This window comes from Macaca nemestrina, chromosome 3, assembly GCF_043159975.1.
Source record: "Macaca nemestrina isolate mMacNem1 chromosome 3, mMacNem.hap1, whole genome shotgun sequence".
NCBI classification, from domain to species: Eukaryota; Metazoa; Chordata; class Mammalia; order Primates; family Cercopithecidae; genus Macaca; species Macaca nemestrina.
The window spans coordinates 45,759,901-46,018,060 of record NC_092127.1 but is presented as its reverse complement, the minus strand read 5'-3'; the positions used below and the strand labels follow the sequence as shown (position 1 = coordinate 46,018,060).

At 38.4% G+C, this 258,160-nt stretch overlaps 2 protein-coding genes, 2 long non-coding RNA genes and 1 pseudogene across 6 annotated transcripts; 3 read left to right on the top strand and 2 right to left on the bottom strand.

Annotated features, from left to right (window-relative positions):
* The first annotated feature begins 33,695 nt into the window (after nt 1-33,695).
* Nucleotides 33,696-73,548, top strand: LOC105493304 (SNF2 related chromatin remodeling ATPase 5). The gene is made up of 24 exons (XM_011760860.2): nt 33,696-34,348; nt 37,642-37,716; nt 41,987-42,153; nt 44,276-44,376; nt 45,362-45,462; nt 46,213-46,392; nt 47,805-47,960; nt 48,526-48,657; nt 50,412-50,480; nt 54,444-54,553; nt 56,045-56,271; nt 58,480-58,601; nt 58,674-58,826; nt 60,229-60,361; nt 63,325-63,473; nt 63,670-63,789; nt 64,549-64,659; nt 65,275-65,388; nt 65,726-65,848; nt 66,584-66,716; nt 67,191-67,309; nt 67,776-67,988; nt 70,126-70,233; nt 73,253-73,548. Exons 1-24 carry the CDS (start codon nt 34,172-34,174, stop codon nt 73,316-73,318), a joined length of 3,159 nt encoding a protein of 1,052 aa, XP_011759162.1. The 5' UTR covers nt 33,696-34,171; the 3' UTR covers nt 73,319-73,548.
* On the bottom strand, nt 33,824-35,084 carry LOC139362318 (uncharacterized). The gene is made up of 2 exons (XR_011620936.1): nt 34,692-35,084; nt 33,824-34,472 (listed from the first exon to the last, which is right to left on the bottom strand). It is a non-coding gene; the product is annotated as an uncharacterized lncRNA (long non-coding RNA).
* Nucleotides 73,549-79,588: 6,040 nt separating the features above from the next.
* LOC105493307 (beta-glucuronidase pseudogene) lies at nt 79,589-80,190 on the top strand (annotated as a pseudogene).
* Nucleotides 80,191-81,579: 1,389 nt separating this feature from the next.
* On the top strand, nt 81,580-191,403 carry LOC139362317 (uncharacterized). 3 transcript variants are annotated; one of them, XR_011620934.1, is made up of 4 exons: nt 81,580-81,686; nt 92,648-92,816; nt 106,731-106,850; nt 191,050-191,403. It is a non-coding gene; the product is annotated as an uncharacterized lncRNA (long non-coding RNA). The 3 variants fall into 3 exon arrangements; XR_011620933.1 differs by lacking the exon at nt 191,050-191,403 and adding an exon at nt 140,546-140,823; XR_011620935.1 differs by lacking the exons at nt 106,731-106,850; nt 191,050-191,403 and adding an exon at nt 140,546-140,823.
* On the bottom strand, nt 109,724-218,923 carry LOC105473256 (FRAS1 related extracellular matrix 3). Its single transcript, XM_011726959.2, has 8 exons — nt 213,238-218,923; nt 210,900-210,989; nt 153,140-153,286; nt 149,633-149,863; nt 146,575-146,700; nt 136,453-136,701; nt 118,086-118,235; nt 109,724-110,412 (listed from the first exon to the last, which is right to left on the bottom strand). Exons 1-8 carry the CDS (start codon nt 218,426-218,428, stop codon nt 110,171-110,173), a joined length of 6,426 nt encoding a protein of 2,141 aa, XP_011725261.2. The 5' UTR covers nt 218,429-218,923; the 3' UTR covers nt 109,724-110,170.
* Nucleotides 218,924-258,160: the final 39,237 nt, after the last annotated feature.

Below are 258,160 nucleotides of genomic sequence, written 5' to 3'. Positions count from 1 at the left end.
TGTGCAAAACCTCTGTTATAAAAATTAAGAATAAAGTCAAAACAGAGGAATAAAAAAGTGTATATGATGTGCATGGGTGGGGTAATTCAATGATGTGAAGATACCAGTTTTCCCCAAAATTGATCTTTAAGTTCAATGCAATCTCATTCAAAATCCCAGGAGGTTTTAGTTTTTTGTTTTTATTTTGTTTTTGTTTTAAATGAACCTGAGAAGCTGATTCTTAAGTGTCCATGGAAGTGCAAAAGACCAAGTATAGTCAAAATATTCTTGAAAAATTACAATGTGGAAGAAGTACTCTACAGGATTTACAACTTATTATAAAGATGTAGCAAGTAATATTGGTACCAGGAAGAAAAAGTATGCCAATGGAACTCAAAAGAGAACACAGAAACAGAACTACATATATATGGACACTGATTTATGACATAGTAGCTGCAGAGCAGTGGAAAAGCAATGTGGACCACATGGATATCCATATAAATAAAAGAAGAAAATTGACCTGTGACTCACATCATAAGCAAGTATCAATTCCTAGTGAACTGTAGATATAATTGTGAAAGGCAAAGCAATAACAAAGCTTATACAGGATAATCTTATGATTCAAAAAAAAAGGTTTCTTAAAGAGGACAAAAAAGGAATTAACCAAAAATTAAAGATTGACGAATTATATCAAAGTTAAGAACATCTACTCATCAATAGATACCGTTACAATAACCAAAAGCAAAACACACAGTGGGAAAATTAACAAAGGATTCATAAACTAATTATATTTAGAACTCCTATAGATCAGTAACAAAAATGCAGTAACTCAAAAAGGGGCAGGAGACGAGAATGCAAACAAAACCCACATTATACTACTGCACATCCACTCAAATGATTAAAAAGACTGTCAATACCAAGCACTGCCGAGAATGTGAGAGTTAATCTCATGCAGTGCTAGTAGGAGTCAAATTAATACAATCACTTTGAAAGACTCATTATTTACAAAAGTTAGACATAGGAATACATTATGGCCTAAAAATCATACTACCAAGTTAGACCCAACTGAAATGCATGCACCTGTGTACCAAGAGACAGACATAAGAATGTTCATGGTAGTATTATTTATAAAAACAAAATGAGCAAAATAATCCAAATGCCCATCAACTGTAGAAAGGATAAGTGAATTATGTTTTAATAATTCAGATAGTTAAATGAATAAGCTGTAGCCACTCATAAGCATATAGATGAATTTCTCAAATACAAGATTGACTAAAAGATGCTAGATAAAAAAGAATACTTAACATATGATTTTACCCAAATAAAGTTCAAAAACAGTGCAAAAACTAAACCATGGTGTTTCATGCATGCTTAGGTGGCAAAACTATAAAGGAAGTAAGGAGTTAATTTCCTAAAAATGAGGATAGTAATTACACTGGATGGGAAGGACAGGTAAAAGGTTGGGAAGGGCGCGTGTGGTTTTTGGAGTGGTGGCAATGTTCTATTTATTCACTTGGGTGGTGGTTGCCTAGATGTGTTCACTTTGTAATAATTCATTGTGCTGCATATTTTTGTTTTGTGAATTCTGTGTGTGTTTTATTTCATAACGAAAAGATTAAAAATAAACTACTGCCAAAAATGTTTGACCTGAATCTAACATCCAGAAGACAGAGGGACAATTTAATTGACACCACCAGGAAACAGACAAAATATAGAACATTCTATATAAGACAACTTGCCTGGTCTCTACAAAAAGATTAAGTGGTTTTTTTGTTTATTGTTTTTTGTTTTTTTAAGTGAGGGAACGCTCCAGAACAAAAGAGACAAAAGCATAGCAACCACAATACTTCATGGGGGAAGAAAGTGATTTAAGACATTTTAAGCACAAATAGCACATTTAAAATATGAACTAGATAATAAATGGTATTAAATAATTACTTATAATTTTTCTGGTGTAATAACATTATGGCAATGTAATTGAATGTCCTTATATAGATGGCTGCTGAATTTTGTAGGGTTAAAACATCTGAAAATAATATTGGAAAAAAATGCACACACATATACTTATATGTACAGAGATAAATAAAGCAAAATAGTTGGCATGTGCCTGCAGTCCCATCTACTTGGGAGGCTGAGATGGAAGGATTGCTTGAGCCCAGAAGTTTTTGAGTCCAGCCTGGGCAACATAGTGAGACTTTGTGTCTTAAAAAAATAAGATATAAGTTAAAATCAAAATATTAATAATTATTCCATCAAGGTGGTAAATGTTTATTGTACTATTCTTTCAAATTTTCTATTGAAGAGTTTTATAGTAGAAAGTTGAAAAGTAGTCAAACAATTCAATTATCTTTTTTATACCTGGAAAAAATGAGAGGAAGAGAAAAAAAAAGGAAGGGAGGAAGGCAGGCAAGAAGTCAGGCGGTCAGGAAGGAAGAAAGGAAGGAAAGAATACACATATAATACATGGGAAAATGCTTGGATTCATCAGAAGAATAAGTAAACAACATAAGCCATTACTATGAATTGGCAATGATTTTAAAAAATTGAGTCGAATAATATCTCTATATGTTGCATATGTTCTCCACATCCCTTTTCTCAATTTCACATGTTAATCTAAATAACATCACAGAATAATTTTTATAAGGTATTATTTCTTTCTATACAATGTTTTTAATAAATAATATAATCATAGAGTTCAAAACATAAAAAGCATAAAAAATTTTACAGAAAAAAGTCCCCCTCTCTCCTATGCCTATGTTACATGTCCTTCCAGAGATATGCTGTACACTCATAAGCAAACTCATATACACTAGTTCATATGTATTAAGGGACTTTTAAATTTAGGTTCTCCTTGACCTTACTTTGTTTTTTTCTCCTAAGATTATATATGCACGTTGCCAGCAGCCATGAACAAGTTGTTATTTGGTGGACAGCACCCTCTTGTGCATGAACTGAATTTTCAAGGGAACTCTGACAAAAAGTAGAATAAATTACATGAATATTCTCTCATGGAATTACAATTGTAAAAGTTCCTTGAAGCCATAGGGTCTGCCCTCTTACCGTCAATAAATCAGTTATGGCCAGCCCTAAAAGTATTAGTCATTTTCTTTTAAATCTTCAGAAGAAGCTGTCCGCACACTTGCCTTACCAATTTCACATACATTTTGTGTTTTTTGATCTCCAAAACATTCTCACATCCATTATATTTTGTTTGATTACAACCTGAATTATTGTCCTCCTTTTCCACTGAAATATGTTAATAATTCACATACCACACAACTCGCCCATTTAAACTATATAGCTGATTTTTAGTGTATTTGCAGCCTTGTACAACCATCACCACAATTAATTTAGAGCATTTTCATCAGTCCAAAAAGAAATTCCATACCCATTAGCAATCACTACCAATTCCCCCAGTCTTGCCCCAGCCCTAGGCAATCATGAACCTATTTTCTGGTTCTATAGATTTTCTTTTTCTGGACAATTAATAAAAGTAGAACCCATACAATATGTGGCATGGCCGTTTACGACTAGCTTCTTTCCTTTAGCATACTGTATACAAGGTTCATGTATATTGTAGCATGGATCAGTACTGCTTTCCTTTTTTTTTTTTTTTTTTTTTTTTTTTGAGACGGAGTCTCGCTCTGTCGCCCAGGCTGGAGTGCAGTGGCCGGATCTCAGCTCACTGCAAGCTCCGCCTCCTGGGTTCACGCCATTCTCCTGCCTCAGCCTCCTGAGTAGCTGGGACTACAGGCGCCCGCCACCTCGCCCGGCTAGTTTTTTGTATTTTTTAGTAGAGATGGGGTTTCACCGTGTTAGCCAGGATGGTCTCGATCTCCTGACCTCGTGATCCACCCATCTCGGCCTCCCAAAGTGCTGGGATTACAGGCTTGAGCCACCGCACCCGGCCCTGCTTTCCTTTTTATTGCTGAATAATATTCCATTTTATGGCTGTGCTACATTTTAATTATCCATTCATCAGTTGATGGACATTTGGATTGTTTCCACTTTCAAGGCAGTATGAATAAACGCTGCTATAGACATTTGGCTCCCTTTTTATTTTATTTTTTTAAGACATTTTAGGCACAAATAGCACATTTAAAATATGAACTCCATCTCACTCTGTCACCCAGGCTGAAGTGCAATGGCACGATCTTGGCTCACTGCAACCTCCACCTCCCAAGTTCAAGCAATTCTCCTGCCTCAGCCTTCCCAGTAGCTGGGATTACAGGCATGCGCCACCATGCCCAGCTAATTTTGTGTTTTTAGTAGAGATGGGGTTTTACCATGTTGGTCAGGTTGGTCGCAAACTCCTGACCTCAGGTGATGCAGCTGCCTTGGCCTTGGCCTCCCAAGATTACAGGCATGAGCTACTGTGCCTGGCCTTTTTTTTTTTTTTTTTTTGAGACAGAGTCTTGCTCTGTCACCCAGGCTGGGGTACAGTACACGATCTCAGCTCATTGCAGCCTCCACTTCCAGGTTCAAGTAATTCTCCTGCCCCACCCTCCCAAGTAGCTGGGACTACAGGCACGAGCCACCACGCCCAGCTAATTTTTGCATTTGTAGTGGAGATGGGGTTTCACCACGTTGACTAGCCTAGTCTCGAACTCCTGGCCTTAGGTGATCCTCCCACCCCAGCCTCCCAAGGTGTTGGGATCACAAGCGTAAACCACCGTGCCCAGCTGCCCTCCTTTTTCAACTGCAAAGATGGAACTCTCCTGAGCTGAGATGATCAGAAGCTCACAAAAAGAGGACTCGACTGCCCATCGCCACCACCATTACCAAAAGCACTCCAACTACAGTGGTATCCCCCACATCTCCAATTCATCTACGTCTTGTCATCTATCATCTCTAATTCTTCACCCCCAAAATGACCATCCCATCACTTGCCACAGGCCCCCACCTCTTCCTAAGCCTTAAGCCTTTCCTCTGGTTCTCTAAAGGAAGAGCTTTATCTCAATTTTATTCCCAAACTGACTTTTCACTAAACGTGAGCTCTCCTGAGGATACCACTTCCCATCTCCTTCAAATGAAAGTATTTTCCTGTCATACCCTAGACCCTAAGAGCAGGACATGAGTCCCCTTCCTCCTCTTCCAACACTACTTCAAACATGTTCTCAATCCTCATCCCCAAACTGTAACTAGAGGAGCTTAAGACACCACCACCCTTGTCGCTATATTCTAGTGACGTCTGTTCACTCCCTCTCATTCAGAGGTCACTCTCTCTCATCCCCCATGCCTCAATGCCTTCCCTTCTTCTATATCTCTTGCAATTTTCTGGGTAACTTTAACATCCTTCAGGGCAATGTGTACAGCACACCAGCCTCTCCGTGTTCCTTGAACTCCAATGACCTTTTCCTCCACCTACTACAGCCAGCCAGCCACCGTGAAGTTTCTTCCCTAGAACTTGTGGAATCAGGCCAATTCACTAAATGAACAATTGGCAGAATATACTTTAATATTTGTTACTATTAATAAAGTTTACCACTGTACTCCACATTGGATGGGATAGATTTAATAGCTTTTGATAATTTCCTGTGACATTTTAGTTGAATAGTGTTACTTCATCTTCACAACAGCTTTTAAGGAATGTGCAATTCGTTTCTGATCTGATCGTTCTGTTCTTGTAGCTGAAAAACGCTGCACCAGCGAAAAGATGGAGAAAAGCTGGAAAGGAGGCTAGGCAGCACACAGCAAGTCTGGTGCGTGATCCCAGAGGGAGGTAAGACTGATGGGTAGGGAAGTGGTGAAGATGGAAAAGTATTCAAGAATAGAAATATATTAATGACACATTCATACTTATCAGTGTATGTTTTCTTATTAATAAATTTTTATGACCCTCAGTCTTTTCTTTCTCCTCAGATAATGAATATTCTCATTCTCTTCTCTCTTTTCTTCTGTTACTGCCTTAGTTTGCTCCTACCTCTTTTATCACATAGATCACTGCTGGTAACCTCCTGACTGCCGTCATCTCTAATTAGTTCCCCACCCAGTGTCTCCTGTGCCTTCTGAATCCACAATCTCTATTCACCTTCATGATTGCCAAATGAATCTTTCTCCATCACAAATCTGATCTCATAACTCACTTGCCTAATACCCTTCAGAGGCTCCCGCAGCCTTCAAAGTAAAATTCAATTCATTCATTAACTTTTTCCTCAAACCCTACACTTAGAGCTGCACCTTTGGGTGCCTTTGGGTAGGCACCTCTGGGTAACAATAAATTTTAAGTCAATACGTTATTTAATTCTCAACAATAACAATGATAAAAAATTTTATATGTAAAGTCAATATAGCATCTGAATAAATTATATGTATCAGATGTAAACATGAAATTATAGGAAGTTTAAAATTATCAAAATCATTGAGGACTCAAAGTCATCATAAACTGATAAAAATGAATTATAATGAGCAGGAACTCAAAGTCACTATGAAGGAATCAATTTTTAAAATAAAACTTTGTTAAAATTATAAAAAGTAAAGTTCTTTAGGATCATTCCAGTGCTTACTCTAATATCTTGTTTTCTTCAGAAATAATCACCAGATTTGCCAGTCTTTCTTGTGATATTGTAGACTTTAAGTGGTTCTAAAAATTTTTTTATTTTGAGAGTCTACATTTTCAAGCACAAAATGATACTAGAAAACAAAATATATCTTTGAGAATTTCAAAGTATTTTGGAATGTGTTCAGTAAATTATCTCCATAAATATATCACAATAATTAAATAGAATTAATACTAGTCTTTGGAAAATAAGGTTTCCAGATACTCATACATCAATGAACCACAGCTATCACATATATGGAATCAGAACCTACTTCTTATTATAACATGACCCCCTCCGATGACTCATGTGTACATTAAAGTTTGAGAAGCACTGACATAGAAAAGTCGTGATGCCTCAGTATTGTTTATTCTTATTTTGAAAAAATAAAACGACGTTATTGAGATATAATTCATGAACATGAAACTGCATGTATTTAAAGCGTATAAATTGATGAGTTTCAATGTATGTACACGTCTAGGAAATCACCATTACAATCTTCTTTTTAACGATAATACTGTTTTAGCTAATGTAGAAACACAGAAAAGAGCATGTATTTGATGCTGGATCAAAGAGGGCTTGATTTTGACATCTGCAGTCAAATTGAGACTTCTTAGTCTTCTAGATTGTCTTTGCGGTATCAATATCAAGGGACTTTATTTAGAATTTGTAACATATGTTTTTTAAAGTGGTAAGAAACACATAAAATTAACCATCTTAACCATTTTAAAATGTGTAGTTCAATATTAAGTATATTCACATTGTTATGAAACAGATCTCCAGAACTTTTTCATCTTGCAACTGTATACACATTAAACAGCATCTCTGTCATTCCTATTTTAGTATATGTGCTGCCAAAGCAAGCACAATAATGTATGCTTTTGTAAGTTTATCACTTTATTTATCTTTATAGAATATCTTAGTTTCTTTGATGCTTTCAAGGCCATTATTTACATTGAACTTAGTCCTGCATCATGTTCATTATACCTGTATTTTGACTTAAAATATGCCAAATTAGTCCTAAGAAATAGGTTTAAAGTGGATATTTTCAATTTATGCCTATATCTTGACTTCTAGACTCTACATCTTTATTAATATTATCAATACTTTCCACAAAAGGATTTTATACTACCTACAATTCAGTTCTTAGTGGCCTGATGGCATCTCCTCAATTTTCCCACAGATATTGACAATAGCTTCAAATTTGTGTTCAATAAATGTTTTCTCTGACACATTTCAACATGTTGAAACAAAAATGTATTGTTTATTATAATAATTGCATAGTTATTGGGTAAAATAAAGAAATTTAGTGTCAAAACAGATTCTTCTGCTGCTTCATCCATTACCAAGTTTAAAGAGTGAATAGAACAAAGAGTATAGAATCTCTAGAATGTTTTTTGGAGGATCCTGCTTTGAACTCTGTTGTGTTTGATAGGGAGGCAGAGCAAGATGGCAGAATAGAAAGCTCCACAGATCATTCCCCCAACAAGGACTCCGAGCTAACAACCATCTACACAGAAAAAACTCCTTCATAAGAACCAAAAGTCAGGTGAGCACTCATAGCACCTGGTTTCAATTTTCTATCACAGAAAGAGGCACCAAAGAGACAGAAAAAAACAGTCCTGAGTCACCAACACCACCCTTACCCCACCCCCCAGCAACAGCAACTCTGGGTGCTGGAGGAGGGAGAACACAGCAAATGTGAGGCATTGAACTCAGTGCTGTCCTGTTAGAACAGAAAGGAAAACCAGACCAAACTCAGCTGACAGGGAGTGAGCATTTAAACCAGGCCCTAGCTACAGGGAAATCACTGATCCCATCCCAGTGGTCTGAACTTGAGTTCCTGCAAACTACAACGCCAAGGGCTATGGCACTCTGTGTATCCAAGTACATTTAAAAGGCAGTCTACGCCATAAGGACTGCAGCCCTGAGCAAGTCCTAGTGCTGAACTAGCTCCAGAAACAGTGGACTGTGAGGGGAGCACATGACATACTGAGGCAACAGCTAGGGCAGCCAAGGGAGTGCTGGCATCACCCGTCCCCTAACTCCAGGCTGCACAGCTCATGGCTTCAAAAGAGACCTCTTCCTTTCACTTGAGGAGAGGAGTGGGAAAAGTGGGGAGGACTTTGTCTTGCATCTTGGATACCAGCTCAATCAACCACAGCAGGAAAGGGCACCAGGCAAAGTCTTGAGGCCCCTGTTCCAGGCCCTAGCTCTCAGACAACATTTCTAGACACACCCTGGGCCACAAGGGAATCAATCTGCTGCCTTGAAGAAAAGGATCCAGTCCTGGTGGCATTCATTCACCCACTAACTGAAGAGACCTTAGGCCCTGAATAATCAGTAGCAATAAACAGGTACTACATTGAGGGCCTTGGGTGAGCCTCTGAGACTTCCTGGTTTCAGGTGAGATTCAGAACATTCCCAGCCTTGGTGGCTATGGGACAGAACTTCTCCTTCAAAAAGCAGAGGGAAATGTAGGGGACTTTGTCTTGCACTTTAGGTACCAGCTTGGCCACAGGTGGGTAGAGCACCAAGCAGACTCTTGGGGTCCCTAGTTCCAGGACATAACTCTTGGACAGCATTTCTGGACCTGCCCTGGGCTTCAGGAGAGCTCGCGGCCCTGAAGGATGCATCTCAGGTCAGGCAGCATTCACAACGATCTGGCTCAAGAGCCCTTGGGCCTTAAGGGAACATCGGTGGTAGTCTGGCAGTACTCCTCATGGCCAGGGTAGCAGTGACTATGAGGTGAGGTTCCTCTGTCTTTGGAAAGGGGAAGAAAGAGTGGGAAGGACTTCATCTTGTGGTTTGAGTGCCTGCTCAGCTGTAATATAATAGAACACCTGGTAGACTTCTGAGGTTTTTAAATCTAGTCCCTGACTCCTGGACAGCAGTTCTGGACCCACCCAGCACCTGGGGGACCTTGCTGCCCTGAAGAAAAGAACAGAAGCCTGGTTGGCTTTGCCACCTGCTGATTGTAAAGCCCCAGGGCTTGAGCAAACATAGGCCATGGCCAGGGAGTGGTTAGAGCAGGCCTTGTGCAAGATCCAGTGCTATGCTGCCTTCAGGTCTCACCCAACACAGTCATAGTGGTTGGTCACATGGGTGCTTGTGTTACTCCACCCCCAGCTTCAGGCGGCTCAGAACAGAGAGAGATTGACTCTGTATGCTTGGGAGAGAGTAACAGAAAAGAACAAGAGTCACTGCCTGGTAATCCAGAAAATTCTGCTGCATCTTGTCCAAGACCATCAAGGCGGTACCATTATGAGTCTGGAAGAACCACAGAGTTACTGGGCTTGGGATGACCCAAAGAGCAAATATAGCTTAGATCACAACAACCAAGTCTTTTTAATATCTGGAAAGACTTCCCAAGAAAGATGGCTATGAATAAGCCCAGACAGTGAAGATTACAATATATACCTAACTCTTCAATGCCAAGACACCAAAGAACATCTACTAACATCAATGCCATCCAGGAAAACATGACCTCACCAAATGAATTAAGTAAGTCACCAGGAACCAATTCTGAAGAAACAGAGCTATGTGACCTTTCAGACAGAGAACTCAAAATTGCTGTGTTAAGGAAACTCAAAGAAATTCAAGATAATGCAGAGAGGGAATTCAGAATTCTATCAGATAAATTTAACAAAGAGATTGAAATAAAAGAGTCAAGCAGAAATTCTGGAGGTCAAAAATTGCAATTGGCATGCAGATAAATGCACCGAGTCCTTTAGTGGCAAATTTGGTCAAGGGGAAGAAACAATAAGTGAGCTTGAAGGCAGGGTATTTGAAAATACAGGTCAGAAGAGACAAAGGGAAAAAGAATAAAAAACAATGAAGCACACCTACAGGATCTAGAAAATAGCCTCTAAAAGGCAAACATAAGAGTTATTGACTTTATGCTGTGCATGGTGGCTCACACCTGTAATACTAGCACTTTGGGAGGCCAAGGCAAGAGGATCACAAAGTCAGGAGATCAAGACCATCCTGGTCAACATGGTGAAACCTCATCTCTACCAAAAATACCAAAATTAGCTGAGAGTGGTGGCGTGCACCTATAGTCCCAGCTACTCAGGAGGTTGAGGCAGGAGAATTGCTTGAACCCAGGAGGCAAAGGTTGCAGTAAGCCGGCATCATGCTACTGAACTCCAGCTTGAGTGATAGAGTGAGACTCTGTCTCAAAAAAAAAAAAAAAAAATTGTAAGTACACAGAAAAACAAAGACTATTATAACACTGTAATTGTAGTGTGTAAACTACACTTAACCTAAGTAGAAAGACTAAACAATGAACTGATCAAAAATAATAACTAAAACAAGTTTTCAAGACATAGTCAATACCATAAGATATAAATAGAAACAAGAAAAAGTTAAAAAGCAGGGGGACAAAGTTAAGGCATAGAGTTTTTATTAGTTTTCTTTTTGCTTGTTTGTTTATGCAAATAGTGTTAAGTTGTTATCAGGTTAGAATCACGGTTATAAGATAACATCTGCAAGACTCATGGTAACCCCAAACCAAAACACATACAATGGGTACACAAAAAATAAAAAGCAAGAAACTAAATCATATCACCAGAGAAAATTACCTTCACTAGAGGAAAACAGGAAGAAAAGAAAGAAGGAAGAGAAGACCACAAAACAACCAGAAAACAAATAACAAAATGGCAGGAATACATCCATAAATATCAATAATAACATTAAATGTAAATGGACTAAACTCTCCAGTGAAAAGTCACAGACTGGCTGAATGAATTAAAAAAAAGACCCATTGATCTGCTGCCTACAAGAAACATGTTTCACCTGTAAAGACATGTAAACTGAATATAAAGGCATGAAGAAAGATATTCCATGTAAATGGAAACCAAAAAAGAGCAGGAGTCTCTATATTTATAACAGACAAAATAGGTTTCAAGACAAAAACTATAAGAAGAGACAAAGAAGGTCACCACATAATGATAAAGGGGTCAATTCAGGAAGAATATATAATAATTGTAAATATATACATGCACCCAACACTGGAGAACCCAGATATATAAAGGAAATATTATTAGAGCTAAAGAGAGAGATAGGCCCTAATACAAAAATAGCTGGAGACTTCAACATCCTACTTTCAGCATTGGACAGATATTCCAGACAGAAAATTAATAAAGAAACATCAGACTTAATCTGCATTGTAGACCAAATGGATGAAATAGATAATTACAGAACATTACATCCAAGTGCTGCAGAATACACATTCTTTCATTCAGCACATGAATTAGTCTCAACAATATGCCACATGTTAGGTCACACTAAAGCATTAAAAAAAACTGAAATTATATCAGGCACCTTCTCTTACCACAATGGAATAAAAACTAGAAATTAATAACAAGCGAAATTTTGGAAACTATGCAAATACATGGAAATTAAACAATGTGCTCCTAAATAACCAGTGGGTCAATAAAGAAATTAAGAAGAAAATTGAAACATTTCTTGAAACAAATGATAAGGAAAACACAATGTACCAAAACCGATGGAATACAGCAAAAGCAGTACTAAGAGCAAATTTTATAGCTCTAAGTGCCTACATCAAAAAAGAGGGAAAACTTCAAATAAACAACCTAACAATGTATCTTAAAGACCTAGAAAAGTAAGAGCAAATCAAACCCAAAATCAGTAGAATAAATAATAAAAATCACAGCAGAAATACATGAAATTGAAATAAAAAAATACACATGATCAATGAAAAAACATGATTTTTTGAAAAGTTAAATCACAATTGACAAACCTTTAGCCAACTAAGAAAAAAAGAGAGAGGATTCAAATAAATAAAATCAGAAATGAAAAAGGAGACACTACCACGAATACTGCAGAAATTCAAAATATCATTAGTGGCTACTATGAACAACTATCTGTTAATAAGTTGGAAAATCCAGAAGAAATGACAAATTCCTAGACACATACAATCTACCAAAATCAAAATAGGAAAAAGTCCTAAACCTGAACAGACCAATAACAAGTAACAAGATCGAAGCTGTAATAAAAACTCTCCCAGTAAAAAAAAGTTCAGGCCCTCATGGCTTCACTACTAACTTTGATCCAACATTTAAAGAAGAACAAATATCAATCCTACTCAAACTATGCTGAAAAATAGAGGAGAAGGGAATACCTACAAACTCATTCTACAAGGCTAGTGTTACTGAATACCAAAACCAGACAAAGGCACATCAAAAAAAAGAAAATGACAGGCCAACATATCTGATGAATACTGATGCAAAAATCCTCAACAAAACACTAGCAAAGCTAATTCAACAATACATAGAAAAATCACTCATTGTGATCAACTGGGATTTATCCCTAGAACACAAGGATGGTACAACATATACAAATCAATCAATGTGAAATATCATATCAACAGAATGAGGGATAAAAGCCATATGATCATTTCAGTTGGTGCTGAAAAAGCATTTGATGAAATTCAACATCCCTTTATGATGAAAACCCTAAAAATACTGGGGATAGAAGGAACATACTTCAACATAATAAAAGCCATATACAACAGACCCACAGCTAGAAGGCTTAGAGGAAAGAAAATCTTTCCTCTAAAATCTGGAACATGACAAGGATGCCCACTGCCATCACTTTTATTCAACATAGTATAAGATAACAAGACAAGAGAATGATATAAATCAGACAAGAGAAAGATATAAAGGGCAACCAAATTGGAAAGAAAGAAGTCAAATTATCCTTGTTTGCAGATGATACGGTATTACATTTAGAAAAAACTAAAGACTCCATAAGAAACAGAACTGATAAATTCAGTAAAGTTGCAGAATATGAAATCAACATATAAAAATTAGTAGCAATTATAGTACTGTTCTATATGCCAACAGTAAACAATGTGAAAAAGTAATACCATTTACAATAGCCACACATAAAATTAAATACCCAGAAATTAACCAAAGAAGTGAAAAATCCCTATAACGAAAACTATAAAACACTGATGAAAGAAATTGAAGAGGACAGCAAAAAATGTACAAATGTTCCATGTTCATGGATTAGAAGAATAAATATTGTTAAATGTCTATACTACCCAACGTAATCTACAGATTCAGTGCAATCCCTATCTAAACACTAATGACACTCTTCACAGAAATAAAAAAATCTAAAATTTATATGGAACCACAAAAGACCCAAAATAGCCAAAGCTGTCCCAGCAAAAAGAACAAAACTGGAGGAATCACATTATCTTACTTCAAATTATACTACAGAGGTATAGTAATCAAAACAGCATGATACTTGCATAAAAACAGACACATAGACCAATGGAACAGCATAGAGAATCCAGAAGCAAATCCACAGACCTACAGTGAACTCATTTTTGACAAAGATGCCAAGAACCTACATTGGAGAAAAGATGGTCTCTTCAATAAAGAGTGCTGGGAAAACTGAATATCCGTATTGAGAAGACAAAACTAGACCCCTATCTCTCACCATATACAAAAATCAAATAAAAATGGATTAAAGACTTAACTCTAAGACCTCAAACCATTTAACTACTACAAGAAAACATTGGGTAAAATCTTCAGGATATGGGTCTGGGCAAAAAAAATTATTGAACAATACCCCACAAGCACAGACAATGAAATTAAAAATGGACAATTGGGATCACATCAAGTTAAAAATCTTCTTCATAGCAAAGGAAACAATCAACAAAGTGAAAAGATAACACACAGAATGGGAAAATAAGGAAATACTACTCATCTAAAAAAGGGATTAATAACCAGAATATACAAGGAGCTCAAACAACTCTATAGGAAAAAAAAAACCTAATAATTCTATCAAAAAATGGGCAAAAGATTTGAACAAACATTTCTCAAAAGAAGACATACAAATGGCAAACAGTCATATGAAACGGTGCTCAATATCACTGATCATCAAAGAAATACAAATCAAAACTACAATGAGATGTCATCGTACCCCAGCTAAAATAACATATCCAAAAGACAGATAATAACAAATGTTGATGAGGATGTGGAAAAAAGAGAACCCTTCCTTATACATTGTTGGTAGGAATGCAAATTAGTGCAACTACTATAGAGAACAGTTGGAGGTTCCTAAAAAACTAAAACTTGAGCTGCCATATTGATCCTGCAATCTCACTGTTGGTTATAGGCCCAAAAGAAAGGAAATCAGTATATCGAAGAGACATCTGCATTCTATGTTGGGTGCAGCACTGTTTACAATAGCTAAGATCCAGAAGCAACATAAGTGTCCATCAGCAGATGAATGGATAAAGAAAATGTGGTACAAAGATACAATGGACTACCACTCAGGCATAAAAAAGAATGAGGCTGGGTGCAGCTCAGAAGTATGAACAGACTCAGGCCTGTAATCCTAGCACTTTGGGAGACTGAGGTGGGCAGACTGTTTAAGCCCAGGAGTTCAAGGGCTGCCTGGGCAACATAGCAAAACCCCATTTCTACAAAAAATGGAAAAATTAGCCATGCAAATTGGTGCACACCTGTAGTCCGAGCTACTTGGGAGGCTGATGTGGGAGGATCACCTGAGCTCAGGAAGTCAAGGCTGCAGACAGCCATGATCATGCCACCGCACTCCAGGCTGGGTGACAGAGTGAGAACCTGTCTCAAAAAAAAAAAAAAAAAAAAAAAAAGAAAAGTAAAGAATGAGATCCAGTCATCTGCAACAACATTGATGGAACTGGAGATTATTTTGTTAAGTGAAATAAGCCAGGCACAGAAAGACAAACATCACATATTCTCACTTATTTGTGGGATCTGAAAATCAAAACAATTGAACTGGTGGACATAGAGAGTAGAAGATTGGTTACCAGAGGCTGAGAAGGGTAGTGGGAGACTGGGGCAGTGAGGGAGGTTGGGGAAGGTGGGGGCTGGTTAATAGGTACAAAAAAATTTAGAAAGAATGGATATCTACTATTTGATAGCACAACAGGGTGACTATAGTCAATCACTTAATTGTACATTTTAAAATTTAAAAAAAGAAATCTGTGTTTCCCACAAATACACATGGCATTGGCATTGTCATATCCATGATATCTCAACCTGTTTGGAACAAGATTTTATCCTTGCTTGGTCCCCTCACCAATAGGAAGAGTTTATCTACAATAAGTTTCTGAAAAATCCCAGTCTGAGCTATCCTTTGAAAGTTAAAGTTTCTTACACTGTAACAGACTCAAGTCTGGCTACTTGCTGCTCAGAGACTAAAAACAAGAGAGGCAAGTTTTGGTGAAAGAAAAGCAACTTTATTTAAGTGCCAGCAGTTGGGGAATGGCCACGCTTATGTCCTTAAAAGACCATTCCAAACTTTAGGCTGAGGAGAGGGGACTAAAAAGGTGAAGGTGGAATGGGAGGCATGTGTAAGTGGTGTGAGACACAAGGTCTCTGTTTCCATGTTCCAGGGGCTATCTTGAATCATGAACCACGTGGAGCCTGGGCTGGTGTCATTTCAGCAATGGCCAGGGCTGACGCAGTGGCTCATGCCTACAATTCCCGCATTTTGGGAGGCCGAGGCGGATGAATCTCCTGAGGTTGGGAGTTCGAGACCAGGCTGACCAACATGCAGAAACCCCATCTCTACTAAAAAATACAAAATTAGCTGGGCATGGTGGTGCATGCCTGTAAACCCAGCTACTTGGGAGGCCGAGGCAGGAGAATCGCTTGAACCCAGGAGGCATAAGTTGCGGTGAGCCGAGATCGCGCCACTGCACTCCAGCCTGGGCAACTAGAACGAAACTCCGTTTCAAAAAAAAAAGAGAGTGTACCATTGTTTAACATTCAAATTACTGGCCATGACCTAGAAAGATTATTAATAGAGTCTCTGAGGCTTTTTTTTGCTATGAGGTTTTTCTTTATATTCTTCTATTATAGTTGATATGAAAGTAGAAAATAAATTCTTAGCCTGTTCCATCAATGATATAATAGTTACATTTTGATTCATTAATGATGATCTGGTTTGTTGCCCAAGCTGGCCTTGAACTTCTAAGCTCAAGAGAACCTCCTGTCTCAGCCTCCTGAGTAATATGATAACGTGATCTGTTTTACATGAAGTACTTATGGATTTAAACTATTGCTGGGACCCAGCAATAGGATATTGGTATAGTAAAGAAATGGAAAAAAATCTGAGCTGCAATATAAAATGTCAAATTTAGCCAGTATGCCAGTACCAATAGGAGATTGTTTTAAGTTTTCAAGACATTTGATAATCATTACATTAGCCAGAAAAATAGCGCTTTGTTTATAAGCATGGGTTATTTTAGATATTTTAGATATTAAATCAGTGAGATTTGTCATTTATCAAATTTGTTCCTCTTTTACAAGCAAAATATCAATCAGATTAGAAAATGGCCCTTCCATCTGTTAGAAAATTATAATACACTGATTTTGTTAGAATAAGATACATTAGTACCATCTGTTGGAAAATTATCACTATAATTATACAAATCATCTGAAATAATTAAGATATCTGTATTAGTCATCTATTGTTCCTTAACTACCTGACAACTTAGCAAACTTAAACAACAATATGATTAGCACCTTACACAGATTCTCGGGATCAGCAGTTGGAAGTCTCTTAGAGGGCAAGGGATTGTAGCCAAGATGTCAGCCTAGGCTCCAGTTATCTGAAGGCTTGACTGGGGCTGGAGAATCTGCTTCCAGCACAGCTCCTTCACATGGCTGTTGGCAGGAGGCTTCAGTACCTCACCCAATGGGCCTCTACTTAGGTCAGCTTAAGTGTCCTAACATTGTGGCATCATGCTGAAAAGCAAGCAGAATATTCCTACAGTGCTTTCCTATTATTTTATTTAACATGTAAATAATTAATTTAGAGATGAAAATCTGGAGGCTTGAATTATAAAATAAAGTCTTCATAACAGGTCATATCATACTGTTTAGAAAAGGGTGGCTTAGTCCAAACCAAAATACTTAGAAAACCTAGGAAGTTAGGTCCCAGACTTAGAATGTGGCTAGTGAAGTGATAAGAAACATGCCTTGATCCATATGAGCTAGACCATGGGCACAAATCCAGAATTTCATTTAGTTTTATGAAGTTATAGTGGCCTAGGTCAGGATTAAAATAAAACAAAATAAATAAAACAAGTTGTCTTCCTATTCCCCTTGAACTGAAAGCAGAGTTAGGGAAAACATGAAAACTCATAGAAATTTAAGATTTAGTTGCAATTGTATCTTTGAGTGTATTTTTTATTTACAGTTTTCACTTTTCTAATAAAAATTGTCTGTAATGTAAAATTAAACCCTATTAATTCAAAGCAATAGATTATTTTCCCAATCAGAGGTGGTTACCAGAACACTCAGTTGCCTAACTTACAAAAAAATCACCTAGTAAGCTATTGGAGCACTAACTCAAGAAGAAAATAATAAAAGAGAATAAGGCTTCTAACAAGAGAGTGGGCAGTGCAATATTCCAGCCAGTAATCAGCTCTGGAAATATGATGTGTGAAATAACACTTGTTTGGGGCAAGTTTTGGATCAAGCCAAGGGCCTTTTCACTATATTTAGGACCCAGCGTTGGCTGGGCGTGGTGGCTCATGACTGAAATTCCCACACTTTGGGAGGCCAAGGTGGGCGGATCACTGAAGGTCAAAAGTTCGAGAGCAGCCTGGCTAACATGGTGAAACCCTGTCTCCACTAAAAAACAACAACAACAACAACAACAAAAACCCAAAATTAGCTGGGTGTGGTAGCAAGAGTCTGTAATCTCAGCCACTCCAGAGGTTGAGGTGGGAGAATTGCTTGAACCTGAGAGGCAGGAGGTTGCAGTGAGCCAAGGTCGTGCCACTGTACTCCAGCCTGGGCAACTGACTCCATCTCAAAAAAAAAAAAAAAAGACGCAGGGTTGTTTGCAGTCAGAGCAGTGCCACTTGGCTGAAGACATCTGTATTTAGGCAGAGGTGGTGGCAAGAAAGAGCTACTCGGCATAAAACATAAATGTAATCAAGAGTATTATTTAAAATGCTACCAACAAGATCGACTCATCTGTCCTTCTCATACATTGCATGTGATTTGGCCTTACTAATATGAATTTCGCTAATGTTTCAACTGCCTGTTCTTTGTGTTATTATTTTTAACAAGGAAATAGAGGTTGAGAGAAGGGAGAAAAAGGCTACTGCCTTAGTTCCTGAATCAGCCAAGGCTTTTTACATTTTTGTCTTTTAATCCAAATTATCCTGGAATCAGATTCTCAGCATATTGGTCAAGGTTTTGCTTTCTGTTAGCAACTAAAGACAGCATCCCATACTTTAAAATAGAAAAATGTGTTTCTCTCCCCACAGAGCACACTGGAGAATTCAAAAACAGAAAATACTTGTCTTAGTCAACTCAGGCTGCTATTAGGTTGGTGCAAAAGTAATTATGGTTTTGGCCATTACTTTCAACGGCCAAAACCACAATTCCTTTTCCACCAACCTAATATAACGAAATACCTTAGACTGGGTAATTTATAAACAACAGAAATTTATTTCTCATAGTTAGGGAGGCCGAGAAGTTCAATATGAAGGTGCCAGAAGATTCAGTGTCTGAATCCTCATATTCCTCATAGATGGCACCTTCTGTCTATCCTCAGATGAAGGAAGGGGCAAACAAGATCTCTCTGGCCTCTTTTATAAGGGCACTAATTCCATTCATGAGAGCTCTGACCTCATGACCTAGTCACCTTACAGATGCCCTACCTCCCAACACCACTGCACTGGTGATTAAGTTTCAACATATGAATTTTCAGAGGGCACAAACATTCAGACCATAGCAATACTTTAGATAGAAATCCATAAAACTAACATAAAATAGAAATGAAATGGCCAAAAAGGCAACAAGCCTTTGAAATTTTGCCTTAAGTTCTTATTTAACTCTTTATTTTTATGGACACTGATGTTCTTGTTTATCTTTTATTATCAGTGGCATTGTTGTTGAATTCCAAGTTTTTAAAAAGGCCTTTATTTTAAATCCAGATATCTATTATCTTATCACTCTGCTGGCTCAACTGTTAAATGTCAATTAAGTAGTTAGCATACATAAACACAACTAATTGAGATCAAGTATTAATTGATATTAAGAGCCATCAAAGACTTTTCAAAAAACCTGATCTAAAAAAGTTAAATAGGACAAATTTGGTGGGTCTGTTTTTGGAACACTGCTTAGGTTCCATAAGGATTAACATAAGATACATTAACTATACATACTCATTATGGGATATTTCAGTTGCAATTTAATATTTACACTACATTTAGTTAGGCCCCGATACCCTTACAATTAATTTTCCTTTTCTTCTCCTCCTCCTCCTCTTCCCTTCTTTTTCTCTTTCTTTCTTTCTTGAGACAGTGTCTTGCTCTGTCACGCAGGCTGGAGTGCACTAGGGATCATAGCTCACTGCAACCTTGAACTCCTGGGCTCAAGCAATCCTCCTGCCTCAGCCTCCCAAAAAGCTGGGACTAAAGGTGCATGCCACCATGCCCAGTTAATTTTTAATTTTTGTTGTTGTTGTTGTTGTTGTTGTAGAGATGGAGATCTTCCTATGTTTCGCAGGCTAGTCTAGAAATCCTGGACTCAAGGGATCCACCCTCCTCAGCCTCTCAAAGTCCTGGGATGACAGGTTTGAGCCACCACACCCAACCTCTTCAGGCCATTTTAATAGTCATTTCACAAAGAGCTTCACATTTCCCAGCGTGCGATCAGGTTCCTGGGTCCCCTCTTCACTCTGCATTGGATCACAGTTGATAAGCCCTTGTGAATGTGCTTGTTTTCAGCGATTTCTCTTCTGAGCCTGTATTTTTACCCTCCTCATTCTGGTGCTTGAATTTTTCTCTCACCAAAACCTGGAAACACATTTTCTACTTCATGTCCTTTCTAATTATGTGGCACGAAGCTGGGCAAGGAACCCTACAGCATGCTTGGAGCTCCATCCCATAGTAGGAAGGCACAAGCTTGCTCCAGAGCCTCATTCCTCTTTCAGGTTTCTGGTAGCAGAGCTCCAATCTGTAATAATACCTTGTTAATGAACTGGAAAATTGTTTTCCTCTCTTTAATACTGTTCATTTAACACCTTTCCATCATTTACTGAAGAAGAGGAAGGGACAGTCTCAAAATTCTACCTATCCCCAACTCCATTTTCCCCATCTCTAAGTCCACAGAAGCCACAGACACAGGGCAAGCTCACAAGCTAATATAAGCCATTATACTGTTTTTTTTTCCTCCAAGACTTAAACAATTGGTGATTTCCAGCCATGTGCTTAGCTTCTCCTACTTATCTCAGCCTGTCAAAGTAATCTTTACTTAAAATTATATATGAAATAGCAAGTTATCTAATATTTTGGTATAGTGTGAACACAGTTTGATTTCAGTATATATAAAAACAGTGGGTCACCTTTGGAATTGATGAACCTTTTAATTATGATACATTAAATTTATTTTAAACAAACATTTGCCATTGTGTCTGGACAGGTGACATAGACACATTTATCTATAAAGAATTATTTTTAAAAAGAAAATTGTTGGATGCTTGAGAAGTATGACTTTTATGTGTCAATGATGTCCTTTTGTTTTCCATTAAAGGGCACCTGCTGTATGTGCAAAAACATTTTTCAGTCTCTGTTTCTAAATAGTTTTTTCTCAGTTAGTTTTGAAAATCATAGTCTCAAAGGCTAGCATTATTCAAAGGAGAAAAATTAAGCATGGTATTATTGAGGAATTGCATGAGGAATTGCACTCATCCTTCACTCACATGGTTTGACTCTGTGTCCCCATCCAAATCTCATCTGGAATTGTAATCCCCATAATCCACATGTGTCAAGGGAGGAACCCAGCAGGAGGTGATTGGATCATGGGGGTAGCTTTCTCATGCTGTTCTCATGATAGTGAGTGAGTTCTAACAAGATCTATGGTTTTACAAGGGGCTCTTCCCTCTTCACTACTCACACTTCTCTCTCCTGCCACCATGTAAAGAAGGTCCTTGCTTCCTCTTCGCCTTCCACCATGATTGTAAGTTTCCTGTGGCCTCCCCAGCCATGTGGAACTGTGAGTCAATTAAACCGCTTTCCTTTATAAATTACCCAGTCTCGGGTATTTCTTTATAGCAGTGTGAGAACAGACTAATATACATGACCACCTCTGGCAACACAGGAGGATGAGAAATGAAGACTTTATTCAGGATGGACAGACGCCTGGTTAACTGAGAGAGTACTGGAGAATGGTTGTTGAAGGACAGCTCTCAGTTGGTCATAATCACACATTGTAAAAGACTTTATCAGGTAAAATTTAATATAGGAACTAGCAGAGGCACTAACCTTTTGAGTGTTCATAGAACCAGGTTTCTTCACTGTTGTATTTACATACACTATACATACACACACATATATGGTATGTATACATATGTGTGTCTATACATTGTATATATAGTACATATATACATATGTACAAATGGTACAGCATACACACATATACATATGTAGATATAATTTATATATTTGTTTAATATTTTATTAAACATTTTTATTAAAAATTAAACAGTATATTAAATTTTATTGGCATTTAATATAAACTAAATAGCATTTTATTGATATTACTATTAAATAGAAGCAAACTATTGTCAGCAGAATTATTAAGATAAGTTGGGTGATTTTCCCCGTGAGGGATTGAATATACAAACTGACTCTATGCGACCACAGAATTGTGACACACAACTCTGTAGCAACTAGTTGCAGAAACTATCTTAGTCCCTTTGGGCTGCTATAACAAAATACCATGAACTGTGTAGACTGAAAAAAAAGAAAACTAGAAATTTATTTATCATAGTGTTGAAGACTGGGAAGGCCAGATCCGGGGCTGGCAGATTTAGTGCCTGGTGAGGGCCTCCTTCCTGGTTCACAAATGGAGTCTTCTCACTATGTCCTCACATGGTAGAAAAAACAAACGAGCTCCCTTGGGCCTACTTTATTAGAAAACTAATCCCATTCTGTGGAGTTGTTATGACCTAATCACCTCCCAAAAGGCCTACCTCCTAAAACCATTACCTTGAGAGTGAGAATTTCAATATATGAATTTGGAGGAGACACAGACATTCAAACCACAGCAGGAGCTATACCACAACCTCTGCAGCAACAGCTCAGTATGGTCACAACTTGGTCAATGACTGCTTACTTCTCTATTTTTTGCATCAGGACAACTTTCAACTCAGGATCAACTAGAGAAAGCCAAATATACTTCCCAAACCAGTCATCCTAGATGTCTTATTTGTATTTAGCCTGCCTCCAGTTCCTCCATGCCAATGAGCTCTACTTAGAGTACAATACTATAAAGCTTTTCCAGTTCCCACTCTACCACTGTTCTACTTTGCCAAGAGCAAGTGACGGTGGCTAAGTCCCTTGATATAACAAGTTCTGAATAAATAGCATCTGTTTGTTCTTGTCTGGATGACCTTCAATTATTTCCACGATCTCAATAAGTTACCATCCTTGAGCTACAGGTTTCATCTTTTACTCTTATGCAATTTAGTCTAATTAATCTGCCATATCATACATTGACTGTATAATACTATGTAAGCCACTCCATCTTCTGTGTTTGTTTCTCTGTCTGCAAAATGGGGACAATTATTATCCCCTTCACAAGAGCTAATGTGAGGGCCAATGAGTCAAAACAAAAAAAACTTCAAACACTACATGCAGCAAATAAACTTTAGGTATCATTATCATTATCATCACTGTGATCATCAAAATACAAATCTTCTTTCATCTAAATTGTATTTGAGTACCTGGGATCTCTGTGAGTCCAAAATCAGGGTTCAATTATAAATATGTGTTTTAGTTTTCACCCTGAAGATTGTATAGTGTGTGTATGTGTGTGTGTGTAAAATTAGCTGAAATTAATTAAATTTAAAAGATGATGAATTTGTTGAAAGTATACTTCTGTCTCTTTCTATAATATGTCTATATATTCTTGTGGTGACCATGAAACTATGACACTCAGATCTACTATGGCAGTCCCAGCGGTAGCCCCTCTGGATCCACCTCTCCATCCCTCCATCCTCTCATCCTTACTCCCCACTTACTCCATGTTTGTGCTTAGGGCCCACTTTTCTCAGGTTATTCCCAGCAGGCAGTGGTACTAGTGCAGGAACATTCTCATGGAACATACTGCTCATGTAATGAGCGACTTTGGCTTAAAGATGCCCCATCAGCCTGGCCAAAACTTTCTCAGAGCTCTGCTACGAACTGAAATTCTTCTTTCACAATCCTCCATCCTTCCCTTGTCTTTACAAATGTTAGTTCTGCCTCTCTGTCTCAAGTCGCTCCCTCCTTACTCATGCTTCCTCCCTTTATTTTTATTCATGTATTTTTTTTTCTTTTTTTCTTTTTTTTTTTTTTTTTTGGTATGGAGTCTTGTTCTGTTGCCCAGGCTGGAGTGCAGTGGTGCGATCTCAGCTCACTGCAAGCTCCGCCTCCCAGCTTCATGCCATTCTCCTGCCTCAGCCTCCCGAGTAGCTGGGACTACAGGTGCCCGCCACCACGCCCGGCTAATTTTTTGTATTTTTAGTAGAGATGGGGTTTCACCGTGTTAGCCAGGATGCTCTCCATCTCCTGACCTCATGATTCACCCGCCTCTGCCTCCCAAAATGCTGGGATTTTAGGCCGGAGCCACCACTCCTAGCCCCTTTATTCTTAACAGTTAGTCCCTCCAGTAAATATCTCACATGCTTGACCCTGTCCTGCTGTCTGGTTCTGTGGGGACACAAACACAATATGTAAATAAAATACAAAACAGCTAAATTATATTATTGCAATCTATACCATAGGTTCTGGTTTAGAATCAAAGTGCATAAGATATACTCTTTTTATAAAGGTAATTGCAGCTCCATAAATATTTCATTGTGAGTTCAATTATAAATCTAGAATTAAAATTCAGTCTACTTCCAAATATCATTATTCATCAATTCATATTACTGAGAGAACTGTAATAAAAGAAAATTCAATAAGGAATTTAGGTTTGAAATGTTCAGCACAAGCTGTGACAAAAGTGACAAGCAAGAGCAAGCTGCAAAGGTTAGTCTCATTACTGTCAAGGTCTCTGTTCTATAATTCCTGATTCTCTTCCAAAATAGTAAGTGGAAAATTCCATTGACGTAACATCCTTCTCTCTTGTGTCTGAAAGTGAGACTTACAAAATCTCCACTTCTTTCCACTAATTAAGACCCTGAAGTAGCCTATCTTGATAGGGCAAAACCAAAAGTGCACTTTTTTTAAGAACACAACTCAGTAGGTCTTCTGACCAGTAACAGAGTCACAAGGCTTCCTCCTTACATGCGTTCTGGAGCACTTACCATTCAGAGAAGATTAAGTTCAACAGTTGTGAAGAACAGGTACTTTGAGATGAATCAGAAACTAAAAAAAGTTTCTTTGAGTTTGTAAGATACTAAGTCCATATCATCTTTCATGATGAGTTATTATAGAATAATAATTACATACCTACAAGTGTTATGAAATTTTCAAAAGGCCAAAATTAATCTCCACCTCTCACAAAAACATACTTCAAATACATTTTAACTGAGTAACTCAATTTCAAGTGCAACTGGGCTTAGAATTGGCAACTTGGATGAAAATTGAACCATGAAATGAAAATTAAAAGGATCATAATGCTTGAATGGGAACATTAATAAATTTTTCTATCACAGATAGTTTACTTTTCTGCAACATAAATAGATCATAAACATATGCTACAGATGCCAGTCAATGCTTTGCACTAATCTACTCTTCTTTCTAAGAAAGCCTCCATTCCTGGCTGCTGCTCAAGGGGTGGCCTAGGTAGCCATGTTTATATCTAGTGGCCTGATCTCTATTTACACCTAATGAATCTGGAATTGGCACCTGACCTAAACTGAACTATCTGTCTCCCAACCTTGAGATTTGTACTTGAAACACTGGTTGTTGTCTATGAGGTACCATAATGCACAGCCAATTGGATTTGGAACAGACTAAACACAGTGCACTTACTTAGAAGCAGAGAAACCAAGAGAAAACAAAGAAAGCTATTCTGGAGAGATGCAGAATGACAAAAATACATGCCGCAGTGGTTACAAGCTTGCATATGGGTGGAATTTCAGTTCTTTCACTTGGTGTAAAATAAAGGCAAATTAACTAGTGGGTTACTTAAGAGTCCAAATGAGAATTATTTACAATAAAACTAAAACAATAGCACATAGGGGAAAACATTTGCTTAAATACAAAATCATGAATTGTCTTGACTCCAGAGGACAAACTTTTGGGTTTTCTGACTCTATGGGAGCTATTTTACAACTCAGTAAATTGTAAATAATTTATACAAGTGCAAAATAATTCTTGTCTGTACATATGCGAGTGTTCTCCTATGCATTAGAAGGTAAATTGACTTCCTTCCCCTCGTGTGGAAGAAGATAATTTTACCTCCACTTCCACATTCAACTTTTCTTTACCCAATATAAATGTGTTTTTCCTTTTTTAATCTTTAAACTGGTTGTAACACCTCACTAACTTCCTTATTAGTGAGTTAAATAATATCTTTAACAAGTGTTCTTTTTTATATATGTATGAGAATCATGCTTTTACTTTTTTGAAAAATTTCTTTTAACAGTTTTGGGAGTTTTCCACGACCATGTCCGGTGGATTCACTTAACAAGACCAGGCGTATTAGTCTGTTTTCACACTGCTATAAAGAAATACCGGAGACTGGGTAATTTATAAAGGAAAGGTTTAATTGACTCACAGTTCTGAATGGCTGGGGAGGCCTCAGGAAACTTACAATCATGGTGGAACGGGAAAAGGCACATCTTACATGGCAGCAGGTGAGAGAGAGAGAAAGGAGCAAAGGGGGAAGAGTCCCTCATAAAAACCATCAGATCTGGTGAGAACTCACTTGCTATCACAAGAACAGCATGGGGAAACTGCCCCCATGTTCCAGTCACCTCCCACCAGGTCTCTCACTAGACATGAGGGGATTATGGGGATTACAATTCAAGAGGAGATTTGGGAGGAGATACAGTCAAACCATATCACCAGGTAAACTGTCACCAGAGAAGTGCATCTGATGGGTAGTTTAAGCCTAGCATGTCTTGGCTTCCTAAGGTAAATCCAAATCAGCAATAGAAATTTGCTGATGATGTTTTTCTATTTTTAGTTTTCTTCTCTACTAATTTTATGTTTTGTTTTTTGTTCTTTTGCAGCTGATAAGTTATTTCCCATTAGTGGCAGCAATAACTGGCAATTTGGTTTTTATGATCTGACCATTTGATTTCTGTAGAAGAATTTGTGGCTGATAAAGATCTATTCTCTGCTGAGTGCGAGACAACGAAGTGTTGGATTTGTTAGTCTTTCGGTTTGTCAATTTATCTATTTAGGGCTCAAATCAATTAAGAATTTCCTATCAAGAAAGAGAACAGCTCTTTAGTATCTGAACTGGAAAGTTATTGTGATACTGTATTTACTCTTGCCCAATGGCTGAAATTTTAGAATTAAAACTCTAAGTGCTATCTATCTCTGTCTGTGTATGTGTCTATAATTCAGAAAGAATTTTACTTTCCTTGTGTGGGTGTGTAATGTTTTCCATCTCAGGATGTTATCAGTAAGTTCAATTACAAACTGTTAAAGGGGCCTGTTCTGATTAATAGAGACACTTACACAGATTGGTAATCCAAAAATTCCCAGAAAATAATAAACTTCTAATAATTTAAGTGTGCTAAAATCTAAAAGAAAAGTATTCTTACTGAAACTAACAAGTAGAGAAGCCATGTTCACAAAGTTTAGGTGAATCTTTGGCAAACAAGACTAATTTTTTTGTTTTAATAAAGTCATCTATGTCTTATCTAATTTATCGATGTTAAGTATAATGCAATCCTATACTTATTTTAGTTGGGAATGTTTTTCCTAAATTAATACCGATTTATTGATCAAATAAAATAGCATTACTTCCACTTCATGGTTAAAGATTATGAAAACTATAAATTTGTATTTGGCCAAATTGAGTCATTCTTCTGATTTTCAACAAAAGTTTTATTTTATGTCAGTTTGAAGATAATTTCAGTGATCTCTATTTTTCCTTTTCAGCACTGTGTTGAATATGAATGGTATAAGCAGAAAAACTTCCCTTATTAGAGGGAGAGGATTCAATCTCACTAAACATAATGTTTGCTGTAGGTATTTTGCAGATGCTCCTTATTAAGAGGAGGAAGTTCTGCTCTATTTGTTTTCTCTTTTTTTTTCTAAGAGTTTCGTCATAAACGGGTGTTGGAATTTTGTCAAATGCTTTTTCCTCATCAATCAATATAATCATGTGAGTTTTCTTCTCTAGCCTGTTAATATGGCAGACAACATTGACTAATACTCAAATATTGAATCAGTGTTGAATATCTGGAATAAATCACATTTGGTCAGGCTGCATAATTATTTTTACACATTGTTTAATTGTATCTGATAATATCTTGTTAAGGATTTGTCTGTATTCATCAGTGATATTGGTCTGTCATTTTCTTTTCTTTTTTTTGTAGTGCCGGTCTGATTTCGTATTAGAGATATAGTACCTTCATAGAATTAATTATAAAGTGTATCATCCTCTTCTATTATCTGTAGGAGGTGGCATAGTATTGGTACTAATTCATCTTTAAATATTTGGTAGAATTTTTCATTGAAAGCATCTGTGCCTGAAGATTTCTTTTTTGGGAGTTTTTAATTTCTAAATTTAATTTCCTAAATAGTTATAGTGCTATTCAAATGACTTTTATACTGTTTGAGTTAAAGTGGCTTGTATTTTTCAAGGAAGTAGTTTATTTAAGTTGTCAAATTTATGTGTGTCGTATTCCCTTACTACTCTTTTGATGTTTTCAGGGTCTACAATGATAGGTCCTATTTTATTCCTGATATTAGTGATTTGAGCCTTGTTTCTTCCTTCCTTCTTTCCCACTCTTTTTTCCTTTCTTCCTTTCTTGTCAGACTTCCTAGAGATTTGCCAATTTTATGTATCTTTTCAAAGAACCAGTTTTTGCTTTTTATTTTCCATATTTAATTTCATTGACTTCTGCTCTTACCTTTATTATTTCCTTCCTTTTGTTTACTTTGGATTTATTCTTGCTCTGCTTTTTTTGGGTTTTGGAGGTGAAAGCTTGCATTTTAGACTACTCTGTTTTCTGAATGTAAGCATTTAGTGTATAATTTCCCTCTAAGCACTGTTTTAACTGTGTTCCACAAATTTTAATATATTGTATTTTTTTCTGTTCCATGTACTTTTTGATTTCTCTTGAGACCTCTCTTTGACCCACAGATTATTTAGAAGCATGTCATTTAGTTTGAATATATCCCTGGTAACATTTTGTTATTGATTTCCAGTTTGATTCCATTGTGGTTAAAAAACACACTCTGTATGATTTCAAATCTTCTACATTTGTTAAGGTTTATGGTCTATCTTGCTATATTTTCTGTGGGTTCTTGAAAAGAATGTGTGTAGTCCTACTTTCGTAGAAGAAAAAAAATGTGTGCAGTGTTCTATAAATGTCAACTCGATCCTATTGGCTGTTGTTAAGTTCTTCTATACCCTTGCTGGTTTTCCGCCTAGTTGTAGTATCAGTTGTTGAGAGATGCTGCAGTCTCCACATATAATTGTGGATTTGTTATTTCTAATTTCAGTTCTGTCAGTTTTTGCTTCACATATTTTGCAGCTGTTGTTTGGTACATAAAGATTTCTCGTTTGATACTCTCATCATTATATAATGTCCCTCTTTGTCTCATAATTTTCTTTGCTCTGAAGTCCACTTTATCTGATGATATAGCCACTCCTGTTTTCTGTTTACTAATGTTTTAATGATTAATCTTTTCTATCATTTTACTTTCAATATTTTGAGCAAAAGACTGCCTAATTTCCTTTGTCTGAAGTTCCTTTTAATAAATGAGATAAGAACTAAATAAAAATCTCTAATTTCTTAATTGAAGTTTTGTAGTTTATTCTTTCAAAAATGTTTCTAAGATGGTGGATAAAATTTTAACTTTGGATCATAATATTTGAGTTCCTAGGAATACTTTACCTACAACCAGTCCAACAAAAAAGAAATTATTTTTTCATGAGCAGGAAGAAATGCAGAGAAAACCTGAAAAACTTTGACTACATAAACATATGTGTACATACCAAGCAGCTATAAAGTCTCCCACTATTTAGTTGGTGACTAAATATGAGGGGAATTAAGGGAATATATCCTTACCTATTTAACAGTACAGTTGTTGTTTCTCTTTAACTGAAATCTCTGTACACTGACAAATGACCTATGTGGGAGAACTCTAAAAAAGATACATACAAGGTGTAAACATTGGTATCCAGTGTTGGAAATACCCATTCTTAGATACAAACTGAATATGGTTTTATTGTCTTGCAGTAATCAGACTTTATTTTCTTAGGCTTTGACAAAAGAAGTTGCAACAAAGAGAGGTGCTGCATTTCTTCTTTGTCCTTGAGAAAACATTAACTCCTTTCTGTTACCATTCAAGGACACAATGCTGAGAGAGCCCTGGCTCTTTGGCACATTTTTGTCCTCTGGCAACATCTCTTTGTTCCATTGTCTTTCTGTACTGTACATGCTGTTCTAGCACATTAAATCTAACAGAGGAAATTGTAGGTGTAAACTGTGTATATACATATTGGAGATAGAATACTAACATTATTTTACACTGTAGCATTCTGTTGCTGGGAACATGGCTAAAGCTCTAATCCTTTCTGGTGTTTTCTTGGTACCAAACCCCTTACCCTCCTTCTTCTTTGGTTCCTCCTTTCAATTAGACTCTGAACCTTAGGCTTATGATTCTCAAGGATAAGACTATCTGACACTTGAACGCAGAGCTCACTATATGTCAGGCACTGTATCATGCACCTTGTACTGTCTCATTTAATTTTATGACATCATAGTAAGAATATTATCTCAAAATAAAGCTAGGATAATATAATAATAAAAAGATGAGAAAACTGATTTCAAAGAGGTTAGATAACTTGTCTGCATTCACACAGCTACTAAGTTTTAGAGCCTGCACTGGAATCTAGGCTTGCCTGCTCCCCAACCCACTCTTTTACCAACACATGAATTCCGTATTTTGTGATCACTTCAACAACTAGCTGCTAGATTTAGCCTTTTAGCAGGATTTTGTGATTTGGCCACCACATTAGTACTGCTATCTGCCTGAGGAACACAGCTAATGTCCCTGTAGCTGTTTCTAGGCTTCCTGTCTTTTCTGTAGCTCTTCTCTGCTTTTCCTTTCTGGTTCTAAACTCTGCCAAAAATCTTTTTCTCTATCACTCATGCTAGATAACTGAGTCCGAACATTCTGTGTCCTCTTTCTAGTTTCTATCTTTTCTCTATAATTTCCCCCCAAATATAACACAGCTTTCATATGATCATATGAGAAACTCACATATAAATGCACATGTTAAAAGAGAATCACCATTTTTGATGCAATTTTTATTTATTTATGTGTATTGTTTTCCTTGCTATTTATTGCTTTCTTTAAATAGTTATCAGACTTAAGATCCTTCCATTTATATACCTACATATAACTTTAGGGTTTCCAGACCAAGACCCAAGATTTCTACCTAAGACTATAAAAAGTGAAGAAATATTTTGAGTACTAAAGTAATGTTTTAGTCTATTTAAATACAAAAAATTATTCATCAAGCATTTATTACGTGTCAGGTTCCACCCTAGATGCTACTTTCTTACCCTTCCACATAATTTTTTTTTTTCAGTGAAAGAACATTTTTTAAAATTAAAAATGTTTTCTAAAAATGGGGAGATGTTGGTCAAAGGATACAAAGTTTTGGTTATACAGGATGAATAATTTCTGGAGATGTAATGTACAGCATGGTAACTATTGCTAATAATACTGTTTGCATAGTTGAAATTTGTTGAGAGTAAATTTTAAATATTCTCACCATGCTGGCAGGCAGTAAATGTAAGAGATGATGGATATGCTTATTAGCTTGATTGTGGTAATCATTTCACAACGTGTTTATATATCAAAACATCACACTGTATGCCTTATATAAAATTTTTGTCAATTATACCTTAGCAAAGCTGAAATTTTTTAAAAAAAGTTTTCTTAATAATAGGCAAATTCAGCAGTCTGTCACAGTGGCTGTCACCTGTAATCCCATCACTTTGAGAGACTGAGGCAGGTAGATGGCTTGAGCCCTAACTGTTGTTCAGGACTAGTATAGGCAACATGGCAATCCCTGTCTACACACAACAAATACAAAAATGAGCTGGGCGTGGTGGCATGCACCTGCAGTCCCAGATACTTGAGAGGCTGAGGTGGGAGAATTGCTGGACCCCAGAGGCTGAGGCTGCAGTGACTCATGATTGTGACACTGCACAGCAGCCTACGAGACAAAGCAAGCTGCTGTCATAAAAAAAAAAAAAAAAGGGCAAATTCATTTTAAACAAATGAAAAACATGCAGTCAGGCAAAAAATAATTAGGAAATACCAGCAACAATCACTTTGAATACTTTTGTAAATATGCTTCCAACTTTTACCTACATTTTTGAACTGTTAAAAATTTTTTTTCAGTTAACACTTTATAAATTAACATTCTTCGGGGCTGGGTGTGGTGGCTCACTCCTGTAATCCCAGCACTTTGGGAGGTCTAGGGGAGCAGATTACTTGAGACCAGGAGTTTGAGACTAGCCTGGCCAACACAGCAAAACCCTGTCTCTACTGAAAATACAAAAATTAGCCGGGCATGGTGGTGCACACCTGTAATTCCAGCTACTACGGAGGCTAAGTCATGGGAATCCTTTGAACCCGGGAGTTGGAGATTGCAGTGAGCCGAGATCACACCACTGCACTCCAGCCTGGGCGACAGAGAAATTCTGCCTCAAAACAAAACAAAACAAAACAAAACAACCATTATTCTACATTAATGGTTGTTAAAGGTTAATAGTTCATTTTCTGGGTGTACGATAGTTTTAAAGACGAACTGGATTCAGCCTACTGCTGTTAGCTTTTTGCAGTTACATATGAAGAGTATGATGAACATCATTGTAGGTATTTATCTTTGCACATATCCTCAGACATTTCCTTACAGTCTAAGAACTAGCATTTCTAGTGGAGTGGGGACATTTTTCCAGATGTCAATTAAAGAATTATTCCATTAGTTAAAAAATTTGCAGGCTATATATTCAAAGGAGATCCCTTTTGTTTGGAATTCAACATAACCAGTTAGCTCAAACCTCAACTCTTGAAAAATGTGCCTCCTTTATTCAACAAACATTTATAGAATACTGGATATGACGAATAAAAAAAGATAAATAAGACCCTGTGCTGGGCAGATAATCTACTGTAGTATGCAGATTTGTTATCAAATAAACTACAATGTATTTAAATTTTGCAGGAGATGAATGCACAAGGCCCTTAAGCTACATTGAAGGCTGCCTAAGGCAGTATACAAAATTAGTGCTGAACACTTGAGAAAGTGCGTTTTAATTTTAATGTTTGATGCTTGAGGAAAAGATTACATCAAACCACCTATCTTCCCCACATACTATTTGTGTTTCTCACTTACATGGTAGTGTGCATGTTATTTGCTTACCTTTAGCATATAAATTCAGAAGAAATAGCATTTAACTCTGTGCTTAAAGAGGATATTTAGAAATAACTGACGCAGCTAACATGAGAAGGCAAAAAAAACAAAACAAAAACCAAAAAAGAAAAAACTAACGAACTTTTTTTTTTTTTTTTTTTTTTTTTTTAACAAAACAGTGAGACGTCACTTGGGGTAACCATAACGTCGTCAAGGCTGTGGCGTCACGCCTCTAAGCGGATACGGCAGAAGTTTTGGGGTCAGACACAAGACTTCCAAGTTTGAATGGGCAGCGCAAAACTCGGGCAAGTTTTCCAGTAGTGCCGCCGATCCCAGCCAGGCCCGGAAGACACAACGAGAACCGTGAGCCGTTACGAAAGCCTAAAACACTGAGCTCGCGTCCTGCCAGACAGCAGACGCACAAACCTACGCCTCCGAGCGCTCCCTCGAGGTCCCGCCTACTCTTCTCTCCCGAGCCCGCTAGAGGTCTGGAGGAGGAGGGGCCAAGGGTGAGGAGGAGGGGCCAAGGGTAAGGAGGACAGTATGAGCATGCGCACTCAGTACCCAGTCAGTGAACCAATAAGGAATCTCGCGAGGGTTGAAAGTCGGTGGCGTAGGTAGTCGTCCTGGATGCTGGCGAGATAGACGATATCTGCCAGAGGAAGAGGAGGAGGAGGCGGCGAAGCGTTTTCCCAGCCTCAGTCTCTGTTTCGTTTTCCTTTTCCCTTCCCCCAACCCTCCGCCCTTCTCTAAATCAGCCCGCCTTCCTTGACCTCAGTGACCCATCTGGCCCCGCCCATCCTCGTCGACGTGATTCCCGCCGTGAGGTAAGCGCCGGTGGAACCTAGAGCCCCGCGGAAGAGCAGAACGTCTGGGAGTGTGCAGCTCCTGGGCCCGGCTCAGGCCCGTCGCGGAGGCGCGGCGCGGGGGAGCGCTCGGGTGGGAGTCTCACTCCTCCACCAGTTTATTGCGACGTAGCCACCCGGGCCTAGGCCTCCCCGTCCATCCCCGCCGGACTCGGCCTCTGGCAGCAGCGGGTGACGCAGACGGAACATCATGTCGTCCGCGGCCGAGCCTCCGCCACCCCCGCCTCCCGAGAGCGCGCCTTCCAAGCCCGCAGCCTCGACCGCCAGCGGCGGGAGCAACAGCAGCAACAAAGGCGGCCCCGAGGGCGTCGCTGCGCAGGCGGTTGCGTCTGCGGCCAGCGCGGGTCCCGCAGACGCCGAGATGGAGGTGAGGGCAGCTTGCGGCGTGGGGAGCGGGCGCAGCGGGGAGGAGGAGCTGGCTCCCTCGCCGGATCGTGGCGATCGGACGCAGAGCCGGGCTTCTCTCTCTGCACCAGACTCAGCTTCACACCCTGTGGATACGAAATGATGCTCTCACCCTTGCTCCCTTGTTCTTAACCTATTGGAGCCCAGCAAAATGGATTTCCGGCTCCTCACATTGAAATTATTTGTCTCTTTCGTGAATCTTGACAAATCTTTGAATGCTCTCAATGAACAGATGTTCTTGGTTACCGTGGCCCAGGGGGACCCATCTTTTTTTCGCACTAGACTCCCATAATTCCCTCTCCTACCTCTGAATGTGGTTTTTAGTTTCCACCAAACTTCGGGGAAGGGCGAGGAGATGACCCCTTAGGAGCGGGATGCACGGGCAGGGTGAAGGAGGCATTTAAAAGCAGCGCGTCCGAGGAGTTGGGCCTCTTTTTCTTCTTCCCGGTCTTTGCGGGGGCGGTATCTGTTCTGGGCAGAAACAATGGCGAGAGCTGGATGGCCGAGTGCGCAGTGGGGATAAGCGGGGCGCAGCTGCTTCTGTGAAGGGAGAGGAAGCCCCTCCCAGGCACTGTTCCACTGGAAGGGAAGCAACCAAGGCAGCAGCAGCTGTCTCGGATCCCCCATCGAATTTAGGGGGGATGAGTAAGTGTAGGAATGAATTAGAGAACCAGGCGCAGTTGATTGGCTCTCAGTCCGGCACTTTTTCTCTTTTTGGCCTCTCGCCTTAAAAAAAAAAAAAAAAATTAGTACCACTCGGCTCCCGAGACTTCTGGGTTTGGGTTGTCCAGAGGATGCTGACGGTACTGAGGGGGCTGGAAAGATGGGGAAGCTGCCAGGCGGGTAAATTGGATATGCCTCCAGGCTTTGCAATATCTGGGGAAAAAGTAATTGCTCCTTCCAATTGTTATTCTTGGCCTTCGACCTGTTTTGAAATATTTTGTAAGTCGGAGCCCAAAGATTTCTGGGATTTTCCTATCCTTAGAATGAAGGTAATACTGCTCCGAAGATGAGTCTTGACGCACAATCGTTGTACAGTGGGGAAATGGGAGCGTAGTTTACCATTGAGGCATTTGGCACAGTAGTTTTATTTGGGTAGCTGGGGTTAGGTAACATTAATGTTAGTAATCTTTTAAAGAACTTTTAGTGTGAGGGTAGGTTTAGTGACATAGGAACTCCTGATGGTTCCTGTAGTTTTGAGTGATTAGGATAAGATTTCTTTCAAATTAAAATATATTCAGTGTTGCCTTTTTTCCCCTTAAGGAAATGGTTCTTTTGGGTTACCAGGGCTCTTTAACTTGAATTCCGGTTCCAAGGCTTAAGGGGTTTGACACAAAGCAATTGTGTGTAAATGTGCAGTTCTGGACAAAAATCTGTTCATAGTTAGCCTCTCAAAGGGGGGTCTGCCATCCAAACTTTGGAAAAATAAATTTTCACCAGAGGTCTTGTTAATATCTGAACACAGTAATTTTAAGCCAAAAGCAAGTCAACTTTTTTGACTTGAAGTTGTTATTTTAAATGAAAATTGATTTTAAGTTTAAATGTGAGTATAGATGATGTCACTACCGTATTAAATTAGTGATATTTTCATTTGCCAGATGGGGAATTTGAGTTCTGCTAGGTAGAACCTGTGATAAAACTCAGGTCTGCCTTTAAAAGTGAGCCTTTTCTCACCCATCTTACTCTGCCGTGTTCTTACCAAAAAAACGTATTTGGCAGTTCAATTTATTGAATAACATAGTTATTTTTACCTTCCTAGTATAGAAATATTAGGAATTTTATTTTTTTATCCATCTTATCACTGACTCATTTTGTTGTTGTTGTTGTTGTTGTTGTGTGATTTTTTTTGTCTTAAAATGCACCGTCAGTTTCCTGTTCAGAATCACTGCAATTCATGATCAAAACTAAGTTTGAGCACACATGCCTATTATATGTCACAACTTAATCTGTTTTGCACTTGGAAAATGAATATTTTATAAATGACTTTTTCTTGTTTGGAAGTATGATCTAAGGTGTTTTTCTAAAATCACAGAATAAACTCAGCATTCATGAATTTTGTGTGTGTGTGTGTGTGTGTGTGTGTGTGTGTGTGTGGCAAAGCTGATTTTCCCAGAAATAGCCTCCCTATGTATTCAGTTACTTTTTTTCTTTTTGCATGATACTAACAGGTCAATGGAGCAACTTGTTTTTTAGTTATCCTTTTGGCAATGTGGAACTCTTCTGTGTTCATCCTCATCTTTATTGACTAGATTGATATGCCAATAATGATGATGTCAAAATGCCTGGAAGTCAGGTTTTTTGGTTTTTTTTTTAAAACTGTGGAAGAAATAATGACTGCCGTTGGAAAGCACATTTTATTTTTGTAGGTTGCATTTCATGACATTTTGGAATTTTGTAAACGACTGGGTAGGTGGCTTTGTCACTTATATATGGAGACCAGAGATTTATGAAGAGCATAGGGTCACACAAGTGCCAAGGATCTTAACAATGAAGTTAGACTTCACTTAAGGTCATTTTACCTTTTATTCCAGTACCATACCAGGTCTCCTCCCCACAACCTCTTGGTCACAGATAGTTTTATTATAGTATGTATTGCTAAGCATAGATTTGTGCATCATTAGTGAAGATTATACTTCTGCCAATTTTTTTTAGTGGATGAATAGAACTTTGCAGTGTAGAAGTTGTTGATTTTGTGCTTGTCACATATGAATGTCAGGATAAATACATTTGCAAGAGTAACATTTATTACTAGTTTAGGACTCAGACTGTAGTTAGAGTATTCAGTGTAGGCTGGGAGAAAAAGTTTTTGTAATATTCCAGATGGAAATCAGGGTAACTAATCCTGATTTCTTTGTATACATTTGTGTAGTAGCACAGTAGATACTCTAGTTTTGTGACAAAAAGGGAACTTTCCCCCATATTTTATACTGTTTAATTTGGTTTCATGGTTATTACAGAAAAGAGAAACAGATTGGCTTGTATTAAATGTAGTTTTCTTTTAGGATGATGAAGATAATCTTGTGTTCTAATCTTGGCAACAATCATACAGTTTATATAGGTTAAATAGGTTGTTATCCCCATAGTATCTAATATCATTTTATCAGTTTTTCTGTTAGTTTAGATGACAGCCATTTAAGTTTCTAGGAAGTTTGAGGTGAGAATATATTAGAGATGTGGTTTGGGCAGAAATTGGTCTATAATGGTATGTTTACTATTTTTGAAGACCAATTCTATTTAATGTTTTCTTTCTACCAGGAAGTATTTGATGATGCATCACCTGGAAAGCAAAAAGAAATCCAAGAACCAGATCCTACCTATGAAGAAAAAATGGTATGTTCTAGGCTTATGAATAGAGTCTGTAAAGAAAACTTTTTATTAGGTGATTAAATGTACTAAACGTCTATCTTAGTCCATTAACAGTACCACAGACTGGGTAATTTATAAAGAAAGGAAATTTATTTCTTAGAGTTCTGGAAGTTGGGAAGTCCAAGGTCAAGGCCAGCATTTGCTGAGGGCCTTCTTGCAGTGTCATTGTATGGAGGAAGGCCAAGAGAAGAGAGCAAGACAGGACTGAGCTTTCTTTTATAACAAGCCCATTGGTGATAACCTTCTCCTGAGATAATGACAGTAATCTTTTCCTAATCACCTCTTATTAGGCCCTACCTCCCAACACTGTTGCACTGGAGATTAAATTACAACGTGGGAGATTTGGAGGGGGACACAGTCAAACCATAGCAACATCTGTTCAATTTTATAATTAGGGCACAGATATCCATTTGAAGTATGTGTAATGTGGAATACTATAACTTCCATATCTTATGTGTCTATGTAAACCAAATGGAAGTATTGTATGAATTAACATAATATGATGTTATTATCTGGTTATGTTAACAACACCTTTGAAAATTTAACCTTGAAAGTGAGGTGACCAGAATAGTTACTCAATGTATGTTTATTCTGCACCTGGCTAGCATTATACTCTGCTAGTTACCAAAAAAAGAAATATGCTCCTTGCTCACAGCATTTTTACATTATAGATGTGATCTTTACAAAAAGAACATGACATTGTACTGGAATCATTCAAGTCCCAGTTCACATTCCGTATCGTCTAAGAAACTTCTCAAAACTATGACTTGACTTAAACAGTACCTACACAGAACTTTAAATTTAAATTCAGTTTTAATAATAGTAGTAGTGGCTAACAGTGAATGTATGCCATATCTGGCCCTGTTCTGAATGCTTTATATGAATTAAACTCATTTAATTGTATTGAAATCTTAAAAAAGTTAAAATAACAATGTATTAAATAAGAATACCACTACACAGTGTGCTCCTGTAGGGTAAGAACAGTGTCTTAATCTTTCTGTCTTCAGTACCCAGAACAATATCTGGCACATAGCTGATCTTACGTATTTTTTAAAACATACTTTTTTCTTGTCCTTTGACTTTCTCTTCCAAATCAGTAAATATTTTTGAATCTCTTAAATAACTTCAAAATCTTAAAATTATGATGTATATTCTATGGGCATATAATACTATGTAAATTATAAATGATTTATCTTTAGGTTTGATTTGTTACGTAGTTTACATATGTATATATGTAACTGTCACCTTTTTTGCTATCAAACTTAGAGAAAAAATAGATTTGCCTCTGTTTTTTAAAGTGAATACGATTTTGAATACAGTCTACATATTTTAATACTGCTTTAACTTTATATAGTTTAGATTCTGACACTATGCCAGTGAATCTAATTGCCAATTCTGAGGCTTAGTTTTAGTTTCTTGATTTGTGCTTGATATTGTTGACCATTCCTCAAAAATCTTGACTTGCCTTGAAAGACGTTTTTTCCCTTGATAATATCCTCTTTGCTTTTTTATTCCTTTGTCTTTCCTTATTAAAATTTGAATGTTTCTTCCTAGACAGTTTGATTCTTACTGGTTTTTACCTGGTATCTTTAAACTGAATATTTTCAAATACTTAACCTCTAGCCCAGAAGCCTGTAATCAATATTTTCATTTACTTTAAAATCCTATTCATACCTCTTACTTGAGAATATCCAAAACTGTATTCATAATTTTTACTTAACATACCTTAGCGTTACCTCAGTGAATGAAAGCTCCTCTTCAGGTGTACTCAAGATGTCCATGACATTACTGCATACTTTTTAATAATAAGTTTACTTACAAGTTTATTCTCTTTTCCATATCACCCTCGTTCATTATTTTTCTATTATTGCATAGATTATTTTGTGCTTCTTTATTTGCCCCCTTTCTTATGATCTGGCCCCTTCTGAGTTTCTTTTTTTTTTTTGTTTTTTTTTGAGACGGAGTCTCGCTCTATCGCCCAGGCTGGAGTGCAGTGGCCGGATCTCAGCTCACTGCAAGCTCCGCCTCCCGGGTTCACGCCATTCTCCTGCCTCAGCCTCCCGAGTAGCTGGGACTACAGGTGCCCGCCACCTCGCCCGGCTAGTTTTTTGTATTTTTTTAAGTAGAGATGGGGTTTCACCGTGTTAGCCAGGATGTTCTCAATCTCCTGACCTTGTGATCCGCCCGTCTCGGCCTCCCAAAGTGCTGGGATTACAGGCTTGAGCCACCGTGCCCGGCCCCCTTACGAGTTTCTTAACATTTTTGCAAAGTATTATTTGGGACACAAATTTGACTGTGAAATGGAGGTTTTTCAGTGGTTTTCTACAATGCTTTTCGTTTTCTTAGTGGCCTTTATTGGAACTTTTCTCATTTCTTCCATGTTTTTCAGTCTCCCAGCATCATTTCGTTTTTTGACATCATGATCTTCACCTGAACAGTTTTTTCCTAAGCAAACTCCCTTGTCATCTGCTAGTTCCTAACCATAGTTAAGTTCACTATCCACTCTTCATTCTTGAACCCAGAATGCTGAGTACTACTTCAGAAAACTAAATACTAGTGCTGATCGGTGTCAGAATAAGTTTATGGTTTTTATTTTCTTGGACTTTGAGTATTTATTGCCTGTCAATCTCATTTAGCCATTCTAAAATGTGCCCACTCTGATCAGTCTTCCTTCTCCATTTCTCCCATGCCTTCATTTTCAGTCTTCCTCCACAAAGAATTGCAGGCCTGTCTTTATTTTCTTTCTCTTTTCAAACATATGTATAGCCTCTGCTGTCCTACCTCATTTCTTCCTCTCTCAGAGAAAGAAGCTAATCCAAAGCTATTCACTTTAATTTCCATTTGATTTTGTAATTGATTTCTTCCAGGTTGCTAATCATTCTCTCTTGTTTCTGCTTTTTAGGTTCTGTTAGTTTTTCTCCCTCAAGACATTTCAGTTTTAACCTTTTAATTCTCTCAAACAGTTTGTCTTGATTCCAGACATAATCACAATAATTATTTTTTCAGTCCAAACATCTTCTAGATGCATGCTCTTGGCTTATCTTTCATTATCTATAAATTAAGAAATGTAATTATGTAAAATTTGGATTCACATATGTATCTTGTTCAGTACTGTAAAAACAGTTCGTAATCTTGGGAAACATAAATAGCGGAGGCTTGTCATCTGTAGGACATTACAGGGGTTCTAGCATGTTCACAGTCTTGTTATTGTGCAGATTCATTTGCTGCTGTGACTGCCATTTGTGACCCAATGAAACACTATAACCATGTGCCTTCCTAATAGCAAGTTGGGTTTCAGTTTTTACATTGGTGTGACCTTAAAAAATGATTGTGTTCCTTTTAAAAATACATAGTTGTTACAACATTATGGCATTTGGATACTTCTTGTGTTTTTAGGCAAATGTCTTTTTGTAATTCATTCCCAAACTGACATTTTAGACATTTATAGACGGAGATGTTGAGTAGTTGGTTTCCCTGTTTATTGAGCTTTTCTTGTCTTGCTTCTCCTTTGTTTCATCAAACTATTATTGTTTCTGTATAAAGGCTGCCTGATGGCTCTCAATTTCATTATTTTTATGAAAATTTGTCTTCAAGACTCTTAAGGGTTTTTTTTTTTTTTACCCAAGTAAATGTCTTCCATTCTCTTGGTTTTATAAAAATAGGGAACATTCAAAGGGGCAGATGGCAGATACAAAAGGAAGGAATAGTATCAAGCCCAATATCGTTTTAAAATTTGTCACATTTTTTCCAGCTTGTGAATAAATTCACTGTGTTGCACAATGCCTCTTAATATTTTAAAAATTGTTCCAATCAACTATATTGAAGTATAATTGACATAAAATAATTTTAAGTTTGTAATTCAATGAGTTTTAGCAAATATTTATTTAAATACTGTCACAATCATGATGCAGAGTAGTTCCATCATCCCCAAAAAGTTTGCTCCTGTTCCTTTGTAATCAGTTCTTGCTCCCACCTTCTTGCCACTTCTGATCTGCTTTCTATCACTAGTTAGCATTTCATTTAAGTGGAATCATACAGCATGTAGTCTTTTGTGTTTGGCTTCTTTCACTTTGCATAGTGCTTTTGAAACTCATCCATGTTGTTGCATGTATCTGTAGTTCCTTTTTTTTTTTTTTTTTTTGCTGAGTTCATTGTATGGAGGCATGCTGAAACTTTTTGATTTCTGAAGTTTTAATTGATACTCTGATAAAATGTATCTTAAATTTTTTTTCAGCAAACTGACCGGGCAAATAGATTTGAGTATTTATTAAAGCAGACAGAACTGTTTGCACATTTCATTCAGCCTGCTGCTCAGAAGACTCCAACTTCACCTTTGAAGATGAAACCAGGACGCCCACGAATAAAAAAAGATGAGAAGCAGAACTTACTATCAGTTGGCGAGTGAGTAATAGTTCCAACTTCATAGTTCAACCAAACTTATTTTTGATTGTCTTCAGTAGAAGCATAAAATCACTATGATAAATAACTTAAAAAATTATTTTAGTGCCATTATTTATTTGGCCCTGCTTGGCTTGGCATGATTTAGCCATAAGTGCATAATAGTAGATTTAGGGCAGTCTTGACTCCCTGAAATGGCTTTGTGTAAAATTCCCAAAGTGAAAACTGTGATCAGTAATTAAAATACAAAGGATTGTCTAAAATATCAACAAGGTTAAATTCACTACACAGTTTGTTGAAAGGAAAGTACGAGCTTCATCTTGAAGGGGTTATCGTTGTAAGCATAATACCTTTTATTTGGGGTATTCCACTCATTCAGTATATCTTATTTCTCATCCATTGTGACCAAAACACTATTTTAATACTTCTTAAAATATTTCAGACTTCAGAAGTTTGCAGATATTTAAATATCATTAGTGTCATGGTGTGAAACTGGAAACTAATGAATATTGTTATGGAATAGTCAATATGATGTCTCGAAAAGAAACACTTCTGTTATTCTTTTCTATTTTATTATTATCCTAATTTATCTTTTTTATAAGATAAAAAAGATTCTATTGGAAATACATAATACATTGTTCAGCTTGATGTATTAAATAGTGTTATTGGGGAAAAAGAGTCCTAGTTAACAGATTTCTTTACTCTTCAAACCATTTTAAATGGGAAGCTAATTTACCTAAAGTAATGAGGGTGATAGTATTGTCTTTGAGTATCAGGAATACATTTTTAAAAATCTTTTTGTTGTTTGTTTAAATTGAGACAGAGTCTTACTCTGTGACCCAGGCTGGAGTGCAGTGGTGTGATCTCGGTTCACTGCAACTTGTGCCTCTGGGGTTGAAGCGATTCTTGTACCTCAGCTGGGATAACAGGCTCACGCCACCAAGCCCAGCTCATTTTTGTATTTTTAGTAGAGATGGGGTTTCACCATGTTGGCCAGGCTAGTCTCGAACTTCTGACCTCAAGTGATCCACCCACCTCGGCCTCCTAAAGTGTTGGGATTACAGGCATGAGCCACTGTGCCTGGCCAGGAATACATTGTTTGTTTTTTTTTTAAGGCATTCACAATTATATTCAGTTTTTAACAATAAATGACAACTCAGCTTTTAAGTTTTACAACTGTAATAAGCATTTTGAGAGTAACTATAAAGGATATTTTATAAAAATGTTAAAATTATCTCCCAGTTTATGGAGAATAAATTGGGGATGGAAGTAGATCTTTGTACTCAATTTCATAGGCTCAGAATGCAGAGAAGTACAAGGAATAACAGACTAGGATGTACTGATTATGATTAGAAGCATATATAACAAACAAGAAGGCCCTTGAATTTCTGAGGAATGCTTCTATCTTAGAAGGCCAGTTATCCTTTTACCAAGCATGTAGTTTTGGTAGAAATGAAGTTACAAATTAGATTCAGGGGTCTCAGTAGGGGCATAACCTGCCTTTTTCTAAATAAGATGAAAATATTTGTTGAAAGTGTCAGAATTGGGGAGTAAGTATTAATAGTTTTATTGAACCGAGCCCTTTAGAGATTAATTGGCAGTATTAAAACTTGAGAAAATCAGTTTTTAAGGGGGTATGTCTGATTCTCTTAGGATGTAGAATTTAGATGTGTATTTAAAAATATTTTTGATTAATCCCCGGTCACTGCTTAAATTTCTGAGTCCTCATGGTGCCCCTTTTGCTCAAAGTTGCAGTTTTAAACATGTGGTTTTTGGAACTTTTTTTTCCTTTGGCAGAAAGATTTTTAAAAAGGTACACTTTAAAATTCAAATATTGAGATTTTCTGACTACATAGTTCTTGAAATTTGACTATCACATTTGAGTTTATTGGGTTCTGGTTAATCTATAGTACTGCTGTATTTTAATAACTAATGTATATTTTAAATAATTATCTGAAATGTTGGAGATTTAAATTTACTCATATTTTCTACTGTCCACTGGTTGATGCCTATTAGAAATTTAATTTTGTGGAATCTTGGTCAGCCACTTGACTATGATGTTGAAATAGTAGCTGATAATTAAAACCAAAACTCAAATCAGGTAATTTTGTTTTCATCTTAACAGTTACCGACACCGTAGAACAGAGCAGGAGGAGGATGAAGAACTACTAACAGAAAGCTCCAAAGCAACCAATGTTTGCACTCGATTTGAAGACTCTCCATCATGTATGTTAAACACAGTTGTTTTTTAAAAAATTGCCCTTTGAGACATCCTTTGGTTAATGTTTTGGATTTGTGTAGGCTACTATCTGTGAAGCAGATTTTTAGTAATCTTAGATGTTTATTGGTTGTGAAATAAACTTCAGATTTTGATGGAGATGAGAGCATATTATAGGACAGTAGTGCTATGTTTCAAAGTTACATAAAATGTCATTGTGTTTGTTATTGCCCTGAAGTATATGTAAAACTAGGGATCATTTTGCTTTATATTTGTCCCAGATAAGAAAACTAATTTATTTTAAAAAAGGTACTTCATGAACACATCTGCTTAGTTATTTTCTGATGTTTTTATATTAATTTGTTTTAATATTTTGTGAAATGTATTTGTTTGTTGGTTAGCTTTTTATCCTCAAGTGTTTTTCAAAAGGAAATGGGGGGTACGCTGTGTACATATTAAAAAAGAAAAATCAGGTGACTGTTATGTATATTTGGTAATTATTCTGGGGAGCAAAATAAGTAGTATACCCTGAAAGAGAGCACATTGGAATGTATAAGATATATTGGAAAAGTAACTTAGTAATTTCCTATTTCCTTTTTTTATTAGAAAGAAAATAAAATCTGCAGATAACCTGTATCTGGTCTTTATGAAAGCTGAAAATACTTGGTTAGGAATACTTGGGTTGTCATTAAAAAGACAAGAGGCCAAAGAGTCTCTTGGACCAGTATATGGGTAACATAAGAACTGAGTTGTTGGAGTGGGTACTCTGATTCCTGCAGTCATGTTTCCCGTACTTGGTTATCTTCCATGTCCAGCGTATCTACTTCAGACCATGGCAGCTACCTCTAGTAGTTTGGAACTTGCAGAGTTCCTATTCTTCAGGAATCCCTTAGTAATGAAAATGAAGTCAGTATATATGTGTAGGCCCAGATGAAGAGATTGCCTTGTATTTCTTGTCTTAAAATGCATATTGTGCTTTTCTTTTGTTCTTAGATGTAAAATGGGGTAAACTGAGAGATTATCAGGTCCGAGGATTAAACTGGCTCATTTCTTTGTATGAGAATGGCATCAATGGTATCCTTGCAGATGAAATGGTATGTGTTGATAGATTTTTTGAAGGGTATGTTTTGTATTTAAAATATCTTATACATTAAATTGACAAAAGTTTCTTACAGTCTACAACTGTTAGCAAATGGATCCTCTCTGAAACTAGTGTAAGCAGCTTGCCTTAATTGCGTGTGATCTGTATTTTAATTGTGAGAAATTTCCATCTGTGAAAATATAATAAATTTAAAAACAATACATTTGAGAAACATGTTTTTGGATGACTTTTATAGTACACTGATTTATTTCCTTCCAGTTCTGTAAAACACAAGTGAGGTCATTAGTTGTTTATAAATGAATAAACAACAATAAATAAAGAATTTTTTCCAGGTGGTAGCTTGTACAATTCTTATAAAACATTTTATCTTTTGTTAACTGCTAGTTATGTAATGAATGTTTTAAAAAGTTTCCTTATTGCTATAGTGCTAAAACGTTTAATTGGTTGGAGAAAGTATGAAGTCAAAAGAAACGTGTTTCAATGCTAGCTGTGCTAGATGGCTTTGGGAATGTCACTTCAACTGGGCCTTATGCGGGTGATAATAATACCTCTTTTAGAGACTTGTGAAGATTATATGACATAACACTTACAAACTTTGACATATGTTAAGTTTTTGCCATTTATTAACTATTATAAATATGTGGCATTTCTCTTAAATATTTATCTCTGTTTGTTGGGAGGTATAATTTTGAAATAATGTTTTTGTTTTTCATTGCTTCATGGTTATTTTGAAATCTTTTAGGGCCTAGGAAAGACTCTTCAAACAATTTCTCTTCTTGGGTACATGAAACATTATAGAAACATTCCTGGTCCTCATATGGTTTTGGTTCCTAAGTCTACATTACACAACTGGATGAGTGAATTCAAGAGATGGGTACCAACACTTAGATCTGTTTGTTTGATAGGAGATAAAGAACAAAGAGTAAGTTTCTAGTATTTCATTACATTTTTGATGCTAAAATAATTTGAATTCAGGCTTGAGTATGGGTATAATGGGAGGAAGGATAAAAGAGACGGGATCTTCGCAAATATTAGTATTTACAAATGTAGCATCGTCTTGGTGGATAAAAAACAGCACTTCGGGAGGTCGAGGCAGGCGGATCATGAGGTCAGGACATCGATACCATCCTGGCTAACACAGTGAAACCCTGTTTCTACTAAAAACATAAAAAATTAACGGTGTGGTGGCACACGTGGCCTGTAGTCCCAGCTACTTGGGAGGCTGAGGCAGGAGAATCTCTTGAACCTGGGAAGTAGAGGTTGCAGTGAGCCGAGATGGCGCCACTGCACTGCAGTCTGGGCGATAGAGCAAGGCTTCATCTCAAAAAAAAAAAAAAAAAAAAAGAAAATCATACTGGAAAGAAGACACTAGAAACTGTAGAAAGCTGTAAGAATATATAGTGTTTCCCTTTTGGGAGTGGTTGTATAAAATCAGTGGTTTTGCTCTCATTAGAAGTATTTTCTCGTTTTTAAAAGATGTTTTGAAATGTGAGTTGGTTGGAAATTTAAGGAGCCACATTTTTAGATGAACGTGTGTAGTGGTAATAGTCACAGAATTACGGTTTTTAAAGACAGTTGAGTCATATATAGTTATTTGGTGATTTATTATGATATCTAACAAAAGAAGTTAAAATTTCGATCAGTTAACAACATCCTTGTGGGAAGAAGAGATGGAAATAATAACATTAGTATATAAAGCTCAGATTTGGAAATTTATTCAGACTCTGCTGAATAGCTGTGTACTTGTTTTTTATTTCCCGTTCATTTACCTGTGAGTGAGAAGTCTAGATTTTTTTCTTTCCTTTTCTAGTTACGTTGGGTATTTTAAGTTATCAATTTTTGTTTGTTTGGGAGCCCAGAGAGTGGTAATTACTTAATAACCACTCTTTGCTTCAGTTTTCTTACCTTTAAAATAATACTATTAGGAATGTGTTAATACATTTATAAACCTGAAAGGAATGCAGATGCCTACTACTGCTAACTATCTTTCTGCCCTGTTCCTTTCTTTATGTTAAAACCTCCCTCTTTTTTGTCTAAACCTGTCTCCTAAGGATTTCCATATCTAGTGGAATTGCAGAAAGCCATTTTAAGTGTCTATTGAATTTTGCACGGGTTAACTTTGTCAGTTTTTAAAAATTTAATGGTTCTGACATTTAAATGATTAATGATGTTACTTTAGTGTTAAGAAAGCTGATTCTAAACATTTGCATAATATAGCTACTCTACTCCTTTTTAATATTCCCACCTCCTTTTACATATTAGATTACTTGTCATCAGTAAATTTAATGCGTGGTTTATTCCTGTGTGATGTAATTTTTTTCTCTTGTTACACAGGCTGCTTTTGTCAGAGACGTTTTACTACCAGGAGAATGGGACGTATGTGTAACATCTTATGAAATGCTTATTAAAGAGAAGTCTGTGTTCAAAAAATTTAATTGGAGATACTTAGTAATAGATGAAGCTCACAGGATCAAAAATGAAAAATCTAAGGTAATTTGATACTTAGATGTGAAAAGCCTTCATGTAAGAATTTGATTGAAGTACAGATTTTTTTTTCGTCTAACTTTGAGTTATGAGATACACGTGCAGAACGTACAGGTTTGTTACGTAGGTATGCATGTGCCATGGCGGTTTGCTGCACCTAGCAACCTATCATCTAGGTTTTAAGACCCGCGTGCATTAGATATTTGTCGTAATGCTCTCCCTCTGCTTTCTCCCCACTCCCCGGCAGGCCCTGGTGTGTGATGTTCCCTTCCCTGTGTGCATGTGTTCTCATTGTTCACCACCCACTTATGAGTGAGAACATGCAGTGTTTGGTTTTCTGTTCCTGTGTTAGTTTGCTGAGAACGATGACTTCCAACTTCATCCATGTCCTTGCGGAGGACATGAACTCATTCTCTTTTATGATTGCATACTGTTCCCTGATACATATGTGCCGTATTTTCTTTATCCAGTCTATCATTGATGGGCATTTGGGTTGGTTCCAGGTCTTTGCTGTTGTAAATAATGTAATATGCAGAATATTCTAATGGTGTATTTGGTTCTTTTCTTTCAGTTGTCAGAAATAGTGAGGGAATTCAAGACTACAAATAGACTATTATTGACTGGAACACCTCTTCAGAACAACTTGCATGAGCTGTGGTCACTTCTTAACTTTCTGTTGCCAGATGTGTTTAATTCAGCGGATGTAAGTATTTCCTGATGCTTTCTGGTAATAATAATATTTTGCTTAATGCTATATATTTTTGTAATAAAAGTGGCCTGTCTTTTAGCGTGGCTTGAGATTATTATTAATTTTTTATGCTTTTATTTGTATAGTTAGCCTGGTGTTATCTCCTAGGTTGTCTCTGTATAATGGGAATTTACTTTTGTGCCTTTAGTTTCAATCTTACTTCATTATTATTATTATTTTATATTTTTTTGAGACATAGTCTCACTCTGTCATACAGACTGAAGTGCAGTGGTGCGATCTTGGCTCACTGCAACCTCCACCTCTGGAATTTGGGTGATTCTTGTGCCTCAGCCTTCCCAATAGCTGAGATTACAGGTGTGTGTCACCATGCCTGGCTAGTTTTTGTATTTTTTGTAGGGATGAGGTTTTGCCATGTTGTCCAGGTTAGTCTCAAGCTCCTGGCCTCAAGTGATCTGCCTGTCTCGGCCTCCCGAAATGCTGGGGTTATAGGCGTGAGCCACCACGCCAGGCCTCAGTCTACTTTAAATCATTGTTTTCTCTATCTGAAATGGCATAAATTGTCACTTCTATTTGGTAAGTCATGTTAGCCTGATTTTGTTTCAGTGGCTCTAGGTTGACTGGTTATGGTTTTAAGGTGCTGCTCAAGGTATTCCTGAAGTGATTTGTATACCTCACATTGCTTATGTTTTAAGTGCCAAGGGTGACTGTCAAATTTAGTGAAATCCGTCTGGCTTTTCTTTTACTATAGTCTAACAAACAAATATAACCTAATCTTTATGGATTATTTGTAGTCATAGAAATGATAGCAATCGTTAATTAGCTATTTGAACTGTTAATAGTAATATAATAGCTATGTCAAGAGTTTTTGCTATTAGAAATTGCAGTTTTGTTTTTTTTTTTTGCTGGACCAGCGTTTATTTTTGAAACTTTGTTTGCATAGCTGGCATCTTGTGTGTGTTGGAGGGATTTGAAGAGCACCATGTTAGTATATTTTTCTACAGTTAAGTTATAAAAAGGTATTAATTTTGTTTTTTTCTATTGAAGATTATTTTGAAAGAATAGTGATTTTGTGTTGTAAAAAGATATTTAATCAAACTCGAAAAGCAGTTTTAGTTTCGATTTTACATATTTCGATGTTCTTGAGATAATTCCTTTTTTCTCACTACATTGACACTTTCATTTACTTTAGTTAAAGCGGTGAATTCTAAGATTATGTTTACTCAAAAACAAAGCACATATATAATACATATTTTCAAGAGATGAGGTTAGAGAAACTGTCCTTGTATCCTAACCAAATATTAATGAAATGCTGGTAATTTCAATTTCATTTAGTAAGTTTGATTAAAATTGACATAGTTCTGTAAACTGGTATTTGAGAAGTCTGAATGGTCTTAGAGAACAAACTATAAAATGTTTTAATTTTCAAGCTTTTATGAAAATTGAAAGATATTTTTCAAGAATATTAATTTTCTAATTCTATAGAACTTGCTTTCCAAGTTATCTTTTTACTGTGAAACTTGTTATTTTGATGTTTTCGAGAAGAATATTTAGAAGGTAGTGTGATTTCTGATCTACTTGTTTTAAAATTTGTTGATAACAGTGACACAGAAGAAATGGGGTTGGACTAAGTGTTTTTTTTTTGTGGGTTACAATTAAAATTACTAATTCTAGAAATCATTTCTGTATCTGGTATTATAGGGTATTTATTAATATTATCTCTGATCTGAGTATTTTTTTTGTTAATCTAGGACTTTGATTCCTGGTTTGATACAAACAACTGCCTTGGGGATCAAAAACTAGTTGAGAGGCTTCATATGGTAAGTATTTTGGAGTAGTGTTAAAGCATATTTCTGATGGGAAAAAGGATAAAGGTTTAAATTAGTAGATTATTTTCCTGCTAATAAAAAGCTCAATGGCTTAAGAATCAGATCTGCTTGAATTCTGACACTTAACTGTTACATCTTACAATCAATGTAGGGGATGATGTGTGGTTGTTCAGTGTTAGAACCTAGAGTGGAATCCTGACTTAAGGGAAAAAGTAATCTCTTACAGTTATACAAAGTACAGTGGGGGAAAGAAGAATTGCATAATAATTAATATAGACAAGTTTTTGTTGTTGTTTGATCTTGGCTCACTGAAATCTCTGCTTCCCAGGCTCAAGCAGTCTCTCCCCACTCAGCGTCTAGAGTAGCTGGGATTACAGACACTCGCCACCATGCCCAGCTAATTTTTGTATTTTTTGCAGAGGCGGTGTTTCACCATGTTGCCCAGGCTAGTCTCGAACTTCTGAACTCAAGTTATCAACCTGCCTCCCAAAGTGTTGGGATTACAGGCATGAGCCACCACGCCTGGCCTTATAGACAAGTTTTTAAAGCTTAGTTCAATTAACATTCCGTAGAAGAATCTGACAGGTTCACTTTTGAAAGGGTGAAAGATCCATCTGTTTTTTCTTAAATCTAGTGACATTGTGTGTAAGCAACTGCCTTGCATAATGAGCAGAGTTGGTATGTTTTTGCTTTGCCGTGTAGCTTTGTTTTTACATACAGCTTCCTGGGACGATTCACAGGTAAAAGTTGGTAGGTAGAGGAACTTCTCTAACAGACCCCAAATTAAAATACCCTGGTCAGCAGGTTAAAGCAGGAGCTTGTAAGAATGTTATATAAAGCCCTTAATGACCTAACTCAGGAATTTTCAGCCTCCTTTGACATTTTGGTCTGGGTATATCTTTGAGAGGGGTAAGGAGAGAGGGGAGAACGTGATTGTCCTGTGTGGTGGTGTATGTTTAATAGCATCCCTGACACTTCTACTCACTAGATGGCAGTAGTAACATTCCTCCAGTTGTGACAACCAAAAATTTCTCGACATTGCAAATGTCCCCTGGGGAACAAAATTGTGCCCTTCCATGACCTAACCTTTTTAACGTTCTTTGGCATCTGTTTTACTTAATATATTGAGCTTTAATTTGATAGATTGCTGACCCCACTGTCAGTTTTCTGTAAACATTGTGGTAATTTTAATCTATTTTTGCTTATCATTTTTGCTACATCTAGAATCCTTTTTCCTGGTCTCTTTACTAATACCTAGTCCAAGACTCAGTGACATCACCTCCACTGAACCAGCCAGGCTGAGGCTGGCCTAGTCATCTGTGTATTCCATCTTTAACAATCTGAGCACCCTAACGTTATAGGACTTTGCAGAGGATATTGAGATGATTCACAAGTGTTTTCTATACTGGATTGTAAGCACAAAGGCAGGAAGCGCATATTTATTTGTCTTTGTATACCTGGCACAATGCCTAGTTAGAGTGGATATTTGAGCAGGGAAAAAATATTAAGTTCATAATTGTTCAAATATTTCATTATAAAGTACTTTAAAATTCTTAAATACTGAGCGTTTTGTTAAATATTTGAAGGTAGTAATTTCCTAGCTACCTTTATTTCAATTCAGATGGCATTCATGCGTCTGAGCACTCTCTTCGTGTTTACTTAGACCCAGGATTGTGGAGTGTATATGTAATCTTGGGGGTAGAAAAGGAGGCAGAAGAACATGATTTTTTTCATGCATTTTTTTTTCCCTTATTCTTTTGCTCTTGGCTTTCCTGTAGTAAATACGTAGGTACATCTAGGTAAAGCAAACAAATAACCCACAGAGCAGAATCAACCAGATTTGGAAACTGTTTTGTTCACAGGGTATTTTGAAAATGCTTATGAAGTCAGGGAGAAGAGGTCTTGTAGCTACCTCTCTATTTTCTCCTGCTCTTTACTTTGAAGTTTCTACAGTAGTACCTGTGGTCTCATAATGAAAGGAAGGTTTAGAAGTCAGTATGGATATGCTTAGGAATGAGATAACTCTTATTTGATGCGTTAGTTATCTAATGCTGCAAAAGAACCCCTTATTCCCTCCACCCCCCAAAAACACCTTAACCCCCCTTTAGGGGTAAATAAGACTCCCTTATTTCCCCCACCCCCAAAACACTTAATAGTTTATTAACAACCCTAGAATTTATGGGTTGACCGGGTGGTTTCTTTGTGGGTTACACCTGGGTTTATCCAGTTAGATTTATTTAGCTGGACAATGCCAGAAGAGAACCATTTGGAGCTAAAGGTCTTCACTTACACATCTGGCAGTTGTTGGCGCCTGTCAACTAGGGCTAAACTAGCTTTTCTACATGGTGATATTAGAGAGATGTTGATGATACTTTCCCCAGTGATATCTAATTTGTTTTGTGATATAGTCACTGTTTTTAAAAACCAGTGTAGATAGAAGAGAGGTACAAAAAAGTGTATCTTTAGTTGTATAGTTAATTTTAAAACTTACTGTTTTATGAAAATGAGTGAACTACTACTACATATAACGTGGAAATGTCTCATTGTTTAATAAAAGAAACCAGATATAAATGGGTGCTTATTGAGTGAGTCCATGTATATAAAGTTAAAAATGATAGGCGAAATTAATTTATGGTGTCTAAAAGTAAGAATATTGCTTACCCTTGGGAAGGAGAAGAGGGAATAGTGACTGGAAGGGACACAAAAATGATTTCTAGAGTGTTCTATTTAGGTAATAACATGGGTACTTTTACAGTACTTGAATAATATTTCTAGAACTGTACACTCGTGATTTATTGAAGTGTATACTTGTATATTCCTTCCGTAAGTTAGGACAGTAAGTTTAAAGACCAACCATAAAAGAGATCTTAATGAGACCCTTGCCCATTCTTAAGCAATGTTAGACAGTCTGCATGCAAGTAACTAGTTTTAGACCTGAAAGGCAGCAGATTGTTGAAAACATCATTTTAAAAATTTACTACTGTTTTTAGTATTTTATGGTAGTATAACAGGTACATACTCATTATGTATACAGGCACATCTCATTACGCTTTGCAGTGCCTCACAGATACTGTATTTTTAAGAAAAATTTACTTTTCAAAACAAATAGATGGTTTGTGGCAATCGTGTGTCAAGGAAGTCTATCAACACCATTTTCTCAAGGCATGTGTTTACTCTGTTTTTAAAGCAATAATGTATTGCTTTAAATAGTGTATCACATTTTTAAAGTAATAATGTTTTTAAACTAAGGTATGTACTTTTTTTAAAGACATAATGCTATTGCACACTTAATAGTGTAAATGTAACTCTCAGGTGCACTGGGAAATGTGACTTGCTTTATTGAGGTAGTCTGGAACTGAGCCTACAATATCTCTGAGGTATGCCTGTATTGAATAAGTAATGATCTTGTATTATTACCCTTCAGGAACCCTGTAGTAATAAATTATATACAGTTAGCCCTTCATATCCGTAGGTTCCACATCCATAGATTCAATCAACTATGGATTGGAAATATTTGCCCCCAAAAAAGATAAAAATAAAATGGATGGTTCCATCTATGTTAAAGATACTGACCTTTTCCTTGTCATTATTCCCTAAACAGTATAGTGTAACAAGTATTTACATAGCATTTACATTCTATTAACTGTTATTACAAGTAATCTAGAGATGATTTAAAGTATATGGAAGGATGTTTGTAGGTTATATGCAGATACTACATTTTATATAATGGACTTGAGCATTTGTGGCTTTTGATATTCAGAGGGAAGGGGAGGGGAACTAGTCTCCCAGAGATACTGAGATATGACTGTATTTGCAGGAAGAAGTCCTAAGAAATCACTTGATACTCATGAAGAGAAATTTCTTTTTCATATATTTTATATACAATTCTAAGATGCTGAAATATGACCTTATGTGTAATATTGGTATTACCTATTTATTTTTGTCCTTTTTAAGGTTTTGCGTCCATTCCTGCTTCGTCGAATTAAGGCTGATGTTGAAAAGAGTTTGCCTCCAAAGAAGGAAGTAAAAATCTATGTGGGCCTCAGCAAAATGCAAAGGGAATGGTATGTGTTCTCAGATGTAGTTGATAGCACTATTGATTCTTCCCTAAATTTCATTTGTATTTTGTTTTCCTCATTTGTGTTTTCATGGAATTGCAGTTTGCTGGATTGAACTCAACCTGAAAAGAGGTTTCTCGTCATGTAGTAGAGGTCTTGCTCATTAAGTTCGTTATAGAAAATTTTGAACTTAGTAGATGACAGAATCAGGATGGAAGGCTTATAAATCCAAAATTAAAATTGGGATTTAAATCAATGGGTTTCATACGAAGCCATCTATTTGGGTTTTTTACGAAGGAAACTGATAGCACAGTGTGGGAGATACACAGTTCACTTAGTAGTTCATAAATACTAGGTCAGCAGTGTAAAGTGGCTGCAGAAGAAGATACTGTTATGTAAGTTTTGTGTTCAAAGGAGGGGAAATAAATTTACCCTTTTCTTTAGTGGTCTCATTATATTTCATGTATATTTAAGTGCATACTTAAATTTTGATAAGTATTTGCAAGAGACCAGAGTTGTTTGGTTAAAGGACTTAATATCATATAGAGAACTGGGCATGTTATCTGGGTAAGAGGTTATCTGTAGAAGGTGGTCGGTCCTAAATGTCCTCAAAACTTTTGAAAGAGTAGCAGATACTAGGCTTAGCTTGGATGGCTCTAAAACAGAACTAAAATGAGTCAATGCTAAGAGAAGACAAATATTTTTTAGTTAAACATTTGAGTGAACTTTATATCAGAATTGAGATGGAAAGATCTGCCTTGTTGTTTAAGCATAGATTGCTTAGGCTACTTATTTTGTTCAAAGGATCCAAGGCTCTAAAACTTTAGTGCTTAGACAAATTACTCATTCTTTCATAACAATGTCTAAATTCTTAGTATACATTCAAGGCTTTTTATAATCTGGCCTTAGCTTATGGCTGTAGTAGCTTCACAGACCTACCTCACAGACATAGCTCCCTCCCCCTATGTATTTATATATATATGTAAATCACGTTGTATTCATATTATTCTCATCATCATGCCTTACCATTTCATTAGTCTTCTTGTCTTCTCAGATGTTAGGGTTCTTACCTAAATACTGCACTAGCTATGGGGTATATAAAAATCGAATAGTGGCACTTTCTGTTGCAAAAAACTACAAACTAAAATTATGTTTAAAACTTACATTTTTTTAAAGTTTTGCTTTATTACTTAAAGATATAATATCTTACTGCTTTGTTTTAATTCTACCCAAGGGAACTGTTTTTGTACTTTTAAAATAATATCCTCAAGGCCCAAGGCATAAGTGTGAACATTATAACACTATGTACAATAAAGAAAAATGGAAGCAAAAAGAAAGAGGTTACAGATGTTAAATTCCTAACCATCCCTAGAAGTTGATGAGTAGTTTCTTACAGATATTTGGGGGTTCAGGTGGGGAAGGGGATTAAGTATGTAAAGTGGCAGGGGTTGATCAAGGAACATTTAAGCTCTAAAAATATTTTTCTTCTTTGAATAGGTATACTCGGATATTAATGAAGGATATAGATATACTCAACTCAGCAGGCAAGATGGACAAAATGAGGTTATTGAACATCCTGATGCAGTTGAGAAAGTGCTGTAATCATCCATATCTCTTTGATGGAGCGGAACCTGGTCCACCTTATACAACAGATATGCATCTAGTAACCAACAGTGGCAAAATGGTGGTTTTAGACAAGCTGCTCCCTAAGTTAAAAGAACAAGGTATCTATTACCCGTATCAAATTATCAAAACTGTTTTAAAATGCTCATGTTAAAACAAAGGAGCACTATACTTTGAAATGACTGCTCTGATGCTTTCTAAAGTTGAAGTGTAGAACATTAAAAAAACCTATTCATTATCTGAGCTCTAACCCCCACTCCTGATTTTAGGCCTTAAGTCTCTTAGAAGGTAAGCAATAGTTAGAGCAACCATACTCCCTTGATTTTGGAAAGAGTTTACACTTTATATATACTTTCCTAGAAATTACAGCTTTCTGTCATAAAATGTGAAGATTGCACCTCCCTCCCACACATGGTTCCCAGATCCATTGTTAGACAGTGGTGGTGTGTTCATGATATTGTTTTTTAATTATTTATGTGGGGTTTTAATTAGGTACCATGTACATGGACCTGAAACATTTTTATCTATAGTATGTTGACTTTTTATATGAAAAGGGGTATGTCGGCCGGGCGCGGTGGCTCAAGCCTGTAATCCCAGCACTTTGGGAGGCCGAGACGAGTGGATCACGAGGTCAGGAGATCGAGACCATCCTGGCTAACATGGTGAAACCCCGTCTCTACTAAAAAAAATACAAAAAAAAAAAAAACTAGCCGGGCGAGGTGGCGGGCGCCTGTAGTCCCAGCTACTCGGGAGGCTGAGGCAGGAGAATGGCGTAAACCCGGGAGGCGGAGCTTGCAGTGAGCTGAGATCGGGCCACTGCACTCCAGCCTGGGCGACAGAGCGACACTCCATCTCAAAAAAAAAAAAAAAAAAAAAAAGAAAAGGGGTATGTCTGTGGTGTGTGTTTGGGTATATTTAAATTACACGAATGTAGAAAGAACTTAGAAGCCAGCTTCCAATTTTAACTAATAAAAAATGTTTTTAGTCTATTATACTTTTCCTCCTCCCAGATTATTTGAAGCAAACGCCAGACACTATAGCATTTCATAAATTATTATCTGTCTCTTAAAGATAAGAAATATCACTGATACAGTATTAAGTGTACAGATTCAAGTTTGTTTGTGTTTCTCTCTGTATTTTAATAAGAATGACAGTTGTACCAGTAGATGAATCTCCTCTATGATACTATCAAAAGCATATTGTAAGAGTTGTCAGTGAATGGGTTTACTTTTTCCTTTTTATACCTTTTTGTAGAGATAGATTTTTAAAAAATGCTTTCCTTGAAAGCAAAGTAATTAAAGGAATTGAATTGGTGGAGAGGAATGGCAGGAACTTGGTGGGAATATTCAGATATTAATGTAAAGTATATTAAACTCTGCAAGGAAAATGGAGACTATTAAATGTTCTCATGTTGCAGTACATTTTGGAAGGCTGAGGTGGGCAGATCATTTTAGGTCAGGAGTTCAAGACCAGCTTGGCCAACATGGTGAAACTGCATGTCTACCAAAAATACAAAAAATTTAGCTGGGCGTGGTGGCATGCACCTGTAGTCCCAGTTACTTGGGAGGCTGAGGCAGATGAATCACTTGAACCTGGGAGGCAGAACTGAGATGGCGCCACTGCACTCCAGCCTGGGCGTCAGAGCAAGACTCCGTCTCAAAAAAAAAAAAAAATATTCTTACACATTTGAGGTGCAGGAACGTGTGACAACAGCAGATTGTCAGCCTCCACTTATAAGACGGGATCATTTCATAATCATTACTTTTCAAAATGATCCTTTGTCTTGATGCATTCTACTGAAAGTATTATGTAGTTGCCTAAAGAAGTGGAAGGCAGTCAGATAGTTTGAATCACGTCAGATAAGTGAAGGATAGTCATTGTAGATATATCAGGTACATATTATGGTCCTTTGATCTGGAATGGGTCTTCAGAACCAGGTTGAAACCTGGAGTATTAGGTGTGTGTTGGGGGTTTGGGGAGTCATACGCATTGAAGAGGAGTTGTGGAGTAGTGGAAGGTTATTTTTAAACATACGTGAGGTAACAAGATAATGATTATCTTACTCTTTGAGATGGGAAAGCCTTCCAGACCAGAGGCAAATATGCTTTTCTGTACAAATGTTATCCTTTTTTATTTGTGCCATGGTGAGAAAAAAGTGGGAAATGACTGACTGGGATGATAATGTGTAGATTTTTTTGCCCCCTTGTAACCAAGTAGGTAACTTTGGAATTAAAGATAATTGGTTAGTCTTACTTTTGGTTACCCTTAAATTTTTCTACTTTTGAATATATTAATATATTCACTAACAGGTTCACGAGTATTAATCTTCAGTCAAATGACAAGGGTATTGGACATTTTGGAAGATTATTGCATGTGGAGAAATTATGAGTACTGCAGGTTGGATGGTCAGACGCCCCATGATGAGAGACAAGTGAGTAAAATTTGGGGAGGGAGATAAAAAAGAATCATAAATTTTTTGACAATCATTTTATTTTATCCGTAGGACTCCATCAATGCATACAATGAACCAAACAGCACAAAGTTTGTTTTCATGTTAAGCACACGTGCTGGTGGTCTTGGCATCAATCTTGCGACTGCTGATGTAGTAATTTTGTATGATTCTGATTGGAATCCCCAAGTAGATCTTCAGGCTATGGTAAGAGATAACAAATAAATGTATTCTGTGCTTAGTAGATGAATTAGTTAGGGTGAGGTAATTCTTCAGATATCAGTGACTTAACCCAATAGAATTTTATTTTTCTCCAATCCAGTGGTTCAGTGAGAGTATATTGAGTTGATGTTCCATCTAAATAAGGGTATTTCCATCTCAGAGATCTGCCATATCTTAGGACCCTGGAGTCCTCTGCTATATCCTCTGCATCCTATTGGCAGAAGGGGGAAAGGATAGAGTTGGGGATTTTCCAGGAAATTTATGGGTCAGACCTTGAAAGAGCCTCCTTGTCTCTCCACCCTCTTGATCAGACAATTGGACAGAACTCAAATCATGTAGCATAACTGACTGCAAGGGGATTGGTAAATTATATTGTTGTTGTATCACAGGACGAAAGAGAATTGAGTTTGATGAGCAACTAGCCTGTCTGCCACTTTAGATATTTAAAAGATACACCTGTGTGAAAGTACCAGTCAGATCAGGAATATTATTTTTAGATTGAGAGAATTGATACTGCAGATTGGCCTGACCCGTGATACTGGTGACCATAAACCCAACTGTAATTAGTCACTTTCTTTCTTTCTTTTTTTTTTTTTTTGAGACAGAGTCTCACTCTGTTGCCCAGGCTGGAGCACAAGGTCCGCCTTCCGGGTTCACACTGTTCTCCTGCCTCAGTCTTCCAAGTAGCTGGGATTACAGGTGTGCACCACCACGCCTGGCTAATTTTGTATTTTTATTAGAGATAGGGTTTCACCATGTTGGTCAGGCTGGTCTTGAACTCCTCACCTTCAGGTGATCCCCCCCACCTCGGCCTTTGAAAGTGCTGGGATTACAGGAGTGAGCTACTGCGCCCAGCCCGTTAGTCACTTTCATCTTGTGCTCTTACTAAGGTTGACTGGGGAAAATTGTCCGATTATTAGAAATAAAGGAGTTTTTTAGGAATGTAGTTAGCAAAAGTGAAACAGAAATTCCTATTCAAACTAGTTTGACTACTTGTATTTAGTTAATTGGGTAATATTTAAAGATTAGAATTTTTATGTTGTTTGATAAGTTCATTGTTTCATGTCACTTTTTTGCCTGATACAGTAACAATTTGGGTTTGATATAGATAGAAAAACATTTTGAATTTAAACCTAGGGAAAAAGACTTAAAATCTTTTCTCATCAGTCTTAAAAATTATAATTTTGTATATTGTTTGGAGACATTGTGTGTGTTTTATCTCTGTAACCTAGCAGAATTCATCTGATTCTTACAGATTCATTGTTACTACAAATTTTTAAAAGTTTTATACTTCAGAATATTTTAATTTTGTTTCTCAATGTACCCATTTCAGTGTTATTTATGTGACTTTTAAACTCAATTCAAAATAACATGGTAATTTATTTAGGACCGAGCACATAGAATTGGACAGACCAAGACAGTCAGGGTGTTCCGCTTTATAACTGATAACACTGTAGAAGAAAGAATAGTAGAACGTGCTGAGATGAAACTCAGACTGGATTCAATAGTCATTCAACAAGGTAAGCCATGGAACTTTAAAACTTTACCAAGCTGGATTGACACAACCTGTTTTTGTTTGAACATCGTCTTAGAAGATTCTTGTTACTAAGCATCCATTGAGTCAAGCTTGCAGCCAGTAGAGATTACTTGTATTGCAAATACAGTAAACTTTAGTTTGGTCCTTAAGATTTATTTGGGCTCAGGACAATTGAGTTTTGAATAATGACTCTGCCAGTTAGCAGTTCTCTCTCGTTACATGAACCCATTTCCTCATCTGTTAAGTGGGGATAAAAATACACTTAAGGATTTTAAAGGATTAAAGGGGATAATGTATATAAGATATCTGATATTCAGTGTGGTGGTTAATGATTTATATGTACTAATTACTCTTGATTACTGTGGGGAATACTGAAGAAATAAAAATCAAAGAGCCTGATTTTATTCTTTTTTCTTGTCTGCAACTTATTGAGTACCCACCAGATGCTAGGCACTGTTCTTGGTGTTGAGAATTCAGTGGTAAATGGAACATTCAAGTATTCTTACTTTAAAAGAGTTTACAATTTAGTTGGGAGGGCAGATGAAGTAAACAAGGTATAAGTAGGAGTAGGGGGTGAGAGTGGGATTTTATTTTGAATCGATTGAAGGAAACTTAAGTTCTCATTCCAGATCAACTTTTAAGGATGACATAGTTTATGTTTTCATGAAACTTACTGTAAAGTTGATGATGGGAAATATAAAATTCAAGAAAAGGGGTGGGAAACTTAATAACTTCAAATGTTCATTAGTTTCCTTTGTAACTGCATTGTGAGCGTATATTTACTATCTGTCTAAAAAGCTGAAAGGCATATTGTTACATTGTTTACTGATTATGTAGGTGTCTTGATTTTGTCAGTCTCTTATTTCCATGTAAGAGAGTATTTTTCATGTCTTTGGTATCCCTAATGCTATTGCATACCTAAAGACAATAAATTATTGCTTATTTTTACAAATTGTTTCCGTTAATAAAGTGTTTACTTTGTGCCAGGCAGTGTGAACATTTCATTTTCTCCTTCAGTCTTCATGCCAACTTGAGATGTTAGCATCAGAGGTAAAGGCTTTTGAGAGGTTAAATTACTTGTTCATTGTACATACAGCTGGGAAGTGACTCAAGGGGGATCAAGAACTTTGTTAACTATTAAGTATTTAATTAGGAAGGCCTTTGGGGGCTTCTCGAGGCTACCAACCCATGAGGTTATCTCATGGGTGATAAAATGGCTAATGTTTTATTTTTCTTCACACATCTGTGTGTTTTGAAAAACACCTGCCATGTGCTTCTTGTTCTCAGTTATTTTCATCCATGAAACACTTTTTTTTGAGGTGGAGTTTTGCTCTTGTTACTCAGGCTGGAGTGCAATGGCACGATCTTGGCTCACTGCAACCTCTACTTCCTGGGTTCAAGCAATTCTCCTGCCTCAGCCTCCTGAGTAGCTGGGTTTACAGATGCCTACCACCAGTGGTGCTTGGCTAGTTTTTTTGTATTTTTAGTAGAGACAGGGTTTCACTTTGTTGGCCAGGCTGGTCTCAAACTCCTGACCTCAGGTGATCCACCTCAGCCTCCCAAAGTGCTGGATTACAGGTGTGAGCCACCACGCCTGTCTGAAACACTTTTTTTTTAAAGATTAAAAAACCTTAATTGATTCATAAATTTAGAAATCTTGAGGTTTTTTACTTCATATTTACTGTGGCAATTTTTGGAGCAAACCTTCAGGCTAATAGCTTTCTTGTGCCATTTGTAGACATGTTAGTCAAACAGCAAGCCTTAAGTACATACCTCTGTGTTACTGTTTTTTATTTGAGGGACATAATTGAAAATGAGAGTACACAAGCACTTTACATCTGAAGGTTCCCTCTCTGCCCAACTTGGAAGTAGCTTGTATAAGCATGAGACCATTTTGGTAGCAATGGCAGCATCCAATCCAAAGAAACGTACTTTCTGGATGTTGCCTCACTTTCAAAGTCACAGATGTTTGGTTGTATATTCTGTTATGGGCCCCAAACCATGATACAAGTATTTAAAGAAGTTGTTGAAAACTTGGATCTTTTTCCACTTAATTACAAGTTGGTTGGCGTATAAAAATCAAAGCTTTGTTTAGATGTATGTGAGTGACCCTTGAGGTGGGTGAAAACAAGTCTTTCTGGGTTTTTGTTTTTGTTTTTATGTCTGTATTTTTGAAAACACAAATTACAAGGTTGTCCAAATTCCTGCCAACTGAAAATCTTTAGTAATTTATTAATGATGAGTTTCTTTGATGATCCAGATACATTTTCTCACCAGGTGTGGTAGTGCATGCCTTTAGTCCTAGCTACTTGGGAAGCTGAGATAGGAGGATGGCTTGAGCAGGCAGTTGAAGGCTGCAGTGACTATGGTCCTGTCATTGCACTCCAGCCTAAGCAACAGAGCAAGACTGCATCTCAAAGAAATAAACGAATAAAATAAGTTTTTAGGAGTTCCAGTTCTTCTGGAAGTTTTCTTTAAAAAGAAACTGATGTTACATATTTCAGTTCTGTGTAAAGTTTGGCCTGTGGGAAGGATTTTTCACTTTTCTAAGGAGAAAAAGCTGATTTGAGGAGTATTAGTAATAACACCTTTCTGCTCATCAGAAACTTGTGTAATACATAATGCTTCCCTCTGTTGAAACTTGTAGGTTTTTGAAAACTTCATCATATGCAGCTTTCACAAAAGATTATATTTCATTGACACAGTATACAGTAGGGTTCATTATATAATACATCAGCTTTAGGAATGTTTTGTAGCTTACCAACTGAAAATTTGGCATTAAATTTAGTGCAAAAATGAAAATTATCAGATGTGAATAAACAGTAAACAGAAATGATTGACATTTGAGACAGAATTATAAGGCATTAAACCTTACATTTAAAATTTCAAGTTTCCAGTAAAATAAAGTCTGTTCAGTTAACATTATACAACACAATCTTTTTTCAGGGAGGCTTGTGGATCAGAATCTGAACAAAATTGGGAAAGATGAAATGCTTCAAATGATTAGACATGGGGCAACACATGTGTTTGCTTCAAAGGAAAGTGAGATCACTGATGAAGATATTGATGGTATTTTGGAAAGAGGTGCAAAGAAGGTGAGATGTAGATTAAATAATGCTTTTAATATAGAATGTTTTAGACCAGAAACAGGAAATATTTGTTACATTGATGATAAATAATTTTATTTCCCTAACAAAAAAGCTTTTGTGTACCTGAAGTTAATTTATTTTGACTGCAGGTTTCATGCTTTCTTTGTTGTGAATCTAAGAAGTTGATTGTTTTGTTCTCTAGACTGCAGAGATGAATGAAAAGCTCTCCAAGATGGGCGAAAGCTCACTTAGAAACTTTACAATGGATACAGAGTCGAGTGTTTATAACTTCGAAGGAGAAGACTATAGGGAAAAACAAAAGGTAATTTAGAAATAGGTTTGGGTTACATGAAAGATTTATTTTACTGGAAACCTGGAATTTTAAGTGTTACTGTAATGTCTTGTAATTTTGCTTAAAACAGCAGTCATTTTTGCTTATTCACATCTGAATATTTTCATCATTATGTAAAATTTAATGCCAGTTTTTCAGTTGGGAAGCTCTGAAATATTTTTAAAGTTTTTGTAATGAAGTTTGTGGTGTATGTTTACAGTGAAATATATTCTTGTATGAGATGAATAGTAATGTGGGATGGCAACCTGATTCATTTTATTTTAAACAGCAGAAGTGGCTGGTAATAAACGGAAAATTTTCCTAACTTCATAAGTAATACTTGGTAATATAGAGATAAATTGAAAAATACCGATAGAGTATAAGAAAAAAATAATTCTACCCAATGTTTTTCGTGTTAGCATTTAGGTCTATATCTTCAGAATTTTTTCTAGGCTAATTTGTGTCTACACTATTCTCCTAGTTTAGATTTATACGAAACATTCAGTAGCGTTTCTCCCTCATTTAACAGTTGTTCCTTTAAGCAAGAAATACTGAATGCTTACACTGTTGACTGGACACTGTCTCATGTGTTAATTATATACATAATATTGAGCAAAGTATCATATTCCCCACCCTCATAGCTTATAGCCTAGGATTTTGTGAATATCTTTCCATTTACAAACATCCTTCTTGATGATGATTTGTTACTGTGGAATAAGTCGGTGATCTGAGTTGTTTCCCATGTTCTAGATTGCATTCACAGAATGGATTGAACCACCTAAACGAGAAAGAAAAGCCAACTATGCTGTTGATGCATATTTCAGGGAAGCTCTTCGTGTTAGTGAACCTAAAGCACCCAAGGTGAGCTGACTGACACAGCATAAAAATATCTAAAAGTTTTGAAAATGTAATTTTTTTCTTATATTCTTTGGAAAAGATTGATAATTACATTTTGTGTTTCTTTTTTTTTTTGAGACAGAGTCTTGCTCTGTTACCAGGAGTGCAGTGGCGCAATCTCAACTCACTGCAACCTCCACCTCCCGGGTTCAAGCAATTCTCCTGCCTCAGCCTCTTGAGTAGCTGGGACTACAGGCGCCCACCACCACCCCTGGCTAATTTTTGTAATTTTAGTAGCTATGGGGTTTTACCATGTTGGCCAGGATGGTCTTGATCTTTTGACCTCGTGATCTGCCTGCCTTGGCCTCCCAAAGTGTTGGGATTACAGGCGTGAGCCACCGCCTCTGTCCTACATTCTGTATTTCTTTGGAGTGTACTCCCTTCTGTTTTTAGTTATCATTTTTAAAAAATTAATTTTGAATCTGTGCATTTAAAATTAAGATATCAATTCAGTTTTATTGAAAGATGCATTCAGTTACTTGCAGAATTGGCTCTCATGGTTTCTGAAGTGAGGACTAAGAATACATTTAAAACAAAATTTCTTTTTTATGGATAACACTTATTTTTATTTTTCTTTAGGCTCCTCGACCTCCAAAACAACCCAACGTTCAGGATTTCCAATTTTTTCCTCCACGTTTATTTGAGTTACTGGAAAAAGAAATTCTGTTTTACAGAAAAACTATTGGGTACAAGGTAATTGAAATTATCCACCTTTCTGTTCATTCCTATCCAGAAATTATGGAAAGTATAAACATTAGTTATAAATATTTAATTTGGACCTAGTGGGAAAAATAATTGCTTTAGCCTAGCCTAGTTGTATATGTGAAATATGTAAACTTGGGTCTGTTATTCTTTAAAAAGAAAAAATAAGACTTCATGACTAATCTAGTTTGTTTTTAATGTCATAAATGCAATGTATCAGTGTATTTTCTCTCCTGGTTGAATCGAAACTTGTGAAATGTCAGTTAGTTGGTTTATCACATGCTCTTTAAAATTTACTGATTTAATGGCATAGGAAAATATCTTTTAGGTACCTCGAAATCCTGAGCTGCCTAATGCAGCACAGGCACAAAAAGAAGAACAGCTTAAAATTGATGAAGCTGAATCCCTTAATGATGAAGAGCTAGAGGAAAAAGAGAAGCTTCTAACACAGGTATAGCCTTTAATCAGTACAAACTTTAGTAACAGTTTGTTGTAAAGGACTGTGTTAGGTTATGTTGGGGCATACACATAAATAAGTTTGTGCTTTTAAAGATGGAATAATTGGAGACAATTATGGGCATGTGGATATAAATGCTCCGTTTGATTGTCACTAGTTGAGGTAGTTGAGAAGACTATGGATTTTATTACTTTGGCCTCGGTAGAGTGGGTATCCTTTTTATCACCTTACTTTGAATGTTCCCATCTTTCCTATGAATTTTCCACGTTGCTACCCAGTCACCATTTTCAATTATAAATCTTGGCTTGGTATTTTTTAAACATCCTTTGGTGTTCATCAAGGTCTGTCAGAATCTGGCCTTTGACTTACCTTTAAAGCTTTATTTTCCTTCCATTTTTCTACTTGCTCATATTTTTGCCCTTTATGTTTTTCACTCTTTCTGGCCAACTGCTAATAATCCTTCAAAGCTCAGTGAAACTGTCACCTTTTCATACAGTGTTCCTTACTCTCTCCCACTCATATTTAATTGCTTGGGTATTTGAGCAATGTATAATGTGTTGTCAAAAGTGTACATTTACGTACACGAAAAGTTACCACTCTAAAAGAACTTAAACTAGCAGCAATTGAAAATTTGTTTTTGTAATATTTAGAAGGATTGCTAAAGTTTTCATAGCATGTTTTCCAGTTTAATGTGCTGTGATCAAATATTTTGTTTCTGTTCCTGTGAAGGGATTTACCAATTGGAATAAGAGAGATTTTAATCAGTTTATCAAGGCTAATGAGAAGTGGGGTCGTGATGATATTGAAAATATAGCAAGAGAAGTAGAAGGCAAAACTCCAGAAGAAGTCATTGAATATTCAGGTAATAATTTTAACCAGGCTGTTGGAGTTTAGTAAGAGCTGTTGGAAGGTTCTTGTTTTCTTACTCTGAATTATGTTGTGATTAACTAATTTTGTCACAACGTAATTAGTACCTTCGTTATTTTTTACAAATTAGAAAATGTCCCCTTCCCAAAAATAGCGTAATGGTTTCCTTTTAAAAAATTTTTTAACCCTAGCTAACTCTAGCTACAGCAGAGAAAATCAGAATAAGTCACTGGATAATTGCCCTTGCATTTTTATCTTAATTTCTCTCCATAACTTCAAGTATTATGTGCTGTGTTTCCTGAAGTCTGTTGTATTATCAGGTTAATATGTGAGGGTATGCTGTGGTGAGTCTGCTTAGAATAGCAGAAATTTAAGAATTAGAAGATAAATAATCTAGTTGATCCCATTTTTGTTTACACTAAAGAAATAAAAATATAAATGATTTGTTTACTTTGTCCAATTTTTACAGCTGTGTTCTGGGAAAGGTGCAATGAGCTCCAGGACATAGAGAAGATTATGGCTCAGATTGAAAGGGGAGAGGCGAGAATTCAAAGAAGAATAAGCATCAAGAAAGCACTTGACACAAAGGTAATTTGCTTGTTAATAAGTTAGGGTAGTTAATAAAATAACTCCTAGCTGAGAGTTACTTTTATATAGTGTGTTGTAGTCAGTGATACAGTCACTTAGAGAGTGACTTTTTATAAAAGGAAAAGAGGTAAGGGTTCACAATTTAAAATTTCTTTGAGTAGCATTCAAATATGGTGCTGTCAACAGAATTTACCTATATGCTAGACTAATAGATCTGAGTCAGAGGCACTAAGATTAGCTTTTTACTAAGTAGAATCAGAAAGTCTTAGTCTGTATTTCTCTTTATAGTAATAATAAAGACTATAAAGGTCTTTCAGGACAAAGGTTATATAAAGCAATTGAGGTGCTCTGGATAAAAAATTCTGATTTGAAATGCAACATTTCAGCTAATTATACTAAAGCTGCGTTTGAAATACAGATTATATAGCGTTTGTATTTTATATAATACAAAATCTGACTTTCATAGATTGGACGGTACAAAGCACCTTTTCATCAGCTGAGAATATCATACGGTACTAACAAAGGAAAAAACTATACTGAAGAAGAAGATCGTTTTCTGATTTGTATGCTTCACAAACTTGGATTTGACAAAGAAAATGTTTATGATGAATTACGACAGTGTATTCGCAACTCTCCTCAGTTCAGATTTGACTGGTTTCTTAAGTCCAGAACTGCAATGGTGAGTGCTCAGGGCTTTTTTGTGTACTATAGCCAAGTTCAGAGTAAGTGTCATCTTTGGTATTCTTTAAGGTGACCTTAAAAAAATCTATGAAGTAGACATTTGTTACAATATTGTTAGTATCATAAAACCTAATAGCAGAGATAACTTACAAGTTTATTGATCCCATCCTTTAATGTCTTACATCTTTAAACGTCACTATATGGTAAGACTAGCTTTTCAAGTTCTAAGTGGGAGGAAGTATCAGTTTCAACTTCTGAGTGTTACGACTTTTTGGTTTTTCAAACGAACATATTTCTATAAAGAAAAATGGTCCTTGCATTCAGGCATCTGCATACCAGAATGCTGAGTCTGGATTATTTTAAGATGGCTTATTGTAGTAAACACTATTTTTGTACTGATTTAATGCTAGGTTTTGTTTTTATTCCCAATGTCTGGCTAACCATTTCTGACCAAATAGCCCCATTTCTAATAACCTAAAATTTGAATACAGAAAAGTTTAGCTTTGATGGATTGCTCCTTTTCTTCCTTATTTCACCACCATTGAACTTTGAGCTTCAACTTGTTTTCTGCCAGATGAGGATAATGCTAATAAGTTCTGTAGTCTTAAGTTTGGGATATTCTGGGATAAACAAAGTTTAAACATCTTTTTGTTTATAGTAAGATTTCTCTGTATGTTTAAAGTAAAATGTCACTTTGTAAGACAGTGGATAGTAAGCAGTATTTTCGTGTTTGACCACTGAAATTTTTATTTCACTAGACATCACTATTTTGTGATACCCAGGTTTGGGAAATGTACTAAACTTAAATACATGAAGCTACTTTGAAGATAAAACACTGTGTAAATATATAATTAGAGAAAAGATCCAGTTGCTGAAAGCTTATTTCTTAAGTGGGAACAGTTATAGAGTTAATAAAGAGTAATTTTATAGTGATTGTAACAAGACAGTGCCATGTTAATTTACCTAGTACAGTACCATAATTTAAAACTCTGTTACTTCTTAACATGTTCCATGTTAAGATGCACAAAAAATGATAATGTACTTTTCTATCTCTATATACTATTTCTAAGCCTTGTGTGGTGTATTCTATAGAGTAGTATTTTATTTTATTTTATTTTATTTTTTTTTTTTTGAGACGGAGTCTTGCTCTGTCGCCTGGGCTGGAGTGCAGTGGCCGAATCTCAGCTCACTGCAAGCTCCGCCTCCCAGGTTTACGCCATTCTCCTGCCTCAGCCTCCCGAGTAGCTAGGACTACAGGCGCCCCACCTCGCCCGGCTAGTTTTTTGTATTTTTTAGTAGAGACGGGGTTTCACCGTGTTAGCCAGGATGGTCTCGATCTCCTGACCTCGTGATCCGCCCGTCTCGGCCTCCCAAAGTGCTGGGATTACAGGCTTGAGCCACCGCGCCCGGCCAGAGTAGTATTTTAAAATTATTTTACTGTAGTTGTGTGTGTAGTAGTATCACTTACTATAAGAAAAAAATAATTTTGCCCTATAAGAAAGGGAGCTGCTAACCATGCTAGCCATGCAAATGGACTTCTCTTTCTTTCAGGGTTATATGCTACTTCTAGGTTATACTTTAAATCTTTTCTGGAGACTGTATGTCCAGTTTGCCAGAGAGAGATGAGGTAGAACTCATCGTAGACTTCCATGGCTGGTTTTCCAAAATTGGGAAAGGTGCCATGTGATTGATTGACCACCATAATTCTAGTGATACTTTGAAGGGAAAGATTATACACACCTGTTAAAGTTCTTGTTTTTGACCCTCACATACGTACGCTATTAATCTATTTAAGTTTTGGATATGAGTAGCACAGTACTTATCAGACATAAACACTAAGTAGCAGTATTGCATATGTTATGAGATGTTCATTTTTATTGCTTTAATTCCTAAGTGAAGGAAGAATTTTTGAAGAACACACAGTAGTTTGGCTTTAAAGAATGGAGTAAAAACATTATTTACAAATATCTTGCTTTTAATCTTCATAGCATGAATTGTGTATGAAAATCGTTTTTTTTTAAATTAGGGTATATTAGTGGTTTTATACTATCCTATTAAAACATACTTTGTTTTAAAATTGAAATCATGAAACTTGTAGATGGAAAGTACATGTACTGTGTTTGTTTATAATTTAGGAGCTCCAGAGGAGATGTAATACCTTAATTACTTTGATTGAAAGAGAAAACATGGAACTAGAAGAAAAGGAGAAGGCAGAGAAAAAGAAACGAGGACCAAAGCCTTCAGTAAGTATTCATGAATATGTAAATATGTGGATAATGTAAATTTCTCCTTTCTAAGTATTTAACACTGCTTGGCTGTCATTGATGTGTTAGTCCCTGTTGTGCACCCCATCCATTGCCTTTAATTTTTTTTTTTTCCCTTAAGGGGGAACCCAAAGTCATAATTTGAGATTCTTCCACTTTCAAATTTAAGTAGTGGTATAAATTTTTTATTTTTAGTTGTTATGAGTAGGTATATGTATTTATAGGTTACGTGAGATATTTTGATACAGGCATGCAATAAGTAATAAGGACATCGGGGTAAATGGAGTATTATCATTTCCAGCATTTATCCTCTGTTACAATTTAACTCTTAGTTATTTTAAAATGTATAATTAAATTATTTATTGCTGTAGTCACCCTGTTGTGCTATCAAATACTAGGTCTTAAGTCATTCTTTGTATTTATTTATATCCATTAGCCAGCCCCACTTTCCCCCACCCCACTACCTTTCTCAGCCTCTGATATCCATCCTTGTACTCTCTGTCTCCATGAGTTTAAATTATTATAATTTTTAGCTCCCACAGATAAGTGAGAATATGCCAAGTTTGTCTTTCTGTGCCTCGCTTATTTCACTTAACATAATAAACTCTGGTTCCATCCATATTGTTGCAAATTATAGGGTCTCATTGCTTATGGCTGAATAGTATTCTGTTGTGTATACATACCATGTTTTCTTTATCCATTTGTCTGTTGATGGACACTTAGGTTGTTTCCAAATCATGGCTACTGTGAATAGTGCTGCAGTAAACATGAGAGTGCAGATATCTCTTTGATACACTGATTTTTTGGGGGGTGTATACCTAGGAGTGGGATTAGTGTATTGTAGGGTAACTATATTTGTAGTTTTTTGAGGAACCTCCAAATTGTTTTCACAGTGATTTGCATTCCCACCAACAGTATATGAGGGTTCCCTTTTCTTCACATTCTTGTCAGCATTTGTTATTGCCTGACTTTTGGATAAAAGCCATTTTAACTGGGGTGAGATGTTACCTTATTGTAGTTTTGATTTGCATTTCTCTGATGATCAGTGATATTGAATAGCTTTTAATATGCTTGTTTGCTATTTGTATGTCTTCCTTTGATAAACATATGTTCAGATCTTTTGCCTATTTTTAAATTGGACTGTTAGGATTTTTTTCAGTAGAGTTGTTTGAGCTCTTAAATATTCTGGTTATTAATCCTTTGACAAATGGGTAGTTTGCAGATACTTTCTCCCATTCTGTGGGATGTCTCTTCACTTTGTTGATTGTTTCCTTTGCTGTGCAGAAGCTTTTTAACTTAATGTGATCCCATTTGTCCATTTTTGCTTTGGTTGCCTGTGGGGTATTATTCAAGAAATCTTTGCCCAGTCCAGTGTTCTGGAGAGTTTTCCCAATGTTTTCTTGTAGTTTCATAGTTTGAGGCCTTGGAGTTAACTCTTTAATACATTTTGTTTTGATTTTTGTATATGATTAGGGATGGGGTCAGGTTTCATTCTTTTGTTTGTGGGTATCCAATTTTCCCATTACCATTTATTGAAGAGACTGTCCTTTCTCCAGTGTATATTCTTGGTACCTTTGTCAAAAATGAGTTCCCTGTAGATATATGGACTTATCTCTGGATTCTCTGTTCTTTTCCACTGTTGCACTGATCTATGTATCTGTTTCTATACCAGCACCATGCTGTTTTGGTTACTATAGCTCTGTGCTGTAAGTTAAGTCAGGTAATGTGATTCTTCCAGTTGTATTCCTTTTGCTTAGGGTGGCTTTGGCTATTTCTGAGTGTTTTGTGGTTCCATATAAATTTTAGTGGTTTTTTTTTTTTCTATTTCAGTGAAGAATGCCATTGGTATTTTGATAAGGATTGCATTGAATCTGTGGATTGCTTTGGGTGGTATGGACATTTTAACAGTACTGAATTTTCTAATCCATGAACATGGAATATCTATTTTTTTGTGTCTTCAATTTCTTACATCAGTGTTTTGTAGTTTATCGTAGAGATCTTTCGCTTCTTTGATTAATTCCTGGGTATTTTATTTCATATGTAGTTACTACTTTTTATTTTTCACATTTTTCACTGTTGGCATAGAAATGCTACTGTTTGTTGTATGTTGATTTTGTATCCTGCAGTGTCACTGAATTTGTTTATGAGTTCTAATAGTTTTTTGATGGAGTGTTTAGGTTTTTCCAAATGTAAGATTATGTCATTTACAAATAGGGCAATTTGACTTCTTTGTTTCCAATTTAGATGTCCTTTATTTCTTTCTCTCGTCTGATTGCTGTAACTAGGACTTCCTTGAAATACTTAAAAAGTACAAATTTAGCTTGACTGGGTTGTGTGGGAAAAAATCACATCTTGATGATATGGTAGTCCTTAATATGGGGCTTCATAAAAATCTGGGAATGTATGTCTCGTAAATGCCAAGTGTGTACACATCTCATTGGGAATACAAGTTATAATTTTAGAATAGGAAACATTGGAAAAGCAGTGGTATTATGACTTTTACTGTTAGTCTCTAAGCTTTGATTGATTGTTTCAGTGATGTTTTAGCAACGTGAAGGCAAATACTTTAAGGGAAAAAATGTTATTTAATAATAGTTAATTTAATAAAAAATGGTTACTTTATAAAGTCATGAGTAAATGAATATCTCTGGATAATATTTCATATTTATGTAACTGCCTTTTAAAAACTCAGGTGTTTCTTATTACTCTTTTGGGAAGTGTACATTTATTTGATGCTGATTTATTACTGTTAATTGTGCATTATTTTTATAATGTCATTATTAACATTAAACTTTTTTATTCTGTAAGTAAAATAAGTAGGTAAGATTACTTCGAGGCTTTATAGTTTGCTTTGAAAGATTTATATAGCCTGGGAGAAAAATCTCATATACCTATTACTTTGTAGTAGTTGTTATTACTAAAGTGTTATAATATGTCTGCAACTGTATTTCATGTTTATATGAGTCTTGTGAAAAGTAATCCTTTTGTCTGTTTGTAGACACAGAAACGTAAAATGGATGGAGCACCTGACGGTCGAGGAAGAAAAAAGAAGCTGAAACTATGAATATGTTTTTGTTTCATAATCACTAACTTTAAACCAGTAGTTCTTTAATTTACGGGTCTTCATAAGATGTACTGTACAATGCTCAATTGTTATGTCATTTAAAGACATCAGGTTCATCTGTTTACTGAGCTAGAAACATAGTATGTAGTTTCACTTTTTTAAATGCAACAGCTGTGCTGAAATTTTTTTATCATTAACACTTGAAGTAATAAAATAGGCTTCATTTATTACTAAGTGTTTCATTTGATTTATTTTTCTGTTGTAGTTCCATTTGTGAAGATTGTGACTTTTTGTTTATTAGCTATAATTTCTATACTTGTAAGGTTTAAAAACAAGTTAAAAAGAAAATTGCAAATAACATTTGTCCCTTTCAGTCTTCATTTAGTTGTATAATTATTTTAATTCACTTTGCCTTTGCAGAAATTTGGGTATTTTCTTTGTAGTGCTATTGAGTCTCATCTGGAAAGATTATATAAATTGCATTCTCCTTGCTTATGTGGGTAGAATGGGAAGAGAAGGCAAGACAAAGTATACTTAAATTCTATGCATATTTCTGTTATGCTTTCTGTTTTTTTAGTTGATTCTGAAATGAATACGCCCTATTCTTTTGAAAGAATGGCCTTTTAGTTGTATAGCCAAAGACATTTAGTATTTTCCGGTTCCTTAAGGTATTACTGTACCATTTTGTAAAAGGAATATTATTATTATTATTTTTAATTATTTGGTAAATATTTTGTCATATGACCTTCTGAAGCAGCCACAACTTAGATAATGTCAGAACTAAGGTGATTTTTTTTTTTTTAATTTTGAAAGAACCAGCCAAAATGAGGTGTGAATTTGTCATACTGTTACATTGAAATTGGTAACAAAATGTATCCCCTCCCATTTTGAGTTTTAGGGTAAATGAAAATTTTATTGTATTTTAAAGTAATTTCTAAGTGTTAGCAAGACTGACTGTAATTCCAGTTTCTGTTTTCTATGGACAGACTTGATAAACTGGAGACCCTAAAGCAGGAATACCCAAATTATAGTGTCAGGATTTTAGCTGTACCAGAGGCCTTTATGTGCTACACATAATTTGTATAAAATTTTATATGTGCAGATTGGGTACATAAACAGTTCTCCATTTTTCTAAGGGAATGCAATAAATGTAGCATCGTGAATAAATATAACTTTTATAATCTGTAAAGTGGTCTTTCCATTTCTTTAATTTTTTTCTCAATTTTTATTCACTTTTTCCTTTAGGACACATTTCCCTTAATTGGATATCTTTCCCTTAAATTTCTATTAGTAGTTGTTTTCATCTGCCCACATGTAATTGAAGATTTTTTAAAAAATTTGATACCTGCAGTATTACTAATACTGCTTAATTTCTTGAAGTGTGGAATTGCTGCTGTTAATGTCAAGCAAAACGTAATGTTAAATTGTAATTTGAATTTAGTGCTCCCTCAAAATTAACTTTTTAAATACTGTGTTAGATTCTTAACAGTTAAAGGTCTAATACATGTGTGAGGAATGGTTACCTTTTTCATGAAAGGAAGAATTTGTACGAGTTATGACCTCGGTTTGGAAGAAATTGAAAAAATGTAAGGCTGAAGAAAACTTAAACAGAGGTCACAAAAGTGATGTTTTCAAGAAGAGAAACTGGGAGGGAGATACACAGGGGAAATGCAAAATGAATCAAGTGTAGTGTTAGCCCTGAATGCTTAGGGACTCAAATGGAAACTGTGTGAAGGGAAACTAACTCGAAAAAAGCGTGAACTAGCTAGGCCCTGCCACTGTGTTTGACCGAGTTCACAAATCTGTTTTAACCTGTCGCTTCCCTGTCACCTCTGGCTTTCCTCTCCTGCTAAGCTTTGTTTCCTGGCAGTGATTAAAATCTTCTGTCAGTGCCACAGCTACTACTGCTGCTGGAACTGCCATAGCCACCTTGGTATCATGGTTTGGCAAGGTATTGGCCTCTACCACCATAGGGGCCAGAGCTTCTGCCTCCAAAGTTTCCTCCCTTCATGGGTCCAAAATTTGAAGACTGATTGTTGCCATTGCCAAAATCATAGTAGCTTCCACCACCTCAAAAATTGCTTCCATCATTACCATATGTATTATAGCAATCCCCACTGCCACCATATCCACCACGACCACCATGGCTGCCACCAAAGCTACCACGATCACAGAACTTGATGGCTGTATTTGTGACTAATTATATAATAGATTAGTCTCTGTTCTGTGGAAAGTGTAAAGCATTCCAACACACGGCTTCAATGCAGAATTTTTTGTTTTGTACCCATGCTGTTGATTGCTAAATGTTTTAATAGTCTAGTCATGATACTGAATAAATGTCTTTTTTTTTTAATTTAACAAAGCATGAAAGATTGCTTAATTGTACATCTGACAAAGTGCTGGCGGCTCTTACAAAGTATAATTACTATTACTACCTTTTAAGAGACAGGGTCTTGCTCTGTCACCCAGGCTGGAGTGCAGTGGTGCGATCACAGCTCACTGCAACCTCAAACTTCAGGGCCCAAGTGGTCCTCCCACCTCAGCTTCCCAAGTAGCTAGGACTACAGATGTGCACCACCATGCCCAGCTAAGTTTTTTTAGTTTTTGTAGAGATGGGGCCTTGCTATGTTGCCCAGTCACGTCTCAAATGCCGACCTCAGGCACTCCTCCCTCTTGCCTCTCCCTCCCAAAGTGCTGGGATTACAGGTGTGAGCCTACATTCGAAAGTGCTGGGATCACAGGTGTGAGCCTACATTCCAAAATGCTGGGATCACAGGTGTGAGCCTACACCACACCTGGCCTACATTTTAATTTTTTCATAAAGTTGAGAGAAGCAAATCCTAAGCATAGAGTACAGGTTGAGCATCCCTAATCAAAAAATCAAAAATCGGAAATGCTCCAAAATTGGAATGCTCAAAGGAAATCCTTATTAGGGCATTTCTGATTTTTGGATTAGGGATGCTGAACTGATAAGTATAATGCAAGTATTCTAAAGTCTGGACAATGCTAAAAACTGCTGGTTCCAAGCATTTCAGATAAGGATTGCTCAATTTGCCCTTTGAGTATTTAATATATGCTGATTGTTTAAACTGATCAGGATTTAATTACATAAATGATCTTTGGCTTAGTGCCTTTCTTAAAAATTTCAATTTTAAAAAGCATTATGAAACACCCCTGTGGTTTTTCAGAAAAAATTGAGTGAAAAAGAAATTTCATCTTGTTCTATCCCTTTTAATCTAAAAACAAATCTTTTTGAAAGAATGTGCTACTATATTTCAAGCCAGTTGTTTTGGAGTAGAACATTGCTAAAAAAAACAGGTACTAAGGAGGGTAATTTAAACAAAGTAGATTAATGACACAAGGATTGATGAACTCATAAATCCTAATGAATGGAATGCTAGAAGACATGTATTAACAGTAGAAACTTTGAGGTACATAGCTGTTACCAAAATATATCCTTGCTTGTTGGAATCTGACGTGAAGATCAAAGGTGATGGCATCCCACAGATGACAGATAATGGGCAAAATATATTCTTGGTGTGGAGCAGTGCTGCCGAATTAACTTCCCTGTGTACATCCCAGAATCATTTTGGATCTGCTAAGGTTTTTATTAGAATGATTTAATAGGCTTTTGCAGGATTAACTTCACAGTAGTTACCAGAAAAGGCTATGCTACAAGAATGAAAATTGAAGAACAAAGACCGAAATGATAGATTCTAAATGAAAAAAATAAAGAAGTGGAATAGTTTCTCCAAAGGCATAGGAGGCAAAGCATTGTTTCAGAAGTGGACTGGCACCTCACCTGAGATACTCAAGACTGGCAACATGGGTCTTCATTCTTTGTTATCACTGAGGTTGTGTCCTGAGAGATTCCCTAGCTCTAATGACAGATTTTGGGGGGGGGCGGGTAATGAGGCTATGAGAAGATTGAGGATCTAGGTGCTTGCCTCTGATTCTACAGCATAAAGGTGTGTCGCTCTTATCTCTAGGACACCAATATTTTTAATGTTGCATATCATGTATCTCCAGTACGAGAAGAAAGTTTATCAGAATTTAATGTTGGAAACTTTGTAATACAAACAATGTAAACACTACATTGACAAAAATATTAATAATTATGCATATAGTTTGCTTACTATAGAAATTCTTGTTTTTGATGTTGGATACAACCCAAAGGAGTTTTTATGTATAGAGATGGTGAATAAATTGGGAAAAGAAATAGAGATAAGCAGAGATTATTTCATTTCGTTAAACTTTTGAAGTCCTAATTTAGTTCATGTGATTATTTGTAAATTTTTCTTTATTAGTCTTCCTCAATCATTGAAGAACCCAGGATTCAAATACAATACTTAATGGAAACACTTTTTCATCCCTAACTAAATCCTGCCCTGAAAGCAGAATTCACTGTGAAATCTGAGATGAAACCCCAGGGCTATTATGCTGGCCAGTGGAAGGTTGGTTCACCCCTCAAGAGGTGACATTAGGGTGGTCTGCAGACATCACTGGAGTGGACAAAGAGATGCCTGGGCGGCTGGGGAAAGGATAGATCATAGACAACAGCAGCCTCTTTCTAGAGCTCAGTTGCAATAAACACCACGGTTACTCATCAGACACACTGTAAGTTCTACTTCTTCCCGTATTTGAAAACTCTAGAGAATTCTAGCGTGGACTAAGCACTGCTTCTGTAGTAGACCATGGGTATTTCTCCATGGCTGTTTGAATTTTGGGGAAAGCTTCTGTGTCTCATGCAGACTAGTGACTTTTGAGACAGAATCTTACTCTTGTCACCCAGGTTGGAGTGCAGTGGTGCGATCTAGGCTCACCACAACTTCTGCAACCTCCGCCACCCGGGTTCAAGCAATTCTGGCTCAGCCTTCTGGATAGCTGGGACTACAGGCATGCACCACCACACCTGGCTACTTATTGCATTTTTAGTAGAGAGAGGGTTTCACTATGTTGGCCAGGCTGGTCTCGAACTCGTGGCCTCAAATGATCTGCCTGCCTCGACCTCCCAAATGTTGAGATTACAGGTGTGAGCCACTGCATCTGGCCTGATGCAGAGGGATAATTTCTTGAGCGAGGCAGTGCTGTTGTCTAGAAGCAAGGCTTAGCTGGGTGAGACAGTACTAGCTGCCTTCAGAAGAGGATCTCTGCCCTGAAGTTTACCACCAGCCTGCTTTCCTTGATGCGCATGCTGGCTGGGTGTAGGGATGCTGAGTGGAGGGAAAAAGAAGAATATAGATGATACAGATTTACTGTGCAAAGGCGGAGTTCTTACCGGCTCTTCCTCACAAACAGGCTGGTGATTAGCTGACTTTCAGACTCCTTTCTACAAGGTGGCGAGGGGCCATCTGGTCATCCTAGCTTTGCAAGGAATAACTTTTTTTTTTTCTTTCATTTTGTATTCCCTTTAATCCCAGTAGATGGATAGGTCTGCTTTCTTAGTATGCTTTCCAGTTGTAGAAAGGTCTTTTCTCTGGTTACTGGCTTTCCCCCAGCCCCCTATTTTTTGTGCTCCCCCTCTTCCCCAGTCACCTCTTTCCCTGGGAGCAAACTTGAGAAAATTAATGGCACAGGTCTTGCAGAATACTCCTACCAATCTAAGTGCTGCAGATGCCACAGTGCTTTCTTACCCATAATAGTCATAAGTTAGAGGGAGCTCCTTCAAGAGCACGCTGAGTTTAGTTTCTTCATAGCAGGAATTAATCTTAAAAAAATTATCTTTGGGCTCCTTATTGTACCTGGACAGTACTGGGACTGGGTGCTTGATAAGAGAATGAATAGTTTAGGTAGTTACAGTGAAACCACAGGCACCTGTAGAGGTCTCCCCAGGCTCACCTTGAAGCTCTGACTGGAGGCTGCAGACGGATGGCGGTGTTATGAACAAAGGTGAGCTGCAGCTCCCACTGCAGGTCAAACGCTGCCAGCTACCAGCTGCAGCTGGGAGTGAAAGACTAGAATACAGAGAGGCACAGGCAGTCACTTAGGACGGGGCCGGGTTTAACCTGAACAGTGGTGCTAGAAGGTCAGAGTCTTCTAGGTATGTGTTGGAAACATCCTTGATTGTCTAGCACCAAGACTTTTAAACACAGGGGAACAAATCATCCCTTTGGGTATTTGTAATTGTTCCTCAGTTCAAATCTCTTGGTTTTTAAAAAATACTTTTCCTCGGCGCGACCGGTGCATCACGTCGCGCGCGACCAGTCCGCAGGGCTCCTCCTGCGCTGCTCATAGCCCGGCAGACGGCGGCCCAGCGGAGGAGCGGAAAGCATGGTCTGGGGGGCGGCGGACGCCTGGTCGGCGCACGCCTGGTCGGCGCTCTGGCCACTGTTGTGGGGCTGCGTGCTGGCGCTGCAGGGCTGGATGCTGTGTCCCCGAGAGAGGCCGTCGCAGGAGCGCAAGAAGCTGGACGGCCTCTGGAGGAGCTTCTGCGCCGACTTCTTCGACAACCGGTGCCGTGGCTTCTAGGAGCAGTGGTATCCGCGTCTGCTGCGAGAGTCGGACCCCATCCTGGACATGCCGGTTCCCTCCAGCTTCAACGACATTGGCCAGGACTGGCGGCTGCGGCATTTTCTAGGCCAGATGTGGTACGAACGGGAGGGGACCCTGCCAGAGCAATGGACCCAGGACCTGCACACAAGAGTGGTGCTGAGGATTGGCAGTGCCCACTCCTATGCCATTGCGTGGGTGAATGGGGTCGACGCGCTAGAGCATGAGGGGTCTACCTCTCCTTCGACACCGACATCAGCAGCTTGTTCCAGGTGGGGCCGCTGCCCTCCCACCTCCGCATCACTATCACCATAAACAATATGCTCACCCCCTCCACCCTGCCACCAGGGACCATCCTCGACATGGCCGACACCTCCACGTAGGTACCATCCTGCCTCCACCGCAGGCGCCCACCTTCCTGCCCCATCCCGTGGGGCATTACATTAGGGTAATGTAAGAACATATCAGTGACTTACAAATTTTGTAAGTAATTAAGACATTTTCAGTGAGAAGTATGGAGCTGAATATTTACATGAACCCTTCAAAAAGTGATAGTTAATAGAATAAATGAAAATAACAGGAGAGACTTTGTTGAAAGAAGACAAAATAGTCAAGGAAGTGATAGAGGATACAAAAGAAAGATGAAAACTGACATTCATTTAATGTCTACCATATGCCAAAGACAATATTATTATTTAGTTTTTATAACCACAACATTTGGTGGATATGATGACTTCCATTATATAGGTTAGGAAAGTAAAGCTTAGAGGTTTGTGAACCCACTAGTTTGAAGTTGTGTAGCGAATAGGTGGCTGAGTGAGAATTCAAAACTGGAACAGATTTGCTTGATCCAGAATGGTATGACTTTATTTTCCATGCATTTTATTCTACATTGTACTGCCTGTAAAGTGGCAGTCAGTTATGGGAGGAGACCCAGAATGTCACAAGTTTTGAAAGCTGTTGTGGAAAATTTGGAAAGAGGCATTGGTTTTAATGACTGATACAGGTGAGTGAAGAATGACCTTGGAGAGAACAGTTTTCTTCAATGGCATGGTAATGTTCAAAACAGAATTTGATGGTAAAAAAATGTAGAACCAGTGTGTGTAGACTCATCGATGGAAAAGTTTATTTGTAAAATATCAGAGGAAAATTGTAATATAGTTTGTCCATTCAAACCCCACCCCCCCCCACCACAAAGTCCAGATTCTTACTACATTCTTTGATGTAGCCAATATACAGCAGTTGAGTTCAATTTTGGCCCCTGTTTATGTGTATGCCAAAGAAAAATAACAATCCTAAATATATGCCACTTAAACAAGAGGATGTGATTATACTATGAAACACTTTTGACCATAGGAATATAGCAGTGCTAAGGCAAGATAGGTCTTAACTCTTGCTGTGATTTGCTGCCATTGTTTGCCAAAGGTCTAGCACCCATCTTCAGAGGAAAGTCAATAAATTAGTGCTCAGCTGGTGGGATGAATTCCTGAATTACTGTTGGCTCTAGCAGTTTCTTCAGATCAATTTTATAGTTTCTTTAAAACTAGAAAATTAGTTCTCAGAATGGCACTTGGCCACCCAATGTGTATAATGCAATTACTCAACCAGCTGCTTGAAGCAAGGGGCAACAGAGAAGTCAGCTACTGGCTGACCTCAGGCAACAGGAATTTTGATGATACTCCTTGGTCAAATCCTTCATTTAACATACATTTATATAGAACCTTTCTGTCAGGCACCATTCTAGGTACCATAGATACAACAATAAAGAGAACTGACAAAACCTCAGCCTTCATGGAGTTTATATGCTAACACATATGCATAAACAAACACATATAAAAATCCAGAAAGTCATTACTGCTGTGAAGACAAACAACACAGAGTAAGCAGATACTGATATTGGGTTGTTGCCTTAGGGTGGTCAGCAAAATTGTTTCCAGGGAAGTGACATTTGGATGAAAAACCGAATAATGTAAGAGAGTTAACCATCAAGTATCTGTGTGAAGATCTTTAGGAGGAGTGGGGGAACAGCAAGTGCAAAAGCCCTGTGATGGGAAAGTGCTTGTTATGTTTGAAGAACAGCAGTAAGACACCATGGCTGGAGTGTAGTGGGGGAGGGAGAGAGAGGTGGGAAATAATAATGGAGACTTAGTGAGGGCCACATCATGTGAATAGAGCTTTTGCAATCCTGTAGACAGGAAATATGTTTTGATTTTTCCCTAAGTCCACAAAATAGTTTATGATAGAAAGCCATCGAAAGATTGAAAACAGGGGAGTATTATCTTTAACCTCAGTTGCTGTTCCATGCAGGCATAGGAAAGAATAATGCTTCCTTGCTCCATATCTATTGCTGAAACAGTTCTCCATGATCTCTTTAGTCTGAGGACAAATGACATTTTTCTGGTTACAAGACAGAGGGCATATGTCATCCTAGGCATTGAGATTGGGAAATATCAAGCATGCATGTGACTGCCAAGTATTAAAACCCATTTTCTGATGACCACTAGGATTCCAGGTATCAGCCCATAAAGTGAGCTTTTTCTGAGAAGAATGAAAGATGGCAGGCAGAAATGATTGAGCTAGTAAAGAGGACTGAGGCTTATTGTTAAAGTCTGGGACCCAAAAATGTCAGGGTTCAAAGTGATCAATTTGGAAAATAAAGAGATTTGGACCCTCCTCTGAAACCAGGGAGTAGGGAATATGTGGAGTCAGAATGTAACTGCAAATTCTGGAGAAACTGTGGAAGCAGCATTTTGTAGGAGGGTGGGGGAAACAACACCCTCAACTAGTATTCTTACCTTCTGGTAAATCTATAACTTTACCTCTGCCAGTCAATAAAACGTTTCATGTTTTGGTACATTTAAATAAATACTTTTCCTCTTTCTATTACTTAAATTTCACCTTAGAGCTTGATGTTGGCACCCAATGACAGCATGTACGGACACATTTTTCTACTGTGTGGTTAACTCTGCTTGGTATCTGACTTGTTACAGATCTTCTTGTTAGATACATATCTTTAGGAACAGAATTAATCTTTTTTCCATTTTAGAGGCCAGAAAACCCATGAAGAAAGGTAATAAGAAATTTGAATCCCATTTATATTATACATTATTGAAGGTAATCTTCAAGGTAGCCTCTCCCTTCACAAGTCCAGAGGTCTAGGAGGAAAGATGATTTCGGGAACCAAGCCTGGAGCCCCTCATTACCCTGTACAGAGTCAGGACACTGTTCCCCGAATCCTAGCTGCTTTGGCTCCAGCCTCAGCTCAAAGGGCCCCAGATACTGCTTGGGCAACTGCTCTGGAGGGCACAAGCCATAAGCCTCGTAGGCTTCCACATGGTGTTAGTTCTGCAGGCGGGCAGAAGGCAAGAGTGGTGGAGCCTTGGCACTTTCCTGTAGATTGCAGAGGATATAGTGGAAAGACTGGGTGCCCAGGAAAAAGCCTCCTGCAGGAGTCGAGGCCCTGTAGAAAGACTCGATAGGGCAGTGCTGAGGTGAAATATGGGGTTGAAGCCCCCCATGGAGAGTCCTCACCGAGGCACTACTAGTGGAGCTGTAGGAACAGGCCACTACCTTCCAGATCCCAGAATGGAAGAGCCAGCTATACCTTCAGCCTTGAAAAGCCGCAGGCATTCGACTCCAACCCATGAAGGCAGCCGTGTGAGCTGCACCCAGCAGGGTCATAGGGGTGGGGCTGCCCAAGACCTTGGGGGCACATCCCTCGCACCAGTGTGGCCTGGATGTGGGACATGGAGCCAAGGGAGATTATTTTGGAGCTTTAAGGTTTAATGTCTGCTCTACTGGATTGCAGATTTCTGTGGAACCTGTTGCCCCTTATTTTTGGCCTATTTCTCGATTTTGGAATGGAAATATTTATCAATCTTTATTTCATCATCGTATCTCGGAAGAACATAACTTTTTTTTTATTTTTCAAGGTAATATTCTCAATATTGTTTATTATTTATTGATAGCACATGACTTCAAGAGAGTTAACACATTTAAGTTTAAAAAATGATTTGCTTATAAGTAAAAAATAGAATGTAACATACAGAATAGAAATCTATATAGAGAAAATCATATACAGTAAAGATAACTGAATTAATTTAAAAAGGCACATAATGAATAACAAGTACTACTTTTAAAAAGAATGTTTATGCTTTTGGTTAAATATTATAGTGAATGTATTTTTATTACTTTTCCAGAATTATGAATAAATAATACCCCATCATATTTATCATTTTCTAAAATTATGTTTTATATTCTAGAATAATTTTTATGTCAGGCAATTCTGTCTTTCTATACCTGTCTTTGTATCCCTTGCTATACAATTCTATCTTTCATATCAGATGAAAGATTAAATTTATCTAAAGCCATGTCTACACAGGTTCAAGATAGATAGATATTTGATATTTGTGTAGTTAATTACTGAAGATAACCTATATTCTTCCAGGCTGTATTTCACTTTGTCCCTTCTGTTTTCACCTAAATATTGAGGGAAGAAAATTACTTTTTGGCAGATAACCATTTTCCTCCAGGTTTTTAATCTAAAGGTGGTTATATGCTAAAGACAATATGATATTAAGAAAGCACAATGTGTCATGTTCTTACTCAAATGCTAAACCTTTTCTTAATGGAATGAAAATATGTAAACTAAATATATAGTTTCTGAGACCTGAAGATTATAACTTTTTAAATGTATTTCAGTCTAAAAGGTTAGGATCCCATGTATAAACATGGCAGTGCATAAGACACAACTGAGAGGCGAACTGCTATACTATACAGAATTGTTAGCAGTTCTTGTGGCTGGCGTATGCTTCAGAAAAAGATCAGTAAGTTACCACACTTTTCTTGCAAAATTGTATATAAATTAACCTGATAATCCTTTTATACCAAATCGTGGTTACTAAATATTGCTATTCTGTAAAAGTACCTAGGAATCATTATTTTCAACACTATCACCCCAGAAACAGTAAGAGAAACAGGAAAGTGGTAGGAGAGAATGAAAGGCCTTATTAGTCATTGAAATTATAAGTGTTCTTTTATGTTGTTAATGTGGACATTGTAATTATAACTCAGTATTTTCTTTAGGTCCCTGACTCATTGTTCTTCACTCACTCTTACTAGGACCTCTGGAAGATGTAATTTATCCTATTTAAGTGAGCAGGATTTCCCTCTCTAGACATACTTTATAAGCATTTTCTCATTAGAAAACCAGATGTGCTATAACAGTAGTTTGATTTGCTCTTTACAATATCAACAGATACTACTTGTTTTTGTTTGTTTGTTTGTTTGTTTTTTGTTTTTGTAGAGACAGGGTTTCATCATGTTGATCAGGCTGGTTTCGAACTCCTGACCTCGTGATCCGCCCACCTTGGCCTCCCACAGCGCTGGGATTACAGGTGTGAGTCACCATGCTCAGGTCGTTTTTGTTTTCTTGTTTCAATAGTTTTGGAGGAACAGGTGCTGGTTGGTTGGATGAAAAAGTTCTTTAGTGATGATTTCTGAGATTTTTGTGCACCTGTCACCCAAGCAGTGTACACTGTACCCAAGGTGTACTCTTTTATCCCTCACCCCCCTTCCCACCCTTCCCCTAAGTCCCCAGAGTCCATTATGTCACTCTTATATATGCCTTTGCATCCTCATAGCTTAGCTCTCATTTACAAGTGAGAACATATGATTGGTTTTCCATTCCTGAGTTACTTCACTTAGAATTATGGTCTCCAATTCTATCCAGGTTGCTGTGAATGCCATAATTTCATTCTTTTTTAGGGCTGAGCAGTATTCCATGGTATCTGTATACCACATTTTCTTTATCCACTCATTGGTTGATGGGCATTTAGGCAAGTTCCATATTTTTGCAATTGTGAATTGTGCTGCTATAAACATGCATGTTCAAGTGTCTTTTTCATATAATGATTTCTTTTCCTCTAAGTAGATACCCAAGACTGGGATTGCTGAATCAAACAGTAGTTCTACTTTTCACCACATCCACACCAACATCTGTTATTTTTTGATTTTTTAATTATGGCCATTCTTGCGGGAGTAAGGTGGTATCGCATTGTGGTTTTGATTTGCATTTGCCTGATCATTAGTGATGTTGAGCATTTTTTCCCATGTTGGCCATTTGTATATCTTCTTTTGAGAATTGTCTATTCATGTCCTTAGTCCACTTTTTGACAGGAGTATTTTTTTTTCCCTTGGGGCTGTTTACTCTGCTATTTCTTTGCTCTGCAGAAGTTTTTTAGTTTAATTAGGTCCTACCTATTTATCTTTCTATTTGTTGCATTTGCTTTTGGGTTTTTGGCTTAAGCCAATGTCTAGAAGAGTTTTTTTGATGTTATTTTCTAGAATTTTTATGATTTCAGGTCTTAGATTTAAGTTCTTTTCCTGTTTTTCTTTTTGTTGTTGTTTTTTTTCTTGAGACAGAGTCTCGCTTTGTCACCCAGGTTGGAGTGCAGTGGCACGATCTCAGCTCACTGCAAGCTCCACCTCCCAGGTTCATGCCATTCTCCTGCCTCAGCCTCCCTAGTAGCTGGGACTATAGGTGCCTGACACCACGCCCAGCTAATTTTTTGTATTTTTTTTAGTAGAGATGAGGTTTCACCGTGTTGGCCAGGATGGTCTCAATCTCCTGACCTCATGATCCACCCACCTTGGCCTCCCAAAGTGGTGAGATTACAGGCATGAGCCACCACGCCCAGCCAGATTTAAGTTCTTGATCAATCTTGAGTTAATTTTTGCATAAGGTGAGAGATAAGGATCCAGTTTCATTCTCCTACTTGTGGCTTGTCAATTATCCTAGCACCATTTGTTGAATAGGGTGTCCTTTCCCCACTTCGTTTTTGTTTGCTTTGTTGAAAATCAGTTGGCTGTAAGTATTTGGCTTTATTTCTGGGTTCTCTATTCTGTTCCATTGGTCTACAAGCCTATTTTTATACCACTACCATGCTGTTTTGGTAACTATATCCTTGTACTATAGTTTAAAATCAGGTAATGTGATATGTCCAGATCTGTTCTTTTTGCTTAGTCTTGCTTTGACTATGTGGGCTCTTTTTTTGGTTCCATATGAATTTTAGGATTGTTTTTTCTAGTTCTGTGAGGAATGATGATGGTATTTCTATGGGAATTGCATTGAATTTGTAAGTTGCTTTTGGCAGTATGATCATTTTCACAATATTGATTCTTCAAATCCATGAGCATGGAATGTGTTTCTATTTGTTTGTATCATCTACAATTTCTTTTAGCAGTGTTTTGTAGTTTTCCTTGTAGAGATCTTTCATCTCCTTGGTAGGTATATTCCTAAGTATTTTATGATTTTTTTTTTTTTTTTTTTTTTTGTGGCTATTGTAAAGGGGGTTGAGTTCTTGATTTGATTCTCAGCTTGGTCATTGTTGGTGTATAATAGCAGTGGTACTGATTTGTGTATATTGATTTTCTATCCTGAAACTTTACTGAATTCATTGATCAGATCTAGGAGGTTTTTGCATGAGTCTCTAGGGTTTTTTAGGTATATGATCATATCATTGGTGAACAGTGACAGCTTGACTTCCTCTTTACCGATTTGGTTGCGGTTGCCCTTTATTTATTTCTCTTGTCTGATTCCTCTGGCTAGACTTACAGTACTATGTTGAATAGAAATGGAACAGAAATGGTGAAAGTAGTCATCTTTGTCTTGTTCCAGTTCTCAGGTGGAATGATTTCAACTTTTCCCCATTCAGTATAATGTTGGCTGTGGGTTTATAATAGATGGCTTTTATTACTTTGAGGTATGTCCCTTTCATACCGATTTTGCGGAGGGTTTTGATCATAAAGGGATGCTGGGTTTTGTCAAATGCTTTTTCTGCATCTGTTGAGATGATCACATGATTTTTGTTTTTATTTCTCATAACTTGTTTTTGATCGTACAGGCTTATAGATGGAAGGAACTTTCCTTGAGTCTCAGATTGGACTTTTAAAATTTATTATTATTATTATTATTATTTTTTGAGAAAGGGTCTCACTTGGTCTCCCAGGCTGGAATGCAGTGGCACGATCTCAGCTCATTGAAGCTTCTTCCTCCTAGTTGCAAGTGATACTCTTGCCTCAGCCTCCCAAGTAGCTGGAATTACAGGTGTATGCCACCATACCTCACTAATTTTTATATTTTTAGTAGAGACAGATTTCACCATGTTGCCCAGGCTGGTCTCGAACTCCTGACCTCAAGTGTTCTGCCCACCTTGACCTCTCAAAGTGCTGGAAATACAGTTGTGAGCCACCATGCTCAGTCTCAGATTGGACTTTTAAGCTGATGCTTGGAGTGAGTTAAAATTTTGGGGGACTATTGGGAAGGGATGATTCTTTTTTGCAGTGTGAGAAGGTCATTAGATTTGGGAGGGAAGGGGTAGAATGATATAGTTTGGATATTGGTTCCCTCCAAATCTCATGTTTAAATTTGGTCCCCAGTGCTGAAGGCAGGGTTTGGTTGAAGGTGTCTGGGTTATGGGGCGGATACTTCAAGAGTGGCTTGGTGCATTTCTTACAGAATGAATGAGTTCTTGTTCTGTTTTTTCACAGGAGAGCTGGTTGTTTAAAAGAGTGTGGCACCTCCATCCCCTTTGTTCCTTTCTTGCCATGTGACACACCAGCTCCCCTTCACCTCCTGCCATGGTTGAAAGCTTCCTGAGGCCTCACCAGAAACAGATGCTGGTACCATGCTTCCTGTACAGCCTGCAGAATTGTGAGCCAAATAAACTTTTCTTTATAAATTACCCAGCTTCGGGTATTCCTTTAGAGCAACACAAATGGAATAAGACAGCAATTTTCAAAGCTTTATACATTTGGCTGTATGTCTGTTTTCTCTTCTATAGCTGTCTAACCTGCTTCTTATTTGCCCCAAAAGAGGATATAGAGAAACTTTGGGCTCATGTTAATGCTCATAGGTACATGTCAGTAATGATACTTCTGGATCAGGTGAGGCTATCCATTGACTTTTACACTTGAACCCATCAGAAAGCTTTACTACTGTGTTAGTCCATTCTCATGCTGCTAATGAAGACATACCTGAGACTGGGTAATTTATGAAGGAAGGAGTTTAATGGACTCATGTTCCACATGTCTGGGAAGGCCTAACAATCATGGTGTAAGGCGAATGAGGAGCAAATTCATGTCTTACATGGCAACAGGCAAGAGAACTTGTACAAGGGAACTCCCATTTATAAACCCACCAGATCTTGTAAGACTTATTCACTACCGTGAGAATAGTTGGGGGAAACTGCCCCCATGATTTAATTATCTCCACCTGGCCCCGTCCTTGACACATGAGGATCATTACAATTCATGATGAGATGTGGGTGGGGACACAGCCAAACCGTGTCATTCTACCCATGGCCCCTCCCAAATCTCATGTCCTCACATTTGAAAAACAATCATGCCTTACCAACAATCCCCCAAAATCTTAGCTCCCTTCAGCATTAACTCAAAAGTCCACAGTCCAAAGTAATCGCCCTTGACACATGGGGATTACTACAATTCAAAGTGAGATTTGAGTGGGAACACAGCCAATCCATAGCAACTATCAACATTAAATCACTTTTACAAAGGTGCCAAGAAATCTGATACTTTGCTTTACATTTAAAAGAAGAGGATAAGAAGTCTAAAAAGGCTTTAGGAAAAATCTTTCAAATCACCCTCCATTAGGTGGAGTAAGCACGAGGCTAGCTAGCAGCCAGGAGAATAGAGTTATCGTCTCAGCCCTATCACAGCCAATGTGATGCTGGGAAAAATAATTTGCTGCATGGAACAGGAGCTCATCTATTTTTTTTTTTTTTTTTTTTTTTTTGAGACAGGGTCTCAACTAGGCTGGCTGGAGTGCAATGACACAATCATAACTCACTGCAGTCTTGAACTCCCAGGCTCAAGAGATGCTCTTGCCTCAGCCTCCCAAGTAGCCAGGACTACAGGTGTACAACACCACACTCAGCTAATTTTTACATTTTTTTTGTAGAGATGGGGTCTTGGTTTGTAGCCCTGGCTGTTACTGAACTCCTGGCTTCAAGCCATCCTTCTCCCTTGGCCTCCCAAGGTGCTGGGATTAGAAGTGTGAATCACAACACTCAGCTAGGGGCTCATCATTTTAAAGCACTTTTGCTTGTACATTTCAGTTGAATCAACTCAAGCCTCTGTTTCCTCAGGTTCCATGATTCTTTGTATAATTCTATACTTACCAGCTATGAGTATAAGCACATCAACAAATCACAGGTACTTCAATTCACGCTTTTATGGCAAGATGTGGAAGAAATGTAAAATTAGGAGTCAGGTGATGTGGGCTCAAATCTTAGCTCTACCCCTTGATACCTGAATGACTCAGGAGTATTTTTGTTTCTATTATGGGATATTAATAAACACCTCATATTGGACAAAGGATGATTAAATGAGAAAAGGATATGAAGGCATCTTGTAAATTCCAAGTAAGGAAACTGTTGACAGTGAATATGATGGTATCTAAAGCTCCATTTGAAATTTCAGATGTGGAGCTGCCTCTTCAATTACTTGATTTATCTGGAGTTCATTCACATTTACACTCACATTTAGGATTGCTCTAAGCCTTTAATGGATTATTCTGTCCCCAGTTAATGAGTATGGATTGCTGCTCTGCTCCAGCTGTCCCCCACCATCCATCCCTATCAGTCCTCCTGTCAGAAGCATACCTGGCCATCAGTGCCAAAGGAGCCACTGGAGCACACTCAGTCAGCAGTTTGGGCATGTCATAATATCTGCTGAATTCACAGGGGCAGGCCTCCAGGTTGAGGTTTTAGTGAAAGCAAAGGGTGCCATCAGGTCTTAGGGAGGTACTGCACTGTTGTGGGGGGCTCTGCCTGGGCACTTCCAGGTGCTTGGCGTGCTTTGTGGTGAAGCCATCCTTGGTGTGGAGCTTGCTGTCACCAGAAGATTGGAGCACTGGGTTTGCCCACATGGGAGGAATCTCAAATATACTTAGTGTCTGCCCAAGAGAAGGAAGCTCAGGTATATTTAGTGTCTACCATGGCCTGCCATCAGGGCTGAGAGGGAGCTCAAAATTGGCAAGAGGCCATGCGGACGTGACAGGCAGCATTCTGGGAACCCAGGGAGACAAGCTGCCTAGGGCAGAGCTTGGGGATGGGGTGACTGGGTCCTACTTGTATCTTCAGTTGTTACAGTGGCCTGAGGCATGGCCCTGAGGTCCCCCTTCTCCTCACAGAGAATGCATGCTTGTGCCTTTTGTCTTGTGGTAACACCTATCATTCATGTGTGGTATCATCACAGTGATTTTGATAAAATTGAGGTAAACAGTATCATCGGGCACCATATATTGAATCTTGGCTGAGAAAGGCTCAGCTCCCACTGTGTCAGACAGATGAGACTGACAGAGACCTGGGAGAACAGATGCTAATGAAAACATAAGGGACTGGCCATTCCAGGATAATAAGAATAAAACAAGGAACAGTAATTACAGTTGGCTGAGTGCCTAGTGAACACTAGTGTACATATATCATCATATTGATTCTCAATAATCCTGTGAGGGAGATATTCTCATTTTGCAGGTGAAAAACTGAGTCCTTGACACAATTATCTCTGTAAATTATTGACTTCTATATTATAAGGGAAAAAGACTTGGAATAAATTGATTAATAATAATCAATTACTGGTTTTTGAGATATCAATGTACTTCTCTCAAAAAGCTCCTTGTTCAAATGTGGCCTAATTTCTTGTTGCTTCAACAAGGTGAAAACATATGGAGCTCTTCCTTCAATGGTTGTGCTTAGGAGACCCTCTGATGAGATTTATTTTAGTCCTTGGAAGATGTAATTGTGGACATAAAAAATCATAAACACACACACATGCACACAACACATATTTAGTGAAATTACTTCATATTTGTTAACTATTATGTTAAAAAATACAATACATTTTTACTTATTCAGAATGGCCTAAGAAAATAAAGAAGTGGAAGCTCAAGTATACTTAGTGTCTACCATGGCCAGCCAGCCGGGGAGAGCTGAGGCGGGGTCTGGACCCAGTGAAAAACATTCATTAGGGCTAATGAATGTTAGCACAGGCTTCCTCCTCACTGGGAGCCCCACTCCATTCTGCTCTGACTTGGGCCCTGTCTCACCAGTGGGGTGTTCTGTCTTAGAAAAGGTTGCTGTCGACCTCACTCAGCGACACTAGGAGTGCATTCTATGAGGGGATGTGCCTATACCTTTGCTTTAACATTCTTTGAATGAGTATAAGAGTTGCTTAATTTCAAAGTTCTTCCTTAGTTAGTATATTTCTTGTAGCATTATGTCTATGTAAGTTAAGCACTTCTGTTCAAAACAGATACTTTTACAATTCAAGATGCCTCTTAATATGCATATTATATATTATGTAATATATTAAAATATACATGAGATATATATTGATTCAGATATTGTAAGAGCAATAAAAATTATCCATAAGAAGGCACTTATGGATCTTACAGTACTTGGGGGACATCATTACATTTGCTTTTTATTATGGCACAATACAATATCGAGGACCAGAGTGATCCGGAAAGAACTGGAGCTTTAGAATGAGACAAATCCAATGTGATAAAATGGTCACGGTGCTTAATCCAGGGAAGTATATATATATGATTTTTATTACATTTTGTTACATTTAAAGTATTTAAAATGTATGAAATTAATGGGGGTATGGTGGAGAAGGTAAGCTCTTGTGATGATTCATAACTTCCTATCATACTTTTTTCTTGTCGATGCTCTATTGTAGAATCAAAGGACATAGCTTTGTAAAAAGTCCAACATATTTGTGCTTGCTCTGAATTAAAATTCATTTGATCTACTGTAGTGTCAATATATGCCATAATACCGAGAATGGAGGAGTCTGAGGCCCTGGTCCATCAACTGACGGTGTGAACTTCACGTCAAGAAGTGAGATTGGTGAATAAGTGAAGACAAAAGGAAAATTGGAGATACAGCTGCATATATGGACCCTGCTCTGAAAATACTCTTTAAAGGTATAAAGATTCTTATTAACAAATTTTATTTGTTCTTTATCTGATCATTATTTTATTTTGATTTATAGAGGAATATATAGAGGGGGATATCTATCTATAAAGACACACATGCTTATGTGTGTATATATAAATATATATGTGTGTGTGTGTGTGTATATATATATAGAGAGAGAGAGAATATATATATATTCTCTAGTCATGCTCCAAATTTGGAGTCTTTTTCTATAGTCTTGAAATTATTAGTGTGATATTGTGATATAATAAGAAATATCATTTAAGGTCTTTGTTCCTGATTCCTGTCATAGAGCTAGTAAAACCTTTGGAATTTCTGAGTGATAGAAGTAAGTGGAGAGTCTTTTGCTATTCCTAATACACCCCTGTTAACCATATATGAGTTTATGCTAATGAGGTGACTCTTATTTTTTCTTTTTTTTATACTTTAAGTTCTAGGGTACATATGCACAACATGCAGGTTTGTTACATATGTATACATGTGCCATGTTGGTGTGCTGCACCCATTAACTCATCATTTACATTAGGTATATCTCTTAATGCTATCCCTCCCCCCAACTCCCTCCCCACAATAGGACCCGGTGTGTGATGCTCCCCTTCCTGTGTGCAAGTGATCTCATTGTTCAGTTCCCATCTATGAGTGAGAACATGCGGTATTTGGTTTTCTGTTCTTGCGATAGTTTGCTGAGAATGATGGTTTCCAGCTGCATCCGTGTCCCTACAAAGGACATGAACTCATCCTTTTTTATGGCTGCATAGTATTCCATGGTGTATATGTGCCACATTTTCTTTTTTTTTTTTTTTAAATTTATTTATTATTATTATGCTTTAAGTTGTAGGGTACATGTGCATAACGTGCAGGTTTGTTACATATGTATACTTGTGCCATGTTGGTGTGCTGCACCCATCAACTCGTCATTTACATCAGGTATAACTCCCAATGCAATCCCTCCCCCCTCCCCCCTCCCCATGATAGGCCCTGGTGTGTGATGTTCCCCTTCCTGAGTCCAAGTGATCTCATTGTTCAGTTCCCACCTATGAGTGAGAACATGCGGTGTTTGGTTTTCTGTTCTTGTGATAGTTTGCTGAGAATGATGGTTTCCAGCTGCATCCATGTCCCTACAAAGGACACAAACTCATCCTTTTTTATGGCTGCATAGTATTCCATGGTGTATATGTGCCACATTTTCTTAATCCAATCTGTCACTGATGGACATTTGGGTTGATTCCAAGTCTCTGCTATTGTGAATAGTGCTGCAATAAACATACGTGTGCTTGTGTCTTTATAGCAGCATAATTTATAATCCTTTGGGTATATACCCAGTAATGGGATGGCTGGGTCATATGGTACATCTAGTTCTAGATCCTTGAGGAATCGCCATACTGTTTTCCATAATGGTTGAACTACTTTACAATCCCACCAACAGTGTAAAAGTGTTCCTATTTCTCCACATCCTCTCCAGCACCTGTTGTTTCCTGACTTTTTAATGATTGCCATTCTAACTGGTGTGAGATGGTATCTCATTGTGGTTTTGATTTGCATTTCTCTGATGGCCAGTGATGATGAGCATTTTTTCATGTGTCTGTTGGCTGTCTGAATGTCTTCTTTTGAGAAATGTCTGTTCATATCCTTTGCCCACTTTTTGATGGGGTTGTTTGTTTTTTTCTTGTAAATTTGACTGAGTTCTTTATAGGTTCTGGATATTAGCCCTTTGTCAGATGAGTAGATTGCAAAAATTTTCTCCCATTCTGTAGGTTGCCTGTTCACTCTGATGGTAGTTTCTTTTGCTGTGCAGAAGCTCTTTAGTTTAATTAGATCCCATTTGTCAATTTTGGCTTTTGCTGCTGTTGCTTTTGGTGTTTTAGACATGAAGTCCTTGCCCATGACTATGTCCTGAATGGTATTACCTAGGTTTTCTTATAGGAGTTTTATGGTTTTAGATCTAACATTTAAGTCTCTAATCCATCTTGAATTAAATTTTCGTATAAGGAGTAAGGAAAGGATCCAGTTTCAGCTTTCTACTTATGGCTAGCCAATTTTCCCAGCACCATTTATTAAATAGGGAATCCTTTCCCCATTTCTTGTTTCTCTCAGGTTTGTCAAAGATCAGATGGCTGTAGATGTGTGGTATTATTTCTGAGGACTCTGTTCTGTTCCATTGGTCTATATCTTTGTTTTGGTACTAGTACCATGCTGTTTTGGTTACTGTAGCCTTGTAGTATAGTTTGAAGTCAGGTAGTGTGATGCCTCCAGCTTTGTTCTTTTGACTTAGGATTGTCTTGGAGACGCGGGCTCTTTTTTGGTTCCATATGAACTTTAAAGCAGTTTTTTCCAATTCTGTGAAGAAAGTCATTGGTAGCTTGATGTGGATGGCATTGAATCTATAAATTACCTTGGGCAGTATGGCCATTTTCATGATATTGATTCTTCCTATCCATGAGCATGGTATGTTCTTCATTTGTTTGTGTCCTCTTTTATTTCACTGAGCAGTGGTTTGTAGTTCTCCTTGAAGAGGTCCTTTACATCCCTTGTAAGTTGGATTCCTAGGTATTTTATTCTCTTTGAAGCAATTGTGAATGGAAGTTCATTCCTGATTTGGCTCTCTGTTTGTCTGTTACTGGTGTATAAGAATGCTTGTGATTTTTGCACATTAATTTTGTATCCTGAGACTTTGCTGAAGTTGCTTATCAGCTTAAGGAGATTTTGGGCTGAGACAATGGGGTTTTCTAAATATACAATCATGTCATCTGCAAACAGGGACAATTTGACTTCTTCTTTTCCTAACTGAATACCCTTGATTTCTTTCTCTTGCCTGATTGCCCTAGCCAGAACTTCCAACACTATGTTGAATAGGAGTGGTGAGAGAGGGCATCCCTGTCTTGTGCCAGTTTTCAAAGGGAATGCTTCCAGTTTTTGCCCATTCAGTATGATATTGGCTGTGGGTTTGTCATAAATAGCTCTTATTATTTTGAGGTACGTTCCATCAATACCGAATTTATTGAGCGTTTTTAGCATGAAGGGCTGTTGAATTTTGTCAAAAGCCTTTTCTGCATCTATTGAGATAATCATGTGGTTCTTGTCTTTGGTTCTGTTTATATGCTGGATTATGTTTATTGATTTGCGAATGTTGAACCAGCCTTGCATCCCAGGGATGAAGCCCACTTGATCATGGTGGATAAGCTTTTTGATGTGCTGAATCCGGTTTGCCAGTATTTTATTGAGGATTTTTGCATCGATGTTCATCAGGGATATTGGTGTAAAATTCTCTTTTTTTGTTGTGTCTCTGCCAGGCTTTGGTATCAGGATGATGTTGGCCTCATAAAATGAGTTAGGAAGGATTCCCTCTTTTTCTATTGATTGGAATAGTTTCAGAAGGAATGGTACCAACTCCTCCTTGTACCTCTGGTAGAATTCAGCTGTGAATCCATCTGGTCCTGGACTTTTTTTGGTTGGTAGGCTATTAATTATTGCCTCAATTTCAGAGCCTGCTATTGGTCTATTCAGGGATTCAACTTCTTCCTGTTTTAGTCTTGGAAGAGTGTAAGTGTCCAGGAAATTATCCATTTCTTCTAGATTTTCCAGTTTATTTGCGTAGAGGTGTTTATAGTATTCTCTGATGGTAGTTTGTATTTCTGTGGGGTCGGTGGTGATATCCCCTTTATCATTTTTAATTGCGTCAATTTGATTCTTCTCTCTTTTCTTCTTTATTAGTCTAGCTAGCGGTCTGTCAATTTTGTTGATCTTTTCAAAAAACCAGCTCCTGGATTCATTGATTTTTTGGAGGGTTTTTTGTGTCTCTATCTCCTTCAGTTCTGCTCTGATCTTAGTTATTTCTTGCCTTCTGCTAGCTTTCGAATGTGTTTGCTCTTGCTTCTCTAGTTCTTTTAATTGTGATGTTAGAGTGTCAATTTTAGATCTTTCCTGCTTTCTCTTGTGGGCATTTAGTGCTATAAATTTCCCTCTACACACTGCTTTAAATGTGTCCCAGAGATTCTGGTATGTTGTATCTTTGTTCTCATTGGTTTCAAAGAACATCTTTATTTCTGCCTTCATTTTGTTATGTACCCAGTAGTCATTCAGGAGCAGGTTGTTCAGTTTCCATGTAGTTGAGCGGTTTTGATTGAGTTTCTTAGTCCTGAGTTCTAGTTTGATTGCACTGTGGTCTGAGAGACAGTTTGTTATAATTTCTGTTCTTGTACCTTTGCTGAGGAGTGCTTTACTTCCAATTACGTGGTCAATTTTGGAGTAAGTACGATGTGGTGCTGAGAAGAATGTATATTCTGTTGATTTGGGGTGGAGAGTTCTATAGATGTCTATTAGGCCTGCTTGCTGCAGAGATGAGTTCAATTCCTGGATATCCTTGTTAACTTTCTGTCTCGTTGATCTGTCTAATGTTGACAGTGGAGTGTTGAAGTCTCCCATTATTATTGTATCAGAGTCTAAGTCTCTTTGTAAGTCTCTAAGGACTTGCTTTATGAATCTGGGTGCTCCTGTATTGGGTGCATATATATTTAGGATAGTTAGCTCTTCCTGTTGAATTGATCCCTTTACCATTATGTAATGGCCTTCTTTGTCTCTTTTGATCTTTGATGGTTTAAAGTCTGTTTTATCAGAGACTAGTATTGCAACCCCCGCTTTTTTTTGTTTTCCATTTGCTTGGTAAATCTTCCTCCATCCCTTTATTTTGAGCCTATGTATGTCTCTGCGTGTGAGATGGGTCTCCTGAATACAGCAGACTGATGGGTCTTGACTCTTTATCCAGTTTGCCAGTCTGTGTCTTTTAATTGGAGCATTTAGTCCATTTACATTTAAGGTTAAGATTGTTATGTGTGAACTTGATCCTGCCATTATGATATTAACTGGTTATTTTGCTTGTTAGTTGATGCAGTTTCTTCCTAGCCTCGATGGTCTTTACATTTTGGCATGTTTTTGCAATGGCTGGTACCGGTTGTTCCTTTCCATGTTTAGTGCTTCCTTCAGGGTCTCTTGTAAGGCAGGCCTAGTGGTGACAAAATCTCTAAGCATTTGCTTATCTGTAAAGGATTTTATTTCTCCTTCACTTATGAAACTTAGTTTGGCTGGATATGAAATTCTGGGTTTAAAATTCTTTTCTTTAAGAATGTTGAATATTGGCTCCCACTCTCTTCTGGCTGGTAGAGTTTCTGCCGAGAGATCTGCTGTTAGTCTGATGGGCTTCCCTTTGTGGGTAACCCGACCTTTCTCTCTGGCTGCCCTTAAGATTTTTTCCTTCATTTCAACTTTGGTGAATCTGGCAATTATGTGTCTTGGAGTTGCTCTTCTCGAGGAGTATCTTTGTGGCGTTCTCTGTATTTCCTGGATTTGAATGTTGGCCTGCCCTACTAGGTTGGGGAAGTTCTCCTGGATGATATCCTGAAGAGTGTTTTCCAACTTGGTTCCATTTCCCCCCTCACTTTCAGGCACCCCAATCAGACGTAGATTTGGTCTTTTTACATAATCCCATACTTCTTGCAGGCTTTGTTCATTTCTTTTTCTTCTTTTTTCTTTTGGTTTCTCTTCTCGCTTCATTTCATTCATTTGATCCTCAATCGCTGATACTCTTTCTTCCAGTTGATCGAGTCGGTTACTGAAGCTTGTGCATTTGTCACGTATTTCTCGTGTCATGGTTTTCATCTCTTTCATTTCGTTTATGACCTTCTCTGCATTAATTACTCTAGCCATCAATTCTTCCACTTTTTTTTCAAGATTTTTAGTTTCTTTGCGCTGGGTACGTAATTCCTCCTTTAGCTCTGAGAAATTTGATGGACTGAAGCCTTCTTCTCTCATCTCGTGAAAGTCATTCTCTGTCCAGCTTTGATCCGTTGCTGGCGATGAGCTGCGCTCCTTTGCCTGGGGAGATGTGCTCTTATTTTTTGAATTTCCAGCTTTTCTGCCCTGCTTTTTCCCCATCTTTGTGGTTTAATCTGCCTCTGGTCTTTGATGATGGTGATGTACTGATGGGGTTTTGGTGTAGGTGTCCTTCCTGTTTGATAGTTTTCCTTCTAACAGTCAGGACCCTCAGCCGTAGGTCTGTTGGAGATTGCTTGAGGTCCACTCCAGACCCTGTTTGCCTGGGTATCAGCAGCAGAGGCTGCAGAAGATAGAATATTTCTGAACAGCGAGTGTACCTGTCTGATTCTTGCTTTGGAAGCTTCCTCTCAGGGGTGTACTCCACTCTGTGAGGTGTGGGGTGTCAGACTGCCCCTAGTGGGGGATGTCTCCCAGTTAGGCTACTCAGGGGTCAGGGACCCACTTGAGCAGGGAGTCTGTCCCTTCTCAGATCTCAACCTCTGTGTTGGGAGATCCACTGCTCTCTTCAAAGCTGTCAGACAGAGTCGTTTGCGTCTGCAGAGGTTTCTGCTACGTTTGTTATTGTTTACTGTGCCCTGTCCCCAGAGGTGGAGTCTACAGAGACAGGCAGGTTTCCTTGAGCTGCTGTGAGCTCCACCCAGTTCGAGCTTCCCAGCGGCTTTGTTTACCTACTTAAGCCTCAGCAATGGCGGGCGCCCCTCCCCCAGCCTCGCTGCTGCCTTGCCGGTAGATCACAGACTGCTGCGCTAGCAATGAGGGAGGCTCCGTGGGTGTGGGACCCTCCTGGCCAGGTGTGGGATATGATCTCCTGGTGTGCCTGTTTGCTTAAAGCGCAGTATTGGGGTGGGAGTTACCCGATTTTCCAGGTGTTGTGTGTCTCAGTTCCCCTGGCTAGGAAAAGGGATTCCCTTCCCCCTTGCGCTTCCCAGGTGAGGCAATGCCTCGCCCTGCTTCAGCTCTCGCTGGTCAGGCTGCAGCAGCTGACCAGCACCGATCGTCCGGCACTCCCCAGTGAGATGAACCCAGTACCTCAGTTGAAAATGCAGAAATCACCGGTCTTCTGTGTCGCTCGCGCTGGGAGTTGGAGACTGGAGCTGTTCCTATTCGGCCATCTTGCACACATACCATGTGCCACATTTTCTTAATCCAGTCTGTCACTGATGGACATTTGGGTTGATTCCAAGTCTTTGCTATTGTGAATAGTACCACAATTAACATACATGTGCATGTGTCTTTATAGCAGCATGACTTATAATCCTTTGGGTATATCCCCAGTAATGGGATGGCTGGGTCAAATGATATTTCTAGTTCTACATCCTTGAGGAATCGCCACACTGTTTTCCACAATGGATGAACTAGTTTACAGTCCCACCAACAGTGTAAAAGTGTTTCTATTTCTCCACATCCTCTCCAGCACCTGTTGTTTCCTGACTTTTTAATGATTGCCATTCTAACTGGTGTGAGATGGTATCTCATTGTGGTTTTGATTTGCATTTCTCTGATGGCCAGTGATGATGAGCATTTTTTCATGTGTCTGTTGGCTGTATAAATGTCTTCTTTTGAGAAGTGTCTGTTCATATCCTTTGCCCACTTTTTGATGGGGTTGTTTGTTTTTTTCTTGTAAATTTGACTGAGTTCTTTATAGGTTCTGGATATTAGCCCTTTGTCAGATATGTAGATTGCAAAAATTTTCTCCCATTCTGTAGGTTGCCTATTCACTCTGATGGTAGTTTCTTTTGCTGTGCAGAAGCTCTTTAGTTTAATTAGATCCCATTTGTCAATTTTGGCTTTTGTTGCTGTTGCTTTTGGTGTTTTAGACATGAAGTCCTTGCCCATGACTATGTCCTGAATGGTATTACCTAGGGTTTCTTATAGGAGTTTTATGGTTTTAGATCTAACAAGCTAATCCATCTTGAATTAATTTTCGTATAAGGAGTAAGGAAAGGATCCAGTTTCAGCTTTCTACTTATGGCTAGCCATTTTTCCCAGCACCATTTATTAAATAGGGGATCCTTTCCCCATTTCTTGTTTTTGTCAGGTTTGTCAAAGATCAGATGGCTGTAGATGTGTGGTATTATTTCTGAGGGCTCTGTTCTGTTCCATTGGTCTATATTTCTGTTTTGGTACTAGTACCATGCTGTTTTGGTTACTGTAGCCTTGTAGTATAGTTTGAAGTCAGGTAGCATGATGCCTCCAGCTTCGTTCTTTTGACTTAGGATTGTCTTGGCAATGCGGGCTCTTTTTTGGTTCCATATGAACTTTAAAGCAGTTTTTTCCAATTCTGTGAAGAAAGTCATTGGTAGTTTAATGGGGATGGCATTGAATCTATAAATTACCTTGGGCAGTATGGCCATTTTCATGATATTGATTCTTCCTATCCATGAGCATGGTATGTTCTTCCATTTGTTTGTGTCCTCTTTTATTTCACTGAGCAGTGGTTTGTAGTTCTCCTTGAAGAGGTCCTTTACATCCCTTGTAAGTTGGATTCCTAGGTATTTTATTCTCTTTGAAGCTATTGTGAATGGGAGTTCATTCATGATTTGGCTCTCTGTCTGTTACTCGTGTATAAGAATGCTTGTGATTTTTGCACATTGATTTTGTATCCTGAGACTTTGCTGAAGTTGCTTATCAACTTAAGGAGATTTTGGGCTGAGACAATGGGGTTTTCTAAATATACAATCATGTCATCTGCAAACAGGGACAATTTGACTTCATCTTTTCCTAACAGAATGCCCTTTATTTCTTTCTCTTGCCTGATTCCCCTAGCCAGAACTTCCAACACTATGTTGAATCGGAGTGGTAAGAGAGGGTATCCCTGTCTTGTTCCAGTTTTCAAAGGGAATGCTTCCAGTTTTTGCCCATTCAGTATGATATTGGCTGTGGGTTTGTCATAAATAGCTCTTATTATTTTGAGATACGTTCCATCAATACCAAATTTATTGAGCGTTTTTAACATGAAGGAATGTTGAATTTTATCAAGACCTTTTCTGCATCTATTGAGAGAATCATGTGGTTTTTGTCTTTGGTTCTGTTTATATGCTGGATTACGTTTATTGATTTGCATGTGTTCAACCAGCCTTGCATCCCAGGGATGAAGCCCGCTAGATCATGGTGGATAAGCTTTTTGATGTGCTGCTGGATTCGGTTTGTCAGTATTTTATTGAGGATTTTTGCATCGATGTTCATCAGAGATATTGGTCTAAAATTCTCTTTTTTTGTTGTATCTCTGTCAGGCTTTGGTATCAGTATGATGTTGGCCTCGTAAAATGAGTTAGGAGGATTCTCTCTTTTTCTGTTGATTGGAATAGTTTCAGAAGGAATGGTACCAGCTCCTCCTTGTACCTCTGGTAAAATTTGGCTGTGAATCAATCTGGTCCTGGACTTTTTTTGGTTGGTAGGCTATTAATTATTGCCTCAATTTCAGAGCCTGTTATTGGTCTATTCAGGGATTCAACTTCTTCCTGGTTTAGTCTTGGGAGAGTGTAAGTGTCCAGGAAATTATCCATTTCTTCTAGGTTTTGTAGTTTATTTGCATAGAGTTGTTTATAGTATTCTCTGATGGTAGTTTGTATTTCTGTGGGTCGATGGTGATATGCCCTTTATCATTTTTTATTACATCTATTTGATTCTTCTCTCTTTTCTTCTTTATTAGTCTTGCTAGCAGTCTGTCAATTTTGTTGATCTTTTCAAAAAACCAGCTCCTGGATTCACTGATTTTTTGGAGGGTTTTTTTGTGTCTCTATTTCCTTCAGTTCTGCTCGGATCTTAGTTATTTCTTACCTTCTGCTATCTTTTGAATGTGTTTGCTCTTGCTTCTCTTGTTCTTTTAATTGTGATGTTAGGGTGTCAGTTTTAGATCTTTCCTGCTTTCTCTTGTGGGCATTTAGTGCTATAAATTTCCCTCTACACACTGCTTTAAATGTGTCCCAGAGATTCTGGTATGTTGTATCTTTGTTCTCATTGGTTTCAAAGAACATCTTTATTTCTGCCTTCATTTTGTTATGTACCCAGTAGTCATTCAGGAGCAGGTTGTTCAGTTTCCATGTACTTGAGCGGTTTTGGTTGAGTTTCTTAATCCTGAGTTCTAGTTTAATTGCACTGTGGTCTGAGAGACAGTTTGTTATAATTTCTGTTCTTGTACTTTTGCTGAGGAGTGCTTTACTTCCAACTATGTGGTCAATTTTGGAGTAAGTACGATGTGGTGCTGAGAAGAATGTATATTCTGTTGATTTGGGGTGGAGAGTTCTGTAGATGTCTGTTAGGTCTGCCTGGTGCAGAGTTGAGTTCAAATCCTGGATATCCTTATTAACTTTCTGTCTTGTTGATCTGTCTAACGTTGACAGAGGGGTGTTAAATTCTCCTATTATTATTGTATGGGAGTCTAAGTTTCTTTATAAGCCTCTAAGGACTTGCTTTATGAATCTGGGTGCTTCTGTATTGGGTACATATATATTTAGGATAGTTAGCTCTTCCTGATGAATTGATACCTTTACCATTATGTAGTGGCCTTCTTCGTCTCTTTTGATCTTTGATGGTCTAAAGTCTGTTTTATCAGAGACTAGGATTGCAACCCCTGCTTTTTTTTGTTTTCCATTTGCTTGGTAGATCTTCCTCCATCCCTTTGTTTTGAGCCTATGTGTGTCTCTGCATATGAGATGGGTCTTCTCAATACAGCAAACTGATGGGTCTTGACTCTTTATCCAATTTGCCAGTCTGTGTCTTTTAATTGAACCATTTAGTCCATTTATTTTTAAGGTTAATATTGTTATGTGTGAACTTGATCCTGTCATTATGATATTAGCTGGTTACTTTGCTTGCTAGTTGATACAGTTTCTTCCTAGCATCGATGGACTTTACATTTTGACATGTTTTTGCAATGGCTGGTACCTGTTGTTCCTTTCCATGTTTAGTGCTTCCTTCAGGATCTCTTGTAGGGCAGGCCTGGTGGTGACAAAATCTCTCAGCATTTGCTTGTCTGTAAAGGATTTTATTTCTCCTTCACTTCTGAAGCTTAGTTTGGCTGGATATGAAATTCTGGGTTTAAAATTCTTTTCTTTAAGAATGTTGAATATTGGCCCCTACTCTCTTCTGGCTGGTAGAGTTTCTGCTGGGAGATCCGCTGTTAGTTTGATGGGCTTCCCTTTGTGGATAACCCGACCTTTCTCTCTGGCTGCCCTTAACATTTTTTCCTTCATTTCATCTTTGGTGAATCTGACAATTATGTGTCTTGGAGTTGCTCTTCTCTAGGACTATCTTTGTGGCATTCTTGGTATTTCCTGAATTTGAATGTTGGCCTGCCTTGCTAGGTTGGGGAAGTTCTCCAGTGATATCCTGAAGAATGTTTTCCAAGTTGGTTCCATTCTCCCCATCTCTTTCAGGTAGACCAATCAGATGTAGATTTGGTCTTTTCACATAGTGCCATACTTCTTGGAGGCTTTGTTCATTTCTTTTTACTCTTTTTTCTCCACACTTCTCTTCATGCTTCATTTCATTCATTTGATCTTCAATCGCTGATACCCTTTCTTCCAGTTGATCGAGTTGGTTACTGAAGCTTGTGCATTTGTCACGTATTTCTCGTGTTATGGTTTTCATCTCTATCAGTTCTTTTAATGTCATCTCTGCAATGATTATTCTAGTTATCCATTCATCCATTCTTTTTTCAAGGTTTTTAGTTTCTTTGTGCTGGTTACGTAATTCCTCCTCTAGCTCTGAGAAGTTTGATCGACTGAAGCCTTCTTCTCTCAACTCATCAAAGTCATTCTCCGTCCAGCTTTGTTCCCTTGCTGGCGATGAGCTGCATTCCTTTGGAGGGGGAGATGTGCTCTGATTTTTTGAATTTCCAGCTTTTCTGCACTGCTTTTTCCCCATCTTTGTGGTTTTATCTGCCTTTGGTCTTTGATGATGGTGACATACTGATGGGGTTTTGGTGTGGGTGTCCTTTCTGTGTGTTAGTTTTCCTTTTAACAGTCAGGACTCTCAGCTGTACATCTGTTGCAGTTTGCTTGAGGTCCACTCCAGACCCTGTTTGCCTGGGTGTCAGCAGAGGAGGCTGCAGAAGATAGAATATTGCTACACAAATAAGTGTTGCTGTCTGATTCTTGCTCTGGAAGCTTTGTCTCAGGGGTGTACTCCGCTGTGTGAGGTGTGAGGTGTCGGTCTGTACCTAGTGGGGGATGTCTCCCAGTTAGGCTACTCAGGGGTCAGGGACCCACTTGAGCAGGCAGTCTGTCTGTTCTCAGATCCCAGCCTCTGTGCTGGGAGATCTACTGCTCTCTTCAAAGCTATCAGACAGGGGCATTTACCTCTGCCAAGGTTTCTGCTGCTTTTTGTTTAGCTATGCCCTGTCCCCAGAGGAGGAGTCTACAGAGGCAGGCTGGCCTCCTTGAGCTGCGGTGGGCTCCACCCAATTCGAGCTTCCCAGTGGCTTTGTTTACCCACTTAAGCCTCAGCAATGGTGGGCGCCCCTCCCCCAGCCTCACTGCCGCCTTGCAGTCAGATCTCAGACTGCTGTGCTAGCAATGAGGGAGGCTCTGTGGGCATGGGACCCTCTGGGCCTGGTGTGGGATATAATCTCCTGATGTGCCGTTTGCTAAGACTCTTGGTAAAGCACAGTATTAGGGTGGGAGTTACCCGATTTTCCAGGTGTTGTGTGTCTCAATTTCCCTCGGCTAGGAAAAGGGATTCCCTTCCCCCTTGTGCTTCCCAGGTGAGGTGACGCCTTGCCCTGCTTCAGCTCTCGCTAGTTGAGCTGTACCAGCTGACCAGCACCGATTGTCCAGCACTCCCCAGTGAGATGAACCCAGTACCTCAGTTGAAAATGCAGAAATCACCCGTCTTCTGTGTCACTCACGCTGGGAGCTGGAGGCTGGAGCTGTTCTTATTTGGCCATCTTGGGCATGCCCTATGAGGTGAAGGATGGGCTGCTTGCCAGAGGAGCCAGCCATGTGATTACAGGGCTGGAAATTTCAGTTCCACTTCCCAACTTCAAGGGAGGCAAGAAGAGCTGGAGATTAAGTCAATCACCAATGACCAATGATTTAATAAATCATGCCTATAAAATAGAGTCTCCATAAAAACCCTAAATGACAGGGTTTTGAGAGATTCCAAGTCAGTGAATGCATCCACATGGTAGGAGGGTGGTGCATCCCAAACTCCAGGGGACAGAAGCTCCTGTGCCCAGGACTCTTTGGGACCTTGCCCTATGTACCTCTTCATCTGGCTGTTCATTTCTTTTCTTTTTTTTCCTTTTTCTTTTTCTTTTTTTGAGATGGACTCTTGCTCTCTCACACAAGCTAGAGTGCAGTGGCGCAATGTTGGCTCACTGCACCCTCTGTCTCCTGGGTTCAAATGATTCTCCTGCCTCAGCTTCCCACATAGCTGGGATTACAGGCACATGCCACCACACCCGGCTAATTTTTGTATTTTTACTAGAGACAGGGTTTCACTGTGTTGGCCAGGCTGGTCTCAAGCTTCTAACCTCAAGTGGTCTACCCACCTTGGCCTCCCAAAGTTCTGGGATTACAGGTGTAAGACATTGAGCCTGGCCCATCTGGTTGTTCATTTCTATCTATTGTAATATCCTTTATAATAAACCAGTAATAGTAAAGTGTTTCCCTGAGTTCTGTGCTGTTATTGCAAATTATCAAACCTGACAGGTGATTATGGGCATCTCCAATTTGCAGCCAAGTTGTTCAGAAGTATGGTGTCTGAAGTGGGGCAGTCTTGAGGGACAGAGCCCTTCGCCTGTGGGGTCTGATGCTAACTCCAGGTAGGAATCGTAGGGTACCCAGTTGGTATCCCAAGAGTGGGAGAATTGGTTATTGGTGTGGGAAGAACCCACACATTTCATGTAAGAAATGTTGTGAATAGAGGAATAGAATCAGAGTTTTATCTTTGTTTTGTTGTTTTGTTTTGTTTGAGACAGGGTCTTGCTCTGCTGCCCAGGCTGGAGTGCAGTGGCTCACTGCAGCCTCAAACTTCTGGGTTCAAGTAATCCTCTCACCTCAGCCTCACAAGAAGCAGGGACTACAGGCTCAGGCCATCACACCTGGCTAATTTTTTGTTTTCTATAGGGACAGGGTCTCACCGTGTTGCAGTGGCTTGTCTCAAACTCCTGGGCTCACGCAGTCTTCTCGCATTGGCCTCCCAGTGTGCTGAGATTACACCAGCAATGTGTGAGCCACCATGCCCAGGCAAGGAATACTTTTTATTTCATTAGATTTCTTAATTATTACATTATTGGTAGATTAGGCTAATGCCGGACTGCCTACAGCTTCTTTCTAAATATAGGTCTACTAAAGCCTCAGATTGGAATTCCCATTGCTTTCAGGACATTGTATATTTGCTGATGCTGCTTCCAAGTATTACCTCTGTCAGATGAACCGCATTATGTCTTCAGGACAGGGCCTTGAATCTGTACAGAAAGATCCCCTCACAGCAGACACTGAGTGTCGCCTCTGTCTGTATTCTCTGAGCGTGCTTTCTAGTGTTCTTCATTTTACTTCGTTGCCAATACCAGCAAACTCTCCTGATCTCTCCCTGCCTGTGGTACTAGTTTCCTATGGCTGCTAAAACAAATTACTATGAACTTGATGGCTTAAAAAAAACAGAAATTTCTCCTAGTTCTGGAGTTTAGAAGTCCAGAATCAGTATTACTGGAACAAAGCCTAGGTGTTGGCAGGGCTGTGCTGCCTCCAGCAGGAGAATCTACTTCTTGCCTGCCAGCTTCCAATGGCTGCTGGCCTTCCATGGCTTGTAGCCCCCTCACTCCAATCTCTGCCTTTCATAGTCACATTGCATCCTCCTCTTCTGTATGTAACCTCCATCTCACGTCCTCTTATGAGGACTCTTGTGATTACATTTAGGGCCCATTCAGGATAATCTTCCTATCCCAAGATCCTTAATTACACGTGCAAAGATGCTTTTTCTATATAAGGTAAAATCCATAGGTTCCAGGGATTAGGACAAGTCAGCACTAAACATTCCTGCAGGGACTCTATGAGACTTCATCGCAAATTGTGATAATAATAACAGAATGAGGTCATTATAATCTGTTTAATTTCCTTAATTTCATAAATAGCAACAACTTCCTAATGAGCACATATATTTACCGATTAAATAACTTTAGAGTACATTCACAAAAAAAATGACTGATAATCTCATTACCCTCATAGAAAGTTATTACCATTTCCAGGCATTTTCTTTTAGTGTTTTCCATATGTTTAAGGATTGCAATAGCCACATGGTTGCGGATACTCTAGAATTCATACTATTCTATCACGTAGATATCCTATAATTCAGTTAACCATTTCCTGAGTACTGGGCTGCTTATAATTATTTATTATTATAAATAAGGTTAGGAGCAGCAACATTGTGCTGCCTTAGTGACTAACACATTTTTGAATGCTTAGTTGGCAGAAAACCAACTGTGGAGTCATCAGTGTTGGGTTGCTCCCCATAGTTCAGTCTCCTGGGCTGAGCCCTGGTGGGTACAGCATTTCACCAAGGACCTATGGCTGGTGTCTCTGCTCCAGTAAATGATGGCCCTTAGCCGCCTCTTTCATTCACCCTGTCAGTGGACCCCTTAAATTGGGCCCTGGGTACTGAAATAAAATATACAACACCTTTCCATTTAAAGTTTACACAAGAATAGCAACATCTAGTATATCTCCATTACACTTTCCAGCTCTGAGAAAACTAAAATATTAAGTGAGAAAAAAATATTTAATTTTTCTATAAAAATGTTAGCCTAGGGAAGAGTATATAAGGGATGACAAATGAGCCCAATTTTCAATAGTGTGCAATTCCATTCTTGGTAGGAAATCAGGTATTTTTTTCACTCTTTCAGGACACTAGATTACTTTCATTACTGAACTGTAGAATATGCTGTAAGTCATAACTAGAATATACCAGGTTTTATCCTAGAAGCCTAAAAAATGTAATTTTGCTTCTCTGGCACGTCTTAATGGGTAGAAACTGGGAATGAAACAGACTTTATAAAAAGCACTGTTTGTGATATCCTCCCTCCAAAAATATGAATGCCTAAACACTGCATTCATCTGAATGTACCTAAGTAACAAAAAATACAGTGAGAAAGAAAAAGAGTGATTTTCTGGAAAACACTGAAAGAATGGAAATAATTTCGAGTTCAAAACAGATTCCTCCATAACACTGACAATGTGTATTTCCCCTGGGCACACACGTACTCAGCAGGAAATTCAATTGTGGCTTCATCTGGGGCCCGAACCAGGGCATCTGTGGGGTCTCTTAGGTATATCTGAGAGTTATCTTGGTCCATGTGTAGTTTTTCTATTACTTTTTTTCTAACGCATGTGAAGGGGACATATCTCTTTGACCTGAAGAAGCAGCCCAATAACTATTTGTTGAATTTGAGTTTAAAAGATTTTTGACTCTGGGAGTTGGGCAAATTGCAAGGTGTGGGAGGGTGATTTTCTGTTGGTGGATATGCACTCAGACAGGAATCAGACAGAACTGGAAGAGATCTTAACAGAAATCGAGTCCAAATTTCTCATTTTACAGAGCGAGAAGTGAGGTCAAGAGTTATAAGGTAGTTTAGAAAAATATTTTCTCTGATTGGGAAAATGAAAGTCTAGCAAAGAAGCAAAACCTGGGCTAACAGTAGACAAGGGCTTCTTGGCCTATATATGCAGACTATATTACAGTCAAGAGCCTTGTCATCCCCATTCAACATTTGGAAAACATGCATCTGGGAATGGTTTCTATCATACACTATGTTGGCTTGAGAATAAGTTAATGTCTGAAACACAAATTTTAAAAAAAGACTTGCACAAGAAATACCTAAAAAGTAATGATGGGGCACAAAGATGTGGTTTCAAAATAATTTGGGAACTTTGGCTTATGTGGTATTAGCCATATCTCTATATATTGTCAATTTAACATTAGTTAAGAACTAACTGGGCAGTTTGTGAACTACGCAAATCTTCAACTCTTCTTTCTTCTCCTTTCTACTACTTACATTTTCATCACTTTACTGTTTATTATCCTTTTTTTTTTTTTTTGCAAAAGAGTGCAAAGGAATAAAGAGTTGAAAAATATTCCTACCAAGTAGTTCTGATAAAGAGTTGTGAAGAAAAATTGAAGAATTCACTAAAAGAACTTTATATATGGAGAGACAGTTGAAAAGTGTTTCATATGCGGCATCAATCAGTAAAGAGAGGTTAATCTTTTGATTTTAACTTTTGATTTAATTGATCACAGTGGATTTCTTGCTTGCCTCAGAAACAAAGTAAAACAAAATAGAAAAAGAACATGAATACGGTCTAATTCTTCGTGGGCTCAATGTTTTCTATGTATATATATTTCTATTTCCATGCAGTCACATAAATTACATTTCCACATATCACCAGAATATAACACCAATGATGGTACAATATCACTGATATCCCAGAATTGCTAAGATCTATAAACAGTAGAGTTTCATTCTGTTGTTAGGAGACATATCTTGACTCTTTTTTTTCCCTCTTAAAGTCTTTCAATCAAAGGAACTACAAGCACTCTGCTTACAGTCAGTGATGGTATCCTTGATGAAAACAGTAGTTTTATTTGGTTCTCCAAGCACTGCACCAATAGGCATCTGAAGAACTAACTCAAACTTCTCTGGGCCTTCCAAGGTGGGCTGTCCCAGGTCATCAAGGATGGTCACGCGGAATGTCTGCATGCGCACGCCTGGAGCAAAGTCCAGATTTCGGCTGATGCCAACATAATCTGTTCCAGCTAGTGGAAGAGGAAAAGGCACTAGTGAGACAGCAGAATTTGTCATAAGTTTTCCTTCAGAGAAAAATGATCATCATCAACTCTGCGGCATTCTCCTTTGTACCCAGCACTCTCAGGATCATATATTTTGGGTTTGATCCCCAGTAGGGGGAACTTCCATATTCTGCCAAATGCCTTGTAGGCCCTTGTGCCATGCCCACCTGCCATCCTCACCAGGGCTTTACACGTCTAGACCAGGCACATCACCTTCCAACTACTTCCACCAAGATTCTGCCAATTGATGGAAGGATCTCTGAAGGTTGCTTCAATTTGAAATGAAAGGATGTGCCTTTTTAATTTTTAATCTTGATGATAAATATGATACATTTTATTTTGATTAGGTTTCACTCATTCGCTTTTGCCAGACATCTGTTTTAATCTCACAACATTCTGCTCAATGTTATGAAGCCGTGAAGTTCTGCCATTCTCTGCGTTGTTATTAATCATTTTTTCAAGCTGGTCCACCTCACCATACAGCTTCTTTGAGACTTATTTGGAAAGCCATTAAATGTAATGATTGTAACATATAATAATCAATGGAATTAAATAGAAACCCCTGAGTGATATAAATATAAAAATAAATAGAGGAACAGAATATTTATATTGTCTCAAGGTACTCCTCCATAAAATATTAATTGCAAAGGAAAAAAGGGAATATAATGAGGAACCCTGGCAGATACTACCTTCCCCAAGTGACCAAAGTTAACACCACCATAATGGGACAAATGGAAACTGTGTGCCATTTGACAGAATACAATGAAAGGATAGTATCATCTTTGTGATATTCCTGCTGAAAATGCATTACCTGAATCTAATGATGAAAAACCATCAGACAAACCCAAATTTGGAAGACATTCTATATAGTATAATAACTGGGTTATAATCTTCAAAAACATCAAGGTGTTGAGAGGACTGTTGTAGACTGAAGAAAACAAAAGCAGACATGACAGCTAAATATAATGCGTGATTTAGAACTGGATTCTTTTGCTGTAAAGAATGATTTGAGGACAACTGTTGAAATTTGAATGAGGTCTGAGTAGATTATGGAAGTGTATCAAGTTAATTTCTCAGTTTATGCTTGTTTTGTGGTTATACAAGAGAACGTCTTTGAAGGAATTACATTGTAAGTTTTTGGAGACATGGTTCCAAACTTACTCTCAATAGTTGATGAAAAAGAAAAGTATCTCATTCTACTTGTTACTCTTCTGTAAGTTTGAGATTACTCCAAAAATTTTTCTAAAAGGCACCAAATAGTGACATTAAGAAAACAAAACAGAGCCGGGCCCGGTGGATCATTCCTGTGATCCCAGCACTTTGGGAGGCCGAGGCGAGCAGATCACTTGAGGTCAGGAGTTCCAGACCAGCCTGGCCAAAATGGTGAAACCCATTTCTACTAAAAGTACAAAAATTAGCAGGGCATGGTGGTGAGTGCCTGTAGTTACAGCTACTTAGGAGGCTGAGGCTCAAGAATCAATTGAACCTGGGAAGCAGAGGTTTCAGTAAACTGAGATCACGTCACTGTACTCCAGCCTGGGTGACAGAGCGAGAGCCTGTCTCAGAAACAAAAACAAAAGCAAGGTTATAGTGAAAATTACTAAGGCAAGAGAGTAATGGATAAGGTTTTGTAACTCATGGACTTTGACTCAGATCTTGGTTTATTGCTTACTTATACTAATTCTTTAACTTCTTTGAGTCTCAGTTTCTTTTCTTCAACTGCAAAATGGGGATAATGATAGCTACCTTATAAGGTTTATTGTGAAGATTATAGATAGTAGAGCAAGGATGCTAACACAATATCTGGCAAATAGTAGGCATTAAGAACACAGAAGTTATAATTATTAATGTAACAAGGTATATCTTATACATATATACATAAGATTAATATAGTTAACTAACCTGAGCAGATATCAAATATTTTCTAGGTTCAATAGATTATCAAGTATAAACCTTACTTCTACAACTGTACTTGTTAAACCCATGAATCACCACCCCAAGCATGAACATTACTTCTATTAGTTCATCCCTACCAGAGAGCTAGCAGAGGCATCATTACTTTTATGCAAAGAGGTTTATCTAAAGGAATCTAAATTTCTCTTTCAAACCACAAGCAAAGAAGTCCACCTAACCAAATTGGTTTCTTCACTCTTGTTTTCATGGATACACACAGAGTGATAAATGACCCTGTCTGAAAACTTAAAAAAGAATGAAAGAAAGGGGAGAGGAGTGGCAAGATGGCTAACTAGAAGCAGCTAGTGTGTGCCGCTCTCATGGAGAGGACAGAGAGTGGTGAATAAACACACAAGCTCTGCAGCTGGATTATCCAGGTGGACAGGTTGAGACTCATCAAGGAAGCAACATGACCCACAGAGAACAGAGAAGAGTGAGACAGGACAGCTGCCACCTAGGACTGGGGCGAAGCCAGGGGAGGATCCCCATCGTGGGTAAATGGTGAGTGAGAGCTTCCTGGGACCCACAGTTCTTCCATGAGCTTTTGCAACCCTGGGCTCTGGAAATCCCCCATGACCACCCCCACCACTGGCGCCTGCAGACAGACACAGGGAACCGTGCTCAGACTGGTCAGAGCTAAGGCTCAGACATGCATGGAGTCCCAGGGCCCCTGGGAACCCTAAGCTCCTGCTGCCTCACATGCCCCCAGGATTGGGGCTGAATCCACAGAGCTGAAGAGCAGATGGACTATACACCTTGCCTCCACTGAACTCACTAAACAAAGCCCACTGGCTTGGGACCCCCGTGTGGCCACTTGAGCTTACAGGCTGGTAGCAGCCCTGTATTTCCTTGGGATGGAGATCCCAGTGGTAGCAGGCAGGCCTGTTGGTTTTGCCGGTTTGCAGCTCTGGCCCCTGCAGTCTTCAGGCTCTGGAGAGAGCCAAAAGATTGAGAACTAATGTAACCCCCAGCACAGCACAGCTGCCTTATGGAGAAATAGACTGTTTTCCCCATGAGTCCTGCCTCTGCTACCTCTTACTGGGCAGGGCCTCCCGACCTGGGACGCCGGCCACCCCAGCCCCACCTAGGCTCTTGGCTGGTAGCAGCTCTGCACTTCCTTGGGACAGAGCTCCCAGAAGTAGCAGTGCCACCATTTTTGCTGCTCCACAACCCCCACTCCTGCTGAGCTCAGGCTTGGGAGGGAGCAAAGAGATTCAGGACTAACTCAGGCCTCCAGCCCAATGCAGCAGCCTTACAGAAAAGTGCCCAGGCTGTTCTCCATGTGAGTCCCTGCCACTGTTACTCCTCACTGGGCAGGGCCTCTCGACCTGGGAATCCAGCACAGCCACCTTGTCCCCACCTGAACACTTTAATCATTGGTGGCTCTGCATTTCTCTGGGGAGGAAATCCCAAAGACAATGCAAAACCTCTCTGCCATTGCAGCTGCAGTCGTACTGCCCTTACTGCCCTCAGGCTGGGGAAGGAACAAAGGGCTGGTCAAGTTACCAGCACCTCCAGCATGCCACAAACACCATACGGAGAGGAGCTCAGTTTCTCTTTCCTGGGAGCCTCTACTGTTCACCAGGCAGGGCCCTCAGCTCAGGACTGGCTGAGCGGCTGCCCTGCCCCTGGCTGAGCATTCCCACTGGTAGTGGCTCTGTGTCTTCCTGGGCTGGAGCTCCCAGTGGCAACTCACAGCCCCTCTGCCACTGCCACTGCAGTGGTTCTGCCAGTGCTGCCCTCAGACTGGGGAAGGAACAAAGAGTCTGAGGGCTTTACTCCCACCTCTACCTTTCCAGTTGCCATATGGAGAGGAGCCAAGTCTGTTTTCCCTGTGAGCCGCCGACCTTCTGCTCTTCACCAAACAGGTCTCCTGGCTCAAGCCCACAGCACAGCTGCACTACCTCCTGACTGAACATTTCCATTGGCAGTGGCTCTGCATTTCTCTGGGGTGGAGCTCCCAGAGGCAACTGAAAGTTCTTCTGTTACTGCCACTGTAGTGGTACTGCCCTTGCTGCCCCCAGACAGACAAGAAAAGGAACAAAGATTCTGAGTGCTTTACTCACACCTCCAGCTCTTAACTGCCCTAAGGAGAAGAGGCCAGTCTGTCCTCCCTGTGAGCCTCCTGCATCCCCTGCTCATCACCAGGCAGGCCCTCCCCAGTCCCCCAAGCTTGGGCTCAGAATGCAGTCACTCTGATTGTAGTAGCTCTGTGTTTCTCTGGGGTGGAGCTCCAAGAGACAAGTGGAAAACCCTCTGCCATTACCACGGCTAAAGGTCCCTGTCCTCATCGCCCCCAAGCAGGAGAGGACATGTAAAACCTGAGCTTGCCTCAGGGCTGTGGTATATAGCTTAGGAATGCAAAGTCAGGATCTGCAGCCAGCACTCAAGTAAGAGAGGAGCCCACACTGTTAGAGTGCTGAGAGGGAACATGGCTGCAAATGCACAAAGGAGCCATTTGGCTGACAGCCTGCCTACCAGCCATTACACTTACACACCATCTTCTAGATCACAGCCCAAATTTCAAAACCAACAATACTGTGCATATAACACCCTGTGAAACCAAGGACAAGAATTCAGCTACAAATGAAGACCCTGAACAAAGCCTTGGCCCTCTGAAAACATCCAGAAACAAAGTCAACTGACTATACTAAAATTACATCACAGTTAAAGGAAAATAAGCTCACACAGATGAGAAAGAACCAGCATAATAACTCTGGCAACTCAAAAAGCCATAGGGTCTTCCTTCCTCCAAATGACTGCACTAGTTCCCTGGCAATGGTTCTTAACCAGGCTGAAATGACTGAAATGACAGATATAGAATTCAGAATATGGTTAGGAATAACGATAATTGACATTCAGGTGAAAATCAAAACCAATCCAAGGAATCTAGGGATAACAATAAAATGATGTAATAACTGAAAGATGAAATGAAGAAAGAACCAACAAATTTGATAAAGCTGAAAATACACTATAAGAATTTCATAATACAATTGAAAATATTTATTATTTTTAAATTAATTAATTTAATTTTTTTTTTTTTTTGAGACAGGGTCAAACTCTGTTACCCAGACTGGAATGTATGGCTCACCACAGCCTCAACTTCCTGGGCTCAGGGGCTCAGGTGATCTTCCCACTTCAGCCTTCCAAGTAGCTTGGACTACAGGTGCATGCCGCCATGCCTGGCTAATTTTTTTGTATTTTTTAAAGAGATGGGGTTTTGCCATGTTGCCCAGGTTGGTCTTGAACTCCTGGGCTCAAGCAATCCCCCTGCCTAGGCCTCCAAAAGTGCTAGGATTAGAGATGAGAGCTACTGTGCTGGGCCAATTGCAAGTATTATCAACAGAATTGACCAAGCTGAGGAAGGAACCTCATAGCAAAAAGGTTCTCTGAATGAACACAATCAAAAAGAGAAAAGAATAAAAAAGAATGTGCAAAACTTCTTAGAAATATGGGATTATGTAAAGAGACAAAATCTATGACTCATTGGCATCCCTAAAAGAGAGGAAGAGAAACCAAACAACTTGGAAAATATATTTGAAGATATTGTCCATGCAAATTTCCCCAACTTCACTAGAGAGGCCAATATTCAAATTCAGGAAATGCAGAGAACCCTGCAAGATACTGTATAAGACAACTATCCCCAAGACACATAGTCATCAGATTTTCCAAGGTTACATGAAAGACAAAAATATTAAAGGCAGCTAAAGAGAAGAGAAAGGCAGCAAAGAGAACCTCATCAGGCTAATGGCAGACCTTTCAGCAGAAACTCTACAGGCCAGAAGAGACTGGGGGCCTATATTCAGCATTATTAAAAAAAAAAGAAACTCAGCCAAGAATTTTATATCCAGCTTCATCAAAAAAGGAGAAATAAGATCTTTACAGACAAGAAAATATTAAGGGAATCCATTACCATCAGACCTGCCTTACAGGAGGTTTTAAAGGAGCACTAAATATGGAAACATAAGACCGTTATGGCCACCACAAAAACATACTTAAGTACGTAGACCATTGATACTATAAAGCAACTATACAACTGAGTCTGCATAATAAACCAGCTAACAACAAGACGACAGCATTAAATCCTCACATATCAATATTAACCTTGAATGTAAACAGGCTAAATGACCCAATTAAAAGACCATAGAGTTGCAAGTTAGATAAAGAAGAAAGATCCAACCATATGCTGTCTTCAAAAGACCCATCTCACATGCAATGACAGTCATAGGTTCAAAATAAAAGGATGGAGAAAAATCTACCAAACAAACAGAAAACAAAAAAAGCAGGGGTTGCTATTCTAATTTCAGACAAAACAGACTTTAAGCCAACAGTGATTAAAAAAAAAAAAAGACAAAGACAGGCATTATATAATGGTAAAGGGTTTAATTCAACAAGAAGACTTAACTATCCTGAATAATATTTGTGTGCCCAACGGAGGAGTATCCTGATTCATAAAACAAGTCCTTAAAGATCTATGAAGAGACTATAACCATACAATAATATTGGAACCATACAATAATAGAGGGAGACTTCAACACCCTATTGACAGCATTAGACAGACCATCAAGGCAGAAAAGTAACAAAGGTATTTGGGACCTGAATTTGACACTTGACCAAATGGACCTAATAGACATTTATGGAACTCTGCACCCGGAACTAACAGAATATACATTCTTCTCTTCTGCACATAGCACATACTCTAAAATCGACTACACCATTGGCCATAAAAATTATTAGCAAATTCAAAAAATTCAGAAGTATACCAACCACATTCTCAGACTATATAACAATAAAAATAGAAACCAATACCATGAACATCACTCAAAACCATACAATTACATGGAAATTAAACAGCCTGCTACTGAATGACTTCTTGGTAAACAATGTAATTAAGGCAGAAATCAAGAAATTTTTTGAAATCAATGAGAACAAAGATACAACATACCAGAACTTCTGGGACACAGCTAAAGCAGTAGTAAGAGGAAAGTTTATAGTGCTAAATGCTCACATCAAAAAGTTAGAAAGATGTAAAAGTAACAACCCTAACACCACACCAAAAGGTCACAACTGGAAATGAGAAAATGTGGGCATCAATGTACATAGAAGTGTCCTTTTCTTTTCCTGTTGGGTCCTGTTCTTTTTCTGATAAAGCACCTGACAGGTACTCTACAGGAAATGGTATCTAGAATTGTGCCATGCTGTCAGCTAGGCCTTGGTCATCCATGTCAGGAAATGCAAAGGCGAGCAGGGCATGAACACATGCTGTTTGAAGCTAAGGCAAATGCCTGAGTCTGAAGTGGAAACCTCCTACCCTTCAAAGGTCTAATATGTGATGGGATTCTTCCAGGAGCTTGGACTTGCTTGGCCATTATGGGGGTAATTTCATCTGAAATATTATTTATGAGCAGCTTAAGTATCTATAAATATTCTGAACTTTGGAAAAATTAATTTGAGCCCATGACAAGCAAGTGGGTAATAAATGAATCATAAAGGCTGCTGTTTGAATAACGTATTTATTTCATAACTAGCAGAAGTCATTACATATACAAAACACCTACGTGCTGAAACCAGAGAAACTTTCATTCAGAGTCCATCAACAAAGACTAAGCGTGCTTACACTTAACAGACTAGATCCCACCATAAACATGTATCCTGATAATCATATGTTCTTTGTGTGGCCCTCTCACCTTCTGCTGACTCCTGCTCTGACTTTCTGGAGCGCACGATGATGGATGATGGTTGGGAAAGATCAGTGCCTCTTCTCCAAACACAAACCTCCACATAGCCAGCACTTTCATTGACGTGATATTCAGCATCCCCAAAGTGCAGGACAGGTTCTAGAGAAGCAAAAAAAGATAAACTAAGAATGCTTCAGCTTGCCTGGTGTACTGTCTCCTTTGGCCCTGTGTGAGCCTGGGCATTTGTCATAATTGTCAGACATGACGGATCCCATAGGTCTTGTTTTTTTATATAGCTCAGGGAGAACAAAAACAAAAACACACAAAAAACCACATCAGAGTCACATGCCATGACTTTGACTCCAGGAAATGCCATGAGATGAAGTCAGTTGGGATGCTATTCATTTTTCTAAGAACTTTCCATTACATAGAAGAGATTTTCCTACTAGGGAAAATTGGCCAATCAGCTGTAACTCAGGCAAGTGTGCTATTGTTTGGGAAAAGATGGTGGAGAAGTTAGAGAGGCTTTTTTGGCAGGGAGAAAATTGCTCTTCTTGTGGAAGGACAGTTGAGCCAGAATTTTGAGTTTGATCACGATGGCTATGGCTTTTCTTAGGGCATTTGCTGATTACAGGGACAGATGGAAATCCTGGGGCAGTGAATGAGGGGGAGGAGAGATCCTGTTAGCTGAGATGCCAGAAGCACTTCCCCAAGAGGCCAAGAAGTGGCTTCATAGAAAAAGAAGGCTGAAGCAGACCAACCAGCACAGACACCAGGCTTCAGCGGTGGGTAGAAGGGAATTGTACATCTTCTAAAAGGAGGAAGAGGTTGACAATGCGAATGTTGCTTTGGCCAAGCAAATACACCTATCCATACCCCGTTTGCTCTGTTCTAAAAAGTAGCTATGAACTTAGGTGATTATTTAAAGCATATACAAGACTTAGCTGTAACAGTACCTACTATATGTACTGTCATGAAAAAGGTTTTGAGATGAATGCTTTTGTTGGTTGTGACATCTGGAGGCAAAAAATGTAAATATTAGGAAGCAGATTCATCATGGAGGGACGACCCCTTGAGCTTGTCGAATGGAAAATTAGTTATAGAGATGACACCTTTGCAAACATACTGCAATGCATCAGGAGCATATCTGAATTTAAATTCAAATTTTGGAGGCTAGAAATCAGATTTAGTAAATATTTGCTTCAAGGTGTATTTTAGTAGATCTCTTAACTGCTGAGGGAGTAGTAGTAGTAAAACTGCTGAAAGTTTTCCCATGGCATACAAGACCTCTCCCAATCTGATTTGAGTCCATTTTTTCTGGAATCATCTGGTGCCGTACCCCACTCTGTGGCTTGTGTCCCGGTTATGCCAAAGAGCTCCCAATACACTGAACACAGCATGCATTTATGAGCCTCCATCTTTGTTGGTGATGTTCTCTGAGCTGGAATGTGCCAATTTGGCAAATGCCTACTCATTTTTTTAAGGCTTTGATAAAGAGTTGCCTTCTCTGGGAAGCCATATTTATTTCCTCAAGAAATAATCATTCTTCACTCTGTGCTTCCCTAACATTTCAAATAGTTCTATAACTGTAGTAATGGAACACACTTGCAATTTGCTCACCTCAGGCATACAGCAGGCAGATGGCCTGCACTCAGAAAAGGGTGGTGGAGTCATTCTTTCTTTTCTTTTTCATGAACATGTAGTAATTGTACATATTTATGGGGTACATAGTGGTGTTTTGATATATTTATGGCATAGTGATCAGGTCAGGGTAATGTGCATATCCCCTTCTTTCTTCTCTTACCAATAACTTTCTCCTCATTATTGCTAATGGGTGTTTCTGATGCCTCCACGGTTGGGACAGGACAGAAGGCGGAGAGGCAGGAGTAGCAGAAAAGTTATTTCTTGAACACTTTCATGGATGTCAGTACTCTTTGGTCTCGGAAGATGGAAGAAAAGCTGATTCTGTTTATCATGGACACTTTTGCAGGTTCTTTGGCGATCTCTCACTCCCACAGTTGGGTATCTCTTATCTGCAGTTCTCTTGATCAGGATGAAACAGCTCTATTCTGGCTGGTGACTTAATCATTCCTCAACCTATTTAGCATTTGGCAGTACCTCTGTTCAGCCTCTAGATGGCACCTTTGGACGCGACCTAAGACAAGTTCATTCCGGCTCACTCTTGTATGCATGGCTAACATGTGGTCCATGCCAACCTTCCTGCATCCTCTGCCTTGATAAACTCCAGGAATACTGCTTAACCCCAATGCAGTCCCTCTCTTTTGTTCATCCACCAAAGCAGCCAACCAGTTTATCTCCCACATTGAGATTTTCCAGGCAGAGCCAGATCCCAGTTCACTGGGTTCTCCACATTGCAGGTGGCACGCATACCTCCCAAATGGTCTCCTTCGAGCCCCCTCTCTTGATTTAGCATCTCTTTAAAGTGCAAAAATGTTAAATACATTCTAACATGCTGTCCTGTGTTTTTATCAGAGCCTTATGAACTGTTCTCAAGGTCAGGGACCATATTCTATATGCCCTTGTATTTTTAGTGATGCAGTGGCTAGCATATTGACAAAGTCTCAAAAATTCGTCAAATGGACAGTTTTAACTCTCTTCTGATATATTTTGAACTTATTAAAAAGTTTTTTGAAAAAAAAGTCTGGACAAAGTTACCTGCATTTTTAGCAGAGGAATTCTATTGTGTGGCATTGGGGAAGGGCAAGAAGTGAGAAAAGTAAAAAAACATTTGCATCAGTTATACTGTTGTTCAGAGAAAAAAATGTCAGAACTCAAGCCTCTGAATACACTAAGATATAAGACATAAGAGGAGGATAGTGACACTTGGAAAAAATGTCATGAAATTATTTCTAGATGCTCTAGGTATTGAGTATCAGGAGATCTGTCAGAATAGAGAAAATAGCTCCTCCATGTAGCACAGAAGAGTTTCCAAGTACTCTTTACCTTAGCTCTGTCTGAGAAACTGAGATGCTAGCAGTGATTCTAAAGGATGGGCAATTAGGAGAGTATGATGCTTTGACCACACCATATTTATGTTAAATGGATTCCACAGCCATAGATGAGTTTTAATCTCCTTTAAGAGAGAATGTCCTTTACATGAGAATAGGAAAAATAAATACGATGTCAGAAATTAAGCTCTCAGAGAGATAAGATTATCATTTAAAATGAGTTCAGTGTTCATATTCAGAGACATTTAATGCCAAGTTTTGCAGGTGAGGTAACAGAAACAATGTTGGTAAACTGAGAAACCATACAGAACAGAATGGATACCAACAGATGGAAGATAGAAAAATATTTTTCCAGTTGCCTCAGGATAGAAAACAGGTTCTAGAAACAGACTGGTAGGCTTAATCTTTAGAAAAATTCTAGAACTGCTTATTTAAACAGGTTTTGAATTCTGAGAAAAGAAATATAATGCCCATTGGTTAGTATTGGTTCTTTAATATCAGATTTGGCAAAGTCAATTCAATGTTTTTTCAAAAAAATATTTTTTAGTTCAGTTCAATAAACATCTATTGAGCATCCCCTATGTGCTGTAAGCATGGTGCTAGTTACTGGGAATGTAAAGAGATATACAGTCTTGTTTTCGAGATATTTTTGGTATAACAGGGCCTCCACACCAGTTCCTTCTTTAGCAGAAAGGGGCCAGGCACGGTGGCTCATGCCTGTAATCCTAGCACTTTGGGAGGCCGAGGCAGGTGATCACGAGATCAGGAGATCGAGACCATCCTGGCTAACACGGTGAAACCCCGGCTCTACTAAAAATACAAAAAAATTAGCCGGGCGAGGTGGCGGGCGCCTGTAGTCCCAGCTACTCGGAAGGCTGAGGCAGAAGAATGGCGTGAACTCGGGAGGCGGAGCTTGCAGTGAGCTGAGATCGCGCCACTGCTCCAGCCTGGGCAACAGAGCGACACTCCGTCTCAAAAAAAAAAAAAAAAAAAAAAAAGAAAAAAAAAAGAAAAAAGAAACTGCCTTTGAGGCTCAGGAGTCCTGGAGAAAATAAGGTGCTATGTCTTTAAAAATTAATGAGAATTGACCAATGAGAGAGGTGGGAAAAATAGGTAGAGTGGCTAGTAAGAACAAAGACACATAAACATGAAAAACATCTAGCATTTAGGAAGGGATGCAAGAACTCGTTTATTGGTAGTGTGTAAGGTGAGAACAGAGGAATGGTTGGAATGAATTTAGAGAGAAAGATAATCATTTTAGGTAGATGGCACTTGACATTTTAGATTGTATAGAATGTGGAAACCAATTTTAGGCAACGAAAAGGTGTTTGGGTTTTTGTTTTCTGTGTATCTGTCCAGTGTCAGTGTGGGCCATGAATTTAGGAGGAATTAGTGTAACCCATTAGAAAGGTATTGCAATTATTCATGTGAGACATGATGATGATACTACTAGTAGGCAGTAGTATTAGTGATGGAGTGGAAGAGGTGAATATAAGAAGTGCCCTGAACAGCACACAGTGACTAATGCAGCGGCTTCTAGGACGCCCTGCAAATTTCTAGTGTTTGTGGGTGGGAGTGGGAGGCACTAGCTCAGCTGGGAATAAAGCAGGTGGAACAGTGTTGACTGAGGGTAAGAGAAAGAAAGATGATGAGTTTGATTATAGGTGTGTTGAATTTGAGTGGCCTGTGGTGCATTTAAGTAGATATTTCGGAAAAACCCTTTCATGCATGAATCTAGAGTTCAAAAATCAAGCCTCACAGTGGCTCATGCCTGTAATTCCGGCACTTTGGGAGGCTGAGGAGGGGGGATCACTTGAGACCAGGAGTTCGAGACCAGCCTGGGAAACATAGTGAGATCCCATCTCTACAAAAGAATAAATAATTAGCTGGGTGTGGTGCACATGCCTGTAGTCCCAGCTTTGTGGGAGGCGGAGGTAGGAGGATCACTTGAGCCCAGGAGATTGAGGCTGCAGTGAGCCATGATTGTACCATTGCACAGCAGTCTGAGCAAAAGAGCGAGACTCTGTTTCAAAAAATAAAAAATCAAGCTAGGGCCGGAGATAAGATTTGGAAGTCTTAAGCATACAGATTGGGGTTAATCCTATATTAGATGGTATGATCGTCTACTATGGCTGAATAAAAAGAGGATCATAGCGGAGAGCATCAACCCTTGGGGAGAAAGACCGAGTGACAGGAGCCCCAAAAAGAGACCAAAAACAAACAGATGGAAAAATAAGCAAACAAGCAAAAACAAACAAGCAAAAAATAGTTGGCAAGATGGAGAGAGAGGAGTTTGAAACAGGAAAATCAAGAGAGTAAAGAATTTTGAGAAGAATGAGTGGTCACAATGTCAAACGCAGCAAGCATATCCAGAAAGATACATGTAAGCCAACAGTGGATGTCAATGGCAAAATCCCAAAACACATCATATGAAACTTTCAGCTGCATAAAGGAAATTAACTAGAGTGCCCATATGAAAGAAGATAGAAAATCTACTCAGGAAGACCTGCTTAGATAAGCACAGTTTTTATGCCAGTATCTTATAATTTTGACTACTGTTGCTTTGTAAATATTTTGAAATCAGGAAATGTGATGCTTCCAGTTCTGCTCTTCTTTCTCAGAACTGTTTTGGCTTTTAAAATCAATAAATAAATTCAGTACAGATGGAAAATACAAATCAACATACAAAAATCACTAGCATTTCTTTACACTAATAACAAACTATCTGAAAAGAAAATTAGGAAAACAACCCCATTTACATTCAAATACTATCAGAATAAAACACTTAGGCATAAACTTAACTAAGGCAGGGAAAGACTTGTACACTGCACTGAAAACTACAAAACATTGATAAAATAATTAAGAAGACATACATATGGAAAGACATCCTGTGTTCATTAAAATATCCATTCTACTGAAGGCCATCTATAGATTCAAATACCATAAACTGAGTAACTTATAAACAACAGAAATTTATCACAGCTCTGGAGACTTGGAAGTCTAAGATCAAAGCATTGGCAGATTCAGCATCTGGTAATGGTCCACCTTCTAATTCATAGATGTTGCCTTCTTGCTATACACTTACACGACAAAAGAGGTGAGGAGTCTCTTTTAGGTCTCTTACATAAGGGAACTAGTACTGTTCATGAGGGCTCTGCCTTCATAATCTAATCACCTTCCAGAGTCCACACCTCCTAATGCTATCATCTTGGAGGTTAGAATTTCAGCATATAAATTTGGGGGAGACACAAACATTCCGTACACTGCAGTGGCCCTCAGCATCTAGAGTATGGTGGGTTACATCAGTGGTCTGAGGCAGGTAGACAGAAGCCAGTGACTTGGGAAGGCCTCAGTAAAAATCAGAACATTTATGTGTGGTCACATCCTTTTCTTCCCTGCCCAGGTACAAGCTGTAATATCAGCTTGGAGCTGTTTTCTTTTCCCCTGCCCACTCACTTTGCACTGAGCTGGAGGCTGCAGCTGTGGCATGTGCTAGCTTGCTATTACGAACTCTAGTTTTGTTCTCAGTAGTAGCTTCTGGACATCTATGGTATGTGAGGTTGTTAGTGCTCAGTGAGAGGTGACACAGAAGCCAGTGTTTTGTGCATGCCCCTTATCTGAAGAGAGAAATATAACTTGGGGAACTACTACTTAAAAATCTAGTGGTTAGTCTTCACATTTTCTGAGTCATGCTGGCATCCAGCATGAGCTGGAGAATAGTCTGTGCCCTGGAGCAGAGGCATCAGAATTTTTAAAGAAGCCCTTAAATCTTTCCAACTGGTTGTAGTGGTCTTATTAAATCTGACAGTGGCTAGCATAAAAAGGAACAAAGTAATGGCATTTGCAGCAACCTGGATGGAATTGGAGACCATTATTCTAAGTGAAGTAACTCAGGAATGGAAAAGTAAACATCATTTTGTTCTCACTTATAAGTGGGAGCTAAGCTGTGAGGACTTTAAGGATACAATGGACTTTGGGGACTCAGGAAAAAGGGTGGGAGGTGGGTGAGGGATAAAAGAATACTCATTGGGTACAGTGTACACTGTTTGGGCGATGGGTGCACCAAAATCTCAAAAATCACCTCTAAAGATCTTATTTATGTAACCAAACACCACCTGTTCCCCAAAACCCTATTGATATAATAAAAGAAATGACAAATGCATTAGTTTAGACCTTAACCTTGTGTGCTTTCTATATAAAAAATAAAAAAGTTGTTTTGAACTTTGCAGTTGCCATTTAAACTATAATATGCTGTCAGCATAATGAGTCTAACAGTAAAATAATCCTAGGTCTACTTCTCCCAAGGTTACCTTCAAATATAAAAGTTGCAAAACTTCATAAAAAGATCTGACAATGGTTAGGAGAATATAATCCATTTTCTTTAAGATTCAGCATAAAACCTAAAATAAATGTAACATAACTAACAAATATGAACTGTATGTGATTAAATATCTTGTTTACTAAATACTAAATGCAGAAGAGCTTAAGATATCACAGAGGCTGAAAAGACCACGCACAGCCAACATCTCTGCCTGATAACTACTTTTTATCAGTGCTATCATTTCTATCTCAAGCAGGGGTGGTCACTGGTCACTTCATTCTGGGAATGCTCTTTTCTCCTTTCTGTTTCTAAAGTCTTTGTTTGTTTGTTTGTTTGAGATGTTGGGTAATGGCCTCTAAAATATTTTCTTTCATTAACTTTAAACTAAAAAATAAGGTCCAAAATTAAAATTATGATATTTTAAAAACCTGTAGCAATTGTTTTATTATACAACTCGCCCTAGAAAGCATAATGGTTCTATTTCTTCTGAACAGTTTCCTGGGTTTTTACAGCATAGCAATATATGCCTTTCACATTTTAAAAACTTTTATGTGTTGAAGTTTATCTTGGTCTATAACCATATTTTCAAAAAGTTGAATGTGCTGATATCACCAAAATGACACTTCGTTTATGCACAATTTTTTCCTTACAATGTTTTCTTAAATCTGTCAACATTCTGTTAGATGCCCATTTAATGACCAAGACACTAAACTAGCTGGTAATATTTGTAGGCAAATTTTATGCAAGTTTTCCAAATCCTACTGCCTCAGGACAAAATATATAACCCTCTGTGAAACTGGACGATTCTTTTTGTGGCAGGTTACTAGAGTTTTCAAATCACGTACTAAAAATTGAAAGAAAGTCTTTACTAGTTGAGCGGAGATAGTATAAAGTGCTTATACATAGGACAGACACATTTTTCAATTTTATCTTGCCCTTGATACAGGTCCAGTGGAAGTTAGGTTCTAAAGCCAGGTGAATAAATGTGAAGTTGCCATTCATTCAGTCAGCAAACATTTATTAGGCGGATACCATGGCCTCCACTCTCATGGAGCTGATGCTTTTATAATGGCTGTCTTGGCAGTGTGGGCCAGGGAGTCTGTTGTCCCTGGCCTGGGGTAATGTTAGTCTGTGGTTGCTCCTATACTTTTTCTTTTCTTTGTCTTACTCCATGATATTTGTCCTTATAAAAGTATTTCTTCAGGTGATCCATTTGACAGGGGATATTCAATCTCTGCTTAAGGAAGCTAACATTTCCTGGAGTCCAGCAAAATAGAATAAAATTCCCCAGCTCCATCTGGAAAAAAAAAAAAAACTTGCCCTTGAACAACTTGGGTACATCTTCAGGTTGCTAGATATTGTGTCATCACTTGGCCTAAATGAAAACATGCTTTCGTTACAAGATGATGTATTTGACTCTCCTCAAAAGGAAGCATTATTGGTATCTAACATGTGCCTAGACTGGTAAACTATATGTAAAATCCTAAACCTGGGAAATGAACGTGTGCTTTTCCCAGTATTTTCTCAAATAGTCGCTGTTGAAGGACACATGTTTTATTTCTGACTGAAATGACAACTAAACTACTGCTGGAGACACACCACACACAGGAATTTGACAGGTGGCTAATGCTTAGAAACTCAAATTAACAGAATTATCATTTTATGTCATTATTCTTTAAAAATTATAATTATGTGGGGAGTGCACTAATAATGCTTGTGGTTGCTTCCTCAAGGCCAAAATAAAATGATACCATTCAAAGGGATCATTAGACTCACGAGTGGCAAAATCTGAATATCTCTAGGGTAGGGACTAAAGCAGAAGTATCTCCCACAAAAGTCATACACTGACAGCTGCCAAATGAGTGCCCCATGGGGGACTTGACGATGGGAGGAAGTCACACCTCAGAATGTTACAAACCAATACCTGCTCAAAATATCATTAACTCTGACAGGAGATTCTGTCAGAGTTAAATATCATTAACCCTGGAGATTGAGCTGTTTTAGGGCACTCAGTAGACTCAAGCTTGGGCTTAAAGGAATGTGACCAAGTGTAACTTCAGTAGAGTCAGGCTGGGTTAGCATGGTTACATCTGCAGCATGGCCGACTGTTTTGTGCTGTATTTAAAGGAAAATGGCTTTAGCTGAAGTTAGCTCTGCATGAAACCTAGAAAAGAGCAAGCAGCCAAAAGAAGGAAAAATGGGTTACCTGTTTCTAGCCATCTTAAGACGAAAGGTACTCTGACCTTGGATGTTTACTCTTCAGGACCCTCAGCATTTATTTGCCCAGGATGGAGATAGCTGTATTGGCTTGATGGGGTTTCTCAGATCCCATCATCATCAGTTTCCTGCTTATGAAGTGGTTGCCCCGTAGAGCCTCCTTTAAGGAGAGAATCTATTAACCAGGGGACTCTGCTTTTCAGTTTTCTTTGACTTTGGTTTTCACTGTAATTTATAATTTGTCATTTTGGCACATACATCATGTCTCTTGTGGGTCTGCATCCTGTCTCTGTGCCCACAGACAAAATTGAGCTTCTAGACCTCTGACTCTGTCAGGCCATGGACTGCAGTGACGAACCAAGGAACTGCTTCTACACGGCTGGGAGACATCTAGGTAGTTTTAGAAATCTGAAAAGAGTGTTACATCACTTTGCTTTGTAAAGAGATTGTGCAATGTACATCATCTTATGAATATCTAACCTTAAAATGATTTTGATACGTTTTCTCAGATTTCTAGGATAAAAATCAGTGGCAATCAGCTGTTATTGTTTGTCTCATTTCTTTTCTCCCAGTTGTCTCTGACTGTGATGACCTCATATGTGAAATGCCAAATGCAGTCTGCACTTTAGACATAGTTGATCAATTTAATACATTCTGTAGCCTCAGTAGAATGACATATTTCTGAATGAGGAATGCCAGATAAAGGAACAACTTAATGAGAATATGTTGATTCAGAAATAATTTGTATATTATCTATATGAGAAAGAAAAAAAACCTTTTTATCTGAGAAATGTTAGTCCCTTTAAGTTATCCAGCCCAGAGAGGCATTTAAAATGTAACACCTGTCACATCCCACTCCCCCTTGAGCTAAATAATATACTTCTTGAAGTCACTTGCTATGGGGACTCTAAGCAGCCATAAAATGTCATACACCCTATAATTCAACAGTGTATAGCCAACCACCAACCAATGTTATTTCTGTAAACCAATGAGAATTCCTGACAAACAACTTTTTGTAATTGCCTTCTGATACAGTTTGGATATTTTTTCCTTCCAAATCTCTTGCTGAAATGTGATCCTCAGTGTTGGAGGTGAGGCCAGGTGGAAAGTGTTTGGGTCGGGGGTTGGCTCTCTCATGAACATCTTGGTGCCATCCTCAAAGTAATGGGTGAGTTCTTGCTGTATGAGTACCCACATGATCTGATTGTTTAAAGAGCCTGGCACCTCCTCCCCTCTCTCTGTTGCTTCTCTCTTGCCATGTGATCTGCACATGCCAGCGCCCCTTCCCCTTCTGCCAGGAGTGGACCTTCCTGAGGCCTTCACCAGAAGCAGATGTTGGCACCATGTTTCCTACATTCCACAGAACCGTGGCCCAAATAAACCTTTTTTCTTTATAAATTACCCAGCCTCAGGACTCCTTTATAGCAACACAAATGGACTAAGACACTCCATCTCCTGATTTGCTCCTTTTTCTCTAAAAACTTGAGCCTCTTCTTCACTCTCTGGAACACTCTCCAGGGCAACCTGGACGTTGTCCCGGGCTGCAGTCCTCAACCTTGGCTCGGATAAACTCTATATTAATTTTGCCTCAACTTCTTCCTTTTAGGTGAACATATTCAGGATACTAATAAAATACTTAAAAGTTATCTATTTTTCATTAATTATTAATATCTTAAGTGATAAAAATAAGGGCAGATCTCAAATCTCAGGGGTGCTGAGAACTCAAGAGCACAACCAAAATCACTTAGGAAGCTCCTGAAAGGTAACTGGAAGCCAAAACTTGAGAACTTGCCTCCTTTTAAAATTAAATAATATTAATAATTTTAATTAATAATATTATCAATATTTTAATTTTAATAATTATTAATAAATAATTATTTAATAATTAATCATTAATTAATTAATATGTAATATTAATATATAATATATATGATTAATATATAATGTTAATTAATATATAATATATATGATTACTCTATAATATTAATTAATATATAATATATAATATTAATAATATTAAATAATATTTAGTGTGACTTCATGAACAAATCACACAGATGACCATGTATGTGGATTCTAGCATTACATTTTAAGCTTTGCAATGTGCTTGATCCTCAATAAATGTTACAGAATCTGAATGCAAGTTCCCACAATCCAGTAATTATAAATAATGATTTGCTCAGATAAGTATATAGCAATTCAGATTGTGAATTCACTGAACTATGAATCTTCCATCATTATTTCTGTGCATATTTTTTTCCTCCATTAAGAAGGCTTAATTCATTCAAGGATAATCTAATTAAAGATCGAATTGGGTAGGATAGAAGGCAGAGATAGACTTCGTAGTCCTGTACTAAGCAAGTGGCAGGTCACTACGAATGTCTCTTGAATGAATTATCTACCTGTTAAGAGTCTACTAAAACCATTTCAAATAACATTGTAAATTAATCATTGGATCATATACTGGATTTTGTGTAATTTTCTTCCTTTCTCTGTTTTTTCCTTCTTTTTTATATTTAATACTGGAAATTTTCTCAAGTTCTCTTCTGAACATTGGAGGATTTAAAACTACCAAGTTTTAAGTAAAAATTAAGTAGGAATATGGCAGGGCGCAAGGGTATAATATTTCTTCAAGAAATAGATATTAAGACTTCTACTTGTTTTTACATATCCCTGTATAAATAACTACTCTCACAGTTAAGTACAATGTAGCTCATCTTATTAACTTTATTGTTCACCTGACGGCTTTGTTATTCATACAATGCTGTGGCACTAACAAAATTCAAGTGTTTTGGTTTCATTTTTGGAATTTAATTAGTGTTATTCTATTGTTTCAGTGGCCACTATGATTCGCAGATGTAACTTTACTATTTGAAATATAAACAACAGAGTCAAAGAGAGAGAAAAATGTAGCCAAAGTGGTTTGCCAGGATATGCACTGGATTAATTAAGAAAGTGGTGATTACAAAGAAAGCCATTTACATTCTTTATTCTCTTCCTTCCTCTGACTTTCATGTGCAGCCAATAAAGACACTATCATTTCAAATTCCTACCACTTAACTCCAAATACTGAGAGGCAAATAATTTACTACTTTATAAGTGAGCAAAAAGTCTCCTTTTATTATCTTACAATGTTTATTTACTTGCTACTTCATAAACAAAGTGGTAATTTAATGCCATTTCTATTTTTCTGAAAAGTCAAGCATACCTAAATGTGTTCTTGGGTAAGTTACTTATACTGGCTCATGGTTCTTTTTTCCCTTATGGCCATTTTTCATTTCTACACAGACATTTGCTCAGCCTACGAGATGACTGGCAGAATGTACCAGCCCCTTTTATTTCAGATTTTTGTTCACTTATTAAGTAGCATGTTGTTTGCATCTCTTTCTTCAAAATTTTTACCGATGAACAATTAGATTCTTTGTTCAGTTGTACACACACAGCCAGCAGGTCTCCACATAAAATGAGACAATGCTACAGAGCCCACAGTATTTAAACAGGATCAAGGTACATTACAAAATCCTGTTGTTCACCTGTGTGGAGACAGCCAACATCAAAGGGCTGGCATCTGCTCCAAAGTATCTACTTTTTGACTATGTGCATATGAAAACATGTTCTTCAAGGGTTTGCTTGCTAAATGGTACCTGTGAAATTACTATATTATGGAATATAGTAACTTTTTTTTTTTTGCAAACACTTGAAAAAAGCTGCAACCCTTTTAAACTAACAATGGGGTCAAACTTTGGTGACTGGTGATTTCCTGTGGGTTTTGAACATGAAGGTAGCTTTTCGTTATCAGAAACACTAGATGGCCACCAGTATCACTGCAGTTAGTAACTTTAAAAGGAAGAAAATATTATTTGTGGAAGATTTGGCCATTTCTTAGGGGTAAATGCATCCTACAACCATATCACTGAAGGATCATAGTAGAGTGCAAAAGAGTTATGGACTCAGAGGCAGAAATCTGGGCTTTAACTGACTGGGCAAACTGGAAAAACCACTTAGTGTATTTAGCCTCAACAATGAGGAGGCTGAACCACATGATCTCTAGGTCCTTTTTTATTTCTAAGATTTCATGCTTCTATGAATCTAGAAGGATTTTTATCTATTTCTTGTCCTTAGCAAGATTTACGTACAAACAACTTAGGTAATATTATATTGTATATTCTCTTCTTAGAAGTATTCCAAAAAATATCTCTCCACTGTATATTTTGATAGCTATAACTTTACCAGAAAAATTTTCTTAAGTTTGAACCTGAGTTGCAATGGCTGAAAGTTATTATTAATATCCTTTATTTAGTCTCTAGGAAAACTCCAGAATAGTGTTCCCCCCTTGATTATATAATGGTTGTATTCTTCACTGCTGCATCCTCTGTGCCTAGCAGAGTTCCTGACACATGGTAGGGGCTCAACAAATGCTTTTGGAACTATATACATTAATAAACAAGTAGTTCTTCATAAATGTAAAGCATGAGGATTATTATTAATCCTATTGAATAAAAGAATTGGCCTATGGCATTCCTGCACAGTCTTGAATTGCATTCTTGATATCTCCTCATTTATGACTTTGCTCAAGCTGTTTCCTCCACCTGAAATGCTATTGTCCTTCCTTTCTCTATCCTCAAGTTCCACCTACCCATCCAGACACAGCACAAATGGTACTTTTTTTCTTGAGTTCTTCCAGCTAGAAGAAATCTCTGCTTTTTCTTGATTCCCTTTGTCCTTCATCTGAGCCTTCCTTGCCTTAATCACTTTTTACCTTGCTCTGCAGTTGGTTCACAGTGTTGCTAGAAGAGGAATTGAAGATTTAGGAAAAGGACATGCAGTCAGAAGGGGGAACTCAACGATTAAGAGTTAGGTTGAGCATCCTTGACTTACACTCAAATGTTCAATACTCTTGCAGGATTATGAGTGTAGAAGAGAAGGCTGTATTTGCTTAATGACAAGAAGAGATCATCTTTTCATTTCATTTCCACACCAGTCACTAAATTTTCTACTTATAAACTGGTTTCTTATATAGATGTTTCCTCCAGAAACAATACTGATGGCATTAATTTCCTTTTGTTGCTGTAATAAATTACCACAAATTTAGTGGCTTAAAACAACAAAAATTTATTCTACTACAGTTCTGCAAGTCAGAAGTCTAACTAAAATAAAGGGTGTTGACAGGGCTGTGTTCTAACTGGAGGCTTCAGGAGGAAATCCATCTCCTTGCCTTTTCTAGCTTCTACAGGCTGCCTGCATTCCTCAGCTTGTCATCCTTTCCTCCAGCTTCAAAGTGCATCACTTCAACCTCTGGTTTCAGTCATCAGCTTCCCTTTTTCTCTGTGATTCTCTTGCCTCTCTTTTATAAGGACCCTGCTGATTACTCTGGGATCACTTGGGTAACTCAGGAAAATCTCTCCATCTCAACAGCCTTAACTTAATCAGATATGCAAAGTCCCTTTTGCCATGTAAGGTAACACATTCACACTTTTGGTGGTTAGAATGTGGATATCTTTGGGGTCCATTATGCAGCCTATATTAATGACCAAAGAGTTTGGATGTCTGCTCTTTTGACAGCCATTCACTTGTTATTATATAAACACTAATATTTTGGTTAAGGAGCTCTCTCATTCTTTTTTAAGGTGGTCCCCAGAGTCACTTCAGTTCTGAGCATACCAACAAAGTCATATAATGTCACCTCACCTGAATCCCATTAAATTGCTTGTTTAGATCTCATATATGTTGGGTGCTTTATGCCTGTCTCTAGTTTTTGTAGTTTTCAAGTAAGCTCTGGTGTTTGAGCCTATTCTAATTGTTAGGTAAAGAGCTTGCAGAAAACATACTTCTTTTTTTTTTTTTTTTTTTTTTGAGATGGAGTCTTACTCTGTCGCCCAGGCTGGGGTGCAGTGGCTGGATCTCAGCTCACTGCAAGCTCCACCTCCCGGGTTTACGCCATTCTCCTGCCTCAGCCTCCTGAGTAGCTGGGACTACAGGCGCCCGCCACCTTGCCCGGCTAGTTTTTTGTATTTTTTAGTAGAGATGGGGTTTCACCGTGTTAGCCAGGATGGTCTTGATCTCCTGACCTCGTGATCCACCCGTCTCGGCCTCCCAAAGTGCTGGGATTACAGGCTTGAGCCACCGCGCCCGGCCAAAAACATACTTCTTATTGAGGAAGAAGAGATAGAATAATTGAAGGTCAGACAACCTCATCGTGTTTGCTTAAAATTTTCAGGATAGTTTTAAAAGAAATTTCCTTCTAATTATCTGGGTAAAATCATATAATACACTTGCTTATCAAAATGTAACTCAATATGTGCTTGCAAAATGTTAGAGCATGTCCAGCGTATAGACATATCACTTCAGTTATATGTCTTCTGGCACTTAGCTTGGAAAGAATAGCATGAATCAAACAGGGGTAGGCCTTGGAAAAATAAAAGTCAAAATGGATAGCTTAAAACGCGAGACCATTCAAGTTCTTGCTTCACTAATTAACTCCCTTTTTTACTTGTTTAGAGCAAAACTTTGACATATATTTTTCTAAGTTCATGACAAAATTTTAATGGAAAAACTCAGCCTACAGGATGCATCATTTTTGTGTATTGGTGGTGTTTATTAACTAATGCCTTCTTCTTAGAATGACTTAAGAATCATAGAATTATGGAGTGAAAGGGTTCCTAGAGACAACCTAATCAATCCCCTTATTTCATGATTGGGAAACAGAGCCCCAGATAGCTCGACGTAGCCAAGGTTACCCAGAGAGAGTGTGTCTCAGGCTTAGAATCCAAGTCTCCAGGCCCCCAGCACAAGCTTTTCTGACTCTGTTGTTCCACTTTTGATTCTCTTCCTTTTCTCTACCATTTCCTTCATTGTGTACCTTGACCTATTACTAGCTCCAGTAGAGAAGAATAACGGAGACTGTTCTGACGCCAATCTTTCTGGCTAAGAAAAGGTGTGGTAGTGAAGGGAAAAGGGATTTGAAGCTATGTGTTTACAAATTTCAACTTTTCATGTTAATTCTTCATCATCATGGAAAAGCAAGCATTGATTATAAAAAGAAGGATATACTGTGAAGTAGACTATGTAGAAAAATGTTAAATAACTTTCCCTTTCTCCCTTCTCACTCTGCCTGGCTAACACCTTCTTGGTCTGTAGTACTCGGTGTAGGTAAATCTTTCCTAACGGCTTGGTAAGAGATAGTCGCTTTAGCAATATCCTAATCGTAGCCCTGTAATTAAAAAAAAATTCTAATCTTTTAAGCAGGCTTCAGAAACCACATAATGCCATGTCATCATTTTTTTTCTTTCAGAGTGTCCTCATTTCTCAATTTGTTTTCCATATTAATCAACTAGACTTGACCATGTAGGGATTTTTCAGATGTCTCAACCAGACAAATTTACTCAGATTCTACTTCTCTTCTGTTGGCAAATCAGCAGATACTTTTTATAAGATAATGTGAGTAGCGTTTCTCTTTCCAAAACAACTTCTTTCTAATGAAACTGGAAAATCAAGGCTAATTTTCCTATTGGACACTTCTTCCTATCTCTTTGGTTTAACAGAAAATATATACAATTATACATTTCCATAAAGGAATATATTGAAAATTTATTCAAATTATTTTAAGAAAAACAATCTTTGTTTTAATTCCAATGAAGAAATTTTTGAAAAGTACATGATGAAGAAAGCATGGATCTCAGGGCCTATCCTTATCCTTAGCTCTTGATACTTGTAAAGATGTGTTTCAGAACTGAAATTAGTCCTTGAAAATTCTTTTTTCTTTATAATGGAGCAAAACTAGTCTACTGAAAATTTCAGAGATCTGGTCCACAGGGTGAAATATTCCCAAGCAAAGCCATTTAGGAGATTAAACAACAAACAAACAAACAAAAGGCCACTTTCAATCTTGCTCATATTTTCCCTTGTTCTATGGTTGTTATGAAGACATAATTTTAAACAGAACACAATAGTACATGATAAATTTACCGTACCTACCTGGAGAGTATAAACTGTTCAAACTTTACAAATCTGTGTTTATCTCTTGGCACAGCTCTCAGTTTAATGGAAGCTTTGTGATGCATCCATAAAGCAGTCACATTAATTTTGGGTCTGTAATAACAGCCCAGCCTAACCCTTCTTAGATCTGAGCTCAGCAGCTCACAGCCACTCAAATCCTGACAGAAGCATGGTTGAGAGATGAAGCAGTCAAACTAATTTGAGAGTAGTAATAAAACAGTCTGATCCTGGCCCTGTCTTTATTACCATTTTCTGTTAAAAGTGCTCCTTATAGAAAGGGCAGGTGAGACCTAGGAAAATCATACTGGGCTTGATACTTTATGGCATGTCTGGGAGGGGAGGGTTGGTGTTTAGGAATGAGGTTCCCCTCTCTTCTCTGGCTAAATTTCAGCTGGGATCCCCAGGGACTGGAGCAAACGCCCTGCTAGGTAACCATAAAAAGAGGTCCAGATGCTGACACACTGGGCTCCATCTTATCCTTGTGCTGCTTAACAACTCATGCACTTGCTGTGAGGGATGATCCTTGTGCTGCTAAGATGAAGGTCCTCTTGGGGTAGTCCTGGTTGGGTAATTAGACACTTGACTTAGGTCCTCTCCCTGGCTTCCTTCTAAGTCTTAGGTCACCTCCTTGGGCTGTGCTTTTTCTTTTGTCAAGTTAAGTCATACCCAAATATTTAATCTTCCTGCATGGCTGTTTTGTCATTGGTGTTGGTGATGTCTATGTATTTGAAGAGCTACTCACAGTTTTTGGAGATAAAAGAACATCGAATATTCTTTTAAAAGATAATTTAAGCTACATTGGCCTTTCAACTGTTGGGGGAAAGTGTGAGAAGGCAGCCACTGCCAAAGGTTGGGAAGCAAGAAATGGACTTACCATCATAACGATCAGCCAGAATAGTGACCTTAGCGGTGGGGAATCTGGCTCCCAGCTGTCCTCCCACTGGCAGCCTCAGTGAAACACTGAAGGATTCCTCCTCTTCATAAAGGGAGTCATCAATGATCAGGATCCGGCAGGTCTTCTGTGTCTCGTTCTTGTCAAAGTGGAGGATGCTGGTGTGGTCTTCTGGACGTGAGATGTAATCAGAGAATAACACTGTGGAAGAAATCGTACCTGTGGCAGAACCTACAGCAATGTGAGAAGGAACAGGGAAGTTGAGAAGAAATGGAATTCCAAACAAGAAGCCTGTTTGTTTTCTTTAACGCATTTTTAGATAATAGCTATCTGAATGATCCAACACACTTACCTCTTATGCTCACAAATATTAATATTGTAAGAAGAAAGCTTTTGGAATAGACTGTGGTATTTTGACATGATCTAGATTTAGCAATTTTTAAATAGAGTGTATTGAATAAGGTTTGTTTATATTAGGGGCTAAACAAACAGGATCACAGGATGCTAGGGCTGGCTTAGCTCAATTATTTCATATTACAGATGAGAAAACTGAGGTGTAGTGAAATTAGGACTAGAGAATCCACAGCATGAAAATAGTATAGATTTTTTTTCCTGCTGTGCTCTACCCACAGCGGCATAGCTGTGAGCAGCATCTATGTAATCTGATCATCACACACCCTAACTAGAGTTCTTTGTATCACACCATAATACAGCCAGAAAATTATATCTTATTTTACAAGGAGTGCAAGATTGATTAGAGGATTTCAGTTTAGAATCAGTGTGTTTTAAATGTTATTTTAATAATTTACTTACATTAAAATTCATCAACGTAAATGCACAGTTTGAAGAGTTTTGACAAATGCATATAATCATGTGACCACCACCACAATCATAAAACGTTTTTATCCATCCACAAAAGTTGACTTGTGTTTCTTGCAATCCATCTCCTTCCCTGTCTCTCAGGCCTTGGAAATCACAAATCTGCTTTGCGTCATTATAGATTTATTTGCCTTTATGAGAAATTTCATACAAATGAAGCATATGTTTTGATTCTTTCATTTAGCACAATGCTTTTGAGATTCATCCATGTACCGTGACATGTTTTCCCTTTTATTGCTGACTACTGTTTCCCACTGTGTGGCTATACCACAGTTTGGTTATCCATTTACTGGTTGATAATTTGGGTTATTTCTAGTTCTTGGCAATTGTGAGTAATGCTTTTATGAATATTCAAGTACGAGTCTTTGAGTGGGTATATATGGGTTGGTGCAAAAGCAATTGCGGTTTTCCCATTACTTTTAATAGCAATAACCACAATTACTTTTGCACAACCCCCCAATTTTTTTTTCTAGAATACTTAGGAGTAGGATTCCTAGGTTTTGATGCATTTTTGCAGTTTTAAAACAGTAACACATAGGCTTAGGGCTAAAAGACTGAAAAGTATTCTTTGTAATTTAAATGATTTAGGCAGACCAGATTTAGGCAGAACAAAGACTACGAAATAGTAACCTATTATACCAGATAGGAAGTTTTTGAAAAGTATAAATATTTCCCACCATACCTCACTTTAATAAGAAGCAATAAGGAGATGATAGTGAGATTCTGGACTGGATGCTCCAGTCTTGTAAGAGTCTTTCTTGCTTATAGCTATGGTACATGCATATATGCATGATGACCCCAATGCCCACTGTCATCTAAACATCAGTACAAGTTGGTGTCCATCACTGCATGTTGCCTGTATAGATCTAAGTTGCTAAAACATGACAGTGGTCTCCAACTGACTTCAGATGCTTTGCTCGAAAGGGCACTGACTCACAAAGTATTTCAGAATGGTTTTTTATTTGAAAGAACAAAAATTTTAGAATTATTCGGAAGTAACAAATGGACTGTTTTGTTATTCTGGAATCATAAAAATTGTTAGAGCTGGCGAGTTGATGAGAATAAAATGTGTTTGCTAGGTCAGAGGGCAGAAACTGATCAAAATGGACAGGCACAAGGGGGACTATCACTTGGTGGGGAGGCTAGCTGAGTTTCAGTGGTAGTCTATGCTTTGAAACCTTATTATTTCATGAGATTCCTTCTCTGGGGAAACCTATGCATGAAAAAGTTCTCCACACTCAAGTCAACCAGGATAGGCTGGCTCTTGGGATGTGAGACATAGTGCTATCACTGAATGCCTAAGACAGGCACTCTCCAGTTAAATGGGGAAAGAGATAAGTGGCTAGCAATATAGAAAGGCTCTCAAGATGAGATGATACACTGTCAGGGAGACTTTCTGTGTTCTCCGGCACACAGACAAAGGGAAAAGGTCTTAAGCTCTTACAACAATCTGATTAAATAGCAAACAACTTTTGGAATGTCTTTTTAAAGAGCCAGATGTTTAAAAAGAACTATACCTTGGAGAACACAGTTCTCAATTTTGCCTAGCCATCAAGTGTGCATTATGCTGGTTGACAGGCAATATGACAAAGAACCTTGTCAGAAACTGCATGTTAACTCCTCGAGAAAAATGTCAAAAGAAAAATGTCAAAAATGTCTACTGTACACACTAGACTTGCATGGTAACTAACACTGTCTTCACTGAATATAACTATCTGTATTAAACCTCTTTCTCAATATATACCACCTAACGAATATTCAAATAATGATTTATTTGTAGTTCATGAAACAAAAGCAATTGAGATTTTTTCTTTTTCTGTTAAATTTTTTTTTATATTTGACCAATCCACTGGTCAACATAGATATGACATTTAAGTAGGTTGATTTCTGGGTTAAATGAAAGACTGAAATATAATACTTCTTGAAAATCATTTGGCAATTGAACTTTTCTAAAGCAGAAATCAAGACAATATATTTTAGCAAGATTTTTAAACAAGAGCTGGTGAAAAAAGTTGTCTAAGTAAATTGTATTTAATAAAAAAATTCAGTTGATCTAAGTGGAACATTCCTTTTAGGATTCTAGAAAATTTACTTTGGGCAACTCTTTCAGCAGTTATATTCAATAGTTAAGAATGTGAATACTGACATTCATTTACGTAAAAAACAAACAATATTTTATCTGTAGCAAGTTAAGAATCCTCAGGACTGGAAAAATTCTGTTCTGAAAACATCAAGTATATTCTGAGATAAAAGATAAGGTCCCTGGCAATGGTCTGTATATATCCCATATTTAACAGTGAAGAGGCTTCAAGGGGTATAAATGTATGATTTCCAGGTTGGTATCAAAGACACTTATTGGGTCTCAAGCCTTGTTTGGGTGGCTTGACCAGTGGTAGTGCATAGCATCTTTGTGAGAAATATTACAGAAGATTCATTTTTTTTGCAGGGGTAGATTATGAGGCATGATGGATGACAGTTTTAATGGGTATGGGTTTAGTTCTCCAAAATTAAGGGTTAGAACCAAAGACTCATTTCATGTTAACCTAGGAGTTCCCTCCCTTAGCATGGCGATGTGCTCTCCAAACAAGGCACATGAAAGCTGATTTGCAATAATTGCTGATTTTTGTTGTATTAATATTCCCACCATAGCCAACTTCAACTATCAATGTGAAGTCACTGAGCACAGAGTAGGGAAGAGGTACACAGAATCAGCTTTTAGGAGCAGTTACTGGCTGGATCCAGCATACCACTCTATCCATGATGATGATGGCATCGATTTTCTCTGTCCAGGCCTCCCTCACCTCACTGGCAGCCTGAGAATTTGTGAAGTTACTTTACAAATTAATTATTTATTTACAAAAGAGTATTTATGGCTCAGTCTCTGTGGCTACATATTACACTTGCTTTACAAAAATCATAAATGTTAAAATCAGAGAGAAAGTCCTATTAATGCACTACACTAAAGGGTAATTAAATCATTATATTATGCTGTTTGATTATGAGGTGGCCAGGGCATTTTATCAATGAGAAAATTGAGGCAGAGAATGCCCCATGATAGCCAAGGAGTCAAAGACCCATCTCCTGACAGTCAGCCTGGGGCATTTTTTACTTTCTCACATTGTCTTTAGTTATTTGATGACTTGATTATAAATTCTTTTAAACACACGATTTTCTTTTAATATGTACATTTTAATAGGACAGCAAGACAAGCAATCACCCTCTTTAAAGTGCAGCAGCTAACAGCTGGTTGGAGCAGGATGCTTTTGGAGCCCCAGGCAAAAGTCACTTTATGCCCCAGGAGTGCTGATGATTCAAGGGAGATGGGAGAACCAGAGGAGAGAGGAGGAGGGTAGCAAAGGCTTGACTGGAGCATCCTGGGAGCATCTATCTAGAGGGGACTTTGGGACTTTTGTTTCCAGCAGACTGGCCAGTCAGGTACTCTGGGATGCCTGTACATTAAAAAACAAGTAGAAAAAATAATGATTCTGGCTTTTCTGTTCTCATAGGAAGTAGGGAATATCGTCGAGTGTAAAAAAAAAACAAAACCCACAAACAAAACAAAATTGAAATTAAAAATACCTAAAACGGGCCGGGCGCGGTGGCTCAAGCCTGTAATCCCAGCACTTTGGGAGGCCGAGGCGGGTGGATCACGAGGTCAGGAGATCGAGACCATCCTGGCTAACATGGTGAAACCCCGTCTCTACTAAAAATACAAAAAACTAGCCGGGCGTGGTGGCGGGCGCCTGTAGTCCCAGCTACTCGGAGGCTGAGGCGGGAGAATGGCGTGAGCCCGGGAGGCGGAGCTTGCAGTGAGCCGAGATCGCGCCACTGCACTCCAGCCTGGGCGACACAGCGAGACTCCGTCTCAAAAAAAAAAAAAAAACAAACAAAACAAAACAAAACAAAAAAACTAAAACGAACCGTAAAAACCCTCCCCCAACCTGAAATCCCATAACCCACAGAAGGGATTCTCATTCAGAAGGTGGTATCCCCCCAAGAGCAAGTGCACTATCACCATTGCAGGTGGAGACGGGGCTTAGGCACAGGGCACCTCACAGAGCTGACCCGGAAGCTATGGTTACGCCTGAGGATACAGGGCTGCAGGAGTGTGTCTGGAGCAGTAGTACCCTCTGAATCCTGGAAAGCGAAGCAAACTTTTCTTGGAGGAAAACATTTTCAAGCGAAGCCCTCAGATCTTTCACAGATTCAGATCAAATACATGTAAGATTTTAGATGCATAGAAAAAAAAATCTCTACAAAGACGACTTTTAGATGAAAAACAAACTTCTTAACAATGGAAGCCAGAATATGCTGGAATAATAACTTTAAAATGCTGGGAGAGAATTACTGCCAACCTAGAATTTCGAGACTGGAGTTGAAATAAAGACAGGTTCTGATAAACAGAAAATGGTGAGAGTTTACCCCCAGAAAACCTGCAGTAAGGGAACTTTTAAACCATGTGATTTGTACTTCAGGAACAGAAAATGATAATCCCCGCAAACTGTCTGAGATGCAAAGTATAACCTCTATAACCTATGAACACACCTACAACTAAATAAATCAACACAGAGAATCTTTTTTAAAAGGAAAGAAAGAAGAAAGTCTTTCACCTGGACATGCTTGGAACCCTTTAAGAATTAGCCGCTTTTGGCCGGGCATGGTGGCTCACGCCTGTAATCCCAGAACTCTGGGAGGCTGAGGCGGACGGATCATGAGATCAGGAGATCGAGACCATCCTGGCTAACACGGTCAAACCCCGTCTTTACTTAAAAAAAAAAAATTAAAAAAAAAAAAAAATAGCCGGGCGTGGTGGCGGGCGCCTGTAGCCCCAGCTACATGGGAGGCTGAGGCCAGAGAACGGTATGAACCCAGGAGGCGGAGCTTGCAGTGAACTGAGATTGCACCACTGCACTCCAGCCGGGGCAACAGAACGAGACTCCGTCTCAAAAAAAAAAAAAAAAAAAAGAAAAAAAGAATTATCTGCTTTCTACCTCCATCTTAGGAGATGACCCAGAGAAAAAGTCCAATCAGAGAAGTGGGGCGGGGTCCATGGCTTGTGGTTTACTACACAGTTCTTTTTTAACTGGATAGAGTAGTTGAAAACCTCAACATATTTGACTTGGGCCTGACCAAAAACCACAGGATGATTCAATGCTGTTCCTACTCATTTGGTTTTCGGTTCTGTGGTTTGCTCTTCATTGGCTGTTCCTTCCAAGAAGGCAATTTTTTAACAAGAGAGTGACTAATGAGAAGAAAAAGATGAATGAGATTTTTCTTAAGAATGAAACAGGGCCAAGAAATGTCTAATTTGCAAGTCTTTACTTAAAGAATCCTTGTGCTTAAAACATTTCATTATAGAGCAATAGTTTTGAGTTGGGCTGATTTTACCTGCTGGGGACACTTGGCAATGTCTGGTGACATTTTTGGGGGTCACAGATGGAAGTGGGGGATGCATCTAGATGCTAGATACTTGCGTCTAGTATATAGAGAGCAGGGATGCTGCTTAACATTTTACAAAGCACAGGACAGCCCCCACAATAAATAGTTATTCAGAACATTAATGGTGCCAAGGTTGAGAAGAGGAACAAGAATAAATTCTCCTCTGCCCTGGAAGACAGAGGATTTGGCAGTAAACAGATTATTTTAAGATATTTAAAACCACTACAAGGACAAACCTTTGTAATGCATCTTCAAGATCTTCATGTTTGTTGCATTTGGCTATATATCCAGAGACAGCCTTATTGCCTGTTCTTTAACTAAGATTTCCTCTTGAAAGCACCAGATATAGCCAGCTCCATATAATGTTAGCAACTCTTGTGTTTAAGCTAGTTTTCCTCTGTTTGGGAAGGAAAAAGTGAAGAGGAGAAAAAACAAGCTAGGTGAGGTACTCCTTGAGGGCTTTCTCCTTAGCTAGCTGATCACTGAAAGGATGTGCCAAATTCTTTCTGCCACTGGTGCATTGGGGCTCTAGTTTGGGTTTTGCAATAATGGGCAAGTGCTTGGGAGCTAGGGGGTGTGGTTGAGGCTGGGGGGACTAGCTATTATAGAAAGTGTACTCATGCTTTGCTCTGGGCTTCAAGCTGGGCTTCTTCTTGTATTAGTGGCATATTCTCTGTCTACAACCAAAGTGTCCAGCAGACAATGGTGCTAAGGTCTCTTAGATGTGAATGAAAGAGATGAGATGGTGAACAGCCCAGTTGGATAGATCATATGTCATTGCTAAGCTGGAAGAATTCACCGAGGGTCTGTCTGTTCTTCCCTCGGGAAGAGCTATGCTGCAGAAGGACCATCCAAATGAATAGGGAGGCTCAGAGTGTCTGGCAGGGAGTCAGCTATGATGAGGCGGTGCCGCTTCCCCACGTGGGAGGGCTACATCTAACTTTAGCTTCTCATAGGATTCCCTTATGTAATCCAACTTCCCACATGATTTCCAGATGTGAAAGCTGGCATGCCTGGAAAACTCCCTGCATGGCTGGTGCACAAGTCAGACTGCTTGACACCTGAGCCTTGACCCCCAGATCCCCACATAAGAAGGTATTTTCATGTTTGTGGTTAAAAAAAAGAAAGGAAAAAGAAAAAATAGGATATAACAGGGTCGGGGCCCTTCCTGGAACACTAAGCCACTGTATGCATGGTAGCATCTTGACTCTTGCATACCTCTTGCTGGAACTGAAACTGAGGGCTAAGCTGATTAAGTTTGCCAAATTTAACCTGCCTTGCTTGCTTTTAACAGCTTACTTATCGCTTATCTTAAAACTCCCTTTAGCAGCCAAGTAGGGTGGCACACACCTGTAGTCCCAGCACCTTAGGAAGCCAAATCAGGAGAATCGCTTGAGGCCAGGAGTTTGAGACCAGCCTGGGCAACATAGCGAGAACTTCGTCTCTACAAAAAAATTTAGAAATTAGCCATGCATATTGGTTGGTGCCTGTAGTCCCAGCTACTCCAGAGGCTGAGGTGGAAGGATGGCTTGAGCCTAGGAGTTTGATCCTGCAGTGAGCTGTGATGGAGTCACTGCACTCCTGCCTGGGTGATAGAGTGAGACCCTGTCTCAAAATCCTCCCTCCACCTACCAAGAAACCAACAACAAAAAGCTCCCACTTGCAAATCACTTAGCCAAACAATACATAACTAAACTCCCACTAGCATCCTTATAGATAACATCTCTGACTGGGGCACTAGAGTAATGTTGCTTAAATTGTTTTTCAGGAACTAGGGGGCAGCTCTTGTCCATTTCAAGCTGTTGAGACCACTGACCCTTTAACTGGGCCTGCTCCAGTGCCCAAAGAGTGATCTTCTTATGTCAGAGGGTCAAAAGCTGTAACCTCAGATTATGCTAACACTGCCATTTTGTGCATACGTGTCCTATGAAGAACCATGTAGCTTGATTAGTTTTGCACAGAAGCCCCAATTGCCTCACTTTTCCTACTTGCCAATCACCTTTCCCCATGCTTTAGAAGACCCTGCTTTCTATTCCATAAGTACTCCCAAACCCTCTTTTCAAAGAGATGAATTTGATTCGTTCTCTTGTATCTTTGTATGGTGGCCTTGTGAAGGAAATTGTTTTCTCTTTTGCAAAACTTGTCACCACAGTGATTGGCTTGCTATGCACAAGCAGAATGAACCTGGCCAGTAACAGAATTACAAACATGAATGTTGTAAATCTTCTTATACTCATATCGTGTGCCATTGTGGTATTTGTCCTCACCTACTCACCATGTATAGGATGAAAGTTCAATTCGGTTACTTAAACTCTCTGGAAGTCATGTTAAGGTAAATGTTTAACAATTACTTATTTTCACAAATAAAATGAACATGAGCTACATACACAGTGCAATGGAAAGCAGACTCATGCTTTGTATGTTACTAATAATTCACAAATACTAAACATGGCTACAGGTAAGTGAAGGAGGCAACTAGTTTTACGCTGTGTTTTGCTGGGGATCTCAAGGTCCTACCATTAAAGTTTCCATCTACCAAGGTACTGCCTGCCCCTGCTAAATGATTAGTGCCCCATCAGTGTTTACAAACAGTGTTGTGGGGGTATTACTTAAAAAACAAAAAAACAAAAAACAAAAAACAAAAACATTGTTTGGGAGAGGAAGAAAAGCTGGAGGAATAAATTCTCTCTTGCTGACATATCAACAAGTAGGAGCATTGATTTTGAGAGACTGAATATACAGAGGGACAATGGCCATACCATACATAAAAAGAGAACTCCGGCCCACAGCTGCAGCAATGAGTCCAGGAAGCCAAGCCACCACCTCTGTAGCAATCAGCAATCAAATGGTCAAGACTTATTCAATAACTGCCAGTTTCCCTGATTTCTGCTCCCACTTCTAATTTAAGACCAAGCAGAGAGAGCCAAATATGCCCTCCTAACCAATCATATAGGATGCCTGCTTCTACTGGGCCAGTCTCCAGATTCCCAGGCCAACAGCTTCCAATCAGGGCATACCTGATACCTTTCCTTTTTCCACTATAAAGCTTTCTCATGCTTCTGCCTGCTGGCGAGTCTCTGCCACATGCAAGTGATGGTGGCTGACATACTACAGCAAGCTCTAAATAAATAGCCTTTTCTTGTTGTCATTTGAGTGGTCTTCATTTATTTCCGCAATTTTCGTTTTCTACATAGTTACTAATGAGATGTTAGAGAATATGATCCTGAGGGGATGAGACATGAGACAGCTAAATCTGGCTGTATAGAGGTGGTCAAAAAGAATGGAACCTTGTTTTGGTTGCAAAGATGCCTGAATTCATGGTGGGGGGTATCTGTGGTTGTGAGATAGGGAGAGAGGAGGAGAAGAGAAACTGAGTAGTATATACAGACTATTTTATAATATTGCCCAGAGGCAATACTATTACAAATAAGAATCTTTAATTTATAATTTTTTGACCAGCATATATAAACTCTTTTGACACAAGATGTCTCATCTGACTTTCACAAATGTCTCATTTGACTAGCCCCTTTGTGGGTTAGTTAAAATAGTTATTTTAATCCCAATTTTGAATAAAGTGTTATCCCTGGTTGAGGAGACCGGCTAAGAACAGTAGGGCACCTGCACAGAGTCAGCAAAGGGGGTTCGCAGCAGGGCGTGCATGATGAGGGGCCCACGCATCCAGCATCTTAACTCTGCTTTGCTCACCCCCTGTGCTACTCCCAGCATTACCACAGTCCTGTTCTCATCATCTTATTCCTGCAAACAGGACCCCACAGAGCCTCATACCTTGACGTGTGGAGCAAATGACGATTAGTTCCTGGCTTGCATCTCCAGATCGTCTTACTGGAATCAAAAGTTCCCCAACGTCCTCTTCTATTTTGTATTCTGCCTCTGGAATATAAACTGTTGATTCTAGAAAAGACAGCAGAAGACTTTTCACGAAGATTTAGATTTGATCGGTGATATCTGAACACACCTGAGCAGAAATGTACAAAGTCTTTGACCCTTATATTTTCCAACAAGATTAACTGCATTAAATGTAGTGAGAATGGGAAACATTATTTATTATTGAGTGGAGCTGGAGAGGCAGTGGAATTGGGTTTAGGAGACCTCTTTTGAAAGGTTAAAAAGGATAGCCAGCATTAAAAAGGAAAACAAAAATCCTGCAGGAATTTCATGTCTTTTTTTTCTTCTCAGATCAAAGTTTAAGTCTTCTCAGTGGAGATCACATATTTCTGTCCTTGCTTTACTTTTACTGTTTATTTTAAAATATTTTAACAATGAAGTAATCTAATTCATTAATGAAGAAAACTGTTTTCATGCTTCATTCAACAAACCGCTTATTTAATATTTATTAAGCAGACACTGTGCTGGTCATTTAATAGGCTGAGAAAAATAAACTACAGGTCCTTCCCTCAATTTTAAAGATCATATTACTGCTGAAATTTACTGAGTTGTGTATATGTGCACACACGTTTGTGTGTGTGTATGTGTGTGTGTGCATACACCTAGACGTCATCGAAACATTCACTGAAATATCCATATGAATATAGGTCATGTCTTGTTGATGGGATTATGTGTACTATTTTGGTGGGGAGAGATTTTAGATGTTTTCTAAGGCTTTTTATTAAGCATGCATTGTGCAATTAAAATATAGGTGTTTGTTTACAAATAAAATTTTAGAGGAGGTTGTTCCAACTCATAGTGTGAAGTGGATAACTGCAGTAACTATCTATGAAACCACATTTTATTTCCTCAGTTCTTTTCCTTATGTTATATATACACCTAGATTCTTCCTTTTAGTGATGCAAGCTAAAAGGGAAAAGATTGTAGGCAATCATATATACATACGTATTTTTTTGAGACAGGATCTTGTTCTGTCACCCAGGCTGGAGGAGTGCAATTTCGTGATCTCAGCTCACTGAAACCTTTGCCTCCTGAGTTCAAGCAATTCTCATGCCTCAGCCTCTTGAGTAGCTGGGATTACAGGCATGCGCTACCAGGTCTGGCTAAATTTTGTATTTTTAATTGAGACGGGGTTTCACCACGTTGGCCAGGCTGGTCTCGAACTCCTGGACTCAAGTGATCTGCCTGTCTCAGCCTCCCAAAGTGCTGAGATTACAGGAATGAGCCACTGCACCCAGCTGGCAATCACCATTTTTTTTTTTCATTTTGGAACTATTACTAAATGATAATTCAGAATTCAATGTTAAATTATCTAGCTATTATATATTAATTTTTTTCTTTTTTACTTTTCTGCCTACATTAGCTTCAACAGATACAAGTATCAACCTCCAGGAAGACACTGGCCCTGAGGCGCAGGGAGAAAAGACCAGTGATAATTTTCTTTCCTCCATTTTACCTATATGGTAGTCTACTATCTTGACATCTTTCAATTCAAAACGTTGGCATCATGGAAGAAGCTAAAAGTAAATTAAAGTTATCAATGTCGTATGAAAAAAATTGATACAATAGGACTAAGTTATTCAGTCATGCCCTCTGTTTTTTCCAATCTGGAAAGCCTGTTTCTATCTGCTCTTCTAATCAAAATCCCATTTATTTTTCAAGATTCAGCTCAAACCCTGCCTCTTTCATGAGCCTTAATTACTTGGGACCATGATGACCTATATTCTTCTCCTTGAACTCTTAGTGTTTCTCCCATGTGTCTTACATTTACTTCATAACTGATTCATGTATCGAAGTGTTGTTCTCAACAAAACTGGTCTGATACCTTGTTCATTAGGTGGTGGGGGCAATGTTTTCTACTTCTTTTGTACCTGCCAAAGTGCAGAGCATATGAACACTACTTCTCAAATTATGTTTTAAGAAAACTGGAACTTAGAGATTTTAAAAGACATTCCTTGGAGATGATGAAAAAAAAAAAATCCACAGTTCAAACTAACAAAACTAAACTAAACTAAATCGGTTTCCTTATAGGAGAGTTTCTCAGAATCTTAAATATGCTAACATGAATTATGATGCCTAAAAAGAGGGATGAAGTTTGAAATAGTTCCTAGACTTGTTTGACCATGGAAAGCTTTCCATCCCCTGTAGATGTCTATTACACTAACGTTCTCTTATGTAGTTCAGAGCATGCTAATGCAGGGATTCTTCACTGAGTCTTGTGGAACTTAAGGCCTGCTCCCTGGTTGTAAGCTACGCACTTCCAGGTGCTACATGACCTCTTTTAACTACTGTGTGTAATCAATGTACTTAATTAAAATTCAAAGATGAACACTAATCCCCACCCCCCTTTAGGGAATATTCTTCTACTTCCAAAAAAGGGGCAGCAAGCAGTGTAATTACTGCTTAGATTTTTTTTCCCTTTTAATTTATCTGGGGAGATACTTGCTGAAAGAATGAATCCATAAAACGAACCAATGAATTCAAGGACATTATGTACAATAATAACAGAACTTCAGGAAACACATGTTGAAACAAATGAGTTGGCTCCAGGAGCCACATCTAGGACAATGGATATCTAAGTTCTCATTTAATCTGGCTGTGAAAAGATGGTGGCCCTGGAATGAACCCTGAGGATTAGCCATCTGGGAGCAGAGCTGCTTGGTACCTATGGTGTGTAGAAAGCCTGCAGTAAGATCTTGTATATATATTACAGGAATGCTGGTACAGATCCTCCTCATTTTAATCCTCCTGTATTCTCTTTCAAAAATCCTGAGAGCAAACGAAAAATTATTGTCTATAAAGTAATTTACTTCACTTTAAATCCTAAATGGATATGAACACATCTAGTGGCTTACAGAGCCTGAGGGAAGTGGGAATGCTGGAAATGGAGCCAAGAACCTGTACTGGTTAATAAAGCAAATCAATCAGTATCACATACCATCTCCAGGGTCCACAATTTCAACCGTTGCCATTTCGGGAAACTCCAGTACAGCCATGAGAGGTTCTGACAGAATGATCTGGAAGGTCTCTGAAGTCTCATATTCATTGTCAGGTATGATTCTCACCCTCCATGTGGCTGTAGTCTGTCCAGGATTGAATTGGACCTGTTTATTGGTCTTCCATTTGAAATCTTTGTCTCTTTTTGCAGTTTCATCTTTGGTACCAATGCCTGAATAAAAATAAAAAAACCTATAAATATAAAGTCAAGTGACTGAAGGCATAGTCTCCTTTCAAAGTGGTTTCTATTGTTAACAAAAGTAGATAACATAGAAATTGTTTCTTTTAATGCTCCCAAAAGACACCTGTAAATGATCTTTCTTGGCTAAGAGAGTATAAGTAAGCAGAATTGAATAGAATTGAGAAGAAAACATGGAAAGGGGATTGACAGAAAGAACAGAGAACAGTCTTATTTAACTTATTTATTCTAGCACATGCTTATTGAGATCCTCTGATGTGCCAAACTCTACCAGATACTGGGGATTCAGAGATGAATAAAAAATTGTCCCAGCCCCCAGAAAGTTCATAGTCTCAAGAGAAAGATAGTAGAATATGAGCTCTATGGAGGTAGAGATCTTTGACCATTGTGTTCACTGATGAATTCCTGGGAATTAGGACAGTACATGGCATGTAGTAGGTATTCAATAAAAAATTTTTGAGTGAACATTTTGTATCTGATAATTTCAATTTCTGCAGTCTTTGGAAGAATGACCCCAAAGGTTGTTTTCTCTTGCTGATTCTTACTCATGGTGTCTTGTTTCCTCATATGTTTAGTGATTTTTTGATTGTAAGAGAATGCTTAGGAATTTTTCAGGCAATTAGTGCAATGTTGGTGAAAATGGAGAGAGATGAGAGATTTGAGCTCTGTTAGGAAATAGTAATTAGTAACTTACTGAAGATACTAAACAACAACAACAACAACAACAAAATAGTGTTAAAATATCCAATGTGAGATACAATGATGAAAGATGCTATCCCATCAAGACTAAACAGACCTTCTTCTTAACCCAAAGTGTTCAAGCAGCATTCTAATATTGTTTGGTCTTGATTTTAACACACCAAGAAAACAATACCCCTGCCTCACCACTGTAGGTCTCAATATAAGGGTTAGTTACATTCTGCAGTTGTGTGGATGTGTGAAATCAAATACGGTAACTTGACACCAGCTCTGGTGAAAACTTGATATAAAACAAGATTAATAGCCCCCTCATGCAATTCCTTGGCCTCATTCTCAAATAATCTGAAACCTTGTAAATGATACATGAAGCTATAGAGCCTGAAAATAATTTCAAAGGTAGGATAGCTCGTGTTGCCTTTGCAAATCTGCTGAAGAAAGCCTGCATTAATATCAATTTTGTGACCGAGAGTGAATGTTCAGTATTTAGGAAGAGCCTCCTTTGGCCACATGTTGGAAGTGGAGAACATAAAGAAGAGTGAATGGTATCCTCAGCCAAAGCTTAGATAGAGCTAAGTGGCGCTGCCATAGGAATGAAGCAGGCACATGGCGTTTACTTAATGTTTGGTGAACATTGTCTCTGTGTGAAGTGCTGAGGATGTCACACAGAATTAGGCACAGCCACCACTACCCTCAAGAGGTTTTCAATTTTGGAAGAGGCAAACAGATAAACAGGTGATTTTAATTGTGTTTGATGAGTGCCACAGAATGGTATTTATCACTTATTGAGCATTGGCGGTATGCCAAGAACCGTGCTAGATTGATTTATAATCATTATTACAAATTCCCCTTAAACACATCGTGAGGTGGATAATTTACTTACACGTAAGGAAACTGAACTCTTTTGAAAGTCACAAAAAAGAGTAAGTGACAGAGCAGGAGGTCAAACTCTACCATTTTGTTTTTTTTCTTCTGGATCTTGTGGTTCGACTATTAGCCTGGGGTGGAGTAAGCGGGGGCATCAGGAGGACTTTCTGGATTGTCTGAGTGAGATGCTTTAGAGGTTCCTGTCTGTGATGTTGAGTAGTATTGTGCTTTTAAAGAGTATTTACCAAACAAAAGGCCTGGCTGTAGTTTACTTAACAACAAATATTGGTGACTACCATATGCCCATGCTGTTCTTGAGGTTGGACATAACCCAAGATGTAGTTCCTGACCTTATAAAGCTGAAATCTACTTGGGAAGACAAATAGACACATGATCCATGCCAATTATGGTAAGTGCTATGAAGAACCATACAGCAGTGCATGGAGATAGAGTATGGCAGGGGTGCTGCTTTGGACAGGGTGGCCAGAAGGATTTCCAAAGGGTTCAGTTAGGGCAAACATTGAAATGGTTCTGAGCAGATGAACTTTTTTTTCTTGGGTCAGGATATAAAAATGCTTCTTGACATTTTAACCCAAACTCACAAGAAGGCCTTGAGATAAAGAATTGTAGAAGTAGGGCCTGACAAGAGGAGGGAGGCATATTTCAGCTGACATTCCTGGCAGCGAGTTCTACCATGTGTTGATGTAGTAACCTGGAATGTAGGCCGAGGCTGAGGGCCACCCAGAAATCAGGGTGCTCTTTGGCTGACCCCTTCTCCTAGGAGAACAGTCCTATTTTAGGAGCTCTGGGCCTGGAGCGGAGACTAGGGAAAGTCTGCCTTTTCTTGATTGCTTGTTTTCTCCCCAGCTCATTTCTTCCCTGGCTTCTCTCCAACAGTTTTGATATACTGCCTGAGCTCTGGGGTCCTGCATGTCAGGGAAACTCAATGCTTATTTATAAAATGAAGACAATATACTCCTATCTGTCTTCTTAATAGATTATGTAAATAAAGGCAAAATGATCTCTGAAAGTTCTGGCAGCTAAAGATGTTATGAAAATGCAATGCCTTATTAGAACAACTACTGTTAATTATTAATGATGATAATGAGATATATTATGCACGCACTATGTATGTGTTTACTCCAAGAAGACATATTTCTATACTAGGTCCTTGTAGAACATAAAGAAATTCGACATAGTACATGTCCTCAAGGAAGTTATAACCTACTAGCAAGGTTAAAACAATTATACATAATCAAAAGAAATATATAGAACTAAACACAGTAATGGATCATGTACTCATAAATAATTTTTCAAAAGAAATAGCTAGAACTAAGGCTAAAAATATATGCTTAAAACAACTTTGAAGGAAATTGAGTGACTTGAAGATTGTGGGATGGCTATGAACTGTCTTAATTTTCCTGGGGACTGCTGAGTTATAAAAGAGAGAAAGATGTAACTTGCTAGAAAGAGAAAAACAGGGAAAGGATGATAAAAATTGATACATATCTAAGCCCCATAACTCACATGGAGCAAAAACCAATGCATAATTTCACAGACACTTTTTTAGAGATTTCTCCAAACCAGTTATTTATTCTCTTTCAGTATACTTTCTTATAATTAGGTTTAGTCCTAGATTTCATGTTTCCATGACGTTTTACCAACAACCAATCCAAAGTTACTTACTGATAAATGATGTTTCTCCAAGGTATCCTCTGCGTGTAAGTGTCACTTCTAAGAATGTGGAGTCTTCATCCACAATATAGTACTCTTTCTCCAAACAAATCCAAGCCCAGTTTAGATGGAAAGGTTGATTTGTTAGTTTATTTCCTCCTGTAATTGATAGGGGCAAAGGAATAGTCAGCTGGAGTATTTGATGGCAAAAGTCAATGATCAAGGTGTGCATTTTGCTTCTGAAATCAGGGGTTTCAAAACATACTCTTGTTTTATTTTATTTTATTTTTTTGGTGGAGAGAGGAAATGTTCTCTGCTTTGCTAGAGGATGTCATGAGTGTCATCTTAACCCCTATTCCCCCTGCTTAATCTAGAGGGAGCCAGATGCCTCCTGTTCCCAAAGGGTCTTGTGCATCAGGGTTCCAAAGAGCCAGAGCTTGGTAGTTTTAAATTCAGGTCATACTCAACACCTCTATCCGTTTCTCCCTGCCTGTCTTGTTCACTTCCACTCTCTCTGCCTCCTCAATTTTTTCTCTGCCCTTAACTTACTCGTTTGTATTATTTGAGCATCCATTTGATCTCATATTAGTCTGGAAGTTCCTTGAAGATAATACCGACATTATATTTACTTATTTTATCACTTTCAGGACATAGTATGATGCATTGAACCTATACACTCTAATGTTTAAAAACTACCCATGAAGAGGACAATAGACAAGGGATATAAGAGCTCTATCTTATTTCCTCTTGTCCACACCAAGTCACTGGCCTCTTTCTGAAAGATCAACCCAGCCCCTTATTGTGGCTGTGTAAGGTTTGTGTATTGGTAGCAAGAGAAGGTCTCCCTCATCTATGGAGTGGTTGCTGCAAATAATCACCTCTGAAAAGATGTTGAAGTAGAAATCTTTATGACTGAGTTTCAACTGATGGGCCAGTATGATAGATATCAGATACCAAAGTGACTGTGTATGAACTTTATCAAATAGAGCTTTACTAACCAGTGCCACAGTTACTGGACCCCTTAATCAGATCAAGCATATCAAAATGGGGCAGCGTGTGGAAAAGAAAAAGAATTTGTGAAGAGAATACTTTAGAAAAAGCTGATGCTGTGGTGGAAATCCCTATTATGACCAAAAAGGATATGGGTATGAGATGGGGCTACAGCCTTGACCTCCAGCCTACAGGGCTTCAGGGAACCTCCTGGAGGGCTTGACATCTCCTTCTACAGTTGGAGTCTATGTGACTTACTCATTTCCAAAAAAGATTGGCAGGGTAAAGGAGTGAGTGGAGAACGCTGCATTGGGAAGCAATAGAGTAGCTGTGAAGAGCAGGACAAAGAAAGCAGGTGTATGGACTAGAGGTGGGTCATCCGTCCAATAGGGCCAGTTAAGGAGGCAACAGGATTTCCGCAGAAAGAAAGCTGGGAGCCAACCACCAGATTCCCATGGGTTGCACAGGTGGTAAGAGACAAGGAGGCTCCAAAGATAGGAATCTTCAAGGAACCCATGAAAACACTAAGTAAAGGGGTCCCCCTTTAAAGGGCTGCCACCCAGGGACCTCCAAGAGCAGATGGCAGTGATACTCTCTATACTAGACTGTGCTCTGCCTACCTTATCTCCTCTCTCTCTAGAGTCAACCTGGGAAGAGCAAGGCCTTGGTAGTAAGGGAGGGGAACCATGAGCATGGAAAGAGGGAAGCTGGCCTCAGCCCTCCTTCGCACTGCAGGTTCTGATCTATAGTTGCAAAGAAGGATCAGTAGAAAACAAGCACTGAGATTTAATCCTACTTGGGCTTACAGGAACTCACTGATGTGTAACTGCAAGATAAATGTGTATGTTGATTTTCATGTTTACTCTCTGTAGTTTTCTCTCTCTTTAAAAAATAACATTATTGATACTATTGTGGATATTCTGATAAATACAGAAAAATGTAAGACAAATAAGACAAATAAACGTGCCCCAAATCCTACTGCTATTTTTTAAAAAACCATATTGTTTACAGTTAGAAAACACTTTAACTATTTATGTATGTAGTCCTTTAGCTTTTGAAATCCTGTGTCTTGGTAATAGTTTATATTTACTTTTTTTGTGTCTTTTTCAAAGTTCTTTTATATACTGCCACATGTTTTATTCTACAAACCCATTACAGAGTATGGCAAATATTAGTCTCAATTTATAACTGGACAAACAGTTTCAGGAGGATGAGGCAATTTGACCAGGTCCCCACAGGTGAGTGGTGAGGCCAGTTTTGCAGTCTGCTACTCCAGTGCTCTGTCTTTCACTCTGAGCTGCCATTCCTATGGGTTAGGGATCAATGCAATGCAAACACTTCAAAAACAAAGTAGGAAAAATCAATTGCAGATCAGACCCTCTGAATAAAAACAGGCACAGTGAGAAGGGTTTAACAATTAGAGACAGAAACGTTTCCAGATTCCAAACAGCTAATTTGTAGTCTTGTGATGAAGAGCACAGGCTCCTGAGTCACATGGACCCAGGTTCTAAGCCTGCCACTTATGAGCCATTTGATCATGAGCAAATTATGGGTCTTCAGTTTCTTCATCAGTAAATGTGATAATAGCATTATGTGCTTGATTGGATTGTTGTGAGAATCAAAGAAAATAATGCTACCAAATGCCTGGCACAAACGAGGTGCTCAATAAATGTGGGTTCTAATCATCATGGTTTTAAAACAGCAGAGGATTGATTTACGCCAGGCTATATTGCTTCTTTTGACTTTGCTTTCACTGCTGACTGGTTAATACATCTTTTAACAAGTGGCTAGTTTCATTGGAACAGCCTGTGTTAGAACTTGAAACTCTTCTTTTATTATAACATTTTTCTTTTTAAAGCACTTTCCTGTCACATTTCATATTCCTTTGCAATCTGCCTATATTTTGCCTGCCCCCATACCAAACAACGCTATTGTTACATTTTGTTGAAATTTTAGTATGCCTTGGGCAAGTTAAGAAAATATGAAAGCATCATCCTCTTCAAGCATGAGCTCCTTAGTCACTGTAACCTGATATCACTGGCTAATCAATGCTTTCTGTGACCACATGCTTGCTGTTAGGCACCATATCAATTCACTTCCTAGAGAAATGAGAAATATAAACATGGTCTGGGATAAATAAGAAATATTCTGCGTTTCAAAACATTTAAGGGGAACCTACTTTAAACCAAGTATGTTAGGAGAAAGAGGCTGGTAGGAATTGTTTCTAGTTCTAGATGTATCCAAGAAGGTGAAGACCATCTACAGATGTTTTAAAGCTCTATTTATTATTATTCCTTAATAACATTAACCTTAGAAATAGAGAAATTAATAGCTAAGGAACAACTCAATGGGGTTTTGACCTAAAGATACCAGTGGCTAAAATGTAGTAAGTACATGTATTGGCCAGAAAAAAGACTGTCTATCAGAAGTCAAAATAATTAATGGTGATGCTAGAGCAGAAGAGAGTTTTCATTAAAGTATTTTCTCTTTCCCCTTCTCTATAAAGCAACACAAATCAGAGATAAATGGCTCCCTGATGTATTGGTCATATCCTACAAATTGATCCCAAATACTAACTTCTTGCTCTCTGCTAAAAATGTTATTTTATTCCAATTAAATGCAAATTTGTGCCAAAGACAATACTATTTGATTCTGGGGCTGGCTTAGTTCCTAATGCTTAAATCTTGAAGGAGCTACCATTGCAATTGCCGGTTTACTACAGAAATAAACATCCGGAAAAGCTGTGTTATTGTAATGCTGTATTTATTTATTTAGACAGAGTCTTGCTCTGTCACCCAGGCTGGAGTGCAGTAACGCCGTCTCAGCTCACTGCAACCTCCACCTCCCAGGTTCAAGTGATTCTTCTGCCTCAGCTTCCTGAGTAACTGAGATTACAGGCAAACATTACCACGCCTGGCTAATTCTAAATAGTAGAGATAATATTTATACATTTTTATTTCCCTAGTGTGGGCATTGACCTTCAGGATTCTCTAATCCAACTAGAAAATAAGACGTGTATATGAAACTGTTAAATTACAACACAAGGGCAATATGATTGTGGATAGAAATGAATGGAGCAAAATAAGTAGAAAGGAAGACTTCCTGGGATGACTGGGCTAGGAGAGATGGGTAGAATTCTTTCTGCAGAGAAAGAGGGGCCATTTTAATATGGAGGGAGAAGAAGGTAGACTTAGGGGAAGCAGAATGAAGGAAACTTACACGGGGCATGGTACGTTCTTGAAAATTTGTAACAGTATTCTTTAGTAAAATGTACTGTTTCTAAGGCATGACAAGACCACTTCAGAATAGATTCAGGAAGATTTCTGATTGTCAAAATACATACATACATTTACCACAAAAAGAGTAATTCTGGTAACCTAAAAACATTTCAGGCATCCTTTCAGTTTGTTTGGCTTGATAATTAATAAAAAATGTGTTAATGCACTCCAGAATTCTCTTGTAGGTCTAAGTTATAGTCTAGGTTTCTGAAGGAGGATTGATGAAAAGTTATAATTAATTAATTAATTAAATCATCCATTCAGTTATTCCACCAATATTTATTGAATACCTGTTATATGCTATTGACTCTTGTAAGTGTTGAGGATAGAACAGTGAAATCAAAAAAATCCTTGTTCTTGTGTAGCTTACTTTCCAGTGGGCCAATAAGCAAATAATGTATAATATAGTTGATGGTGAAAGTGCTATGCAAAAATCAGGATAGTTGGATAAAGCATAACTGGGAGAATCAGAAGGTGATATTTGATATAGAGTGGTTAGAAAAGGCTTTTCTAAAGGGGTAGTATTTGATTAGAGAATGGGAGAAAGAATATTTCAGTCAGAGGGAAAACAAACACAACAATAAATATTTCCATATTTTAAAACTAATCAATATTCTGTCATGACCAAAGGCTACTTGGTCTCCATTCCCTTCTGGTGCCCTTTTTATTCCTATGAATCAGTACCTATTAATCAGTACTTAAGAAGGTGGACTGGCTTTTTCTGGCCAGTAGTATTCATTAGGTCACATGATTTTGTTTTGTAACTATTCTGCAGCTTTTGAACTCCCTGTCCATAATTGGAGGATTTAGGATTTGATGAGTCCCATCTCCTATAGCAGGGGTGTCCAATCTTTTGGCTTCCCTGGGCCACATTGGAAGAAGAATAATTATCTTAGGTCACACATAAAATACACTACACTAATGATAGTTGATGAGCTAAAAAAGTGACCAAAAAACTCATGTTTTGAGAAAGTTTACGAATTTGTGTTGGACCATATTCAAATCTATCCTGGACTGCATGTAGCCCATAGGCCATGATGGACAAGCCTGATCTACTGGAAAGAATTAGAAAATATCATTATGCAGCCTCTCTAACAGCTAGGGCATAAGCTTGTCACTTAGGCTCTGCCAATGTAGCTTGAGACTTTGATTTAAAAGTGTACAATATGAGGAGGCTGCAGGTCAACTGCATAGAGCCCATATTGGTGAGGGTTGCAGTGGAGGCACTTGGTTTTCATGGACATTGGGAGCAAAGATCTAGTGTCCAGGGACAACTGTACCTAGTGGCAATGGTCATCCACAGAGTGCTGTTGGCATTCTTTCTTGCTGCATGTCCTGTCATTCTGTCTCTTTGGCCTCCTAGAGATACTACTAAAGCTTATTGCTATGCCATAATAAGTTTCTTTATTTAAATAGCAACGGTATTTAATAGGACTTAAATAGCAATTGTAGGTTTGCAACTAGGAAAATTCTCTTGTAGATCTAAGTTATATTCTAGGTTTCTGAAGGATGATTGATGAAATATTATAATTGACTAAGCCATCCATTCAATTATTGCATAAATATTTATTGATCATCTGGCATATGCTGTTCCCTCTTCTAAGTGTTGAGGACAGAACAATGAAAACAACAAAATCCCACAGGAATGAACTTATTTTTGTCTTAGTTGGGTTTGTAAAGGAATAAGAAGACATTGAATAGTGAAGGTGAAAATGATTAGCATAATGCCTGGCATGCACTAGGCACTCAAGACACTGGGCCCATTAAGGTTATACTGATATCAATGCAATGCATACATTTTAATGGACACACAGGAGAAAATAAGTACAAATTGCTGTTTTGGAATGCATAAATCAATTATTCACAGAGAACTGTTTATTTGCTCATTTACACAATATGCAATTACTTTGAAGTCAAACCATACATCAGGCACAGTGCTAAGGGTTTTAGATAAAAAGACATGTCAGGTAGGAGCTCTTCAGAGAGGATGTTGACAGGCTTCATGAAATAATAAGAGCTTAAGTATTAAACAGTGACAGTGGAAAGGGAAAAGATGGGTTAAAGAAAAATGAAGTAAGAACCATCAGGCTGTAGGAGATGACCAGCTCTGAGAGTTACGGGGACTGTAAAAAATGACTCATAGAGCCCAAACAGGGCAGCTGGAGGAGTTGTGTAGGTACAGTAGTATGGCAGTATAGATATAGCAATAGCCGATTTAGAGAAGCCAGGAAGGAAGATAGCTTGGGAGTTTGGTTTTAATTTGGCTTTGATGTGATGGTAAGAAGTCCAAGTGCAAAAAGCTCATCAGATATTTGGATATATGGGACAAAGTTTTGGGGACAGCCAAAGGCAAGACATGTAAATTCAGGAGTAGTTATTATGCAGGAAGTTTCTGAGAGAGAGGCTGAAAGTCGGGTTTCTGAAAGTTTAACAATAGAGAGCTAAATATATATTGTACAATCTTTGTATTTTGTTAGGCATTACTCTCAAAGGATCTAGGCAATTGTGGAGTTGCATAAGAAGATTTATAGCTAGTGGGACCCCAGCTGCGTATTTGTCATAAGATACCCCGGGGACTCTGAATTAGCTGATTCAGCCACCACCCTTTTCCACCCTCTCTCAGACCTGCTACTGGGGTCTTGATGGACAGCTGGCCACCCCTGGACTTTGATACTCCAAGCCAGAAGCAAGCTGGAGGAAAGGGCTGCGTCTTCATGACACATCCTGCCTCCTCATGTGTGGCTCTGACTGAGAGTCCCCTTCTGGCTGTGCATAATCACTTGCTGGAGAAAGGGTGTGAGGGGAAGGAAAAGAAATATTAGAAAGGGAGAAGGTGGCCTGGGCCAGGGAAACCCTGCTAAGACGGAGACTCCTCGTGTGAGGGTCAGTTACAGGCTCCCTGAATTCTGAAGTCAGGGAATTGTGAGGGGGTGTGGAGTGGGGGATGTCACTGTGGTCCTTCCAAATGGAGGCCAGAGAGATCATTGCCTAGACCTTAGCTATGCCCCCACAGGCTTCAGTTGGGAGCACTCATCGTCCTCCCTCAGACCCAGCAGCAGGCCGTCAGCCAGATGATGCATTAACAATTGTATTCTGTGTATGAGAGGTGGTTTAATGTGTAATAAATAAGAGTGCAGATTCTGGAGTGTATGAAAACCCAATTTATGTAAGTCAGGGACTTTGTGTAGCGGACACTATGCAAAAATCATGAGGGAGATGCTGTAGAAAAAGAGAACCAAGAACTAAACTTTGAGGACAGTTGCATTTGGAAACCAGTGAAGAAAAAGAAATCAGTTACAGAATAGAAAATAAGAAATATTTGAATTAGTTTTATCACAATGTGGAAGTCTGGTATAAAATGATCACCTAGAAGTAAAAAAGAATAGCTTGAAGCGTAAGTATAATTTTCACATCAAAGCATGACACTTTGTTATTTGCTAAATTAAGCTGTTGTAGCTATGTATCTAGTTATACTCTAGTGCATGATTTTCCATCTCAGTACTACTGACATTATGGGCTGGATAATTCCCTTGTGACGGCAGCCCTGTGCATTGCAGAATGCTCAGCAACGTCCCTGGCCTTTACCTCCTAGATACCAACAGCATTCCCTCCCTGCTCCTCCTCATCCTCAATTGTGACAATCAAAACTATCTTTAGACATTGCCAAATGTCCCCTGGGGGGGAAATCACCATTGATTCAGAACTACTGGTGTAGGTGAAATGAAATAATTTTACTAAATCTGATACAAATCTTCATATATCTCACACACCTGTGTTTTACAAGAATGATAAAACATTTTAGATTTGAATTTGGCATAGAAAATCAAACACTCTCTGTTGAATTCAGAAGGTAGTCTTAGCATTGCCTAAATTAATCCAAGGAAAATCATAATATAAAACTATTTTCCATGTGAGAATATTAGAGCTTACAAGTCATGAAGAAGAGCCATTTAGTGGGGTTTGATTTACCATCATACTTTTTTCAGACAGTATTTTAAAGTGGAAGCATCAGGTTGTCAAGTTCAGTTGGCGAGACCTGACAATCTGTTCACTCACATAGTAGCTCTCTGGCCTTAGGCAACTTCTCATCTGCTCCCTCATCTGTAAAGTGGGAGTAAAAGAGGTGCAAAGAAGTACTGTGTGTGAGAGACCTCAGAGGCAGGGGAGTGCAGGACAAATATCATCTTTATAACTTAAGCTTTTATTATTAAATTCCTTTCTTCACATCAAAAAACAGTAGAAAAAATTGTTGTTGTTGTTGTTTTTTTTTTTTTAAAAAAACTACATAGAATAAAATTGAAGCCCTAATGTTCTAAAAAAAATAAAGAAAGGAAAACATATAACCTCATACTGGGAAATGAGAGTAAAGAGGGACCAACATGCACCAAATGCCCATTATGAGGCAAACATTAGACTGGACACTGGGCAGCCTGACCAAAAAAAAAAAAAAAAAAAAAAAAAAAAAGATGGAGAGATGGTCAAGCTGAAGGAGACAGGAGTCAGTAGACAGGCTGTGATAGGACCAGCCAGGATGAGAAAATGATTTGAGTGTACAGTAAAGTGAAGAAAAATAGAAATTTGAGGAATAGAAATGGCTTAGAAAGTGACTATTAAAGTAATACTAGAGCAAAACACCCAACTGCAGATTTTATAACTTACCAAAATGTGAAGAGTATAATGACATTTATGTTTTCACAATTATTTCCCATTGGGTTAAAAAATATGGGAAAAAGACATCAAGTATTTTACCTAAATACTATATTTAGGAAGACTTAATTTTGATATAACTTAATTACTAATTCTAATTTCTAATATAATCTCCTCTTTTAAAAATGCAATAATTTAAAAAATAAACACAAAAATAAAAACAAAATAAAAAATATGATATACCACTAAAGAAATTTTGAAAATCCATTTAATAAATGCTGACTCTCAAATAGGTAAAGTCATTTACCAAATGATAAAGTGGCAGTCATTGTCAAATGTTAAATGTTTATAACTTGAAGTTGGGAAAAAATTTTAGTTGACTAGGATATTCTATCTTAGGTGCTTAAAAAATTAAAAGAAAAATTAACATTATATATACTTATGTTTTCTAATACTTCATAGATTTTTAAATAGCTTCATTGTCATAAGCATTTAGCTTCTACAGCTCACACTGTAATATCATTTTAAAGTGTATTTGAATTCCATAAGAACCCACTCATCATGCATTTGGAAACAATACCTTTACTTAGCAATTGTCACATAGTGTCAGTTAGTATCATTGTCATTTGGAAAATGCTTTACAGTGAGAAATGTGTTACTCTGACTTGTGACTTCACATGCACAGGTCCAGTTACATGTCTATAGATAATAAATAAAATGGTCTTTTTTTTTCCAGTAGAGCTATACATTTAAGGAAAAGAAAGTAACCTGGAATAGAAGAATTGGCAAATTAGGTAACAGAAAAAGCCAAATTGTATATCAGCTAGGTCTCCATTTTCTTCCTCTGGCTATCTCCCATGTTCCTGGAGCTGTTGGTAGCAATTTAAAAAATGTGTCTTTTTGGTTGAAATTTGCTCTATGCCCTTCCCAAATAAGGGTATTATTCCACTTGATTGTCTACTTCCATTTCTCAGGCTTTTGCTTAATTCAATTCTATTTATTCAACTGTTTCCCAGGTCTCCCTGATTGTGCCCTCTTAGTGCTTCAGGGTGCCACCACCCACATCCTGGAGCTTAGAGGGATAGGTGGCCCTCTTTTTGGAGTCTCCAACATTACAGGCTCATATCCATTCTCTTGTTGAGGAACAATAGACTATTTCGTGAAACCATACAAAATAGCCCATAGGTTTTTCAGAAAAGAGGGAAAAACCAAAAGAACAGCAAAGAGATGAGATTTCTGTGGTCCTTTTCCTAGTTGTATTCTCCTAAGCTGCAGAGATGCTACTCACAGACAATGCTCTTAAATCCACCCCTGCAATCTTTGGACATGTAGGACAGGTGGTAGAGGGAGAGGTGTTTGTGCTCACGTGGTTGGTGGGTGGGGAGAGCAGAAGGTGGCAGGTGTCAAGGCTGCTAGCTCTAATTCTGTTCACTGAGAGGTGTTTGGTGTATTCTTTTTGGAGATGTCTTGTCCCCAAACTGTCTTGATAATATATTTGGCTCTCCGTTTTGGAGAATAAAAACCCAACATGTAGTGCTATGTATAACAATACAAATTTTTCGTGCCCTTTTTCTCCTTCTTAAAATAGTGTTCTTCAATATAAGAACAGTAGAAACAGTGTGAAATAATAAAGACCCCAATCTTTTCTTAGATTCTTTTGCACGCCTCAATAGGGACACCACATTCTGCTTTTGACACAAAATAAAACTACTCAAAGAAGTCTCAAAGCAAGACATTAGTTTTAAAAAACAGTTGTATTAGCAGAAGCTTTCAATTAGTAGCAAAGTAGAAATACGCTGCATGCCCACATGGACCATCTCTTTTTGGGAGTTGAGGCTCCACATGGCTTAACTGGAAGGCAGAAGACATTGTACCTTCTTCTCAGGAGGATACAGGATTTAAGGAGGAGGTTGAAACAAACTCTTTCTTCCAGAAATGTAATATGATATAGTTAGTATAACAACTTATTTAGAGATCAAAAAATCATGCTAATTTTCGGATACAATTTTGAGTCCAGAGCAAGTGACTGTGTACTTTCATGTACTGAACTAGAGGGTCCTCTTCTCCTTTTGAATCTCACTCTGTTTTCTTGTCCTTCCCTATTCATGGTAAAGACTATGTTTGATCCCTATGCTCTAGGGCCAGGGACACCAGTGTTTGCTGTGTCCTTAGCAATCTAGCAATTAAACATACTGTCCAGAACATAGTCTTGATTTATCGTTATTGAGAAGACACAGATACAGCGTATTGCGACTCTGCTTGTAGACTAAATAGGGCTCTGAGGCAGTGAAAGGAAATGTAGCCATCAGCATCACAGAGAGCTCATGACTGCCCAGGTGAGTGCCACACCCAAGTACGTCATCTGTCCTTGGTATCACTTATTTCATAGTTGATCTTGTGATTGTTGTGTGAAATAATTTACTTTTGCTTTCAAAATATTAATTTGGTGGTATCTTAAATTTTTTCTTCCAGTGATTCTTACCTTTTGTGCTATATAAGGATCCTTCTGTGCCATTACAAGGATCAAATATGAAGATAGATGTGGAAGTTTTAGAAAACAGAATTTTCCTAAACCTAAGTTTGCAGAGTTCTCAGTAAGAAGAGAACAGTTCTTCACCCGCAGAAATCATAGAAAGAGATAGCATTTGGGAGGGAATCAGTAATGAGTCCTTCTATTAGATTGATCCAGAGGAAATTGTTATTTTCTTCAGGTCAAAAATGGGTGAATGTTCAGCAATTTCAAATAGTTCAACTTGACATATGAGTGGTGCAAGGTGTCGTGGGAACAAAATTGGACTGAGTGAGGAGATCTGGGCTGGAGTCTTGGCAACACCACTAACTAAAGGTGTGGTCCTGGATGAATCGCTTACTTCTCAGGGCGACCTTTCCCCACCTCTCAGATGAGGGAGTGAAATTAGAACCTTTCTGAGTTCCTTTTCAGGTTTAACATTCTGTGACTCTTTGTGTACCCCTCAGCATGTGGCACCATTACAGAAATCCAGAAAACAGATTAACTTATTATGTCCCATTTTGGACAAACAATAATATTACTCAGCAAAAGTTGTTGTAACTTGATATATTAAGTGAGCTTTAAGCTTCCTGGAGGTCTAAGCAGTGTGAGGAGGGTGAACTCCCCAGAAGGCATACAAATGGTCTGGGTACAGAAGTGCACTGGCAAATTTAGAGGTGTAATCTTAACATTGACTGCATATTATCACCAAGTCTTTTCATATCCATTATCTCATGTGCAAATCCAATCCTTACAACAACTTTCAAGAGTGGGAACAGTCATACTCGACATTTGACAAATGGAGTACCTGCAGTTCAGTAACTGTGCCTTTCCTGAGGTCACAATGCTAGTAAAAAAATGTAAAAATAGGCAAAACTCTCTACAGCCTGGATCCTTTCTACCTCTCCATTGTCTCCTACCTCTCTTACTGACTTTGGAGCACACAGGCCAGCGATACCAAGTTCTCATGCTGTTTCACAGCTCTGAAAACTCTTATTCATCCTTGAAGGCCCTGTTTGAATGTTGCTCCTCAATGAAGCTTCCCTGGGTAATGGTTTATCTCTGCTACCCTTGCACATACTTCCTTTTTGCAGTTCTCAGGCTTCTGTAGTTAATTGTCTACATATCGGTCTCTTTCCAGATTTGGAGCTGATTGCTCCAAATTACTCCAAGTGTCTTTTCACTTTGGAGTTCCTAGTACACAAGCACAGTTCTTGGCAATTGACAGGGGCTTAATCAATATCTGTTGAATGACAATGCTTTCTGGAGAAAAAAATGACCTAAATGTAGACTTAAAGAAGAATAGAATGAGCACTGCTAATAATTTAACCTATGTATAGTTTGTAAATGTATTACTTTTATTATCTTGTTACATAACTATGTAGATAATGGGTTAAAAATTTCTGGTAACCAGCCTGACCAACATGGAGAAACCCTGTCTCTACTAAAAATACAAAATTAGCTGGGCATGGTGGCACATGCCTGTAATCCCAGCTACTTGGGAGTCTGAGGCAGGAGAATCACTTGAACCCAGGAGGTGGAGGTTGTGGTGAGCCGAGATTGTGCCATTGCACTCCAGCCTGGGCAACAAGAGTAAAACTTGGTCTCAAAAAAAAAAAATTCTGGTAATATAGTATAAAACCATTTTTTTTCTAGTTAGCAAGAGCCAGTACCTTTACTCAGTCTTTTAGATTCTTAGCTTAGAGTTTCTACAAAATACTGTATGTACAGCCAGGCTGTGAACCAATCTTTAAGTATAAGGGTCTTATTCTAGAACAATCTTTAAAAAAAATGATAAAAATGATTTACATGTCCATAGTATATATTATTTAACTTTTTATTCTAAATCTAGCATTCTCATGTTCTATAAATTGATCATGTCACATTGGTCATATAGAGTTGTACTTGATTGGCATTGAAATTAGATAGTATAATAAATAAAAACAAATACTTCCTGAAAGCCATAATGCACTGCACATCTTAGAAACACCTGGTCCCAATCAAACCAAGCCCCTTTACTTCCTTATACACACAGGAGACAGCCCAAGTGTGTTTTTGCTAATGTCAGTAAAATAGGAAGTGTAAAAGCCAGAAATACTTATTTTTCTAAGAACACAAAGATAAATGTTACATCCCTACACGGCTTATGTACACAGTGTACTCAAAGGAGAAATAAGATGATTCCAAGAGCAATTTGATTCATAGATGTGAGGAAAAGGGAAGCCACCTGAAGGTCTACATGAAAAAAAGGAGATAAGAAAGAAGCCTTGTAGAGGCATAAAAATGAAGTTCTACTGATCACAGACTAAGTTTTAGAACCAAGTGTATTCACTAACAATTGTGAGTTTGGCTGAACCTTGGATCTATCTAACAAATCCTTAAGTGAATGGGGGATGGATGACCTCTGGTTGAGACTTCTTTTTGAGGTTTGATAAAACAATAATCAGGGAGGAAAGGTTGGAAGTTAAGTAAACCACAGCACAGCTCTGTAATCATAATCTCCATCGTTAGTCCACACATTGCAAAAATAGCCAAACCAGAGATGTAACAGATGTCATTAGCCAAGTTCTTGGCCAACACTTATCAGGCTAAGAATACAAGCTGAGCTTTTCTTTTCAGGGGAAGCATTCCATTTGCCAGAAATTCCTTCCTGCCAGACCACAAATCAACAATTGTCAGATAAATAAAAAGCTTCCACTTAACTTACAAACTCTTGGGTAAAATATTCCTTTTTCTAGAAATAAAAATGCCCTTTACACAGCATAAGCCATAAATGATCCCAAAGTGTTCCACTAAAGCAATAAACTGTCAAATTCATAAATCTTATATACCCTTAAGGAAAACAGAACTGAGTCTGTTAGGCATCATTTTGAATTATGCTACAGAGAGAGGCAAACATTTTAAAGATGGCAGAATAGTCATAGATGGCAGACTAAACTTGGATACTACCTTCAGTCATGTTAAACAGAAATTCAGTTCAAAAACCATTTATAATACCTAGAAAGAAGCTTACCCCAAAAGGTGTAAGACCTCTACACTGAAAACTATAAAACATTGTTGAAGAAATTGAAGAAGACACAAACAAATGGAAATATATCCTGTGTTTCTGGATTGTAAGTATTAGTATTGTTAAAATGGCCATACTACCCAAAGCAATTTACAGATTTAATACAATCCCTGTCAAAATGCCAATGACATTCTTCACAGAAGAGATAACAATAATATAATTTATATAGTGAGTAGCCGAATAATCCTGAGCTTAAATAACAAATTTGGAAGCACCGCACTACCTCATCTCAAAATACACTACAAAGCTATAGTAACCAAAACAGCATAGTACTGGCATAAAAACAGACACATAGACCAATTAAACAGAATAGAGATCCAAGAAATAAATTCGTGCACCTGCAGCCAACTTATTTTTAGCAAAGGTAACAAGAACACACATCGAGGAAAAGGGCCTCTTCCATAAATGGTGCTGGGAAAATTGGATAGCCAAATGCAGAAGAATGAGGCTAGACCTCTATTTCTTATCATGTACAAAAGCAACTCAAAATGGATTAAAGAATTAAGTGTAAAACTCAAAACTATGCAACTACTGGGAGAAAACATAGGGGATAAACTTCGTAACATTGGGCTGGGAAAGGATTTTTTTAAATGAGGCCTTAAAAGTACAGGCAATGAAAGCAAAAATAGACAAACGGAATGATACCAAACTAACATGCTTTTGCACAGCAAAGGAAACAATCTACACAATGGTAGGAAGTGTTTGCAAACTACACATCTGACAAGGAGTTAATATATAGAATATATAAGGAATCTAACAGCAAAAAACCACAAACAAGCAAACAAACAAAATAATCCAGAAAACAATGGGCAAAAGACCGTAATAAACATTTCTCAAAAGAAGATACACAAATGGCCAACAGGTATATGAAAAAGTGTTTAACATCACTAATTATCAGGGAAATGCAAATCAAAATCACAATGGGATAACACGTCACTCCAGTTAGGATGGCTATTATCAAAAAGACAAAAGTCAACAAGTGTTGGTGAGGATACAGAGAAAAGGGAACACTTACACACTGCTGGTAGGAATATAAAGTAGTACAGCAATGATGGGAAACAGTATTTTGGAAGTTCCTCAGAAAATTAACAATAGAACTACCAAAGAATCCAGTAATCCCACTGCTGGGTATATATCCAAAGGAAATAAAATCAATATGCTGAAGAGGTATCTGCACTCCAGTGTTTATTGCAACACTATTTACAATAGCCAAGATATTGGATCAGTGTAAGTGTCCAACAACAGGTGAACGGATAAAGAAAATGTGGTATAGAAACACAATGTTTATATTATATAATATATAAAGTATATAAATATAAACACAATCATAGAAAAGAGGAAAAATGTTGTCATTTACAACAATATGAATGAATCTGGAGTACATCATGTTAAATGAAATAAGCCAGACACAGAAATGCAAATACTGCACAGTCTCATTCATGGGATTTTTTTTTAAAAAAGTTCATGTCGTAGAAACAGAGAGCAGAACAGTGGTTACCAGAGATTGGGGAAGACAGTTGGGCCGGGAGGATGAGGAGAGGCTGGTCAACAGGTAGAAAGTTACAATAAGGTAGGATAAATAAGTTCTGGTATTCTGTTGCACAGTAGGGTGACTATGGTAAATGGTAAGGTATTGCATGCTACCAAATAACTAGAAGAGAGGCTTTTGAATGTTCTCACCACAAAGAAATGAGAAACTCATGAGGTGATGGATATGCTAATCACCTTGATTCGATCAGTATTTAACCCATACATTATGGAATTATCAAATTGTACCCTATAAATATGTACAAGTACAGCATATCAATTACAAATTATTTAAAATATATTTTATTAAAATGAAAATAGTTTTGGGGACTTCGGATTGTATATACTGTTTTATGAATTATGCTGCTGCATAATTTAACATAGGATACTGTTAAATGATGATCAGGAGCATCCAAACACAGACAGAAATTGACAAGAGAACAATCCAGGCACTTAGTCTCTGTAACTTTCTGTTAATCTTATTCCCCTCCTGCTCTGCATGTGTGTGTGTGTGTGTGTGTGTGTGTGTGTGCATTTGCACTCGTATTTCTTTTCCCAAGGCCCCTTTCTCTTTATTTTATCTTGCCCTTCTCCGTATATCTGCATCATCATCTTCTTTTTTTTTTCTGAGACAGAGTCTCGCTCTGTTGCCCAGGCTGCAGTGCAGTGGCGTGATCTCCCCTCACTGCAAGCTCCGCCCCCCAGGTTCACGCCATTCTCCTGCCTCAGCCTCCCGAGTAGCTGGGACTACAGGTGCCGCCCAGGCGCGGCTAATTTTTTTGTATTTTTAGTAGAGATGGGGTTTCACCGTGTTAGCCAGGTTGGTCTCAATCTCCTGACATCGTCATCCACCCGCCTCGGCCTCCCAAAGTGATAATCTTATTTCTACTTCTTTGTCTTTATGCATACGTGAGCTCTTTCCAGTTTCCAGAAGGTCATTTAGTTTTTGTATATACTATCTTTAAAAAATCTAAAATATAGAGAATGAGTACCTAATAATCAGCATCCACAAAGAGATATCTCAATGTATCTGTTTCCTTTACCATGTCTCTAGAGTCAAACCTTGTAGATCCCTGGAAATTTGTGATAAAATCTCAAGGTAATGCTTCACTTCCACATCTTTAATTGAACACAGACACAAAAATGGGCATGATCTCTGAGGTTGTTTCCAGTCTTTAGATCTATAACTTTGAGTATAGTAATAATTATAATAATAGTTTCTATAATTTTACCTTTTTGAAAAATAAGAAAAGGCAAGTTCAACCTACAAAGCATGTAACTTTTTACTTAGAGTTTATAAGGAAAATAAATATTTTCTCACTAAGAACATATAAGCTTTACAGTACAAGCTGTACAACAAAAATATGACTGCCCTGGCAAGCCAAGGTCCTCTGCCCAGCCATAGAGTTTCCATAGTTATATTAGAGTAGGTGGCCTTTTGGTTTCCCAAGGAAAGTCCGGGCAGAAGTTATAGGTTGAGGATTAAAATGCACTATTTCTCCTCAAATCTATCCTTTCCAAAATTATTATTATCATAATTTTTGATTCTGGCCTTCTTTCTATGTATTAATAACGGGTGATAAATCAAACTGGGGATAAGCATCACTAATGAAAAGATAACTATTTCTTAAGTGAAGACATATGAATCTTCTTTACTCATGCAGCTTGTACATGTGAGAGTCCAGCGGGTTTGTGGCCCACCTTAACAGAAGAGGAACTGTGTCCTCTGTGAGGATGGTGAGATAATCAGTGAAAGCCTAGGGGCTTTGCTAGTGCAGGGCGAAGACATTCATGGTCTGTAGAACTGTTTCGTAGCTCTTGCAAACTCTCTACTTGTGCCTGAGAAAAAGAGGCACCAATTTACTCTGATTGAATTTTCATTCAGGGTATCTCTACTTGCTTCAAGAATGGTGGCAACTTTTTGATGGAATAGTCACTGGGATAGTTAATTTCATGTGTCAATGCAGCTAGGCTATGGTGCTCAGTCTAGATGTTGCTGTGACAGTATTTGGATATGCGATTAACATTTATAATTAGTTAACTTTAAGTAAAGTAGATTATCCTCCATAATGTTGGTGGGCCTCATTCAATCAGTAACTTTAAGTAAAGTAGATTATCCTCCATAATGTTGGTGGGCCTCATTCAATCAGTTAAGAGCCTTATGAGCAAAGACTAAGGTTTCCCCAGTAAGCAATCATACCTCATGACTGAAACATAGAAACCTTGCCTTACTTTCCTTCCTGCTGGCTTGTCCTGCAGATTTCAGACTCAAGACTGTAACATCAACTCTTAACTGAATTTCTAGCCTTTCCTATAGATTTTGTATCTGCTAGCCCCCACAACTGTGTCAGCCAGTAAATATCTATGTTTTATCTGTCTATCTATCAATGTATCTACTTATCTATCAATATATTGGTTCTTTTTCTGATTCTCTGGAGAATCCCAGCTAATATAGCTACTATGATATTCCCCCCTTGCCTTTTTCTCTTCCTCTGTGAAAGTGCTAGATACAGGCATCTTATGAAATCTCGTATCTTAATTGCTTTTAATTTTTATTTACATGTTTGGACCCTGTCTTCATGTTTTGTTTGTTTGTTTTAATTCAGTAAGGAGCATTTTGTATGTAGCCTTTGCGACAAAAACCCTTTGTAGGGGGAGATTTGCCCCTTCCTCAGTGAGAGAGATGAAGTATTTTAATGTTAGCTAATTTGCCTAAAGCACTTTCATGAAGATTTAAACTCAGATCCTTCACTGGAGAATACAGAATAATAACAAAAAAAGAAATCCTCTACATTTATAAAAGTTGCCCAACATTTAAAATTGTTGGAAAATATGAGGAAGAATAAGACATACAACATGAAAGTTTAAGAATGTTTTACATAAAATACACCAAACATTCATTCAAAGATCCTTCAGAGGAAAACCTGAGTTGCAAAATTGATGCATTAGCAAACATACTTAAGGTATTAGGACATGCTGTATTTTCATGTACTAAGGATTAGTTGGTTTTCTTTTTTTTACAGACAGAGTCTGATATGATTTCGTTCTGTGTCCCCATCCAATCTCATCTTGGATTGTAATAACCCCACGTGTCAAGGGCAGGACAAGGGGGAGATAATTGAATCATGGGGGCAATTTCTGCCATGCTGGTCTTGTGATAATGAATGAGTTCTCACAAGATCTGATGGTTTTACAAGGGGCTTCCCCTTTCTCTCAGCACTCACTTCTTCATGCCACCAAGTGAAGAAGGACATGTTTGCTTCCCCTTCCACCATAATTGTAAATTTCTTGAGGCCTCCCCAGCCCTGCAGAACTGTGAATCAATTAAACCTCTATCAGTTATAAATTATCCAGTCTCAGGCAGTTCTTCGTAGAAGCATGAGAACAGACTAATACAGTAAATTTGATACTACAGAGAGTGGGATGCTTCTATAAAGATACCCAAAAATGCAGAAGTGACTTTGGAACTGGGCAACTGGCAGAGGTTGGAAGTTTGTAGGGCTCAGGAGAATATAGGAAAATGTTGAAAAGTTTAGAACTTCCTAGAGACTTGGAGGGCTCAGAAGAAGACAGGAAAGTGTGGGAAAGTTTTGAACTTACTAGAGACTTGTTGAATGGCTTTGACTAAAATGTTGATAGTGATATGGACAACTAAGTCCAGGTTGAAGTGGTCTCAGATGGAGATGAGGAACTTGTTGGGAATTGAAATAAAGGTGATTCTTGTTATGCTTTAGCAAAGAGACTGGTGGCACTTTGCCCCTGCCCTAGAGATCTGTGGAACTTTGAACTTCGGAGATATGATTTAGGGTATCTGGCAGAAGAAGTTTCTATGTGGCAAAGCATTCAAGAGGAAACAGACTAGAAAACTTTGGAAAATTTGCAGTCTGACAATGTGATAGAAAAGAAAAATCCATTTTCTGGGGAGAAATTCAAGCCTGCTGCATAAATTTGTATAAGTAATGAGGAGCCAAATGTTAATCACCAAGACAATGGGGAAAAATGTCTCCAGGTCATATCAGAGAACTTCGTGGCAGCCCCTCCCATCACAGGTCCAGAGGCCTAGGGGCCAAAAATTGTTTTGTGGGATGGGCCCAGGGCCTTGCTGCTTTGTGCAGTCTTGGGACTTGGTGCCCCGTGTCCTAGCTGCTTGAACTCCAACCATGGCTAAAAGGAGCCAATGTACAGCTCAGGCCATTGCTTCAGAGGGTGCAAGCCCTAAGCCTTGGTGGCTTACATATAGTGTTGGGCTTGTGGGTGCACTGAAGTCAAGAATTGATGTTTGGGAACCTCTGCCTAGATTTCAGAGGATGTATGGAAGTGCCTGGATGTCCAGGCAGAAGTTTGCTGCACATGTGGAGCCCTATGGAGAACCCCTTTTAGGGCAATGCAGAAGGGAAATGTGGGGTTGGAGCCCCCACACAGAGTACCCACTGGGACACTGCCTGGTGAAGTGGTGAGAAGAGGGCCACCATCCTCCAGTCCCCAGAATGGTAGATCCACCAACAGCTTACACCGTGTGCCTGGAAAAGCTGTAGATACTCAATGCCAACCCATGAAAGCAGCTGGAAAGGGGGCTGTACCCTGCAAAGCCACAGGGCGGAGCTGTCGAAGGCCATGGGAGCCCACCTCTTGAATCAGCATGACCTGGATGTGAGATATAGAGTTAAAGGAGATCATTTCGGAGCTTTAAGATTTGACTGCCCTGCTGGATTTTGGAATTGCATGGGGCCTGTAGCCCCTTTGTTTTGTCCAATTTCCCTCATTTGGAACAGGTGTATTTACCTAATGCCTGTACTCCCATTGTATCTAGGAAGTAACTAATTTGCTTTTGATTTTACAGGCTCTTAGGCAGAATGGATTTGCCTTGTCTCAGATGAGACTTTGGACTTGGACTTTTGGGTTAATTCTGGAATGAGTTAAAACTTTAGGGAACTGTTGGAAAGGTTTGATTTTGTTTTGAAATGTGAGGACATGGCATTTGGGAGGGGCCAGGGGTAGAGTGAAATGATTTGGCTCTGTGTGCCTACACCTTGAATTGTAATAATCCCCATGTGTCCAGGGCAGGACCAGGTGGAGATAAGTGAATCATGGGGGCAGTTTCTGCCATGCTGTTTTCATGATGGTGAGTTAGTTCTCATGAGATCTGATGGCTTTATAAGGGACTTTACCCTTTGCTCGGCAGTCACTTCTTCCTGCCACTAAGTGAAGAAGGATGTGTTTGCTTCCCTTTATGCTATGATTTGTTTTCTGAGGCCTCCCCAGCCCTGTGGAACTGTAAGTCAATTAAACTTCTATTTTTTGTAAATTACCCAGTCATGGGCAGTTCTTCATAGCAGTGTGAGAATGGACTAATACAGAGTCCTGTTCACCTGCGCAGGCTGGAGTGCAATGGTGTGACCATAGCTCAATGCAGCCTCAAACTCCTGGGCTCAAGCTGTCTTCTGCCTCAGCTTCCTGAAGATCTGAGACTACATGTGTGCACCACCACACCCAGCTAATTAAAACATTAAAAAAATAGAGATGGGGTCTTGCTATGTTGCCTAGGCTGGTCTCAAACTCCTGACCTCACGTGATCCTCCTGTCTTGGCTTCCAAAAGCACTGGGATTGCAGGTATAAACTACCAAACCTGGCCAGCTTTTTTTCTTTAACTGAAATTCCATGGCTTGAAAAACTTAATTTTATAAAATAAAGCCAATTTAATTTTAATAAGGATAGTAGAACAGAGAATATCATTTACCAAAAATGTTTATATGAATAAGATTCCATATCTGTTAAATTTCACTATAAAGTTTTAAATGGATTCTATTGCAGTCATAGATTCTGCCTTATCCGTATGGAAGTCCTGAAAGCATCATCAACTCTTCATCATCACTAAGTTCTCCTTTGTCACACATGCTCCACACCTTATGTTCTTCTCACCTTGTGTATCAGACAACATTTGGATCAGTGCTTCGGCTTTCTGGAAACCTCTGCATTCCTCCTGATTCCATTACAGACTGCACAGACTCTTGTTTGTTTTTCCTTTGTGAAAATTAAATATGCTCATACCAACCCAGGGAAAGAAAAATGTTAACCTGGGAGTGTTAATAAGATCCTTCACAAGGTTGAAATTTCTCTTTAGGCATTAGTAATACCTATTGACTACATTTTTGATGATAGGTAGACCTTCCTGGAAGAGTTGAAGATATTCATGGCTTTCAGTGGGACTTTCTTCCTTGGCTTGGACTACTTGCCTTAGAAAGCTGTATACAACTTTTTTTCTCACCTTGTCTGTCATTGCAAATGAAACTATATTTGCATTACAGGCTTTGCAAATGAGACTCTATGTACTTGCTACAATGGTACTAGATAACAGAATTGCAGATTATTTATGAAAAATTAAGGTCTGTTTACACACTGGTTAACACCTTCTGTTTCCTCTGAATGAATGTTTCAGGACCAGTTGAGAACCCTTTGCATTAAATTTAAGAACAAATCAATTGGTTGTTCAAATTGAATAAACCAGTCTGTGACATCTACTCTCACAGTTTGGGTTTGGCAAAACAGGAGTTTAGCTGGGGAGCATTCTATAAATATTAGTTATGCTGTTTCTATCTTTGTTCCCATTCATTGCTTTTGTCATGTCAATTGTTAACAAAATCATAAATGCTATGCACAGTCAGCATTCCACCAGTTCATACATCTGATGATTCTATAGCAAAAGAAGTCTGAAACAACACTGAAAAGACACTAATAGTGTGTGAAATCCTCTCTTCAAACCAAGGTAGTAGTGTAGAACTAAACATCTGATAATTTGCCTATCTTATTGTACGCATGTTGTTTTGCCTGAATAGATGAAAACCAATAGAAGGCACTGTAAAAGCAGTTTTCATTCACAAAGCTCTTGTTCAGGAGATATAAAAACTGGATGCTATATTTGCCCTTCCCCACAGCTGGTTCTAACCAGCCATACCTTATAAATGACAATGAACTTTCAGCCAAAGATGATCAATGACTGTGGTATCTAAAACATTCACCAGGCCCAGTTGAAGAGTCTTCTGTGAATGGTGAACATGGAACTGGCACTTATTTACTTATTTATTTATCATAGAGAATTTGCTCTGTCACCCAGGCTGGAGTGCAGTGGCACGCTGATAGCTTACTGCAGCCTTGGACTCCTGGGTCCAAGCTGTCTGCCCACCTCAGCTTCCTGAGTAACTGGAACTGTAGACACATGCCAACATGACCAGCCAATTTTTAAAAGTTTCTGTAGAAACTCTCCACCCCAAATCAACAGAATATACATTCTTCTCAGCACCACATTGCACTTATTCCAAAACTGACCACATAGTTGGAAGTAAAGCACTCCTCAGCAAATGTAAAAGAACAGAAATTATAACAAACTGTCTCTCAGACCACAGTGCAATCAAACTAGAACTCAGGACTAAGAAACTCAATCAAAACCGCTCAACTACATGGAAACTGAACAATCTGCTCCTGAATGATTACCGGGTACATAACGAAATGAAGGCAGAAATAAAGATGTTCTTTGAAATCAATGAGAACAAAGAAATGAAATACCAGAATCTCTGGGACATATTTAAAGCAGTGTGTTGAGGGAAATTTATAGCACTAAATGCCCACAAGAGAAAGCAGGAAACATCTAAAATTGACACCCTAACATCACAATTAAAAAAACTAGAGAAGCAAGAGCAAACACATTCAAAAGCTAGCAGAAGGCAAGAAATAACTAAGATCAGAGCAGAACTGAAGGAGATAGAGACACAAAAAAAGCCTTTCAAAAAATCAATGAATCCAGGAGCTCGTTTTTTGAAAAGATCAACAAAATTGGTAGACTGCTAGCAAGACTAATGAAGAAGAAAATAGAGAAGAATCAAATAGATGTAATAAAAAATGATAAAGGGGATGTCACCACTGACCCCACAGAAATACAAACTACCATCAGAGAATACTATAAACACCTCTATGCAAATAAACTACAAAACCTAGAAGAAATGGATAAATTCCTGGACACATACACTCTCCCAAGACGAAACCAGGAAGAAGTTGAATCCCTGAATAGACCAATAGCAGGCTCTGAAATTGAGGCAATAATTAATAGCCTACCAACCAAAAAAAGTCCAGGACCGGATGGATTCACAGCCGAATTCTACTAGAGGTACAAGGAGGAGCTGGTACCATTCCTTTTGAAGCTATTCCAATCAATAGAAAAAGAGGGAGTCCCCCCTAACTCATTTTATGAGGTCAACATCATTCTGATACTAGAGCCTGGCAGAGACACAACAAAAAAAGAGAATTTTAGACCAATATCCCTGAAGAACATCGATGCAAAAATCCTCAATAAAGTACTGGCAAACCGAATCCAGCAGCACATCAAAAGGCTTATCCACCATGATCAAGTGGGCTTCATCCCTGGGATGCAAGGCTGGTTCAGCATATGCAAATCAATAAATGTAATCCAGCATATAAACAGAACCAAAGACAAAAACCACATGATTATCTCAATAGATGCAGAAAAGGCCTTTGACAAAATTCAACAGTCCTTCATGCTAAAAACTCTCAATAAATTCGGTATTGATGGAACGTATCTCAAAATAATAAGAGCTATTTATGATAAATCCACAGCCAATATCATACTGAATGGGCAAAAACTGGAAGCATTCCCCTTGGAAACTGGTACAAGACAGGGATGCCCTCTCTCACCACTCCTATTCAACATAGTGTTGGAAGTTCTGGCCAGGGCAATCAGGCAAGAGAAAGAAATAAAGGGTATTCAGTTAGGAAAAGAGGAAGTCAAATTGTCCCTGTTTGCAGATAACATGATTGTATATTTAGAAAACCCCATTGTCTCAGCCCAAAATCTCCTTAAGCTGATAAGCAACTTCAGCAAAGTCTCAGGATACAAAATCAATGTGCAAAAATCGCAAGCATTCTTATACACCAGTAACAGACAAACAGAGAGCCAAATCAGGAATGAACTTCCATTCACAATTGCTTCAAAGAGAATAAAATACCTAGGAATCCAACTTACAAGGGATGTAAAGGACCTCTTCAAGGAGAGCTACAAAGCACTGCTCAGTGAAATAAAAGAGGACGCAAAGAAATGGAAGAACATACCATGCTCATGGATAGGAAGAATCAATAATGTGAAAATGACCATACTGCCCAAGGTAATTTATAGATTCAATGCCATCCCCATTAAGCTACCAATGACTTTCTTCACAGAATTGGAAAAAACTGCTTTAAAGTTCATACGGAACCAAAAAAGAGCCCACATTGCCAAGACAATCCTAAGCCAAAAGAACAAAGCTGGAGGCATCATGCTACCTGACTTCAAACTATACTACAAGGCTACAGTAATCAAAACAGCATGGTGCTGGTACCAAAACAGAGATATACACCAATGGAACAGAACAGAGCCCTCAGAAATAATACCACACATCTACAACCATCTGATCTTTGACGAACCTGACAAAAACAAGAAATGGGGAAAGGATTCCCTATTTAATAAATGGTGCTGGGAAAACTGGCTAGCCATAAGTAGAAAGCTGAAACTGGATCCCTTCTTTATACCATATACAAAAATTAATTCAAGATGGATTAGAGACTTAAATGTTAGACCTAAAACCATAAAAACCCTAGAAGAAAACCTAAGCAATACCATTCAGGACATAGGCATGGACAAGGACTTTATGTCTGAAACACCAAAAACAATGGCAACAAAAGCCCAAATTGACAAATGGGATCTAATTAAACTAAAGAGCTTCTGCACAGCAAAAGAAACTACCTTCAGAGTGAACAGGCAACCTACAGCATGGGAGAAAATTTCTGCAATCTGCTCATCTGACAAAGGGCTAATATCCAGAACCTACAAAGAACTCAAACAAATTTATAAGAAAAAAACAAACAATCCCATCAAACGGTGGGCAAAGGATATGAACAGACAATTCTCAAAAGAAGACATTTATGCAGCCAACAGACACATGAAAAAATGCTCATCACCACTAACCATCAGAGAAATGCAAATCAAAACCACAATGAGATACCACCTCACACCAGTTAGAATGGCGATCATTAAAAAGTCAGGAAACAACAGGTGCTGGAGAAGATGTGGAGTAACAGGAACACTTTTACACTGTTGGTGGGACTGTAAACTAGTTCAAACATTGTGGAAGACAGTGTGGCGATTCCTCAAGGATCTAGAACTAGAAATACCATTTGACCCAGCCATCCTATTACTGGGTATATACCCAAAGGATTACAAATCATGCTGCTATAAAGACACATGCACACGTATGTTTATTGCAGCACTATTCACAATAGCAAAGACTTGGAATCAACCCAAATGTCCATCAGTGACAGACTGGATTAAGAATATGTGACACATATACACCATGGAATACTATGCAGCCATAAAAAAGGATGACCTCATGTCCTTTGTAGGGACATGGATGCAGCTGGAAACCATCATTCTGAGCAAACTATCACAAGAACAGAAAACCAGACACCGCATGTTCTCACTCATAGGTGAGAACTGAACAATGAGAACGCTTGGACACAGGAAGGGGAACATCACACACTGGGGCCTGTTGTGGGGTGGGGGAAGGGGGGAGGGATAGCATTAGGAGATATACCTAATGTAAATGACGAGTTAATGGGTGCAGCACACCAACATGGCACATGTATACATATGTAACAAACCTGCACATTGTGCACATGTACCCTAGAACATAAAGGATTAAAAAAAAAAGTTGAACCAATTCCACAAATCATAAATACTATTTAAAAAAAAAAAAAGTTTCTGTAGAAACGACAGCTTTCCATGTTGCCCAGGCTGATCTTGAACCGCTGGCCTTAAGCTATCCTTCTTCCTTGGCCTCTCAAAGTGCTAGGATTGCAGGTATGAGCCACCACAGCCAATATGGGATTTGTTTTAATCATTTATATCAATACTGTGGATTCATCCCACTCTCTCCAGTGTACAGGCGTCAGTCCTTACTTAGCATAATCACAATAGACTTTTCTTTTCTCGAGATATAGTCCCTGACTTCTCATCTTCAGTGAACTACTCTGAATTTTTTCAATGATGCGATTATCTTCCTGGCAAGTGAACAAACTCAGTGCTCATTTATTTGATCACTGTAGTGGTCTAGGTATTCCTTTTAATAATATTCATATGTTTCTATTTTACTTACTATTTAAATATGGGATAGTAATTCTATTTGGTTTTAGTCAGACAAGTAATATATCTACAGAGTGCTAACCAGGACTTAAGAAACAATGGGATTCCTGAGTGGTTTTAAAAACACATATCTCCCTGCTTTTTTAAATGGTTGCTCATTTCACCAGAAATGTCACAGAATCTATAAACAAATAGTTAATGCTGGTCTATCAGATGATTTCTCTAACTACCATTTGCTAAATCTCGTCAGCATTTGGCTTGTTGTACAATAATCAAGCAAGATAGAGGCTTCTGATTTCCTATGAATTCAATAGGAACTCAGGATGGGTGGAAAGAGATTACAAAAGACTGAAATCCCAATTCTTAAATATTGAAAGGTTTCAGATAAGATGATTCAGAGTTTCACTGGTGAGCACTCCAGGGCCCTTGATGGGGACATGGAAATGCACACACAGAACAAAATGCTGGCGTCTGGAGGGCCTTAGAATTCATTTGCACTATCTGCTCCTTCCTCAACAGATGGCAACTTTGCTCTAATTTCAGTGGGTGCAGATTAGTAAAGCGGTCAGCTGAAATGCTATAAGTTGGTTTCTTTTATTAATAAGTTAATCTGACCCTCAAAACGAGTTGGCCTACACACTCCCATATTAGTTGAAATTGTGCAAATCCAATGTGGACATCAGGAAATCCTAATCCTTTAACCTGTGAGAAAATAATAAAGCCCACCCTTAAGTCATTTCTACTTCTTAATAGATGGAAAGGGAGAGGGAAGTAAAGATGACATAAGTTCACTTTCATATAAAATAATCAGTTATGTGCTGGATGGAATAGTGTACTTTAATTCAGCATTACTATTATTTCTTTTCAATGGACTCATTCTTGGAGCTGCATTTTTTGTAATATCTGAAGAACCAATAGTTCAAAAGATTCTTCTGTATGTTGTATTTCTGCACAAGTCCCTAGCTGTGAATAACATCTTACCATTTTGTGCTTAATGTTACATGCTGCCAGTTTCCTCCCTGTTCATTTGGTTTTCCTGGTGTGTCCTAAAGATATAACTTTAAAAGTAACTCAACTATTCACTCAAATGGTCTTTTTCCTTTCTTTTTTTTTTTTTTTTTTTTGAGATGGAGTCTCGCTCTGTCACCCAGGCTGGAGTGCAGTGGCCGGATCTCAGCTCACTGCAAGCTCCGCCTCCCGGGTTCCCGCCATTCTCCTGCCTCAGCCTCCCGAGTAGCTGGGACTACAGGCGCCCGCCACCTCACCCGGCTAGTTTTTTATATTTTTTAGTAGAGACGGGGTTTCACCGTGTTAGCCAGGATGGTCTCGATCTCCTGACCTCGTGATCCGCCCGTCTCGGCCTCCCAAAGTGCTGGGATTACAGGCTTGAGCCACCGCGCCCGGCCATTCCTTTCTTAAAAAAAGAATAATACATAAAGAGTTTAAAAATTCTTAACTAGCAATAGAAATGAAAGTGGCAAATGAAATGGAATATAGAAAAAAATCCCATTCAGTCCTTTTGGGTCTTGTGAGTCGGGTAAATTGAGGGGAAGACTGCATGCTTTCCTGCCTTTCCTCTTTCTGTTTTTTCAGACAGGGTCTGGCTCTGTTGCCCAGGCTGGAGTACAATGCGATCTCAGCTCACTGCCACCTTCGCCTCCTAGGCTTAAACCATCCTCCTGCCTCAGCCTCCTGAGTAGCTGGGATTACAGTTGCACGCCTCCATGCCCAGCTAATTTTTGTATTTTTATAGAGATGGGGTTTTGCCATGTTGGCCAGGCTAGTCTTGAACTCCTGAGGTCAAGTGATCTGCCTGCCTCAGCCTTCCTAAGTGCTAGGATATGGGCCTTTTCTGCCTTCTCTTAATGGCAACATGCAGAACTTGGAGAAAAAAGCTGTACAAGTTTTTGATACCAGAATGCAGCAAATAATAGGGCTTGACTCTATTTTTTTATGTTTTGGGCAAACTCTAAAAGGCATAAAGGAGCAACACAAACACAAATGGCTCTGATATAATTATTAGAGAGTGGTTCCTATTTTGTATTGCCATGTAAAAATTGCCATGACTTTAGCAGCTGAAAAAACATATATCTCACAGCTTCAGTGAGTCAGAAGTCCAGGCCCAGTTTAGCTAGAGCCCCTGCTGGGGGACTCAAAAGACTGAAGTCAAGGTGTTAACCACACTGCATTCTCATCTAGAGTCTCAGATAGGAAAGAATCTACTTCCAAGTTCATTTAGATTTTTGGCAGAATTCACTTACTTGTGGTCATTCAACAGCGTCTTACTGGTTTTGACTGGAGGCTGCCCTTAGCTTTTAGAGGCTTCCTGCAGTTCCGTGTCATGTGGATCTTTTAACAGGTAGTTCATATCGTGGTTGATTCCTTCTTTAAGGTCAATGGAGACTCTCTCTAGTGTGTGCCAGCCAGCCAGAGATGCACATACACACATACACACAGGTATGTACATGTGTAAATCTAAACATAGAAGTGGTATCCATCACCTTTGACATATTCTATTGATTAGAAGCAAGTCACAGGTCCCACCTACGCTCAAGGACGAGAGGTTATACAAGAAGTATACACGGGACTTATCTTAACCTTTTGCCAACCATTGTTTCCAACTTGGCTGCACATTAGAATTGCCGGAGAAGTTACTCAAAACACTGATGTCCAGTATTTACTCCAGACAAATTAAATTAGAGCGTTTAGATGGTTGGGCCCAGATTTGTATTTTTAAAAAACTTCCCAGGTAATGTAATTATAAAACAAATACTTCCACAAGGACCATGTGTGCCTATTCAGTAATTCTGGAACTAGGGAACTCTTCTTTTGATTACCAGTATAAAACATGAGAAAAAAATTTTAAAATTAAGCTCTTTTTAGTAGGAGGTTCATAAAGTGAGAATTCTTAAACAAGCAAAACAATATTAGGCAGTTGAACTAATACCTTTAGGAGGACTACTGGTCTAAATCCAGTACAACAAACCAAGGGATCTTTCTATTTTTTTTTAATTTAAAAAAAATTTTTATTTTTGAGACTGAGTCTCACTCTGTCACCTAGGCTGGAATGCAGTGGTGCGAACTGAGCTCACTGCAACTTGTGCCTGCTGGGTTCAAGTGATTCTCCTGCCTCAGCCTACTGAATAGCTGGGATTACCGGTTTGTGCCACCATGACCGGCTAATTTTTGTATTTTTAGTGGAGACAGCGTTTCACCAAGTTGATCAGGCTGATCTTGAACTCCTGGCCTCAAGTTATCCGCCTGCCTTGGCCTCCCAAAGTGCTGGCATTACAGGTATGAACCAGCATGCCAGGCCCAAAGTAAAAAATCTTTTTGTCTAAAATTTAACATTAATAACTTGGAGTGTAATAAAAGAAGTTTTTGAAATGAGTGAGATGTATCTGCTAGGAAAGAATTTTCATGTAAAGTGCACTTAGGAAACAAGACTCAGTAAAAAAGATTCACTAAATGCTCTGGAGAAAATGATTGTTGGTAAGAATAAAAAGAAGCACTAAACCAGAATGAATCCAACTCCTTCCCATCTTCTTGCTGCACTTGTTTTCCACTAAATGTGTTTTATATATTTTGCTACGTTTTGCAAGTTTTTCCTAAGCAACTCTGACTAAAGCAATGATATCTACTAATCTGGAGGGGCCCCATTTTTTTTTTTTTTTTTGACATTTGGAATTCTTGGCTAAGGAAAGGGAAGACTCATCTTTCCTGAACTTGTCGTGCAATGACTCTTAAACTGTATTTGCAAACTTGTGTTCATTCTATTATGTGATGCTACTTTGTGGTGAACTGTAAAGTAAGAGCATGTTAGACCCAGTAAGGAAACAAATTAGAGTTGAAGACAGTGAGCAAATGAAGGAATCAGAGTAAGCATGGAGGAGCACATGGCTGGCAGGAACAGTCGAAGTGGAGCTGTTTCCTCCATTCTCCATTTCCACACCAGGATGCCCAGGCAGGTAAGTGAGGACAGAGGCGTGGGGGTCAGGGAGGGGTGCAAGGCAGCAGAAAGGATCTGTGTTTTGCGTAGAAATCTGTCAGAAATCCCTTCCAGATATCTTCATTATACTGTGCACCAGTATTCTCCTCCTTAGGACTTTTTTTCCCTGACAAATAAATTCAGGAGAGAGAAAAATTGAAGCTGTAAAGGCAAAAATCAATTTAAAGCATGAAAGGTGAAATTATGTAGAAAAATCTCACCCTTTTATGCCTAGTTAATCACAGAAAATGTGTCTGCCAGCCTGAAGCCATTTTATCAGAAAGTAGCCCAGGTGAAACAGGGAAATAACATTGCCAAGCTCAACTTGGCTACACACGACAAAATGAGAGAAGAAAAACATTGCAGGTGAACAAAACTGTATTCAGTGGTTAATAAAATTAGAATGTTTTACACCTAGAGAGTACCCTGTCATGAATCTCTTCTCAGTACTCTAAAGTTAACATTGGAGATGATTTCTAATGGATAGTTTTGGTCAATTTACAATTCAACTTGTGAAACAAAAGGCAGCATCTTTTAATGTAGCATCTCTTAACTGCCAGCTCCATATGGCTCCTTGAGGAAATACCATGTAAATTATTTTGAATTCGTATCAAAACCATGTGAAAAAAATAAATTCATTTCATCAGTGCTTCTCAAACCTTACAGCCAATACCCTAAGGGCAAATCGGAGTGAACCTGTCCCTACAAGGGGCAAGGACCAGGGGCCCGGGGCATAGCTAGAGGCTATGAGCTTTGAAGTCACAGCGATAGCTTAAAAATTCACTGTGAATTTTGTATTCAGTTTCATCGGTGTTTGTATTAATATGAAAGTAAAACTCCTCAGAGGATATGTAATAAATTTATCAAATTTTCCACATTCCCTAGCTCATAGGCATAACCCCCGTATTAAATGACCGATATTACTTACAACAAGTGTTATTGAAGTTGTGAAGTCTCTTAAGAAAACAGATATCAGGCATAGGTTATTGAATTTGTCTAATGCATTGCAGTAAAAATTTCTTACCCCACAGTAATTATAAATTTGGAAACAAGTAATTCATGCATAATTAGATAAACACCAAAGCCTAAATATGTTTTCAAAAGAAATCCAATTGCTTTCCTATCAGTTGCCCCTCATTACTCCTCTTTCTACTGAAATAAAGAGTTCCCCAGGCAGTGATGACAGCAGATATCAGGTCCTGAGTTCTAAAAACCAAGGGAAAATCTTTCATTTCTAGGTGTATACTCAAGAGAAATACCTCCATGCAAAATTTATATGCACACAGAAACTTGTTTGTATGAACGTTCAGATAGCACTAGTCGCAACAGCCCCAAAATGGAAACATCCAAATGTCTATCAATTGATGAATGGGTAAATAAAAAGCACTACCACATACACATACAATAGAATATTATTTGGCCATAAAAAGTAATGAAGTACTGATAAATGCTACAACATAAACCTTGAAAACATTATGCTAAGTGACAGAAACCGGACAAAAGACTACATATGGCGAGATTCTATTTATGTGAAAGGACCAAATAGACAAATCTTTACAGAGAGAAAGTAGATGAGTGGTTGCTAAGGCCCAGAGTAGGGAGATGGGTGGGGGAAATGGAAGTGACTGTATGAACTTTATTTTTGGGGAGAATAAACTGTTCTACAATTAGATTGTGGTGATGGTTGCATAATCCTGTGAATATACTAAAAACCATTCAATTGCACACTTTAAATGGGTAAATTGGATAAGATGTGAGTCTTTCTTCAATAAAACTGGTAAAAATATGACATTAAGTATGTATTTTCATGTAAATGAATAGATTTTATTTTAAAAAAACGCAAACAAAAAAAGGAAAAACTAAGGGGGAAGGCAAAGCCCAGGAGTGTCTGATTGTTTACATTCAACAACATAGAACATAAAATAATGAAGGAAATTGTTTAGGGTTTTACATACTTTCTGCTCTTTGCATCAATGGCATGAGAAAAAAATCCCAAGCATTGTTTATGCATTCACATTCACAAAATGAAATTTAATAGGAAATGCTAGAATTATTTCGTATCTTTCCTGACCATTGCAGCAAATAAATCACATTTTACCATTTCCTAGTCATACTCAATTAAACTGTTTCTGTAACACATTCATATTTATCAGGTAACCTATTAATCACATATGTACTTGTTTGTATAATAATAGTTTCTCAGAAAGCCTAAGCTTTCTTTTCTCCATAGAGTAGGTTAATGGTGACTGAAAATTTTTCTTAAAATGCTTTCCATAAGAATAATCCACCTAGACCTACTATTCAATGGAACAGTCAATAGCATTTTTAGAATTTTAGGACTGGAAGGGCCTTTGGAGATGAGCTGTTCAACCTCTTCATTTTGCAAGTCAGGACCTTAGATCCCAGAGCCAGCAAGCAGAAGAGCTGGGACTGACCCTTAAGTCTCCTGATTCCTAGGCCTGTATTTATTTACTTACCTAAATGATAATTCATGATAGTAATGATGATATTGCAGAAGGTTTTAAACAGTTACTGGAACAGTGATCTGAATTATAGCACTTTTCAGTTGTACAGTGGTTAACAGTTTATAAAAGACTTCCACATACATAATTTTATTAGTGCTCCATCACACCATATGAGCCAGGCAGGAATTAGCATCTCTATTTTAGAATTAGCTAACTTTTAGAGATGCTAATTTTAGGTTAAAAAAGGTTCTAGGATTTGCCCAAAGCCATAGGGATAGTAAGTGTTAGATATGGAATGAGAACTTCATACCCAACACTTCCCAAGCTAAACTCATTATTCTCTGCCACCATGTCACTCAGGACCCATGCCAGAAATCTGGGTGCTCCTCCTGACTTCCTCTCTTTACCTCCTCAAGTTCAATAACTGTCATTTCCAACTCCTACACATTTATTTAATAAAAAATCAATCCACTTCTCTCCACTCTTGTTGCCACCACCTAAGTTTCTACTAACATCAATCTCACCTTATTTTACTGCCATCTCCTCCTTTCTAGTTTTGTCTCTACCTGCACAATCTAGTCTTCGTAGTGCAAACAAAGTTATGTGTGCAAAGCACATTGTGAGTACTGTGGTCTGAACATTTGTGTCCCCCTCAAATTCAGATGTTAAAATTCTAACCCCAAAGGTGATTGTATTAGGAGACATGGCCTTTGGGAGGGGACTTGGTCACGAAGGCTCTGCCCTTACAAATGGGATTAGTCCTCTTATAAAAGAGGCCAGAAAGAGACTCCACCCCTTCTACAGCATGAGGACACAGTAAGAATTTGCCATCTGTGAACCATGAAACAGGCCTTCACCAGATACCAAATCTGTTGGCACCATGATCTTGGGCTTCCCAGTCTCCAGAATGGTGAGAAATACATTCCTGCTGTTTAAAAGTCATCTAATTTGTGGTGTTTTGTTACAGCAGTCTGAATGGACTGAGAGAGTGAGCATGTCACCCACCACCTTGTCTAAACCTTTGCTGTTTCCTCAGTGTCCTCACGGTGAAGTCTATCGACATCAGTTAGAACAAGCTTTGAATGTGGCCCAACAAAAATTTGTAAAGTTTCTTAAAACATTATGAGAATTTCTTTTAAACTCATCAGCTATCATTATCATTAATATATTTTATGTGTGGCCCAAGACAATTCTTCCTCTTCTGAAGTGGCCAAGAAAAGCCAAAAGATTGTCACCCCTGATTTAGAATATCCTTCATGGTCTGGAGCGTGCTCATTACTTCAACTCTGGCCGCAGCCTCTGCAGTCAGGTTTACAAAGTCACAGTGAATTCAGGCAGTGCCCCAAATCTCCTTTGCTCTTGCTCTTTCTCCCTTTATACATCTCCTTCACTTGGCTAACTCCTACTCATTCAGGTCTCAGGTTATATGGGAAGCTTTCCTTGAGTCCTCAAAGACGAATAAGGTGCCTTACTTACTTATTCTCATAGTAACTGAAGCTTACTCTTACCATAGCATTTACTCTGCCTTGTTAACTTATCTCCCATTAGACTGTAAGTTCTTGAGAGCAAGGATTGTGTCTTTTTCTGTGTCATATCCCAGTTGCCTAGCATATAAGAGGTACTTAATAAGTATTTGTTAATTATAAAATAATGCTACAGTAAATTCAGAATAGTATTAGGCCATTTCTGAAATTCAGCCCAAGTTCAAGGTAGGTGTTCACATATTGAGGACAATCCTATTCTGAATCCTAAACACTTAAGTTGGGCAAGAGGTTAAACTATTTTCTTATTATAAAACACAAGATTTAAGTGAAATTCTTTATAAAAGACACAGTAATGCTAACCATAATGAATTTTGAGATGTTTAAATTGAATACAGTTCTATGCAAGAGATGCAAATTGTTTCCCCTCTACCTTTTCAGAACTCCAGTAGAAGTTGATTGATTAAATCAACCATGTTTCAAGAACTATCTGGATTTCAAAGTGTACTCATCTAACTAGCCCTTACGTTCTAGGATATCAAAGGCCTGATTTATCATAATTACCCACTGAATTGCATATTATGTTTTCTCAACAAGTTTATTGTTAAAGATATTTCTTACATTATCAATCCAGCACATTTTGTTCTGAAAGCATTTTTCATTTTAGTCATTAGTCTAGCTTATTTGTACTAACCTTCTAAGATCATGCAAAATCACTATTTTTATAACGATTGCTCTTCTTAGTTTCATTCTTTAAATACCTGCCAGGGTTTTACAAATTTAAATTATTTTGTCTTAGATAAAACAGAAGATAGGTGCAGAAGTTCTTGAACATTTTTGTGCCATGGAGTACGCTGGCAGTCTGGGAAAGCCTACGATCCCCTTCATAGAACAATATTTCCACATGCATAAAAGAAAATGCATAGGATATGCAAAAAAATTATATTACAACACAATTATTAGAATATTAAAAAAACTCTGCAACTGCTATGGAAAACAGTTTGGCAATTTCTAAAAAAGCTAAACATACAATTGCTTAATGATATCCAGAAATTCTACACTTAGGTATATATCCAAGGGAACTGAAATCAAGGACTCAAAGATACTTGTATGCCAGTGTTCACTGCAGCATTTTTCACAATAGCCAAAAGGTGGCAATAACCCAAATGTCCATCAACAGATGAGTGGATAGAAAAATATGATATGTACATACAATGGAATATTATTCAACATAAAATGAAGTGATGATGCATGTTAAAACATGGATGAACCTTGAAGACAATATGCTAAGTGAAATAAGTGAGACACAAAAGGAAAAATATTGTATAATTCCACTTATATGAAATATCTAGAAAGGTAAATTCATAGAGACATAAAGTGGATTAGAGGTTACCAGAGGCTGGAGAAAGGGGGAAGATTACTGTTTAATAGATAAAGGGTTCCTGTTTGGAGTGATGGAAGGTTTTGAAAACAGTAATGACAGTTGCACAACATTGTAAATGTAATTGATGACACCGAATTGCATACCTAAGAATGGTTAAAATTACAAAATTTATGTTATATATATTTTACCACAATGTAAAAAAATGTATAATATACTAAAAACCATTGAATTATAGACTTTAAATGGGCAAATTGCGTGGTATATGAATTATATCTCAATAAAACTGTTAAAAAATTCGAATAAAATTATTACCAAAATTTAAAGTAATAATGACTCTGAAGAATATTTTGACATCTCTGCAATACCTGTAATTTGATATTAAAGTATCTGTAATTTGATATTTCTAATAGTTGCAAAGTCACAAGTAATGCTAGTAGCATTTTTGTTAACAGCATATATTTATAATTGGAGGAATACTATATTTTATGTGGAAGTTACTAAAATTAACAGAAAATTTAAATTCCATTTCACCACTATATTCTATATACAGATCTCTTAGATTAAGATCTATAGATTTATTCTACTGAAAATAAACTACTTAAGGAAAAAATTGATTTGTCTTTTCTCTCTTTAATCTATCTGTATAAATAATTTTGTCAACTGAGAATCTAATGCTGGGCAGTGTTTATTAAATTAACATTGCATAGTAATTCAAACTACTTTAAAAAAAGGAACTGGGAAATCTATTACAAGTCTTCCCTCAAATAATCATTTAACTCCAACATTATATCAGTGGCTTGAAAAGACTAGAAAGTCATTGTCTCAAGAAACTCATTTTCTTTTCTCCCAGTTCCTTGCCAACTGGCACATATTCCGCTTTGTTTTAATCAGAGGAAGTAGAGACCACATGCCATTTTCAATCCATCATAACTTTTTCAGTTGAGTAACTCAGTTGGCTCTCCTAAGCAAGAATGCTTCCAGCTGTAACCCTGCCAGAACTACAAAATGTCTGCCCCTAGTAGGGTTTAGTGCCTTCCCCGATAAGTACAGAGGATGTCTAGCTGCTTGAAACTCACTGTGTGAATGAGATATTTTACCTAGCTAGTCTCAAAGGAAATTCAATTTTCCTCTCTTTAGTAGGATTTTCTTACAGAGTTTTCTGATGTTCTTAGCTTTTTTTGAGTAAACATCATAACAAGTCATTCTGTTTCAGAGAATTTATACTTATAAAAATAACAAATTCCACACCTTCTTCAGTGCATTTATTAGATATGATGATAGATATAGTAAAAGTTGCTTATTATAACTTATGAAACTACTTTAAAAATAAATTGTTATCTTATGAAAACACTCTTTAGTAAATAGATGAAAGTGTTTTATATTTTCTAAACACTATTTTGCAGAATGAAAGATAAGGCACTAAGTAATGTAAATAAAGTCCCAGGTGGAGTATTACTACAGGGCTGGAAAATAACTCAAGAACCAGAGAACACAATGAACACGATGAGTATCCAGAGCTCATTCTTCAAGCTGGGCCAGAGAAATAAAAAGCAAATGAAGAGAAGATGGAAGTAGAGGTAGAAAGAAGAAAAAAGTAAAAACAAAGAACTGGAACCTCAATGGCATCACTAACAATGATCTGGAGGCCCTAAACCTTCCTCTGTTTTTGCCACACTGCATAACAATACATTCCTATATTCACTTTCTTAAACAACTGTCAAAAAATAAAAGCAAAAGCAGAACATTCTGTTTGCATGTCTATATCTAATAACACACCTAACTAATAAAACACTGTGATCCTTGATTACTTGATTGGCACATCCTCGCCCTTAATGTTGGCTTGTTTGGCTTCAGTTCATGAAAGGGCTGAAATTATATTGCCACTGACTTTCCAGTTTGGTGCTATTGCTAGGGCATGGGCCTCTGAAAACCTGACAAGGTTAGATACCAGGTGTGCCTTCCATGTTTTACTATATGGTCTCCTTCTAATGAGGCCAGGGTTTGATATCTACTCCGTGCTTCATACATATATTTTGTTTCTCTGCCAATTTTTCATAAACATAGGCTAAAAGAAAGTGTGCAAGTGGGCATAAGCATAGTCATTCCTACTTTTTTGTAAATTACGTTAGAAAAACCTGAATCATTCTCATACATGGATACAGCCCAGTATATCTGTGCCTTGATAGGAAATTGTAAGCAAACGGCTCAGAAGCTCAACTTAGTTGAAGCTCAATTAGAATGCAATCTATAGGTAGTTTTTCTATTAAAAAATACCATCTTCAGTTCAGCAGACACTGAAGAATGCCTGTCTTCTGTGACTCCAGACAATGAAGAGTATACAGTGAAGTCATTTACATATTGAAACTGATTTTTGGTTTCTAAAAGTGGCAGTGGTTTCATTCAGTTGTTTGTGCTACTTGCTTATTCAGAGGCAAAAACTCAGAGGAGTGGCTTTATTTTCTCTAAAATAAAAATGAATCTAAGACTGAGAGGCCCATGAACCAGCAAAAATAATCACATTAGGAACTAGGGTGCTTTATGAATTCTCTACACAGATCATAACTCTATTCTTAGCTGTGCTTTTAATTCATAATTAATGGGTTAATAATTAATTTCTTTAGAGACAGGGTCTAGCTCTGTCACTTAGGCTGGAGTGCAATGGCTTGGTCATAGCTGACTACAGCCTTGAAATCTTGGGCTCACTTGATCCTTTCGCCTTAGGTCCCTGAGTAGCTTGGACTACAGGCATGAACCACCATGCCTGGCTATTTTTTAAAACAAGTTTCTTTTTTTGGTGGAGACAGGGTCATCCTTTGTTGCCCAGGCTGGTCTCAACCTCTTGGCCTCAAGTGATTCTCCCACTTCAGCCTACTTTGGGATTATAGGCTTGAGTCACTATGCCCGGTCCCTAACTCTTCATTCAATTTTATATGAAGTTTTACATACCACAAATAAATGTATTCAACTGCTTTTTTAGTTCAGAAAAAAAAATAAAACAAAAAACAAAAACCCAAGTCACCTAAGGACTTGTCCGTGTGCATGTATTGTATACAAACGTCAGCTTCCAGATGTTTGCCTATAGTTTTTGCTTTAAATTAAATATCTTTTGCATTCTACAGAAACATGTTTTTTATATATATATATATATATATATTTTTTTTTTTTTTTAAATTTCATCTTTTATTTTTGACATAGGGGGTACATGTGTAACTTTGTTACATGGGTATATTGCAGCCAGATAGTGAGCATAGTACCCAATAGGAAGTTTTTCAACCCACACTCTGCTCCCTTCCTGCCCTCTCAAGTAGTCCACTCTGTCTATTGTTGCAAGAACTATGTAATTTTTAAAGTAAGAGTAGATGAACACATTTAAAGATAATTTTGATATTGACTTAATTTCAAAGGGATTAGAATTTTGTGATTTTCCTGTCCTTCCCTGTGACTGCCTAGAATGTAACCATTCACTCAATCTCATCAAAATTTAGTTTCTTCATCTAAAAAATAGAGGATGATATCTATCTCCTGATGGTATTGTGGAGATTCACTGAGAAATTAGGTACATCTAGCACAATACCTGGGATGAGATATGTGTTCAGTAAATGCTGAACTTGAATTTGAGAATGAAGAATTAGAAATATCCTGAAAAATGAAGTATTTTACTTTACTACCAATAGGAAAGATACATGCTAACTAGCCATTCCAAATGAGTAAAAATATTTTTCTCTTTTGAAGAGTTGTATATACATGCCTCATATATTAATATACACACATGTACTTGTTTATTTATAATTATCTACTTACTAGGCACATGTGTGTGTACATGGAATTTAAGACTTTATCCTGAGGTTGAAGTTATATTTTAAATTTATCTGTGAATTGATTATTTAATAACCTGTTTACATAAAGCAAGACAAAAACAGCTTTGACTTTTCAAGCAATAAACTCTTTTTTCAAGCAAAATGATGTTTCTAAAATTGATGTATGTGGTAATCAGGATATTTAGCAACTGGAAAATGAAAGGCAAGAAATACACAATAATGCAATCTAAAAGACACAATCTGTGAATATAGTAGGTATTGATTTGCTAGTTGAGAATGTTTCAAAAAATCATTCATAATATTCTTTTTCTTTCCAAAATAGTTTTTGATTAGCCAGGTTTTCTGAAGTGTGATTATTTTCTTATATCAGAGCTTTCTTAGGTTTTTACATGATCACACCTCCTAAAAAGCCTAGGAGTACTACGGGAGACTGGGGCTTATTTCATCCCTTTGTCTTCGACTGTAAAAGACAGCTGCCACCAAAATGGCCATTTTAGAGGCCTACTCTCAGGGGCACATTCTCTTTCTCAGGGATGTTACTTGCTGAGCAAAAGAATTCAGTGATATTTCTCCTATTTGCTTTTGAAAGAAGAGAAATATGGCTCTGTTCCGCCTGGCTCACCGGCAGTCAGAGTTTAAGGTTATCTCCCTTCTTCCCCGAACATTGCTGTTATCCTGTTCTTTTTTCAAGGTGCCCAGATTTCATATTGTTCAAGCACACATGCTCTACAAACAATTTGTGCAGTTAATGCAATCATCACAGGGTCCTGAGGTGACATACATCCTCCTGAGCTTATGAAGATGATGGTATTAAGAGATTAAAGTAAAGACAGGCATAGGAAATCCACAAGGGTATTGATTGGGGAAGTGATAAGTGTCCATGAAATCTTCACAATTTATGTTCAGAGATTGCAGTAAAGACAGGGGTAAGAAATTATAAAAGTATTAATTTGGGGAACTAATAAATGTCCATGAAATCTTCACAATTATGTTCTTCTGCCATGACTTCAGCTGGTCCCTCCGTTTGGGGTCCCTGACTTCCTGCAACATACACCAACTTTCTATTTTTATACATGGAATTGCATGATTAAAAAAATAAATTATAGTGAAAAAATAAGCCTGTGTTTCATTTTTATGGAGAGAAGCATGAACACAAATGTTTTCATGCAAATACTAAAAGATAAAGAGACCAAAGCTATTTTTCTTTGAAGCTATTTGTTCTGGTTCAGAAACTCCACAATATATTCATTTATTATTTTCAAAAAGTCTCCCTCCAAATCATCCACAATGATAATCAATATTACTTCAAAAATCACAATTAAATATTGAGCCTCTACAAATCACAAGATGAACTTGAAATTCAATAATTTTTTCATTATTTTGACTGTTTCTTCTTTTATTCAACCAATATGATTTGATCACTTATTATATGTCAGGGAGGCATTTCAATTCCAACATAGATTATGATTAGGAGTATATGATTTGATTGACTATGTCTAACCAGATTATCTCCCTCTCCTCTTTAACTCATATACACAGCCTGAGATATAATTCTAAACAGCATTCTCTTACAAAAAGATAAATATTTATGCTATAGATAAATAAAATATAAATGAGTTCATCTATCATACTTCCAGTTTTTAAAAAATTAATGGGAGATGTAGTTACAGCTACAGCTATGTGTACTAGTTAGACACACACTTATACATATTTGTTTATATAAAAGCAATTTTTTCTCTCTGGAATAGGACTACAGATGGGGGCAGGAAAGAAAACTTTTGTTTTTTAGACTGTTCTGCACTAAAATTCTCATTTTATTCGTGTATATATTATTTTTATTTTTTAAGAGTATGGTGAAAACCACAGGGATGTTTCAGAATAAAATACAGAACTGAGATAATCATCTGGAAATCATCCCACTTTTGACTCAATATCTAAAAAACTTTCACCTCAAAACCCCATTTAATTGTCTATGTGGAAACTAGGTGTGAAGAATTCTAACTGTTAAAAATTAAAATTGATACATCAGAAATGCAGCTACTTTGTAAAAGTATGGGCAAGTCTACATCACACAAAATGAATGTGTGGGCAGGATCTAAAATTAGAAGATTTAAAGCCATTGGTTCCTACATTCTGAATGAGATTTTATAGTCAAGCACTGGGGATGGATGTAGAATATTTGATAAAATGCTGAGACGACACCCAGCTCTGTTATGTGACATACAGTGGGCAAGGTTCCCCTCTCTCTCACTATGCATCACTATGCATTGTCACTGCATAGTGATGTTTGGCATTCCACTGGCTAGCGAGCTAGAAATGTGTACTCAGAGCAGCAGTATATCTTCAGGCAGTTCCGTGTAAGTGTAGACTTGATTCTAAATTGCAGACTTAATCCTTACAAGTTCAGCATAAATGACCTCAAAACCCCAAAGGTAAAGAATCCACCATAGTTCAACCCCTCTAAAGCCAAAGAAGCAAGAATGCTGACAACTCAGTTTACTATTCAAGGAGTTTCTTGGAACATCTACCAGCAAGAGATTTTGTTTGTTTGGTTGTTTCTTTGCTCATACTATTTTTACTTCTAAGGATTAAAAGCTAATCTTGGAATAAACTGCTGTCATACTTTAGACCTCAACCACATGTCTGTCTTGGCATCTTTGTATGAAAAAGTCTATGTTTGAAGCAACTATGGAATTTAGGAAAATGCTAGAATGTTTTAGACATTCAAATATTCAGGTTAAATCAATATTTCTGGTGCTAAGAAAAAGTATGCAAGCATGTACCACAGTCAGCCGAGATTAAAAGTTCAAAACAACATTGAAAATGAAAGAGAAAAATGCCTTTTATTAGATAACAACTAAATTAAACTTCAGTATAGTCATAAAACGAAATATACACTGTTTAAAAAGAATAAGGCAGCTTAGGTAAATCCATTTGTGCTAGTTTATTATATATATGATGAACTATATTTCGAGTAATATATTAAGAACATATTTTAAGTAGATGCGAGTAAGGTTTAGACACAAACATAAAAAATCTCTTTTGCATGTATAAAAAGGATGCACATATATATATTCTGCTTTGTGAATAATTTTCTTTCTGTAAGAAAACGTAAGAAATAATTTCTCTTTTGGAAAAGGAATTAGGTGTCAATGCACAGTTTAATTGTTGTTATTCTTTAATCATGTATACACATTTATTTTATTTTCTAAAAATGTTGATAGCAGTCTTCTGGTCTCCACCAGAAATTATAGGTCATTTACAATTTCTTAGACTATTCAAAAAATACCACCAAATTCAGGTATTTATGTGCAGGATTTTAGACTTAACACTTTCACTTGGAAGTACAATTAACAATGCTAAAAACAAGTTTACCAGTGTGCCCATTAATTTTCAAAATATTGTTCCTTACCATTGTCTCATTCATTGAATTCTCTTCTAAGACTGACTCAATCTTGGATGGTGTGAAAAAGTATTGCCTTTTAGAAAAGAGCAATTTGTAGCAAAAATTGCCTACAGCAACGGTTGAACTCCAGGCCTGGCCTTCATAGTAAAAATAGAAAATATGGCTGAGCTGACTCCCTGGATAACTTATTAGATGATCAAAAGTAAATAAAAAATATTTTTTCATCTTTATATAATCAGCGGTTTCAGCATAAAAGAAAAACAGAATAAAATTAAATCATACAAAGGGAAGATTATCTGGCATATCTCATGTGGGAGAGTGGATGATGTCACTTTGCTCAGCACAGGATCTGCACATCCAGTCCTCTGCAGCAATTTCCTATATTTCACAGATCTGAGCCAGTTCTTCCACAGATTGGCTTTATGGAACCTGGAAATGCTGTTGGTGAGCCTTGTCTGCTCCATTGCCTCTCATTGCCTCTGGAACTATCTTGCTTAGAGCTAGTCCAGGGCGAACAATTCATTTTTGTTCACCATGTATGCAGGAATAAAAGAACCAAACAAGAAGGACTCATGAGGAAACAAGTTAGCAACAAGTCCAATTGCTGATTCCTTCCTGCCTGAGATAAATCGTCCTGATTCCCTTTGTTTGGATTTTTGAACCCGTTACATTATTATAATGGGGACATTTTTGAGGTATGTATAAGCCAGAATAATGTGGTTAGTCATATTAATCAATATTATTGAACCAAGCTGGTTGTGATGTATTCAAGTATTCTTTTTTTCTTAAATGGAAATTGCCTTCTTCTAATAATATTGCCTTCTTCTAATAATAATAAAATGGTCATTGTAAAGCATTTACACAAGAAAATGTAAAGAAAAGCAAAGGGAAATATTAGTAAAAACAATTTATAATCCATCATTGCCATTATAAACCAATCTTAACATCTTGCTGTATATATTTTAGACAGCTATATATATATATATATATATGGAATAGGGAATAATGCATATATATGGAATATATAGCATATCTATCTCTATATATCACAATGTAATCTCCTTTACATCGTTACACACTGTTTTCCACTTGTTTTTCTTCATTTAGCAGTACATTATGAACCTTTTCCAATATGAACAAATATAGGTTTATTATTATATCATCTTCTAAGGCCCATAGACTTGTTTTACAGACTTACCACACTTACGCCTTCCTCTATATTATAAGGAGCTATAGAAATATGTTGGGCATTTTGTCTCATCACTACATTTACATTGCTTCCCGAATTCTTTATCTGCTAATTTTTACCTTGTCTATATTTTGTAACTGTCTTTGCCTTTAACACTTATGCTTTTCTTACCACTGTTTTTGTTTAAAATATAATTAGAGTCGTTTGAAGAATAAGAGCAAACAGACTTCAAGCATTTTTGAGTCAGGTGTGAAAATTCTGGGCCATGGATCTCATAATTTGACTACCCAGAGACATTTCTAACTTGCTTTTGAATTATCATATGTATTCTAGAGAGTTCAATGTTCTAAGTAAGTGTGATATTACTTTAACTGCATGGGCAGATTCATTGAACTCTTGGTTGGTTCTATCCCTGTCACTGTCCTGATAAATATTTTAAAAATCTCTTATTACTTTATTTTCATAACTTGCTTGAAAAGGACAGCCCACTTAAACAGAAAATTGGAATTCATGTGGACCGTGAGGCTAGTCAAATTCCATCTGGTCAAATTTAAAATCAAAATGCACAATATTAATCACATGAGTTTTAAACACCAAATTATTTGAGAGAAAATTGAACAATCTGTTTCTAGTCTTAATAAGATAGTTAAATATCTATAGTACATCACAAAATTATAATAGTCTTACTTGCATATAGCTAGCTATTCAGTATGGCTTGTTAGAAGGTGTTGACTTGGTTCCTCTAAATTGTTCTTTGTATAGATGACTTTTATTCCTTAAGCCCATTTTGTCATCTTAAAATGGCAAATGAAATAATTTTGTGGTAAGGAGCAAATGAAATAACTCCTATAAAACGCTTTATTGATATATTAAGTACTATATAAGTTTAGAATAATATTATTGTATGGTAAGTGGAAGAGACCCATTTAGTGTTATATATAGTGGAGATGTGAAAAATTTCAATACAAATCTATGATTCTATGAGTATAATGACCTAGGGAAGGAAAATTAATAAACTTGACAGTATGCTTAATTGGCACAGTTCAGAGCTTTAGAAATCTGAACTGTTCCCCTATTCTGCCAGTGGCTTTCATAGTAATCTTGAATATAATGAAATTTATCATTAATATTAAAAAGTAGACTGATCTCTCATGGTGAAATAGCCCTAGTCTGGATTACTCAAAAACTGCAGAAATGGATGAAACACATAAATCCACCACATTGTCAAAAATTTCCATTTAAATTGCCAGTTAAACTCTATACACCAGTATGGTTATGTCCATAACTATGTGGGAGGAAAGAAGAGAAGAGACGAAAACTCATATTTATTGGGAAATTGATATATGCTAGGCATCATATTACATTTTTGGTATATGTTAGTTAAAAGAAAAAGGCAAAATTGATAGAGACAACAAGATATGGATAGGTAAGATATTCACTCTGCATTAGCTCAGTAAGTAGCATCAAAGACTGAAACACTGGACTGAGTTACTTCCTCTCCTTCTTTTGTCTACTTGTTGGACATCTAATAAATATAAAATCAGTTTATAAGTAGGCAGAGAAAAAGAGGTGAGAAACCAAGGGTTTCAGGCAATATCCCAATAAAATAATTCACCAAAATAGTCTAAAAGTTGACCTCCTATAAAGAGGAATAAGTTAATAAACTCCTTTTCAGCTAGAAGAAGAAAAATACAAAATTTGGTATCATGGTGAGGCAAGAGAATAGGGTCTGGAGGCAGGGGATCTAAGCCTGTTTCACGCCAACTTCCTAGAACTAAATTAAGAGGAAAATCCTAATTTTCCAGGCCTAAGTAACAAAAGGACCAGAGGCTACTGCCTTTGACCTTTTCTGCCCATCAGATGGGAGATTGGCTATCTGCAACAAATCATGAGTGAGGTTGAGTCTTGGTTTGCAACTTTGTAACTTCACTCCAGCCTCTGAATAGCTACTGTCTGCAACCAATCAGACTGATAGTGGGCTACCACTTCCGTTACATGAGGTGAGCATGAAGTGGCCAAAGAGAAACTTCTAGCAGGTATTGGGACCCAAGAAGATTCTGTATCCAGCCCTCGAGCCACTGCTTGGGTCTGCTCCCACACTGTGGAGTGTTCTTTTGTTTTCAGTAAATCCCTGCTTTTGTTCTTTTGTTGCTTCATTCCTTTGCTTTGCTGGGGGTTTTGTCCAATTCTTTGTTCAAAATGCAAAGAGCCTGGACAACTTGCAGTAACTACCCTTTACCATTAACACTAGCTGATAATTGTAAAGATGGTATTTACTGAGTGCTTATTATGTATCAGACAGTCTTCTAAGTGCCTTATGTGTGTTGATTCCTTTAATACTTGTGGTAGAGAACAATGGTTCAATGTTTCCCAAAAGACATCCACATCTTCATTCCTGGAATCTATGAATATATTGCATGGCCAAAGGGAATTTTCAGATGTGATTAAAAGAAGGCTCTTGAGACAGGGAGATTATGCTGGATTATCTGGGTAGGCCCAATGTATCACAAGGGTCCTTACTAGTGAAAGAGGGAGGCAGGAGAATATCAGAGTGATGCAGCAGGAGAAAGATTCAGCCACTTCTGGCTTTGAAGATGAAAGAATGTGCAATCGCTAGAAGCTGGAAAAGGCCAGGAAATGGATTCTACCCTAAAGTTGCATAAGAACATGCGGTCTTGAGGTTTTAAAAACTAGGCTGGAGAGAGGCGGGACATCATGGCAGATGGGAGGCAGGATTAGATTGCAGCTCTGGACAGAGCGAGCAGGGGCTCGCATTGTGAATTTTAGCTCCAGATCGACTGCAAGAACAAACTAGCAATCCCAAGAGGACCCACAGACCCTCTGAAGGAAGCAGAATGTTCCTGCGGACCTGGGAGAGTCCCCCCAAACTGTGAGTGCCCCAACTATGGAAGTGGTAAAGGGAGACCCTCCTCTCCTGAACACACACCCCCATTGGAGAAGCTGAAAGTCTGTTCGCAGGAGAAGTTTCCAACTTTACCTGCAGCTGAGTCAATTTGGAGAGCTGAACAAAATTCAGGGGTAGAGGAAGCCGCAGAAAGGCCCGGGAGCTCGCTGGTTCCCCTAGCAGGCCATTCCTGCCTGGCATCACAGGGATCCAACAGGAGAGGAGCAGGCGGAGAACTACACAGGGACAACGAAATCGCTAGCTGAACTTTGTAACAATTTCAACGGAGTGAGAAGCCTCCTGGCCAGAACTCAGGGAGGGAGCAAATCCAGTGTGGAGAACTCCACAGGCGGGGAAAGAACCAAGCCCCTTTCTTTCGCAGCTGGGAGGCATATAGCCTGAGGCAGGTTTTCAAGCCCGTGTGGTTCTCTGCCAGGAAATGGTCTGGGGGTTGTTGTGGGGGGCATGATGAAGGTGAGAACTGCCCTTAAGTTTGCGAGGGAGCTGGCCGAGGCCTGTGACTGCAGGCTTTCCCCCACTTCCCTAACAACCTGTATGACTCAGCAGAGGAAGACATAATCCTCCTAGGTACACAACTCCAGTGACCTGGGAACCTCACTCCTATCCCCGACAGCAGCTGCAGCAAGACTCACCCAAGGAAAGTCTAAGCTCTGACACACCTAACCCCTCCCTCACGTGATGGTTCTTCCCTACCCACCCTGGTAGTGGAAGACAAGGGCATATAATCTTGGGAGTTCTAGGACCCTGCCCACTGACAATTCCTCCCCATACCACCACAGCTGATGCTCTTTGTAAAGTGTGACCTCCTAGCAGGAGGTCAACTGGCACAAAAATAGAGCATTAAACCACCAAAGCTAAGGACCCTCATGGAGTCCACTGCACCTCCCGCCACTTCCACCAGAACAGGAGCTGCTTTCCATGGCTGAGGGACCCATAGATGCTTCACATCACAGGACTCTGTGCAGAAAACCCCAGTACCAGCCCAGAGTCTGGTCGACTTGCTGGGTGGCTAGACCCAGAAGAGAGAACACAATCACTGCAGTTTGGCTCACAGAAGCCACATTCATAGTAAAAGGCAGAGAGTACTACATCAAGGGAACACCCCGTGGGACAAAAGAATCTGAACAGCAGCTTTCAGCCCTAGACCTTCCCTCTGACAGAGGCTACCCAAATGGGAAGGAACCAGAAAATCAATCCCGGTAAAATGACAAAACAAGGCTCTTCAACACCCCCCAAAAATCACACTAGTTCATCAGCAATGGGTCCAAACCAAGAAGAAATCCCTGATTTACCTGAAAAGGAATTTAGGAGGTTAGTTATTAAGCTAATCAGAGAGGGACCAGAGGAAGGTGAAGCCTAATGCAAGGAAATCCAAAAAATGATATAAGAAGTGAAGGGAGAAATATTCAGGGAAATAGATAGCTTAAAGAAAAAACAATAAAAAATTCATGAAACTTTGTATATACTTTTAGAAATGTGAAATGCTCCGGAAGGTCTCAGCAATAGAATTGAACAAGTAGAAGAAAGAAATTTAGAGTTCAAAGAAAACGTCTTCAAATTAACCCAATCCAACAAAGACAAAGAAAAAAGAATAAGAAAATATCAACAAAGCCTCCAGGAAGTCTGGGATTATGTTAAATGAACAAACCTAAGAATAATCGGTGTTCCTTAGGAAGAAGAGAAGTCTAAAAATTTTAAAAACATTTTTTGGGGGAAAAATCAAGGAAAACTTCCCCAGCCTTGCTAGAGACCTAGCCATCCAAATACAAGAAGCACAAAGAACACCTGGGAAAATTATTGCAAAAAGATCTTCACCTAGGCTCATTGTCATCAGGTTATTCAAAGATGAAGGAAAGAATCTTAAGAGCTGTGAGACAGAAGCACCGTGTAACCTATAAAGAAAAATGTACCAGATTAGCAGCACATTTCTCAGCAGAAACCCTACAAGCTAGAAGGGTTAGGGGCCTATCTTCAGTCTCCTTAAACAAAATAATTATTAGCCAAGAATTTTGTATCCAGCAAAAGTAAGCATCATATATGAAGGAAACATACAGTCTTTTTCAGATGAACAAGTGCTGAGGGAATTCATCATTACCAAGCCACCACTATAGGAACTCTAAAGGACCTCTAAATCTTGAAACAAATCCTGGAAACACATCAAAACAGAACCTCTTTAAAGCATAAATCACACAGGACCCATAAAACAAAAATACAAGTTAAAAAGCAAAAAACAAAAACCAAAGTACGTAGGTAACAAAGTGCATGATGACTGCAATAGTACCTCACATTTCAATACTAACATTGAATGCCAGTGATCTAAATGCTCTGCTTAAAAGATACAGAACCAGCTTCATTCATGTCCAAACTAACACAACAACAGAAAACCAAACACAGCATATTCTCACTCATAAGTGGGAGGTGAATAATGAGAACGCATGGACACAGCTGCGTGGGGCTCATCACACACCAGGGCCTGTCGAGGGGTGGGGGCCTGGGGGAGGGATGGCATTAGGAAAAATACCTAATGTAGATGATGGGTTGATGGGTGCAGCAAACCACCATGGCATGTGTATACCTATGTAACAAATCTGCATGTTCTGCACATGTACCCCAGAACTTAAAGTGTATATATATATATATATATACACACACACACACACACCCCCCCAGAACTTAAAGTATATATATATGTACACACACATATATATGTATACACACATATATATATACTTTAAGTTCATATATATATGTGTGTGTGTGTATATATAAAAGATACAGAACCACAGAATGGATAAGAACTCACCAACCAACTATCTGCTGCATTGAGGAGACTCAGCTAGCACATAAGGACTCACATAAACTTAGAGTAAAGGGGTGGAAATAGGCATTTCATGCAAACAGATACCAAAAGTGAGCTGGGGTAGCTATTCTTATATCAGACAAAACAAATTTTAAAGCAACAGCCATTGGAAGAGACAAAGAAAGACATTATATAATGGTAAAAGGCCTCATCCAACAGGAAAATATCACAGTCTTAAACATATATGCATCTAACACTGGTGCTCCAAAATTTATAAAGCAATTACTAATAGACCTAAGGAATGAGATAGACATCAGCACAGTAAGAGTGGAGGACTTAAATACTCCACTGACAGCAATAGACAGGTCATGAAGACAGAAACAAGGGATTTAAACTATACCTTGGAACAAATGGACTTTAACAGATATATACAGAACATTGTATACAACAATAGCAGAATACACATTCTATTCAACAGTACATGAAACTTTCTCCAAGATAGATCATATGATAGGCCATAAAACGAGCCTGAATAAATGTTAGGAAATTGAAATTATATCAAGCACTCTTTCACACCATAGTGGAATAAAACTGGAAATCAACTCCCAAAGGAACCTTCAAAACCATACAAATACATGGAAATTAACCTGCTCCTGAATGAGCATTGGGTCAAAAACAAAATCAAGATGGAAATTAAAAAATTCTTCAAACCGAACGACAATAATGACACAACCTATGAAAATCTCCGGGATACAGCAAAGGCAGTGCTAAGATAAAAGTTCATAGTCCTAAACACCTACATCAAAAAGACTGAAAGCACAGATAGACAATCTAAGGTCACACCTTATGAAACTAGAGAAACAAGAACAAACCAAACCCAAACTCAGCAAAAGAAAGGAAATAACCAAGATCAGATCAGAACTAAATGAAATTGAAACAAACAAACAAAAAATACAAAAGTTAAATAAAACAAAAAAGCTGGTTCTTTGAAAAGATAAATAAAATTGATAGACCATTGACAAGATTAACCAAGAAAAGTAGAGAGAAAATCCAAATAACCTCACTAAGAAACAAAATCTGCATGTAACAAATCTGCATGTTCTGCACATGTACCCCAGAACTTAAAGTGTGTGTATATATATATACACACACACACACACCCCAGAACTTAAAGTATATATATATGTACACACACATATATATGTACACACACATATATATGTACACACACACACATATATATATACTTTAAGTTCATATATATATATGTGTGTGTATATATATAAAAGATATAGAACCATAGAATGGAGGTTTTACAAATGACACCAAATGTAAGGAGATATTACAAATGACACCACTGAAATAGAAAAGATCATTCAAGGCTGCTATGAACACCTTTACTCACATAACTAGAAAACCTAGAAGAGATGGATAAATTCCCGGAAAAATACAACCCTCCTAACTTAAATTAGGAAGAATTAGATGCCCTGAGCAGACCAATAGCAAGCAGTGAGATTGAAATGGTAATTAAAAAATTACCAACAACAACAACAACAAAAAATCCAGGACCAGATGGATTCACAACAGAATTCTACCAGGCATTCAAAGAAGAATTGGTACAATTCTTTTGACACTATTCCACAAGATAGAGAAAAACAGAACCCTCCCTAATTCATTCTACAAAGCCAGCATCACCCTAATACTAAAACCAGGAAAGGATATAACCAAAACTGAAAACTACAGACCAATATCCTTGATGAACAATGGATGCTAAAATCCTTAATCAAATACTAGCTAACTGAGTCCAACAATATGTCAAAAAGACAAATAATCCACCATGATCAAGTGGGTTTCATATCAGGGATGCAGGGATGGTTTAACATCCACAAGTCAATAAATTTGATACACCACATAAACAGAATTAAAACAAAAAATCACATGATCATTTCAATAGATGCAGAAAGAGCATTTGACAAAATCCAGCATCCCTTTATTATTAAAACTCTCTGCAAAATTGGCATGCAAGGGGCATACTTTAATGTAATAAAAGCCATCTATGACAAACCCACAGCCAATATAATACTGAATGGGCAAAAGTTTAAATCATTCCCTTCGAGAACTGGAACAAGACAAGGATGCCCACTCTCACCACTCGTCTTCAACATAGTACTGGAGGTCCTAGCCAGAGCAATCAGACAAGAGAAAGAAACAAAGGGCATCCAAATCGGTAAAGATGAAATCAAACTGACACTGTTTGCTGATAATATGATCATTTACCTTGAAAACCCTAAGGACTCCTCCAGAAAGCTCCTAGAACTGATAAAATAATTCAATAGAGTTTATGGGATACAAGATTAATGTACACAAATCAGTAGCTCTTCTATACACCAACAGCTACCAAGCAGAGAATCAAATCAAGAACTCAACCCCTTTTAAAATGCTGCAATAAAATAAAATAAAATAAAATAAAATAAAATAAAATAAAATACTTAGGAATATACCTAACCAAGGAATCAAAAGACCTCTAGAAGGAAAAGTACAAAACACTACTGAAAGAAATCACAGACAACACAAACAAATGGAAATACATCTCATGCTCATGGATTGGTAGTATAAATATTGTGAAAATGACCATACTGCCAAAAGCAATCTACAAATTCAAGGCACTTCCCATCAAAATACCACCATAAGTATTCATAGAATTAGGAAAAAGAACTCTAAAACTCATATAGAACCAAAAAAGAGCCCGTATAGCCAAAGCCACTAAGCAAAAAGAACAAACCTGGAGGCATCACACTACCTGATTTCAGACTGTACTATAAGGCCATAGTCACTAATACAGCATGGTACTGGTACAAGAGTAGGCACACAGACCAATGGAACAGAACAGAGAACCCAGAAATAAAGCCAAATACTTCCAGTTAACTGATCTTTGACAAAGCAAACAAAAAACATACAGTGGGGAAAGGACACCCTTTTCAACAAATGGTGCTGGGATAATTGGCTAGCCAAATGTAGGCAAGTGAAACTGGATCCTCATCTCTCACCTTATACAAAAACCAACTCAAGATGCCTTAAGGACTTAATCCTAAGACCTGAAACTATAAAAATTCTAGAAGATAACATTGGAAAAACCCTTCTAGACGCTGGCCTAGCCAAGGATTTCAAGATCCCAAAAGGAAATGCAATAAAAACAAAGATAAATAGCTGGGACCTAATTAAACAAAAGAGCTTTTGCATGGCAAAAGAAATGGTCAGCAGAGAAAACGCACAACCCACAGAGTGGGAGAAAGTCTTCACAATGTATATATCTGACAAAGGACTAATATCCAGAATTTACAACAAACTCAAACAAATCAGTAAGAAGAAAACAAACAATCCATCAAAAAGCGGGCTAAGGACATTAATAGACAATTCTCAAAAGAAGATATACAAATGGCCAACAAACATGAACAAATGCCCAACATCACTAATAATTAGGGAAATGTAAATCAAGACCACAATAAGATACCACCTCACTCCTGCAAGAATGGCAATAATCAAAAAATAATAATTAAAAAAAGCAGTAGATTTTGGTGTGGATGTGTTTGTTAATCAGGGAACACTTCTACACTGCCAGTGGGAATGTAAACTAGTACAGCCACTACAGAAAACAGTGTGGAGATTCCTTAAAGAACCAGAAGTAGAACTACCATTTGATCCAGCAATCCCACTACTAGGTATCCACCCAGAGGAAAAGAAGTCATTATTTGAAAAAGATACTTGCACACGCATGTTTATAGCAGCACAATTCACAATTACAAAATCATGGAGCCAACCCAAATGCCCATCAATAAATGAGTGGATAAAGAAACTGTGGTATATATATACAATGGAATACTATGCAGTCATAAAAGGAATGAATTAACAGCATTTGCAGTGACCTTGATGAGATTGGAGACTATTATTCTAAATGAATTAACTCAGTAATGGAAAACCAAATATCATATGTTCTCACTGATATGTGAGAGCTAAGATATGAGGATGCAAAGGCATAAGAATGATACAATGGACTTTGGGGACTTGGGGGGAAGAGTGGAAAGGCGGCAAAAAATACTGTATACTGCTCGGGTGATGGGTACACGAAAATCTCACAAATCACCACCAAAGAACTTACTCATGTAACCAAATACCACCTGTACCCCCAAAAACTTATGGAAAAAAAAAAAAAAAAGAAAATGCAGCCTTGTCAAAACCTCGATTCTATTCTATTAAGGACCATTTTGGATTTCTGAACTCCAGAACTGTAAGATGACAGATTTGTGTTGGTTCAAGCCACTAAGTTTTTGGTAATTTGTTATAGTAGCAATAGGAAACTAATAAAATCCTCATAATAATTCTAAGGGGCACATGCCATCATTATCTTCAGCTCATAGGTGAGCAAACTAAAGCACAGGCAGTTTCTCAAATATGTAAGACTACAAGAGTTGAGCTGAGATTTGGACACAGACAGCCTGGGTCCAGAGCCTATTAATTAGAAACCTTCATGGTATCACTCTTGAGATTTTAGCAAAGTTGGAGCATGAGGGTCATTTTTGCCAGTATTTCCATTCTTAATACCCCTGAGCTAAGCTGCAGCATACACCTAATGTCAGTTCTGGAGGCAGGGCAGGGTCTTCTTTTAACAGTTTGAATATTGGTATGGAAACAACAACAACGACATCTACTTCAGCCCGACAGTGAAAGATCTATTTCTAGAAGGATATAATACCTTCTGTTAGTGCTATGTGCCATTAGGAAAAAAAATTATTAATAGATCAAATGGAAATGTTCAACATTCCATTTGGGAAATCTTTTTAAAGTGAGGGCATTTTGAAAGAAAAAAGATTAAGTCAGCTACTGTAAAGCAATGGATTCATAATATTTCAAAATCACAGATAATAAAACGTTTAAAGTGAGTCCTTTATCAGCTGTTCCAGGGATGCCCATCATCAGCAGACATGGATCTTAGCTCCATGCACAGTACGTGGAAGGCAACTGAAAAATTCACTGGTTGGGCATGGCAGCACATGCCTGTAGTACCAGCTACTTGAGAGGTGGATGTGGGAGGACCAACTTGAAGCCTAGAGTTCGAGCCACTGCATTCCAGCCTGGGCAACATAGAGGGATCCTGTTTCTAGAAAAAAATCTTAAATAAATAATTTTTAAAAATTTCAGTTTGTCCCTGGATCCAAGGGAAAAAAATTCACTGGATAAATGAATGTGCAAATATTTAATTAGTTTATGTATACATGCTTTAAGATCCAGCTATGAACAAATGTATCCTCAAATATTTTGGACTCTGTGTTTGATCATTCTTATTACTTTGATTCTCAAGGCGCTTCTTTGTCAGGTTAAGAAGTGCAGTCTTGTCCCTGTTCTCTAACTTTTGTCTGTGGCTTCAGCTTCCCAAAGCAGGGTGAGTGTAGCATTAGCAGTTAAGAACCCTAGCTTTGGAATTGGCAAGACCTGGATTTGATTCCAGTTTACTTGCCTGTTACTTGTATGACTTCAGGCAAGTTATTTAACCGTGGTGTCTTCATTTTAAAGTGGGCATCATAACATTTACTTTTTATTTTGTAGTGAGGATCAAAAGTCATAATGTCTTTAAGGACAGCCTAGCTCACAGAAAAAAGTTAAAACATGGTAGCTACATAAAATCCACCTTACAGTGTCATCACAGACTGATTTTTGTTTCTAACATTGTTCACAAAGCATAGTGTCAGAGTCAGAGGTACATCTTTTTAGAGTGACGATCGTTTCAAAAACAGAAAGGAAAATATTCAAGATAAAGCATTTGTCTTACATTTATTTATGAGCCTGTTTAAAGGCATACATTCACATTTTTAGGAACTTATGGTTCTTGAGAACTTGGGAAAGGGAAAGAAGATTTGGTTTTAAACTTTAAGGAAGGAAATGGGGAGGAGAGATCAGTGGTTTCAACTGTAGTTAGTCTCCTCAGAAGGCGAGAAAATACCTAGTTAATGGGCACCTATTTTTAAATTAAATTTTTTTAAAAAAATGAACAAGAATCGGGTGAAAGCACCTACTTTTTATGAAGTGCTTTACATTTATGATCTTAGTCAATCCTCTCAGTAACCCTTTGACATAGGTATGAAGACCACCACTTTATACATGGGGGAATGAATGAAGAGGACAAGGTCACTTACTCAAGGTCACACAGGACAAGTTGGGATTCAAACCCAGTCAGTATACCATACGGCCTCTCACAGAGGACTACTTTACAATAAATTCAATTCTTGACTGATTACACATGATTTAGGCAGAAAATGCAGGTTACGTACTGGGAATGAGTAATGATTTGTACTGAAAGAGGTCACTGAGTGGCAAGCAACACACAGAGATAATTTCTACTATTATCCTGTCATACTGCAAAATGATTTTTCTGCTGACCACATAATCATTGAATCCCTAGGTGTGTAAAGAAAGTGGCTTCTGTTAACTAGATGCTGCCCATTATTCTACTTTGAAGTTAATAGTACACAGACCAAGCTGCAGCATAAACAGGCAGTTTTAAAGTAAGCTTTCCTCTATGCCGGGAGATGTGTGTGTGTGTGTGTGTGTGTGTGTGTGTGTGTGTGTGTGTGTGTATATATATATATATTTACCCCATCCAGAAGGATTTCGAATCTAACGTCAGGGAGCCATAAGATTCAGTTCTGCAAATAAAAATCTCAACAAAATCTGAAGATGTATTTTCTAATTTGTTTCAGAATGATAGAAACCACTAGCTAGATTCACAGAATCTCTTGAAGGTGAGATTCACTTGCCTATATGATGTCACACATGATCCAGATCAGATAAAATACTTCACATTTCACTCATCAAATCCCTCATTGCTTTCTCTTCCTAAAAAGTTATTTATCAAGAATCGTTTGGCACAGGACCATAAGAGAAACAAAAAGAATTAATTTGTTTGTATTATGACATTATTGATTGTGATTACTTGCTTATATGATACCTGTACTTGCCTATATGATACCTGTACTTGCCTAGAAATTATTTAATTTTTTTCCTATTTTATGTTGATTTTAGTTAACCACGAGTCCTTTTGAAGGTTTTATTATTGACTTACCATTGTCTTCAACAGAGAAATAGAAGATGTCCTTTGATGCATTGCTGCCCTCATTCAAGACATAGGATATCTTCATCTCATCAATGTCAGCTAAAAAAAAAAAAAAAGAGCAAACGTCACACACAGTCATATTGGCACAAATGAAAATGAGTATGTTAACAGCTTCAAAGTTTTAATTAGGCATAGAAATACTCCAATTAATAAATTTGAAAATAATGATTAAGTGAACATGAATCTTCTTAAAGCTACAATGTCAAAAATAAAACTTTAGTTTGAAACTTTATCACAATGAGGTACCATCTCACCCCAGTCAGAGTGGTGATTATTAAAAAGCCAAAAAATAACAGATGCTGAGTGAGGTTGCAGAGAAAAGGGAACATTTATACATTGTTGGTGGGAGTGTAAATTAGTTCAGCCATTCTGGAAAGCAGTGTGGTGATTCCTCAGAGAACTAAAAGCAGAACTATCCTTCAACCCAGCAGTCCCATTACTGGGTATACACCCCAAAAATATAAATCATTCAACCATAAAGACAAATGCATGCAAATGTTCATTGCAGCACTACTCACAATAGCAAAGACACTGAATCAACCTAAATGTCCATCAATGATATTTTGGATAAAGAAAATATATTACATATACACCATGGAATACTATGCAGCCATTAAAAACTAGATCATGTGTTTTTGTTGTTGTTGTTGTTGTTGTTTTTTCAAGAACATGGATAGAGCTAGAGGCTATTATCCTTAACAAACTAATTCAGGAACAGGAAACCAAATACTGCATATTCTCACTTATAAGTGGGAGCTAAATGATGAGAACTCATGAATACAATGAAAGGAACAATTGACAGTGGGGTCTTCTTGAGGGTGGAGGGTAGGAGGAAGGAGCAGAGCAGAAAAGATAACTACTGGGTACTGGGCTTAAATACCGGGGTGATGAAATAATCTGTACAACAAACCAGCATGACATGAGTTTAAATATATGTACTTCCAAACCTAAAATAAAAGTTAAGAAACCCTGACTTTGTCACAGTGCTACTATGTGCATATTCTCTGGGTGCTAAAGCCCAGCAAGGAGGGCGTTCTAGTTACGTGTGCTTTACAACATCCTGGCCCTCTATGGAGAGCCAGGTCTATCTGGTTTTGAATCTTCTGCACAAGTATAGAGCTTGACATATTTGTGGATACTCATGAACTATTTGTCAAAATGAATTTAAACAAGAATAATTGCTGCATCCTAAGAAAAAGGAAAATTAGAATAAAATCATGAGTTTTTCCTATTGCCTATTCTCTTGGGTAATAATTTGTTATGAAGGTCTATAATTATGTTTTTATATTGGTAATTATTAGTATTTTAAAAACAATTTGCTCTCGGAGGTGTTTGTTTGTAGAAATAATTCTTATAGAGTCATATGATTTTATTATTTAAAAAGTTTATAAAGTTAAATATTTGAAAATGTTATCACTGTTGTGATTGCATTATTTCTTTTTCTGTTATACTTTAAGTTCTGGGATACATGTGCATATCATGCAGATTTGTCACATAGGTATACACATGCCATGGAGAACCACATATGATTTCATTTGCTTTAGAAGAAATTCTGAAAATGTAACCAAACTATTTTTTAAACATGTGTAAGTTTTCCTCTGAGTTTGCATCTAGGTTTACATGTATCATGTGTGGGACATTTCACGCACAGAGCTATCTAAAAAAGTTATGACAACATAAAGAGCATTTAAAAACCAGCAGGTATCACATCACCTGGGAAAGTAGAGGGACCTGCCTCTAGTTCATAATTAGTAGTAACACCAAATATAAAAGAAAAAAATAATCTCAAGCAAACATAGTTCTGTGCTTTTATTAGATGTAGAAATTACATTTGAATAGTATAATAAAAATGAACAATGTAGGAATTTATATCCAAAATCTAGATACCAAACATCTTCAGAAATCTGGACTTACTAATAACTATGCAAATGATTTCTATATGTCGTTCTTAAAATTCAAAATCAATCTGATATTATCAGAATTAATATAAGGTTATCTTATAATATTTCAGAAGTAGAAGCTGTCCTCCTGTGTTTAGCAGTTTTAAGGTATAACTACAACTTTATGAAATACGTGTGAGTTCCTGTTAAATAGGCATTCTGATGAAATTGATGAAAAAGGACTTGTTGCTTTGTTTGTTTTTAGAATAATTTCATACTTTACTGTATTTTATCAGAACAAGAATCTTAGTGCAAATGTCTGAGGTCAGGACAATTTTACACAAAGCTGAGAGATCTGATCCAATGAAGGGGAGGGACAGAATAGTCAGGGAAGAATGCATACTAACCTTGTGTAAACACTCGAGTGCTCTGGTTTCCAAGGCCAGTTCTGATAATGAAGCCATGCTCTGGTCCTCTGGTAACTTTATACTTCAGAAGCCTGTGGGGACTGTCCTGATCTTCTGCCTTCAGAGACTTACTGGTAATCAAGAAGCCCATATGTCCAGTGTGAAGGTGCTTCAAGGTTAGGGCACCCCTGTTGATAGTAATCTGGGGAAGCCTATTGTCTAATGATCTTATCTGGACCCTCATTACTTGAGGTTTGTGTGTCTCCAGGGCAGTGTCTGGGAGGACATAGAAATCAGTGTGAGTGCCATCTGTCACAGTCAAGGAGAAACTATCTTCAGTGGTCTCACTGCCGTCGTGCTTGTAGCTAATCATGTTCTTGTTCAAGTCTTGCTTGGTGAAAGTGGTCACAGGATGGCTACCATTGTACAAAATCTTGCCATGCATGGGGGCCTGGGTGATGGTAAAGAGAATAAGATAATCTGGGGTATCCTTGTCTTCCACTGTCAACTCAAGGGGAGTGATCAGTTGGCTAGCCTCTTTCTGTAGTGTTAGTCTATGGATGGTCAAGATAGGTTTCTTATGATCCACATCAGTGATGAAGATCCTGAAGGTTCTGGACACAGGGTAGAGTTCACTGATCACTTGAAACTCAAAGCTGTCCATCTTTTTCTCATCATTTGAAGTATGGACATAGGATATTTTGTTGCTAGCCAATTGAAGCTGAGTGAAAGAGGCAATGGGTTCCCCAGCATGGTCAGAACTTTCTAGGTGACCCAGGCTTGGAGCCCGTGTAATGTTAAAGTGATGTTCATCAGAGCTGTTGATATCACTGTTGCTAAGCAGACTGTTGGTAAGGGTCACTCTGGCACCTTCTGTTAAGGTGATCCTTTTGCTGATTAACTCAGGGAAGACCTTGTCTAAGTTGCCAATAGTGACATAGAAGTAGTGGTCTGTCAAAGTGTTAGCCCCATCAGTCACATCAAACTTGATAATATCAACAATCCCTTCTTGGCCTGTGTGGATATAGCAGATGAGGCCTCTGTCAATCTCATCCTGGGTAAAGTTCATTCCCAGAGTAAGATTGTTCCTCACTTCTCCTCTGGGTTTTCTCAGCCTCTGTAGAAGCCCTTGTTGAGGCCCAGAATGGAGGACAAAACTGAGGCTCTTATCATCTGAGTCAAGATCTGTGGCCTTGAGGATCTGATTTGTGATAATCTCAGAGTGTCCTTTCTCTACTTTCAGCCCATTGTTGACAGTCAGCTGAGGAGTTTCATCATCCACTAGGGTCACTACAATGGGTACCTTCCTGTGGGTGGTGTGCTTGCCATCACTTAGCCAGACCTCAAAACTGTCCTCTTTGGTCTCTGAGTCATCATGCTCATACACAATGGTGGAGGCCTCCTGAATCTCCTTGAGGGTGAAGCTGTGGATGGGCTGGCTGCCCGTAGCCAGCTGCTCTATGATTTGTCCATGCCGAGGGAGGACTGTGAGTTGAAAGTGGAGCTCATTCGGTGGCAGGTCAGCATCTGCTCCATTGAGCAGCTGAGTGTCTATGACCAGGCTCATCCCCTCTAGTACCTCAAACTCATGGGCAAAAAGTTTAGGCTGCTCATCATTGGTGGGTAGGATGATTATAGGGAAGAAGACATTTGGGGAGAAGTTGATGCCATCAGAGCAATAAAAGGTGAATTGATCCTCTTGTGGCTCTACTCCCTTGTGAATACTCTGTACATAATTGATATGCCTCATTTGGACATCTCTGAGGGAGAAAGTACTGATGGGGCTGCCAGACTGGGACATTTTTGAACCAGGAGCTGGTGCAATATTTTCCAGGTAGCCAGAGGCTGGCTGACTAGTCACTGTGCAGAGGAGTTCATCTTGAGGAGTGTCCACATCTTCAACATGGAGATGTTGTAAGGTCAAGGAGTTCTTCTCACCTTCATAGACAATGAAGGACTCCCTCACCAAGACCCTGGGTCCCACATTGTCCACAGGCAGCACAGTTACTCGCACCTGTACTCTCTCTATTATGCTATTCCCCACTACCCATTGGTAAGAATCATTGGAGAGGATGAGGCTGAAGGCATCGTGCTGCTTTTGAAAACCAACTTCACCTCCAGTGTGGACATAGGCTACTCTCCCACTGATGAGGTCCTCTTGGGTGAATCGTTCTGTGGGCAAACCATTGACCAGAATAGTGCCCAATTTGGGGCTGTCCTTTACAATGAAAGACAGCATCAAGTGATGTACGTCCTTCCTTTTGCCATGGGTGACACCCATGGTAATTTCAGTGGCTTTATTCTCTAGTACATCTATAGAAACATCCAATAATGAACTACTTGTGATAGAGATCCTAGGACTTTCATTAGCCACACTGGGATGCACGGAAATTGGGATGGTGATGGGTATGTGGTGCACCCCATCACTTACTTCCAGATGGAAAGTGTCACTGGTAGTTGTCTGGTCTCTACCATGCTGGTAAGAGACACTCCCATTAATAATATCAGCTTGCGTGAAAGATTCCCCTGGGACCATACATTTTTTAAAGTACTGCAAGCGTCCATGTTGGGGACCGCGGACTAATATGAAGACAATTTGGTCAATGTCTGTGTCTGGGTCTGTAACATGCAGCTCATTACTGCTGAGGTTAAAGCTGCCTCCCTCTAAGACAGTAAAGCCTCTGTTGGTGACTTCTGGGGGCTGGTTGTCCACAGGTTGCAGGAATAATGTAAATGTGCCTGGCACGCTATTGCCTGCAGCATCTTCCACCTGGTAGGTAAACTGCACAACCCGTGGTGCAATACCTAACTTCTGTGGAGGCCGGTAGGCAACTTCACGCTGATTTACCTGGGCTTGGGTGAAGTGCATGATGAGTGTGTCTGGTGAATCAGTGAGCACAATTTCTCCAGCCCGGACTTGGTGGTTTCGATCTGTGTCAGTCGGGAGTGTCAGTAGGGTGTACCATAGGTTCTGGTCATCAGAGTCCTGGTCAATGTATCGGAGGAAGTTCTTCTGGAAGTGAGTGAGTTGGTATTCTTGTACAGTCATTTCTAGTGTAGTTCCTGGATACAGCTGTGGACTCAGTATATCCGCTGGCTGGACCTTGATGGTGAAAATGTGCTGGTTGGAGAGATTGGGTGGGTCATGGTCATCCTGCACATGGAAAGCCAGCTGGGCCATTACAGTTTGAGAGCTGTGTGGTCCAAGATGGCGGTAGAAGAGTCTCCCTTCCATTATGTCTCTCTGTAGCCACTCAGTCACCACTTTCTCATAAAGCCCTTCCTTTTCCATGTAGTGCCAGTCCCCACCTTCGGTGGAGAGAGGCAGTTCAGCCTGCCGCAGCAACATGTCCCCCAGGTAGTGGCCTGAGTGGGAGGAACCAGGGGCCAGCTCCCACTGTGGCTCTTCCTTATTTCCTTCTAAGAGCTGGTTCTCTAGCACAAAGTGGATGGTTGAGTCCTCAGAGTCAATATCAGTAGCGCTCAGTACAAAGGGAGAGATCTGGACCACCTGCCCTTCCGTCAGTGAGAGTCCTGTGTTAGTATTGACCATTGGTGGTTCATCATCCACAGGTAGGATGGTGACGGGAAAGAGAAATTCCACTTGGTGGTGTCCGTCCTCCATCCGGAAGATGATGTTGTCACTGTAGGTGTTGCTGCCATCATGCTGATACACCACTCGCCTTGCTGCCAGGTCCGCAGGTGTGAAATACTTGCACCCTGCAGGTGCCCCAAACACCACCAGCTGCCCATGTCTCAAGCCCCTGACTGCAGCCATTTTCACCTCTTCCAGGTTATCTTTATCACTGATAGGAACGCTGTGGGTGCTGGACAAGGGCCTTGACTGACCTTCAAAAAGCACAAGTCCCCTGTTATGGCTAGCCACTGGGACCAGAGTATTCATGGATTTCACTGTCACCATGAAGGCAAAGGGGTCTGAGGCGGCGCCGTCTCCGTCCACCACCTCCAGTTCCAGCTGAAAGAGGCGCTCTCCATGGGAGTTCTCTGTAGGGGGCTGATAGGCAATCTTCAGCTCCCGCAGCTCCTGCTGGGTAAAGAAGGAGACTGGAAGGCCTAGAGGGTCGTCGGTGCTGACCACGTAGCCCTGCTGCCCTGGATGCCCTGGTGCGGGAGTGGGGGCGTTGAGAATGTTGAATACCAGGTCGCCAGGGTCTGACTCGACGTCCTCCGCGGCTAGTGCGTCAGGTGTCAGGGCTGTCAGCACAAACGGATCCACCTCCATCATCATCGTGGCCATGAAGCTGGGTCTGGGCGGTGTGTTCTTGGCTCCCCCGAGGATCCTCACCAGCAGCTGGAAGTGCTCGCGGACCAGCACACCCGCGGACCCAGCGTCCTGGCCCTCAGGCCCCAGCAGCTCCACCATCATTGGCAAGTAGTCCCGGTTGGGCGAGGAGGCAGCGGTGTGCTGATAGCGCACCCCAGCCCGGAGGAAAGCTTCACAGTCTACGCGCTTGCCCCTGGGGAGAGGGGCCCCCATCGCGTCCACCAAGCGCCCGTACTTGGGCAGGGGGCCGTCCTCGTGAGGAAGTGGGGTGAGCCGGCACCTGCGGGTGGCCGTGGCTCTGGACTTCAGGGAGGCGAAGTCCAGCACTCTCCTGTCGATGGCACGGCTCCAGCCCTGCAGCTTCTCCACTACCAAAGGCCTGTTGCGCGTCACCAGCTCCAGCTGGGAAAAGACCACGTCCACCGCCAGCGTGAAGGGCAGCACCAACGTGTGAGTCGGGGCGTCGTAGCGCAGCTGCAGCAGCACCCGGGCGCGTCCGGGGCTGTGGGAGCCGAAATGAGTGTACTGGACCTGGCGGGGCCCGAAGGCGCAGGGGAAGCGGCGCGGGGAGAGCGCGCCCTTGAGCAGCGGCAGGGCGTCCAGTACCGTCACTTCGCACCGGTCCCCCGGCAGCACTCCAATCACCAGGTCCCGGAGCGGGTCGAGCCAAAGGGAACGACCCAAGGGCACCCGGAGTCCAGGGTTGGCAATCAGCACGCTAGGGCCGTCGGGGCGAGTGCCTTCAAGTGCACCCCAGGCGTGCAGGTAAAGCACCGGGTCGGGCTCGGTCCCAAGCGAGGATGCCTGTCCCTGCAGCGCAGGGCGACTCAAGAGCAGGCAGGCGAGCGCCACAAGGAGCTGGCTGGGCGTCCCAGTCGGGTGCCGAGAAGCCCCCGTCATGGCCATGGATGGCTCCTGGCGTTGGGATTCCCGGAGTGGGGGTGCCCTGTCCAAAGAGGGATCCGCTGAGTCGCAGGTGCAGGCAGTGGAGGCGGTAGCTGCTGTCCAGTCGGTAGCCCACGCGCGGATCCAGCAAGAGCCAGCGGCTGCGCTTCTGCTGCTGCAGGTAACGGCAGCGGGGGAACGGGCTCTGCCCACCTCCTGCTCTGCCCGGGCCCAAGTCTGCCTCTGCTGGTTTCTGGGGCCGCCCAGATACGCGCCCAGCGCGGCTAGACTTAGCCAGGGTGCAGCGCTCTTCCCTCCGCTCCTGGGTGCTTCACCCCGCCTACCTTACACACCTTCGCGCCCGGAGCCGTGGTCGCCGCGCTGCTGCCCACGCTGCCAGACTCCGACCAGCTCGTTTGGATACTCTCTTTCCCGGGTGCCACAAAGGGATTGTCCCCCCTCAGGGTTGGGAGAGAGACGGTGAGACTGTACTCGGGTCAGTCCTGCGTCTGTGAGACTGCGCTCCTGCTGTCCATTCATCCAGGGAATGGTGTTTCTGAAAAGGGGGAGAGACACCATTCCTCTTCCTTACCGCTGACAGGAGTGTATTTTCTAGCCAAAAACTGAGTCTCACTTCGGACATAAAAGAAACTGGTGGGAGCTATTTTGCAAATAGGATTTTCTAGCTGGCTGTCTGATGAAGCAGCTTATTCAGGATCTTGTAATTCGGTGCTTCCAAACAACCCTGACATTTTTCTTCTGCTCAGGTTTTGAAAAAGAAAATCAGCACCCAAACTTGAATAGCTTGTAATCTTTTTTTTTTTTTTTTTTTTTTTTTTTTTTTTTTTTTTTTTTTTTGTCATTGGGTCTCACATAACACAATCAGGTGTGCGGCTCGACTTCTTTCCGTTTTCTTAGAATGTGATTTCCATATCTGATCAACAGTGACTTGCCTGTTAGTTTATTAGACATGCTGTTTTCTAATTACTTTCTTCGTAGACAGTAGCCAGAGGGGAGGATGTCAAGGGAAACGGTAGCAGAGAAAATATTTAACACAGGTACTTGGATCAATTTCTGTGGCTCAATCTATTTGACACCCGGAATCAGGCTCTTCGTGGCTCTCAGATGAAGATGACCATGAATGTAGTGTTAGGTACTTAACAAAATCCTATTAACTTTTTAAGTTTTAAAATAGCCAATTTAGTTACAGTGCAGAGTAATCTTTTTCTATAAATAAAGTAGTGATAATAGTAACTTGCTTCCTTATAAAATTAATGTGAATGTGAGAGACCTTTTGATGGCAGTAAAAATAGATGCCTAAAACTATATTGATAGAAATGGCTTCAAGGGGGACTAGAACTCTTTAAATGTCATCCCCAAGTTATTCTTTTAGTTTTTTACAGTGTTACAAATGCCTGTTTTATTCACTGCAGCAACAGCATCAGCTGATTTCCAGGGCAAGAATAATCTGCTAGTGACTTGAAAGATTTAATTTTCTCTCTAAACATTTAAAGTAATCATCCAGTGAAATGCTATGTGTCTATACAATTCACTTTAGTTGAATGTTAGTGTGCCCCATTAGCACACAGATTTGTTCATATAACAGAATTTTGAGATAATAAGTTTGAATCAATATGTGTTTAGCCTAATTATACCATATTCAGTGTATCTGGGAAAATATTGTTTTAAAATATATTTTTAATTGAAACACCAGTAAAATTTCATTGTAAAAATGAGTCATTATATTATATTTTATAAAGCTGCTGCCTTGTCCAAAGGATGGGTTTTCATGGTAGAACTTTTATTAGTTTGCATATATTAAAGTTACCTAATGAATATTCCTATAAGAGTGCAGCTTTGGTTCTTTTTCAAGCACACTCACTCACTTTGGGACAAGTACCTTTTTTTCCGTGCTATTTTCACTGGAAGTAGAGATGGATGTGGACAGCTGAGATAACAGAAAGCTAAACTACTATATTTATATTTTTGTCCTCTGACCCTCCCTCTTAAGCATATATTCCCTTCTCCTCTTCTTCACCATTAAATGTCTTGAAAGGGTTTTTTATTTCGTTACTGTCTCCATTTCTTCACCTCTCACTCATTGTCTCTTTAGGGCACTCCCAGTCTGGTTTCCACCTTAGACACACCAACAAAACTTTCGCTAAGGTCATTAGTAACTTCCACCCCGCAAACTCCTATAGCTATCTCTCATGTTGTTAATGTTGCCACACCTTTCTGATTTCTCTTCTACCTCCCGGTTTAAGTCCCATTTCTTCAGGAAGCACTTTTCATATGCTCTTCAAACCATGTTGCAAAATCTCTGTAATTATTTATTCATGTACAGGTCGATTAGCGTCTGTCTTCCCTGTTTGGCTTTAAGCTGTAGGAGAGCAGGGAGTATGTAATATTCACCATTGATACTTAGTGCTTATGCCAAGTACTGGCACATAGCAGGTATGTAATAAGTGTTTGTTGATTGATTGAATGAATGAATGAATGAATGAATAGAAAAATGAAAGAGAATCAGAAGTAGTGATCGACATACTATGCAGTCTAGGTGTCAGGCAGGAGAAACCAGTGCAAGTGTAGGATGACTTCTTTTTTTTTTTTTTTTTTAATTTATTTATTATTATTATACTTTAAGTTGTAGGGTACATGTGCATAACGTGCAGGTTTGTTACATATGTATACTTGTGCCATGTTGGTGTGCTGCACCCATGAACTCGTCATTTACATCAGGTATAACTCCCAATGCAATCCCTCCCCCCTCCCCCCTCCCCATGATAGGCCCCTGTGTGTGATGTTCCCCTTCCTGAGTCCAAGTGATCTTATTGTTCAGTTCCCACCTATGAGTGAGAACATGCGGTGTTTGGTTTTCTGTTCTTGTGATAGTTTGCTAAGAATGATGGTTTCCAGCTGCATCCATGTCCCTACAAAGGATGCAAACTCATCCTTTTTGATGGCTGCATAGTATTCCATGGTGTATATGTGCCACATTTTCTTAATCCAGTCTGTCACTGATGGACATTTGGGTTGATTCCAAGTCTTTGCTATTGTGAATAGTGCTGCAATAAACATAGGTGTGCATGTGTCTTTATAGCAGCATAATTTATAATCCTTTGGGTATATACCCAGTAATGGGATGGCTGGGTCATATGGTACATCTAGTTCTAGATCCTTGAGGAATCGCCATACTGTTTTCCACAATGGTTGAACTAGTTTACAATCCCACCAACAGTGTAAAAGTGTTCCTATTTCTCCACATCCTCTGCAGCACCTGTTGTTTCCTGACTTTTTAATGATCGCCATTCTAACTGGTGTGAGATGGTATCTCATTGTGGTTTTGATTTGCATTTCTCTGATGGCCAGTGATGATGAGCATTTTTTCATGTGTCTGTTGGCTGTATGAATGTCTTCTTTTGAGAAATGTCTGTTCATATCCTTTGCCCACTTTTTGATGGGGTTGTTTGTTTTTTTCTTGTAAATTTGTTTGAGTTCTTTGTAGGTTCTGGATATTAGCCCTTTGTCAGATGAGTAGATTGCAAAAATTTTCTCCCATTCTGTAGGTTGCCTGTTCACTCTGATGGTAGTTTCTTTTGCTGTGCAGAAGCTCTTTAATTTAATGAGATTCAATTTGTCAATTTTGGCTTTTGCTGCCGTTGCTTTTGGTGTTTTAGACATGAAGTCTTTGCCCATGCCTATGTCCTGAATGATACTACCTAGGTTTTCCTCTAGGATTTTTATGGTATTAGGTCTAACATTTAAGTCTCTAATCCATCTTGAATTAATTTTCATATAAGGAGTAAGGAAAGGATCCAGTTTCAGCTTTCTACTTATGGCTAGCCAATTTTCCCAGCACCATTTATTAAATAGGGAATCCTTTCCCCATTTCTTGTTTCTCTCAGGTTTGTCAAAGATCAGATGGCTGTAGATGTGTGGTATTATTTCTGAGGACTCTGTTCTGTTCCATTGGTCTATATCTCTGTTTTGGTACCAGTACCATGCTGTTTTGGTTACTGTAGCCTTGTAGTATAGTTTGAAGTCAGGTAGCGTGATGCCTCCAGCTTTGTTCTTTTGACTTAGGATTGTCTTGGAGATGTGGGCTCTTTTTTGGTTCCATATGAACTTTAAAGCAGTTTTTTCCAATTCTGTGAAGAAACTCATTAGTAGCTTGATGGGGATGGCATTGAATCTATAAATTACCTTGGGCAGTATGGCCATTTTCACGATATTGATTCTTCCTATCCATGAGCATGGTATGTTCTTCCATTTGTTTGTGTCCTCTTTGATTTCACTGAGCAGTGGTTTGTAGTTCTCCTTGAAGAGGTCCTTTACATCCCTTGTAAGTTGGATTCCTAGGTATTTTATTCTCTTTGAAGCAATTGTGAATGGAAGTTCATTCCTGATTTGGCTCTCTGTTTGTCTGTTACTGGTGTATAAGAATGCTTGTGATTTTTGCACATTAATTTTGTATCCTGAGACTTTGCTGAAGTTGCTTATCAGCTTAAGGAGATTTTGGGCTGAGACAATGGGGTTTTCTAAATATACAATCATGTCATCTGCAAACAGGGACAATTTGACTTCTTCTTTTCCTAACTGAATACCCTTGATTTCTTTCTCTTGCCTAATTGCCCTAGCCAGAACTTCCAACACTATGTTGAATAGGAGTGGTGAGAGAGGGCATCCCTGTCTTGTGCCAGTTTTCAAAGGGAATTTTTCCAGTTTTTGCCCATTCAGTATGATATTGGCTGTGGGTTTGTCATAAATAGCTGTTACTATTTTGAGGTACGTTCCATCAATACCGAATTTATTGAGCGTTTTTAGCATGAAGGGCTGTTGAATTTTGTCAAAAGCCTTTTCTGCATCTATTGAGATAATCATGTGGTTCTTGTCTTTGGTTCTGTTTATATGCTGGATTATGTTTATTGATTTGCGAATGTTGAACCAGCCTTGCATCCCAGGGATGAAGCCCACTTGATCATGGTGGATAAGCTTTTTGATGTGTTGCTGAATCCGGTTTGCCAGTATTTTATTGAGGATTTTTGCACCGATGTTCATCAGGGATATTGGTCTAAAATTCTCTTTTTTTGTTGTGTCTCTGCCAGGCTTTGGTATCAGGATGATGTTGGCCTCATAAAATGAGTTAGGGAGGATTCCCTCTTTTTCTATTGATTGGAATAGTTTCAGAAGGAATGGTACCAACTCCTCCTTGTACCTCTGGTAGAATTCAGCTGTGAATCCATCTGGTCCTGGACTTTTTTTGGTTGGTAGGCTATTAATTATTGCCTCAATTTCAGAGCCTGCTATTGGTCTATTCAGGGATTCAACTTCTTCCTGGTTTAGTCTTGGAAGAGTGTAAGTGTCCAGGAAATTATCCATTTCTTCTAGATTTTCCAGTTTATTTGCGTAGAGGTGTTTATAGTATTCTCTGATGGTAGTTTGTATTTCTGTGGGGTCGGTGGTGATATCCCCTTTATCATTTTTAATTGCGTCGATTTGATTCTTCTCTCTTTTCTTCTTTATTAGTCTTGCTAGTGGTCTGTCAATTTTGTTGATCTTTTCAAAAAACCAACTCCTGGATTCATTGATTTTTTGGAGAGTTTTTTGTGTCTCTATCTCCTTCAGTTCTGCTCTGATCTTAGTTATTTCTAGCCTTCTGCTAGCTTTCGAATGTGTTTGCTCTTGCTTCTCTAGTTCTTTTAATTGTGATGTTAGAGTGTCAATTTTAGATCTTTCCTGCTTTCTCTTGTGGGCATTTAGTGCTATAAATTTCCCTCTACACACTGCTTTAAATGTGTCCCAGAGATTCTGGTATGTTGTATCTTTGTTCTCATTGGTTTCAAAGAACATCTTTATTTCTGCCTTCATTTTGTTATGTACCCAGTAGTCATTCAGGAGCAGGTTGTTCAGTTTCCATGTAGTTGAGCAGTTTTGATTGAGTTTCTTAGTCCTGAGTTCTAGTTTGATTGCACTGTGGTCTGAGAGACAGTTTGTTATAATTTCTGTTCTTGTACATTTGCTGAGGAGTGCTTTACTTCCAATTACGTGGTCGATTTTGGAGTAAGTACAATGTGGTGCTGAGAAGAATGTATATTCTGTTGATTTGGGGTGGAGAGTTCTATAGATGTCTATTAGGTCTGCTTGCTGCAGAGATGAGTTCAATTCCTGGATATCCTTGTTAACTTTCTGTCTCGTTGATCTGTCTAATGTTGACAGTGGAGTGTTGAAGTCTCCCATTATTATTGTATCGGAGTCTAAGTCTCTTTGTAAGTCTCTAAGGACTTGCTTTATGAATCTGGGTGCTCCTGTATTGGGTGCATATATATTTAGGATAGTTAGCTCTTCCTGTTGAATTGATCCCTTTACCATTATGTAATGGCCTTCTTTGTCTCTTTTGATCTTTGATGGTTTAAAGTCTGTTTTATCAGAGACTAGTATTGCAACCCCCGCTGTTTTTTGTTCTCCATTTGCTTGGTAAATCTTCCTCCATCCCTTTATTTTGAGCCTATGTATGTCTCTGCATGTGAGATGGTTCTTCTGAATACAGCCGATTGATGGGTCTTGACTCTTTATCCAGTTTGCCAGTCTGTGTCTTTAATTGGAGCATTTAGTCCATTTACATTTAAGGTTAAGATTGTTATGTGTGAACTTGATCCTGCCATTATGATATTAACTGGTTATTTTGCTCGTTAGTTGATGCAGTTTCTTCCTAGCCTCGATGGTCTTTACATTTTGGCATGTTTTTGCAATGGCTGGTACCGGTTGTTCCTTTCCATGTTTAGTGCTTCCTTCAGGGTCTCTTGTAAGGCAGGCCTAGTGGTGACAAAATCTCTAAGCATTTGCTTATCTGTAAAGGATTTTATTTCTCCTTCACTTATGAAACTTAGTTTGGCTGGATATGAAATTCTGGGTTTAAAATTATTTTCTTTAAGAATGTTGAATATTGGCCCCCACTCTCTTCTGGCTTGTAGAGTTTCTGCCGAGAGATCTGCTGTTAGTCTGATGGGCTTCCCTTTGTGGGTAACCCGACCTTTCTCTCTGGCTGCCCTTAAGATTTTTTCCTTCATTTCAACTTTGGTGAATCTGGCAATTATGTGTCTTGGAGTTGCTCTTCTCGAGGAGTATGTTTGTGGCGTTCTCTGTATTTCCTGGATTTGAATATTGGCCTGCCCTACTAGGTTGGGGAAGTTCTCCTGGATGATATCCTGAAGAGTGTTTTCCAACTTGGTTCCATTTTCCCCCTCACTTTCAGGCACCCCAATCAGACGTAGATTTCGTCTTTTTACATAATCCTATACTTCTTGCAGGCTTTGTTCATTTCTTTTTCTTCTTTTTTCTTTTGGTTTCTCTTCTCGCTTCATTTCATTCATTTGATCCTCAATCACAGATACTCTTTCTTCCAGTTGATCGAGTCGGTACTGAAACTTGTGCATTTGTCACGTATTTCTCGTGTCATGGTTTTCATCTCTTTCATTTCGTTTATGACCTTCTCTGCATTAATTACTCTAGCCATCAATTCTTCCACTTTTTTTTCAAGATTTTTAGTTTCTTTACGCTGGGTACATAATTCCTCCTTTAGCTCTGAGAAATTTGATGGACTGAAGCCTTCTTCTCTCATCTCATCAAAGTCATTCTCCGTCCAGCTTTGATCCGTTGCTGGCGATGAGCTGCGCTCCTTTGCCGGGGAAGATGCGCTCTTATTTTTTGAATTTCCAGCTTTTCTGCCCTGCTTTTTCCCCATCTTTGTGGTTTTATCTGCCTCTGGTCTTTGATGATGGTGATGTACTGATGGGGTTTTGGTGTAGGTGTCCTTCCTGTTTGATAGTTTTCCTTCTAACAGTCAGGACCCTCAGCTGTAGGTCTGTTGGAGATTGCTTGAGGTCCACTCCAGACCCTGTTTGCCTGGGTATCAGCAGCAGAGGCTGCAGAAGATAGAATATTTCTGAACAGCGAGTGTACCTGTCTGATTCTTGCTTTGGAAGCTTCCTCTCAGGGGTGTACTCCACCCTGTGAGGTGTGGGGTGTCGGACTGCCCCTAGTGGGGGATGTCTCCCAGTTAGGCTACTCAGGGGTCAGGGACCCACTTGAGCAGGGAGTCTGTCCCTTCTCAGATCTCAACCTCCGTGTTGGGAGATCCACTGCTCTCTTCAAAGCTGTCAGACAGAGTCGTTTGCGTCTGCAGAGGTTTTGGCTGTGTTTGTTATTGCCCTGCCCCCAGAGGTGGAGTCTACAGAGACAGGCAGGTTTCCTTGAGCTGCTGTGAGCTCCACCCAGTTCGAGCTTCCCAGCAGCTTTGTTTACCTACTTAAGCCTCAGCAATGGCAGGCGCCCCTCCCCCAGCCTCGCTGCTGCCTTGCCGGTAGATCACAGACTGCTGTGCTAGCAATGAGGGAGGCTCCGTGGGTGTGGGACCCTCCCGGCCAGGTGTGGGATATGATCTCCTGGTGTGCCTGTTTGCTTAAAGCGCAGTATTGGGGTGGGAGTTACCCGATTTTCCAGGTGTTGTGTGTCTCAGTTCCCCTGGCTAGGAAAAGGGATTCCCTTCCCCCTTGCGCTTCCCAGGTGAGGCAATGCCTCGCCCTGCTTCAGCTCTCGCTGGTCGGGCTGCAGCAGCTGACCAGCACCGATCGTCCGGCACTCCCCAGTGAGATGAACCCAGTACCTCAGTTGAAAATGCAGAAATCACCGGTCTTCTGTGTTGCTCGCGCTGGGAGTTGGAGACTGGAGCTGTTTCTATTCGGCCATCTTGCTCCGCCCCAGGATGACTTCTTTCTTCTTTCCTCAGAATATGCCAGTTCATTAGAGGTCAGTGGAAGCTCTGTTTAGAAAATTCAAATTTGATTTCTAGCCAAATATTTATATTACCAAAATTTTCTTTTCACAGGGCAATTTCACTATCCATATTGTACTTCAGTCTCTCATTAATCCAAATTTATTATTTAAACCTGAGCTGCATCAAGTCTGTCATTATGTGGGAAGGAAAGTGGGAACTACAAACTGTATGCTATGCCCAAGGTTTTCTTTTTTCTCTTTTCTTTTTTCTTTTTTTATTTTTGAGACAGAGTCTCGCTCTGTCGCCCAGGCTGGAGTGCAGTGGTGCTATTTCGACTCACTGCAAGCTCCACCTCCTGGTTTCTCGCCATTCTCCTGCCTCAGCCTCCTGAGTAGCTGGGACTACCCCACCACCACCACGCCCGGCTAATTTTTTGTATTTTTTAGTAGAGACGGGGTTTCAACGTGTTAGCCAGGATGGTCTCGATCTCCTGACCTCCTGATCTGTCCACCTCGGCCTCCCAAAGTGCTGGGATTACAGGTGTGAGCCACCGCACCCGGCCCCAAGGTTTTCATAAGCCCTACATTATGTGATCATTGTGAAAAACCTCTGCAAGCTGATTATGTGTCGTATTTCTAATTTATATGTAATAATAGATCCCACTTCATACAACTATCATAAGAATTAAACAGATTACTACACATAAAAGGCTTTGAATAGTGCCTGGCACACAGTAAGCACTCAATAAATGTAAGTAATTATTATAAATATAGATAAGAAATTGAGACTTACAGGAGTTAGGTAGAAAAATTTTACCTTGTGAATTAATTCCACTCTAACTAAAAGTATGTCCTATTGGGAGGGACTTCTTACATACCCCTGTCACTTCAGGGCAACTTTCCATCATGCTGCACTTCATAAATAACTGGCTCTGCCCTGAGGTACTTAGAATAAATGGCATTAAATAGGTCATAGAAGGGAGACTATGTGTCCAAATATCCTGAGTGTGCTGTGGCAGAGAGAGTCCATTTTTAGAAAAGTCACATCCAGCTTTCAGAAGTTACTGGGAACAGGTAGGAAAAGTTCTCACCTCATGAACCAGGAGGTGCTAGAATAGCAGCCCCATTCCCTCAAACTAATGGAGCTGAGATCAGCTATCTAACCTGATCTTTGTGGAAGTTATTTTTTCTCTAGCAGCTGGAGAAACAAAAGATCTTAAACCCCACATGTCACACCATGAATGCCTTGAATCAGGTTGCTTGCAAATGTTTAGCATTGATGTACTTCAGTAAAGCCTATCTAGAGGCTTTGGTCTAATTGAATCACCAGAGGGCTCTTAGAATAACATGCTCCAGGGAGACTACAAGTAAAACAAAACAAAACAAAACAAAACATTAAAATGGCATCCAAACCATTTGTAACCTGTGGGGACTGCATCTTCAAGACAAGTTAACTGAAGTAAGTCACACAGCCTGTCAGTGGCGGAGCCACCTTTGCCTCCATTACATATAGACTCAGTGGGGCACCTTCATTTTCTGTGAGTCTCTCCCAACCTGAAGAGTGCAGTAGCTGCAGCCCCACCTCACTAACTACATCTCAGGGCCATGTCTTTCTTGCATAAATCTGGGCTAGGTTCTCCCTGCCCTCTGGGATGGGCACTATTATTCTCTGTGCCTCTACACATGATGGGATGTTGGTAAAGGCAGGCTCCATACAACGGAGCAAGGAGAAGATCATCATACCCATTGGAATAATCACTCAGCATTGTGATGCTGCATTCATTAACTTCTAAAACATTCCCAACCAACTACTAGTTATCCTATTTTGCTTGCCTTCAAAAAGGTGGTTGAAAGTCAAAGTACAGGCCGGGTGCGGTGGCTCATGCCTGTAACCCCAGCACTTTGAGAGGCCGAGGTGGGTGGATTAGGAGGTCAGGAGATTGAGACCATCCTGGCTAACACGGTGAAACCCCGTCTCCACTGAAAATACAAAAATTAGCCGGGCATGGTGGCAGGCGCCTCTAGTCCCAGCTACTCTGAAGGTAGAGGCAGGCAAATGGCGTGATCCCGGGAGGCGCAGCTGGCAGTGAGCCAAGATCGTGTGCCTCTGCACTTCAGCCTGGGTGACAAAGTGAGATTCTGTCTAAAAAAAAATAAAAAAAATTAAAAAAAAGAAAGTCAAGTACATTGGTAATGTCAGAGCCATTTGAAAACTGAATGGTGTGAAAAAAGAGGGAAGAGGGAAATGAATGTTTTGCCTGTTCTTCTGAGACATCAACTAGCATCTAGAAGAGAGCAGGTGTCAGTAGCTCTCTCATGCTGGAAAGAGCTATCCTTTAGGCTGTTGGCTACATGATCCCTGACTCTGAAAGTTCCTGTTCAGGCTGTCATTACTCAGAGAAAATGATGCACAGCAAGGCATTCAGAAGAGGGCAGCATGTATGAGGTAGGTGAAGACGGCTCTATCTTGCTCTGGGCCATCACAAAGAGCTGATTCAAACTCTCAATATTGGCTGAAAATAAGACCTTGAAAGAACAAAAGGGGTTATTCAGCACTAAATTAAAACATGATAATTGATCATCTTCCTTTAAATCATACAACATATAAAACAAGTAACTTTTATTTCAAAGAAAAGCACTAGGAACAGGTGTAAAACAAGAATGAAAGCTAAAAGATTGGGTAGTTTTCTAATGTACTTGATATTCTTTGCTCTATTTATAGTACATACAAGTACAATGCCTATTTAAATAGATTTCTTTTTAAGTAGTTTCAAATTTTAGGAGAAAAAGCTCTGATGATGAAGAAAATGATAGTACTTAATTGGCATTGGGTTTTTTTTTGAGAACTTTTAGTTGAATCTACTCTCAAAACGACTTAAAGATAACATTACTTTGCACATTATTTGGGGTCTCCATTAATTCAATTTGAATGAGTTAGTGAAAGTCTGGCTTTTAGGCATAGTCCTGTTTATTTGTCTACAGGTTTTGTCTGATGAAGAATTGTGTAATTTTACTAGATTAGCTTTTGTCTTTCTTAAAATACGATCCATTCCACATTATAATTATGACTTTAGCGCTGAAGTTGAAAGCTCAGATAAATTCTGAAAATGACTTGTTAGTATATTTGTCAGTTAGATAAAATTACAATTACTTCTCAGTTTTTTTTTTTTTTTGCATATCCTCTCAGAGCATTCCATTGTGATGTTTCCCCTTTTGATCAATAGTAAAAGTGCAGAATATGGGTAGGAAATACATGACTATTGAAATATGATTCTACCTTCATTAAATGTTTTCAAAGAGAATTGGTGTCTTCAGCAATATCTTACTATATGACTTTACATCATACAGTATGTTATTATTATACCTACAAAATATGACTAGTAGCTATTGAATGGACGTTCAAATATCATATAAATGTTATCATTTAAACAGTAATATATTTTTGGAAGATGTTGGTTAAAGGGTACAATGTTTCAGTTCTGCAGGTTTAATAAATTCTAGAGAGCTAATGTATAACATGGTGCCTATAGTTAATAATACTATTCTGTACCCTTGAAATTTACTAAGATCTTAAATATTCTCACCACACATACACACACAAAGTTAACTCTGTGAGGTGATAATTTAATTACTTTAATTGTGGCAATTATTTCACAATGTCTTTGTATACCAAAACATCATGTTATGCACTTTAAATGTAAAAAGCATTCATTTGTCAATTATATGTCAATAAAGGTGGAAAAAACATTAATATATTTTTATGTTAATTTTTTAGAAAATAATTTCAACTTTTATTATAGATTAAAGGGTACATGAGCAGGTTTGCTACGTGAGTATATTATATGTGATGCTGAGGCTTGGGATCCCAATGATCCTGTCACTCAGGCATTGAGCATAGTAAAATAAAGTAAAACAACCACTTTGAAGAATCAACAGGTGGTCTTCAGCCCACATCCTTCTCCCTCTCTCCCCTAATAATAGACACTAGTAGTCCCCAGTGTCTATTATTCCCATCTTTACACTCATGTGTATTCAGTGTTTAGCTTCCACTTGTAAGTGAGACTGTGTGATATTTGATTTTCTGTTACTGCGTTAGTTTGCTTAGGATAATGGCCTCCAGCTGCATACATGTTGCTGCAAAAGACATAATTTCATTCTTTTTTATAGCTGTATAGTATTCCATGGTGTATATGTACCACATTTTCTTTATACAATCCAATGTTGATGGACACCTAGGTTGATTCCAAGTCTTTGCTATTGTGAATAGCACTGCGATGAGTGCAGGTGTCTTTCTGGTAGGGTAAACTATTTTCCTTGGGGTATATACCCAGTAGTGGTATTGCTGGGTTGAATGGTAGTTCTGTTTTAAGTACTTTGAGAAATCTCCAAACTACTTTCCACAGTAGCTGAATAAGTTTGCACTCCCACTCTCCCACTGACAGTGTATAAGTGCTCTCTTTCCTCTGCAGTTTTGCCAGAATCTGTTATTTTTTGGCTTTTGAATAATTGCCATTCTGATTGGTGTGAGATGGTGTCTCATTGTGGTTTTAATTTGCATTTCTTTGATGTCTTTGATGATTAGTTATGTGGAGCATTTTTCATATGTTTCTTGGCTGCATGTACGTCTTCTTTTGAGAAATGTCTGTTCATATCCTTTGCCCATTTTTTCATTGAACTTTGATTTTTTTTTTTTTTGCTTGTTGATTTAAGTTCCTTATAGATTCTGTATATTAGAACTGTGTCGGCCAGGCATGGTGGCTCACGCCTGTAATCCATGCACTTTGGGAGGACAAGGTGGGCAGATTACCTGAGGTCAGGAGTTTGAGACCATCCTGGCCAACATGGTGAAACCCCGTCTCTACTAAAAATACAAAAATTAGCTGGGTATGGTGGAACCTGTAATCTCAGCTACTCAGTAGGCTGAGGCAGGAGAATTGCTTGAGCCCAGGAGAAGGAGGTTGCAGTGAGTCAAGATTGTACCACTGAACTCCAGCCTGGCCAACAGAACGAGACAAAAAACAAACAAACAAACAAAAACCAAAACTGTGTCAGATGTGATGCATAGTTTGCAGATATTTTCTCCCATTCTTAAGGTTTTCTGTTAACTCTATTGGTAAGTTCTTTTGCTGTGCAGAAGCTCTTTAATTAGGTTCTACTTGTTAATTTTTTTGGTTGCAATTGTTTTTGGGAAGTTAGACATAAATTCTTTGCCAAAGCCTATGTTGAGAAGGGTATTTCCTAGGTTTTCTTTTAGGATTTTTGCAGATGGAAGTGTTATATTTAAATCTTTTATCCATCTTGAGTTAATTTTTATATGTGGTGAGAAGTAGGGTCCAGTTTCTTCTGCATATGGCTAGCCAGCTATCCCAGCACCATTTATTGAATAGGGAGTCATTTCCTCAATGCTTATTTTTGTTGATTTTGTCATAGATCAGATATTTGTAGGTATGCGGGTTTACTTCTAGGTTTTCTATTCTGTTCAACTGGTCTATGTTTGTTTGTTTGTTCATTTGTTTTAAACCAGTGTCATACTGTTTTGGCTGCTGTAGCCTTAGAGTGTAGTTTGAAGTCAGGCAATGTGATACCTCCAGTTTTGTTATTTTTGTTTAGGATTGCTTTGGTTATTTGGGCTCTTTTTTGGTTCCAAATGAGGTTTAGAATATATTTTTCTAATTCTGTAAAATGTTCTGTGTTAATATTAAATGGTGTGATATTAGTTTTCCAGGACTGCTGTAACAAGGCACTACAGTTTTAGGAGTGGCTTAAACCACAAAAATCTATTGTCTCACGGTTCTGGAGGCTGGAAGTCCAGAATGAAGATATTGAGAGGTGGCTTCTTCTGAGGACTGTTGGGGAAAGAATCTCTTCCAGGTCTATCTTTTTGACTTTTAGATAGTGGCTCTTTCTATGTCTCTTCACATTGTCTTTCCTCTATCTGTGTTTCTGTCTCTAAATTTCACCTTTTCCTAAGGGCCCCAGTAATACTGGATTAGGGCCCACTTTAGTAACCTCATTTGAACTTGATAATCTCTGTAAAGACCCTGTCTCTAAATAAGGTCTCATTCTCAAGTACTTGGGGTTAGGACTTCAACATATGAATTTTAGGAGATGTAATTTAACCCATAGAGCTCTCACACTACCTCTGTAACTCGTGCCCTCTTCACATGACAAATACATTCACCTTATCCCAACCATTCTGGCATCAACTCTAAGTCCCAAATATCATCTAAATATCATCTTCATCAATTATGGATGAGATATGGAGAATGACTTACCCTGGGGAAAAATCTTCTGCAGCTGTGAACCTATAAAACCAGACAAGTTGATCTGCTTCCAAAAACAACAGTGGGACAGGCATAGGGTAGAAATGTCCATTCTGAAAGGGTGAAATCAAATCGAAAAATTGGGTTATGGGTCCTAGGCAAGTCTGAAGCCTGGCAGAGCAAATTCCATTAGATTTGAAGGTTTGAGAATCCTCTTTGGCTGGTGCTCTGTCTACTCCGTTCTCCAGGCCCACCTGAGTGGCAACTCTGCCCCTCAGCCCTGCTTGAATATGTGGTAATATTCTTAACTAGTTATAGCTATAAAGAATGTTACTATGATAGGAAAATTTTTGTCAGGCAAGTTTTAGGGAGGGAAAAAAACATCTAATTTGAATTCTACCTGATTAATAAGGGGCTGATTTGTTCAACTTTAGAATCAAGGCAGTGCTTAATGAGAATTCATATTTAGGTGGTAAGGTAGGAAATGAACTTTGGAAACTTTTATATGTGAGAGCAAATTATCACTTTATTGTTAGATTCTTTCCAGAAATAATGATAATAAAAACTATCAATGATATGCCATATAGTCACACCTATTTTCATAATAATTTATTTATATAGACCCAAATTATTAAGCAATATCAAACTGACCTATGGAAAATACTGAGATTATAGCTATATATATTTTCCTCAGATATGATTACAAACTGTAATTTTCTGATTTAAACTGATCCAAGGATGTGGTGGAAAGGGTATCATATAAATGTCGCTTCAGTAATTGACCTATTGTTTTTGAAATGCCATCCAGGGTAACTGCAAGGAGATTTTAACTATTATGTTTAGAATGTTTTAAAAACAGTGCAACAGTCAATTTTAAGTGTCAAGTTGTCTGCACCATGGGGTGCCAAGGTTAAACATTATTCCTGGGTGTGTCTCTGAGTGTGTTTCTGGATGGTATCAGGTTGGCATTTGAATCAGTGGACTCGGTAAAGTAGACCGCCCTCCCCAATGTGCTGGGTATCATCTAATTTGTTAAAGGCTTGAATAGAACAAAAAGTCAGAGGAAGAAGGAATTAACTCCCTCCCCAATGCGCTGGGTATCATCTAATTTGTTAAAGGCTTGAATAGAACAAAAAAGCAGAGGAAGAAGGAATTAACTCCTTTCCCTTCCTGCCTGATTGCTTTAACTGGGACATCAGTCTTTTGCTGCCCTTGGTGCTCTTGGTTGTCAGGCCTTCAGGCTTGGACTGAATTTCAGCATTGGTTTCCCTGGGTCACCAACTTGCATACAGCAGATCGTTGGACTTTTCAGTTGCATAATTGTATGAGCCAATTCCTTATAATAAATCTTCATATATATATATATATATATATATATATATATATATACATATATATATATCTTATTGGCTCTGTTTCTTCAGAGAACTGATTAATACAACTAGTGAATCTATTTATTTACTTTTGACTTTCAAGGGCATTTTAAATACATTCAATAAACTTGCACAAAGTTTATTAAATATTTTCTATTAACAGTTTCAAAGGGCTGGAATTGGTGGCTCACATCTGTAATCCCAGCACTTTACAGCACATCTGTAATCCCAGTGCTCAAGCGATTCTTGAGCCTAGGAGTTTGAGACCAGCCCGGGCAACATAGCAAGACTCCTTCTTACAAAAAATAGAAACAAAATTAGCCAGGCATGGTGGTGCATGCCATAGTCCCAGCTACTTGGGAGGCTGAAGTGGGAGGATCGCTTAACCCACGAGGTCAAGGCTGCAGTGAGCCCTGGCTGTACACTCCAGCCTGGACAACAGAGTGAGACTTTATCTCAACAAAAAAGAAAAGTTCCAAAGGAAAGGGACTTAATCATTTGTTAAAAATTAATTTATAAATGGCATATTAAAGGCACTTTTAAAAGAAGATTCTAATAGTAGTAGGATGGTCACATGAGATTAAATTTGCATCTGCATATGTGTATGCATTCTCTCTTCTCAGCAAGGAAGAGACTCCTACTTGGTAAAGGCAGACTAACTTAGAATAGTAATCAGGGCTTCTTGGAGTCACAGCAGGTAGTACAACCTTTCATTCTTTTCCCCCTCCCCTAAAAGATAGGTGTGAGCACTTTGGAGTCACTTCCAAAAATTGGCTTAGAAAAGAAATACATTTTTGAGTCATTAAAGCCAAGTTGCATTAAGAATTTGGAGGGTTGGCAAGATTAATGGTTGTAGTAAGACTCTGTATGGAAAATTTGAAGGGGCTCTAAATTCAATTACTTGCAAGGTTAGACAAGTGACATATTAATTAAGCCATAGGATGTAAGAAAAAAAAGGAAGGGACTACATCTTTGTCTCTACTAGTAATCACGACGCACATATTTTACGGTCAAGCATCGTTTTCATATATGAAAGACATGACATTGTTTCACAAAGTATCTTTTGCCTGCTAAGATATAAGATTTTGGGGGAAGATAGTTCATCTTTTAGGCACTAAAGGAACATTTAGACCACCGGGGTATATAGCGTGGCATGGGCTAGGAAGAAAGGACCTTTGTACATATTCAGTTTCATTTTAAATAAAGATCATAAGAAGTGAGTCCATAGTAGGGATGATAAAGAAGCCACGCAGGCATCCAGTTATTGCCCCTGGTGGACTGTGATGCAGCAGGGATATTGAAGCCATGAATGGGCTCCATAGGGGGATCACTGTGGATTGATCTGAGTTAGATTTTGTATGCAAAAGGAACATCCACTTAGTGCCTCATTTTTCTATTTCAGAGGATGTGTGGGGAAAATTAGGATGTTTTAAGGAAATGAAAAGAGAAGGGAAAGGGAAACAGAGATGAAGAAGATATAACAAAAGGGAAATGAAAGCTCACAGGGAGAGAAATGCTGAAGGCACCGGGACCAACCAGCGGGCGTCAGAGTTGAGTGGAATGACACATGGGAGTGCCTGGCATCATGGCCTCCCAGCATCTGCTGTTTCTCTGCTCATTGCTCTCATTTGGGGTTAAGAACTGGCTTTGCATTTCTATGTCTTCCTAGGACCCAACACACAGTAGATGTCCCATAAGTGGTTTTCTTTTAAGTGAACCATTCCAAAGTTTATGTCTGGCTGTCACATTTCACATAATAATCTGGTATTTTGAATAAAGATCTCTCTAGGCTTGGCTTTAGTTTCTATGTAATATGTAGAGGAATACAGTTGTGCTTTGAAGATTGTGTCTATTTTTCACTTCAGGACTGCTTGAAACACAAGTCTTGTAAACAGATGTAAATATGCAGGATGTGAAGTTTATGAAGCTTTTGGCCCCATCTGTTTCCTGTATTTGAACATGTACACCCTTCATAATCTGGAGATTAAAATTCATGTTTTTAAGTTAAAAAACTTGTGTCTTTGAGTTACAAGAAATAAACTTAAAGTAATCTAAACCCACACTGTGTTTTAAGAAGGCTAGATTGCTTTTGAGTCAGTTGCAAAATGGGAAATTTTAATAACACAAAAGAGCTGCGGAGGGAGTGGGGTGATCACCCCAGTTGCTTTCCTTTTTGGTTATTGTTATTGAATGGGTTTATATTTAGTAATGTAACGTGTTTACTATTCATTTACAGTGATTGTAAAATCAAGTTTTGAATAGATGCTTTAAGCATATGTGTAAGTTCTGTGAGTTTTGTTATTGCACACATTATCTTGAGAAGTATTTTTATTGGAGTATTTGTTATCCAGACGTTTATAGTGTTCAATACCATTACTTTAACTTGTATGCCTTATAACATCAGACACTCTAAATTAAGATGCAGTTGGTAATTCCATAGTTCTTTGAATTTGTGAACTAAGTTTGCAAACTGTGGTCTTTATGAGAAAGAATTCAATATTTTCAAACTTGGAAGAACTAGAGAATGTCCTTTTCAGTACAAAGACCCACGGGAGCATTAATAAAAAATGATGAACAATTGAAAGAATAATTCTAACTAAATAATTTGTTTTTGGAACACAAATTTTTTTTTCTGGTCTTAAAATAGCTAAATCCGTGAGTAGTGCTCATTGGGTAACAGTTTAACCACTACTTTTTGTACTTGTGATACAATCTAAGACATGCCGGGTATATCTCATGTTTGGCATAATTACAGGTCCTTAATTCTGAGATTTGTAGTGTCGTTGCCAGGGTGATGTCTTATCCCCCTGGTTGTTTAACATGGCCAGACAGCCCTCTTACCTATTGAATCTTTATGGTGCTGCAGTTTCAGGCAAAGCACAATTTAATAGGTGCTGCCTATATATATATATATATACACACACACACACACACATTTATGTATAATGCACATATATGCACATATGTGTGTGTACACACATAGATACTATTTAAACTGTGACATAAAAACAACAGACATATTGAGTTGAATTCTGTACATTAACACATTGGAGATGATCAGTGGTATAATTTGTGCTGCCAGCTTAACTCATTTTTGCACAGCTATTGGAAAAATGCTTTTCCTGCCATCTTTGTTTAGTTGAAATTTTCCTGAAATTACAAGGCAAGCTTATAAAAACCAGTTATTTATAATGTGTATCTGTTTGAATCAGACTTTCTATACACTGTGCAATCAAAGGAGAATAAAGAAAGAATCTGGATCCCAAGCTGATGAAATATGGTGAAATGTGTATGCTAAGTAAGTGAAGTTGTTGTAGTTGCTTGCAGTAAGTAAGGCCTGGTGCCTCTGGTTTTGGTGACTCCAAATAGGAGGTACTGGGGGGAATGCTGACCTTGTGGTGTGGAGACCTGGACTCTGCTTATTAGTTACGTTTTCTTAGGCAAGAGCCACAACTCGTGTACATGAGCCTTCTGAATCTCTGCTCTCCTGCCTGCAATATGTACTTAATAATACCTGCCTCTCCTTCATGAGGTGTGAATAAAGCAATGGATGTGAAAGCCCGTTGCAATATGTGAAATCCTCTATAATGTAAACAACAACCACAAACAGAACAGGTTCTTGGCTGCAGATCTGGTGCCCCATTTTCTGCATTCCTTCCCAGAAGTGTTGTTCTACATCCTTCCCATAGCAAACTCACTTTTGTCCTCTGGGACTGTCCTCTGTCCCCTGGCTTGACCTGGCTGTTGGGAATTTCTTTGTTACTTTTGGTGCTCTTTCCCAGACCCCTACCCCCTTCACCTGCAGGTAACATCTGTGGTGGGTTTTTAATGTTGAGCTGTGGATTTTTGGCACGAGATGTGTTATTTTCCTGAAATGAGGGGTCTGGTAAAGGGCTGTGAATTAGATGTTGCCCTTGCTATGTGCCTTATTTGCCCCGTTATAGAAAACAAAACATCCAGTTTCTACATTAGTGTTTCAATAGTAAATACAAGGAGAATTTGTCTCTGGGTCACCAATGTCTGGCACTGAAATTTTACCCAACTCCAGAAAGTCTGCTGGCAATAGCCCATTCTTTCTGATTATTAAATGCAGAAACACTTCTTTTTTAAGCACTTCAAAAATTTCTGTTTTCAGTGGACCCAAAGGATTTTAGTTCATCCAAATGTAATGTCACTGATAACAATAGAGAAGACAATGTTGTCTTTGCCTCAGTTTCTATGTTTGAAAAAATAAAAATGAGTTAATATTTTCACTATATATTGAGAGACTTGTATTTACTGTTTAAAAAGAATAAAACTCAAGTTTTCTAGAACCTCAAGCAAGTAGGAGAAATTATATTTTGAGTGTTTGCTGGAGAAGAAATTTTATCATAATTATCTCCTCAGTGTGCTATTGCAAAAAAAAAAATTAAATCTTTGGGAATGGATAGAAAGACCATATTTGATCTTTCTGCCACAGAATATGGGACTGTGGAATAAAATTAAGATATCTGTAGTTGGGAGTAGATCCTTCGTATGGTATTTGATCATTTGTGTTACGTTTGTAATATGATCTCTGATGGATCTGTGAAACACTGAAGTTGATTTATTAATAAGAGTAGAATAGTTTCCCTAGGGTTACACCAGTTAATTTGGCAAAACGTTGTCACAAGCCAAATGTGCTAGAGAAAATATCTGCCTTTCAGTATTGTGTGCACTTTTGTTTGTGTATTAGTTCAATTTGGCTACTGGAGGAAAGGGGGTTTATGGTCTCTATTTTTTAAAGCATTTTTCCTTGTTTTTAATACCCTTTACTCTGCCAAAAACATGCAATTTTATTTTTCTGCTCAACCATGTTCGACTTCCTAGTATTATTCACTTTGGAAATACCACAAAGATACTATCAGTTCTGTCTTTTACGACTTCAGGAGATTGAGTTTCTTTTTCTCTTCTAAAACACTTTGCAACACTAATAATGATGTCATTAATTATTTGGAGATCTTTCATGATCTATTTTTTGCAGAAGTGTAAGCTTTATGACAGCAGGAAGCTGGTGTGCATTGTGTACACAGGGCTTCTGGTGGATTGTACAGTATCTGGAACATGGAGAGTGGCCAATAGAATTTTATTCATTGACTGAAATGGGGGATAAAACTCTGGCTTCAACACTTTACTGAGATAACTAATACCTAAATCTCACTTTGTGTGAAGAATTGGCAAGGATGCTTAAATAAGTTTATTCATCATGAGATAAAAATGATTGGGGTAATAGAATATTCATATTGATGTGTGTATTGTTATAAGATGAACATATTAAGCACACAGCAAATCAGACAGAACAATAGTCAATATTTTAGGAATCCTGTTACTTCATGGCCTAAGCTTTTGGAAATCCACATACGGTAATTAAAATGCAGTCATAAGTAGAATTTGCACCTCCAAAGTCTCAAAGTCATAGAAAAAGGTAATTTGTGGAAATAAAGATAATTTATCTAACTGATTTAATCTGATCAAAAACCTTTGTTTTTTTAATAGCGATGTAACCCATTGTCTTCTGTCTATACAGCAAAATCTTAATATTAAAATTGAGTTTAGTATAAGGCAATTTTGCTTTGACCTCCTCCCAAGAGTTTAAGGTATTCTGATTATGAGAAATGACTACAGAAGACTTGGTGTGGCACCTGCGTAATTTGTAGAATTAATGGCTCATTTTAAAATTAAAATTTTGTGGGGAGGGGAGAGAAAGTACTAAATTTTGGAGCAGATATATTTATTATGCTTCATTTCCATTTGAAGCAAGATTTCAGAGAATTGACTCTCATAGGGTATGGAAAGTCTTTATTTCCTCTGAATATTAGTGGAGTGATTCCTTTGCAGGTGGTTCACTCTCCAAGTACCACACAACCTGTACACAGACTATGAAATAGTCACTTAGTCTCCCTACGACACTCTGGGATCATTCCCTCCTGGAGGTTTTTACTTTGAGATTTTTCCATTGTTCCTGTGTATTGAACAATCACACCTGAATCTAAACCTTTCTTTCTTTTAAAAATATCTCTCACTTACTTTTTATCATGAAAACTTTCAAGCATGCAGAAATGTAGAGAGAACAGTATAATGAACACTGATATCTGCAACACTTGGATATCACAATTATTAATGTTTTGCCATATTTGCTGAAGTATTCCGAGGAAACAATATAACATCACCTCACTCTATGTTCAAATATCCCAGCCTGCATTTCCTGTAATAAAGACTCCTTCTTTCACAATCACACCACCACCACCACCACCACCGCACCAGAAACTCCCCGAACAAACAAAAAACAATACAGAAAACCAACCACCCTATAATGCCACTGAATGCAGTCTTTATTTATATTTTTCCAATTTTTTCAAAATGTCTTTTTTAACTGTTTTGTTCAGAATCCAATCAAGAACTACTCATTGTGTTTGATGGTTATGCCTTTTAAGTCTCTTATAAACTCTGGTCTAGGATCTGAATTTTAGGTAAGGGGACTTGAGAAGGTTGAACTGGGACCTTTGGTAAGTCTGCTAAGCTCAAGTCTCCTGAACCCAAGTAGGATCTCGATAAGGAAGTGATGGGACTCTGAGACCTGGGATAGGAGCATCAGGGTAGATGTAGGGGAGAACAGATTCCCCCAAATCCTCTGGGCCTGCAGAAGCCACCTGCATCTTTTGCTAGAGGATAGCAACCAAGTCTCAACTGAGATAGCTGTCTCATAAGATAATATTTGTCCTTCTCAAGATTCATCCTCCCACCTATCCTCCTGACTTCCAGACCAGTAACTAGGGTCGAGTATCAGCATGGCTCTCTAGGAAAGTGACTGCCATGCCAAGGGAGAAAGAAATGACCCACAGAGGAACTGTGACCTGACTGAAATATACTGAAAAACACTGAAGAACATGCCTGAAAATAGATCTTCAGGATGCTGGCCTGGGGCATGGAGACATAATGTGAGGCTGAACAGGGATCAATTTATTAATGCAGGCCACTCTCCAATAATTTGGGATGTAATGCTCTGGCAAGGGCATCTAGAGACATTCATATACTGCTAGGTTGGTTTCTAAACTCAGAAGAAATGACAGCCCTTGTCAGATGAAGTGGAGCTGCCATAATTCCCTTGGCTAAGAATTGATAGAGGAAAAAAAGGCTTATAGAAATAGAAATATTTGACTGAATCTTTTCTATAAGACCTGAGAATCTATCAGATGACTACATTCTTCAGAATGGTCCAGAAGACACTCTCTTCACTAAGATGTGAAGAAATTTGCTGGTAACATTTAGATTCCTGGCATCATTTAGAAACTCAGAAATAGTTGCCTTCTGTAGGCTATGGCTGTTAGTAGGATTTTCTGTTATGGAATTTGAATTTTTAGTGTACCAAAAATGATGAGATTTCAGAGAAGAAGAGGCCAAATGATAGCACTGAATCATTGGAGGCAAAATGGAACTAAGTGTTGGACAGCTTGAGTCAGAATGGCAGCCCGGGAGCTCTGACCTGTAGAAATACATGTTAATGGCTAATAGAGCATGAAACTCTAGGGGCATTTGAGAAAGGTATTATTTACTATATAGAATCAAAGATAACAGAATGGGTGAATGTAAGCAAAATGTCAGCCACACTAGTGGGTTTTAATAAATGAGCCAGTTATCAGACACAAAGTTCATGGAATGAGTGACTGCATCCCCTGGAAAGAAGGATGCTGCAACATCACAGCAAATATGTATGACAGCAATTCCCCCAGTATTTCCCCAAAGGGATCTGTGGTTTTTTTTCCAGCAAGAGTGCACCAGCTGGGCGCTAGATGTTCTGAGGGTTGCTGGATGAGGGTCTGAGCTGACACTGATACCAAGGGACCCCAAGACACTAATATGACTCCCTTTAAGAATAGAGGAATGTAGAGTTCAGCTGATCAATTGGACATGGGTTGGACATGTTTGGCAGCTGGAAGAACTCTAATTTTGATTCATTGACTCATAAAATAAAAGTTATCATTATAGTAAAAGACTGAGTGATAGCTCCCAAACTGACTTCCCTTCGCCCCACAGCCTTGAAACTGCCAAGACAGGAAAACAGTCCACCAAATAGTGGAGGTATGAATCACCTCACCATCGTTCACAGTGTCCCCTTTGGAGGAATTTTTGCTTTCTGTTTCAGTAGCTTTAGGTTGTATGGATGGAGAGATTTGGTTCCCAGAGAGGAGAGCCAATAAGAATCCTACCAAGCCTAAAGCTCCAGTTATTATTTAGTCATTTTGGTCACTTCATGCTGGCAATTTATTTCATTAATCTTGAGAGGTGTAACTGCTGTTACAATAATTGCTTGGCATTTTGCAATTTGTGGGATCCACAGGGGCATCTGTTGGTACTCTTATATTTAAATTTAGTTGTGAGTGGCCAATTAGGCAACCACTACCTGAGAAGACTATGATAACCATCACTCCCACAAAGACGAAGGCCAAAGTCACCCCATCAGATGAACAACTGATGACAGGAGAAGTCTACCCAATGATGAGGAAATGTAGGGTTGGTGGTACTTACTCCATTTTTTGTGCTGCTATAACAGAATACCTGAGACTGAGTAATTTATAAAGAACAGAGATTTATTTCTTACAGTTTTGGAGGCTGGGAAGTTCAAGGTCCAAGAGTCCATATGTGGTGAGGGACTTCATGCTGCATTATCCCATGGTGGAAGGTGTGAGGGCAAACAAGTGAGTCAGAGTGCCAGAGAGAGACAGAGAGAGAGAGAGAGAGAATGGAAGGGAGATGAACTCGTTCTTTTACCAGGAACCTACTCTCATGATAACTAACCCACTCCCGAGATAATGAGGGCAGACCCCTCAGGACCTCATCGTATTTTAAAAGTTACATCTCTCCACACTGTTGCATTGGGAATTATGTTTCCAACACATGAACTTTGAGGGGCCCATTCAAAGCAGGTAGTATAATGAATTTTTGCCTCAAAGCCAATCATAGCAGTGTGGACTATAGTTTGTTCTAGTAATCTTTCTCTTCTAATTTTTCTCACTAGAAATTATGTCTTTTTGTGAACCATGCAATTGGGTAAACTGAAATAGAGTGCATTTGAGAAGTTCATGGAGTGGACCATAGCAAATAAAGTCCATTCTCTGTTCAAATGCTTTTGATAGCTGTTTTACCATTTCTGTGCATATTTCAGGTTTAGCATTCTCCTCTCCTGCTCCCCAGAAGACTGACTTGAGCTGTGTAGTCCACTTTATTTTATATCCTTCAGACAGCGAGAAATGCCTGGAAATGTGTCACTCACCAACCCCTCGCTGGCAGTCATTAATGAATGACTGATGGGTATAGGAGTATGAAGTCTCAGCTCTCTTACCTGAGAGCTCTGAGACACAAGTCACTTTCTAGAGAAAAGTTTCCTGACCTTGACACTATTGACATTCTGGACTTGATAGTTTCCTGTTGTGAGGGGCTATACATTGTAGCATGGTTAGTAGCATTTCTAACCTCTACCCCCTAGGTGCTGATAGCACCCTCACAATTGTGACAATCAAACAATATCTCCAGACATTGCCCAATGTTCCCTGGGGGTCAAAATCACCCCTGTTGAGAAACACTTCTCTAGAATTTTCTGACAGATCAGGCTGAAGCAGCTTTCCGCAGGACTTTGCCTGAATTTATACCTTTTGTTGGCTTTTTCACTTTTCTTTCTTCCAACTCTTCTGCTGGCTTTCTCTGGAAACATGTCCTTAATGAATCACCTGCACAAGAATCCTCATTTTAGGGACTACTTCCAAAGCACTCAACCCGAAACAGCATTTATTCTTAAATGGTCCAGATTTAACTATATAAATGAAATGACAAAACCATAAACTGTTTTTTAAAAAAATTATAAAAATGTATAATTGTGACCCTGTTGTAGGCAAGGTTTTCTTAGACAAGATGCGAAAATAATTTTCTGCAAAAGAAGTGACTGATACATTTTAGCAAAGTGATATTAAGAACCTCTGTGAATACAAGAAGCCATTATAGGGCAGGGCACTGTGGCTCCTGCCTGTAGTCCCAGCAGTTTGGGAAGCTGAGGCAGGAGAATTGCTTGAGGCCACAAATTCAAGACTAGCCTGATCAACATAGTGAGACCCCGTTTCTACAAAAAAATTAAAAAATTAGCCAGGCATGGTGGTGCATGGTGGTGTGTCCTGTAGTCCCAGCTACTCAGTAAGCTGAGGTGGGAAGATTGCTTGAGCCCAGAAGTTCCAGGCTGCAGTGAGCTATGAGCGTGCCATGCACTCCAGCCTGGGAAACTGAGTGAGACTGTCAAACACACACACACACAAAAAGAAAAAAGAAAGAAAGAAAATAAACCACTATAAAAAGAAGGAGAAAAGACAAGTCACAGAATGTATGAGCATATATACATAACATATATAGCCAACCTATGTTGTATGTTCATAAATATATATTGTTAGAGTATATCAGGAATGTTTATAAATTAACAAGGACAAGACAGATACTCCAATAGAGAAATGGGCAAAGGACTCAAGTAGGCACTTTATGAGAATCTAACTTCAAATAGGCAATGGTCATACAAAAAGATGTTTAGTATCACTAATAATAAAGACATTGAAAATTCATATGTATTTCGTTACATTAAGTGCCAACCAGATTAACAATTTAAAGAGTCTGACAACTTTTTAAAACCTAAGTGTTGGTGAGGGTGTGAAGCAATACGAATTCTTAGACACTGCAAGTGGGAGTATAAATTGGTAAAATCACTTGGCATAATCTGCTAAAACACACATATTCTGCCACCTTCCAATTTCTTTACTAGTTATGTGTACTCGAGAAATCCATACACAAATGTACCAGAGTACTTAAATGAATATGTTCATTGTAGCATTCTATTAACAACCCAAGCTGGAAATGACCCAATGTCCTCAACAGTACAAATGAATAAGTTAATTACAAAAATGTGCCTATATATTACAAACATAAGGAAAAAACAAAAGAATATCAGTTACAATAGAATACATGTAACATGACTTTATTTATATATATACACAATAGTTTTAAAATAGACAAAACCAAACTATATTGTTTAGGGAAAATATATTGATGGTAAGATACTAAAGAAAATAAAAAAATAATTTCATAAATGTTAGCAGAGGGAAAGAAGAAATATCAAAAGAAGAAAGGAAGAAAAGTTGAAGGGAAGGGGATTTGATCAAAGGTGGGCACATGGGGCTTCTGGGGTTGGACACTTTCTATTTTTTGACATGGTCGTTCATTTTATAATTATTTTAAAAATCTTAACTTTCATGTGCATTTTTCTTACCATAAAAGGATTTAAAAGAAATCTAATATTTTACTCTTTGTCCACAGTTTTTTACATGACCGACTTTTTCATCTCCTTTCCCCTGTGTCTGATTCCAACTTCACCTCAGTCCTTTGATTCCTTTATCACTTTTTTTCAAAGCCACCAACCTTGTCCTGACTACTTCCTTCCCCATAGAGACCCCTGATACATCACATTTGTCATTTATGTTAGCACTTTGAGCTCCTTTGTTCCTTTGCCTTATTCTGCATTTTCTCAGCAAGCTGCCAAGCAGGGATTGCTCAGTCATGTACTTTCCCACAGGCACTGGACTCTAAGTGATATCGGGGTGAGCACCCATTGAAACAGATTCATAAATGAAATCATTCATGTTATGTAGTCTAAATTAAGCTGTCAATCTCTTTGGAATCAATTTCATGAGTCCAGTTTGCTTTCTCTTCCAGTCTCTCAAGTGACCACGCTATAACTTTATCACCTCAAGTTCCTTGTCAGGTTTTTGCTTAGTTTCATACTGTTTTTATAAATATCCCACTGGACATCTTTGACTGAAAATCCCATGAACACCTCAAATTCAACATATCCATGCTGAAGTCATCATCTCCCTCTGCCTTGGAGAATCTGCTCCCTCCATTATGTTCCCTGGAGTACACACTCCCTAGGAATCTCAGCTAGATGCCCAGGACTCTGTAGGAGTCCCTCTTCCTTAATACCACCAATTCTTCATCAAATCTCATAGTCTACATATTCAGTAGACTATATCTTATATTTCTTCTTCTTCTCTTGCTTCTCTGGCACTGCCTTAATCCAATCCACTATGATGTCTCAATTAGATAACTGAAGAACAGTCTGTACAGTCTTCCTCTCTCCAGTCTCAGACTGTCCAGCCCAACCACTGCATGCAAATTACTCACGCAATTATGTGGCTTAATATCCTTTAGGAGCCCCCAACAAATACAGAGCATTTGTGCTGCAGCAGTGAATGAAATGTCTAGATCCGAAGAGATAGATAAAAATCTACAGACTTTCAAAAGAGTTCCTTTATTTTTGTGCCCAATTTGTAGAAGAGATTGCTAGATGATTACTCAACTCATTCTCTTCCCCTGGGCATTTTGGCCATTTTAGCCCACTTCTCTACCATCAGATATGGCCGCATGACTCAGTTCCACCAATAGCTTGTGACTGGAAATGATATGCACTATGCCATGGCTAGGTTACAAGATCCTCTCAAAATAATCTTTCACACTCTCTTCCATTTCTAGATGGTAGGAATATAACTGACTACTGTGGCAACCTTGGAAAACTGCTATTGAAGAAAAGACCACAAAATGGAAAGAAATCTATGCCCCTGACACTGTATGGAGAAAAGCTACCTGACCAGAAATATACAGATTGAACTCTTTTGTGAGCAATAAATAAACTTTTATTGTGTTAAGCATTGAATGTTGGGGTTAGTTTGTTAAATCAATTAAGTGTCACTCTAATGTATACAGAAAAATATTTCTTTTCTCAAATATTTGTTGGCCAATTTATTTCTTTTGAATTATTTGGTATGTCAGGTAGAATCGGACCACATCTTCCAGCTCTACTGTCTTCACAGGGAAAACAAAAAGAGTTTCACCTACAGTCAAGCTCTTCTGTGGACACAATATTTCACTTTTTTGCTTTGCCATCCAATATAGTTTGTTCTTGTTTGAATGGTTTGGGCAGATGCACTTACTTGTCCACTCTCCTGACCTCGGGAAAGGGAAGAACAGAGTCCAGGGAAAGTCACTTTTTAGTGAAAGAGATGATGCAGAAGTTGAACACAGCACTGCCTCTCATATTTTATGGACTTGAACCTGGTTACATGGAAGGAGAAGCAGGAAAGGTTGCTAAATGGTAGACCTGTGACTATCTCCAATTACTAAAAGGAAGAAAGTGAAAATGGGTACTGGAGGACAAGGGGTAACTCTTAGGACTACAAAAGTAACTATATGCACACTTATTCTCACTCTCTCTCTGCATAGGATACATTCACACTCTCTCCCAGGAGACAATCCAGTGTCTCATTAAGTTTCTGCATCCAGTTTAGAGTCCAGGAACTCTAAGTGATGAGCCGTCCTTTCTATCAGCTTGCAATGTGCTTCTTTGTACTCTAGTGATCTAAAAGGTAATACATAAGTCATTTATAACCAAATTCCCATATCATCATCTATTACTGTGTAACAAATTAGTAAGCAGAGAGCTGAGACTGGAGACTCATTGGGAAATGAGCCCTCCTCCCTTGTCTTCATCCCCACATTTAGTGTCAACAACTTCTATTTGATGCAATCCTCTAAATCTCTCTTCATTCTTTAAATTTATCCACTTACTAGGTTGGTGCAAAAGCAATCACAGCTTTTGCCATTTCTTTAATGTAAAAAGCAAACTTTTTTTTTTGATAAAAAGTAAACTGCAATTGTTTTTGCAGCAACCTAGTATTTCCATTCCTGAGCTCTCTGGGACCTGGATCCAGTGCAGATCTCCAGACTCATCTCTGTCCACTCTCAGGGACACTGGGCCATTAGCCATCTTGAACTTAGTCGCTTACTTAAGGAGGTCTTGCTTTTCTTGCCTTTGGGCCTTTCCACACCTTGTGTCCTCCATATGAAGTAATTCTTCTCCCTCTCCTTTCCTAGCAAACTCTTACTCATGCTTTACATTTTAGCTTAAATATAAATTCTCTGGGAATTTGGCCCGAATCTTGGATTAGATGTGGTCTCCACTGCTCTATGCTCCCACAATGCCCAGTATTAATTCCTTAGAGATGTTATAAGAAAGTACGACAAATTGGGTGGCTTAAAACAACCAAACTTTTTGTTTGGTCACAATACTCATTCCCTGTATTGTAATTATTCAACGTTCACCTTCCCTGATAGACCATGCTTTCTTTTTTCATTGTCTCACAGTTCTTAAGACTAGAAGTGCGAAATCAAGGTGTCAGCATGACCATGTTCCCTGAGACTCTGGGTAGAATCCTTCCTTGCCTCTTCATAGCTTCTGGTGGTGCCTGCCAACTCTTGGTTCCTTGACTTGCAGCTGCCATCACTCCAGTCTTTGCATCTGTCAGCACATGGCATTCTCTGTGTGTCTCTGTCTTCATGTGGCATTTTCCTCTTACAAGATCATCAGTCTTACTAGATTAGGGCCCATGCTAATGACCTTATCTAAACTTTATTATATCTGCAAACACACTATTTTCAAATAAGCTTACATTCACAGTTGCCTAGGGTTAGGACTTCAATATATCTTTCTGAGGGATACAATTAACCCAGAATCTTCTCCCCTAATTTCCTTTTCACAATACTCATTCCCTGTATTGTGATTATTCAACGTTCACCTTCCCTGACAGACCATGCTTTCTTTTTTCATTGGATCTCCATTGTTTATGTGAATGGAGCACTTGTTGAAAGACCAGCTATGAGCTGGGAGAAAAAGTAGTGAGCTAAAGACTGGAGAAGCAGGCCAACCGAGAAATCAATGCTGTAAAGTTCTAAGCCTAAATAAACAGCAGGCTAGAATAGCAGAATTACAGCTAGGGTTAGGCATAGAGTGGGTAGAGAAGTGGGGGAGGTAAAGATGGGTCAACTCAAGAACACATTTTATAAGAACAGAATTCCAGTTTGTTCCCTCTCTTCTGCATGAAGTTTGCCAGTCTTCTGGGAAGGAGGCAGAGCTATAAAGTTTTGAACTTTTCTCCAGAGTTGCTGAAATGCTTTCTCACATCCTCACTCTTCTCTTAGTCTAAGGGATGTGATTATGTTCCCACAAGGTGGGTTCCTCAAAAGAAATTTTATGATCCACAGGAAAGAAAACAGGACACAGAGAGCATACAAAATATTTATGGATATATTGCTACATTTTTAAAGGTTTTCTTTATTCCCTTTTCCTGAATAGACAATTTTGTGTATATGATTCAATGGCTGACTATCCATTCCCTTGAGTCTCTGCTTCCCAGCCCACATACAGTGTAGCCCTCAGTTCACTACCACTTTATGCAAATCACAATCAAGGTTTCACAGTACATGATATGAAAACCTTTCAACTTGGTAATTTAAAAAACTTTTATGAAGGTATTGATAAAAGTTGATGTTAGTGGCTAAAATCAGTGAAAATAGTCTGCGTGCTTAGTTTATGCGTATTTCCTTTTACTTTTGTATTAGGGATGTGTTAGTTCCTTCTCATGCTACTGAAAAAGACATTTCCAAGATGGGGTAATTTATAAAGAAAAATAGGTTTTATGGACTCATGGTTTCACATGGCTGGGGAAACCTGACAATCATAACAGAAGGTGAAAAGCATATCTTGTTTGGTGGCAAATAAGAGAGAAAATGAGAGCCAAGCAAGAAGTGAAACCCTTATCAAACCATCAGATCTCGTAAGACTCATTCACTACCACGAGAACAGTATGGAGGAAACTGCCTCCATGATTCAATTATCTCCCTCCGGGTCCCTCCCACAACATGTGGGAATTATGGGTGCTACACTTCAAGATGAGATTTGGGTGGGGACACAACCAAACCATATCAAGGGGTAATAAGAGTCTTGGTGAAAGTCCAGCTTTTTATTAGTTGTAACAGATTCTTTTTGGTTACTTATTTTCAATAAGGATATTTTTAAGTCTAGTTGTGGAATATATGGGAGATAGAAGGTGTGATTTGAAGAAAAACTTCGAGATCTACTGGTTTACTTAATTAAGATCTACTGGTCTAACATTCTGTGAGATAATTCTAATACATGCTTGCATACATACATTTATATTTAAATTATTTGTCATTTATTTTAAAGTTCTATAAAAATGATTTTAGAGAGTGGTTCTCAAGCAGGGGTGATGTTTGCTCTAAGGAGACATTTTACAGCTTTTAGAGACATTTTTGGTTGTCATACGGGGTTTGGGGGATAGTGCTACAGACACCTAGTGGGTAAAGGCCAGGGATGTTGCTAAATATCCTGCAATGCACAGTACAGTTCCTGCGACAAATAATTACCCAGTTCAAGACGTCAGTAGTGCTGAGGTTGGGAAACCCTGGTTTAGAGAAGAAACACTTAGGTGATGGGAAAAAAATTTGATTTATTTTTCTCAATTTCTCCTTTTTTTCCCTTTTAATTCTGTCCTATTCCATAATCTCACTACAAAGTCTTAAGTACTAATTCATGACATGGAAAAGTAAAAAGAAAGAGAAGATGAGTTCTCTTCTTAATGCTAAATAATTTTCTAGTAGGAAATTAAGTAGTAATACACACTTCTCAAAGTAGCTAAGCCAACTATTAGAGAGCCCTGGTATCCTAATTGAATCAATGTGATGGGGACAACACCTGTTTACTACTAGGAATGAGAAATATTCTATCTGTAAGCTATTGTTGAAAATGAGGCTATCATCTTCACTGGCTATCACTGGCTGCTATCATTTAAGAAAGAGAGAGGGAGTTTAGAGAAGAAACACTTAGCTGATGGAAAAAAAAAATTGATTTTTTCTTAGGGGTCTGATGAGCCCCCCTAAACATAAAAATGAAGAAAAATCTTGAGTCTTTTCAAGAAAAATTTCAGATACCTAACTAGCCTTCAATAATAAACAGTTTAATACAAGAAGGTAGTAATAATTTAAAGCGATGGCCACCCAAACCAGTTAGAGCCACAAGATGTTTAGTTCCCCATAAAAACTAAAGATAACATATTGATCTATGTCCCTGAGTTGTTTTTAAGAAACCTGGACCCCTACCAGATGAAAAATGCTGATTTCTATCACATAAACCTTTGATAAGAAAAGCTGAGGACTGAACTCTAATTAGCATTCTGTATTCTAAATCTCTTCTGGAGGATCCTAGGAAGAGTCATGCCCACAGGTCAGACTTTAACGTTCATTTCTGCTGACTCCAAGCTGTCAGACAGTCTTTCTTGCTTTACCAATTGCAAATCAAAAAATCTCTGAATCCACCTATGATCTGTAAGCCCCTGCTTTAAGATTTCTTACCTGTTGGGGCCAAGCCAATGTATAGCCTCTATATATTGACTTATAACTTTGCCTGTAATCTCTGCCTCCTGCCTTTAAAAATCCTTTGATGTGAGCTCTCAGGAGTTTGGGTTTTAAGCATTAGCTTCCCAATTCTCCTTGCTTGGCACCCTCCAATTAACACTTCACTTTGCTCTTGCTGCAAATTCTGATGTCAGTGTTTGGTTTTGCTGCACTGGGCAGGTAGACTCAATTTCAGTTCGATAACAAAACAAATCTAACTCTAATATTTATTCAGAAACAAAAAGAATCTACCAATGGAGAGAAGTCCCATTCCCTGCTCTTCTCCACCTCCACCAACAATCCAGAAGTAAAGGACCTTCTGACATACAGTCATGGGTTTGGATTCCTAAGAACCAGGGTATAATTATGGTAATGTGATGCTTCTGGCATTTATAGAACAGAAGTATATGGCAGCATTTACACCTGACATTTAAAACTATATAAATCTGAGAATAGATACTAGGTTGATTGTTTTAGAGTTTTCTAATTGTTGCCTATATTTAGATTTCTAATAAAGGCAGTATAATTAATACCTCTGTCATAATGACAAGTTCTGTTATGCAAAAAATAAATTGAGAATAAGACTAATAGTGATATTCAAAGAATGCATTATTATAATTGTTTAAGGATGATTGTTCTTAACTTCCACATGGCTTACTCTCGCACTTTATTCACCCCTCATCTTGTCAGAAAGGCCTTTCAGGTCCGCTTGCTCTAAAATAGAAGTTCTTGGGCCCACTGCATCACTTTCTGCTTTCCTCACTTAATTTTATTACAGAACACTTATAATCTCCTGAAAAAGTTTGTATTTATTCACTTAGTTTATCTGTTTTCTTTCTCTGCCATTTCATCCTCTCTATGATGTAAACTACATGATAACAGAAATTTTGATTTTTAAAGCTGTATTCAGCAAGCACCTGTATGGTACCTACTATTTGCCAGGTACAATTCTAAGGACTTGTAGGACTCTGAAAAGTTTAACTTATTTAAGCTTCATACAACTCTTAGAAGTAGGTTATGCTGATATTCCCATTTTCCAGATGAGGAAACCAAGGAACAGAAAACTTAAGTAATTTGCCTCAAGTTACCCAGCTAGATAGTGGCAGAGTCAGGATTAGAATCAGACCTTCTCATTTCAGTGTCTTTGCTCTTAATCATCATATTACTGTTGTGTCTGCAGATCCTAGAACAGTGTATTTTTCAACCAGGCTTCATAAGTGTTTTTTAAAAATACAAGTGTGGGTAGAAGTGCAGGTTTATTATATAGGTAAATTGTGAGTCATGAGGGTTTGTGTTCAGATTATTTCATCACCTGGGTAATAAACATAGTACCATAAGTAGTGTTTCAATCTTCACCCTCCTCCAATTATCCACCCTCAACTGGGCCTTGATTTCTGTTTCCTTCTGTGTTCATGTGTACTCAACATTTAGCTCCCACTTATAGATGAGAACATGTGGTATTTGTTTTTTTGTTCCTGTGTTGGGTTGTTTAGGATAATGGCTTCCAGCCCCATCCATGTTGGTGCAAAGGACATAATCTTGTTTTTTTTTATGGCTGTGTAGTATTCCACGTAGTATATGTACCACATTGTCTTTATCCAGTCTACTGTTAATGGGCATCTAGACTGATTTCTTGTCTTTACTATTGCAAATAGTGCTGTGGTGAACATACATGTGCATCTGTCATTATGGTAGAATGATTTACATTTCTTTGGGTATATAGCCAATAATGGGATTGCTGGGTCAAGTGGTAGTTCTTTTCTAAATTATTTGAGACATTGCCAAACTGCTTTCCTCAATGGCTGAACTAATTCACATTCCCACTAGTAGTGTGTAAATGTTCTTTTATTCTCTGCAACTTCACCAGCATCTGTTAGTGCATTAGTCTGTTCTTGCACTACTATAAAGAAATACCTGAGACAGGGTAATTTATAAAGAAAAGAGATTTAATTGACTCATGATTCTGCAGGCTGTACAGGAAGCATGAGTGAGGAGGTCTCAGGAAACTTACAAACATGGCAGAAAGCAAAAAGGACTATGACAAGAACAGCATCAAAGGAGAAATCTGCCCCCATGATCCAATCACCTTCCACCAGGCCCCACCTGCAAGATTGGGGACTATACTTTGACCTAAGAGTTGGGTGCGGACACAGACCCAAACCTTATCATTCTTCCCCTGACCCCTCCTAAATTGCACGAACTTCTCATATTTCAAAACACAGTCATGCCTTCCCAAATTCTTAACTCATTCCAGTATTAACTCAGAAGTCCACAGTCCAAATTCCAAAGTTTCATCTGAGACAATGGTAGACCTTTCCACCTCTGAGCCTGTAAAATAACAAAGTGGTTACTTTCAAGATCCAATGGTAGTATAGGCATTGGATAAACACTCCGTTTCCAAAAGGAAGAAATTGGCCAAAAGACAGAGACTATAGACTCTGTATAAGTCCAAAACCCAGCAGGGCAGGCATTAAATTAAAAAAAAAAAATTTCAGTAGGGTTTTGTGGAACAGAGGGTGTGTTGTTACATGGATAAGTTCTTCTGTGGTGATTTCTGAGATTTTGATGCACCCATCACCCAAGCAGTGTACACTGCACCCAATGTATAGTCCTTTATTCCTATCCCCTCTCCCACCCTTCCCACAGAGTCCCCAAAGCCCATTGTATCATTCTTATGCCTTTGTGTCTTCATAGTTTAGCTCCTACTTACAAGTGAGAACATGCAATGTTAGATTTTCCATTCCTCAGTTACTTACCTTAGTATAATGGTCTCCAACTCCATCCAGATTGCTGTGAATGTCATTATTTTGTTCATTTTTATGGCTGAGTAGTATTCCATGATATTTTATATGTATAATACTGTCTTTATTCACTCATTGATTGATGAGCATTTGGTCTGGTTCCATATTTTTGCAATTGCGAATTGTGCTGCTATAAACATGCATGTGCAAGTATCTTTTTCATAAAATGACTTATTTTCCTTTGGGTAGATACCCAGTAGTGAGATTGCTGGATCAAATGGGAGTTCTACTTTTAGTTCTTTAAGGAATCTTCAAACTGTTTTCCACAGTGGTTGCACTAGTTTACATTCCCACCATCAGTGTAAAAGTGTTCCTTTTTCACCACATCCATGACAACATCTATTATATTTTGATTTTTTGATTATGGCCATTCTTACAGGAGTAAGGTGGTATCGCATTGTGGTTTTGATTTGCATTTCCCTGATAATTATTGGTTGAGCATTTTTTCATATGTTTGTTGCCTATTTGTATATATACTTTTAAGAATTGTCTATTCATGTCCTTAGCTCACTTTTTGATGGGCTTATTTGCTTTTTTCTGGCTAATTTGTTTGAGTTCCTTGTACATTCTGGATATTAGTCCTTTGTTGGAGTCATAGTTTGCAAAAATTTTTGTCTGTGTACTCTGCTGACAGTTCCTTTTGCTGTGCAAAAGCTCTTGGGTTTAAGTAAGTCCCATCTATTTATCTTTCTTTTTGTTGCATTTCCTTTTGGGTTCTTCGTCATGAAATCCTTGCCTAAGACAACGTCTAGAAGGAATTTGTAGCTTGGTTTTAGCAGTATAGTCATTTTTGCAATACTGACCCTACCAATCCAGGAGCAAGGGATGTGTTTCTATTTGTTTATGTCAATTCATGATTTATTTCAGCTGCATTTTGTAGTTTTCCTTGTAGAGCTTTTTTACCTCCTTGGTTAGATATATTCCTAAGTATTTTATTTTTATTTTTTTTGCAGCTATTGTGAAAGGAGTTGAGTTCTTAATTCAATTTTCATCTTGGTCGCTGTTGGTGTATAGCAGCACTACTGATTTGTGCACATTGATTTTGTATCCTGAAACTTGACTGAAGTTTCAGTTTCATTTATCATCAGATCTAGGAGCTTTTTGGATGAGTCTTTAGGGTTTTCTAGGTATACAATTGTATCATCCACGAAGAGTGACAGTTTTGTATACAAAACTGTGAGGGGCAAGAGGAGGGATAGCATTAAGAGAAATACCTAATGTAGATGACGGGTTGATGGATGCGGCAAACCACTATGGCATGTGTATACCTATGTAACAAACCTGCACATTCTGCACATGTATCCTAGAACTTAAAGTATAATAATAATAATAATAAAATGTTAACACACTTCCACATCAACATTTGTTAATTTAACAAATATTTATTGAGTGCTGTGTGTCTGAGACACATCCATGAGAAAAGATAAAATCTAAACACCAATTAAAATGAAGATCCCTGTTTGTACAATAGTTAAATTTTAGCAGTCAATATTTTATTGTTCATTCTTCAATGGTAAAGCTAGTGTAGTTTGTTTTTGAATACTCGTAAGTAGTCATAATCCCTGAACATTATAGACTGCAGAGTTCAACAGTAACTTTGAGAATAACATAATAATTGAGTCTGGTTCCCTGGTGGAAGGAAAAATATTAAGGAGAATAAGTTTTTAAAGAATAAATATATTACAGGAAAAAAATTTGTAAGTGGGAACTAGCTTTATTAATCTACATTTATTACATCCGCATATAAGGGATATGACATGGTTTGGCTTTGTCCCCACCCGAATCTTATCTGGAACTGTAAATTCCATAATCCCCACATGCCAAGGGAGGGACCTGGGGAGAGGTGATTGGATCTTGGGACAGTTTCCCTTATGCTGTTTTGGTGATAGTGAGTGAATTCTCATGAGATCTGGTTGTTTGATAAGTGTGGGGCTCTTCCCCTTTCGTGCACTCTCTCGCTCTTTCTTGCCACCTTGTGAAGAAGGTACTTGCCTCTCCTTCCCCTTCTGACATGATTGTGAGTTTCCTGAGGCCTCCCCAGCAATGCAGAACTTTGAGTCAATTAAAACTCCTTTGTTTATAAATTACCCAGTCTGGAGTAGTATCTTTATAGCAGTGTGAAAATGGACGAATGCAGGACAGATATAATCAAGAAAGATGAGTGCTATGACTGAAGGATGATCACTATATTGCAGAGACCCATAAGAGAGCTCCAGGTTCTGCCTAGGGGCATGAGAAAAGGCTGTAAAACATTTGCCCATGGAGGAGAAGCAGTTCATTCCAAGAAGAAAGAACAGCTTTTTCTAAGGCACACATAAATTTCAAAAATTAGTCAATTCAATGCAAACATTTAATGATACAAATTAATATTTTTTCTACCATCAGTAAGTGATGAAATGCATGCTGTGCTTATAAATGTATAATAGATTTTTGTGAGTGTGTTTTGATTTTTTTCCCCATTGTATCAAGTTGAAGATTCTGCATACACGCTGAGGGCTCAATCAATAAAAACTGAGAGCTGCTGGCTCCTCAGGGTGCCTGTGACTGCAATCCCTGGAGAGCATGCATTTTCTCTGAGCTTCTCTAGGAAAATTTTCTCCACAAAATGGACCAATTAGTAACAATCTTGTCTACCCCACAGGGCATTTCTGAAGATCCAATAAGACAATTTGATGCATATCTGTATTTGTTAATATGGTACCTTTTGAGATATTTATAATAGATATAAAGTTGATTTATAGTAATAACTCAAGGAAATATAATAATACACTATAAATACAAAATTGGGGCAAATAAAAAGAAAATAAGAATCTGAATCATGAAAGACAATATTATTGTCGAGTCGGACCTTAAATTTGATGAGACATATTAAGGCAGCCAAAAGAAAGAGTGACACATAATTGATGATTCTCACATTAAAAGAATCATGCCACACAGTTTTGCAGGGAAAGCAGGGCTTTTCCTAAAAGGAAAGAAATCAAAGGACATGTCCTTCTTTTGAAATTTTGGGGATACAGTGATAGACGTAGTGAACGATCTCCTCAACGATTATTTTCAATAATGGTATCAACATTAATATGGACTCTGTTAGGGCTAAGCGATTGCTCCAAGTATGTAATATGACATCTGCTGATTCAATGTGATCCCAGGATAGAATTCAAAGTATGGGTAGGAGTGACTAGATTATGTTGTCTT

What these genes read in the sequence shown, in the direction of transcription:
- LOC105493304 (XM_011760860.2), top strand. Translation starts at nt 34,172, where the DNA reads ATGTCGTCCGCGGCCGAGCCTCCGCCACCCCCGCCTCCCGAGAGCGCG. An exon ending in CTACCTATGAAGAAAAAATG is followed by an intron (nt 37,717 to 41,986) that starts GTATGTTCTAGG and finishes ATTTTTTTTCAG; the next exon opens with CAAACTGACCGGGCAAATAG. An exon ending in CGCCCCATGATGAGAGACAA is followed by an intron (nt 58,602 to 58,673) that starts GTGAGTAAAATT and finishes TTTTATCCGTAG; the next exon opens with GACTCCATCAATGCATACAA.
- LOC105473256 (XM_011726959.2), bottom strand. Translation starts at nt 218,428, where the DNA reads ATGGCCATGACGGGGGCTTCTCGGCACCCGACTGGGACGCCCAGCCAG. An exon ending in CATTTGCTCCACACGTCAAG is followed by an intron (nt 136,702 to 146,574) that starts GTATGAGGCTCT and finishes ACATTGCTGTAG; the next exon opens with GTTCTGCCACAGGTACGATT. An exon ending in AGAGCAGGAGTCAGCAGAAG is followed by an intron (nt 110,413 to 118,085) that starts GTGAGAGGGCCA and finishes CTCTTCCACTAG; the next exon opens with CTGGAACAGATTATGTTGGC.